At 47.1% G+C, this 278,801-nt stretch overlaps 6 protein-coding genes, 2 long non-coding RNA genes and 1 other non-coding gene across 33 annotated transcripts; 4 read left to right on the forward strand and 5 right to left on the reverse strand.

Annotated features, from left to right (window-relative positions):
• Positions 1–16,207: 16,207 nt before the first annotated feature.
• Positions 16,208–17,613, reverse strand: CCL21 (C-C motif chemokine ligand 21). The gene is made up of 4 exons (XM_002708013.5): positions 17,219–17,613; positions 16,978–17,098; positions 16,698–16,871; positions 16,208–16,616 (listed from the first exon to the last, which is right to left on the reverse strand). Exons 1-4 carry the CDS (start codon positions 17,283–17,285, stop codon positions 16,583–16,585), a joined length of 396 nt encoding a protein of 131 aa, XP_002708059.1. The 5' UTR covers positions 17,286–17,613; the 3' UTR covers positions 16,208–16,582.
• Positions 17,614–32,823: 15,210 nt separating this feature from the next.
• On the reverse strand, positions 32,824–39,303 carry LOC100347619 (protein SPATA31F1). The gene is given in 5 exon segments (XM_002707935.5): positions 32,824–33,614; positions 33,616–36,763; positions 37,801–37,861; positions 38,375–38,420; positions 39,056–39,303. Coding segments are annotated over 5 exon segments (4,125 nt in total). The 5' UTR covers positions 39,251–39,303; the 3' UTR covers positions 32,824–32,939.
• Positions 39,304–56,515: 17,212 nt separating this feature from the next.
• On the reverse strand, positions 56,516–95,848 carry LOC138844625 (uncharacterized). Of its 10 annotated transcripts, XR_011380742.1 has the most exons (7): positions 95,481–95,846; positions 94,664–94,750; positions 76,199–76,274; positions 75,974–76,112; positions 74,282–74,761; positions 69,887–70,969; positions 68,767–69,790 (listed from the first exon to the last, which is right to left on the reverse strand). It is a non-coding gene; the product is annotated as an uncharacterized lncRNA (long non-coding RNA). The 10 variants fall into 10 exon arrangements; XR_011380743.1 differs by lacking the exons at positions 68,767–69,790; positions 69,887–70,969; positions 74,282–74,761 and adding exons at positions 56,516–56,686; positions 68,197–68,297 and having other exon boundaries at positions 95,481–95,841; XR_011380741.1 differs by lacking the exons at positions 68,767–69,790; positions 69,887–70,969; positions 74,282–74,761 and adding exons at positions 56,516–56,797; positions 68,197–68,297 and having other exon boundaries at positions 95,481–95,841.
• LOC127484965 (U6 spliceosomal RNA) lies at positions 58,208–58,314 on the forward strand. The gene has a single exon (XR_007912170.1). It is a non-coding gene; the product is annotated as a U6 spliceosomal RNA (small nuclear RNA).
• A 17,874-nt stretch (positions 95,849–113,722) lies between the features above and the next one.
• On the reverse strand, positions 113,723–213,740 carry LOC100347365 (protein SPATA31F1). 2 transcript variants are annotated; one of them, XM_051844409.2, is made up of 5 exons: positions 213,590–213,740; positions 123,653–123,730; positions 119,622–119,667; positions 119,048–119,108; positions 113,723–117,652 (listed from the first exon to the last, which is right to left on the reverse strand). In XM_051844409.2, the coding sequence occupies exons 4-5, from the start codon at positions 119,053–119,055 to the stop codon at positions 113,839–113,841; spliced, it is 3,822 nt and encodes a 1,273-aa protein (XP_051700369.2). In that variant the 5' UTR covers positions 119,056–119,108; positions 119,622–119,667; positions 123,653–123,730; positions 213,590–213,740; the 3' UTR covers positions 113,723–113,838. The 2 variants fall into 2 exon arrangements, with proteins under 2 accessions (XP_051700369.2, XP_008269997.3); XM_008271775.4 differs by lacking the exons at positions 123,653–123,730; positions 213,590–213,740 and adding an exon at positions 120,643–123,565.
• On the reverse strand, positions 158,220–213,026 carry SPATA31F3 (SPATA31 subfamily F member 3). Of its 4 annotated transcripts, XM_051844441.2 has the most exons (7): positions 212,851–212,982; positions 212,217–212,470; positions 211,150–211,378; positions 164,699–164,741; positions 163,776–163,836; positions 162,294–162,787; positions 158,220–158,783 (listed from the first exon to the last, which is right to left on the reverse strand). In XM_051844441.2, the coding sequence occupies exons 3-7, from the start codon at positions 211,201–211,203 to the stop codon at positions 158,428–158,430; spliced, it is 1,008 nt and encodes a 335-aa protein (XP_051700401.2). In that variant the 5' UTR covers positions 211,204–211,378; positions 212,217–212,470; positions 212,851–212,982; the 3' UTR covers positions 158,220–158,427. The 4 variants fall into 4 exon arrangements, with proteins under 4 accessions (XP_051700401.2, XP_051700408.2, XP_051700405.2 ...); XM_051844448.2 differs by lacking the exon at positions 164,699–164,741; XM_051844445.2 differs by lacking the exons at positions 211,150–211,378; positions 212,217–212,470 and having other exon boundaries at positions 212,851–213,026.
• On the forward strand, positions 162,495–242,994 carry PHF24 (PHD finger protein 24). Of its 6 annotated transcripts, XM_051844411.2 has the most exons (9): positions 162,495–162,624; positions 195,508–195,589; positions 229,397–229,778; positions 230,454–230,639; positions 236,460–236,538; positions 236,836–237,041; positions 237,369–237,529; positions 238,181–238,279; positions 238,603–242,994. In XM_051844411.2, the coding sequence occupies exons 1-9, from the start codon at positions 162,606–162,608 to the stop codon at positions 238,697–238,699; spliced, it is 1,311 nt and encodes a 436-aa protein (XP_051700371.1). In that variant the 5' UTR covers positions 162,495–162,605; the 3' UTR covers positions 238,700–242,994. The 6 variants fall into 6 exon arrangements, with proteins under 6 accessions (XP_051700371.1, XP_069909795.1, XP_051700381.1 ...); XM_070053694.1 differs by lacking the exon at positions 195,508–195,589 and having other exon boundaries at positions 162,500–162,624; XM_051844421.2 differs by lacking the exons at positions 162,495–162,624; positions 195,508–195,589 and adding an exon at positions 213,211–213,345.
• Positions 184,663–194,090, forward strand: LOC138844626 (uncharacterized). The gene is made up of 2 exons (XR_011380748.1): positions 184,663–192,293; positions 192,427–194,090. It is a non-coding gene; the product is annotated as an uncharacterized lncRNA (long non-coding RNA).
• A 6,978-nt stretch (positions 242,995–249,972) lies between the features above and the next one.
• Positions 249,973–258,410, forward strand: DNAJB5 (DnaJ heat shock protein family (Hsp40) member B5). 7 transcript variants are annotated; one of them, XM_070053749.1, is made up of 5 exons: positions 249,984–250,118; positions 250,667–251,220; positions 253,337–253,581; positions 256,230–256,831; positions 257,018–258,410. In XM_070053749.1, exons 3-5 carry the CDS (start codon positions 253,371–253,373, stop codon positions 257,249–257,251), a joined length of 1,047 nt encoding a protein of 348 aa, XP_069909850.1. In that variant the 5' UTR covers positions 249,984–250,118; positions 250,667–251,220; positions 253,337–253,370; the 3' UTR covers positions 257,252–258,410. The 7 variants fall into 7 exon arrangements, with proteins under 7 accessions (XP_051700358.1, XP_069909850.1, XP_069909835.1 ...); XM_070053734.1 differs by having other exon boundaries at positions 250,667–251,099; XM_051844378.2 differs by having other exon boundaries at positions 249,987–250,118; positions 250,667–250,898.
• The last annotated feature ends 20,391 nt before the right edge of the window (positions 258,411–278,801 follow it).

Consider the following 278,801-nt stretch of genomic DNA (forward strand, 5'->3'; position numbering starts at 1 on the left):
TTCATCATATTGTCTCTGCTTTACACGCAGCACAGGTCGCATAGCTCAGCAGTGCTGGAGCGTGCTCTGAGCCAGGTGTCTTTTGCTCTGAGATTGGCACTCTTCCATATTCGTCCACACTGCCTGTCTGCCGATCGCAGCGCTGAGTGCGCAACACACAGCCCAGGGGAGGAGACTGTCCGGATAGTGTGTCTCAGCTGGGGCTCAGGGTGCACCACTCACCAGCTGTGTGATCAGGCGAATGCTCGTGATCTTATCTGTAAACTGGGGATGGTGATAGATCTATGTCTTGTGAATCGAAGATTCTCTGAGTAGAGCAGTTACCTTAGAGGCTTGCCCATAATGCGTACTCCTCAATAATTAACCAAGAGTGGGCGTTCGGCCTAGGGATTATGATGCCCATTAAAACACATGGCTCCTGCATTGGAGTGCTTGGGTTCAATTCCCAGTTCTGGCAGCTGACGCTAGCTTCTTGCTAATTCAGACTCTGAGAGTGAGTGGAGAGGGCTGCCTCCTTGTGGGAGACCTGGATTGAGTTCCAGTTTCCTAGCATCATGAAGGAGCCCCCTTATTCTTTTTGTTTTAAAGATTTATTTATTTTATTCGAAAGGCAGAGTTACAGAGAGGCAGAGGCAGAGAGAGAGAGAGAGAGAGAGACAGAGACAGAGGGAGAAAGAGGTCTTCCATCTGATGGTTCACTCCCCAGATGGCCAAAATGGCTGGAGCTGTGCTGATCCAAAGCTGGGAGCCAGGAGCTTCCTCTGGGCCTCCCACATGGGTGCGGGGGCCTAAGGCCTTGGGGCCATCTTCTTACTGCTTTCCCAGGCCATAGCAGAGAGCTGGATCAGAAGTAGAGTAGCCAGGACTCCAACCGGCGTCCATTTGGGATGCTGGCACTGCAGGTGGCAGCTTTACCCACTATGCCACAGCGCCAGCCCCTATAAATAAAATTTTTAAATGAACCGTTATTATTTAATCCTTTCACTCCTGTATCTGTCTGTCCATTAATTCATCTACCCAATCATCTTTCTGTTGATATATCCAGCCTGTGCTGGTTGTAGTTGTTCTCTGTTTGCCCCAACCCCACCCATTATTTATTGTCCACTTTCCTGTGCTCTGGCAGGCTGGAAGACTGACCTCTGCAGATTGCATTACCCAGGATTCCTTGCCCATGGGAGGTAGCAGCAGGGGATCCATGAGTGGAAGGAGAGAGGCTGGGGGTGCTCATCGCCCGAATCTTTGGTCTTGCTGCAGTCTGTAGTGAATACCACCCGTATGGCAGCTGTTCTCAAAGAGCAGTCTTTGGACAGTGGCCTCAGCTTCACTGGGAACTTGTTAGAAATGCGCATTCTCCGGCCCTACTAGAGCCAGACCCTGGGGTGGGGGCACACCTTCCAGGTGACTGACTACGCTAGAGTTGGGGACTCATCGATGCCGTTTACAAACCCTCTGGGGCCGCCTCCTCTTCATGGGTCTCTAACTAAGCTTCTCTTGCCCCTTAAGGCCTTGCTGTGGTTATGGTTTTCCCCTTCCTGCTGAATCCGGGGGCCTTATCATCCAGTGACAGTTCCTTAATCTTGGCCCCGCCTCTTACACTGCCCTTTTATTAAAATATTCTTGGCTAAATCTTTTGAGTGGATGTGGTATTGTGAAATGTATATATTTTTCCTTTGTGCTCATTTCCTGACATATAGCTTCTAAAATCCTTGGAATCTCCAGGGTGACAAGGGCGGCTTTTGTAAATTAAAGAGATGCCCAGTGGTTGGGGGTGCCTAGACAGCCTTGGGACCCAACCTTGGGTTGACACTTTTAGTCTCCCTGCCCTCATCCTGACGCCAGGGAGAGGAGAGAGGCTGGTGGTTCGGCTGACAGCCCAATGGCCAGTGATGTCATCAATCACGGCGATGTAATGAAGCTTCCATAAAAACCCCAAAGGACTGAGCTCGGTGGCTCCCTGATAGCTGACCCTGTGGAGGTTCCTGGAGGCTGCCCAGAAAGGCCTGGGAGCTCTGTGCTCCTTCTCCCATGTCTGGTCCTATGCAGTGCTCCCATCTGGCTCCTTCGCGAATGTAAGTAAAACATTTCCCTGAGTTCTGTGAGCCACTCTGGCAAATTAATGGAGCCTGAGGTAGCGGGAACTACCCTATTTATAGATGGGAGCACAGGCCAGCATCTGAATGGGGGGGCACATTCTGGTGGGACTGAGCCCTCAACCTGTGTGGTCTGATGCTGCCTCCATGTTGGTGACGTCAGAACTGAACTGAGCTGGCATCTGCCAGAGAATTTCTGGGTGGAGAGAAATCCCTACACACACAAGTGCTGAGTGGTGGGTAGAAATGATAGGTTTCTCCTGTATCCTTACGGTGTGCCACCTGTTTCCTGCCAGGATCCTCACTGATACAGTGGAGATCCAGAGGAGAGCCAGGGAAAGAGTCCAAAAGTAGAATCCTGGGATCACGTTGTTCAAATTCTTTTCTTTTAAAGAAATATTTATTTATTTATTTGAGAGGAAGAGTTATAGACAGAGAGACAGAGAGGTCTTCCATCTGCTGGTTCACTCCTTAAATGGCCATAACAGCTGGAGCTGGGCCTAACCAAAGCCAGGAGCCTGGAACTTCTTCTGAGTCTCCCACATGGGTGCAGGGGCCCAAGCGCTTGGGCCATCTTCCACTGCTTTCCCAGGCCATTAGCAGGGAGCTGGATTGGAAGTGGAGCAAATGAGAATTGAACCGGTGTCCATATAGGCTGCTGGCTTCACAGGTGGAAGCTTAGCCTACTATGCCACAGCGCCGGCCTCGTTGTTCAAATGCTTGGTGCATGCATTGATAATGGCTTTGCATGTGGAGAGAGGACACAAGTAACCCAGAGTGTGCAGAAGCATCGCAGTCTCCCAGACTCTCACCAGTGAGGCACAGGATGCAATGCTGGAAGACAAGGAAATCCGAGATAAAGTACCAGAGGCACTTAATTGCTGTGACTGCAAATGATGATACACATATTATTAGGTAGGTTGCCTGTTCCTGATTGTGCTAACCAAATTACATTAAAAATATAAGGTTAAGTTTTTTTTTTTAAAGATTTATGTGAAAAGCAGAGTTACAGAGAGAGAGGAAGAGTCAGAGAGAGAGAGAGAGAGAGAGAGAGATCTTCCATCCACTGGTTCACTCCCCAAAAGGGCTGCAACTGGGGCTGGGCCAGGGTGGAGCCAGGAGCCAGGAGCTTAATCTGGATCTCCCACATGAGTTCAGGGGCCCAAGCACTTAGACCATTTTCTGCTGCCTTTTCCAGGCCATAGAAGAGAGCTGGATCAGAAGTGGAACAGCTGGGACTCGAACCAGTGCCCATATGGGATATAGGCACCACAGGTGGAAGCCACGGTGCCAGCCCCTGAGATCCCATTTTATCCAAAGACACTTTAATCATAACTTAAATTGCCAAGGGGGCCATCTTGGGTGGGTCCTTGGATTCGCCCCTAGAGGAAGGTCTTGTGGCCCTCCTCATTGGCTCACGCCTAATTATCTGTGTGGCAGTAGCAGTCCACAACAACCCTGCCCTCACCTCTGTGAATGGTCCCCTCACTAAATCCTTTGCCATTAAGCATTTTTTTTTTTTTTTTTGACAGGCAGGGTGGACAGTGAGAGAGAGAGAGAGACAGAGAGAAAGGTCTTCTTTTGCCGTTGGTTCACCCTCCAATGGCTGCTGCGGCCGGCGTGCTGCAGCCGGCGCACCGTGCTGATCTGAGGGCAGGAGCCAGGTGCTTCTCCTGGTCTCCCATGGGGTGCAGGGCCCAAGCACTTGGGCCATCCTCCACTGCACTCCCGGGCCACAGCAGAGAGCTGGCCTGGAAGAGGGGCAACCGGGACAGAATCCGGCGCCCCAACCGGGACTAGAACCCGGTGTGCCGGCGCCGCAAGGCGGATGATTAGCCTAGCGAGCCGCGGCGCCGGCCCATTAAGCATTTTTGAGCACGCGTTTTGTTTCCTGCTAAGATCCTCAATGACACACCCAGAAAGTGCCAAGCTAGCAGAGAGGTTTCCATTCCGCTTCAGTTTCAGTGCCCTCTACCTGGCAGAGATCTGGAGAATCAGCAGGAAAGAGCGAAACAATGAAAGAACAACAAGGCTTAGGAACCAATGTGTTTACTCAGTTTATATTTACTGAGGGCGCCCCGTGTGCCGAGCTGGGACACACCAGTCAGCAAGGCCGACACACGTGCCTGCTCTTGTGGAGTTTTTATTCTAACGAACGAACCAGACAGTCAGCAAACAAGGACAATCCATGGTATGCTAGATGGCGCTAAACGCTATGAAGAAACATACAGGGGCAGGAGGGTAGGGAGGACTGGGAAGCAAAGCGATCGGGGAGGTGGCACTTGAGCAGAGGCTGCTGAGATGCAGGTGAGGGCGCGAGGCGCGCTGAGGCCTGGGGAGGCGTTGTAGCAGGGGAAACAACAAGCACAAAGGTCTGGAGGCAAGATGGTGGCTGCGGAATGTTTTCAAGACCAGAGGGCAGAGTGGCAGGAGACACGGCCGCATCCCTTCCGGGCCGGGTGGTGCAGGACTGTGCAAACCATTGCCCGGTTTCTACTTGGTGAGATGGGGGAGCCACGGGAGGATTCTGAAGAGGTGTGGTGAGATCTGACCTATTTTAGAAGGCTCCCTCTAGCTGTTGAATGAAGAGTAGATCAAAGTGGTACTTTTTTTTTTTTTTTTTTTTTTTTTTTTTTTTTTTTTTTTAAGAAGGGAGATCAGGCTGGAAGCTATGCCCAAGTCCAGGGAGGACATAATGGTGCTTGGAGTGGTAAGAAGTCTCACTCTAGGAACTGGTGCTGTGGCATAGCGGGTAAAATTGCTGCCTGCAGTGCCGACTTCTCATTGGGGCACCAGTTTGCGACCCAGCTGCTCCACTTCCAATCCAGCTCTCTGCTATGGCCTGGGAAAGCAGTAGAAGATGGCCCAAGCGCTTGGGCCCCTGCACCCATGTGGGAGACCCAGAAGAAGCTCCTGGCTCCTGGCTCCTGGCTTTAGATCGGTGCAGCTCCGGCCATTGCAACCATTTTGGGGAGTGAACCAACAGATGGAAGACTTCTCTCTCTCTGCCTGTCTCTCTGTAACTCTGCCTTTGAAATAAATTAATTAAAAAAAAAAAGAAGTCAGACTCTGGAGACAAAGTGGAGCCAACAGGCTTTTCTAAGGGGGTCAGCATAAGATACAACAGACAGAAGAGGCAAGGGTTTTGGCTTAAACAACTTGATGGGTGGAATTTACCCACACGTGGATAATGGCAGAGGGGAGAGTTTGTGGACACATCAGGAGACTGGTTTTGAGTTGTTGAGTTGTGAAGTTGAAGCTGCATGTTGGACATGTAAATGTTGGGGTAGTTAGCACGGGTCTGGAGTTTAGGGGAGATTCTAGCTGAAGATATAAATCTGGGACTGTATGGATGGTACTCATATTTAAAGCCATAAAACAAGATCACCAAGAGATTGAGCGTGGGTAGAAGAGGCCCAAGTACCACACTAAGGTGAACAGACTGGGGAGGTGAAGAGGACTCGGGGAAAGAGGGGGTCAGTGAGGGTGTCACTCACATGGCAAAGAGGAAAGGGACACAGGCTCGAGGTGGAGTTTGAGTCCCCCCCACCCCCACCTCCAAAGCCATCGGCTTAGACAATCCACAGGGAGTGGGGATGGAGTGGATTGGGAGGGTAGGGGTCTGGAGGCAGGTTTGGAACACTTTCTGGCCACACACACGTCACTGCTATGTGCTCACGACTTCACCCTCTTCCCAGCTAAGCCACTTTCCCCGGGGCTCTTGGTTCAGCGTTCAGTGTGAGCCCCGGGGGGAAAGTCTTGTCCCAGCTCAGGGCAGCTCAGCTCAAGACAGCCCAGAGTGACCCCAGGCTCCTCCAGGGAGCCTGCCCAGTCTTCTGGCTCTCTGGTCTGCCAAATCCTGGGCCCAGAGGTAGGAGATCTAGAACGGAGGGCGCCTTACCCACTGGGGCTAGACCGGGAGCCGCTGGGCCTGGGAAGCCTCCCATTTGTTGGGGCAGTGGGAGAATGCGGGGGAATGACTAGGGAGAGGACGCACCCTGGATGCTTTGCGTGTGTTGAACTGGCGACTGCGCATCCCGGGCTGGGTCTGCGGGACTGTGCAGGAGGCGCGCGTGTGCTCCTGACGCGCGCTCGCCCCAGGCCTGGAGGGGGCGCCCCGAGCCAAGCGAGGCTCTGGCGGAGGCGGAGTGGGAGAGCGGACGCCTGCCTCAGAAGCTGCCTTTGGCGCTGGCGTCCGAAGTCCCTGGCCCTCGCCCAGCCTTTGGCGCTCTCCCGGCTCCCTGCTCCCGCCGGACCGCAGGCCCTGCGGGTGGTGCCCGCGCCTCCGGGGATCGGGCCAACGTGGGCTCCCGATGACCTGGCGCAGCCGTTACCCCGGGCTTGGGACACCGGCCTCCCGCCAGATCCCCGCCATTCAGACCCCTGAGCCCCGTGGGCAGTCAGCGGGTGTGGCCGAGACCGGCAGACTGTCCGAGAACACGAGGCATTTAGCGCTCCCATCCCCTCCCCGGCCATTGCGTTTACTTTGGGTGCGGAGCCAGGAAGGGCTCAGAGCCTGAGGCAGTGCATAGCCCCTTGGCTCACAGCATAAATAACTCGCCCCCAGCCGATTCCCGAAGCCAGATTACGGGGTCAACCCTGGGAAAACGGTTCCATTTCCCGCGGGGGTTATTGAGAGCCCGGCCTTGTGCGGGGCGCGATGCCCAGGGGATGAAGGACTTTAACATGTCACGGGCGGAAAGGGCGTTCGTCCTGTGGTAACTGGCACATTTGAGGACAAATAATAAAAACGAGGACAACTGGTTTCAGAAAGATGAAGTTAATGGGAACAGAAAAATTCAACTCCCAGCCTGCGGTTTGCCTTAGACAACAGAGGCCCGCGGTGCGGCTGCTGCCCCCTGGCAGCGGAGCTGGGCAGTGCGGCCCTCACCGCCCCGGCTCCTGGATTGCAGGCAGGGTGTTTTGAGAAAAGTGGTGCACTCAATATTTGTTGCAGCTCAATTCACAATAGCTAAGACATGGAATCAACCTAAATGTCCATCAACGGATGACTGGATAAAGAAACTATGGGATATGTACTCTATGGAACACTATACAGCAGTAAAAAACAATGAAGGAAGCTGGAAAACATCATGCTGAGTGAAATAAGCCAGTCCAAAAGGGACAAATATCATATGTTCTCCTTGATTGATGGCAACTAAGCGAGCATCTAAAATGATACCCATTGAAGTGAAATGGACACTATGAGAGACAATGACATGATCAGCCCTTGTCTAGACTGTTGAGGAACAACTTACTATTTTATTCCTTTTAGTATTTTTGTTGTTGTTGTTATTGCTCTGTTTGTTCTACATAAGACCACTGGTTGAACTCTGTAATCAATGCACAATCATTCTTAGGCGTTTAAAATTAACAGATAAGTGATCTCTATTAAACATAGGAGTGGGAATAAGAGAGGGAGGAGATATATAGGTCGGCACATGCTCACTCGGACTTACCTCCAATGGTGGAATTAGAAATGTGCCAGGGGATTTCAACTCAGTCTTACCAAGGAGGCAGGTACCAATGCCAGCGCACTTGGTAAAGTGATAAGTATAAATACACAACCGATCAAAAAGATAGGGTAAGTGTCAAAGAGGTTTCACAAATAAGACCAGTGTAGCAAATAATGAAGGATAGAATTAAAAGGGAGAGAATGATCCTGCGGGGGAAATAGGACACACAGGAGACTCATAGAACGGCAGCACTCCTGCCTCAGAATCAACCCTTGGGACATTCGGATCTGGCTAAAAGGTCCATGGGAGCCTCACAGGCATGGAAAGCCATGACACGGTGGCAAAAAACAATCTAAATGAAAGATCCTGGTGAACAAGACCCCAGCAGAAGGAACAGGCCATCAAGGAGGGAGGCGCCTTTCTCTGAAGGGAGGAAGGAAACTCCACTGTGATACGGCCTTGACTAAACAAGTTCAGAGTCAGTGAACTCAAGGGGCTTCCATAGCCTAGACAGCTCATAGCAAGAGTCTCGGGTGATTGCTGACGTCATAAATAAGAGTGCCAATTGTTAAATCAACAATGGGAGTCACTGGGTACATGCTCCCCACGTAGGATCTCTTCCATAGCCTAGACAGCTCATAGCAAGAGTCTCGGGTGATTGCTGACGTCATAAATAAGAGTGCCAATTGTTAAATCAACAATGGGGGTCACTGGGTACATGCTCCCCACGTAGGATCTCTGTCCTTAAGGTGTTCTACTATGAAACTTAAAAACAACATTACTGGTTGAACAATACCCTATACCTTGTGCGGTTGTGTGAGTGCAGCCTGTTTAAATCCTTGCTTAGTGTATACTAAGTTGATCTTCAGTATATGAAGGTAATTGAAAATGAAACTCGATGAAGGGCGGGCTGGGAGAGGGAGTGGGAGAGGGGAGGGCCACGGGAGGGAGGGAGGTTGGGGGGGGAAGCCACAACAATACAAAAGTTGCACTTTGTAAATTCACATTTATTAAATAAAAAAATAACTATATAACAAACAAAAAAAGAAAAAGAAAAAAAGAACTTAATACTTTACCCTTTTAGTATTTTTTCTTTTTTTTTTTTGACAGGCAGAGTGGACAGTGAGCGAGAGAGACAGAGAGAAAGGTCTTCCTTTGCCGTTGGTTCACCCTCCAATGGCCGCCGCGGCCGGCGCGCTGCAGCCGGCGCACTGCAGCCGGCGCACCGCGCTGATCCGATGGCAGGAGCCAGGAGCCAGGTGCTTTTCCTGGTCTCCCATGGGGTGCAGGGCCCAAGCACCTGGGCCATCCTCCACTGCACTCCCTGGCCACAGCAGAGAGCTGGCCTGGAAAAGGGGCAACTGGGACAGAATCCGGTGCCCCAACCGGGACTAGAACCCGGTGTGCCGGCGCCGCTAGGCGGAGGATTAGCCTAGTGAGCCGCGGCGCCGGCCCCTTTTAGTATTTTTTATGTTCTACTTAAAACTATTGGTTGAACTCTGTAATTAATACACAATTACTTTTAGATGTTTAATTAATGCTATAACTAGTACTCAAATAGTATTTTACACTTTGTGTTTCTGTGTGGGTGCAAACTGTTAAAATCTTTACTTAATATATGCTAAATTGATCTTCTGTATATAAAGATAATTGAAAATTAATCTTGATGTGAATGGAAGGGGAGAGGGAGTGGGAGAGGGGAGTGTTGTGGGTGGGAGGGAAGTTATGGGGGGGGAAACTATTAAGCTATTGTAATCCATAAGCTTTACTTTGGAAATTTATGTTCATTAAATAAAATAAAAAAAGAGAGAAAGTGGTGCAGGCTGCTGGGGGTTCACAGGTGTGTTTTGGTTACACTAGTTTTTTTTTTTAAACAATAAAAATTATTTTCCATTTAATTTGAAATACAGACACAAAGGGACGGAGACAGAGATAGAGATCGTGCATCTGTTTCCTCCCCAAATGCCGGCCACAGCCAGGGCTGGGCCAGGCTAACGCCAGGAGCCCTGAACTCAATCTGGGTATCCACTTGGGTGGCAGGGACTCGAGTACTTGAGCCTTTATCTTCTGCCTTCCAGGGTCTGCATTAGCAGAGAGCTAGAGCCAAGAGCAGAGCCGAGACTTGAGCTTAGCTATGTAGGCCATGAGGTGTGGGGGTTTTAATCACGCTGCCCGTTGTCCACCCTGCAGTGACACTCTATATGTTGTGCTGAAACCCATTATTATCCCAACTCATGGTTCTAAAGCAACAGTCCTAAAGAATGTGAAAGCAGAGTTTCTCTTTCTGGGGTGTTTTAATTTGCTTCTAACCGAGAAAGGGATGTGCTGACGACAATGAGGTTTTCAGCTTCTTAACAAAACCGACACTCTGTGTAGGAGAATTGCGGAGCTTGTACCACTTGAAGAATTACAAGTGTGGCTGCTAGAAACAGAGGTGTGGCAATTTCAGCATCCACCAAAGTGGCAACTCACGGGTCAAGACGAGTGGTACAGGATGGGAGTGTTGGCAATTTCAACAAACACCGTATCACTTTGTCCCCAAACACAAGGAGAAATGACACCTGGATGTGGGAAAGAAGAAGGCCTTCACAAAGGAGGCCAGCTGAAGCTGAAGAAGTGTTTTGCAGGTAAATGATGAAAACTAGGAAGCCAATGAAATTTGAGCTTTTACAGAAAACAAATTACAGACTCCATCCCTGTCACTTCTCTGGGCCACACAGCATCGTGGGAGACGCCGAGCGTGCCGAGCGTGTCAGTGTGTCTGGCTTGTAGCTCCGTGCTGCCCCATGGAAAACTTTTTAAAAAATAAAAATATCTAAAGGAGCCGGCTGTCACTGGCCATCACGTCCCCCTAAGGACTGGGTTGATAACTCAAGAATGTAACAGGGGCTGGTCACAGTGACGCCCACCTGTCACCGTGGGAGGAGTGGTGGTGTTGAGAAACCTGGTTGTTTCCTTTGCAGTTGGTTTCAAGTTCATGTGACTCAGGTTGTTAGGACCTTTCTATTAGCTACAGTTCCAGGAGGTCTGACTGGCCCTGTCCATCCTTTCCTACACTGTCAGACTCTAATTTTTTAAAAGATTTATTTAAAAGAGTTACACAAAGAGAAAAGGAGAGGTCTTCCATCCACTGGTTCACTCCCCAGTTGGCCACAATGGCCGGAGCTGCGCCGATCTGAAGCCATGAGCCAGGAGCTTCTTCCAGGTCTCTCATGTGGGTGGAGGGGCCCAAGGACTTGGGACATCTTCCACTGCTTTCCCAGGCCATAGCAGAGAGCTGGATTGGAAGTGGAGCAGCCGAGACTCAAATTGACGCCTATATGGGATGCTGGCACTACAGGAGACAGCTTTATCCGCTACGCCACAGCACTGGCCCCATCTGTCAGAGACAATAAAACAAGGGAGGAGTGAACCTGGGCAAGCAGGAGGCACCAAATTCGGAGGCAACACTGACAGTAAGAAGTAGCTGCCCTGCAATTTCATTAGTCTGTGCGTGTCTGTTACCATTTTATGGAACAATGGTGGTGAAATTTAAAGACACCATGTCAGTCATTTCCTCAATGGCACTGGGGATGATTTGTTGTTTGAAGATACTGGTAAGGGGCTGGCACTGTGGCATAGTGGGTAAAGCTGCTGCCTGCAGTGCCAACATTCCTTATGGGCGCCAGTTCAAGTCCCGGCTGCTCCACTTCTGATCCAGCTCTCTGTTATGGCCTGGGAAAGCTGTAAGAAGATGGCCCACATCCTTGGGCCCCTGCATCCATGTGGAAGACCTGGAAGAAGCTCCTGGCTCCTGGCTTTGGATTGGCACAGCTCCAGCCGTTGCAGTCATCTGGGGAGTGAATCAGTGGATGGAAGACCTCTCTCTCTGCCTCTCCTTTCTCTGTGTAACTCTGACTTTCAAGTAAATAAATAAATCTTAAAAAAAAAAGATAATGGTAACTCAGTTCTACAGCAATGAAGTGATTTGCTTCTCCAATCTTAAAGGAAAACCCATGATTCCAGGAACTGGAGTGAGTGTGTTTGGGGCATGATGAGTTTGTAAAATTTGTAAATAACTGTTTTTTTTTTTGCATTTCTGCTTTTTAAAAAATTTCTAGTAGAAGCCATTAATTGTTTCCTGTTGAACAGCAGTATACTAAGAATATTCAGAAAAAATATGTATCTTTATGTGGGAACATGATGTTGGAAACGCTTCACATTTACAATTTTGTTTTTGGCTTTGCATCTGTTTTATCTGAAATATTTACCTGCCTTGGGAGCAGTCTTTGGGAAAGTTATCTCTATCCCTTCTCCTGTTTGGGTCCGTGTGGGTTTATGCCTTCCATAGACATTACTCTTCTGCACTTTCAGCTGGACTCAGGGAGCAGTGAGAAGAGCCTGTGTTAATTTGCAGCCTTTATTCTGGACTTCCCCATGTCATTGAGTTTAATGGTGTTGATTTTTTTCCCTTATGACTTCTCTTTTATGGTTTTTAAAAAAATTCTCCCCTGCCCCTTTTTTTTTTAAGATTTATTTATTTATTTGAAAGGCAGAGATACAGAGAGAGAGAGGAGAGAGAGAAAGAGATCTTCCATTCTCTGGTTCATTCCCCAAATGACTGCAATGACCAGGGCTAGGCCAGGCCGGAGCCAGGAGCTTCTTCTGGGTCTCCCATGTGGGTTCAGGGGCCCAGGCACTTGGGCTGTCCTCCATTGCTTTCTCAGGCACATTAGCAGGGGGCTGGATGGGAAGTGGAGCAGCCAGGACTCCATCTGATGCCGACGACGCGGGATGCTGGCACAGCAGGTGGTGGCTTAACCTTCTGTGCCACAGTGCTGGCCCCTCTTTTATGGTTTTATGCCTTACCTAAGAAATTGTTTTCTACCATAAGATTATGAATACATTCACCTATTTTTCTGCTATATCATACATTTTAAACATTCAGTCTTTAACCAGCCTTCTATGTTGAAATATTTGAGGGGCTGTGATAATGTCGAAATAGAAGTGTTTTTAAAAACAGAAGAACAATTAGAACCTTAAAGACTTTTAACAAAGGTTTATATATTTATTTATTTGAAAGATGGGGTGAAAATGAGAGAGAGAGAGAGAGAGAGGAAAGAGCTTCCATCTGCTTGTTCACTTCCCCAATGCCAGCAACAGCCAGGGCTGGGCCAGGCTGAAGCCAGAGCCAGGAACTCCATCTGGGTCTCCCACATGGGTGACAGGGACCCAAGCACTTGGTCCTTCCTCTTCTGCTTTCCTAGATGCATTAGCAGGAAGCTGGATTAGAAGTGAAGTAGCTGGGACTCGAAGCAGCACTCTTTTTTCTGTTTTTTTTTTTTTTTTTAAAGATTTATTTATTTATTTATTTATTTGAAAGGCAGAATTACAGAGAGGCAAAGCGAGAAAGAGAGAGAGAGAAAGAGAGAGATCTTTTGTCATCAGTTTTCTCTCCAAATGGCCACAAGGGCTGGAGCTGGGCCAATCTGAAGCCAGAATCCAGGAGCTTCTTCCAGGTCTCCCACATGGGTGCAGGGGCCCAAGGACTTGGGCCATCTTCTGCTGCTTTCCCGAACACATTAGCAGGGAGCTGGATGGGAAGTGGAGCAGCTGGGACTTGAACCGGCAGCCATGTGGGATGCCGGCACTGCAGGTGGTGGCTTTACCCATTACGACACAGCACCGGCCCCAAAAATGTCACTCTTATATGGGATGCCTGCATCGCAAGTGGTGGCTTAAACTGATGTGCCACAATGCTGGCCATCCCTTAAAGAATTTTTTAAAAAATTTATTTACTTATTTGAGAGATGGGGAGGGAGGGAGGAGGGGATAAAGTGAGAGAGAGGAAGAGAGAGAAAGAGCTCATCTATAGCCAGAGCTAGACCAAGCTGTGCCTGGAACTCAATCCAGGTCTTTCACATGGGTGGCAGGAACCCAATTACTTGAGCCATCACCACTGCCTCCCAGGGTTTGCATTAGCAGGAAGCTGGAGTCAGGAACAGAGCCTGGTATGAAACGCAGGTATTGAGCCTAGGTACTCTGATGGGGGACTTGAGTGTCTTAAACCACTAGGCTAAATGCCTGCCGCTGGAATCTTTAAGAAAAAGAACAAGCAGAATGACAAAGGGAAAGCAAGGATGGTACACTACTGCTCTCTGCAATGAACATTCGCAGAGTCGTAGCCATAAGTGATCATCTTAGTGGTGAGCGTGTGTCTGCAGGATGGAGTGGCAGAAGAGGTTCGGTAAGAAAGATGCATCTTCACTTTGTGCAGCAGGAGGTGAGTTGGTAATGTTTAAAAGAGATACAGAAAGAAACAGACTTAAAACAAGTATTTAGGTGTTTGACACTACCTCCTAGAAGAAATAGTTTCAGAATTAAAAGTTGTTGGAAATGGTATTGTTCAGAATAAGCCTTTTTGTACTTTTTGAAACTTTAAAAAGCTACGAATATGTATTATTTGTTTTTTCTTTTTGAATTATGTATCTTGTAGAAAGAAGAAAGAACGGGAGAACATTGCTGAGGGTGAAAGCTACGGTGAGAGTGGCCATTTGCTCTCTGATGCAAATAACACGCTGCAGGTCTACTCGGGGCAGGGCTTGAGGCAAATACCGGGCACGCAGCTGCCGCAGGAAAGCCTCGTGAAGCAGGAGCTTTTGTCTGTTCTGCTTGTTTTTCCTTTCACTTTAGCGCAAGCAGAAGTTTTTGGTTGGGTTTATTTTGCTTTGAGGTTATAGTTCTTTATTTTTAAAAATGAAAACACTTTTAATTGACATGTCCATATTTATGTGATGATTCCATACATAAACACAGTGTGTCACAGTCAAATCCGGGTAATTAGCATTTCCAGCTCCTCCAACCTCTATTGTTTCTTTATGTTCGGGAAACTTCCAGCAACTCTCTTCTAATTGTTTTGAAATGTGTAATAAGTTGTTGTAAATTGTGCTCACTCTAATGTGCTACAGAGCACAGAACCTGTGCCTGTTACCCACCCTCTCTACCCTGCTCCCTTGCCCCTTCCCAGCCTCCACTTCTGTGAGACCTGTTCTTCCAGCTTCCACGTGGGAGCGAGGACATATGAGATTTGTTTTCCTGTGCCTGGCTTATTTCACTTGACATGCTGTCCTCCAGTTCCATCCACATTGGCAGGGCTGAGGGACAGGCATCCTGATGTCAAAGGCCCTTCTGCCTTTTGTAAAAGTCTAAACATGGGAAGGGATTGTGTCCAGGAGGGGCTGGGGAGAGGGAGAGACTATGGAGGAGGAGAGAATTCTTTAAGACTGTGGGGGGATTGCTGTGTAGGTCCAGCCAGCATGGACATTGGGCTCCGACCCCTGGCCGTGAGGGAACAGGTGACAGGATGCAGGGATGTCTTGGGAGACTGGGTCCAAGCCCAGAGGGCCTCATGTCTGAATTCCCATGTCTCAAATGTGGCACAGAGATGAGAGTTTGAAAGTTGAGGCCCTGCAGAGACAGATCTGACCGTAGGGGTCAGAGCCTGATGGCGTGCAGGGCAGGCAGGACACTCCCCCTCACCCCCCAGCCTTCTATGACCTCTGCATGGCTCTTGGCAGATGCAAGGGCTTGGAATAGGAATCAAGTTCATTTAAAGAACATTGCAAAATGCTGTTTCTTGCACATCTGAATGTATAGGCTAAGATCACACCTATTGCACATGGGTAGGTAGGGAGGAGTCCCTGTCTTTCCCCAGCCTCTGGAGGAGCGAACAAGCACATACTTTAATGATTTTATGGTAAGCAGTAAATGCTGTGGCACTCAGGCTCCTATGGAAGGAAGAGGTGGTGGGGTGGCGAGGTCTGGCGAGTCCCCGCCTTCCTTGCCCACCTTCCCCACCCCCTGCAGGGTCTGTCTTCTTTCCCACATTGCCTGACCTCATCCGCTGGCCTCCTCTCTCCCTGCTTGGCAGGTGGGGGGGGGGTGTATGGAAGCCCGGCTGGGGTCTTCTTGGAGAGCAGAATCCTGGGACTCTAAAAATGCACCCCGCGAAACTTATTTCTTGGCTTCAAGAGGTTAAAGGGTCCCTGGGACCCTGGGTCCCTGCCAGGGGAGGAAGAAGAAAACAGAAAGGAAAGGGAGAAGGCTGTTCCAACTGGTGGACAGCTGAGGGAGTCCAGGGGCCCAGACAGGGAGCAGAAGGGCACCATGGCCTCATCAAACAAAGAGGGGAGGCCGGGGGACCAAGCCTCGTGGAACAGGGCAGAAGGGGGTCCTCTTAGCTCGTAGGGAGGGGATCCCTGGGGCTGGAAATGTGTCCAGGGTGGGTCTCAGTGGGACGTGTGTTTGCCTGTGTCCCAGGTGGGCCCAGACCATAGCCTCACCCTGGGGACCTTTCCTGAGGTCCTTGGAGGTTCTCCTGCAGTCCGTTGATAGATCTGGGCAAAGATCTGGAGCTCACCCCTGGAGTAGGGGAGTGCTATGCAGACCCAGGGCAGGGATCTCGGCAGGATCTCTCTAGGTCTGCTGTCCCCCTGCAGGACTGGATCCTGCAGGGCCACCAGTCTCCCTTCCACTTCCCAGGTGTGTGGGCCCTGAGAGGGAAGGGAACCCTTGGCATAAGTTGAAGTGTAGAATTTGCCAGCCTATGCCCTTGGCTGGGTGTGATCCCACCCTGTAGTGACCGTAACTTTCCCACAGACGCAAACACACAGGAACAGGTACTTGGGTGGGAGGCCAGAACAGCTTTTTATTCAGTTAGGTATAAATCATATTTACAAGGAAGAAGGGGGCACAGCGGGGAGCAGGCTCAGGGCCAGGTGACCTCTCCCTGGGGCAGTCCTGCTGCCTCCTCTCGCACTCCCTAGGAGACTCTCTCTCTCCTGTCTCTCCGGGCCTGGCCTGGCCTGGCCTGGGCTGGGCTGGGAAGGCAGATGGGACGGTTGAAGCAGGAGAAGGGGTGGCAAAGCCTGCACAGGGTGGCTGCTCTGGGGCCCCTGAGTTCAGTCTCTTTCCAAGTCCACTTCTTGCCCCTTGCTTTGGGATTCCAAGCCCCAGGGAGGCTGGTGGGGCCTCCTGTGCTGCAGGCTGGTCACGGGGCTATGGCCCTTTTGGGGTCTGCGGCTGCTCCGTCCTAGGAAGGCAGAAGACGGCGGTGAAAAACGAATGGAGGCTCCCCTTCGCTGTCCTCCCACCGTCCCCTCGGCTTCCTCACCTCTTGCAGCCTTTTCCCTTCTTGCCGGACTTGGAGGCACCCCCGTCCTTCCTACAGGCTTGGACTTGTTTCTTTGGGGCTGGCGGCCTGTCCAGACGCTTCATCAGCTGCTGCACCCAGGGCTCCTTGGGGTCTGCGCAGAGCTCCGGCTGAGAGCGCTTCCGGGGTGAGAACCTGGGAGTCGGGGGCGAGGAGACCTTCCTGGTCTTGCCCACCAAGCCCTCCCCGCTCAGCTGCCAGCCCGCACCCTCCCCTCCTTCTCCACCCTGAGCCCACTCACAGGATGGCTGAGATGGGGCAGCCTAAACTTGGCTCCTGCTTCCGGTAGCTGCGGACAACCTTGTGGGGAATCTTCCTTAGGCTGTATTTGAGGCAACAGTCCTGAGCCCCTCCGTCACTGCCTGCAGGTAGGGGTCACAGGGAGCCAGGGGCTGCTGGGAAGCTCTCATCCAGGCCTGTCCAGCCCCTTGCCCCCACCAAAGACTCCCCTGCCCCCTCTCCCCACCCCCCACCCCGGGTACCTTGGGTCTGGGGGATGCAGAGTGCCAGGACCAGGAAAAGGAGACTCAGAGCCAGCGGCTGAGCCATGGCTGTGGCAGCGGCTGAGCAGGAGGCCAGAGCTGTGGCTGGGGTGCACAGCTGCTAGCTGGGGGGTTGTGTGTGGGCTGGGACTGGCCTGCTGTCTATTTATGCAGTCGGACACTTTCACTTCCCTCATCCCCTCCTTCTTTTCCTTCCTGGAAGATGCTGGGTCCCGTGCTGGCACCCGGCCGCACTAGAGTGCCAAACACAGAGCTCCTCTGCCCCCGGCAGCCCGATGTCACCAGCTGTGCCTGTCAGCCCCTGCGTGGTGCAGGTCTGGCCGCCTCTGCCCTGGTGGCCTGTGACTGAATCCTTACAATGCTCCAGGCTCCACACGTTCCCCTTCCTTCCAGAGTTGGATTATAAGAGGTTTTTTTTTTTTTTTTCTTGGATGGTAGATGTTTATTAGACATATGATTTGCAAGGGTTTGCAGCTCTGTCGAGTTTCTGATCTTAGAGAGAAGCGTTCAGTGTGTCCCCAGCGAATGTGGTGTCAGCGGCAGGGTTTTCATATTTGGCCTTTTTCACATGGGGGAAGTTCCCTTCTATTCCTGGTTTATTGGGTGAAAGGACACTGGATCTTTATCAAGTTCTTTTTCTGCATTGATTGGGATGGTTGAAAGGTATTTCCCTTCATTCTATTGATGCATATTATATTGACTATTTTTGCGTGTGTTCAAATCCCATTTGGTCAAGATGTGTACTTGTTTTAATATGATGCTGCATTCAGGTTTCTGATATTTTATTGAAGATTTTTATATCTCTATTCATAAGGGATATTGGTGAATGGTTTTCTTTTTCCTGTGGTGCCTTTGTTTGGCTTTGAGATCAGGTAATTCTTAGAGTGAGTCAGGGGGTGTTAGCGCCTCTTCAGATTTTTGGGAGTTTGAGAAGGATTTATGTTCATTCCTCTTGAAATGTGTGGCAGAACTCACCAGTGAAGCCATCTGGCTCTGAGATTTTCTTTGTTGAGATATTATTACTGATTCGGCCCCCTTACTTATTAGAGATTTATTCAGATTTTCTGTATCTTCTTCAGTCAGTTTTGATATTTGACTTTTTTTTTTTTTTTTGACAGGCAGAGTGGACAGTGAGAGAGAGAGACAGAGAGAAAGGTCTTCCTTTGCCGTTGGTTTGCCCTCCACTGGCCGCCGCTGCAGCCGGCGCACCGCGCTGATCCGATGGCAGGAGCCAGGATCCAGGTGCTTTTCCTGGTCTCCCATGGGGTGCAGGGCCCAAGCACCTGGGCCATCCTCCACTGCACTCCCTGGCCATAGCAGAGAGCTGGCCTGGAAGAGGGGCAACCGGGACAGAATCCGGCGCCCCGACCGGGACTAGAACCCGGTGTGCCGGCGCCGCAAGGTGGAGGATTAGCCTATTGAGCCACGGCGCCGGCTGATATTTGACTTTTTTGAAACTTGTCCATTTTGTCTAGGTTATTTAACTTGTGGGTGTACAGTTGTTTATAGTATTCTCTCACAGACCTTTTTACTGATGTCAAATTGGTAGTGATATCCCCATTTTCATTTTTGATTTAAATAATTTGAGGCTCCTCTCTTCTTTTCATAATCTACCTAAAAGTTTATCAGTGTTTTCAAAGAGCCACGTCCTGATTTTGTTGATTTTTCTCTACCATTTCCCTATTTCCTATACCTCTGTTTTAGTCTGTATTTCCTTCTTTCTACTCTCTTTGCCTTTAGTTTGCTCTAGTTTTTCTAGTTCTTTAAATTGTATAGTCAGGTCATTGAGTTGAGGTCCCTTCACTTGTAGACATTCACAATTATAAATTTTTCTCTTAGCACTGCTTTCACTGTCTTGTAAATTTTGTTGTAATTATGTTTTTATTTTCATTTGTCTCAAGCTATTTTCTTTCTTTTAAAAATATATTTAAACAATTATTTATTTATTTTTATTTGAAAGACACAGAGAGAAAGAGAGAGAGAGAGAGAGGTCTTCCATCTTCTGGTTCACATCTCAAGTGCCAGCAACAGCAAGGACTGGGCTAGGCTGAAGCCAAGATCCCAAAACTCCATATAGGTCTCCCATGTGAGTGGTAGGGACCCAAGTACTTGAGCCATCATCTGCTGCGTTCCAGGGTGCACATTAGCAGGGAGCTGGATCAGAAGCAGAGAAGCCATGACTTGAACCAGGCCGTCTGATGCCGGATGTGGGCTTAATCATTGAGCCAAATGCCTTCCCCCTGGAGGTATTTGCTAATTTCTCCGGTGAGAAATTTCTTCTTGAGCATATCACTTAGTTTCCATGTATTTGTGGATTTTTGAGTTTTCCTTCTGTTACTGATTTCTGGTTCAACTGCATTATAACTTGGTTTGTGTCTTGACCTGTTGTCTTTCCTGGAGAGTGTTCCGTGCACACCTGAGAAGAGTGTGCATCCTACTGTTGTTGGGCAGTCTTCTGTGTCAGTCTGCTAGGTCTAATTGGTTCAGAGTATTGTTCAAGTGCCCTGTTTCCTTATTGGTCTTTGTCTGGTTGTTTTATCCATTATAGAAATGACATGGTGAAGCCTCCAACTGTTATAGAACTGTCAATTTCTCTATTCCATTCTGTTCATTTTTGCTTCCAGTGCTTTGGTGCTCTATTGTTAGGTATTTATAGTTGTTACATCTTCTTGCTATATCAAACGTTCTATTAATGTATAATGTCCTTATTTGTCTCTTTTAACTCTTTTTGGCTAAAACTCTACTTTTCCTAATGGTAATATAATGACCTCAGATTTTTTTTAGATTTCTTTATTTAAAAGAAAGACTCACACACCACACCAGAGGGAGAGACAGAGAGAGAGAGAGAGAGAGAGAGAGAGAGATTTCTATCTGTTGGTTCATTCCCCAAATGGCTGCAAGAGCCAAGGCTAGGGCCAGGCCAAAGCCAGGAGCCTGGAACTCCATCCAGTCCTTCCAGATGGGTGGCAGGGGCCCAAGCACATGGACCATCTTCTGCTTATTTCAAGCACATTAGCCAGGAGCTGGATTGGAAGTGGAGTAGTCAAGACTCAAATCAGTATGGGATTGTGGCGCAGCAAGCTGCAGCTTAACCGCTGCGCCACAACAATGACCTCCCCGTTTCCTTTTGGCCACTATTTGATTGGATATTCTTTCTATCCTTTGACTTTCAAAGTCTTTGTATCTAAAGGGAGTCCCTTATAGACAGCATGTAAATGAATCATTTTGCCTGTCTCTGCCTTTTTTTCTTTAAAGAATTTATTTATTTATTTGGAAGAGCTATAGAGAGAGGGGAGAGGGAGACAGAGAAAGATATCTTCCATTCACTGGTTCACTCCTGAGATGGTTTCAATAGCCAGGGCTGAACCAGGCTGAAGCTAGGAGCCAGTAGTTCTTTCATCTGAGTGTTCCACATGGGTGGCAGGTGCCCAAGCACATGGGTCACCCTCTGCTGCTCTTCCCAGGCCATAACAGAGAGCTAGATAAGAAGTAGAGTAGCCAGCACTCAAACCAGCACCCATATGGGATGCCAGCATTCCAGGCAATAGCTTCATCTGCAATGCCACAATGCTGGCTGCTAGTGTCTGCCTTTTAATTGGAAGATTTAGTCCATTTGCTTTAGAGTAATAAGGAAGGATGTATTTATGTCACTTATGTATTTGTTTTCTGTATATCTTGTATATATTTTTCTTCTATTACTGCCTTTCTTTGTGGTTTTTTTTTTTTTTTTTGACAGGCAGAGTGGACAGTGAGAGAGAGAAACAGAGAGAAAGGTCTTCCTTTGCCATTGGTTCACCCTCCAATGGCCGCTGCGGCCAGCGTGCTGCGCTGATCCGATGGCAGGAGCCAGGTACTTCTCCTGGTCTCCCATGGGGTGCAGGGCCTAAGCACTTGGGCCATCCTCCACTGCACTCCCTGGACACAGCAGAGAGCTGGCCTGGAAGAGGGGCAACCGGGACAGAATCCGGCGCCCCAACCGGGACTAGAACCTAGTGTGCTGGCGCCACAAGGCGGAGGATTAGCCTAGTGAGCCGCGGCGCTGGCCCATCCTTTCTTTGTTTTTAGTTGATTTTTTTTGTAGTGTACCATTTTTATTCCTTTCTTTCCTTTTCCTTATGTTATGTGATTTTTTAAAAAATATTTATTTATTCATTTGAAAGTCAGAGTTGCACAGAGAGAGAAGGAGAGTCAGAGAGAGGTCTTCCATCTGCTGGTTCACTTCCCAGGTAGCCACAACAGCCGGAGCTGCGCCGATCTGAAGCCAGGAGCCAGGAGCTTCCTCTGGGTCTCCCACACAGGTGCAGGGGCCCAAGGACTTGGGCCATCCTCTACTGCCTTCCCAGGCCATAGCAGAGAGCTGGATCAGAAGTGGAGCAGCAGAGACACGAACTGGTGCCCATATGGGATGCCAGCACTGCAGGCGGTGGCTTTACCCGCTACACCACAGTGCTGGCTCCTGTAATTGTTTTAATGGTTACCTTGGTAACTACAATTAGCATCTTAAATGTATACCAACTTAGTTTTTAAAATTAATTTATTTATTTGAAAGGCAGAGTTACAGAGAGACAGAGGCAGAGAGAGAGAGAGAGAGAGAGAGAAAGAAAGGTCTTCCATCCGCTGGTTTACTCCCTAGATGGCCGCAATGGCCAGAGATGTGCTGATCTGAAGCCAGGAGCCAGAAGCTTCTTCTAGGTCTCTTACGTGGGTGCAGGGGCCCGAGGGCTTAGGCCATCTTCTACTGCTTTCCCAGGCTACAGCAGAGAGCTGGATCGGAAGTTGAGCATCCAGGACTTGAACTGGTACTCATATGGGATGCTGGCACTGCAGGCGGCGGCTTTACCTGCTACACCACAGCACCGACCCCACCAACTTAGTTTTAATAAACACCCTTCTCCTATTCATTTTAGTTCCTTCTCCTTTGTATTGTTATGGTCACAGATTACATCTTTATACAATGTGTGCCCATTAATATAGACTTACAATTATTTTATGCATTTGCCTTTCAATTTACATCTATATATTATATATATATACATATATAAGATTTATTCATTTGAAAGGCAGAGTTAGAGAGAGAGAGAGAGAGAGATCAATTGAGTAGAGAGAGAAAGAGAGAGAGAGATCAGCTGCTGTGGCTGAATCTGGACTGATCCAAAGCCAGGAACCAGGTGCTTTTCCCAGGTCTCCCACGTGGGTACAGTGGTCCAAGGACTTAGGCCATCTTCTGCTGCTTTCCCAGGCACAGTAGCAGGGAGCTGGATCAGAAGTGGAGCAACCAGGACTTGAACTGGCACCGCTATGGGATTCTGGCGCTGCAGGAAGCGGGTTTACCCTCTATGCTACAGTGCTGGCCCCACCTTTCATATTATAAATAACAAAAAGAGGAGTCACAAACAAAAAAGTATGTAATACTATGTGAGTTACCATTTATTGTCATTTTGTTTCTGTTTGAAAACCTTCTGACTTTTTTTTTTTTAATTTGCCTATTTTAGTTGAAAGGCTGAGAGAGAGGAAGAAAAAGAGATCTGCTGTCTACTGATGTACTCCTAAAATGCCTTCAGCAGCCAGGGCTGGGCCAGGCTGAAGCCAGGAGCTGGGAAATCCATCCTGGTTTCCTACATAGGTCGCAGGAACTCAAATACTTGCCCCACCCCCTTCTTCCCAGGGACATCTTCAGGAGGCTGGAGTGGAAGTGGAGCCACTGGGACTTGAACCGGCACTCTGATATGGGATGGGGGTGTCCCAAGTGGTGGCTTAACTCACTGTGCCACAGTGCTCACTCCAGCTATAAATCTTTTTGAGGATCTCTTGAATATAATGAGTTACTTCTCTTTTTGCTGCTCTCAAAATTTTCCCTTTGTCTTTGGGTTTCAACAGTTTGACTGTAATGTGTTTCAATGTGGATCACTTCAAGTTTATCCTGCTTGTGGTTCTTGAGCTCATACTGTTTATCAGATTTGGGATATTTTCAGCTATAATTTCTTCAAAAAAACTTTTCTCCTCTTTTGAAAACCCTGTGATGAGGTTGAGTTGATGGTGTCCTCAGACTGTTCACTTTTCTTCCTCTGTTTTCTAACTACTTCTCAGATTTAGCCATTTTTATTGTTTTATATTCAAGTGCACTGATCCTTTCTCTTGCTGCCCAAATCTGCTGTTGAACTCCTCAAGTGAATTTCTCATTGTGATTTTAGTGTTTATGGCACCAGAATTTATTTTGGGTCCTTTTTCTAAAAAAAAAAAAAGTTATTTCTACCTTATTGATGCTCATTTTGTTTCTGTACTGTTTCCAGATATCTTTTAATTCTTTGCCCATTGGCTTCTTCTGGGTCTCCCATGCGGGTGCAGGGTTCCAAGGCCTTGGGCCATCTTCTACTGCTTTCTCAGGCCATAGCACAGAGCTGGATTGGAAGTGGAGCAGTCGGGACTAGAATCGGCACCCATATGGGATGCCAGCATTGCAGGTGGTGGCTTTACCCGCTATGCTACAGCTTCAGCCCCAAATGTATTTTTTTTTCCAGTTTATTTTATTTATTTCAAAGTTAGAGTGACAGAGAGAGGGAGAGACACAGAGAGAGAAAGAAATCTTCTATCTGCTGCTTCACTCCTCAAATGGCTGCAACAGCTCACACAGGGTCAGGCTGAACTCAGGAGCCTGCAACTTCATTTCGGTCTCCTACATGGTAGTAGGGACCCAAGTACCTGGAGCATCTTCTGCTGCCTTCCCAATTGCATTAGCAGGAAACTGGATTGGAAGTGGAGGAGCTGGGACTTGAACTGGTACTCAAAATGGGATGCTAATATCCCAAGCAGTGACCTAACCTTCTATACCACAATGTCACTCTCCCTACTCCCAGCTTCTTACTCTGTCATCTTGCATGATGTCATTCCTGGATTTAATTGTTAATATTTCAAATTTGCAATTCATTCTGGTGTGTGCTGTGACTGCTGGATCATAACCTAGAATCTATGTTTAAAGCTGAATGAAGACTTCAGAGTTGTGACTGCCCCCCTGGCCCCCACCGCCGCCCCTGTCAGAACTGGAAAACCCATCTGTTTGCAGAGTGCTAAACTCAGCAGCAGGCACCTCACCCCCAGGCTTACTCAAGTTTTCTGAAGGCTGGATCTTGAGGGGCTGGAGAAGCCTTAGGGAGACGAGGAAATGAGGGTTGGGAGGCACCGTCAGGACAGGGTGACCAAGCACGTGGGCCTGTCAGAGGGGTATTGCTGATGGGAAGGAGGGGATGCAGGGGGTGGGGATTGGAGATAGGAATGCTGTCGGGATGGGGACGTAGAGGTGACATTTTCCCCAGGTTCAGAGAGGACAGGGGCAGGAATTTGAGTGGCCTAGCAGAGAGATACCAGCCATTGTGTGTGAGGTTTTCCAGCAGGATAAACCCGTAAGCGGGGCAGGGAGAGCTCATTCCCTGTGAGAGGCTAGCACTCCAGGAGCAGAACTGGGAACCACAAGGACAGATTTCGTGGAGCTTTTCCTGGTCTCATGGCAGATCCTGGCACCAGAATGTTTGAAATTCCCCAATCCCCCACATCCCTGTGGAAAGGTAGGATAGCAAGGGCCGTGAGGATTTAGATGATTCCAGAATCCTATTGTGCTAGATTGTTTCCAAATATGGCTGCATTTCAGAATCACCCGGGAACGCTTACAAATACGAAATTAGAGGCACTACTCCACCTTCTTACATAGACCATCAGGAAAGAGCCCCAGGAGTCTGTATTTTGTACCGAGCTGTCTGGTAATTGTAAGCCCTTGGTGGGCTAGGGCTGAGTGAGCCATAAGGGCCTTTTACACTTTCATCCCCACGCCAGATGGGCCCAGAGCCAGGAGCAGGGAACATAGGTGGTCTGGGGTAAAGGAAGCCAGAGTGATGACCCCCCAGGCCCCTTGTGGGAGAGGCTTTTGTGCTCTGGCATAACTTGCAGGAAAAGGGGAAGGTGGCAGGAAGGAGGAGGGGACCGTGGTGCGGCTTCTCTCAAATCCCAGGCTCCCTCTCTGTCAGGACACCTGCCTGTCCCCTCGGGACTTGGTGGAGGCCGCAGAGGCTCTTACTCTGAGTGTTAGTATTGCACATGGTGCCCTTCCTTAAGCTGTTGAGGTCCTCTGACTGCCGCGAGATGGTGGACGCAGACCCCTCAGGGCTCGGACTTGCCCTCCATGCCTAGATACAGGTCACTCCCTGCCTCTGAACCAGACCGCAGGGGTAGAGCAGCCTCAGAGAGATGCTGATGCAGACTGCCCACGTGGCCATTGTTGGTGCTCACCTGATGGTCTGGCCCGTCCCTCCCTGCAGTCCACCTGAACGCTATTGGGTGCGGAGTTCTGGGGCTTGCAGCCCTGCACCAAGGCCCCTTTTGGTCTTGCACCAAGGCCCCTTTTGGTCCTCAGGCAAGGTTCAATGTGGACATTAGGGAAGGGGAACATGCACATCTGAGACTGAGTGTCCACCAAAGAGCTCAGGTCCTCGGGGTGAATGCTTGGCTTGGTGGTGCCCCAGTGGAACTTAGGTACCGTCTGACAACCTCTGTGGTGGGAGCTGTGGAGGAGCACTGCACTGGCATTTAGGGGTGAGGGCTGAGGGGGTACACAGGCTGGCTTGTGCTCTACCATGAGAAGGGCAGAATACACTCTATCACCAGACTTAGGCCTTGGACATGTGTTTTTTTCATGCCGTCAACAGATCCATTACCCCTTTAGGACAGGCACCTGGGCCAGCTGTGGGGTAGACAGCCTAGGTATGGGTGTTGCAAGAGTCTGGAAATCCCCACATTGGAAAGGGCCACATTCCCTCAGCCCTGGGCTTGTCTGCCTGCCTGGTAGGGGGTGGGGGGTTCCAGGGCAGCAGATGCTTCAAGCTTGGCAGGCAAGAGTCGGGGAGGGGTATGGCGGGAATCTCAGCCGAGGGGCTGGGCTAGTCCTGGAACAGAGTTTGGGGTGGGCTGAGTCCCTCAGCGTGTGTGTCCAACAAGGGTCAGAGGGCCTGGGCGCTTTGGTGCTCCTGGGTTCCCAGCCGAGCGCTGAGCCCTCGGAATGAGATGCCCTGTGGACATGCAGCTGTTACTAAGGAGCTGCTGAGGTCCTGGGGGTGCACGTGACACACGCTTTCAGAAACGTGTACTGTTTGTGCGCCTGGTGTAGTTGCATACATCAATGTACAGTTGCTAGGGTTAGGATTATGCCTGGAACAGTGTGATACTGACATTACGGACGGGTCTTAGGCAGTGGTAAGCACTGGTGTGGAATTACGGCAGTGTTAAAGAGGGCTTGGAATTTGGTGTGTGGTTTATAACAGCTAGTTATATTGGAATAAGATTGTGTTAGGGTTGGAGTAGGGCATTGTTTGTATTTAGAACCGGGATTAAGATTGGCCATGGAGTTAAACTTGTGTTGGAGGGGAATTTTAAGCATCTAAGATACACATAGAGGGATTTAGTCTTGGGTATAATGTGGGTATTTATCTGGTGTAGATTAGAGGTTATTGGTCGTCTCCTAACCACCCATGCTTGTGGAGTTTGAACGACTCTTGTAGTTATGTTTCAACTAAGGAAAGTAGACAGCTAGGCCGTGGAGAGCCTAACATCACAGTGTTCTATAACAAACTTTTTTGGCCATGTAAACATTTTTGGTTTTCACCCATCAATATTTCCTTTCTTTTGCTTTTTTTTTTTAAACAGCATATACAGTTATGAGCCACTGTATTAATGCATTCTTGGTAGAGTAGATTGAAATTATGTTTTGGCAAAAATTAAAAAATTACAAGAAAAAGGAAGGAAGATTGAGGGAAGGAGAGAGAGAAGGAGAGAAATCTGGTTATCTTCTTAGAGTTGAACCTATGAAATGAATGAAATCTGTTCTCTTTATATATTTTACAAAAGATGTATTTATTTGAAAGAGAGTTACAGAGAAAGAGGGAGAGACAGAGAGATCCTCCTTCCGCTGGTTTACTCCCCAGATGGCTGCAACGACTGGTGCTGGGCTGGGCCGAAGCCAGGAGCCAGGAGTTTTTTCTAGTTCTCTCCTGTGAGTTCAGGGGCTGGAGGACTTGGGTCATCCTCTGCTGCTTTCCCAGGCCATAGCAGGGAGCTGGATCAGAAGTGGAGCAGCCGGGGCTCAAACCGGCGCCCATATGGGGTGTGGCACGGCAGCAGCAGCAGCTTTACCTGCTCTGCTATGCCACAGCGCCAGCCCCTGCTCTCTTTATATTAATAAATTAAAAAAAAAAGTCTCTAGGATTTTTTTAAAAAAGATTTGTTTATTTGAAGGCCAGAGCTACAGAGAGGGAGAGACAGTGAGAGATCTGTCACCCATTGGTCCATCGGGCCCAAATTGCCATAATGGCCAGGGGTGAGCCAGGCTGAAGTCAGGAGCCTGGAACTCCATCTGAGTTCCTTGTAGGTGGCAGGGCCCAAGAACTTGGGCCATCGTCCGCTGCCTTCCCAGGTGCATATGCAGGAGCTGGATCAGAGGTAGCATCACTGGGGCCTGAACCTGTGCCCACAGGGGATGCCAGCACCATAGGCGGTGACTTAACCTACTGTGCCACAGTGCCAGCCCAGCATTTCCTTTCTGAGGTGGAGTTGTTCCAGTCCCATTTGAAGGAACTGGGACTTAGAGTTATCTTCGGAAATGAGGCTGGAACTGGGTTTTGGGGTGAGTTGGTCAGGGTGGGGTTGAGGTTCACAGCCTCACATGTGGTCGTGCCCTGTGTCAGGTGCTCCTTCCCAGGGACAGATGACCTGGTTCTTCATGGTCCCTGAGGGTAACTTGGACCACGTGTGTCTGTCTTGTCCTCCTCTTGGTCTTCTGTGTCACAGTCTAGAGGTCAGGACCCTGCAGGACTAAAGCAGCAGTAATCTGGGGCTCTGCTGGTGATGGGTGTGTAGGTGAGGGACAGGGTCGCTGAAGAGCGCGGTGGACTCACTTCCTCACCCTGACAGTTCTTTAAGGGCACACAGTCAAGTTCTGGAGACCAAAGACCTGCGGTGAAATCTAAGACTGTGCTGTTAAAGGACAAGCCATGTGTCAGAAATGACAAACCAGAGTTTGGAGATGAGAAAGACTGCCCTGACCTGAGGTGGCCTAGGGGCTCTATGGAGGCAAGGGGCTGGGCAGGAAGGATGGATTTGGCCATGGTTGTGACTGAGTCTGTGAGATGTGTGTGCCAGTCAGTGTGTGCGTGTGTTTGTGCCCGTCTCTTCTCGATTCTCTCCCTCAGAGTGTTCATGAGTCTGTGTAGCTGTGTTACTTAGACCTGTTTGTGCACTCTCTGAATTTGTGTCTGAGTGGCATGGTTGGCTTTGCGTCTTTTTCTGTACCACCTGTGTGGCTAAGTACTTGTGTTCATGTGTCTGTGTGTGGTTCTGCTCAGGCCTCTCCCTTTTTGCTCCTCCCGTTCCCTGACACATTCCAGCTGCCGGCACTATTTACCGCAAGCAGTGGCTTCCCTTCCCACTGTTTGGGTTCCCATGGTCAGGCTGCCTGCCCAGGACCCTGCCCTGTGGCCTTTGTAACTGACCTGACCTTGAGAGTAATTCTCTCTGGAAATCCCCTAGAATGCAACTTGCCTGGTCTTGGATGGAGAGAAGTTATGGTTGAGGAGAGGGACAAGGCGGGAAAGGGGGCCAGTTGGCAGCACCCACGCCTCCTCCTGGAAACAAGACATCTCTCTCTGGCTGGTTCACAGACTCCTCCTTCAATACTCTCATCAGGCCCAAGTAGTCACTGTCCTCTCCTCGCCCTCTCTAGGGATGGGATTGGTTGATTCTCTACCTTTCCACTTTGACCAGGTAGGGTAGATCCTCCGTGTCCCCCATCCCCCGGCACCTTAAATGCTTGTATTCTGCTTAATTTTTTCCCAAAGATTTGTTTTGTTATTTGAAAAGCAGAGAGAGAGAGAGAGAGAGAGAGAGAGAGAGAGAGATGTCAATCTTCCATCTGCTGGTTCACTCCCCAAATGGCCACAACGGCTGGGGCTTGGCCAGGCTGAAGCCAGGAGCCTGGCACTCTGTCTGGGTCTCCCATGTGGGTGCTAGAGGCCCAAGCACTTGGGCCATCCTCTGCTGCTTTCCCAGGACTATTAGCATGGAGCTGGATCAGAACTGGCACAGCTTGGACTCAAACCAGTGCTCATATGGGGTGCTGGTGTCACAAGCAGTGGCTTAACAAGTGCCTCATAATGCCAGCTCCGTGCCTGTCTCTTATATCTTCACCTGAACTCAAGGTGATCCTCCTTCCTTTTCTTTCCATGCAGTGGGCACGAGAACCAACCTTATCCTTCCTTCTGTGTTAGGCCTGGCCTGGGCCTTGGGCTCCAGTGTCTCAGTGGAGTACTGGGCCTTGGTTGGCTGGTGAAGCAGCAGCAGCCCAGCCACCTCCCACTCTGCAGGAAGCAGCATCTCCATGCGGTTTATTCCTGTGCTCATCCTCTGTTCTTTGCCCTCCCTGTCTGGACTGCAGTGGGCAGGCACATACGTAAAGTGGCCCCTGTCCTCTCTGACCCAGTGTTTGACAGGACAGTTGTGGAGAAGCCACTCACCTCCCACTGTTGGAAATCAGTGGAATGAAATCCAACCTGACAATTCTGACAGTTTTTGAAGAGAGCAAGGGAAGGGCTCTAGAAAATATCAGGCCTATTGACCAAGACGTGATGTAGTACCCGAGCTAGCAGTGACGTTTCCACCTCTGGACTTGTGCCTTTCATTGGGCTTTGCTTCCTCTGATTTTGGCCTCTCTTGAAACTTGAGGGAAGTGAATTGGCTTTGCTAGGGTTTGAGATGGCACGCATGAGGCTTCCTCCATGTGCTTCCTATGTGAATCATAGGCTCTGATCCTGCCTTCTCCTACTCTTGACTTTGCTGAGAACTTAAAATCCTGGTGGCCTTCATTTCAGTTCATCTGTCTGCCCACAGCCCTCTGTTGTGGGAGTTTGGTCAACAGTCTGAGCCCATGCTGGCCTATGGGAAGTAGGAGCCTGTGGGAGACCATGGAAGGACCTACTCCACCCTAATCAGGATGTGTGCACGCTAACCCTGGATTCCATCTGATGCCACTGTGACGCATCTGAGTCCATTCCCTTCATTCTGGACTCCCTGTAGCCCCCTAGCTCTGTGGCTCTCTGCCAAGCTTCCACCACACAGAGGATGTGCCTGTCACAAGACCTCCTTTGATCTTTGGCTTGCTTTACGAAAACACCTGGAGAGTCTTGGCTCAGCAAGGCTGGACCTTGTGCCTGCCTGTCCTTGGGGCCCAGTTAGGGGCCATTTAGGCACAGAGCCCCCATTCAGAGGAGGGACACATCCCTGGCTCTTCTGTATCCTAGCAGTGGACACGCTGTACTAAATGCAGGGTCCTAGCCGGGGAAGCAGGTCTGCCACTACTTCCTGGGTTGATGAGATGGTGAGTGATCTTGAACTTTCTTAGGAGCCAAATGTTCACATGTCCATGATAACACCTCACAAAGAAGCCATCACATGCCTTGCCTTTTCTCCAGCTCTTGGAGTGAAGATACAGAGGTGCTTCTTTCTGAGATGTTACGTGACCAAAACAGAAGCCCATGCCACGTTCCCAGGGTATCCTCTCTTGTCTCCCTGCTTCCCATTTCTCTCTTCCCATCCCTAAGTCTCCTTGGTCCCTCACTGATCCATAGGATTCCTCTCCACCCTGTTTCTGTGACTCCAGCCCCACAGTCTTGCTCAGGTTCCACACAGTGATCTTTCCTGCTGCTCCAATATCCAAGAGCTCTTGCTTCATGCACATGATTGGCCATCTCAACTTTTCCATGCTCACCTGGCATTCAGACTACCATCAACTTGTTAGGCCCTAACAGGATGTTTCCACAGCAACTCCCAGAATTCCTATTTACCTCCATTTTTTTCGTTTTGATTGCCATATACCCTTGCCTCTTAGAGTCCTTGTCCCTCCCCGGATTTTCATAAACCCCACTGATCGTTGCTTGCAGTGTAGTTGCTGGAGAAAACTTTCCTCCTGATGCACAGTCCTCGCTCACCAGTGCTGCATTCTCTACTTACAGAAAAGTGCCTGCATCTAGCCAAAGCCTAGATCTCCACCTGTGGAGCAGCTCCCACTTCTTTCTTCTTCACCATCTTGTTCCAGCAGTTCTGCCCTTGCTCTCCTGTATCACTTATTCCTCTCAACAGAATCTTTTCCACTAACTTTCAACACCTTTGTGTTCAGAACTTAAATAAACCCCTCTTGTGCTATTAAAAATGTGTTTTTAAACAAAAATCCCTGGAGGAGTTGATTTCACTTGCTATGACCAATTGTTCTCCTCCCACTGTCTCTTGAATCCACTTTAGTCATATCTTCACCTACATTGCTCCCTGAATGTGTACTTCTGAATGTTGTGAATGGCCTTTATGCTGCCAAGGCTGATGAGCCTCATCTCGATGGATGGACAACTTTTCATGCAGTTGTTCACTTTCATCTTGAAAAAACTTCTGGTACATCACACGCTTTTAGTTTTCCTCCTACTTCACTGGCTGCTACTTTTCAGCTCCTCTGCATGCTAGGTCTTCCTTTACTTTTCTGTTTCTTAATGTGGGATTCTCCCAGAACCCAGTTTTTAGATCTTTCTTTCATTTATACTCATTCCTGTAGTAATCTTATTTATTTACATGGCTGCCTGGTGGCCTACATACCTACCTACCTACCTATGTATCTATCTGTTTATATCTAGTATTGTCTGCAGCCATGACCCTCGCTGAGGATACACTGTTGGAGGCATGGTCTCAAGTTATGCTACTGCAGCAATGGTAGAAGTAGAGGGGGTGAGAACTGGTTATATTTTGGGTGCATTTTTAAAGGTAGAGACAGCAGGACTTACTGATGGAGTGGATGTGGGCTGTTAGAGAAAACAGTAATGATATCCATGATTCTGTCCTGAATAACTAGACAGATGGAATTCATCTCTTGGAACACGTTTGCTATATGTGATTGCATGGTGGTGGCAGCAGAGAATTAGTTTGAGATCAGTATTGGATTTCCTGTGTATGTGTTTAGACACTTTGGGCTTATGAGACTGTTCACTTATGAGACCTAGAGCTCCACTGAGGCAAGGCCTGTGTTTTGCTCACCGCTGTGTCTGGCATAGTATCTGACACATCATAAGTACTCAGCTGGATTGTTGAATACAATTTCTTATTATTTCCATTATGACTCTCATGGGGTCATCTTCCTCATCAGACGTGTGTGCCCCAGCCTCACACCTCATAGTACTCATCACACTGACATGATATGTTGTCAGTCTCCCCAGCCCATACTTTGGATGCAACTAATATTAAGGTATTTCCATGCATAAGCTTTCCTGGGGAAAGAATTTGGTAGGGCTGGGTGTTGAGTGTTCAGAATTCAAGCTTGACTTTTATTTTCAAGACACCTGAAAAAAGGTCATTCTTTCCCTGCTCAAATCTTTTTGTCCATATTAGGTCTAGGGTGGTGGAAGCTGTCAGAATTATGGGTTAAATCTTCCTCCCAAGATAGGAAGGCCTTCACAGCCTTTCTCGTGCATTCCTTTAACAAAATATGATGGAGACAAGGAGGAGACAGACAACCCTTGGCTTAGAGACATAGAGTATATTTTGGGTGGGGTTCTGCCCACCTGTGCCTTAATGGAAATGACAATAGCAGTCCTCCTCAAGGGATGTGGGGAATGGGGGCACCTATAGGTTCTTACTCCTTGTCTTCAGGGGCAGACCAGTGTTTTGGTCTGAGGTAGGGCTGGGAGCTAAAAGTGTTCCCTGGTTGGGTGGCACGGGCCATTCGAGGACAGTGCCGAGGGCAGTGGCGGGGAAGAGCTGGGACTGAGGCAGAGCCCTGGTGTTGGGAGCGGAGCCGGAGCTTAGCGTCTGGGGAATGGGAAACCCTCAGGAAAGCCGAGCCCCCCAGCTTCTCCGTGGGGCATGACTGGGCCTTGGGGTGTCCTGCTGGCTTGTCCGTCTTAGTTCTCCTCTTGGGGCTTCTGGCTGGAGCCAGGCTCTTCTCAACATTCTCTTTTCTGCTTTTGGCCACTTTCTCAGCTGCAGAAAATGTGGATTCCAAACACCCTTTGCCTTTCGTCTTGGAGTTAAAAAAATACAGAAAGGATTTCATCTTATCTAACAAGCTGGCCTCTGGAGGGCTGGGCCTCTTGTGCGGGTGGGCTGGCTTCCCCTGCCCCTCAAAAATCAGACTTTGCCACGTGTGGCCCTGCAAAGCTTTATCCTGAATCCGTTGGCCTCGGAGAGGCTGGCCGTGGGAAGCCTGCGCCAGCACAGGCTGGGCATTCTCAAGAGTCCTTGCTGGTTTGAGAACAACATTTAGCTTGGTGTGACTAGCTTGCAGGCCATCCTCTGATGCTTTCCCCCCCAGAGACTCCTGGAGGCAGCTCTGGGGCCTTAAGCTGAGGGTGATTCTGGGGTCTGTGTTGACAGGGATCAGCAAAATGAAAGCTATGGCTCCGTCGCCAGGAGCCTCGAGGTGTCCTGTTCAGAGGCGTCCCTGCTGGCCTCTGGCCTTCAACAGAATGTCTTTCTTCTCTGGGTAAGGAGGGCCCAAGCCCTGCATCTCCTTCCCCATGGTCTCCTGCTCCTTTGAGTTTCCCTGAGTCCTCTCTCTTCTTAGGCATCATGGGGAGTGGGGCTGAGTCCTTGCTCTTGCCTAGGCTTTGGGGCTCAGAGCTCCAGGATTCCTCCAGGCTGGGGTTGTTCTCACTGGCCTCCACCTGAACACAAAGCACCTGGGTCTCCGTCGTGTCCCCGCTGGGCTGTGAGATCCTGGAAGCCCAGTGGGCAGAACCGTGAGGCGCTTCTTTGAAAGTAGGTTGCTTTTGGTTCTGCTGCATTGCCTTCAACTCAGTGGCCAGCTGCTCCTTAAAGAGGACCCATTCTGGTTCTAGGACAGGAAGAGTGCCTGGTGGGATGGGTGGTTCCTGGAGCAACGCGTTTTCTTGGTTGTTGAGATTCCCAAGAGACTCTTGGAGGTACATGTTCTCTGGATTTGTGGCAGTTTCTTCCCTGGACTCCCTCGCCCTGGCAGGAATTCCCAACTGTATCTCTAGGACCTTTTTTCTCAGGTGGAAGTTTAGTTTGGTCAAGATATGTGTCTTGATTGAGTAGGGGTTAGCAGGTTGTGGCTGGTTTTCTAGAAGCACCATCTCCATCATTTCTTCTTCCTGCTGTTCAATGTGGAGCTCCTCTGCAGTGTCTATACAAGTCTTGTTGTCATCTTGAAAGCATGGCTCAAGATCCAAACCTAGTTGTTGAAATGAAATCATCTGAGTCGGAGGCTCTGCTGGGATTTCGATAGGCCCAGAAACCACCTCTGTGATTATAGATTGGCTAGTGATGGCTGGGGACGTGGCCCTGGAGAGAGCCACATAATAAAGAGAAGGCAGCCCCGACAGGAAGGCCAGGTACTTGTGCCGTAAAGTTGTCTCCAGTTTCTCAATGACTTCCTCAGATAGGGCTTGGGGCAGCTTACGACGTCTGGGAACAGGACGTGGTAGGGCCTGTTGCTGTGGCTCAAGCTCTATTGGCATCCAGGGTATGACTTCGTGATGTGGGTCAAGGTCAGTTGCTTCTTGCAGCTCCAGGGGCTGGACTTCTGGAATGCAGGAAAAGGGAACCACTGCCAGGCCCCCAGGAATCCTGCAGTTCCAGGAGCTATAGACACGCGCAGGAACCTTGCCCTGTTGGATCTGTGCACATTTGGAGTTGATGTGGCTGTGCAATATTGCCTTGGCCTGGGTGAACAAGTGTGGCATGGGGATCAATACTGGGGTCACAATGGGTGAGAGCAGGTCACTGGCCCTGTTGGTGTCTAGGGCTATGGTCTGGGGTGCACTCTCATCGGGTAGATCTTCGCTGCTCCAGGCCAGCGCCTGCTGGTCAGTGGAGGAAAGGAGTAATTGGATGGACTGCTGGATCTTCTGGGGCAGACCCCAGCGGTGGTGAATCAGCTGCTTCTGGAGATGGAATTCCAACATTCTCCGGGCATTTTCTGGGAAGAAGAGCAGTTCCCTGGTGAGGACTGAGACAGGCTTTGCCGACCAGCAAGTTTTCAGAGGCTCTGGAGAGTGGGCTTTGTCACAGGACTCATACTGCTTGGGGCTCTGGGCATGCTGAGATTTCCGGAAGGCAGCTGGTAAGCCCCACTGAAGCTGGAGTTGCCTCTGCAGCAGGTGCCATTCCAAGGTTTCATACTCAGCCAGAGTCAGAAATGGGACGTTGAACTGAGCTTGTTGATGGTCAGATGGAGCCACCCAATTTGGGGAAGGTGGGGAAGAGGGTGCACATGACTGGGGTGGGGTTTCGGGTATTTGGCGGAGGTGAGAAAACTCCTTGAAGAGAAAATGGTCCTTCAAGGAGGGTCTGGACACGTTCTGAGCCTTGGAGAGGCCTGGAGAGCTCAGGAAAGTGGTAACTAGGGATTCGCTGTGCAGAGTAGGGAGGCCACAGAAGAGCTGGCTGTGTTTCTGTTGCTGTTGGCTCTCTGAGTCCCAGGCTTGTCCCTCTGGGAGTGAGCAGAGGCCACTTGGGTCTTTAGTGTCTGACGTGTATAATGCTAGGACCACAGGGCTTTGCGGTTTCTCGCTGTGGTGACTTTGTTCTGGGTCTGTAAGGGACCATTCAGAAACCCAGAAGGTCTGTGTGGGTTGGCCAGTCATACATAAACCCCAGGTCTGGTGGTAAACAGTACTAATTTTTTCAATAGAGATCTTAGAAGTATTATTCAGGACATAGGAAAATGATGGCTTTTTTCCAGGTTCCCAAAACAGTGGTGGGTTTGGCATAAGCTGCTTCAGGGACTCCTCCACACGCCTCGGGAGCCCCCACCTCTGGAAATGCACCCATTTTTTCACATGGACCTCAAGAAGCCTCAGTATTTTAGGACTAAGAAATGGCAAGTGGACAGTGAGGACTGCATCCATATGAAAGGCCATGGGATGTGTCAAACTAGTGACCTCAGGGTTTAGGGACAGCAAAGAGACCTGGGACTTCAAGTGCTGGTATTCTTCTTCCTCACGGACAAGGCTGGAGAAGTGCCCCGTCGTCTCCTCCAGCTGCTCTGGCACGCTGGGCTCCTCGAGCCTGGAAGAGGCCATGGCCTCTGGAGCCAAGATCATCGCTGGCACTTGACATTCTTGCTCTAGCTGGAGGTAGTCAAAGTCAGCCCAGTATTCTCGGATGCTGACTGCACTTGCTGACTGGGCCGCCGACTGGAGTAAGAATTCTGACTCTGTGACTTGTACCACTGTTGGGATTACAGGTACCAGTGAAAGCTCTCCAGAGTACTCCGTGTGACGCTCCAGACTGTGTCCCAAGGACACACTGGATGTGGACACGGTCTCCAGACAAGAAGAGTCCTGAGGTGGCCTTGGTGGAGCGGGGGAGACCTGGACGTGCTCACCCTCCAGCAGCTGGTGAATCTCCAGAGCCGCAGAATTGCAGATGTGGCAGGAGCGATCCGTGCACAGGAGCCGCCGCACACCTTCCTCCTCCGGAAGCCAGCCCTGGCTGGGGAGGGAAACACAGCCGTTGTTAATGATGGCGTGACCTCTGCCTCCTTGGAGGAGTGAGGCTGGGGATTGGCACTGCCCTCCCCTGGTCTTGCAAGTGACCTACACCCTCTGGCTGTCTGCCCTGCTGTGTGTCTTCCTAAGAAAATGCCGTTTGGCAAAGTGTAATGGGTTGGGTTGAGGGTCAGGGGTTTGTTAGGCAAGGTCTCAGTCAAGCCATGGGAGGGAATGGTCTTCAGAGAGGATTTGAAATTTGATTCACTTTTCTGCTGACCTCATTGAGAAGCTAAAATAAGAGAAAGGAATCAGGCAGAGGGAAATCCAAGCAGTTGGCTGGTAGGCCATCACCAGAAATGCGGCCAGTAAAACCTGATCAGGCTCATTTTAGGCAAAGAAAGCCTAAGCCTGGTTGATATCAGAACATCTGAACTGTGGGAAACGAGGGCCTCTGGAACTCTGCATTCTGGGAGTATCTGGTGTTCTTGCTGCTATATCCAGCATCTCTTGGGAACCAATCCTGTTCTCTACAGATCTTAAGGACGAGATAAGATGATAGACTCCTGTCTGAGGTCTGTCCTAGGAACTGGCTCCCTGAAGACAGAACCATAACAGGTAACAGCCAGACCTACATCCAGCCAGACTCAGGAGTATTCCTTTGGAAGGGTGTGGTTATAAAGAGAATATGGCAATGATGATTTCTTAATATGCAAAATCCATTCTCTGGACTGAACGACGTGTCTCATGTCTGAGTGCAGTCCCCTGTAGCATCCTTTATGAATTATGCACTAGACAAATCCCGAGTTCCAGAACTACTTTCGCCATAGCACTGAGTGCAATTGGGTGACCCTTCCCTCCTGAGACATGTCAACTCTACTCTGCCCAGGCAACCTTCTCATTAGTGAACCAGCCTGCACTGTGTGTGTCTCCCACCCAGCCATTATCCCTCTCCTCATCTCTGCCCCAGGCCAAGCCAAGATATCATCACAGGCCAGACTCAAAGTTGGGAGACCAAAAAGAGCAGGAGATGGAGATCACCTTTTCATGACTGAGATCAGCTCCCGCGGCTTCTCAGCTTCTTCCTGGGAAAGTCTTCTAGCTGAGGAACCAGGAAAGAGTTTTATGGACCATGGGAGAGTGTCAGGGTTATCCCAGAGGAAGCTAGAGACCTATGACTCAACCAGAGCAGACTGAAATACCCAACTATCAATGCTCTCAGGCATGTCCACATACAATCTAATCACAACTTGTGTTGTGGGCCTTTGCCCTGTGAGTGAGGTGAGATCATTGCTATTATACCCATTTTATGGAGAACAAGACTGAGAGATGGTGTGACTTCCACAGGATTGTAAAACTAGTAAATCAAATAGTTAAGGGCATCTGTTCTCTTTCCTCAATTCTTGATTCCCAGGGGAAAAACAGAGCATTGGGGAACATTCCCACGTTGTTATTTCCAACCCATGGAAGTCCTCTGTGGAAGTTGTCAGTTTGGTAAGTGGGAGCCTTCAGTGGTTAGAGCACTGACTCCTGGCACCAGGTGTCATGAAGGGACAGGAACCGTGGGTACTTCACCCACAGTAGAAGGGAGTCAGAGGAGAGAGGAAGACTTTACCTCTTGATGCTGCATCTCTGGCCCTTTGCCTGACTTTTCGGTGACGCTTAAAGACAAAAACATTAGAATGTGAAGCTGGGGCACCATTTCTGTTTTCATGTCCTAGATGAGACAACACTCATATAATCACTTCCCACTCCCTTTCTATATCTCTATCTGTATTTTATACCCTGTACAACATTTCCTTTCCCTATACTCCACTTTCTTTACCCCCACTTTTCCCTCCTCTGCATATTTCTGACATTCTCTTGGCTCTCTATTTTACATACTTCCTGTCCCTATGCCATGACAAGCTCTGTAGGGAGTTTAGGATGACCCAAGAGGAAAAGTGGAGCAAATTAACAGGTAAATGATTCTAACAGCAACAGAACTTCTGCTACGAAGTCTACAGGACAGAAAAGCATCTGCAGTGGGAGCCTGTTAAGATCCAGTGAGGTAGACCTCATAGCATCTAGCTGTTAACGGAAACCAAGTGGAAGGGTTCTCCACTTTTCTATTAGAATGTGTTGCAGGGAGGGCGGCCTGGCCAGGAACTCAGGACTCTGAGAAGAAAATTCCAAAGGTAACTGATCATATGGCATAAAATAGGGGTGAAGGTGGGAGTAATAAGGAGACACCCTGAGAACTTCAAGCTTCTTAACCGAGGCTTGCATTAGTTCCGCAGGGTCAGCGCTCCCCTACCTGGCAGCAGCTCCTTTTAGATTCCAATGTCAGTCCATGTTGACTCCTTTTCACTTGCCAGAGAAGTAGGATAAGGATGAAGATGGAGCCGTAGGTATACAAGGGATATCCAGCATCCCACAGAACAAAAGTAGGGTTCAACATGGTCTCAGCCTCATTAGCATGAGGAGACCAGGCACCCCCCTCTCTAGGCATCAGGGTCCTAGTGCTTAATGGTTCCCAATGCCAGGTCTTGGTCTTGTCATGTCCGCCTCACAGAGGGCAGAACCAGGCTCCCAGACTGCATCACAAAGCCCTCCTGCCTTGTAAGGCTGTGTCATAGGGAAGCTCATGTGGTGATTCGGTCTGTAGTTGAGGGTGTCTGGTTTTCTGTAAGGGTTACAGAGCGTGGAGTGAAGGTGCCACACCCACAAGCAGTGCCTGCTTCCCACCTTCTCTTCACCCTGCACCCCCTCCAGCAGCCTGATGGCTCAGTTCTCTCCTTTTCAGCAATGGTTACCTGTCCTCAGGAAACTGAGTGCTTTAGCACCTTTGTGAGAAAGAGTGTCTGGGACAGAGGAACCCCCATCAACTCTCCCTCCTGTTCTGGAAATACTCCTGAGTAGCACACAGCAGTTGGGGAGGGCAGGACTGGTAGTGACTTGCATATAGAAAGCTTTGATGTTTCTGGCAGTGAGTGATCAGAAAACATTAGTTCAAGAAGAGGGGACAGGGCTGATGTGGCAGGAAAAGGCCAAGGCCACTGTATCTACCCTGTGTGACCTTATGGATGGAAAGAGATTGTAAACGCTGCCTTCCATGGAAGAATGGTCCATGTGGTCCACTGCTGGTACTCTGTCCAAGGCTTGGTTTTCCAGAGCTGATGCTACCCAGGTCATAGCATTCTGTCTGCTTGGGGAGAAGAATGCCTGCAGAGATGGATTAGTGGCTACTTCCAACTACACCTCAAAAACTAGCTGCTATTTTTGATTGTATGTGTGCTGTTTGCCTGAGGAATTTTCGTATATCTTTATTTTTTTTTAATCTGAATTTTGGAAGCTATTAGGTAGGACAGATGTCTTCCAGTTCAGCCCAGGTTCCAGCGCTTCTGTATGCTGGCTCTTGGTTTAGATATGTATGTTGCCTGCTTGGCTGCTCTGGATACGTGATATGCCTCCACTACCCCCAGGATTTCTCAGTATCCTTGAGAGAGTTTCACCCTGATGATAGTGTTCTCTGGCCAAGAAATCCAAGGGGCAAAATGTCTTTAAAGGCTCTCTGGTCTTCCTCTAACTTTCAGTCTACCCAGCAAGTGGGGTGAGTACTTACATGAGCCAGTAGTGTCAGTGGGACAGAGACATCTGAACTATGTTGCCTTCTTGCTCTCAAGACACTTAAAAGTCATGGTGGGCATTTGGCATGGTTGTTAAGTCACCACTTGGGACACCCACATGCCATATTGGAGTGCCTGGGTTTGGCTTCTGACCAGCTTCCTTTTCATGTACAACATGGGAGTCTGCAGGTCACGGCTCAAGTACTTGGGTCCCTGCCACCTATTTGGGATACCCAGATTGAGTTTTGGGCTCCTGACTTTAGCCTGGCTCAGCTCTCGCTGTTGCAGGCATTTGGGAAGTGGACCAGTGGATAGGATGAAAATAGATGAACAAAAGTCTTAAAAGGGAAAAGAAATGGAACAAAAAAAAAATCTGTCTTAAGAAAGACACTTCAAAATCTAGTTTTGAGGTGGGTGTTGTGGCCACCATATAGGAGTGCCAGTTCAAGTCCCTGGCTACTCCACTTCTAATCCATCTCCTGGCTAATGGGCCTGGGAAACATTTGATGGTGGTTCAAGTACTTAAATCCCTGCCACTTATGTGGGAGATCCAGATGGAGTTCCTGGTTCTTAGCTTTGGCCTTGTCCAGCCCCAGCTGTTGTGGCCATTTGGGGAGTGAACCAGTAAATGGAAGATGTATTTCTCTCCCTTTCTCCCTCCCTCCCTCCTTCCTCTCCCCCTCTGTCACTCTGCCTATCAAATAAATAAGTAAGTAAATAAATAAATCTTTAAAAATTAGTTTCAAAATATGACTAATTCATCTAAAACAAGAGCCAACAATTTAAGAGAAATTGAATTACATATTCATTTGTGAGGCTCTGGTTACAAAAATCCCCTTTCAGAGGGCTGAGCTCATCAGAGAAGGTTTGTAGGTAGTTGGAACTGGGTCTAAAAGAGCAGACTGTGGGGAAAAGGACTGGTCCTGGTAAGAGATAAACTTAGTGATAAATAGAGAAACTAAGGATTGGGCATAGGCTTCATTTGGCAATAAGAAATCCAGGCTATCTCTTCTAGAGGTTCAGGTGGATGGACTGCAGAGGAACTGTGGGGGAATACTGGAGAGCAGGAATGAGACCATTTGATGAAAGCCTCTACACTTATTTTATTTCAAATACTGATAATTATTTTTAAAGTAGGCATACATATGATACAAATTCAAAAGTCAGAAGAAGGTAGTTTATCTCTTTCCCACCCTTGTCTTGCTACCTCTTAATTTTTTTTTTTTTTTGACAGGCAGAGTGGACAGTGAGAGAGAGAGACAGAGAGAAAGGTCTTCCTTTGCCATTGGTTCACCCTCCAATGGCCGCCGCGGCCGGCGCACCGCGCTGATCCGATGGCAGGAGCCAGGAGTCAGGTGCTTTTCCTGGTCTCCCATGGGGTGCAGGGCCCAAGCACCTGGGCCATCCTCCACTGCACTCCCTGGCCACAGCAGAGGGCTGGCCTGGAAGAGGGGCAACCGGGACAGAATCCGGCGCCCCGACCGGGACTAGAACCCGGTGTGCCGGCGCCGCTAGGCGGAGGATTAGCCTAGTGAGCCGCGGCGCCGGCCCCCTCTTAATTTTCTTCCTTGTATGTCTTTCAGAATTAATTTAGTCTAGAAAGTAGAAATAAATTGATGTATTTTATTCACAAATGGAAACATGAACTACATGATTTTCCCCTTTTCTCTTTCAATTAGTGATGGGAACATGTATTCTGTATCTTTACAGTCTTTTATTTTGGTAGAACCATAATGTAATTTATCTTCATTTCACATTCATGGATATTCATTGTAGAATCTTCCATTACCAGGTAATGCTGGCATGAATCTCACATGTCTGAGTCCTTGTACACAGGGATGAGGACACATGGAGGAGAAAGTCCCAAGCGCTGAAATGATGGATCAAAGTATGTGTGTATTTTACATCTTGATGTTGCTCAGTTGCCCACCAATTGTGCATATTTACACTCTTATCAAAATTATGAGGGGCTAGCACTGTGGCACAGCATGTTGAAGCCCTGGCCTGCAGCACTGGCAACCAATATGGGCGAAGGTTCGAGTCCCGGATGCTCCACTTCGGAGCCAGCTCCCTGCTTGCTAAATGCCCCTGGGAAAGCAGCAGAGGATGGCTCAAGTCTCCCCTGCACCCTTGTGGGAGACCTGGAAGAAGCTCCTGGCTCCCGGCTTTGGATCGGCTCAACTCCGGCCATTGTAGCCATTTGGGGAGTGAACCAGTGGGTAGAAGACCTTTCTCTCTCTCTGTCTCTACCTCTCTCTGTAACTCTATCTTTCAAATAAATAAAGTGAATCTTTAAAAAAAGTGAAAGTGCCCCTCATATTTGTTAACTTGTATTATCAAATTTATGATCTTTGTCAAATTGATAAATGAAAAATTACATCATATTTATAAATTTGTTTTAAGGTAGGCTAGTCATTTTTTGTTCTGTTTATTTGCTTTTCTGTAAGTATCTGTACCTCTCCCTTGCTCACAGATTATTAGACAAAGGATCAATTATTGGGAAAAACTCACTTATTGCTTTACAAGTGCTTTTCAATATTAAGAAAAATGAGTTATTTTTATATGATTGCAAATAGTTTTCTGTTGTCAGTTGATATTTGTGATGAGTTTTTGTCATGAAAAATTTTTGCATTTTGTATAGTTGAATTTGTTAGTCTTTTATGGCTTTTGTGCTTTAAATCACACTTCGAATGGTTTATTTCCCCTCTCAGAAGTTATAAAAAATGGGGGCCAGCGCTGTGGCGCAGCGGGTTAATGCCCTGGCCTGAAGTGCCGGTATCTCATATGGGCGCTGGTTCAAGGCCTGGCTGCTTCACTTCCAATCCAGCTCTCTGCTATGGCCTGAGAAAGCAGTGGAAGATGGCCCAAGTCCTTGGGACCCTGCACCTGCGTGGGAGACCCGGAGGAGGCTCCTGGCTCCTGCCTTCAGATCGGCACAGCTCTGGCCATTGCGGCCAATTGGGGAGTGAACCAGCGGTTGGAAGACCTCTCTCTCTCTCTCTTTCTCTCTCTGCCTCTCCACTCTCGTGTAACTCTGACTTTCAAAAAAATAAATAAATCTTAAAAATAATAGAAGTGGCCGGCGCTGCGGCTCACTAGGCTAATCCTCCGCCTTGCGGCGCCGGCACACCAGGTTCTAGTCCCAGTCAGGGCGCCAGATTCTGTCCTGGTTGCCCCTCTTCCAGGCCAGCTCTCTGCTGTGGCCAGGGAGTGCAGTGGAGGATGGCCCAAGTACTTGGGCCCTGCACCCCATGGGAGACCAGGAAAAGCACCTGGCTCCTGGCTCCTGCCATCGGATCAGCGCGGTGCGCCGGCCGCAGTGCGCCGGCTGCGGCGGCCATTGGAGGGTGAACCAACGGCAAAGGAAGACCTTTCTCTGTGTCTCTCACTGTCCACTCTGCCTGTCAAAAAATAAAATAAAATAAATAAAAAAATAAAAGAAGTTATAAAAAATGTCCCAATTCTTCAGGTACTCATGGTTTCACCTTTTATGTCTAAACTTCGCCCATTAGTTAAAAGTTGCATTCAGATACATGTAGCACCCCAAGCTATTGCAGGCATTTGGGGAGTGAATCAGTGGACGGAAGATTTCTGTCTGTCTCTGCCTTTCAAACAAAATGAAAATACCTGAGTTTTATTCTTGCCAGGTTGCTGTCTGTGCAGCGCTAGCGAGTTTCTGTACACTACCACGTGCCTGTGGCGGAGAGTGGTTTCCGGAGGTTTTCTCAGTGTCTGCTCCACCCTCCGCACGGTCCCCTGGTGCCTGTGCCTTCCTCCATGCTCTTGGTGCCATCTCAGCCATGGGCTGCTGCTGCTACACAGTGCTAGCTGTTGTTGTTGGGGAGTGTGTGAGGGGTGTTCTCAGTTTTTCTGGTTCAGCAACAGGTTTTTTGTTTTTGTTTTTAATTTATTTGAAAGGTAGAGACACAGACAGATCTTCCTTCCACTTTGCACTCTCCAGATGCCTGCAACAGCTAGGGCTGTACCAGGCGTCCAAATCTCAGTCCAGGTCTCCTGTGTTGGTGGCAGGGACCTAAGAACTTGAGCCATCATTTTGTTGCCTTCCCAGGATATGTGTTGACAGGAAGCTGGAAACTGAAATGGAGTTGTGGGGAACGCAAACCCAGGTACTCTGCTGTCAGGTGCTGGCATCCCAAGTGGGTGTCACTGCTGTGCCCAACACCTGCCCTTCCTAACTAGATTGATTCAGTCTCCCATGCTAAAGGCCTAGCAAAAGGAAAGGGGTGCCGTTTCTAGGCATTAGAATATTTAACTCTGTATTTACTAACCTAAAATGGTGTCTGTCTTATCTTTCAATAAAATATATTACAAGGCATGTAAAGAAGCAAGAGAAAACACGCTAGTAAGCAATGAACAGAATCAGACTCAGATGTGGTATATATATATATATATATATATATGAACTATTTATAATACAGGACGTTTAAAGGCGCTATAACATAATATTAAACAGTATAATATATATGTAATTGACATCCAGGAGACAAAGAGAGAGAGTGGACAATAGAAATATTGGAAGAAAAAAATGGCCAAATTTCAAAATTAAGGACAGCTCCCAAACCAAGACAGGAGGCTCAGGGACTACAGAGCAGTGTGAACGGCTAAGACATCTAGACTTTCATATTTGAAGTGTTCAGAACCAAAGGCAAAGAGAAGGTCCTGCAGGCAGCTTGAGAACAAAAGGTAACAAACATAAAGAGGAACAAAGAGAAGGTTTGCAGCAGACTTCTCACCAAAACCTTTGTGAGCAGGTGGAGACTGGGGTAACATCTTTAAAACGTGGGAAGAAAAAACGTGTCAGCCTGGAATTTTACACCAAGAGTAAGATGTATTTCAATGATGATAGGGAAATAAAGACTCTTTCAGGTCAATTGGGTTCCTCTTCTTCCTAAAACAGGAATTTGGCTTCCAATTGTCATTCTCTCACTGCTTCCTAGCCAACTGAACCCTTTTTAAAAAAGCCGAGGTAAGATCTACCATTTAACCGTTTTATAGTATGCAAATCAGTGGGTTTTAGTATGTTCACATCACTGGGCAACCATCACAATAATTCCAGAATATTTTTATATCTCACCCCCACAAGGAGGACACTTTAGTCATTAGGCATTCGATTCCCATTCTATTTTCCTTCCAGTCCCTGGGAACCAGTAATCTGTTTTCTGTTCCTATGAATTGTCCTATTCCGAACACTCCACATAGACAGAATCATACAATTTATGGCCTTTTGCATCTGGGTTCTTTCCTGTAGCTTAATGTATTCAAGTTTCGTCCATGCTGTGGAACCTATTGTTTATGTTTCTTTTTATGGCCAAATGATATTCTTCCATGAAAACCATACATACATAGCGTACGGATAAACTACATTTCTTTAACCCATTCATGAGTTAATAGAAACTTGGGTTATTTCCACTTTTAAGCTATTGTGAATGATGTTTAAATGAACGTTCATGTACAAAGTTTTGCTTGAACTCCTGTTTTCAGTGCTCTTGGGAATATACATAAGAGTGTAATTGCTGGGTCAAATGGTAACGCCATGTTTAACTTTTTGAGGAACCAACAGTTTTTCACTGTGGCTGTACCATTTCCCATTCTGACCAGCAATATATGATGAATCCTAGTTTTTATTCAGGGATGTAACATGCCCAGTTCCTCAGGATGAACCATGACTGAGAAAAGACAAGCAAGGCATAATATATTTTCCAAAAAATTGGCCACAGTGACTTGACACGATCTTCCTGAAACTTGTCATTTCACCATTCGGTGATGGCATCTGTTTCCTCTCTCCCTGAGAGTGGGCAGACCTTTGGGACTCACTGAACAAACAGAAGATGGGGTGAATGTTCTTGTGGGACTTCCGCCATTAGGTCACAAAAGGCAACATGGTTTCTGCTTAGCTGTCTTTCTCGGGACACATGCCCTTGAATTCCTGAGTAGCCATGCAGGAAGTCCAGCAGGTCACGAGGAGCAGCTACATAGGAAGAGAGTGAGGTGCTAAGGGTGCCTTGCTTGTAGCTTCAGCTGTTTATCTTCTCAACTCAGGCAGCAGCTGTATGAGCCACCACCAACATTGTCTTGACGGCAGCTGTGAAAACTGCCTAGCTGACCCCAGTCAATCTCCCAAACAATGATGGATATTAACAATATGCTGTGATCGTTTTTTTAAAGCCACTTATTTTGGAGGAGGGTGATTTATTAATCAGGAATAGTTCATCAAAGCAATTGGTCCCCTTTGCCAGGTTCCCAATTCTAGGCTCACTTACCTTTAGGGTTGGACAAGTGGGCCTATTTCTGACAAAGAATATATATGGGGAAATTAGCCCGGGGGACATCTAGCAAGAGTTTGCTGCTGTTTGGGACGTAACCAGGAATAAGCATGGTGTTTCTGTATCGCCTAGAGAGGTCCTACCTGGCCAGCTAACAGCTGGGCTGGCTCTGGAATGTACCGCCTTCTATTTGCTTTCCATCCTTTTGTGTCTGCCTTTCCTTCCTTCACTTCAGTCTCTTACAAAGAATGAGTACAGGGCCGGTGCTGTGGCGGAACCGGTAAAGCTGCCGCTTGCAGCGCCGGCATCCCATACGGACGCCAGTTTGAGTCCTGGCTGCTCCACTTCCAATCCAGCTCTCTGCTATGGCCTGGGAAAGCAGTAGAAGATGGCCCAAGTGCTTGGGCCTCTGGACCCACGTGGGAGGCCCAGAGGAATCTCCTGGCTCCTGGCTTCAGATTGGCCCAGCTCTGGTCTTTGTGGCCATTTGGGGAGTGAACCAGCAGAAGGAAGACCTCTCTCTCTGCCTCTGCCTCTACCTCTCTGTAACTCTGCCTTCCAAATAATAAATAAATCTTAAAAAAAAAAATCGAGTAATAAGCTTTGACCAGGCTCTGTTTTCTAGGAAACTGGAACTAAGACAACTAGTTTAAATAGTTTTGCTTAAATATTTTGTGTTAACAGTTTTAAATGAGGGGAGAGAAGGGAAGAGGACATGCTTTTAGGATATATAAGGTTCAGTGGGTTATGCCTATGTACTAAACCTGAGAAAACTCTTGAAAATACTGGGAGAAAAGCAGCCGTGGTATAGAAGTAGGTGTTGCATCACGGCAGGTTAAGCCTCTGCTCGGAATACGGCATTGTGCTATGGGAGTGTGAGTTCGAGCGTCAGCTGCTCCACTTCCTGCTAGTGCATCCTGGGTGGCAGCAGGTGGCGGCTCAAATGCTCTGCCTTCCAAAGAGATGAAAATTCAAAAAAAAAAAACATATTTAAAAGATCTGCAAAAGAGCACAGAATTACTGAACTCATTTAAGCATAGTTGCTTTTCCAATTCTTTTTTTGTTGGTTTGTTTTAAGATATATTTATTTATTTGAGAGCTAAAGTTACAGACAGAAAGAGGGAGAGACAGAGAAAGAGGTCTTCCATCTGCTGGTCCACTCCCCAAATGTCCACAACGGCCGGAGCTGGGCTATTCCGAAGCCAGGAGCTTCTTCTGGGTCTCCCATGCAGTTGCAGGAGCCCAAGCATTTGGGCCATCCTCTGCTGCTTTCCCAGGCCGTAATCAGGGAGCTGGATTGGAAGTGGAGCAGCCAGGACACCTATATGGGAAGCTGGCGCTGCAGGTGGAGGCTTAGCCTACCATGCTACATTGCCGGCCCCTTAACCTGAATCATTTAAAAAAATGTTTGTTTATTTGAAAGGTGGAGAGACAGAAACTCAATCCGCTGGCTCACTCCCCCAAATGCCTGAAACATGCAGGCTGAAACCCAAGTATTCCGACATGGGATGTAGGTGTCCCAAGTGTCCCAAGTGCTAGCTTAACCTTTTGCTCCACAACTGTGTTGTGGGGCACGCAGATTAAAAACACAGCGAGACTTTTGAGGTCAAATTAGGAGTCTTAGCCAGCTGGCGACTGCCCTCTCACAGAGCAAGTCCGAAGACAGCCCTAAATTGCAGTGTATTTGGGGGGATGTGGAGGGGGGGTTTAAAGGCAGAAACTGCATTTTGGTGGCCTTGGCCATTATCAAGCAAGCAAGCGGAAACACAGAAGCCAGAAATATGCTGGTTACAGCCAGAGGAGCAGACTGATATCTATAACTTGTTTCTCTCAAAGGAACAGGCCCTGCTCTGAAGCAACCAAGCAAGATAACCTGTAACCACCCAGGCAGGCTATGTCCTGTGGGAAAACCTTAAACTTAAGGCCACCCTGTCACAACTGTAACTCTCTCCCCCATTTTTTGGTCTTCTTCTTCTTTTCCTTTTTTTTAATCATTTTTTGGAATTACAGACATAAAAACTGTGTGTATTTATGGGACATTATGTGATTTTTTTAAAAAAATATTTATTTGAAGGGCAGAGTTACAGAGAAAGAAAGGCAGAGAGAAAGAGAGAGAGAGAGAGAGAGAGAGAGAGTGCTTCCATCTTCTGGTTCATTCCCTGCAAATGGCTGCAAAGGCCAGGGCTGGGTCAGACTGGAGCCAGGAGCTGCTTCCAGGTCTCCCACATGGGTGCAGGAGCCCAAGGACTTGGGTCATCCTCCACTGCTTTCCCAGGTACATCAGCAGGGAGCTGGCTTGGAAGTGGAGCAGCTGGGTCTCGAACTAGCGCCCATATAGGATGCCAGTGCTGCAGGCAGCAACTTTACCTTCTGTGCCACAGTGCTGTCCCCAGATGTTTTGTTACATGTATACATTGTGTAATATCCAAGCAAGGTAAATATGTTTATCCTTTTAAGCATTTAAAATCTCTTTATAGTGAAAGCATCCAAATTTCCACTCTAGGTTTTTTTTTTTTTTAAATTAGAGAAATGAATAGTGCATTAACAATGTCTGTAATCACCCTAGTGTGCAATAGAACCCCAGAACGTCTTACTCCTACCTAGTTAATCCCAGTACCCGTCAGTCAACATTTCCCCATCCCTCCTTTCCACTCCCACCCCCCCAGCCTCTGGTAAACACATTAACCAGAACCTTAATGGCTTGCCACACATCTACCCCCGCCCTCCCTACTGCAATCACTTTTTTTTAAAAAAGAGTTTATTTATTTAAGAGGTAGAGGAGACAGAGAGAAAATCTTCCTCCCGCTGGTTCATACCCCAAATGGCCATAACTGCCAGAGCTGCAATGATCTGAAGCCAGGAGCCAGGAGCTTCTTCTAGGTCTCCCATTCAGGTACAGGGGCCCAAATACTTGGGCCATCTTCCACTGCTTTCCCAGGCCATAGCAGAGAGCTGGATTGGAAGAGGAGCAGCCTGGACTCGAATTGGCGTCCATATGGGATGCTGGCGCTGCAGGCAGTGGATTAACCTACTGCACTGGCCCCTCCCCAATCACTTTTGAAATGTCCAAAGGAATTTCAAAAAATAAAAAATCAGGCCCAGCACTGTAGAACAGTGGGTAAAGCCACAGTCTGTGAGGCCAGCATCCCATACCACATGTCAATTCAAGTCCTAGCTGCTCTAGTTCTGCTGTAGCTCCCTCCAAACGGGCCTGGGAAAGCAGCAGATGGTGGCCCAAGTACTTCCGCCCCTGCTATCCTGTGAGAGACCAGGATGGAGTTCCTGGTTCCTGGTTTTGGCATGTCCCCACTACAGCTGCCATCATCTGGAGAGTGAACCAGTGGGTGGAAGATTCTCTCTCTCTCTCTCTCTCTCTGTCCCCCACCCCCTGCTCTGTCACTTTGCCTTTAAAATAAATAAAAAAATATAAAAAATCTATCTGTACAGGAAAAACATTTTTATTTTGTGAAATTTCATCAAACCCAGTGCAAATATGCCTAGACTGAAAGGGATATTAACTGGCTTTTAATTTCATAAATATAGAAGAAAAACTCATCTGGAAAATAAGTAGATGAAAGATTCCCAAAGAGCTCCTCTCACAAACCCGAGCTCAGAACAGACCTGCAGAGAGAACAGACTCTGGGACAGTGCTGTGAATGGACCAATGGGCCTTGGACCCTGACACACCGCCCTGCAGTTGCTGGCTCTCAGCAGTTCTGCACAGACACCTCTGGGAAAACTAGGAATATTGCTGCAGGCTCCTCCCAGCAAAGAGCTGTGCCATGGGGCCGGTGCTGTGGCGTAGCAGGTAAAACTGCTGACTGCAGTGCCAGCACCTCATATGGGTGCCAGTTCTAGTCCCGGCTGCTCCACTTCCAATCCAGCTCTCTGCTATGGCCTGGGAAAGCAATGGAAGATGGCCCAAGTGCTTGGGCGTCTGCACCCATGTGGGAGACCCAGAAGAAGCTCTTGGCTCTTGGCTTCAGATCGGCACAGCTCTGGCTGTTGCAGCCATTTGGGGAGTGAACCAGGATGGAAGACCTCTCTCTCTCTCTCTCTCTCTCTCTGCTTTTCAAATAAATAATAAATATTTTTTAACAAAGAGCTATGATTCAGTTAACTTTTTAAAAATAGATTTATTTATTTGAAAGGCAGAGTTCTGGGGGGTGGGGGTGGGGTGGGAGATATCTTCCATCTGATGGTTCACTCCCAAGATGACCACAACAGCCAAGGCTGAGCCAGGCTGAAGCCAGGAACCAGGAGCTTCACCTGGGTCTCTCATGTGGGTGGCAGGGGCCCAAACACTTGGACCATCCTCTGCTGCTTTTCCCAGGCCATTAGCAGGGACCTGGTTCAGAAGTGGAGCATCCAGGATACGAACTGGCACCCCTTGGGATGCTAACATCACAGGAGGTGGCCTTACCCACTATGTGACAGTGACAATGCTAGCCCCCTCAATTAACTACGGTGATAATGAGGGTAGTTGCAATAGATGCCTTCCAGGCTAATATATTTACTACCTGAAAATATGGTAGCAACAGCACTGAAGTTAAAGGACAGACTGAAAGAAATGTGACACAGGCATCTCACATGAGCATCGGTTCTAGTCTTGGCTGCCCCACTTTGGATCCCATTTGGGGAGTAAACCAGTGGATGGAAGATCTCTCCCTCCCTTTAGGACTCTGTCTTTCAAATAAGACTTATTTATTTACTTGAGAGGCATAGTTACAGACAGAGAGAGGAGAGACAGAGAGAGGTCTTCCATCTGTTGGTTCACTCCCCAAATAGCTGCAATGGCCAGAGCTGAGCTGATCTGAAACCAGAAACCAGGAGCTTCTTCTGGGTCTCCCATGCAGGTGCAGGAGCCCAAGCACTTGGACCATATTCTACTGCTTTCCCAGGTTATCATCAAGAAGCTGGATGGGAAGTAGAGCAGCCAGGATTGAATTGGAGCCCATACAAGATGCTAGTGCCACAGGCAGATGGTTAACCTACTATGCCATAGTGCCAGCCCTGCAAATATTTTTTAGAAAAAGAAATAGGGGCTGGTGTTGTGGCTCAGCAGGTTAAGCCACAGTCTGCAGTACCAGCATCCTATATGAGTCCCGGCTGCTCTGCTGCTCTACCTTTTTTTTTTTTTTTTTTAGGGAAAGGGTTTATTGGGGGAAACCCAACAGACCAGAGGGAAAGGCAAAGAAGGAAAAGAGGGAGATGGAGAGCATAAGAGAAAGACCAAGAGAGACAGAGAGAAAAGAGACAGAGAGCGGGAGAGAGATCGATCAAGAGATGGGAGAGAAAGAGAGCTACGTGCTCAGAACAGGTCCTTTTCAAACTTTGCTGGGGGGCAGGTAGGGAAGTAGGAACAGCGAATCCCATTAGGATGGGGGTGGAGCTGACACCTGTGGTTGGGCCATGTGACCACCTGGCTTCCAGCAATGGCAGTGGGGGCTAGAGCCTAGGATGGTGTTGGGGGTGTGGATCACGCCATAGATAAGACTGCACCATTTTACTAACATCCCCCCCCTTTTTTTTTCTAAAGCAGGAGTTGTATGAGAATACATTGGCCCCAAAAGTCCAGGAGGGACAGAGGGACGACAAACTGTCTTTAGAGCTACTTCCTGCTGACATGGGTGACAAGGTGCTCTCCGCTGGCATGGGCGACGTCTCAAGCTGCTGTCTCCTGGGTGGAGAGCTGAGTAATCCCTGTAGCAGCATTTGGTTGACCGCCTGGTTGCTGAAGGCCTTGGTTCGTTCCATTATCACCTGTAAATACTTAAGCAGACTGTAGTATAACAGGGTGAGAATAGCAACCAGTTATCCAGAGAGTGGCATTAACCAAGTAGTGAGAGGATTTCATAGTGGAGAGGATGAGGGGGTTCTCTGGATCCTTGTGAAGACTGTTTGATGGATGTGGTTTAAAGCTGATCCCAGCCAAGACTGGGAGAAAGGCCACTCATCTTTTGTGGGTACAGGGGTTTGTCTGTAGAGAAATTTCTTCTGGCATTTATCCCCTCAAAATGGAAAGGCCACTTGTGGTAAGTCGCTGTGGTCTGGGGAAGGATGCGCAGATCCTAGGACCCGGGACATCACGTTCATGTCAGGGAGCGCTCCCCACACATCCCAGCACCCGGGACATGGGTCATTGCGCTCACATCAGGGAGCCCTCCCCGCAGATCCTAGGAGTGTCTTCTATATTCACAGCCTTTCTCGCCTATCTGAGTGGGAAATAAACAGCTGCCTTTTGCTCCTTAGGGAGATGGCTGGCCCTCTCTCTACTCATTCCCTGTTTCTCCCAAGCAGTGTTAATTCTAAACTGGAAGAAGAACCCACCCTGGGGACTGGGACTGGAGATAAGCACGGGCCATGGGGACAGTCTATGGGCAGCAAGGCTCGGTTGGGTACCTGATATCAAGAACTTCGTGGAGAATCAGTAGGCTGGAGATTTGGAAGACCTAGTTGACTGCCGCTCACTAGGAGTGCTCATAGTCACAGAGCCTTAGCTGTACATTCAATTTATACTCAGGGCAGGCATTTGGCCTAGCAGTGAAGCTGCTGTTTGGGATGCCCGCATCCCTTATCAGAGTACCTGGGTTCGAGTTCCAGCTCCCCTCTCAATTCCAGGTTCATTTTCATGCAATACCGTGCATGAGTCACCTACGTGGGAGACCTGGATTGAATTCCAGGTTCCTAGCTTCAGTGGGGCCAGGCTGTGGTTGTTGAGGGCTTTTGGGGAGTGATTAGGAGCTCTCTGTGTCTTTCAAATAGGTGTATAAAACATTTTTAAAAGAAAACAAAATTAGCTTGCTGCGCACTGTGTTGCAAATTGCATCAGTGCCATGTAGAATTGCTTTCTGATGAGAATAACCACTGTTTTTTTTTCCAAAGCAGTTGCTTTCAACATTGGTGATGTGTTACTAAATAATACTGTGCCCAAATCTTCAAATGTCTTACCTGATGAAAAATAAAGGTGACTTAAGAGTATTTGTATAGTATTCGCTGTGACTCCCTTCTGCTCCACACGCACACTGCTGTGTGAGAGAGGAGCAGTTACAGCACACGTGCTGGAGATGGCGCACTCAAGTACACTGAGCATTTGAATACCATTTGTCAAGTTTCTCGGACGGAAAGGTCAACAGCGGCCCAGGTCCTGCATGGATTGGGTGCTCTTTGGCCCAAGAACCGCCCTAGTGGAGGGAGGAGGGGAGATCATCCGTCATGACTGGGCAGGGCTTTTTTTTTGTTCAATCCAGGTCCATGACATACTCATTAGTCAACTGCTCTACCATCCAGACAGGTGTTAAACAGGCAGCCAGGAGTCAGAGTGTGTTAGCACAGGGGAAGAAGAGACAAGGTCTACCTCCTGACCAGCCGGCCTGGGCAGAAGCTGGTGCCACTGCTGGGTGGGATGCTGGGCGAGCCTGGTGGGTACACGGAGTGCACAGGAGCAGGGGAGGGCTTTGAGTGAGCAGCAGCCAGCTGGCAGACCCCCCCCCCCCCCCCCCGCCAAGACTCAGCACAGAGGAGAGGGTGGAAGGAGCTGAGGAAGGCTGAGCATTTGGGCTCCACAGCTGAGGTGGTGGCAGTTCTGGCGGGACCTCCCATGGCAGCTCCCCAGGCCTGCTTTCTCATTGCCACAGCTGCTCTGGCCTGGCCCGGTGAACAGTGGTGAACAGGAGCAGCTGAGTGGGCAATTGGATTTTCCAGCCCTCACTCAGCTTCAGCTTATAGGGTAGCTGGCTCACCTGAGTGTAAGAAGTAGGCTGTGAATATAAAAGGCCGTGAATATACTTCTCTCAAGAAAATTAAAATAAGTCCTTTAACAAGGGAAAATTATTTTTTAAAAGATTTATTTATTTGAAAGACAAGAGTTATAGAGAGAAGGTAGAGACAGAGAGAGAGGTCTTCCATGTGGTGGCTCACTCCCCAGATGGCTGAAATGGCCGGAGCTGTGCCGATCCGGAGCCAGGAGCCTGGAGCCTGGAACTCCATCCAGGTCTTCCATGTGGGTGCAGGGGCCCAAGGACTTGGGCCATCTTTTACTGCTTTCCCAGGCCATAGCAGAGGCTGGATTGGAAGAGGAACAGCCGGGGCCAGAACTGGCGCCCATATGGGGTGCCGGGGCTTCAGGCCAGGGATATGCCACAGCACCAGCCCCTAAAATGTCTTTTAAAAAAAGTCCCGCCAGGCATGCCACAGATGTTAGATTTTGTCCCTTAGACTCAAACAATCCTAGTGAACCTCTGAGATTCCCCAGGGTGCTGGGGCAGAGATGCGTAGCTCCTGCCATTCAGCAGCAAGCTTTTACACACAAGCATGTTTGTTAATGCCCAAGAGCTAAAGTTTCAGGGGGTTGAATGGGAGGCCCAGAGCAGCGACAGGCAGGAGCCCACCAGGCTGGTGAGGACGCTGCGGAAGTGTAGCGGGTGCGCCTAGTGGCAGCCAGAGGCACTAGAGGGCAGCACCTGCCCACCCAATGCTCGGAGTCCTGCCAAGTCGCCACTGACCAGTGCTTTCAAAGGACAGCCCCAGTGCCTCTCAATCCTGCCCTTGCTCTTAGAATCACTGGGAAGCTTGTTAAAAACAGGACTGGCAATGTAACTTGCAGGGCCCAGTATGAAGTGAAAACATAGGCCTTTTGTTCAAAATGTAGGAAAAGAATGATATTAAAGATACTAACAGTCTGGCACCATGACTCAGTAGGCTAATCCTCTGCCAGCAGCGCCGGCACCCCGGGTTCTAGTCCCAGTCGGGGCGCCGGATTCTGTCCTGGTCGCTCCTCTTCCAGTCCAGCTCTCTGCTGTGGCCCGGGAAGGCAGTGGAGGATGGCCCAGGTGCTTGTGCCCTGCACCCGCATGGAGACCAGGAGAAGCACCTGGCTCCTGGCTTCGGATCAGCGCGGTGTGCCGGCCACAGCCCGCCGGCCGCAGCGGCCATTGAGGGGTGAACCAATGGAAAAAAGGAAGACCTTTCTCTCTGTCTCTCACTGTCCACTCTGCCTGTGAAAAAAAAAAAAAAAAAAAAAAAAGTTAAAAAAAAAAGAGATCTTCCACCGCTGGTCCACTCCCTAGATGGCTGCAATGGCTGGGGCTGTGCCAGGCCAAAGCTAGCAGCCGGGAGCTTCTTCTGGGTCTCCTACATGGGTGCAGGATCCCAAGGACTTGGGTCATCTTCTGCTGCTTTTTGCAGGCCATTAGCAGGTAGCTGGATCAGAAGTGGAGTAGCTGGGACTCAAACCTGCACCCATATGAGATGCTGGTGTGGCAGGTGGTGGCTTTTACCTGCTACTCCACAACTCAGACCCCTTCAGGGTTTTTAATCTGTAAAATGAAGCTGATAAAAGTGCTACAAATCTCATAGAATACTTGTAAGATGAAATAGGAATTTGTAAGTTAAGAGTTGAGTGCTGTGCCAGGCATAAATTGGTGGCTATAATGGCAGCTTAATGTGAGAAAACACAAACCCAGCAAGCGCCCTCACTGGAGGCCTCTTCTGGCGTCCTGGTGATCTGCCCACTTCATTCTCCATTGTCTTGCTTGGTAGCGCAATTGGAAAATGGGAAGAAATTGAAAGCATAGTGAAGTTGGTAATGTGGAAGTCAAACTGGCAGTATTGGAAGGTGGTATGATTGTACTCATGAAAAAATCCAAGACGATCAGCTAAAAATTACTACCTATCAGTAGTAGAGAAGGAATTCAGTAATTCAATATTCATATTATTATATAGAAATCAAATGCTTTCGTATACACAAATGATAATCTGAAGGTGGACTGCAGCAGAAAATCCTCTTTATTGTAACAACACAAAGAAATAAAACATGGAAATAAAATATGCAAAATATTTTAAAATTATTTTTATTTATTTGAAAGGCAATAGAGAGGGAGAGAGAGAAGGGAAAGATCTTCTATCTACTAGTTCACTCCACGAATGTTCCCAACATCCAGGGCTGGGTCAGGCCAAGCCAGGAGCCAGGCATGCTGTAGCGTCTCTCATGTGGGTAGCAGGAACCCAAGTACTTCAGCCATCATCTGCTTCCTCCTAGGGTGCATATTAGCAGAAAACTGGATCAGAAGTGGAGGCGGGACTTGATCTCAGGCACTCCAATATAGGGTAATCCAAGTGGTAGCTTAATTCATTGTACCACAACACCTGCCCCAAAAGAGAAATAGAGAAAGTAGAGAAAGAGAGAAAGGAGAAAGGTTTTTTTTGTTTGTTTGTTTGTTTGTTTTTTTTTTGCGGTTCACTCCTCAAATGGCTGCAATGCCTGGGGCTGGGCCAGGCTGAAGCCAGGAGCTTGGAATTCATTCCTGGTTTCCCATGTGAATGATGTAAGGTCGCCACAAAACACACCAAACACTGGAGTAAGGGGAACAGGTTTATCGGTGGGAGAAACCCGACAGACCGGAGGGAAGGGACGAAGAGGGAAAAAAAGAGGAGAGCATAAGAGAGAGATATCTGTTCGGGAACAGGTTCTATTAAACCTTTGCCGGGGGGTGGGCAGGGAAGTAGGAGCAGCAAATCCCATTAGGATGGGGGTGGAGCTGACACCTGTGGTTGGGCCATGTGGTCACTTGGCTTCCAGCAATGGCGGTGGGGGCTAGAGTCCAGGATGGTGTCCCTGGCGTAGACCGCGCCACAGATAAGACTGTGTCATTTTACCAACAAGTGGCAGGGGCCCAAGTACTCAGGCCATCTTCTGCTGCTTTTCAGGTGTGTTAGCAGAGAGCTAGATTGGAAGTAAAACAGCTGGGACTCCAACTGGCACGCCCATATGGGATGCTGGCATTGCAAATGGCACTTTACCTGCTATACCGTAATGCCAGGCCCTGCAAAATCTTTTTCAGAAAAATGTTAAAAATACTTTCAAAGACATCAATGCAAGTTAAAAAGTATTTTAAATTATTATTTATTTGTAAGGCAAAGAAAGAGATAGAAGGGGGGGAGAGAGAGAGAGAGCGAGAGAGAATGAATTGGAGTTGGAAGCAGAGCTGGAACTTGAACCCAGGCACTCAGAAATGGGATGTGACTGCCTCAATGGCATCTTAACCACTGTGCCAAACGCCTGTCCCCATTAATGCAACCTGAAACAAACAGACACGTGTACTGTGTTCTAAGGGGTAGTAAGACTCAACCATTCCTCCTAAGTTAATTTATAATGTGACCTTCAGAAAAATATCAATAGATTTTTTTGGACAAGGGACAATTAGACAAGATGATTCTAAATTTATGGTGTAAAGTAAGCAAAAATGGTTAGAAAAACTTTCCAAAGGAAGAAATGAGATCAGTGCATTGAGATAAGAAACAAACAAACAGCTAGATAGTATAGACTTACTAATTAAAAACAGGCTGGTACTTGTACAGGAATAGACTGGCAAACATAAGGAACAAAACAAGTTAGTGCCTGATAGAGGTGGCATCTCAAATCAGTGAGCAGGCATGTGTATTTTAGTACAACTGGGTAGTCCCCTTGAAGAAGTTAGGTAGATTCAGGCTTAGTACAATACACTTGGATAGATTTAAAATCAATAGAGGATTTAAGTTTTAAAAAAATTGTATAGGGTGCTCACTTCGGCAGCACATATACTAAAATTGGAACGATACAGAGAAGATTAGCATGGCCCCTGTGCAAGGATGACACGCAAATTCGTGAAGCGTTCCATATTAAAAAAAAAAAAAATTGTATAGGGGGGGCCAGTGCTGTGGTGTAGTGGGTTAAAGCTGCAGCCCACAGCACTGGCATCCCACATGGGCACGAGTTCAAGTCCTGGCTACTCTACTTCTGATTCAGTTGCCTGCTAATGGGCCTGGGAAAGCAGTGGAAGATGTGCAAGTACTTGGGCCACGTGGAAGACCCAGAAGTTCCTGGCTGCTGGCTTCAGATTAGCCCAGATCTGACCTTTGCAGCTATTTGGGGAGTGAATCAGCAGATGGAAGGAAGCTCTGTCTGTCTGTCTGTCTCTCTCAATCTCTGTAACTCTGCCTTTCAAATAAATAAACTTTTTAAAAATTCATGTAAAATATACATGGGGATGAGTTTTTAGCGCAGTGGTTAAGATGCTGCTTGGACATCCTTATTCCACATCAGAGTGCCTTGGTTCAAGTCCTGACTCCTCCAATTCCAGCTTCCTGCTAATGTGCACCCTGGGGGCAGTAGGTGATGGCTCAAATAGTTGGGTCCTTGCCACCCATGTGGGCCCTGGGTTGAGCTCTGGACCCGCGGCTTCAGCCTGGCTCAGCCTGGATTTTTCAGGAATTTGGGGAATGAGGAAGCAAATGGAAGATCTCTCTGTGTCTGTTTCTGTGTTTCTCCGTCTGTCTGTGTATATCTACCTTTCAAAAGAAAAAGTGCATAGATGAAAATACTTGAAAAATACATGGAACAATTCCTTTAAAAAAAAAGGTTTATTTATTTATTTGAAAGGCAGAGGCAGAGAGAGAGAGAGAGAGAGAGTGAGTCTTCCATCTGCTGGTTCACTCCCCAGATGGCCGCAACGGCCGGAGCTGTGCCATCTGAAGCCAGGAGCCAGAAGCTTCTTCCGGGTCTCCCATGTGGGTGCAGGGGCCCAAAGACTTAGGTCATCTTCCACTGCTTTCCTGGGCCGTAGGAGAGAGCTGGGTTGGAAGTGGAATAGCCAGGACTCAAACCCATGCCCATATGGGATGCCGGCACTACAGGTGGCGGCTTTACCTGCTATGCCGTGGTGCCAGCCCCTGGAACAAGTCTTTTAGCACCTTATCCAGAGGAAAACCTTTCTAATTAAGACTTTGAAAACATAAAATAAAGGATTAAGTAATTATATTATGTAAAATAACTTCTTCATAACTTATACATCATTAACGAAGCCAAAAGACAAATTACAACCTGAAAAATGCAAAGCTTCTTAGACCAACAGCTAATTTCTCTTTTATATTAAGAGTATCTGGAAGGAAGACCTTTCTCTCTCTCTCTCTCTCTCTCTCTCTCTGTAAACTCTACCTGTCAAATAAATTTTAAAAAATTTAAAAAGAGTATCTAATAATAGAATAGTAAATTGGTAAAGGACATAAACAAATAGTCTGTCACTCCCCCATTTGCGGAGGAACGACACTGGACCCTGCGCTGTTCTTTCGTCTGCTCAGCCCTTCTCTGGTTTGCTGCTGGTCCTTCCCGGGTTGGCTGCCGATCCTTCCACCTCCGTGGAGGGGCGGGCCCCCCTGCCACTTTCCCACTTCCGCGGGGGAGCGGCACACCGCCGGCCGGCTCTCTCGGCTCTCTCGGGGGCTGCTCAGATGTTATCCGGATGTTCCCTTTAGATGTTCCCGGTGCATGTTGTCTCTCTCCTCCTTTATAGTCCTCTTCCACCGATCCCAACTCTGCTACCCACACGCCGAGTACGCTGCTCTCCTGCAATCAGGAGCAGGATCAGCTCCTGCAGGTTATTGGTCGAACTGGAGGCAGCTGTGTAGAAGCTGTTTACTCCTCTCCCAGCGCCATATTGTGGGAGAGCAGATGCATAGAATAAGTCTTAATTCGAGTAACTTAGTCTAGTCCGAGTTGCTCCCCACAATAGTCCATAGAAAAGGAAATACCAATGACATTAAATACATGAAAAGATGATCAAAAATACTCATAGGATAAATGCAAATTAAAATCACACCACTTCTCACACAGCCGATTGACAAAATTCCAAAGTTTGATAGCACGTTCTTTTGGCAAGGCGAGGAGACACTGGCAATCTCATTGTCAGCTGGTGGGAGTGCAAAATGGGACAATCCCTGTGGAGAATAATTTTAGAAACATTTATTATAAATTGCAAATGCATTTTCCTTTTGACCCAAAAATTCCAACTCTGGGAATTATTCTCACATTTAAGTCTGTTTTAGCAATAGTTTTTCAGAGGACCCAAGCTAACATATACCCTTTGTATGAGAAAGGTAGAAAAAAATACATACTCATATTTACATAAAAACACTGGAGGTGGGTGAATATTTGTCCCAGTGGTTAAGAGGCTGGTTAGTAAGCCTATATCCCACATCAGCGTGTCTGGGTTAGATCCCCAGCTCCAGTTCCCAATTCCAGTTTCCTGCTAATGTGGACCTTGGGAGGCAGCAGTAATGATCAAGTAGTTTGATTCCTGCCACAGATATGGGAGACCTGGATTGAGTTCTTGGCTCCTGGTTTTGGCCCACTGGCTGTTGCAGGTACTTGGAGAATGAACCAGTGGATGGGAACTCTCTGTCTCTTGCTGTGTGTCTGCCTCTCCAATAAATAGATTTAAAAATTAAAAAAATACTGGAGATATATAGAAGAAAAGAAGTTAGGGAAAGCACTAGAAGTGAGGTGGTGGTAATTGGTTGGGTTGAGAAACCTATAACCCCGTTTCTAATGAATGAGGAAAACATCGGACAAATTCCAACAGAGGGCAGCCTACAAAAATACCTGACGAATACTCCTCCAAACTGTCAAAGTCATTTAGGACAAGGAAAGTTTGAGAAACTGTCATAGCTTAGAGGAACCTAAGGAGATATGACAACTAAAATAATGTGGTGTCCTGAATAAGATCCAGGAACAGAAAAGAGATTTAGGTAAAAACCAAGGACATCTGAATAAAATGTGGAACTAATAAATAATTAAGGATTAATATTAAAAATTTATGTATTAGCACATTAATTGTAACAAATGTACCGCATTAAAATAAGAAGTTATCAATAGGTGACTGTGCAAAAAATTAAGTTGGATGTTTATTTTATACAAAAATTCATTTAAAATTGATCAAAGACCTAAAGAAGACTCTCAGAAGAAAACATTTGTAAAAAAAAGTTATGACATTAGATTTGGCAGTGATTTCTTGGATATTACACCAAAAGCACAGACAGTGAAAGAAAAACAACCTGGATTTCATAAAAATTTAAAAACTTCATGTATTAAAAGACACAATCAACAGAGTGAAAAGGCAGCCCTCACAATGGGAGAAAATACTTGCAAATTCTATATCCGAGGAGGGATTAATATCCAAATATATAGAGAATTCCTGTAACACAACCAAACAACCCAATTCAAATATGCTAAAAGGAACTTGAAGGCTATTTGTATACCTTCTTTGGAATATAAAATACATGAAAAGATGTTTGACATCATTAATCATCAGGCAAATGGAATCAAGATGACAATGAGACAATTCACCACACCCACTAGGATGGCTATTATAAAATTTTTAAAAAACAAAATAATTGTTTCCAGTTTGGGTTGATGATAAAGTTCTAGATACGGATGCTGGTGGTACAACGATGTGAATGCACTTAATGCCACTGAGCTATGCACATTTCACTGAATTTAACCATGATTAAAATGGTAAATTCTATGCTTTGTGTATTTTATTACAGCTTTATATATATACATATATATATATATATATATGGCGCCAGGTGTAAGGATTTGATTCCTGTCCCCAGCTCCTGATTCCAGCTTCCTGCCAATACAGGCCCTGGGAGGTAGCAGGTAATGATTCAAGTGGCCGAGTCCTGCCCAGTCCTATTTATTGTGGTCATTTGGAGAGTGAACTAACAGATGGGATGTGTGTGTGTGTGTGTGTGTGTGTGTGTGTGTCTTTGCCTTTCTGCCTCTGTCTCCCAAATTAAAAAAAAAATGGCATCTAGATTATAAAGATTCGCAGATGACATGACCTTATACATAAAAATACTAAGAAATCTACTAAAAATATTAGAATAAACAAGTTTAGCAAGGCTGCAAGATATGATAAATATGCTAAAATCAATTTTATTTCTATACATTTGCAATGGATAATCCAAAATGGAATTTTTAAAATATTTATTTATTTGAAAGAGTTACACAGAGAGAGAAGGAGAGGTAGAGAGAGAGAGAGAGAGAGATCTTCCATCCATTGGTTCACTCCCCAATTGGCCACAACGGCCAGAGCTGAGCCAGTCTGAAGCCAGGAGCCAGGAACTTCCTCTGGGTCTTCCCACGAGGGTGCAGGGTCCCAAGGACTTGGGCCATCTTCTACTGCTTTCCCAGGCCATAGCAGAGAGCTGGATTGGAAGTGCAGCAGCCAGGTCTCGAACCAGCGCCCATATGAGATGCCGGCACTGCAGGCGGCAGCTTTACCTGCTATGCCACAGTGCAGGCCCCAAAATGAATATATATTTTTTAAAAATTTCATTTATGTAGTATTAAAAAAGATAAAATACTTAGAAGTAAATTTTTGCAAAAGAAGTACAAAGTTTATTCTCTGAAAATTACAAATCATTATTGAAAGAAATTGAAGAAGACCTAATGAAAGATTTTTAAAAAGCTGATGGGGGAATCAGAAGACTTCATATTGTTAAGATGTCAGTGTTTTCCAAATTGATCAGCAGATTCAATGCAATCAATCCCCATCACAGTCCCTGCTGACTTCTTTTTTTATTATTTATTTTTTTTAATTTAATAAATGTGAATTTACAAAGTGCAACTTTTGTATTGTTGTGGCTCCCCCTCCCCCAACCTCCCTCCCTCCCGCGGCCCTCCCCTCTCCCACTCCCTCTCCCATCCCGCCCTTCATCGAGTTTCATTTTCTTTTTTTTCATTTTTTTTATTTTTATTTTTTTTGACAGGCAGAGTGGACAGTGAGAGAAAGAGACAGAGAGAAAGGTCTTCCTTTGCCGTTGGTTCACCCTCCAATGGCTGCCGCGGCCAGCGCGCTGTGGCCAGCGCACCGCGCTGATCCGATGGCAGGAGCCAGGTGCTTCTCCTGGTCTCCCATGGGGTGCAGGGCCCAAGCACTTGGGCCATCCTCCACTGCCTTCCTGGGCCACAGCAGAGAGCTGGCCTGGAAGAGGGGCAACCGGGACAGAATCCGGCGCCCTGACCGGGACTAGAACCTGGTGTGCCGGCGCCGCAAGGCGGAGGATTAGCCTAGTGAGCCGCAGCTCCGGCCTGAGTTTCATTTTCAATTACCTTCATATGCAGAAGATCAACTTAGTATACACTAAGCAAGGATTTTAACAGGCTGCACTCACACAACTGCACAAGGTATAGGGCATTGTTCGACTAGTAGTGTTGTTTTTAAGTTTCATAGTAAAACACATTAAGGACAGAGATCCTACGTGGGGAGCCTGTACTCAGTGACTCCCGTTGTTGATTTAACAATTGGCACTCTTATTTATGACATCAGCAATCACCCAAGACTCTTGCTATGAGCTGTCTTGGCTATGGAAGCCCCTTGAGTTCACCAACTCTGAACTTGTTTAGTCAACGCCATATCACAGTGGGGGTTCCTTCCTCCCTTCAGAGAAAGGCGCCTCCCTCCTTGATGGCCTGTTCCTTCTGCTGGGGTCTTGTTCACCAGGATCTTTCATTTAGATTGTTTTTTGCCACCATGTTATGGCTTCCCATCCCTGCTGACTTTTTTATAGAAATGTACATACTGTTTCTAAAACTCATATGGAACTACAAGAAATTCTAGATATTTACCTAGGTAGCTACAACGATCTTGCAAAAGTATAAAGTAGGACTCACACTTCCTAATTTCAGACGTTACCACAAAGCAACAGTAATTAGGTCAGTATGGTGCTGGTACGAATATTGATCCCTGTGTAACAGGAAATTGGAATTCCAGGGCAGAGTTGAATTCTATCACTTTAAAAATGTCATTGCTCTCCAATCTTGGGTGTCTTTATGGCACATTTCACTCCTACTGAGCTTGAGTTTTCCAAAACTGAGAGAGTTAAATTATGGTTGGTCATAGTTTCAGGATTATGTTGTCCCAGTTTAACAGCCCAGGGGAAAAACAAAAGTGCCTCTCCCTCTCTCTCTCTCTCCCTCTCTCTCTGTCACACACACACACACACACACAGCATTTGAATAAAAAACCTGAGTGATTTCTTCTGGCAGTTATGTGAATAATGTATGTTCTCTCTCTCTCTTTTTTTTTTTTTTATATAATGTATGTTCTAAGCTTAGGATAATTTTATCAAGAGAGTGCATATAAATGCTTTATATTCTTGTCTTAGATTATGTAGAATGTGCTTCCACAGTCCAAAAAGCCGTATCTTGCTTTAGTGCTTAAGAGTCTATTGTAAGGAGCTGGTCCTTAGGGGACAAGGGAGGATGTAAAACATGCCTTTTCCTGTTGGGAGTGACATCCTGGCCACCGCTCCCATCCTAAAGTATTGTCTTTGAGGAAGGTTCTTAAAATGCTGGGCAGTCTGATGAGGTTGTAAGGCCTGCTCCACGCGCCCAGTAGAAGAGCAGATCCAGTCATGCTCTATGTTGCCAAGTCGCTGAATTTCCAAGGAAACAGATCCCTCCTTCCCAAGTCTTCACCCCATTATCACACTCTCTGCCGCACTCCTTTGCTTTTCTCTCACCTCACCATGGCCTTTTAACAGAATCAGAAAATTGAGTTCAAGCAGTAAACTGCTGCTTTTTTTCTTTCCTTTTAGAATTCAGCAAATTATGGGCTTCTGCACTAAAGAAATTAGACTTTGATCCAGTACTTCCAGCTACACCAGAAAGTATTCATGTGGAATATAATAAATGTCCCAAAATGTCTGCTCTTTGCTCCAATTTTCTTTAGGGTATTTTTTGACAAGAAATCATTAAAAGACATCCACGTAGATGCCTGAATTGATGCTAATTCTGGTCACCTCCTGGAATGTAGTTCTTTTTTTTTTTTTTTTTTAAAGAAGCTTGCCTGCCTTCCTGACTTCCTGCCTTTCTTTTCCTTTTTCTTTTTTGAAAAGCAGAAAGAGATTTTTCCATCAGCTGGTTCACTCTTCAAATACCTGTAGTAACCATGCCAAAGCTAGAAACCTGGGTCTCCATCCAGGTTTCCCACATGGGTGTAGAGACCCAAGTGCTTGAGCCTTGACCAGCTGTCTTCCAGAATGTGTGATCAGAAGTGAAGGCCAGACTCAAGGCGAGGCACTTCATCCCATAGAGGATGTGGGCCTCTTAGCCTCTGCGCCAGTTGCCTGCCCCTGGAATGAAGTTCTTGACTGGCAAGCTGAGCATACTCCAAATTCTGCAGGGGCCTCTTTTGTCCCTGGAGATGCATCTGTGTTCTCTATAGGGTTTACATTTGAATAACAGAAAATGTTTTTAGATAGGCCACTGCTAGGGCGTGGGACGCACAGTGAGAGAGTGGACAAGTGGATGGGAGAGCAAGGATTTGTTTGCATTGAATCAGAGTCTCTGGAATTCTGACAGTAGAAAGGCCACTGAGAAGGAGCATTTCTAGAGTAGTCAGTAAAAGTCAAAGTTAGCCAAACTCAGGATAAGCTTTGAAGTTTTCTAGTGGGCAGCCATAGCAGAGAGGACAGTTGGAGGGTCAGCCTTCTTAGCAGTTGAGATGAAAAAAAAAAAAGTCTGTCCATATAAGGGAGTTTCTTGATTCCCCAAGAAGCTTTTGCAGATTTTAAGTTGGATTTACCAAATCATATGACCTCAGAAAACACCAGACATATCTAACCCAGAAATAAGTTTCATTTTGGGAGGGCTTGAACATCTATAAATATCATTTTGTTTTTCTCCAGTTAGATTGGGATGCAGAAAGAATTTTGTAGCATTTTTTTCACATGAAAAATCACTGCAGAGTACTTCTGGAAACATAATGAGTGCAGGTTCAGATCAGAATGGAATTCCCTTGCTATGAAGCAAATGTGTAAAAGATTCTTGGCCAGAGAACACAATCTGAGGAGACGTTGATGATTGGAATGACCTGGATCATGGGTCCAGTGCTGGCACACACACTGTGGCCAGCCAGAAGGATGGAGCTCTATGACTGTCTAGGCCTAATCTCATGCCCACCCCATGACCAGGAAGTGGGGTACTATAATTTATAGCCCAATGAGAACCATATTGGGGGGAGGGAGGCTCTCCCAGAGAGAGCTACTGTTAGTAGAAGAGTGGAATGACAGACAGACTCCAAAAACAGATGCCCATTCTAGTTTCTGAATGGACCATCTTCATTCTTAGGCTTCTGAAATCTTAGATTTCATCATTTCATTTTTCTGTCTCAGCTATTAGAGAATATTAATTAATAAATTCCAATGAGTTTTTTCCTTCTTAATGTTTATCATCTTCTTCCTGTCCATTACAAATGCCATCACTTTAGCTAGATCTTCATTACCTCTTATTTGCTTGTGTGGAACTCAAGATCGGCTTCTTTGTCTTGTCTCTGTAAAATTAGTCCTTCTGAGTTCTTTAACTAAATGAAACTTTTTCAATCACCAATTTCATCACATAACAAAGGTAATGTCACTTTTATGTACTTTTTAATATTTTGCCATACTTTCACATATTATCAAAGGGTGATTCCCCATGTAAGAGTGTACTACTTGGTAAGTAACACAGAGGCTCCTATTGTATCAATTTATGATTTTCCCCATAGCTCTATAAAAGGGTAATTTCATGTTTCTGTGTAAAAGGTGGAAAATGAAATCTTGCCCAGTGAATAGTGTTGACCACTTAGGGAGAATCACCTGGGGGAAATAACTTTCTTCTAGACCAGAAATTGGAACTCTGAGTGAATAACAAAAAGGGGATGTCTCAATAGGTCTGGAACCATGAAGGTATCAGGAGGGTATGCAGAAGGTGGTTTATAAGTAGTAAGAGAATGAGATAATTTCCTTATACTGAGACAGGCTAGGGATCAGTTATAATAATTATGACAGCAAATACATGTTTTAAGTTCTTATATGTGCTGGTTGTTGCTAAGCATTTCATTTAATCCTCAAAGTAACCCAAGGAGGAAGGAATTAATTTATCCATTACAGATGCTGAAATTATGGTTCAGAAAGATCAAGATCCTTACCCAAGGTTATAGGAGTACAGGTAGTTAAACGGCAGAGTTAAGGTTTAAATGCAGGATCATCTGGTTACCAATGCCTAGGTGCTCAGGCTATTCTTGACTATTTTTTTCCCTTTCTGCAGGTCTTTTTTGTTTGTTTCTTCAGATTCTATCTGTTTGCTCCTTAGTCTCTTAGTCTTTATCCCAATACACCTGCTGCTACTTATTTTTCAGAGTCCTCTAAGTACCTGTGGAAGGGACTGGGTGGGACGTACTTCACCTATCTGACCCAGAACTGAAACCTTTCTCGGACAGGCTTTCAGATAATCCATCTCATTTCCACTTCACAAAGGCACAAGGAGTTTTTAGCTATACTTTTGACACAATGTGAAAGAAGAGCATATCCCTGGGTTCTTAAGCCAAAGGAGTTCCAAAGGAATAGGAGAGTAGCAGGGAAGAGTGTGAGGGCTGCTTGAGCAAGCTTCCCCTCCTGCCTGGAAAGTCATCTTCCAGGGTGAATTTCTGACAGTTTTGAGGTTTGTTTCATAACAGAGAGAATGTACTAGTCTACCCTTTATCTTCTTAGAATTATAATGGAAATTGCGTATGATTTTAGAGAATACAATTATTTTAAGGCTTTAATAAAAATATTTTATGATTTTTAAAGGATGTCATACCTTTCTTAATCACATAAAATGCAGATTCTCTTGGAATAGCACCGGAATGAGAAGCCAAGACTGCTTGGAATTTGTGGTCCAGTCCCTGTTCTACAGGCACCTTCCCTGGCCACAGTTTTCTTCTCTCGGGGAAGCTGCTGCCCGTTGACATTCTGCTGCTCCTGTGGACACAGAGCACTTGCTAGAGTCTCCGTAGCATAGCTGAGATAGATTAGAATATCTGGATGAGACATTAGTAAGTATTTTGAGATAACAGTGGGAAGTAAATACAGAGTAAAATTCATATAAAAAATACGGCATCCAAGTTGGAGATTGTTTCTTTTTTTTTTTTTTTTTTTTTGACAGGCAGAGTGGACAGTGAGAGAGAGAGACAGAGAGAGAAAGGTCTTCCTTTGCCGCTGGTTCACCCTCCAATGGCCGCCGCTGCAGCCGGCGCACCGCGCTGATCCTGGCAGGAGCCAGGAGCCAGGTGCTTTTTCCTGGTCTCCCATGGGGTGCAGGGCCCAAGCACCTGGGCCATCCTCCACTGCACTCCCTGGCCATAGCAGAGAGCTGGCCTGGAAGAGGGGCAACCGGGACAGAATCCGGCGCCCCAACCGGGACTAGAACCCGGTTTGCCGGCGCCGCAAGGTGGAGGATTAGCCTATTGAGCCACGGCGCCGGCTGGAGATTGTTTCTTAAGATCTTGCAGGATTCTCATCCCTGGGTAACCCTCCACTGGTTCTTCCTGGTACTCAGTCTACCTCCCTTGAGTGGAAACCATTTGAGCACAGCCACACTACACTGTTCATCAAATAAGGCCAGGTAGTTTGCTTTCTTGTTTCTGCTTTGGTTTTCCATTTTAGGGACCACTATATTCCCTACACGTTTCACCAGGGAATCACCTCATCCTACTGCCGAGACTCTACCTGTCTACCAACAGTGAGGTGCCACTGATGTGTCCATATCTTTATCTAACTGCAAAGACTCTCACCATCTAATCTCTACTGGATCATTCCGATATTCCCTCAGCACACAAACATGCTGTAAAACACCCTCCTAAATAAACAACACAAAACAAAAATACTTTTATTCTGTCATGCCTCTCAGTTTATGGGTCTTTTCTCAGTTATGCTATCTCTTTAGAGAAAAACTCTTTGTCTATCCAGCTGTCTTTATTGCCTCTCCTCCCATTTGCTAGAGAACCTAAACACTTCACCTCCAACCATTTGGCTGACAATGCTCTTGGATAGGCCCCCAGATGGTCTTCAGGTTATAAATCCAACTTCCAATTCAGTCTCCATCTTACATGTTGAGCCACATTAACACAGATGCCTACTCCCTTTTATCTTTTTTTAAAAGGTTTATTTATTTATTTTGAAGTCAGAGTTAAACGGAGAGAGGAGAGGCAGAGGGAGAGGGAGAGGGGGAGGGAGAAGGGGAGGGGAGGGGGAGGGAGAGGGAGAGGGAAGGAGAGGGAAAGAGAGGGAGAGGGAAGGAGAGGGTAAGAGAGGGAGAGGGAAGGAAAGGGAGGGGAGGGGAGAGGGAGGGGGAGGGAGAGGGAGAGGGAGGGGGAGGGAGAGGGAGAGGGAGGGGGAGGGAGAGGGAGAGAGGTCTTCCATCTGCTGGTTCACTCCCCAATTGGCCACAATGGCTGGAGCTGTGCTGATCCGATGTGGGGAGCAGGGTCCGTCTCCCGAAACATGGCGGGGTGCCTGGGAGACAAATAAGTACTGAGACTGTGGACTGAAACTAACTCTATGCGTCTGATCTCCCCCATATGGCGCTGAGAGGGAGTAAACAAATCTTACACAGCTGTTTGGTCAATTAGCTGATTCCTGATCCAACCTCTGATTGGAGGAAAGCCGCGTGCTCAGCAGGTGGGCAGCGGAGCATGGATTGGTGGGAGAGGACTATAAAAGGGGGAAAGAGACAACATGCGGGGCCCCCTGAGAGAGTTGGTTGGAGAGCTCGCTGGTGCCGTTCCTCCGCGAAAGCAGGGGAGCGGCAGCAAATCCGGGAAGGACTGGGGAAAGAAAACAGCGTCCGGTCCGGTGCCGCTCCTCCGTGAGTGGAGGAGTGACAATCCGAAACCAGGAACCAGGAGCTTCTTCCGGGTCTTCCACGCGGGTGCAGGGGCCCAAGGTGCTTGGGCCATCTTCTACTGCTTTCCCAGGCCATAGCAGAGAGCTGGATCGGAAGTGGAGTTGCCGGGTCTCAAACCGGCGCCCATATGGGATGCCAGCGCTTCAGGCCAAGGCGTTAACATGCTGTGCCACAGCGCCGGCCCCCCCACTCCCTTTTATCTTAAAATTATTCTTAACAAGGCTCTGAGACACCATATTTTCCTAGTTTTCTTTCTTTACCATTAACTGTCCCTGTCATCTTTCTAGTCTCCAAATAAGGCAGTTCCCCAGGGTTTAGGCCTCAGTCCTCTTCTTAATCTGTGTTCACACCCTACGTGATCTCATCTACCATCCATATACTGAGGACTCAAATTTATTTTTTCAGAACCAACCCCTCCTTTGAGTTCAACACAGATATTTGCAACGATACCTAATCAGTATTTGTACTTGGATGTCAACCAGATATCTCAATTTTAATACTCTAGAACTAAATGCTTCTACTATTCTTCACAGTTCCCATCTCAGTAAGCAGTATCTCCTTTCTCCCAGTTGTTCAGCCCGAAATCTTTGATGCTATGGCGGATGTCTCTTTTCTCTTGTACACCACTTCTACTCCATCAGCAAGTTCTATCAGCTTGTCACTCCTTGGAAACACCTCTGCAAGCACTGGAGTCCAAGCCATCTGCAGTTGTTCACATGAAGTTCTGTCCTCCCTTCGCTCTTGATCCCAGAGTCAGTGATCAAAGGGTCTTCTGAACCAGAGGAGCCCTTTTAAAACACAAATATGATCATGTTATAACCTCACTCAATCATCCAGTGGTTTTACATCCCATTTAAAGTGCAAAGTCAATTCAAAGTTCAACCTTGGCCTAAAGGTCCTTATATTACTGACCCCTGATACAATTCCAAAATCTGCTCCTACAACTTTCTCTTTTCTTCAAGACACGCCCCAATTCAAACCGGACTTGCCGTTCTTGCTCCTGTCTTGAGGCTTCTGCAATTGCTGCAGCTGCTGCTCTTCTTTTGCCAGAGATACTGGCATTGCTCTCTCCCTCACTTCACTCAGGTCTCTGTTCAAATATCACCTCCTCAAAAAGAGCTTCCTGGGGCTGGCGCTGTGGCATAGCTGGTATCCTGCTGTACTGGCATCCCATGTGGGCACCAGTTCAAGTCCTGGCTGCTCCTCTTCCTATCCAGCTCCCTGCTGATGCACCTGGGAAAGCAGTGGAGGATGGTCCAAGTGCTTGAGCCCCTGCACCCATGTGGGAGATCCAGAAGAAGCTCCTGGTTCCTGGCCTCGGATGGCCCAGCCATGAACCACTGCGGCCATTTTGGGAGTGAACCAGTGGATGGAGGATCTCTCTCTCTCCCTCTCTCTCTCTGCAGCTCTACCTTTCAAAATAAATAAATAAATTTTTTTAAAAAAAGACCTTCCCTGACTACTTGACCTAAAACAGTCATCTCTTTGTTCTTTCTTTTCTTACCCCATCTTATAATATTTTCAGAGTCTGACATATAATATAGTTTTACCTGTGTATTATGTGTCCACTCTCCACCATCTAAAATATAAGGTCTGTGAGAGCAGGGATTTTGATTTGTTCATTGCTGTGTCCCTTACACCTAGGCCAACACCACACAGGAAGCAGACAATTAATATATGTTGAATTTATCATCATGTTGGCTACATGTATTCAGCTCTTATTGTGTGTATTTCATTGGTAAATACTTTATATAAATGTTTCATTCAATTTTGTTTATTTCACAGATCAGAAACCTAAAATATGATAAAAGTCACTGTTTTCCTATGGTCTTTCCCTTGTCACACAATCCTGTAAGGTCCTCTAGTGTGAAAATCAATCTCCTGGGGCTGACTCACTCCTATTTCAGGATTCTGTACCTTCAAAGCCAAAACCCAGCCATGCTGGTTCCTGTGGCTCCTCCCTCTCCTGCCTGTGCTAAAGGGATGGATCAAGCTGGGCACCTGTGTTTATGTGAACCGTGCTGATTGAAACTGGTGATAAGGGAAGTTTGTGTAGATGTTTTGCTGTTAGTTTTTTTAGGTGTCAGTGAGTACAGTGGCCATGTGTATTTGGTATCTTGCCTTTGCTTTTTATTTATTTATTTATTCATTTTTATCCCAGTTCTCCTATAAAGGAAACAATGATTCATAAAACTGGTACATCACCATAGTTACCTGAGCGTGGCTACAGCTCAGAAGAAGGGAAAGTTCCTTTCTTGTGTAGGGGAGAGCAAGGAGTTCTATTTTCAAAGATCTTTGTATTTCTCCAGGTCCTGTGCCCACCTTAGATTGCAAGTCAGGGATTTGAAAGTCTCGAGGCTCGGGAAGGCCCGCTTGTTTCCTACTAGTGTCAGCATCCAGCCTTTGCTGATTACCAAGGAGCAGAAAGGGGATGGTGTTTCAGCAGCTGGGGAGGCTGAGGGACAGCTTCTTAAGAGGAGAAAGAGGGAAGGTACTTCATTTATTGAAACAGGGTGATTAAACTGTCAAAGTGAATTTTGAGAGACAGCTGCACACAGAATAGAGATAGTGATTAGAAAAACTAATTACAGTTGTAGATGCTTTGCATTTCTACAGCACTCTGTATTTACAAAGAATTCGTAAGCTCTTTAATCACTCATTAACTCTGCCCCACCACGGTCTTGTGATATGGGCACATTACTGACATGTTTGTATTCATCTTCTGGGAATTTTGAGCTGCAGCGGCCACATTCTAGGATGGGGAATACAATATCTTCCTTGCAACTCTTTTACTCATTGTGTGCTTTGAGAGCCAAATAATGAGAACGTGAACCTTATCTTACTCTGTAATTTTACTTTGAAGAATAAATCATGAAGATCCAGTGCTTTGCCAAATTAAAAAAGATGTCATATGTAAGTACTTAATAATGATATTAATGCTGTAGTTTGAATGTGTCTCCAAATTTCATGTGTTAGAAACTTAATTCCCAAATTCACATGTTAATGGTATTTGGAGATGGGATCTTTGGAGAGTGTTGGGGTCATAAGGGCTTTGTCCTTATGCATGATCAATCCTTTCATGGATTAATGGGCTGTCAAGGGAATGACTTTTTTTTATTTTGTAAAAGTGAGCTCTCTCTGGCAATGTTGTTCTTTCTCACCATTTGTAATCTACGCCATGTTAAGATGCAGCAAGAAGCCCTCACCAGATGCCAAGCAGATGTTGCTTGCCTGCTCTTATTTTTTTAAATAATTATTTATTTGAGAGGCAGAGAGAGGTAGAGAGAGAGAGAGAGAGGTCTTCCATCTGCTGGTTCACTCCTCAGATGGCTTCAATGGCTGGAACTGGGCAGATCTGAAGCCAGGAGCCAGGAAGGAGCTTCTTCTGGAACTCCCACGTGGGTGCAGGGACCCAAGCACTTAGGCCATCTTCTGCTTTTCCAGGCCATCAGCAGAGAGCTAGATCAGAAGTGGAGTAGCTGGAACTCAAAGTGGTGCCTATAAGGGATGCTGGCGGGGCAGGTGGAGGCTTAACCTACTACACCAGAGCACTGGCCCCACTACCGTGCTCTTGAACTTCTAGAATTATGAGCGAAATAAACTTCCATTCTTTATAAATTACCAGGCTCAAGTATTTTGTTGTAACAACAGAAAAAGACAAAAACAACTGACTTCATAAACTTCAGTTTCCTCAATTTTTAAGAAATTGTGGTAAAACATACATAACATTTACCACCTTAAACATCCTTAAGTTTGCAGTTCAGCAGCATTAAGTACATTGATATTGTTATACAACCATCAACACCATCCATCTCCATAACTATCTTTGTCTTGTAAAACTGAAACTATTCCCATTTAACAGTAACTTCTCATTCTTCCCTCCTTCTACCCCTCAGCAATCACCATTCCAGTTTCTGTCTCTGTGATTGTGATTATTCTGAGTACCTCATATAAGTGGAATCATATAGTAATATTTGTCTTTTTGTGACCTGCATATTTCACTAATAATGTCCTTAAAGTTTATCTATGTTGTAGTGTAGTGCAGAACTTCCTTCCTTCCTAAGACTGAAGATTTCATCGTATTGTGTTTACTCACTTACCCATCGATGGACACTTGGTTTGCTTCCATGTTTCAGCAGCTGTTGTGGATGATACTGCTATGAACTGGAGTATGCAACTATCTCTTCAAGTCCCTGTTTTCAAATCTCTTGTGTATAGACTCAAACATGAAATTATTAGATTATATGATAATTTTAAAACATGGCCGGTGCTGAGGCTCAATAGGCTAATCCTCTGCCTGTGGCGCTGGCACACTGGATTCTAGTCCCCGTCAGGGCGCCGGATTCTGTCCCGGTTGCTCCTCTTCCAGGCCAGCTCTCTGCTTTGGCTCGGGAGAACAGTGGAGGATGGCCCAAGAGCTTGGGCCCTGCACCCGCATGGAAGACCAGGAGAAGCACCTGGCTCCTGGCTTCGGATCAACACAGCATGCCGGCCATGGCGGCCATTGGAGGGTGAACCAACAGAAAAAGGAAGACCTTTCTCTCTGTCTCTCTGTCTCTCTCTCTCACTGTCCACTCTGCCTGTCAAAAATAAAAAACCACACAATATATTTTTGAATTCATATAGTATTTGAAAGTATGTATTTTATAAATATAGCACTATATCAGAATTTGAAAAATATAAAAAAATCCATAATGTCATTACTAATAATCTTAAATCTTCTTAGCATATGTTTGTACGTAGTTTATTCAGTACACATTTATTGAGCATCAATTTTGTGTGAGGGATCTAATCCATATGAAATTCATTCGTGATTAACTTAAACTACCATCTATGGATATAATTAAGCAAAAGCTAATTATGATAACCTTTTCCCTAGATTTCCATGCAGTGGGATCCTAGAGAAAAACTCCTAACAGAAGCCTGCACATTTGCCCCTTGCAGAACCTCAGAACAAATCATCATACTCAGCTTCCTTTTTCATCCTTTAAGCTCTTACAATGTCCCTGTTGCTCCAGAATTTTAAAAATGGGTCCAATTTCCTGACATTTGGCTATGGCATGGGGTTGCAGACAATTCAGCAGGATGACAGGCATAGGAGAAAGGATCACATAGACATTCTGATCTCCCTTAGCCTAGGATCGGCTTTGAAGTGGTGATATAGGGGCAGGGGTGTCCCGGCCTGGATGTATCCTTCCAAGATTCATAACTTGAAACCCAGTCTGCACTGTGGTAGTAGTGAGAGGTGGGGCCTTTGGGAGATGATGAGGTCATAGGGCTCAGTCCTCATGACTGGGATTATCGCCCTTTACAAAAAGGCCCCAGGGAGCTTGTTTACCCCTTCCTTCATGTGAGCATACAGCAGCGAGTTGCCCCCTATAAAGCAGAGAGTGAGCCCCTGTCAGACACCACGTATGCTGGCACCTTAACCCTGGACTGCTCAGCCTCCAGAGCTGTAACCAGTAAATTTCTGTTGTCTATAATAACCTCACCTAACGTACTTTGTTGTAGCAGCCTGAACAGACCGAGACAGGGGAATATTGGCTGTGCAGGAAAAGAGCAGGGAGTAGACAGGCTAGATTAAACCACTGGTACCTGAAGAACCAGAGAAAACTCTGGAATCAGAGGGAAGCCTCAGGTTCTCACTGTTGCCTTATCACCTTCAAGTGATTTCTGGAGAAATAGTTGCCATTATCCTCACAACATAAGTACTTTCATTTTGGGGTGGGGGGTGGCTTATGGGTTGAGATGGAAGCCAAAGCCCCTTAAAGATAATCTTGAAACAAATTCACCTTGAATTGTACGGGTTGCAGGTTTGGCCTGTTGCCCTCTTTTCCAACTTCTACCAGGCTCTCTCCCCAGACTGAATTCTTGTCAGATATGTCTCCAATTGGGATTTAGTTTTCCAATTTAGTTCTCTCCCTTAAGGTACTGAAACAAATTTGTAATTTTTTTTAAAAAAAACTTGAAGGTTAGCATTAGCATTACAAAATTGAAAAAGATGTCAAAAAGGTTACCTGAGCCAGTTCTTCATGTCCCTGACTCTGTATTTTAGTTTGTTGGGTTCTTTGTCTCACTTACAATGTCAATTCCCTGATGGCAAGATAAAATAACAGTCACACAATTACTATAAATCTTTTCAAATGCTAGAAACAAATGTCCCTGATTTTCATAAAAAATGCATTTGGCCCTTTTTTGCTGCCTTCTAGCCCCTTTCTGGCCTGTTCCGTGATTCTGCTCTGGAGGTGAGCCACGGCCACAAAGCCCTCCAGCTCTCTGTGTTCTGGACTCCAGGCCCACAGTTTCCCAGGTGTGTCTGTGGGGAGCAGCTCGGACTAGACTAAGTTACTGGAATTAAGACTTATTCTATGCATCTGCTCTCCTACAATATGGCGCTGGGAGAGGAGAAAACAGCTTCTACCCAGCTGCCTCCAGTTCAACCAATAAACTGTAGGACTTGCTCCTGATTGGAGAGCAGCGTACTCGGCGTGTGGGCAGCCGAGTTAGGATTGGCGGAGGAGGACTATAAAGGAGGAGAGAGACGGCATGCACCAGGAACATCTAAGGGGAACATCTATCTGAAGGAACACCTGTGCAGCCCCCCAGAGAGCCGGCCGGCGGTGTGCCGCTCCCCTGCGGAAGTGGGGAATGCGGCCAGGGGGAACTGCCCTTCCACGGAGGTGGAAGGGATAGTAGCCAACCCGGGAAGAACCAGCAGCAAACCCGGGGAGGGCCGAGCAGACAGAAAGAACAGCGCAGGGTCCTGTGTCGTTCCTCCACGAAGACGGGGAGCGACATAATGGTGCCGTGACTCGGATAGGAAACCTAGGACGGATAGGAAACCTAGGACGGATAGGAAACCTAAGAGGGAAGAAACGGGAAGAAGCAGGAAAATACCGGAGAGAGAGACTAGCAAAGAGCCTAGGTGCCGGAAGAAGCTATTGAAAGCCTAGGCAGAGACTCGGATATGGACTGTGGGAAAGAAGTTAGGATTGAAAGCGAAAGTGAAAGCTATCATAGACTCGGATGCGGACTATGGCGGGGAAGCTAGGAGACTGAAAGCGAAAGTGAAACCTGGAGGAGGCTTGGACTCGGATACGGACTGTGGGGAGAAGCCAGGAGAAATGAGAGGAATATTGTTGGAAGAAAACTTAAGGAAACATACCGGGTAGAGAAAAATGTTAGGGAGGATGAAGCCGCGAGTGCAGGCCGAGGCGAAGACTTAAGCCACCTTGGAATTCTTCAAGTCACCCCGGGGAGCAAGAGGCGAAGATCTGGAACCAGAGGCAGAGACGTGGGCCGCCAGGTTGAAATTCGCCAGGTTAGTCCGGGGAACTTGGACTGAATGCCGGTGGTGGCGGAAACATTCGCGGAAGCCGCCGCGTGCAGAGAGAGCACGGGGCGTGAATAGATGGGGAACGCGGGGCTGGCGCGAGGCTGTGGTGCGGGCGCGAAGTGCGTGGAGACTGCGGAGCGTGCGCGCAGAGCCGGGAACCCGCCGGCGGGGCGAGGCGCCAGGAAGCCGCGCGGAGCCGTGAAGCTGCCGCGGGGCGGGGCGAGGTGCTGAGAAGCTGCTGCGGGGCGAGGTGCCGAGAAGCAGCCTCGGGGCGAGCGCCGCCGGGAAACCGCGGGGATAAGAGAAGCCGTGGGAAGTTTAGAAGTAAAATGAGAGAAATAGGAATGCTGGAAGATAGAAGTAAAATGGGAGAAATAGGAATGCCCGGAGATAGAGAAATAGAGAAATAGAAAGGCCTCCCTACAACACTGCACTGTGAGAGCTTGGATTCGGTCTGCCTGATTAAGTGAGGCGATGAGCACGATGAGCACCTGCGGCGGCTAGCAGCTTATGCGCTGCAGGTCACCGAAGACAGGCACGAATTAACATCAGTAAGGCTTCCCCACAATACAACAGTTAGGAGGCTTGGATTCGGTCTGCCTGATTAAGGCGGTAAGCACCAGCAAGCAGCTCGACCAGAGTATGAGCTGCAGGTCACCGAAGATAGGCACGAACCAACACTAATAAGTCTCCCCCACAATCGGCAATGAGAAGGCTTGGATTCGGTTTGCCTGATTGTTAGGGCTTGTAAGCCCCTGCAGGCAGAGCAGAGCATGCGCTGCAGGGCACCGAACACAGGCACGCATCAGCACCTAAAAACCTCCTCACAACATGGCGAAGAGAGGACCCGGATTCGGTTTGCCTCATTGATAGGACTTGTAAGAACCTGTGGCAACTCTAGCAAGTAGAGCAGAGTGTGTGCTGCGGGACACCGAAGACAGGCGCGTATCAACGCCAAAAAAATAAAAAGAAAGGGGGATCTGTGGGGAGCAGCTCGGACTAGACTAAGTTACTGGAATTAAGACTTATTCTATGCATCTGCTCTCCTACAATATGGCGCTGGGAGAGGAGAAAACAGCTTCTACCCAGCTGCCTCCAGTTCAACCAATAAACTGTAGGACTTGCTCCTGATTGGAGAGCAGCGTACTCGGCGTGTGGGCAGCCGAGTTAGGATTGGCGGAGGAGGACTATAAAGGAGGAGAGAGACGGCATGCACCAGGAACATCTAAGGGGAACATCTTTCTGAAGGAACACCTGTGCAGCCCCCCAGAGAGCCGGCCGGCGGTGTGCCGCTCCCCTGCGGAAGTGGGGAATGCGGCCAGGGGGAACTGCCCTTCCACGGAGGTGGAAGGGATAGTAGCCAACCCGGGAAGAACCAGCAGCAAACCCGGGGAGGGCCGAGCAGACAGAAAGAACAGCGCAGGGTCCTGTGTCGTTCCTCCACGAAGACGGGGAGCGACAGTGTCCTTCACGGAGGTGGCTTCTGCACCCTGCCCTTCTGTCGTAAGTGCTTCGGGTAAGGAGTGAAGAAGAGGTGGTAACTCACTGCAGGGGAGAACTGCCCTAGGTTTCTTGTTTCCTCAGGCTGTGTCAGAGTGCCTGGGTTTGAGTCCCAGCTCCACTCCACATCCTGGGAGGCAGCGGGTGATGGCTCAAGTAGTCCTGCCACTCACACAGGAGTCCCAGACAGTCCCCAGCTTCTTGACACTTGGGGAGCAAACCAGCAGAGGGGATCTCTCTCTCTCTCTCTTGCCCTCCCTTCCAAGTAAAATAAATAAATAAATAATTTTTATAAAAGTCATTCCCTGACATGAAGAGACCCAAGGTGTAAGTCTGCAGCCATACTTAAGTATGCTGAGAGGCCGGCGCCACGGCTCACTAGGCTAATCCTCCGCCTTGCGGCGCCGGCACAACGGGTTCTAGTCCTGGTCGGGGCGCCGGATTCTGTCCTGGTTGCCCCTCTTCCAGGCCAGCTCTCTGCTGTGGCCCGGGAGTGCAGTGGAGGATGGCCCAAGTGCTTGGGCCCTGCACCCCATGGGAGACCAGGATAAGTACCTGGCTCCTGCCTTCAGATAGGCGCGGTACGCTGGGCGCCGGGCACAGCGGCCATTGGAGGGTGAACCAACGGCAAAAGGAAGACCTTTCTCTCTCTCTCTCTCTCTCTCACTGTCCACTCTGCCTGTCAAAAAATAAAAAATAAAATAAAATAAAAAAGTATGCTGAGAAGCCTTCACAAACAAACAGCCCCTTGAGGCCGGCGCTGTAGTGTAGTGGGCTAAGCCTCTGCCTGCAGCGGTGCCATCATCCCGGTTCAAGTCCCGGCTGCTCCTCTTCTGATCCAGCTCTCTGCTATGGCCTGGGAGAGCAGTAGAAGATGGCCCAAGTGCTTGGGCCCCTGCTCCCATGTGGGAGCCCTGGAAAAAGCTCCTGGCTCTTGGCTTCGGATCAGCCTAGCTCTAGCTATTGCACCCATTTGGGGAGTGAACCAGCAAATGAAAGGCCTTTCTCTCTGTCTCTCCCTCTCTCTGTCTGTAATTCTGCCTCTCAAGTAAATAAATAAAAATCTTTTAAAAAATGGCCTCTTTGAATTTCAGCCTTGAATCAAGCCCCCAAACCACTTAGGAAGGTGACCAACATTTTTTCTTCTCTTTATATGTGGAAATGTTCATTTTACTTGCAAAAGAGAAGAGCAAAATGTCATTTTTTTGGTGATTATGATGTTATAACAGAAATGTAGGCGTGTGAAATTTGTAATGTTATAGACAGATTTAGTATGAAATGCAAATATCATGGCAGAGTGGGCTGGCCACCCAAATCTCTGAAATGCTCGCAGAGTCCCTGTGTCTTGCTTGTCTAGCTGATTACAGGGCTGGAGTGTTAGGGAGCAGACAGTAGAGAGGGGGATCTAATTGGTGGGTGGGGGCAGTTTAAATCTTATAAAAGTTCCTCACTCTTCTCGGGAGGCTATTTATGGATATGGATAGTTATGTCACTGCATCTCCCCCCTGCAGTATGTGTAACTGATAACTGTTACTTGGATTAGTAGGGACTGCTGCTTATACTGACCCTGATAGCTTGATGTTTGATAACCTGCAAGTCTGATTGCTCCCATTCTCTGCTCAAAGTCCTTCAATAGACCCCAGTGCCAGGAACACAAATCACTTGTGATTCATTGGCTTGCTCACCCTATTCTTTAATTTTTTTCCCATATTTATTGGACAATAAGCCCTATGCTAGATGTTGGAGATACAACAATAAAGAAAATATACAAGGCAGTCCTAGAGCTCATAGAGCTTGCATCTTGTGGTGGAGACAGACATCAGCTACTAGTTGTAATATTTTGAGAAAACATTAATCTGTTTTTCCTTGGCATACCATCCATCATCCCATTCACAGTCATGTTCCCAATATCTAATCAGGTTCTCTTGCAATTATTCCACCAATATGGCCCCAGGAAAGGGGAATTATAAATGTCCCCCTCCCTTCTTCCCTCCCTCCTTCCCTCTATTTCTCTTTTAAAGATTTATTTATGAATTTGAAAGGCAGAGTTTACAGAGAGAGAAAGAGAGAGAGAGAGAGAGAGAGAGAGAGAGAGAGACAGGTCTTCCATCTACTGATTCAGTTCCCAAATGGCCACAATGGCTAGAGCTAGGCCTATCTGAAGCCAGGAGCAAAGAGCTTCTTTCAGGTCTTCCATGTGGCTGGCAGGGGCCCAAGGACTTGGGCCACCTCCCGCTGCTTTCCCAGGCCATAACAAAGACAGCTAGACCAGAAGAGCGGTCGAGTCTCAAACTGGCGCCCATATGGGACGCTAATGTGACAGGCTTTACCTGCTATGCTACAATGCCAGCCCTGATAAATGTCTCTTAAGGAATGAATATTTGATGAAGGAGGAACTAGTTGCTTTGCCTGCCCCCCATCACCTCACAGGGGGCAATGACACACTGATAGGAGAACCAGTCACAGCAACGTGGTGAAGTCTAGCTTCGCAGAGACTCTGTGCAGTGGGCACAGGGAGCTGGTGAGTGTGGTGGACAATGGGGTGGCTTCATAGTCACTCAGCTCAGTGCATACCAAGTGACAAATAATTCTGTTCCTGCTGTTTTTTCATGTCATATCAGAGCGCTGAATTTGAGTCCCAGCTCCACTTCTAATGCAGACCCTAGGAATAAGGGAGTGATGGCTCAAGTAGCTAAGTCTCTGCCACTCACAGGTCAATAATACATTTCCTACCTGATAAAGAAGGGGACACTCATTGAGTCCAGCAGAGAGGTCCCCATGTCCCCACTTCCTTGAAAGAACATGGAGTCCATTGGGTTGGGAGTGACCCACACAGGGGCATGGTGGTCATCACTGTACTGCCCACTTGCCTACTGGTTTTGGGCTTTGTCATTGCCCCGGCACTGGGTCCTGCAAGTGAGGAGGCCTGTCCAGAGCAACAGGCTCTTCCTGGAAGCCCAGGCCCTACCCCTTCCCCAGACTGCCTCCTCCTAGGCCTCAGAAGCTTCTGGCTCCCTTATTGCCTTCACCTTCCTCCCCCACCCCTCCCCTGGGGCTCTTGCCCCCCTCTGTCCTTCTCCTTGCACCCAAACACTTCACCTTCTAACACTCCCTGTTCTCCTCAGCCCACTCCTGTCAGTCAACTTCCCTCCCAGTTCACCACTTTAGCCTCCCAACATAATAAGTACCATACCCCTCTCAGTGAACTCAGTCCTTATAATAAAGGCTGATTCTCTCTCTCTCTCTCTCTCTCTCTCTCACACACACACACACACACACACACACACACAAAACCCTCTCTAGACAGGAAGATGGGGTAAAAGGAAGCACCTTCCACTAAAGGCAGAAGTATGGAGGTGGAAGTATGCAATAGAAATCCTCAGGTAGGGAGGCTGGTGGCCCAAGACCCTAGGAGCTCGGTGGCAAGCTACAAGCTTAGAAGCTCCATATTTGATATGGGGTGTGTATTATTTCTAACTCCTTTTATAACAAACTACAACAAATGTAGTGACTCACAACAACCCAAGTTTATTCTCTTATACTGTTGCATTCTTAAGATATTCTTCAGTTACAGAGACTGTCAGAGGAGAAACTCTTTTCCAAGTTTTATATAAATCAATACTTTAGCCATCTAAATCTGTTTTTTTTTTTTAAGATTTATTTATTTTATTTGAAAGGCAGAGCTACAGAGAGGCTGAGACACAGAGAGAGAGAAAGACAGCGAGAGAGAGAGAGAAAGACAGCGAGAGAGAGAGAGAGTTCTTCCATCTGCTGGTTCACTCCCCAAATGGCTGCAATGGCTGGAGCTGGGCCAGTCCAAAACCAGGAGCCAGGAGCTTCTTCCAGGTCTCCCACATGGGTGCAGGGCGCATGTGCTTGGGCCATCTTCTACTGCTTTCCCAGGCCATAGCAGAGAGCTGGATCGGAAGTGGAGCACAGCTGAGACTCGAACCAGTGCCCATATGGGATACTGGCACTGCAGGTGGCAGCTTTACCCGCTTTGCCACAGTGCCGGCCCCCTAAATCTGTTTTAAAAGTTGGTGCATGGGCCGGCGCCGCGGCTCACTAGGCTAATCCTCTGCCTAGCGGCGCCGGCACACCGGGTTCTAGTCCCGGTCGGGGCGCCGGATTCTGTCCCGGTTGCCCCTCTTCCAGGCCAGCTCTCTGCTGTGGCCAGGGAGTGCAGTGGAGGATGGCCCAAGTGCTTGGGCCCTGCACCCCATGGGAGACCAGGAGAAGCACCTGGCTCCTGGCTCCTGCCATCGGATCAGCGCGGTGCGCCGGCCGCAGCGCGCCGGCCGCGGCGGCCATTGGAGGGTGAACCAACGGCAAAAGGAAGACCTTTCTCTCTGTCTCTCTCTCTCACTGTCCACTCTGCCTGTCAAAAAAAAAAAAAAAAAAGTTGGTGCATGATATGGTTTGAACATGTCGCCTCCAAAATTCATGTGTTTAAATTAATCCCCATTATAGTAGTATCAAGAGATGGGGCCTTGGGGCAGGCATCTGGTACAGCTGCTAAGACTCTGCTTGGATGCCAAAATCCCATACAGGAATGCTTGCATTCAAGTTCTGGCTCTGCTTTTGATTCCAGCTTCCTGCTAATGCGTACCCTGAGGCAGCAGGTGATGGCTCAAATGCTTGGGTTCTGTGGCTGGTGTGTGGCGCAGTAGGTTAAAGCCCCAGCCTGCAGGGCCGGCATCCCATATGGGCACCGGTTCAAGTCCTGGATGCTCCTTTTCTGACCCAGCTCTCTGCTATGGCCTGGGAAAGCAGTAGAAGATGGCCCATTGGGCCCCTGCACCCATGTGGGAGACTCAGAAGAAGCTCCTGGCTTTGGATCAGCTCAGCTGTAGCTGTTGCGGTCATTTGGGGAGTGAACCAACAGAATGGAAGACCTCTCTCTCTCTCTGGCTCTACCTCTCTCTGTAACTCTGTCTTTCAAATACATTAAATACATCTTTTTTAAAAATGCTTGGGTTCCTGCCACCACGTAGAAGACCCTGATGGAGTTTCAGGCTCTTAGCTTCAGCCTGGCATAGCCCTGGCTGTTGTGGGCATCTGGGGGAATGAGCCAGCAGATAGAAGATCTCTATTTGCCTCTGTTTTAGTCTCTCTCCACACTCCCCTCCATCTCTCTCTCTCTCTCTCCTCTCTCTCTCTCTCTCTCTCACAATAAAATAAATATATACATAAAAGAAGTGGGGCCTTCACAGAATTAAGTCATGAGGACTCTGTCCTTGTAAATGGATCAGTTCTCTCATAAAAGAGATTTCAGAGGGACCGGTGCCATGGCGCACTAGGTTAATCCTTCTCCTGAGGCACTGGCATCCCATATAGGTGCCAGTTCTAGTCCCAGTTGCTCTTCTTCCAGTCCAGCTCTCTGCTGTGGCCCTGGAAGGCAGTGGAGGATGGCCCAGGTCCTTGGGCCCCTGCACCGCATGGGAGACCATGAAGAAGCACCTGGCTCCTGGCTTCGGATGGGTGCAGCTCCAGCCATTGTGTCCATTTGGGGGGTGAACCAACGGAAGGAAGACCTTTCTCTCTCTCTCTCTCTCTCTCTCTCTCTCTGTCTTAACTCTACCTGTCAAATAAATAAATAAAATCTTAAAAAAAAAGAGAGATTTCAGAGAAAGTCTCTTTCTGCTCTTGGGCCTTACTCGACGTGAGGATAAGACATTCACTCCCCTCTGCAGACATAATAACTGGTGCCATCTTCAAAGTAGAAAGAACCCTCAGCAGACACCGGATATGCTGGTGCCTTAATCTTGGACTTCCAAACCTTCAATACTATGAGAAATTTCTGCTATTTATAAATTACTCAGGCTGCAGTCTGTGGTTGCTATGGTTTGAATATGCCCTTTTCCCCCTGAAACTCATGTTGAAGTTTGCTTGCTATTAATAGCAGTGTTGGGAGGTAGGCCTTTTAAATGGTGATTACGCTGTAAAGAGGGATTAATGTGTCTCCTGTGGGACTGGATTAGCTATCACAGGACGAGTTGTCAGAAAGCAAGCCCACTCCTCATGTTTTGCTCTTGCACACTCGTCTGCTTGCCCTGTCAGCTTCTGCCATGTTGTGACTCCCCTCCCCAGATGCCACCATCACACCCTTGGGCCTTCCAGCCTCCAGAACTATAAGCAAAACATCTCTATTCTTTATAAGCTGCTCAGCTTCCAGTATTCTGTTCAACAACAGAAAATAGACTAAGACCATGATATTTTGTTATTGCGACACAAACAGATTAAGATAGTATAAGACACGTTTAAGTTTATGTGCTACTGTATATTCACATTTTTAAAAGTTAACATAGGGGGCCGGTGCCGCAGCTCATAGGCTAATCCTCTGCCTGTGGCGCCGGCACCCCGCGATTCTAGTCCCGGTCGGGGTGCCGGATTCTGTCCTGGTTGCTCCTCTTCCAGTCCAGCTCTCTGCTGTGGCCCAGGAGTGCAGTGGAGGATGGCCTAGGTTCTTGGGCCCTGCACCTGCATGGAAGACCAGGAGGAAGCACCTGGTTCCTGGCTTTGGATCGGCACAGTGCTGGCCGCTGCACGCCGGCCATGGAGGTCATTTAGGGGGTGAACCAACAGAAAAAGGACGACCTTTCTCTCTGTCTCTCTCTCTCACAGTCTAACTCTCCCTGTCCAAAAAAAAAAAAAAAAAAAAGTTAACATAGGGGCTGGCGCTGTGACGCAGCTGCTTAACGCCCTGGCCTGAAGTGCTGGCATCCCATATGGGCACCGGTTCTAGTCCCGGCTGCTCCACTTCCAATCCAGCTCTCTGCTATGGCCTGGGAAAGCAGTAGAAGATGGCCCAAGTGCTCGGGCCCCTGCACCCATGTAGGAGACCTGGAAGAAGCTCCTGGCTCTGGACTGGCACAGTTGCGGCCATTGGGGGAGTGAACTATCGGATGGAAGATCTCTCTCTTTCTCTCTCTGCCTTCTCCTCTCTCTGTGTAACTCTGACTTTCAGATAAATAAATTTTTTTTAAAAAAAGTTAACATATATTTCAAAATGACATTAAAATCAAGCATTTGTGAAACATCTGAAATATTTTTGCTGAATTTTTCAGAAAAACCTCATAAAATTGTTCTATTCAATATTAAAGATTCTTAGAGGAATTCAATTTCTAGTACTGTATATGTCCACGAAATTTCTCTATCTTCAAGTTTTAAAATTGTAATGAAAATACTTTGCTTTCCACAGAGGATATATTCACTTAATAATCAATGAAAAACTGAAAAAAAGTCCATGTTGGTCTCATCATTTCTATCTTCTTAGCCAAGAATGACCCAGCCTCCTTTGCTATCCATTAATGATCTGGAACATAAAAGCATTGCAGTTGGAATCATCAAATAAATTTGTTTCAAGGGATGTATGTATGTGACACTCTCTTGGATACAGAAAATTAAAAGTCAGAAAATGGAAACTTTCAGATTATGAGTTTGAACTATGTGTTAACCATGCACCAAGCATACCACTTATGGTCCCAGTAGAGGCTGACCCTAGTTCAAACCTCTTGAGATTTCCTCCAGTGCTCTACTTCCTTATAAGACAAAACTCCCTTATAAGTCATAGGACATTTGAAAATATTTCCCCAATACATAGCCTGTGAATTTTGAGCTAGTTGAATAAGCAACCATCTCTTTCTCCCTGAAGCGTGAGCGTCAGAGCATCACTGACAGGCTGGGCGCACACCTGCCTACGCACATCATGTGCACTTTCATTTGTGCACACACAAAATCATATAACTTCTTGTATAAGAAAACCTAATTACAAGGCAAGACGCCTCCACCAGCTGTAGCAGCAAGTCTATTTATGGACCTTCTTCCTTACAGAATATCTTACATCAAAATGAGGTTGCTAGCCAAGCAAGGAAATTATCCATAGAAACTATTCTGATTCTGACTTGAGCATAGCGGAAATAGTTGTTAAACCGGTTAGTTGCTGTCTTCTTGGAGATAGTGCTCAAAAGCTACCTCAAAGGCTATACTAACAGATACAGACTAGAAAATTCAATGAGGGGCCGGCATTGTGGCATAGCAGGCAAAGCTATAGGCACCAGTTTGTGTTCTGGCTGATCCACTTCTGATCCAGCTCCCTGCTTATTCACCCGGGAAAGCAGCAAAAGATGACTCCAGTGATTGGGCCCCTGCATTCCCACATGTGTAGGAGACCTAGAAGAAGCTGCAGGCTCCTGGCTTCAGCCTGGCCCAGCTCTGGCCATTGTGGCCATTTGGGGAGTGAACCAGTGGATGGAAGATATCTCTCGCGCTCTCTTTCTGTGAAATAATTTTAAAAAAAATATTAAAAAGAGAAAAGAAAAGAAAACCGAGTGGGTGGATGGAGAGTTTTACTGGTCTCAAAGAAAAGTTTTAACAATGCCTGAAAATTTCAAATTGGCTAGAATGAGAAAGGCAATAATAATATCCATTGTTAAGCAGTCAAACTGGAATTCATATTATATTCCAGAAACTACTAATTTTACTTGGCATTCTGCATAGGGGAACCTACGGGTCATCAAACCCAATGCCCTCCAAAAGCAATACTCCATTTCCTGGAATGTGTATGAAATAATGTTAAGGGAACTGATAAAAAATATCAAATTCCAAGTCCCTAAATATCTTCAGAACAATTTGTTGATAAAACAAAAGTAATTTTATTGCTTACAGTTGTAAGGGAGAATCCTAACTTGATAGAATCTGATAATTTCTTGGAAAAGAAAAGACAGGATTTGATTCATTCAGATTTGGAAGTCTAGTTTAAGACAGGTCAAAGGTAGGACTTGGTCATGCAACAGTAGGACCAATGAAGGAAGCTAAATTAAGATTGGGTAATGATTATGATAGAATATTAGGGTTTTAAAAAAAGGATTTATTTTTATTTATTTATCTTGAAACAGAGAGGAGAGGCAGAGAGGGAGAGAGCTGGTTCACTCCCCAGTTGGCCGCAACAGTCAAAGCTGTGCCTATTTGAAGCCAGGAGCCGCTTCTGGGTTTCTCACGTGGGTGCAGGGTCCCAAGGACGTGGGCCATCTTCCACTGCTCTCTCAGGCCATAGCAGAGAGCTGGATTGGAAGTGGAGCAGCTAGGATTTGAACTGGTGCCCATATGGGATACCAGCACTGCAGGCAGCGGCTTTACCTGCTACGCCACAGTGCCGGCCTTGAATATTAATTAGGGTTTGTGGAAAGAGAAAAAAAATTTTGAAGCTAGGAGTTCAAAGAATTTTGAGATTGATTTGTTGATGCTTTCTATTGAAGAGTTCATGAATCTCTTGGGAAGTTCCTGAAATGAACAATAAAGTTGCCTCCTATAATGAATAATATAAAGTTTAAACTTCTCAGGCAAGAATCTCCTAGAATAATAAAGTTATGAAGTTGTGAAAACAGTTAAATATTAAGGTCATGTTGGTGTAGATGGTAAGGTGTGTAGCTGTGAATGATATCAGTTCTTTTTTTAAATTTTTATTTTCAATTTTTTTTTTTTTTGACAGGCAGAGTTAGACAGTGAGAGAGAGAGAGAGAGAGAGAGAGAGAGAAAGGTCTTCCTTCCGTTGGTTCACCCACCCAAATGGCCGCCACAGCCAGTGCGCTGCGCCAATCTGAAGCCAGGAGCCAGGTGCTTCGCCAGTGTTTCCTCCTGGTCTCCCATGCAGGTGCAGGGCCCAAGGACCTGGGCCATCTTCCACTGCCTTTCCGGGCCACAGCAGAGAGCTGGCCTGGAAGAGGAGCAACCGGCACAGAATCCGGTGCCCCAACCAGGACTAGAACCATGGGGTGCCAGCACCACAGGCAGAGGATTAGAAAAGTGAGCCGCGGTGCCGGCCTTAGTTCTTTTTTTTTTTTTTTTTAATTTATTAATTTTGAAAGTCAGACTTACGCACAGAGAGAGGAGAGGCAGAGAGAGAAAGAGGTTTTCCATCCACTAGTTTACTCCCCAATTGGCCACAACAGCTGGAGCTGCGCCAATCCGAAGCCCGGGGCTTTTTCCGGGTCTCCCACATGGGTACAGGGGCCCAAGGACTTGGGCTATCTTCTACTTTTTTCCCAGGCCATAGCAGAGAGCTGGTTGGGAAGTGGAGCAGCTGGGTCTCGAACCGGCACCCTTATGGTATGCTGACACTGCAGGCAGTGGCTTTACCAGCTATGCCACAGCGCCGGACCCTGATTTCAGTTCTTACGAGCCCAGAGAAGGGAAGCTGGATTTCAGCAAGCTGTTAGGCCTTTTCATGGAATCTTTGTGGATAAAGTGGAGCAAAGTGGCTTGCTTGCTTTCATGCTTATCACTGAATTTAGCAGTCATGGTTGAAATATCAGTCTGGTATATCACTGTTAGGATTTACATTTCAGGGATTGAATTGGGACGAGGCAGCCAGGGGCAGGAAGATCCAATGAGAGTTTAACGAAAGTTCTTAAAGCCAAGAATCAGACTGAAAAGTGAATATCAGTTGGGAATTCTGGAGAGAAAATAGATTAAAAATAAAAAAGGAACAAGTGAGGGACAGGACATAATCAGATGCCTGGTCCTTAGATAATTCAGATCAGCTCATATCACTCCAACCCTAAACTCTATCACTGCTATTTAGACCTCTCAAATAAAATAGCAGATAGGTATAGGATTTTCTCAAGATTGTTTTGTACAATGCTTGGCGCACTTGAGAAGCTCTTCTAAGCATGGAAGCAGAGTCTAAACTTCCACAAATTAAAAAATGCTTCGTTAAAGCACACCTTCACTCCTTCCTCTGGGTGTTGTTGTTGGGAGTCTGCTTCTACTTCAAGCTGTTTCTCCCCACCTCTGGGTGACAGGACAGGTCATTTGGATGGAAGACAGATGTGGAAATTCAGAATAGATCTGCATTCACACAATACAAGTATTTGTCATTCAAATATCTCTGTGACCTTGAATCATTCCAAGAAATAATCCTCAATTTTTCATAAGGACAGTGAGAGAAGGTGTGGAATTTTGATGGGGGAGGGGATGGTAGGATTACTAGAGAATAAAGGAGTTGTGGGTGGGGGTAGGTGTTGTGGCATAGCAGGTCAAGCAGCCTCTTAGGATGCTTGTACTCATATCAGAGTGCAGTTTTGAGTCATATTTGTGGTTCATACACACCTTATACACAGCCTGAAGATAATCTTATACTTTTAAAAAAGGAATAGCTGTTTTAAAAATTTCAATTTTATTTGAAAGGGAGTGAGACAGGGAGAGAGAGGAGAGGAGAGGAGAGGAGAGGAGGGGAGGGGAGGGGAGGGGAGAGGAGGGGAGGGGAGGGGAAGGGCGGGGAGGGGAGGGGAGAGAAAGAGACAGACAGATCATCCATCTGCTGATTTGCTCCCCAAATGCCTACCGCAGCTGAGACTGGGCCATTCCCAGACTGGGAATTCAGTCTAGGTTTTCCATGTGAGTGGCAGGAACCCGAGTACCTGAGCCATCACCTGCTGCCTCCCAGGGTGTGCATTAAAGGAAACTGGAAACAGAAGCAGAGCCAAGACTTGAACCCATACCAGAGTGCCTGGGTTCAAATCCTGGCTCTACTCCTGTTTCTAGCTTCTTGCTAACACATGCCCTGGGAGTCAGCAGATGATAGCTCAAATAGTCGACTCCCTGCCACCCACAAGGGAGATGGGGACTGAGTTCTGAGCTTGCAGTTTTGACCAGGCCCAGCTCTTGCCATTGCTGGCCTTTGGAGAGTTCTGTCTCTGCCTCTCAAATACATTTTTTTCCTTAAAAAGAACCAAGTTTTGGGATTGTTCATTTTTCTCTATTAGTTTATTCTCTATTAATTTATCTTTCACTTATTGGTACTATAATCTGTATGATTTTCTTACTTCTGCTTGCTTTAAGTTTAGTTTGTTCTTCTTTTTCTAGTTCCATAGGTAGATATTTAAGTTACGGGTTTCATACCTTTCTTCTCTTTCAGTATAGGAATGTATAACTATAAATTTCCCTGTAAGCATTACTTTTGCTGTATTTCCTAAATTTTAGCAGTTCTGTCTTTATTTTTAGTCATCTAAAAGTATTTTGTAATTGCTGGATATAAGATTTTCGTTTCACAGTTTTTTTTCTCTTAGTACAGTAGTTTCACTTTCTGATATTTCAGTTACCAACAGCCAGCTGTGTTTCAAAAATTAAATATTAAAAATCCAAATATAAATAAATCATAAATTTTAAATTGCATGTCCCTCTGAATACTGTGATGAAATCTTGGGCCATTTCACTACATCCTGTCCAGGACATGAACCATCCCTTTGTCCTGCATAGTCACACTACATACACTGTCTGTCCATGAATCACTTAATAGCTGTCTTGATTGGCAGACTGTTATGGTAATCTTTACATATTAGCATCAATGCTGTATCACAATGCTTACATCATCACCTTACTTCATCTTATATCACACAGGTATGGTATAACCTTACACCATCAAAAGAAGGGTGAGAACATGACAATAAGATATTTTAAGACAGAGAGCACATTCATATAAATTTTATTGAGGTATACTGGTAAAGTGTCTATTTTATTACTGTTAAGCTTTCATTGTGTCTAATTTATAAATTAAATTTTATTCTAAGTATACGATTATTGGAAAAAACCTATTATACATAGGGTTTAGTACTATCCATGGTTTCAGGTGTCTACTGAGCATCTTGGAACATATCTGCCACACAGATAAGGGGGAAAGGTTGTATTGTGAATTGTCTCATTGACTTCTGGATTCCATTGTTTGATGAGAAGTCATGTGATGATTGTACTGGAGTTCCCTTGTATGTGATGAGGTTTTTTTTCTCTTTTTGCTTTCAAAACATTAGCTTTGTCTGTGTCTCTCAACATTTTGACTATGGTGTGCCTGGCTATGGATCTCTTTGTATTTATACTACTTGGAATACACTGAGCTTCTGAAATGTGTAGTGATATTTTTATCACTTTCCGAAAGTTTTCAGTAATTGACTGCCAAGTCAAATGCTTGCCCCAGATGCATTTTTTCCTCCTTGCCTAATAGCCCTGGCTAGAACCTCCACTACAGTGTTGAGTAGAAGAGGGGAGAGCAGACACCCTTACTTTCTTCTTGCTCTTAAGGGGAAAGTATTCAGTCTTTTACTTTTTACCATTAAGTATGATGTATGTATTGGGTTTTTTAACATCCTCTTGTCAAACTGAGGCAGTTCTCTTCTGTTAGTAAAAGAGGTGCAGTTTGGTGCCTCCTCACATGGGGCACCAAAATGTTAGGAAAAGAGATGCAGAATAGAGGAGGCAGTATAGGAATCTACAGCCAGACCGAATTTATTTGGAGAAAATAAATTTGTAGAGGTGGGTAACCAACTGCTGGTGTGCAAATTGATGGAACAGATGGCAGAAGGCCCCAATCCCAGGGGCCATGCCTTTTTATATTTTAGGAGGGCTAGGGCTAGGGATGGGGGTGGGGGCAGGGGGCAGCAGGTAGAGGGGAATTCCTGGAACTGGTCTTTCAGGTAGACATGCAGAGCCTTGGAAACCTGGGAAAGAATGCTGGGGTATAAAGGAATGTCTTTGTTCCATCACCTTCTATTCCTAGTTTGTTGAGTATGTTTATAATGAAAGTGCATTCTTGGTTGATCTTGGCCATGCTGGAAGAAGGCTGGATGTCCTGTGCCAAAGGGATTGCTCATCTCACTCAGTCAACTGTCTTTCATTTATTTGCCTTGTTGGTACTAGTGTGAGTTAGGTAGGAGTACAGTCTGTAAGGCCACCACAAAACACACCAAACACCAGAGTAAGGGAAAGGATTTATTGTCAGGTGGGGGAGGCCTGACAGGCCGGGGGAGTGGGGGATGAGAGCGCCAGAGGGTAAGAGAGAGGAGGAGAGCATGAGAGAGAGAGAGATCAAGAGAGAGCGCATGTTTGGGAACAGCTCCTGTTAAACCTTGGGGTGGGAGGTAGGCAGAAAAGTAGGAGCAGCAAATCCCATTAGGGTGGGGATGGAGCTGACACCTGTGGTTGGGCCATGTGGTCACCGGGCTTCCAGCAATGGCAGCAGTGGGGGGGTGGTCAGCTAGAGCCTAGGATGGTGTCCTGGGTGTAGACTGAGCCACAGATAAGACTGTGCCATTTTACTAACACAGTCAACATTGAAAGTGATCACTCTACGTTTGCAGTGATTATAGCCTAGAATTCAAGAAAATACATGGTTGGAAGGAATGTTCTATGTTTATAATACAAAATTCCAAAAAATCAATTTAGCAATCTAGAAAAGAAATTATCATTTACACATGACTGTTTCCTCTGGGTAACACTTGTATTTATGGTCATCATTACTGAAACATAGTAACACTATTGAGAGTCTTTAGAAGTCAGTATTCACAAGTGGCAGGATGGATGTGCAATTCTATTAGCATTATATCAATATGAGGAAGCTACATAGGCAAGAAGATCTGTGTTGTTTCTGTACAAGTTCTGAGGAGCCACCACTTGTAATAATAGCACCATTACCTTTTCTCATGCGGGAATGTGAGGAAAGGTGCATCTGACAATAAAGACTAAAGACTTCAACTGGGAGAGACAATGCCTAGACACTACCAAGAGTCTTTATGTGCCCTAATGGAACAGTAAACAAAAATATAGAAGTACTCCTTCTATATTGCTCAGCTTTTCATTACTTTGAAATACTTGGGAGTAGTGTTAGGAAACTGGTGCAGCTTTAGCCAGGTGGCCGAATGGCCCAGCTACCTGAGCCAGGCTCCACCCCCATCCTAAAGGATTCGCTGCTCCTGCTATCCTGCACGCCCTCAGGCAAAGTTTTAAAAGGGCCTGTTCCTGAACACGTGCTCTCTTGGCCCTTCTCTCCTGCACTCTCTTGGCTCTTGTTCTTCTCTCTTGATCCTTCTCTCCCGTGCTCTCTTGGCCTCTCTTGGCTTCTCTCCTCCTCTCGTCTCTCTTCTCCCTCCTCTCTGTCTCTCTCTCTTATGGTCTCCTTCTCTTTTTCCTTCGCCGCCCCTTCACTCCGGTCTGTAGGGTGTTCCCCAATAAACCTTTTCCCTTACTCTGGTGTCCAGTGTATTTTGCGACGGCTAACATTGATATATAACAAGTAGTTTCTTGGAAAAGTTCAAGATCAGATGGCCTCATTAGACTAGTGTCTGGCAGAGGCTGGCAATGGCAGAGCATGTGCAACGCAATACTCACATGGTGAGCCAGGAAGCAAAGAAATACAAGAAGAATACTTGGCTCATATCACCAACCCTCTAATGAGAACCACCTTCTGAGGGAAGCCCCCAGTGACCTAAAGACCTCCCAGTGGCCCCACTTCCTAGCTACCATAATAAGATCAAATTTCCACCCTAATCTATCAACCATTATCATTAATCTACTAATGTTAACATAATGCTTTGAGGTTTAAATACCTGCAAAAGTATGGGAGCTAAGTCCTGTTCAACCAATAACACATTTCCCTAACCATTATCTCAAATCTTAATTAACAAAACATTTTATCATTGGGACATAAATTCTGTAATGTCTATTTCAATCAGATTATTTACAAAACCAGGGTCCTGTATTTATGTCAGTTCCTGTACATCCTAAAAGCGGTTCTGGAGGTAATACAGTACAACCTGATTAGGAGTATGGGTCTGGAGCGGGTGTACTTAGATTCTATATAATAGCTATATCAACTTACGTCGTTTAAGCTCCTTGTGCCTCAGTTCCTACAATTGTGCAGTCAGCCCTCTGTGTCCATGGGTTCCACTTCCTAGGATTCAATCAACTGTGGAAATATTCAAGGAAAAAACTATGCCTATATTGAACATTTACAGACATTTTTCTTGTCATTATTCTGTAAACCACACAGAATTACAATTTTACATAGCATTTCATTGCACTAGATATTAGAATTAATCTAAAGATGATTTAAAGTAGACAAGAGGGTATATATATATAGGTTACATACAAATATTACATAATTTTATATAGGGATTTGAGCGTCCTTGGATTTTGCTATCTATGAGGGGGTCCTGAAATCAATCTGGGCCGTGAATATTTACTGCAATCAATGAAAGGAGGACACTTCATAGCATTGTGATGAAGTGTACACGACTTAACACCTGTACAGGGGTTAGTAAATGGCATTTTGTATATAAAAGTGATAGCAATACTATCTTAGTCTGTTTTACGCCACAATAGCCAAATGCTTTAGACTGGATAACTTAAGAAGAACCTAAATTTATCTCGCTTCAGTTCTAGAGGGTGAGAAGTCCAAGACCAAGGTGCCAGCAGGTTTGGTGTTTGGTAAGGGTGGGGTTCCTGCTTCCAAGATGGTGCCTTGAAGGCTGCATCTTTTGGAGGGGAGGACCACTGTTCTCCTGTGGCAGAAGAGCAAATGAACCAAGAGAGTTAACCTCAGAAAGCAGGGCACAGGGGTTGGGCCTTCTGAACACAAGTGGGTGGGTACGCACAGTTCCTTGATGCCAGGGTGTGCGCGCTGACTGGACAGGTACCTTGGCTTGGTGGGAGAGGCCAGGGAGAGCTTCCTGCAGTCATTCTCACTTCTCTAGGTTGGCGCTCAGGCCAGAGTGAGGAGCAGCTGCAGTCCCCGCGGCACCCCGTGCCTGGCACTGACCTTGCCGCAGGCGGCCGGGCTGGCGCAGCACCCGCGCCGCAGTGCTGGGCTCTGGCGAGGGGCGCCCGCGAGCACCTCAGACGACGGCTCTACAGAGCTAGCCGCTGCCCACCCAGACCCCCGCCGCTCCGACGCCAGCTCGCCAGGCCCCGGATGAGCAGCGACGGCGGCCCCTCAAGACGCAGAAGGGCGAGGCGGAGTGGGGGCGCCCGGCGCGGGCGCGGGGGCGGGGCGGGTGGGTGTGCGCCGGGAGCGCGCGCGCGCGCGCTGCCGCCTCAGCCCGCCGCTCCGCCCACCACCTCGGCGCCCTGAGCGGATGCGGGCGGCGTGGGGCCTGTGGTTAAGAGTTCGCTAGCCCCAGCCCGCGTACCGCCCCCGGACGGTTCTGGTAAGCGGGGCCGGGGGTGGAGGGGACAAGGCCGTTGCCCTCAGGTGCTCATGGGAAGCTCCCAGAGTGGCCCTTGTGTAAGTGGATGAACCCCGAGTGACTGCTCCCTCCACTGCCGGGAGTCCCCTGAGGCGGGGAGCCGCCCCCGTGGAAGACCCCGTGTGTGTGAATGGAGACTCGCAGGGCGCTGTCTGCAGTGTGGAGGACACTGTCCCCAGGGAGACCTTCTGCAACTCCGGGAGCAAGCGCGCAGGTGGTCTGTGGAGTTAGCTCAGTAGAACATCCGGGAACCCAGGGGAGACGCTGGAGCCTGTGTGGTGGTGAGGCCTCATCCGCCCCTCCCTCCAGTACACACAGAAGACCTCCTAAGTAAAGGAGGACCTTGAATTGTGCCCTAGAAGGGGCTAGAACCGCTCTGACTTGGGATCCATGTGTTATTTATATATCCAAGTTCTTTGGCCTTGACCTTCCTAGAGGCTTCAGTGTGCCTTTACTTGCCTCTCTGCCAATGTGGTTGAGAGGTGGGGACCCTGTGGTGCTGTGGTCTGCTTCCATTTCCTTCTCCCACTTCCCCATTAGAGTGTGTCTTCTCTGTGGTAGCCCAGTTGACTCCAAACTGGACGTCAGTGGAGACAGAAGTGCTACAAGAGGTCTAGGCCCAGGATTGGAGAGGATCAGTTGAGGCTTCTGTAGCAAAAATAGGCAATTTGGGGCCTGGGAATGACTACCCAGAAGGAAGCAGCAAGGTAGAGTAGAATAAGGACTTTGGCATGTCCTGGCAGAGAAAGTTCTTTGAAGGAAGGAATAATGGATATGTATGTTGGGCACCCATATATTTTAGATATGTTTAAACATCTCCTGTAATTCTTGAAACAACTTTGTGAAATTATTCCTAAGATGAATAAGCAGTTTGACCAAGATTAAGAAGACTGGAGTCATGAAATCAGTTTCCAGATTTTATCTGGGAAGAAATATCAAGGATTGACAAAAGCAAGTATGTTTGCTTCCTTAAGTTTAAGAGTTAAAACCGTGAAACTGTTAGAACAGGAGAAAATATTTATGACCCTGGATTAGCAGTGGTTTCTTAAATATGACACTAAAAGCACAGTTAGCAAAAGAAAAATAGATACATTGGATTCATCAAAATTTAAAACTTTTGTGCATCAAAGAACTGCTTCAAGACAGTGAAGAGATAACTTACGGAATGGGAAAACGTCTTTGTAAATAATATATCTGATAAAGGATTAAAGAACTCCTGCAACTCAACACGAAAGAAACAACCCAATTTAGAAATGGGCAAAGGGCATGAATAGACATTTCTCCCAAGATATACAAATGGCCAATAAGCATGTGTGAAAAGATGCTTGTTAGTGTTCAAGAAAATACAAATTAAAACCACAGTGAGATATCACTTCACATCTACTAGTCTGACTATTCTGAAAAAAAAAAGGAAAAAGAATGTGAGGATGTGGAGAATTCTGGTACATCACTGGTGGAAATGTAAAATGGTACAGCTGCTATGAAATTTTTTGTGTTTCTTCAAAAATGTTTAAAGATTTATTTATTTGAAAGAGTTACAGAGAGAGAGGGAGAGACAGAAAGAGATCTTCAGTCCACCAGCCCACTCCCTAAATGGCTGCAACAACCCAGGCTGGGCCAGGCTGAAGTCAGAAGCCAGGAGCCTAACCCGGGTTTCCCAAGCACTTGGGCCATCCTCTGCTGCCTTCCCAGGTGCACTACCAGAGAGGTGAATAGAAAGTGGAGCAGCCAGGACTCAAACTGGTGCCCATAAAGGATGCCAGGGTCACATGCAGCAGCTTAACCTGCTGTGCTTCAGTGCCAGCCCCTCAAAAAATGTTTAAAAATCTCCATGTGACCTAGCAATTCTACTGTATACTGAGGTATGTATCCAAAAAGAATGTGATGTGGTAAGGAAACTCAAAAAATTCCAAAATTCAATAGCTTTTTCCTGTTGTCAGAGAAATCCACATACATTATATTGATTATCATCATCCCTGCTTCACCTAATTCACCATTCAGGTTCTACTTCTGTGAAAGAGTGAATATGATAAACTTGTGTCTCTGGAGAAATGAGTTCTAGAGATTTGGTTTTCTTAGCCCCTGTTGCCCCACTTTAAACTAGAGGAAGGGAACAAACCTGTGATCTCAAATAAAGCCTTTGCTTTCCCCAGTTGTCTTTGTAGCATTTATTCAACAAAGATTTGGCAAACATTTTTTCTCTGTAAAGCTGTGAGAAGGGTTTGTTTTGATTGGTCCTCCCTCAGAGAAAATCAGGGATCTCCTTTTTCTGTCTGTAAAACTCGCTGATTTTTGTTGCTTGTTGCTTCCCTTTTCAAAGATTTCTTTTGGTTTATTGCTCCCTGCCTTCGTCCATAGCCCTGAGATGTTCTTCAAGACCACTGTTACGTTTTGAAGCCTTTTATAACTATCTGCCTTTCCCTTGTTAAGAAATCAATGAAAGCACAAGCAGCATGAGGTGATTCCAGACTGTTAGGAGGACTATGGATAAATATTTTATAGATTCGGAGAGGGAGAGGAGTTTCCAAGATGCTTTTTCCTTCTCTATTTCTTCTCTCATTTATGCTACAGAGTAGTTTTCTTTACACCTCAACTTGCCCTTATAAATAATCTCACTGCACCTTGAACAGATGCTCTACATGGAATAGATCTGCAAATACCATGCTGCCCACCTGTGCCTTAGTACCTGACAAACAGTTCTATTGACATCCTGGGCTATGACATTAATTTTCTGTTGGCTGTGTCACAAATGATCACAACATGGTGGCTTAAAACAGCATGAAATTTATTATCTCACAGTTTTTGTGGATCAGGAATCTAGCTTGGTCTTCTACTTATGGCCTCAGAAGGCTGCAATCAAAGTGTTATTTGGGCTGTTTTTTTTTAAGACTTATTTGTTTATTTGAAAGTCAGAGTTACACAGAGATAGGAGAGGCAGAGAGAGAGAGAGAGAGAGAGAGAGAGAGGTCTTCCATCCGCTGGTTTGCTCCCCAATTGGCTTCAACGTCCGGAGCTGCACCAATGCGAAGCCAGGAGCCAGGAGCTTCTTCCCGGTCTCCCACGTAGGTGCAGGGGCCCAAGGACTTGGGTGATCTTCTGCTTTCCTAAGCCATAGCAGAGAGCTGGATCGGAAGTGGGCAGCCAGGACTCCAACTGGTGTCCTTATGCGATGCTGGCACTGCAGGTGGCAGCTTTACCAGCTACACCACAGCGCCGGCCCCAGGGGCTGTGTTTTCAATTGGAGGCTTGATGGGAAGAATCTTCTAAGTTCACTCATATTGTTGGCAGAATTCCATTTTTTTTTTTTTTTTTTTTTTTTTGTAGGACTGAGGGCTATTGGCTTCTTGCTGGTTGCCATTTGGAGGCTGCCTTAGCACTCTAGAGGCCACTTGCCATTATTTACCATGTGAGTTTTTTCCAACAGGCCACTTTGCCAAGCCAGAAAAGAGAATCTTCAGAGCAAGTATACCATGAGGCAGAGTCATATAATGTATTATAATCAATCATAGGAGCGACTTATCATCATTGTCATAGTCCATTGATTAGAGACATCACAGGTCCTGCTTTACTTAAGAAGGCATTGCATAAAGCATGAACATCAGGAGGTGGGAATTATTTTGGGGGGGGGCAACTTAGAGACTGTCCCTATAAACAGAACCGAGGAAAAGTTTAGATTATCTTCTCTTATTTCTCCCATTTTATTCAGCAAATGAGCATATTCTATTTCCCACTATTGTTTACTGCCACCTGCCCCTATCCCCAAGAGTTTTTTTTCCACATCCTTGTCAAGTTACCACAAATTCTTTGACAGTCCTGTTTTCCCTATATTCTGTCTCTCTCTTATTATGAAATAAGAACCCCTATTTCTATCTACAGCTAAAGAAGTAGTTAGTAAGTATAATTTATGGGATCTTTGTTAATTGATTTTTTAACTCCAGTTTCTTCTCCTAGGACTTCTAACAGAGAGAAAGCCCTTTTTTCCCCTCACTAGCCATTTATTGTACACATTGTAATCTTTTTGGAAGAGGCAACCTGCCCTCAGTCCTTAGCATCCCTGAATGTTCTTACTGGATATGCTAAAAATGGCTTACTGGCTGTTTTTCAGGATTATGTTCACAACAAGCAACCTTGAGGGATAAGGTGATGTCTAACCCCTGGAAAAAGTTCAGGTGTTCTTACTGTAAAAAAACAATAAATTCCCAAGGCTCAGTGTTCCTCTATTATACATGTATGGGCATATCATAGACCCTATGTCATCCTATGAGTCTTGGTTCAGCAAAAAACTATGCTGAACCGTTTGAATTTTTATTTGCCTGTGCTATGAGTAATAAAATCCTTTATCTATGACTTGGGACTCTTATCTTGACTAGTATTCATGAGATAGTAATAGGGTAGTTTGTTAATTTTCCAAATAAAATCTCAGACTGCACAATTTTTGACTGTCACTATCAGTTTTACTATCACGTGTTTTTCTAAAAGTTAAAGATGGCTTTGTTAATTTCTCAGGCATCTCAGGTGCATATCTTAGATACTTGAGCAACATTATTTTTCTCTCACACAAACACACACACACACACACACACACACACACACACACTCGTAGGGCTGAGGAGAGAGAAAGATTTCATGTTTCCTGATTTACTCCCTTAAATGCCAGCAGTGGCAAGGACTGGGCCAGGTTGAAGTTGGAACCTGGGAACATAATCTGTCTCCTCAAGATGGCAGAAACTTAATTTTTTTTATTTTTTTTTTTTTTTATTTATTTTTTTTTTTTATTTATTTTTATTTTTTTGACAGGCAGAGTGGACAGTGAGAGAGAGACAGAGAGAAAGGTCTTCCTTTGCCGTTGGTTCACCCTCCAATGGCCGCCGCGGCCGGCGCGCTGCGGCCGGCGCACCGCGCCGATCCGATGGCAGGAGCCAGGAGCCAGGTGCTTTTCCTGGTCTCCCATGGGGTGCAGGGCCCAAGCACCTGGGCCATCCTCCACTGCACTCCCTGGCCACAGCAGAGGGCTGGCCTGGAAGAGGGGCAACCGGGACAGAATCCGGCGCCCCGACCGGGACTAGAACCCGGTGTGCCGACGCCGCTAGGCGGAGGATTAGCCTAGTGAGCCGCGGCGCCGGCCAGAAACTTAATTTTTTAAAAAGGCTTATTTATTTAAAAGTTGGAGTTACAGAGAGAGAGGAAGAGATAGAGAGAATCTTCCATGTGCTGGTTCACTCCCCAAATGGTTCAATTGCCAGGGCTGGCCAGGCCGAAGCCAGGATCTAGAATCTTCATCCAGGTTCCCACATGAGTGGCAGGGGCCCATGCACTTGAGTCATCTCTTGTTGCATTCTCAGGCCATTAGCAGGGAGTTGAATTGAAAGTGGAGTAGCTAGGGCTCCAAATGGTTCCCATATGTGATGCTGACATTGCAGGTGGTGGCTTTACCTGGCTGGCCCCAGAAACTCAACTTTTTTTTTTTTTTTTTTTTGACAGGCAGAGTGGACAGTGAGAGAGAGAGAGAGAAAGGTCTTCCTTTGCTGTTGGTTCACTCTCCAATGGCTGCCCTGGCCGGCGCGCTGCGACTGGCGCACCGCACCTATCTGAAGGCAGGAGCCAGGTGCTTCTCCTGGTCTCCCATGGGGTGCAGGGCCCAAGCACTTGGGCCATCCTCCACTGCACTCCCTGGCCACAGCAGAGAGTGGCCTGGAAGAGGGGCAACCGGGACAGAACCTGGTGCCCTGACCGGGACTAGAACCTGGTGTACCAGTGCCGCAAGGCGGAGGATTAGCCTATTGAGCTGTGGCGCCGGCCTGCTTTACTTCTGATCCAGCTCCTTTCTAATACACCTAGGAAAACAGTGGAACATGGACCAAGTTTTTGGGCCCTCACCACCCACATGGGATACCTGGATGGAATTCTAGGCTCCTGGTTTCGACCTGGCCCAGCCCCAGCCTTTGCAGCCATTTGGGAAATGAGCCAGCAAGTGGAAGTAAGTCTCTCTCTCTCTCTCTCTCTCTCTCTCTCTCTCTGATTTTCAAATAAGTAAAGATAAAAAAATCTAAAATAAACCCACAATTAGATATCACTTCAACTCTGTTAGATTGGCTATTATCAACACAGAAAGTAACAGGTGCTGGCAAGGCTGGGAGAAAGAACTCTTACACACTGTTGATGGGAATGGGAATGTAAATCAGTTCATCTTTGTGAGACTTAGCTCATGATTGTCGGCTCCAGTTTATTCTTCCTACCCCTCACTCTGCACCCATCTTTACTCTCAGTTCCCTCTTGCATACTTCACACTATCTCTCACACTTAACATTAGGTCAACCAGGTCTTGCACCTTACAGGAAGTCTAATTCTTGCAACAAATCCACATCCATATTTATTTACACTTTAACTTTTATTTGTATAAAATATCTCTTAGTGGTTGTGATTCCTTGATTGTACTCTGACTGATACAATCTTCGAGTGGTAGTATATCATTTAGAATATGAGCATAACAATTTCTTTTATATTTTTATGTAAGTTCTCCTGACCTTTGTGTCATTCATTTTGTTTGTCCATTTCCTCACACTCTAACAAGACATTGTTATTTTTTTAAGTAATTTTCTTTAAAATCAACTACCTTTTTTAAAAAAGATTTATTTATTTATTTGAAGGGCAGAGCAGTAGAAAGAGTGGGATGGGGGTGGAGATCTTCCATTCGCTGGTTCATTCCTAAATGGCTACAACATCCAGATCTGGGCCAGGCCAAAGCCAGAAGCCAAGAATTTCATCTGGGACTCCCACATTGATGGCAAGGGCCCAAGTACTTGGGCAGTCTTCCACTGCCTTCCCAGGCGCATTAGCAGGAAGCTGAAATTGGAAGTGGAACAGCTGGGATTCATTAAAAAAAATTTTTTTTAAAGAATTTTTTGAAAGGAGGAATTACAGAGAAAGAGAATGGGAGAGTGCACATGAGATATCTTCCATTTGTTGGTTTACTCCCCAAATGACTTCAATGGCCAGGGCTGGGCCAGACTGAAGCCAGGAGACAGGAACTTCTTCCAGATCTCTCTCATGGGTGCAGGGGCCCAAGAACTTCGGTCATCTTCCACTACTTTCCCAGGCACATTAGCAGGGAGCTGGATTAGAAGTGGAACAGCAGAGATGAACTGGTGCCCATATGGGATGCTGGCACTGCAGGCAGCAGTTTACCCTTTATGCCATAGTGCCAGCTCATCAAATCAAGTATCCTTTAAAATGACTACAAATTAAGAACAAAAATGTATATTGGCTTCTGCAAAGAGCACATAGCTTTCATTTCACCCACATAGTTTTCATTTGTATAATTTCAGATTACCCTTTGCTATTATTTGCTTTCCACCTGAAACTTTCTAGAACATTGATTTTAGTATGGTACTGTTGATATGAATTATTTCATCTGTTCTATTATGAAAGTGTTTTATCTTTTTAAAATATTATTTATTTATTTGAAAGAGTTACACAGAGAAGGAAAAGAAGAGAGAGAGGTCTTCCATCCGCTGGTTCACTCCCCAATTGGCCACAATGGCTTGAGCTGCACCAGTACGAAGCCAGGAGCCAGGAGCATCTTCCGGGTCTCCCACATGGGTGCAGGCACCCAAGAACTTGAGCCATCTTCTACTGCTTTCCCAGGCCATAGCAGAGAGCTGGATAGGAAGTGGAGCAGCCAGGACTTGAACTGGTGCCCATATGGGATGCTAGCACTGCAGGCAGTGGCTTTACCCATTATGCCACAGTGCCGGCCCCCATATTTGTTGTTTTTAAATAGATAGAAATCACATTCCATAAAATTCTTCTTTTAAAGTATACAATTCACTGGTTTTTAGAATATTTACAAATTATGCAACTATCATCTAGTTCCAGAGTATCTTCTTACCTTCAAAAGACACCCCACTCCTGTTATTAGTCATTGCTCACTCCCAACAGCCAAGAAAGGCAGGATGGTAGGAGCTTAATGTGTATGTGTGCAAGAGTAGGGAGGGGGAGGCAAGAACTGACACGTACGTGGCTCTGAAGAAGTGTTACTACCATGGACCACAGTTTCTCAAACTTGGCTGCCAATCAGAATCCTTTGTGGAATCATCTTTAAAAAATAAAAAAAAAAAAGACCACTACATATGTCCCTAAATAGAATATCATCAGAATGGGGCCAAAGAATCTTGATTTTTTTTTTACCAGGTTATTTAGTATTCTGAGTTGCAGTCTGGTATTTGGTAGGGCACAGCTGGGAAAGCAATGTGGATCTATTCTGCTCCATTTTCTACTCCAGATGGGCACAGAGCCAGGAAAAGGGGAAAAGGTTGATTTGAAGATGATGCTGGGGCAATGCTCACCTAGAGAAGGGATTTTCCAGCCTGGCATAGCTTTTGAGAGAAGCTAGAGAGAAATAGAAAGGGAAGAGCAAGGTAATATGCTGATTCCTCTTCTAAAATCCCAGGATCCTTTTCTCAAAAAGACGTATTGTTCCCTTGGCTTTATTTATACCATTAGGAGGGATTTTCTGTTCGTGTGAGTTTACATCCACAGCCCCATCAGATTTCATACTTGCCCACTTTCCAGATTCAAAAGCTCCTCCTAGCAACTACCCTTTGCCTCTATCTGAACTTGAACTTCCTCACTCCCACCTAACCCCAAACCCTGGCCAAACTCAGCAACAGGCACCACACCCCTAGGCTTACTCAAGTTTTCTGAAAGCTGGATCTTGAGGGGCTGGAGAAGCCTTAGGGAGACGAGGAAATGAGGGTTGGGAGGCACCGTCAGGACAGGGTGACCAAGCACGTGGGCCTGTCAGAGGGGTATTGCTGATGGGAAGGAGGGGATGCAGGGGGTGGGGATTGGAGATAGGAATGCTGTCGGGATGGGGACGTAGAGGTGACATTTCCCCAGGTTCAGAGAGGACAGGGGCAGGAATTTGAGTGGCCTAGCAGAGAGATACCAGCCATTGTGTGTGAGGTTTTCCAGCAGGATAAACCCGTAAGTGGGGCAGGGAGAGCTCATTCCCTGTGAGAGGCTAGCACTCCAGGAGCAGAACTGGGAACCACAAGGACAGATTTCATGGAGCTTTTCCTGGTCTCATGGCAGATCCTGGCACCAGAATATTTGAAATTCCCCAATCCCCCACATCCCTGTGGAAAGGTAGGATAGCAAGGGCCGTGAGGATTTAGATGATTCCAGAATCCTATTGTGCTAGATTGTTTCCAAATATGGCTGCATTTCAGAATCACCCGGGAACGCTTACAAATACGAAATTAGAGGCACTACTCCACCTTCTTACATAGACCATCAGGAAAGAGCCCCAGGAGTCTGTACTTTGTACCGAACTGTCAGGTAAGGTAATTGTAAGCCCTTGGTGGGCTGGGGCTGAGGGAGCCATAAGGGCCTTTTACACTTTCATCCCCATGCCAGATGGGCCCAGAGCCAGGAGCAGGGAACATAGGTGGTCTGGGGTAAAGGAAGCCAGAGTGATGACCCCCCAGGCCCCTCGTGGGAGAAGCTTTTGTGCTCTGGCATAACTTGCAGGAAAAGGGGAAGGTGGCAGGGAGGAGGAGGGGACCGTGGTGCGGCTTCTCTCAAATCCCAGGCTCCCTCTCTGTCAGGACACCTTCCTGTCCCCTCGGGACTTGGTGGAGGCCGCAGAGGCTCTTACTCTGAGTGTTAGTATTGCACATGGTGCCCTTCCTTAAGCCGTTGGGGTCCTCTGACTGCCGCGAGATGGTGGACGCAGACCCCTCAGGGCTCGGACTTGCCCTCCATGCCTAGATACAGGTCACTCCCTGCCTCTGAACCAGACCGCAGGGGTAGAGCAGCCTCAGAGAGATGCTGATGCAGACTGCCCACGTGGCCATTGTTGGTGCTCACCTGATGGTCTGGCCCGTCCCTCCCTGCAGTCCACCTGAACGCTATTGGGTGCGGAGTTCTGGGGCTTGCAGCCCTGCACCAAGGCCCCTTTTGGTCTTGCACCAAGGCCCCTTTTGGTCCTCAGGCAAGGTTCAATGTGGACATTAGGGAAGGGGAACATGCACATCTGAGACTGAGTGTCCACCAAAGAGCTCAGGTCCTCGGGGTGAATGCTTGGCTTGGTGGTGCCCCAGTGGAACTTAGGTACCGTCTGACAACCTCTGGGGTGGGAGCCGTGGAGGAGCACTGCACTGGCATTTAGGGGTGAGGGCTGAGGGGGTACACAGGCTGGCTTGTGCTCTACCATGAGAAGGGCAGAATACACTCTATCACCAGACTTAGGCCTTGGACATGTGTTTTTTTCATGCCGTCAACAGATCCATTACCCCTTTAGGACAGGCACCTGGGCCAGCTGTGGGGTAGACAGCCTAGGTATGGGTGTTGCAAGAGTCTGGAAATCCCCACATTGGAAAGGGCCACATTCCCTCAGCCCTGGGCTTGTCTGCCTGCCTGGTAGGGGGCGGGGGGTTCCAGGGCAGCAGATGCTTCAAGCTTGGCAGGCAAGAGTCGGGGAGGGGTATGGCGGGAATCTCAGCCGAGGGGCTGGGCTAGTCCTGGAACAGAGTTTGGGGTGGGCTGAGTCCCTCAGCGTGTGTGTCCAACAAGGGTCAGAGGGCCTGGGCGCTTTGGTGCTCCTGGGTTCCCAGCCGAGCGCTGAGCCCTCGGAATGAGATGCCCTGTGGACATGCAGCTGTTACTAAGGAGCTGCTGAGGTCCTGGGGGTGCACGTGACACACGCTTTCAGAAACGTGTACTGTTTGTGCGCCTGGTGTAGTTGCATACGTCAGTGTACAGTTGCTAGGGTTAGGATTATGCCTGGAACAGCGTGATATTGACATTACGGACGGGTCTTAGGCAGTGGTAAGCACTGGTGTGGAATTACGGCAGTGTTAAAGAAGGCTTGGAATTTGGTGTGTGGCTTATAACAGCTAGTTATATTGGAATAAGATTGTGTTAGGGTTGGAGTAGGGCATTGTTTGTATTTAGAACCGGGATTAAGATTGGCCATGGAGTTAAACTTGTGTTGGAGGGGAATTTTAAGCATCTAAGATACACATAGAGGGATTTAGTCTTGGGTATAATGTGGGTATTTATCTGGTGTAGATTAGAGGTTATTGGTCGTCTCCTAACCACCCATACTTGTGGAGTTTGAACGACTCTTGTAGTTATGTTTCAACTAAGGAAAGTAGACAGCTAGGCCGTGGAGAGCCTAACATCACAGTGTTCTATAACAAACTTTTTTGGCCATGTAAACACTTTTGGTTTTCACCCATCAATATTTCCTTTCTTTTGCTTTTTTTAAACAGTATATACAGTTATGAGCCACTGTATTAATGCATTCTTGGTAGAGTAGATTGAAATTATGTTTTGGCAAAAATAAAAATATTACAAGAAAAGGGAAGGAAGATTGAGGGAAGGAGAGAGAAAAGGAGAGAAATCTGGTTATCTTCTTAGAATTGAACCTATGAAATGAATGAAATCTGTTCTCTTTATATATTTTACAAAAGATGTATTTATTTGAAAGAGAGTTACAGAGAAAGAGGGAGAGACAGAGAGATCCTCCTTCCGCTGGTTTACTCCCCAGATGGCTGCAACGACTGGTGCTGGTCTGGGCCAAACCCAGGAGCCAGGAGTTTTTTCTAGTTCTCTCCTGTGAGTTTAGGGGCTGGAGGACTTGGGTCATCCTCTGCTGCTTTCCCGGGCCGTAGCAGGGAGCTGGATCAGAAGTGGAACAGCCGGGGCTCAAACCGGTGCCCATATGGGGTGCGGCACGGCAGCAGCAGCAGCAGCAGCAGCTTTACCTGCTCTGCTACGCCACAACGCCAGCCCCTGCTCTCTTTATATTAATAAATTTTAAAAAAAGTCTCTAGGATTTTTTTAAAAAAGATTTGTTTATTTGAAGGCCAGAGCTACAGAGAGGGAGAGACATTGGTCCATTGGGCCCAAATTGCCATAATGGCCAGGGGTGAGCCAGGCTGAAGTCAGGAGCCTGGAACTCCATCTGAGTCTCCCTTGTAGGTGGCAGGGCCCAAGAACTTGGGCCATCGTCTGCTGCCTTCCCAGGTGCATATGCAGGAGCTGGATCAGAGGTAGCATCACTGGGGCCTGAACCTGTGCTCACAGGGGATGCCAGCACCATAGGCGGCGACTTAACCTACTGGGCCACAGTGCCAGCCCAGCATTTCCTTTCTGAGGTGGAGTTGTTCCAGTCCCATTTGAAGGAACTGGGACTTAGAGTTATCTTCAGAAATGGGGCTGGAACTGGGTTTTGGGGTGAGTTGGTCAGGGTGGGGTTGAGGTTCACAGCCTCACATGTGGTCGTGCCCTGTGTCAGGTGCTCCTTCCCAGGGACAGATGACCTGGTTCTTCATGGTCCCTGAGGGTAACTTGGACCACGTGTGTCTGTCTTGTCCTCCTCTTGGTCTTCTGTGTCACAGTCTAGAGGTCAGGACCCTGCAGGACTAAAGCAGCAGTAATCTGGGGCTCTGCTGGTGATGGGTGTGTAGGTGAGGGACAGAGTTGCTGAAGAGCACGGTGGACTCACTTCCTGACCCTGACAGTTCTTTAAGGGCACACAGTCAAGTTCTGGAGACCAAAGACCTGCGGTGAAATCTAAGACTGTGCTGTTAAAGGACAAGCCATGTGTCAGAAATGACAAACCAGAGTTTGGAGATGAGAAAGACTGCCCTGACCTGAGGTGGCCTAGGAGCTCTATGGAGGCAAGGGGCTGGGCAGGAAGGATGGATTTGGCCATGGTTGTGACTGAGTCTGTGAGATGTGTGTGCCAGTCAGTGTGTGCGTGTGTTTGTGCCCGTCTCTTCTCGATTCTCTCCCTCAGAGTGTTCATGAGTCTGTGTAGCTGTGTTACTTAGACCTGTTTGTGCACACTCTGAATTTGTGTCTGAGTGGCATGGTTGGCTTTGCGTCTTTTTCTGTACCACCTGTGTGGCTAAGTACTTGTGTTCATGTGTCTGTGTGTGGTTCTGCTCAGGCCTCTCCCTTTTTGCTCCTCCCGTTCCCTGACACATTCCAGCTGCCGGCACTATTTACCGCAAGCAGTGGCTTCCCTTCCCACTGTTTGGGTTCCCATGGTCAGGCTGCCTGCCCAGGACCTTGCCCTGTGGCCTTTGTAACTGACCTGACCTTGAGAGTAATTCTCTCTGGAAATCCCCTAGAATGCAACTTGCCTGGTCTTGGATGGAGAGAAGTTATGGTTGAGGAGAGGGACAAGGCGGGAAAGGGGGCCAGTTGGCAGCACCTGCACCTCCTTCTGGAAACAAGACATCTCTCTGGCCCCCTCACAAACCCTTTCTTCTCTGTACTCTCACACAGCCCAAGTATTCACTGTCCTCGCCTTGCCCCTCTCTGGGTGTAGGATTGTTTGATTCTCTATGCTTCAAGTTCGACCTGGTAGGAATCTGGTCTTCTTTGTTCCTGAGCACTTTACATGCCTGCTTTATGCTTATTTCTTATATCTTCATCTTTATTCAAAGTGGTCTTTGTTCTTTTCTTTCCCTATAGTAGACACAAGAAGCATCTTATCCTTCCTTCTATGGCATGCCTGACCTAGGTTTGGGCTCCATGGTAAAGTAGCAGCAGCCTGGCCACCCCCTACATTGTGCAGGAAGCAGCATTTCTGTGGAATTTATTCCTGTGCTCATCCTGTGTTCTTTGCCCTCCCTGTCGGACTGCAGTGGGCAGGCACATAAGTGAAGTCCTTGTCCTCTCTGACCCAGTGTTTACAGTAGGACAGTTGTGGAGAAGCCAGCCTCCTCACACTGCTGGCAATCAGTTGACTGAAATTCACCCAGACAATTCTGACATGTTTTTGGAGAGAACAAGGGAAGGGCTCCAGAAATATTGATCAAGACATGACGTAATTCCCCAGCAAGCAGTCGTGTTTCCTAGCATCTACCTCTTCTTTTAGTCAATTCTTGAGTTTGTGCCTTTCATTAGGCCTTTGCTGCCTTCTGATTTGCCTCTCATGTGCCTAAGGCAAGTAGGAGGGTGGATTATGCTAGAGTTATGGGATGAGAGGGCCAGGCTTCCCCCTCCATGTGCTTCTTGTGTGAATCATAGGCTCTACTCCTTTCTTCTCCTACTCTTCACTTAGCTGGTAACATAAAATCCAGTTGGTATTCACTCCAGTTCATCTCTCTGCCCTCAGCCCTCTGTTGTGGGAGTTTGGTCAGCAGCATGAGCCCATGCTGGCCTATTGTAGTAGGAACCTGTGAGAGACTATAGATGGACCTATTCCACCCTAACCCGGATGTTTGCACACTAACCCTGACTTCCTACATGATGTCACCATGACACATCTGAGTCAGTTCCCCTTATTTTGGGCCTCCCTGTGGTCCCTTGGCTTTGTGGCTCTCTACCCAGCTCCTACCAGGCAGAAAGGATGTGCCTGTCACAAGACCTCCTTTGTTCTTTGGGATGCTTTAGGAAAACACCTGGAGAGTCTTGGCTCAGCAAGGCTGGACCTTGTGCCTCCCTGCCCTCAGGGCCACATTTGCAACTGGGCCTCCATCCCTTAGGCACAGAATCAACATTTAGCAGAGGGATACATCCATTGCCCTTCTGTATCCTAGCAGTGGACTATTTTATTAAATGCTGGGGTCCTATCAGAGGAAGCAAGTCTGCCACTACTTCCTGGTTTGATAAGACGGTGATTGAGCCTGGATTTTCATGGGGACCGATTATCCCCATGTCCATCATAACACATCATAATGAAGCCACAGCATTTCTTGCTTTTACTCCAGCTCTTATAAGGAGACTACTACTTTTGAGAGATATTATATTGCCAAAATAGAGGTCCATCCCATGTGCTCATGTTATCTTCTCTGTCTTCCAGCTTTCTAGTTTTCTCCTACTACCCTTAAAATCTCCTGTTTCTCACTGAGCCTTAGCATGTCATCCCTGCCCTATTTGTCTTCAGCAACATATTCTTGCTCTGACCCTACACATTTAGAGTTTTCTCTATGGTCACCCCTGCTCATGAGCAAGGCTTCATCCTCAGTGTGCTTCCTATGTGAATCATAGTGTTCCAAATGCACCTGCTTCACACACACGTGCAGTCATTCCAGTCACCTTTGCATGTCTACCTGGGCTTTCATGCTGCCATGAACTCCTCAGGCCCTCATAGAAAGCTTCTGTGGTGACCTCCAGCTCTCTAGCTTTGGTTCTCTGTACGCTTACTCCCTACCCACAGCTGTGATCCCTTCCTAGGTCCTTATTTACCCACCCAGGTTTTGTTCACACTTATTTATAGAATAAATTTTCCTTCTCCTAATCCATGAAGCCTTCCCTCAATAATGCTGTCTTCTCTTTATCACCCACATATCAACCCTCTTGATTTAATTACCCTCATTCTCTTACCTCTATACTAACATATTCATTGCTTTAGTAATTCTTCCCTCTCTTACATTATCAGTTCATCCCTGTCAGCTGGACCTTTTCATCAACATCCAACATATTCTCTCATCTTTAAAAAAATCACTCTTTGGATTCCAAATTCCCTTCCAGCTATTTCTTTATTTTCCTTTCTTTCTGTGGAACAAAACTTGAAGAAATTATCACACAATCACCAATTGCTCGCTTTCTATTTTCTCTTCAATCTAGTCACAGCATCACCTCTGTTCCTGTGCCTATTCTTATGATGGTCCTCATTTTATGTGGCTGACTGACTATCTTCTCTGTTACAAAAAAGAAGAAGAGGACAAGGAGGAGGAGTGGGGGAGGAAGGAGAGGAGAGGATAAAGTATCCAAGCAAAAGTTAAATAAGTGCCTTTATAAAAAATTGGGGCTAGCATTGTGGTACAGTGGGTTAAGCTGCTGTCTATGACTCTAGCATCCCGTATGATACTGGTTTGAGTTTCAGCTATTCCAATTCTGATCCAGCTCCCTGGTAGTGTGCCTGGGAAAGCAGCAGAGGATGGTACAAGTACCTGGGCCCTTGACACCTATGTGGGAGACCCAGATGGAGTTATATTCTCTAGGCCAATTCAACCAGAAGTTTCCTTCCAAAGGGAAGAGGATGACCTAAATCTTTTACTCATACTTAATCTTCTGCTGAGTGGGGCAAGCATATCCTTGAGCTCTGCTGTTCTGTCATGGCCTCCTTAAAAGGTCAGGGGTTCTAGTTTTCCCTCCAGGGAAACCAGTGTTGCCCCACCCAGGTAACTGAAGAAGGAGAGACAGGGTCCACTGAGGCCTCCTCAAAGATTCAAGGGGATGTGAGTATGATGGGCACCATGAAAACATCTGACTGTGTGCTGAGGTTTATTGAGACTGCCTTTGATGGTGGATCACTCACCTAATGATGGTGATGCAGGTGGGAGTTCAGGCTGGACTGAACAGATGGCAAGAAAGAACTGTAAGAAATATCTTACATTATGCAAGAGGCCTCCTAAAGCAGAAATATAGGAGAGACTTCATATAGTCTGTGTGAGGAGGAATGTGGGCAGGAAATAGTTGGGCTTAAAGCTCTCAGCTTGCCTCTCAGCCTCCTCCTAGGATACTTTCATTTTATTCCAGCAGTTTCAGAGAATTGCACATAATATTTTCCTTAAAGATAAAGAGATAGTTCCCTGAAATAGAAAAATGTTTGGCATTCCCAGAGAAAGGCAAAGGGACCAGAGTCTCATCTGGTGGTTAGAGACTCACATGTCATTAAATTCTAGATTTTTGATCACTGTCTGTGGCTGGTTATAGAACACTACAAAAGACTTAAAGTCTTCTTTTGAAGTCAAGATGAATTGTTTGCATCTCAAAATGCAGTGGGTCATAATGAGGAAATGAATGGAAGAAGTGAAGAGATAGACTGAAGAATGGCAGGAACCAAGGACTAGAGCTGTCAGGCTTATGTGGTATGGTTTTTGGGAGTAAAGGAGTCATCCTCTTAACGGGAAGGTACCAGGAAAATCCTGGGAGGTCATTTAGCTCATTTAGTTTAGCACCATTGCTTATCATGAATACATATTCAGGAGTGAGAATGGTGGTGAGGTACTTGGCTGTTAGGTAGTATAGAAATAGGACACAGCAGCAGGGGTGTATCAGAGTTCCTGGAAGTAACTTGGAGGATTGAATAACCCTTTATGTTATTGGCTGTTTCTTAGAAGCTTCATTGTTCAACTTACTGCCGTTTATCACACTAATGGAAAACAAACACCACTTTGGTGTTTGCTGGCTTCTCCAAAGCACTTGGATTTTGGGTTTGTCTTCTAGCTATAGGTTTGTTTTAGTGTCAAGAAAAATAAATTTGCTCCCGTATCATGTCCTGGTCAAGAGCCTGTCAGTTTTTGTCCTAGGTACACAGACCTCCAAATACATGCTCATTTTCTTTACCTCTCCCTTGGAGTGGGGCCATTCCATTTCCTACTGTGGTCTTTCTTCCAGGAGGCATTAATTCCATACAGCTGAAAGCAGTATGGCAGTAGGCTGCAGCAGGCTCCTAGAAGGGTTTTCCTAAAGATCTTCCCCGTACCAGCAGGGAACATACAGGATGGAGTCTATCATTTTGTTTGGACATCTGTAAAATTACCTGTGTGTTATGGTTAAACACAAAAGAATCCCCCTCTAGAAGAGGTCACTATGAAAGTTATCAAAAATGACCCTTTTGAGCTGTGGGTTGAAGCTTTTCTCTAGGTGGGAAGGACTTTACAGCCTTTCTCGAGCATTCCCTTAGCAAAATACAGTGGAGACAAGGAGGAGACAGACAACCCTTGGCTTAGAGACATAGAGTATATTTTGGGTGGGGTTCTGCCCACCTGTGCCTTAATGGAAATGACAATAGCAGTCCTCCTCAAGGGATGTGGGGATTGGGGGCACCTATAGGTTCTTACTCCTTGTCTTCATGGGCAGACCAGTGTTTTGGTCTGAGGTAGGGCTGGGAGCTAAGAGTGTTCCCTGGTTGGGTGGCACGGGCCATTCGAGGACAGTGCCGAGGGCAGTGGCGGGGAAGGGCCGGGACTGAGGCAGAGCCCTGGTGTTGGGAGCGGAGCCGGAGCTTAGCGTCTGGGGAATGGGAAACCCTCAGGAAAGCCGAGCCCCCCAGCTTCTCCGTGGGGCATGACTGGGCCTTGGGGTGTCCTGCTGGCTTGTCCGTCTTAGTTCTCCTCTTGGGGCTTCTGGCTGGAGCCAGGCTCTTCTCAACATTCTCTTTTCTGCTTTTGGCCACTTTCTCAGCTGCAGAAAATGTGGATTCCAAACACCCTTTGCCTTTCGTCTTGGAGTTAAAAAAATACAGAAAGGATTTCATCTTATTTAACAAGCTGGCCTCTGGAGAGCTGGGCCTCTTGTGCGGGTGGGCTGGCTTCCCCTGCCCCTCAAAAAGCAGACTTAGCCACGTGTGGCCCTGCCAAGCTTTACCCTGAATTCGTTGGCCTCGGAGAGGCTGGCCGTGGGAAGCCTGCGCCAGCACAGGCTGGGCATTCTCAAGAGTCCTTGCTGGTTTGAGAACAACATTTAGCTTGGTGTGACTAGCTTGCAGGCCATCCTCTGATGCCTTCCCCCCAGAGACTCCTGGAGGCAGCTCTGGGGCCTTAAGCTGAGGGTGATTCTGGGGTCTGTGTTGACAGGGATCAGCAAAATGAAAGCTATGGCTCCGTCGCCAGGAGCCTCGAGGTGTCCTGTTCAGAGGCGTCCCTGCTGGCCTCTGGCCTTCAACAGAATGTCTTTCTTCTCTGGGTAAGGAGGGCCCAAGCCCTGCATCTCCTTCCCCATGGTCTCCTGCTCCTTTGAGTTTCCCTGAGTCCTCTCTCTTCTTAGGCATCATGGGGAGTGGGGCTGAGTCCTTGCTCTTGCCTAGGCTTTGGGGCTCAGAGCTCCAGGATTCCTCCAGGCTGGGGTTGTTCTCACTGGCCTCCACCTGAACACAAAGCACCTGGGTCTCCGTCGTGTCCCCGCTGGGCTGTGAGATCCTGGAAGCCCAGTGGGCAGAACCGTGAGGCGCTTCTTTGAAAGTAGGTTGCTTTTGGTTCTGCTGCATTGCCTTCAACTCAGTGGCCAGCTGCTCCTTAAAGAGGACCCATTCTGGTTCTAGGACAGGAAGAGTGCCTGGTGGGATGGGTGGTTCCTGGAGCAACGCGTTTTCTTGGTTGTTGAGATTCCCAAGAGACTCTTGGAGGTACATGTTCTCTGGATTTGTGGCAGTTTCTTCCCTGGACTCCCTCGCCCTGGCAGGAATTCCCAACTGTATCTCTAGGACCTTTTTTCTCAGGTGGAAGTTTAGTTTGGTCAAGATATGTGTCTTGATTGAGTAGGGGTTAGCAGGTTGTGGCTGGTTTTCTAGAAGCACCATCTCCATCATTTCTTCTTCCTGCTGTTCAATGTGGAGCTCCTCTGCAGTGTCTATACAAGTCTTGTTGTCATCTTGAAAGCATGGCTCAAGATCCAAACCTAGTTGTTGAAATGAAATCATCTGAGTCGGAGGCTCTGCTGGGATTTCGATAGGCCCAGAAACCACCTCTGTGATTATAGATTGGCTAGTGATGGCTGGGGACGTGGCCCTGGAGAGAGCCACATAATAAAGAGAAGGCAGCCCCGACAGGAAGGCCAGGTACTTGTGCCGTAAAGTTGTCTCCAGTTTCTCAATGACTTCCTCAGACAGGGCTTGGGGCAGCTTACGACGTCTGGGAACAGGCCGTGGTAGGGCCTGTTGCTGTGGCTCAAGCTCTATTGGCATCCAGGGTATGACTTCGTGATGTGGGTCAAGGTCAGTTGCTTCCTGCAGCTCCAGGGGCTGGACTTCTGGAATGCAGGAAAAGGGAACCACTGCCAGGCCCCCAGGAATCCTGCAGTTCCAGGAGCTATAGACACGCGCAGGAACCTTGCCCTGTTGGATCTGTGCACATTTGGAGTTGATGTGGCTGTGCAATATTGCCTTGGCCTGGGTGAACAAGTGTGGCATGGGGATTAATACTGGGGTCACAATGGGTGAGAGCAGGTCACTGGCCCTGTTGGTGTCTAGGGCTATGGTCTGGGGTGCACTCTCATCGGGTAGATCTTCGCTGCTCCAGGCCAGCGCCTGCTGGTCAGTGGAGGAAAGGAGTAATTGGTTGGACTGCTGGATCTTCTGGGGCAGACCCCAGCGGTGGTGAATCAGCTGCTTCTGGAGATGGAATTCCAACATTCTCCGGGCATTTTCTGGGAAGAAGAGCAGTTCCCTGGTGAGGACTGAGACAGGCTTTGCCGACCAGCAAGTTTTCAGAGGCTCTGGAGAGTGGGCTTTGTCACAGGACTCATACTGCTTGGGGCTCTGGGCATGCTGAGATTTCCAGAAGGCAGCTGGTAAGCCCCACTGAAGCTGGAGTTGCCTCTGCAGCAGGTGCCATTCCAAGGTTTCATACTCAGCCAGAGTCAGAAATGGGACGTTGAACTGAGCTTGTTGATGGTCAGATGGAGCCACCCAATTTGGGGAAGGTGGGGAAGAGGGTGCACATGACTGGGGTGGAGTTTTTGGCATCAGAGGGAGGAGAGAAAACTCCTTGAGGAGAAAAGGATCCTTCAAGGAGGGCTTAGACATGTTTTCATTCTCAGAGAGGCCTTGAGAACCCAAGAAAGTGGCAACCAGAGACTCACTATGCAGGGAAGGGAGGCCACAGAATAGTTGGCTGTATTTCTCTTGCAGGTGGACTCCTGAAACATTATCCTGTTCACCAAGGAATGGATGGAAGCCACTTGGATCTTTAGTTTCTGGAGAGGCTAATGCAAAGGCCATAGGGTGTGGAAATTGGTGGGAGTGTTGCCTTTGTTCTGGGTCCATTATGGACCATTCAGAAACCCAGAATGTCTGGGTAGGCTGGCCAGCCATACATGAACACCAGGCCTGGTGGCAAATAGTTCCAAAACCATTAACAGAGACCTGAGATGTATTATTCAGGATGAAAGAAACTGGTTCATTATTTTCAGGCTGGTAATTCACTGGTGGATTTGGCATAAGTTGCCGAAGAGACTCCTCCACACGTCTAGGGAGCCCCCATCTCTGAAAATGCATCCACTTTTTCACATGTATCTCAAGAAGCCTTAGGGATTCAGGACTAAGGAATGGCAGGTAGGCATGGGGTACCATTTGCAAGGCCATGGGATGTATCAGGGTTGTGATCTCTGGATTTAGGGTCATTAAAGAGACCTGGGAATTCAAAGGCTGCAGAGTTTGACAATCATGGACTTGGGTGGAAATAATCTCCACTATCTCCTGCTGGTTCTCTGGAACTCTAGTTTCCTCCAGCACTGAAGAAGCCATAGTCTCTGGGCCCAAGATCATCTCTGGCACTTGAAATTCCTGCTCTAGCTGGAGGTAATCAGCCCAGTATTCTTGGATGCTGGCTGCACTGGTTGATTGGACAGCTGACTGGGTTAAGTATTTGGCCTCTGTTGCTTGTGCCAGTTTGGGGGCTACCAATGCTGGTGGTGAGAGCTCTTCAGAGTGATCAGAATGAATCTCCAGACTCTGCTCAAAAGATACACTAGATATTGACAGAATCTCCAAACAAGAAGAACCCTGCGATGTCCCTGATAGAGTGGCAGAAACCTGGTTACTCTCCCCAGCCAGTAACTGGTGAATTTCCAGAGCCAGGGCATTGCAGGTTTGGCAGCAAGGGTCTTCACACAGGAGCCGCCTCACACTTCGATCCCCAGGAAGCCAGCCCTGGCTAGGAAAGGGAACACAACAATCGTTAATGATGGAGTGAACTCTGCCTTTTTGGAAGAGTGTAACCTGTGGATTGGCATTGCTCTCTACTATTCCAGCAGGTCCTGAACCCTATACCCTCAGATGTCTACCCTTCTGCTTCTTTTCATAAGGAACTGCTACTAGGCAAGGTATGGTAGGCTAGACTGAGAGTCTAAGGCCTGCTGGGCAAGGTCTCAGAGAAGCCATGGGAGGCCAAGGTCCTCAGAGAATACTGGTAGGTGGACTCACTTTTCTACTGACCTTCTTGAGAAACTAAACTAGGAAAAAGGAATCAGGCAGAGAGCATATACAGTGATTTGCTGATGGGCCATCACCAGGAACATCACCAGGTAGAACCTGGATTAGTATAATTTTAGGTCAAGAAAGTCAGAGCCAACTGTTTGGTACATCTAAACTGGGAAACGAGGGCCTGTGGGAACTCTGCATTCTGGGAGTATTTGGTGTTCTTGCTGCTATAACCAGCATCTCTTGGGAACCAATCCTGTTCTCCACAGATCTTAAGGACTAGATAAGATGATAGACTCCTGTCTGAGGTCTGTCCTAGGAACTGGCTCCCTGAAGACAGAACCATAACAGGTAACAGCCAGACCTACATCCAGCCAGACTCAGGAGTCTTCCTTTGGAAGGGTGTGGTTATAAAGAGAATATGGCAATGATGATTTCTTAATATGCAAAATCCATTCTCTGGACTGAACGACTTGTCTCATGTCTGAGTGCAGTCCCCTGTAGCATCCTTTATGAATTATGCACTAGACAAATCCTGAGTTCCAGAATTTTTTTTTTGACAGGCAGAGTGGACAGTGAGAGAGAGAGAGACAGAGAGAAAGGTCTTCCTTTTGCCGTTGGTTCACCCTCCAATGGCTGCCGCGGCCGGCGCGCTGCGGCCGGCGCACCGCGCTGATCCGATGGCAGGAGCCAGGAGCCAGGTGCTTTTCCTGGTCTCCCATGGGGTACAGGGCCCAAGCACCTGGGCCATCCTCCACTGCACTCCCTGGCCACAGCAGAGGGCTGGTCTGGAAGAGGGGCAACCGGGACAGAATCCGGCGTCCCGACCGGGACTAGAACCCGGTGTGCCGGCGCCGCTAGGCGGAGGATTAGCCTAGTGAGCTGCGGCGCCGGCCTCCAGAACTACTTTCACCATAGAACTGAGTGCAATTGGGTGACACTTCCCTCCTGAGACATGTCAATTCTACTCTGCCCAGGCAACCTTCTCATTAGTGAACCAGCCTGCACTGTGTGTGTCTCCCACCCAGCCATTATCCCTCTCCTCATCTCTGCCCCAGGCCAAGCCAAGATATCATCACAGGCCAGACTCAAAGTTGGGAGACCAAAAAGAGCAGGAGATGGAGATCACCTTTTCATGACTGAGATCAGCTCCCGCGGCTTCTCAGCTTCTTCCTGGGAAAGTCTCCTAGCTGAGGAACCAGGAAAGAGTTTTATGGACCATGGGAGAGTGTCAGGGTTATCCCAGAGGAAGCTAGAGACCTATGACTCAACCAGAGCAGACTGAAATACCCAAATATCAGTGCTCTCAGGCATGTCCACGTACAATCTAATCACAACTTGTGTTGTGGGCCTTTGCCCTGTGAGTGAGGTGAGATCATTGCTATTATACCCATTTTATGGAGAACAAGACTGAGAGATGGTATGACTTCCACAGGATTGTAAAACTAGTAAATCAAACAGTTAAGGGCATCTGTTCTCCTTCCTCAATTCTTGATTCCCAGGGGAAAAACAGAGCATTGGGGAACATTCCCACGTTGTTATTTCCAACCCATGGAAGTCCTCTGTAGAAGTTGTCAGTTTGGTAAGTGGGAGCCTTCAGTGGTTAGAGCACTGACTCCTGGCACCAGGTGTCATGAAGGGACAGGAACCGTGGGTACTTCAGCCACAGTGGAAGGGAGTCAGAGGAGAGAGGAAGACTTTACCTCTTGATGCTGCATCTCTGGCCCTTTGCCTGACTTTTCGGTGACGCTTAAAGACAAAAACATTAGAATGTGAAGCTGGGGCACCATTTCTGTTTTCATGTCCTAGATGAGACAACACTCATATAATCACTTCCCACTCCCTTTCTATATCTCTATCTGTATTTTTAAAAATATATATTTATTTTTATTTGAAAGAGTTACCAAGAGAGACACAGATGCAGAGAGAAAGATTGATCTTCTATCTTTTGGTTCACTCCCTAGATGGCTGCAATGGTCACGGCTGAGCAAGGCCAAAGTCAGGAGCCAGGAGCTTCTTTCCAGTCTCCTATGTGGGTAGCAGGGGCCTAAATACTTGGCCATCTTCTGCTGCCTTTCCCAGGCACATTAGCAGGAAGCTGTATCAGAAGTGGAGCAGCCATGACACAAACCAGCACCCATAAGGGATACCAGCATTGCAGGCAGTGGCTTTACCCTCTACACCACAATGCCGGCCACTCTATCTGCATTTTAGATCTTGTCCTATGTTTCCTTTACTTACACTCCACCTTCTTTACCCTGACTTTCCCTTATCTACTTATTTATTATTCACCCTAGTCTCTTCAAAATTCTATACCTCCCATCCAATTCCCAGGATAAGTTCTGATAGAGACTAAGTGTTAAACAAAGGAATTAGTAGAAAACATTAATGGATATATGGTTCTAATAGTTGAAGAACCTGGTTTAATAAATGCCTTAAATAGCCACCAATCAGAGAAATCTCCCTTATTTGGAGGTCTCCTGATATCCAGTGAAATAGAGTTCATATCTAGGTGTCTATTCAAGCCAAACAGAGATGTTCTTGACTTTTCCATTTGAATGTACTACAGGGAAAGCCTGTGATGAATTACTTCCTAGACTCTAAGAACAAAGATTATATAAAAGAAACTGAAAGCATAGTATAAAAATTGGAAGGGAGTGATAGATTCTATGAAGAGACCTTGGGGCTTAAATAAGTTCAGTTGTGATCACAGTGTTTCCCTACCCGGCAGCAACTCCTTTTAGGTTCCAACTTCAGTCCACAGTAACTCCTTCTCAGTTGCCAGAGAATTAGGAAAATGAGTAAGATGGATCCATAGGTATATAAGCAATATCCAATGTCCTCCAGAACAAAAGTAGAGCTCAACATGGTCTAAACCTCATAAGCATGAGGAGACCAGCCATCTCTCTATCTAGGCGTTCAGAGTTCTAGTGTTTAACGGCTTCCAATGCCAGGCCTTGTCATGTCCGCCTCACAGAGGATAGAACCAGGCTCCCAGACTGCATCACAAAGCCCTCTTGTCTTGTAAGGCTGTGTCATAGGGAAGCTCATGTGGTGATTCGGTCTGTAGTTGAGGGTGTCTGGTTGTCTATAAGGGTTACAGAGCGTGGAGTGAAGGTGCCACACCCACAAGCAGTGCCTGCTTCCCACCTTCTTTTCACCCTGCACCCCCTACAGCAGCCCCATCAGGCTTCTCTCCTTTATAGCAACTGTCTTGTCACCTGTCCTCAGAAAGCAGTGCTTAGACACACCACTCACCTTTATGAGAGTAGCACACAGGAGTTGATGAAGGCAGGGCCTGGTAGTGATTTGCATATAGAAAGGTTTGGTTTTTTTTTCTGGCAATGAGTGATCATAAATCATTCAATCAAGAAGAAGGGAAATGGCTGATGTGGCAGGGAAAAGCCAAGGCCACTGTATCTATCCCATCTATGTAGCCTTATGGGTAGGAAGAGACTGTAAATACTGCCTTTCAGGGAGGAATATTCATGTGGTCCACTTCCAATACTCTGCCCTAGGCTTGGTTTTCCACAGCTTTTTATGCCCAGGTTATAGCATTCTGTCTACTTGGGGAGATTAATGCCTGCAGAGATGGATTATACTTCTCAGTACAGGTCACAAACTAGTTGCTGTTTCTGGTTGGATCTCTTGATCTCTGTGGGTATCTGTTTACCTATTGGATATTTGTTTGATCTGAATTTTGAGAATCTTTGAAATATGTTTGACCTAGATTTTGGAACCTTCAAAAGATGTTTTCCAAGTGAGCCACAGTATACTCTTATACAGTTATACTCTGCCCATGAAGTTACACAGTTATTATACCTGCTTCACTTTCATGGGTATGTGAAATTTCTCTAACAATCAGGATTTCTGAATATCCTTAAGAAGGTCTAGCCCCGGTGACAGTGGTCTCAATGTTACCAAAAGCTCAGTCTCTGGCCCTGGTGCTGAATCAAAATAATGAAGAACAGGTTTGAGGGTAAAGAAAGAGAAAGTTTCCTCTATCAATAGATGTGGAGATAACAGACTTTTCAGTCTCAAGAACTACTATCCGGCTTCGTGAGGACAGTGTGGATTTTTTTTTTAAGAAGCTACATGTGGGGGCCGGTGCTGTGGCACAGTAGGTTAATCCTCCTGCAGTGCCGGTATCCTGTATGGGTGCCGGTTCTAGTCCTGGCTGCTCTTCTTCCAATCCAGCTCTCTGCTATGGGCTGAGAAAGCAGTGGCAGTGGCCCAAGTGCTTGGGCCCCTGCACCCTTGTGGGAGACCCACAGGAGGCTTCTGGCTCCTGGCTTCGGATCAGCTTAGCTCCGGCCACTGAGACCATTTGGGGAGTGAACCAGTGGATGGAAGGCCTTTCTTTCTGTCTCTCCCTCTCAGTGTCTGTAACTTTACCACTCAAATAAAATAAAATCTTAAAAAAAAGCAGTTACAAGGGAGGTTGGCCTGCTGAGCCAACCTGACTTCTGATAACAGGATATCTCAGTGCAGTTCCTTGGGAATCTAGCTTGCTGGCCATGAGGAAGCAACAGAAGGATGCTTTGCAAAACCAAGCAGCTACAAAACATGATTTGCTGAAATTTGAAGGAGGCAGAGATTGTGTTAAGAGATTTCAGTGTTTGGTTAGTCAGGATGGAGCCCACTCTGCCCAAAGCCCATATTTACTGTGTCCTTACTTATTCATTCTCCTTTTCATTCTATTACAATAAATTCAAACTATCCATCATGCTGTCCAAGGAGAGTCAGATTACTTTGTAATTTCAGCTGACTTTCTCAAGGCTGGTTTCTAGAATTCACAAGCAAGCATTATTTATATGTTTAAGCAGACACCCTAGTTAGTCAAGGGCTCAGTAGTCATCAGAATATTAAAATGAAAAGAAAAGGTATTTGGTTCAGTTACATCATTGCCAAAAATTTTTTTCTGTGCTCAAAATCCAAGAGTCTATTTGCTCAGTCTTCCACCCCACTGGTGTGGTAGGAATTCATTGTGCTCATCCCTAATGTTGGTAGTGTCAAGGGTACAAAGGCTTTGAATTATGTTGCCTTCTTGCTCCCAAGACGTTGAAAAATCTAGTATCCAATATAAAAGCAATATACATGAACCGGTTGACTATTGTTTATAGCCCTTATCTATAATCCTAAGGAACAGTGATTTTTCTACTTATTACTGGTTGAATTCTTTATTTAGTGGAGGGTTAAAGTTATGATTAGAAAGTAAATTGAAAATTAGTCATCACAAAAATTAAAAGAAAAATAAGAAAGGGAGAGTGGGAGTGAGGGAGGTAGGATTGGAAGTATCATTATGTTCTTAAAACTGTATATATGAGGCCGGCGCCGCGGCTCACTAGGCTAATCCTCCGCCTAGCGGCGCCGGCACACCGGGTTCTAGTCCCGGTCAGGGCGCCGGATTCTGTCCCGGTTGTCCCCCTTCCAGGCCAGCTCTCTGCTGTGGCCAGAGAGTGCAGTGGAGGATGGCCCAAGTGCTTGGGCCCTGCACCCCATGGGAAAGCAGGAGAAGCACCTGGCTCCTGCCATCGGATCAGCGCGGTGCGCCGGCCACGGCAGCCATTGGAGGGTGAACCAACGGCAAAGGAAGACCTTTCTCTCTGTCTCTCTCTCTCACTGTCCACTCTGCCCGTCAAAAAAAAAAAAACAACTGTATATATGAATTACATATACATAAAATCTGTTCCCTTTATGTAAATAAATAAATAGCAAATAATTATGTACTCACTTTTGAGGTTGAGATCTAAAAAATAACCTTTCATAGGAGAGAATGCTGATAGGGGCTCCATGTGGTCAGAGAGAGTTCCTGGGAAGAACAACATTGGAGTTTCATCTAAAATTTCAAGTTTTGGCAAAAGTATTTTTTCCAGTGGAAGAGAAAAATTACTAAGACATGAAGAACACTGAGGAATGGACCACAGAGTTTATTTGGCAGTAATGAATGTTGTCTGCCTCTAGCAGAGGTACAGTAGGGTTGTGGTCTCTTGATGGAGGGCCTTTGCATTTGTTTTATTTCACTCATTAAGAATAATTGATTTTTAAAAACAGGCATACACATGCCTGATATGATTATTCAAAAGGTAGATGAAGATTTAATAAAGTATGTCTCCTCATCCTTGTCTCACATCTCCCATTTTTTTAAGACTTTATTTAGTAAATATAAATTTCCAAAGTACAGTTTATGGATTACAGTGGCTTCCCCACCCCCATAATTTCCCTCCTACCTGCACCCCTCCCATCTCCCGCTCACATTCCATTCACATCAAGATTCATTTTCAATTATCTTTATATACAGAAGATTTATTTAGTATATATTAAGTAAAGATTTCAACAGTTTGCACCCACACAGAACATAAAGTGTAAAATACTGTTTCAGTACTATTTATAGCATTAATTCACATTGGACAACACATTAAGGACAGAGATCCTACATGAGGAGTAAGTACACGGTGACTCCTGTTGTTGACAATGATTTGACACTCTTCCTTGAGTCTGTAACTCCTATAAGATTCTTGTGTATCTTTCCAAACTAGTCTAGAATAAGCAAAAAAAAAATTGTTTTCTTTCACAAGTGGAAGTATGACAGTTTTCTTTTTTTCCACCAAATAAGGAGCTTAACAAGTAAAAAGCAAAAAGACTCTAGTATAGCAGGAATATTGGCAAGGGCTAATACATAATAATTGAGTGGGAAAATGATCATTTCACCCATATACAGTAAATTTTAAAGTAATCACAAATCATTAAAGCTATAGTAGTGTAACCATTGGTTTGACAAAGGTATAAAACAAAGTTTTGCAAAACTATATCTGTAGCAATACTGATACACACAGGTATTTTTTCTTTCTTTTTTGTTTATTTGTTTTAATTTTAGCTCCCACATATAAGGGAGAACATCCAGTATTTGTTTTTCTGTGTCCAGCTTATTTCATTCAACATGAAGTCCTCCAGTTGCATCCATTTTGATGTAAATGGTGGAATTTCATTTTTTTTAGCTGAGTAATATTCCACCGTGTATATACACCACATTTTCTACATCTACTCATTTCATAATGGACACTTTGTGTTATTCCATATTTTGGCTATTGTGAACAGTGCTGCTATAAATATGGTGGTATAGGTAGGTATCTCTTTGGTACAACATGTTCTTGTCTCTTGGGTGGATACCCAATAGTGGGATTACTGGATCATATGGCAAGTCTATTTCAAGTTTTTAAAGAAATCTCCATACTGTTTTCCTCAGTGGCTGCACTAATTTACATTCCCACCAACAGTGTATATTGTTCCACTTTATGTCCTCACCAGCATTTCTTACTCTCTGTCTTTTGGATTTTAGCCATTCTGACAGGGGTGTGGTGATATTTCATTGTGGTCTTGATTTGCATTTCCCTAATAGCTAGTGATATTGATCATTTGTATTTCATATGAGAACTATCTATTGAGATCCTTTGCCCATTTCTTAACAGGGTTCGTTTTTTTTTGTTGTTGTTGAGTTTTTTAAGTTGATGACATATTCTGAATATTAATCCTTTGTCAGATAAGTGGCTTGCAAATATTTTTTCCCATTCTGTTGGATGTCTCTTCGCTCTACTGATCATTTCCTTTACTGTACAGAAGCTTCTGAGTTTGATATAATCACATTTGTTTAGTTTTGGTTTTGTTGGCTGAGTTTTGGAGGTCTTGTCCAAGAAGACATCCCCTACACCAATGTCTTGGAGTGTTTCCTCTATGTTTTCTTCCAGCAGCTTCATAGTCTCAGATCTTTTGTTTTTTTAAATTTTTAAAATTTATTTTTAAGGAATACAAATTTCATAAGTACAACTTTAGGAATATCGTTATTCTTCACACCATACCCACATTCCCACCTCTCTTCCTTCTCCTTCTCCCCTTCCCAGTCCCATTCTCCATTAAGATTCATTTTCTTTTCTTAAAATCTCTTCCAATTTAATATCAATTTACATACACACATGAGCCATACATACATTTTTGGGTATAACTGACTGCAAAGCAACATAGCCTTCTCAAAAGTTATTTTCATATCAACTATACTCTTTTATTTATTTTTTAGGAATACAAATTTCATAAGTACAACTTTAGGAATATAGTTATTCTTCCCCCCATACTAGCCCTCCCACCCACACTCCCACTCCTGCTCCTCCTCACTTTCTCCTTGCCAGTCCTATTCTCCATTAAGATTAATTTTCAATTACCTTTGTACACAGAAGACCAACTCTATACTAAGTAAAGATTTCAACAATTTGCACACACACACACACACACACACACAACTAATTTTAGAGCTAACTCTCATAATATAACTCATTAAGGACAGAGGTCCTACATGGAGAGTTAGTGCACAGTGATTCCTGTTGTTAATTTAACAATTAACTCTCTTATGTATGATGTCAGTGACCACCTGAGGCTATTGACGTGAGTTGCCTAGAAGACTTTTGAGTCCACAAACTGTCAGTATTTGGACAAGGCCACAAGAAAAGTGGAAGTTCTCTCCTTCTTTAAAGAATACATCCTTCGTTGATGGCCACTAATTTCCGCTGGGGTCTCACTCAAGAGATCCTTCATATAGAACATTTTTTTTTGCCATAGTGTCTTGGCTTTCCACGCCTGAAATGCTCTCATGGGCTTTTCAGCTAGACCAGGGTGACTTAAGGGCTGATTCTGAGGTCAAAGTGTTACTTAAAGCAATTGTCATTCTATGAGTCTGCTGTGTGGACTGCTTCCCATGTTGTTACATTCTCTCCTTTTTAATTCTATCTATTATCATTACCAGGCACTTCTTCATATTTATATGATCAATTTAGCACTTAATACTGTCTATGTGTTCACTTTACACTTAATATGATCATTTTAACAATTAAGATGGCATTCTTACCATCAAGCTTAATGGGATTTGGAGTCCCATGACAAGTTTTTAAACTGTACTCTTAGAAGTAAGTCCATAGGAATGTATACAGAACTATACAGCTTTACAAACTTCTTCCTCCCTCTCTTATTCCCTTTATTTATTACTGAGATCTATTTTCAGTTGACTTTATACATATATGATTAACTCAATGTTAAGTAAAGAATTCAACAAATAGTATAAAAATTAAAAAAAAAAAACCTGTTCCTCGATAGTCAAGACACAGGCAGCTCAAGTCATTCCTTCTTGAAGTGTCAATTTCACTTCTACTGATTTCATTTTAGGTGCTCAATTAGTTCTCACAGATCAGGGAGAACATATGGTATTTGTCCCTTTGGAACTGGCTGATTTCACTAAGTATGATGTTTTCCAGATTCATCCATCTTGTTGCAAATGACCAGATTTCAAAAATTTTTTCCACTGTGTAGTATTCCATAGTGTACGTATCCCATAATTTCTTTATCTAGTCTTTGGGAAAATCCCCAAGAGTGGGATTGCTGGGTCATATGGTAAATCTGTATTCAGATTTTTGAGGTATCTCCACACTGTCTTCCATGGTGGCTTTACCAGTTTACATTCCCACCAACAGTGAAGATTAGGATACCTTTTCCCCCACATCCTTGATAGCATTTGTCGTTTGTTGATTTCTGCATGAAAGCCATTCTAACTGGGGTGAGATGAAACCTCATTGTAATTTTGATTTGCATTGCCTTGACAGATATGATTGTGAACATTTTTCCATGTGTTTGTTGGTCATTTGAATTCCTCTTTTGAAAAATGTCTGTTTAAGTCCTTTGCCCATCTCTTAACTGTGTTTTTTTTTTTTTTTTTTTTTTTTTTTTTTTTTTTTTTTGGTGGAGCTTCTTGATTTCTTTGTATATTCTGGTATTGATCCTTCATCAGTTGCATAGTTTGCAAATAATTTCTCCCATTCTGTCAGTTGCCTCTTCACTTTTCCGAGTGTTTCTTTCACCATACAGAAACTTGTCAATTTGATGTAATCCGATTTGTTAAATTTGGCTTTGACTGCATGTGCTTCTGGAGTCTTTTTCAAGAACTCATTGCCTGTGCCAATGTCTTGCAGGGTTTCATCAATGTTCTCTAATAATTTGATGGTGTGGGGTCATAGGTTTAGATCTTTAATCCATGTTGAGTGGATTTTTGTGTAAGGTGTAAAGTAGGGGTCTTGCTTCATACTTCTGCATGTGGAAATCGAGTTTTCCCCACACCATTTGTTGAAGCAACTGTCCTTCCTCCAGGGATTAGCTTTAGCTCCTTGGTCAAATATAAGTTGGTTGTAGATGTTTGGATTGATTTCTGGTGTTTCTATTCTGTTCCATTCGTCTGTCCATCTATTTTTGTACCAATACCAGGCTGTTTTTATTACAACTGCCTTGTAGTATGTCTTGAAATCTGGTATCATGATGCCTCTGGCTTTGTTTTTGTTGTGTAAGATTGCTTTAGCTATTCAAGGTTTCCTGTGCCTCTATATGAATTTCAGCATCATTTTTTTCTAGATCTGAGAAGAATGTCTTTGGTATTTTGATTGGTATCACATTGAATCTGTAAATTGCTTTCAGAAGAATGGACATTTTGATGATATGGATTCTTCCAATCCATGAACATGGAAAATTCTTCCATTTTTTGAGTCTTCTTCTATTTATTTCTTTAATGTTTCTTTAATGTTTTGTAATTCTCATCATAGAGATCTTTGACATCCTTGGTTAATTTATTCCAAGATATTTGATTTTTTGGTAGCTATTGTGAATGGGATTGATCTTAGAAGATCTTTCTTAGCCATGGTATTGTCTGTGTATACAAATGCTATTGATTTTTGTGTATTGACTTTATATCCTGCTACTTTACCAAACTCTTCTATGAATTCTGATAGTGTCTTAGTGGAGTCTTTTGGATCTCCTATTTATAGAATCATGTCATCCACAAATAGGGATAGTTTGGCTTCCTCCTTTCCAATTTGTATACCTTTGATTTCTTTTTCTTGCCTAATGACTCTGGCTAAAACTTCCAGAGTATATTGAATAGCAGTGATAATAGTGGGCATCCTTGTCTAGTACTGGATTTCAGTGGGAATGCTTCCAACTTTTCCCCATTCAATATGATGCTGGCTGTGGGTTTGTCATAAATTGCCTTGATTGTGTTGAAGAATGTTCCTTCTATACCCAATTTGCTTAGTTTTCATCATGAAAGGGTGTTATATTTTATCAAATGCTTTCTCTGCATCTATTAAGATAAGTTTTTGTCTTGCAGTTTGTCAATGTGATGTTTCACATTGATTGATTTGTGAATGTTGAACTATCCCTGCATACCAGGGATAAATCCCACTTGGTCTGGGTAGATGATCTTTCTGATGTATTGCTGGATTCCATTGGCTAGAATTTTGTTGATAATTTTTGCATCTGTGTTCATCAGGGAAATTGGTGTATAATTCTCTTTCTCTGTTGCATCTTTTTCAGGTTTAGGAATTAAGGTGATGCTGGCTTCATAGAAAGAATTTGGGAGGATTCCCTTCCTTTCAATTGTTTTGAATAACTTGAGAAGAATTGTAGTTAGTTCTTTAAATGTCTGATAGAATTCAGCAGTGAAGCCATCGGTCCTGGGCTTTTCTTTATGGGGAGGGCCTTTATTACTGATTTAATTTCCATCTTCGTTATGTGTCTGTTTAGGTTTTCTATGTCTTCGTGGCTCAATTTAGGTAGGTTGTATGTGTCCAGGAGAAGGAAAGAGGTGTTCCATCCACTGGTTCACTCCCCAGATGGCCACAATGGTCGGAGCTGCACCTATCCAAAGCCTGGAGCCAGGAGCTTCTTCTGGGTCTCCCACATGGATGCAGGGGCCCAAGGACTTGGGTCTTCTTGTATGGCTTTCCCAAGCCATAGCAGAGAGCTGGATCATAAGTTGAGCAGCCGAGTCTTGAACCAGTCCGTTTGGGAAACTGACACTGCAGGCAGCAGCTTTACCCACTATGTCACAGTGCTAGCCCCCTGTGCTTTGTCTTCTAAGTCCGATATGCTTTCTTCTGCTTCACCAATTCTGTTTTTAAGGCTTTCCACTGCATTCTTTATTTGTCTTCATTTCATTTTGATTTCTCTTTATGATCTCAATTTCATGGGAGAAATTTTCTTTCATGTCTTGTACGGATTTCAGTAGTTCGTGCATTTGTTTCTGATTACTTCTATGAAATCTTATGATCAGTGTTTTGAATTTGATTTCTTCCATCTCATCATCTTCACAATCTCACATTCATGTTGTGTTCTTTTGGGGGCATCATGTTGTCTTCCTTATTCTTGTTTCTTGAATTGGTGTGTTTGTTGTTCAGCATTTGTGGAGATACTTGTTGGTTTCTTTGTATTTTTCTGTGGCGGCTTTTATCTTTGTGCTATACCTCTGTAAATAAGTGGAGTGTCTGCTTTCAGTGAATATCTAAAGGCTTGAAGTGGGTGTGGCCAGGGAGTTCTGTTCAGTGAAGGGCACGTCTAAGGTGACACATCCTGGTTTGGCGTGGTAAATCTCCTCAATTTTTTTTTCTTTTTAAAATCAGAGGTGAGTTTATTCTGCTCAGCTGAGCTCCTCTCCTCAAATGAGACCAGTGCCTGAGCACTAGCGCTAGTGAGTATATTTCTCTGTTCTACCCCAGGGATCAGACAAAGGATCTGCACAGTCCTCAGTGTAAGTTCAGATTCCCCAGCAATGCCCCTCACTAAGTAACAGGAAGCCCTGAGCATATGGTCTCCCACAGTGACTGCCCTAAGTCCCCGCCACACCATGAGTCCTCCCACACACCCTGTTTTTTTCACATTCCCGGCACAGAAGCCTCCCACAGTCACAAGCTCCAAGCCCCCTGTTAGTTCTCCCCACCAGAGTTAGGATTCTCCACTAGGCTGGTTGCTGGGCATGGATACGAGCTTGCACAGTTTTTACATATGTTCAAGATGGTACCCACTCTATCAACTTGTTACAGGATGCCACTGTAAAATGATCAGGGAGAGAGAAACATGTCCCTCCTATTTTTTTCCCTCTTCTAGTTTGGGAGGTACAGTTTCCCCCATGGGGCTCCAAGCCGGGTTCCATCTAGGCTCCTCCTGCAGCTTTAATGCCAGTGTCTTGGGCTGCTGTGGTCTGGGCTCACTTCACTTTCCAGTGCTGGTGTGTAGGCTCTCGGCTGCTGGAGTCCTGAGCTGTGGATGTCCACACCCTTCACGTAGGTCCACCGTGTCCCTCTAATTTCTGTAGAGTTTCCTCTGCCATTTTCTCCCTAACTTCCCTGACACCGCACTCTCTCCACTTTTTTTTTAAACTATCTTCTCCTGGATTAAAGCAGTAAGTGCCCTCCCTACTTCACCATCTTGGAACTCCCCTCTCAGGTCTTAAATTTAGATCTTTGATCTGTCTTGAGTTGATTTTCATAGGTGATGAGAGGTATGGATCTAATTTCATTGTTCTACATGTATCCATCCAGTTTTGCCAGCACCATGATGATTTTCTTATTTAATTTAATAAAATAAACATGTCTTGAACATATAATTTTCTTCAATGGCTGTAATGTCTTCCTTGAAATGGATAAAACACAGTTAATTTTCAGTCCCCATTCATGAATATTTAGTTATTTAGTCTTTTTTTCTGACTACTAATAAGAATATAAAATTCTTCATATACATGTAAGGGGGTATATGTGGGAAAAATTCCTATGAGCAAGATTGTTGGGTCAAAGGGTGTATACATTTTCAGTGTCTTATATACCCTAATTATCTTCTAGTTATATAACTTCACACTCTCCAAAAATGTTTTAAGATTGCCTCTATTCCATTTTGGTGAACACTTGGGTTGTTTCCACCTTTTGGCTGTTGTGAATAATGCTCCAATTATCACTGATATTCAAGTATCTGTCCAAATCTCTGTCAATTGGAATTAGAGCTCATTAAAAAATAAGAGTGGGAATAAGAGAGGGAGGAGGAAGTTTGTAACTGTAAAGCTGTATAATTCTGCGTATATTCCTACCAACTTACTTCTTTTTTTTAAAGATTTATTTATTTATTTGAAAGAGTTACTTTTTAAAAAGGATTTATTTACTTACTTGAAAGTCAGAGTTACACACAGAGAGGAGAGGCAGAGAGAGAGAGCAAGAGTGAGCGAGAGAGGGGGAGAGAGAGAGAGAGGTTTTCCATTCCACTGGTTCGCTCCCCAGATGGCCACAATGGCTGGAGCTGTGCAATCCGAAGCCAGGAGCCAGAAGCTTCTGCCAGGTCTCCCACGTAGGTGCAGGGGCCCAAGCACTTGGGCGATCTTCTGCTGCTTTTCCAGGCCATAGCAGACAGCTGGATTGGAAGTAGAGCAGCCGGGACTCAAACTTTCACCCATATGGGGTGCTGGCACTGCAAGCAGCAGCTTTACTCACTGTGCCACAGTGCTGGCCCCCTTAATGTGCTTTTTTTTTTTTAGGTTTATTTATTTATTTGAAAGCGTTACACAGAGAGAAGGAAAGGCAGAGAGAAAGAGGTCTTCCATCCACAGGTTCAATCCTCAGTTGGCCACGATGGCCGGAGCTGTGCTGATCCAAAGCCAGGAGCCAGGAGCTTCTTATGGGTCTCCCACGTGGGTGCAGGGGCCCAAGCACTTGGGCCATCTTCTACTGCTTTCCCAGGCCATAGTAGAGAGCTGTTTCGGAAGAGAAGCAGCCAGGACATGAATCAGCGGCCATATGGGATTTCGGTGATGCAGGTGGAGGCTTAGCCTATTATGCTACAGCACTGGCCCTTTCTGAAATTTTTTTTTTTTTTTTACAGGCAGAGTGGATAGTGAGAGAGAGAGAGAGAGAGAGAGAGAGAGAAAGGTCTTCCTTTTGCCGTTGGTTCACCCTCCAATGGCTGCCGTGGCCGGCGCGCTGCGGCCAGCGCACTGCGCCTATCCGAAGGCAGGAGCCAGGAGCCAGGTGCTTCTCCTGGTCTCCCATGGGGTGCGGGGCCCAAGCACTTGGGCCATCCTCCACTGCACTCCCAGGCCACAGCAGAGAGCTGGCCTGGAGGAGGGGCAACCGGGACAGAATCTGGTGTCCCGACCGGGACTAGAACCTGGTGTGCCGGCGCCGCTAGGCAGAGGATTAGCCTATTGAGCTGCAGCGCTCGCCCTGAATATTTTTGATCCACATTTGGCTGAATCTACAGTTGAAGAATCCATGAATAAAAGCTTCAAGGAAATATAGAGATACAATTCAACAGATCAAGAAGACAATAAATAATCAAAACTAGAAATTTAATAAATGAAAATGATTTTAAAAATCAAACAAATCTGGAGTTTAAAACTGCAGTGAACAGGGGCTGGTGATGTGGCATAGCAGGCTAAGCCTCTGCCAGCAGCTCTAGCATCCCATATAGGTGCCAGTTCCTGTCCTGGCAGCTCCTCTTCTGATCTAGCTCCCTCCTTATGGCCTGGGAAAGCAGTAGAAGATGGCTCAGGTGCTTGGGCCTCTGCACCCACAAGAGACCCGGAAGAAGCTTCTGGCTCCTGGCTTCATATCGGCCCCACTCCCGATGTTGTGGTCATCTGGGGAGTGAACCAGTGGATAGAAGACCTTTCTTTCTGTCTCAACCTCTCTCTGTAACTCTACCTCTCAAATAAATAAAAATCTTTTTAAAAAATGAACAAAATGCACAAATGTCATAAAGAGCATCACCAGTATAATTGATCAAGCAAAAGAAAGAATTCATGAGCTCAGAGACAGGTTACTTAAAAATATGTCATCAGAGGGGAAAAAAGAATGACAGGGATGGAGACAGTTTATGGGATTTACAGGACAGCATCAAAAGAACAAAAGAACAAACATGCAAGTTACGGTAGTTAAAAAAAAAAAAGACAGAGAGAGAGAGATAATGAGGTGGAAAATGTATTTAAAGAAACAATAAGAAAACATTTTCCAAATCGAGGGAAAGGTATAAATGTCCATGTGTAGGGAAGTCAAAGTTCTCCAATTAGATTCAATCTAAATAAGACTATATCCAGAAACATTAAAATAAAACCACCACACATCAAAGACAAAGATAAAATCCTGAAAGCAGCAAGAGAAAAGAAGCATATTACATATTAGGGAGTTTCAGTAACATTAGCAGCAGAATTCTCAGCAGAAACGTTATAGGATAAGAGAGAGGGGGATGATATATTCAGAGTACTGAGGAAAAAAATAAACCTGAAAATCAAGAATATTTTACTCAACAATCTGTGCTTCAGAAATGGAGGAAAGATAAAGATTTTCCTGAACAGAAGCTGAGGCAGTTCATCGCTACTTGACCTGTCTTAGAGAGATCCTAAAGGGAGTTCTTCAAGTGGAAAGAAATGATGCTAATTAGTAACATGTGGGCATATGAAAACATAAAACTCATTGGTAAAAGCAAGATCAGTGAAATTTAGAACACTCTAATATACTGTAATGTAATATGTAAGTCACATATCTTTAGTATAAAGGTTATAAGACAAAAAATAAAGGTTATAAGGCAAAATGATGGCCGGTGCCGTGGCTCAATAGGCTAATCCTCCACCTTGCGACGCCGGCACACCGGGTTCTAGTCCCGGTCGGGGCGCCGGATTCTGTCCCGGTTGCCCCTCTTCTAGGCTAGCTCTCTGCTGTGGCCAAGGAGTGCAGTGGAGGATGGCCCAAGTGCTTGGGCCCTGCACCCCATGGGAAACCAGGATAAGCACCTGGCTCCTGCCATCGGATCAGCGTGGTGTGCGTGCGCAGCGGCCATTGGAGGGTGAACCAACGGCAAAGGAAGACCTTTTTCTCTGTCTCTTCACTGTCCACTCTGCCTGTCAAAAAAAAAAAAAGACAAAATGATTAGAAATAACAATTATTTTGGGGGCTCGTGCTGTGGTGTAGTGGGTAAAGACACTGCCTGTAGTGCCAGCATCCCATATGGGTGCCAGTTCGAGTCCCGGCTGCTCCACTTCCAATCCAGCTCTCTGCTATCGCCTGGGAAAGCAGTAGAAGATGGCTCAAGTCCATGGACCCCTCCTGCACCCATGTGGGAGACCCGGAAGAAGCTCCTGGCTCCTGGCTTCGGATCAGTGCAGCTCCAGCCGTTGCGGCCATCTGGGGAATGAACCAGCGGATGGAAGACCTCTCTTTGTCTCTGTCTCTCTCTGTAACTCTTCTAAATAAATAAAATAAATCTTAAAAAAAAAACATATACTGTGAGAGGTGGAGTAAAAGTTCTTTTTTCTGCGAAGTTGTTATCAGATTAAAATAGCCTGTTAGAACTATAACATGTTTGCTGTAAGCCTTATGGTAACCACGAAGCAAAAAAGGACTCAAAGCATACCACTAAAAAATTATCTAATCACAGTGAAAGATAAGAAGAAAAGATCAAAATATTTACAAAACAACCAGAAAACAGTTAACAAAACGGCAGTAATGAGTCCTTACTTTAAATAATTACCTTGAATGCAAATGGATTAAGTTCTCAAATGAAAAGATGGAGAATGAAACAATGTATTAAAAACAAAAAAACAAGACCCAATTATATGTTACCTATCATAGATCCACTTCACCTCTCAGGACACATGTAGATTGAAAATGAAAGGATGGTAAAAAAGATATTACACGCAAATGGAACCAAAAGAGAGCAAAGGTAGTTATACTCCTATATAAAATAGATTTTAAGTCAAAAAACTGAAAAAATGAGACAAAGGTCATTATACAGTGATAATTAGGTCAGGGAAAGGCATTTGGCCTGGTGGTTGAGACATCAGTTGAAACACCTGTGTCCCTTATCAAAGGCCCTTGCCTGAAGCGTCAGCAATATTTGGCTCCAATCCCTGACTTCCGTTTCCTGCCAATTTAGATGTCAGAGCCAGCCGAGATGGCTCAACTGATTGAGTTTCTGCCACCTACACCTACATGGGCAATCTGGATTGAATTCCTAGGTCCTAGCTTTAGCCCCTAGCCAGGTTAGGTCATTGTGGACACATAGGGGTAGTAAACCAGCAGATGGGAGTACTCATTAACTCTATCAAATAAATAAATACAAATTTAAAAATAGGTCAGATCATCAAGAGATATAAAAATTGTAAACACATAGTTGACTCTTGAGCAAACTTTGACTTTAAGATGACTTAAAGTTAACAGAATGTATACAGGTTATATGCAGATACTATACCATTTTAAGTAAGTATTCACGTACTTCGGTTTCTGTTAGTTTGGTGGAGGAAGAGGTTTCCTGGAACCATTTCCCCATAGAAACCAAGGAAAAACTCTACATAAATCTCTATTTCTTTTCTTTTTTTTTATTTGACAGGTAGAGTTATAGACAGTGAGAGACAGAGAGAAAGGTCTTCCTTCCGTTGGTTCACTCCCCTAATGGCTGCTATGGCCGGCACTGTGCCGATCCGAAGCCAGGAGCCGGGTACTTCCTCCCGGTCTCCCATGGGGTGCAGGGCCCAAGCACTTGGGCCATCCTCCACTGCCCTCCCGGGCCACAGCAGAGAGCTGGACTGGAAGAGGAGCAACCAGGACTAGTACCTGGCACCCCAACCAGGACTAGAACCCAGGGTGCCAGCGCCGCAGGCAGAGGATTAGCCAAGTGAGCCATGGCGCTGGCCAGAAAATCTCCATTTCTTCACTGCCAATTATTATTTTGTTCCTTTAATGTTGTTATTTTTCTGATCGTTCTTGATTCTTGTGTCCATGCATTAGTGTCTGCATATCTGAAGAAGAAGGAATTTATTCCAGTCTTTTTAGACCAGTTTTGTTTGAGAAATCCCTTCATAAGTCATCTTATGCAGAGATTCTACATAGGCCCTCTAGCATGGTCGATAGGCAGGCTTGATTATGGGGTCCTTGGGAAGACTGGCTTGGCTCCTAGATCCACAAGGTTGGGCCTGGAGCCTGAATTAACTGGAGTGAACTTGTTATTTGGGTCTACAAGGATGGGCCTGGAACCTGTACCTTCAGGGGCTAACCTGAAGCCTAGGTTTATAAGGGCTGATCTGGTACTTGGGTGGAGTCTGCAAAGGACTTGTTACCTAAGTACAGAGGGACTGGGTTGGTTCTGGGGAGGGCCTAGAGTCTGAATCCCTAGGAACAGACCTGTGTTCTGAGTGTATAGAGGCTAGTCTGTGCCTGTGTCTGTAAGGGTGATCTGGGAGCCTCAGAATCCAGTCTGGACCTGGGGTCTACTGGGGTGAGCCTGGAGCCTGGACATGGCTTCTTCTAGGGTCAAGTATAGAGAGCCTGGATCTGTTAGGGGCAAGCATGGAGGTTGGGTGTGCCCCATTAAAGCTAGGGCCTAGCAGGCTGGCCTGGAACCTGAACCCCCAGGGGTGGCCCTGGAACCTGGGTCCATGGGCATCAGTTCAGCACTGGGATCTACTAATCTGAACCTAAACAGAGTGTGAAACCAAGGAAAAACTCTACATAAATCTGTTGGAGTGTGAACTGAAGGGGCCAGCCTGGAGGGTGGGGCTGCTAGGACTGGCCTAACACTAGGCAGGCCTGGCACATACATCTGTGGGTGCTGGTCTAGTACATGAGGCCAATGGTGCTGATATGACGTGAGTTAGGTCTGAAACCTGGTGATATGTGGACTAACCAGACTTTGATCTGGGTCTGGTCTGGAATCCTTCAGTTTTTACGTATGTTTTCCTATAGTTCTCTTAAGGCAGTTTTTTAAAAAAAGATTTATTTATTTATTTGAAAGGCAGAGCCACAGAGACAGAGAAGGAGAGATACAGAGAGACAGACAGAGATCTTCCATCCATTGGTTCTCTCCCCAAATGGCTGCAACAACCAGGCCTAAAGCAGGTGCATTAGCAGGGAGCTGGATTGGAAGTGGAGCAGCTGGGGCCTGAACTGGTGCAGGCAGCGGCTTAACTGGCTGCACCACAGAGTTAGTCCCAAGACAGTTGTTTTAAAGTAATTACCATTAAATCTTTTTTTTTAAACTTTTATTTAGTAGATGTAAATTTCCAAAGTACAGTTTGTGGATTGCAATGGCTTTTTCCCCCCCATAACTTCCCTCCCACCCCCAACTCTCCCATCTCCCGCTCCCTCTCCCATTCCATTCACATCAAGATTCATTTTCAATTATCTTTATATACAGCAGATCAATTTAGAATATATTAAGTAAAGATTTCATCAGTTTGCCCCCACACAGAACACAAAATGCCAAATACTGTTTGAGCACTAGTCATATCATTAATTCACATTGAACTACACATTAAAGACAGAGATCCTACATGGGGAGTAAGTACACAGTGACTCCTGTTGTTGACTTAACAAATTGCCACTCTTGTTTAAGATGTCAGCAATCTTCCCAAGCTCTACTCATGAGTTGCCAAGGCCATGGAAGCCCCCTGAGATCACCGTCTTTGATCTTATTTTGACAAGGCCATAGTCAAAGTGGAAGTTCTCTCCTCCCTTCAGAGAAAGGTACCTCCTTCTTTGATGGCCTGTTCTTTCCACTGGGATCTCACTTGCAGAGATCTTTCATTTATGTCGCTCCCCCTCTTCGTGGAGGAACGACACTAAACCCTGCCTAGGTTTCCTATCCGAGTCACGGCACCATTATGTCGCTCCCCGTCTTTGTGGAGGAACGACACAGGACCCTGCGCTGTTCTTTTGTCTGATCGGCCCTCCCCGGGTTTGCTGCTGGTTCTTCCCGGGTTGGCTACCGACCCTTCCACCTCCGTGGAAGGGCGGTTCCCCCTGCCACTTTCCCCACTTCCGCGGGGGAGCGGCACACCACCGGCCAGCTCTCTCGGGGGCTGCTCAGGTGTTCCTTCAGATAGATGTTCCCGGTGCATGTTGTCTCTCTCCTCCTTTATAGTCCTCTTCCACCAATCCCAACTCTGCTACCCACACGCCGAGTACGCTGCTCTCCTCCAATCAGGAGCAGGATCAGCTCCTGCAGGTCATCACTCAAGTTGGCGAGAGGCAGCTGCGTAGAAGTTGTTATTCCCTTCTCAGTGCCATATTGTGGGAGAGCAGATGCATAGAATAAATCTTAATTCGAGTAACAGTCTAGTCCGAGTTGCTCCCCACAATTTAGGCCTTTTTTTTTTTTTTTTTTTTGGCCAGAGTGTCTTGGCTTTCCATGCCTAAAATACTCTCATGGGCTCTTCAACCAGATCCGAATGCCTTAAGGGCTGATTCTGAGGCCAGAGTGCTGTTTAGGACAACTGCCATTCTATGAGTCTGCTGTGTATCCTGCTTCCCATGTTGGATCATTCTCTCCCTTTTTTATTCTATCAGTTAGTATTAGCAGACACTAGTCTTGTTTATGTGATCCCTTTGACTCTTAGACCTATCATTATGGTCTATTGTGACCTGAAATTGATCATTACTATTAAATCTAATTCATGTGCTTTTTCAGGACAGTTCCTGACAATTTATTTTCCTCCTTAAAATGGAACATGCTTTCCTGTTACTTTTTATGTTCTTTATGAATTCTTTTTTTTTTTTTTTTTTGACAGGCAGAGTTAGACAGTGAGTGAGAGAGACAGAAAGGTCTTCCTTTTCTATTGGTTCACCCCCCAAATGGTCGCTGCGACCAGCACGCCTTGCCAATCCGAAGCCAGGAGCCAGGTGCTTCCTCTTGGTTTCCAATGCGGGTGCAGGGCCCAAGCACTTGGGCCATCCTGCACTGTACTCCCAGGCCACAGCAGAGAGCTGGACTGGAAGAGGAGAAACTGGGACAGAATCCGGTGCCCCGACCAGGACTAGAACCCGGGGTGCCGGCACTGTAGGTGGAGGATTAGCCAAGTGAGCCGCAGCGCCGGCCTCTTTATGAATTCTGTTAAAAATTGTGTATTTGAAAAGTCTGGCCGGTGCCGCGGCTCACTAGGCTAATCCTCCGCCTGCAGCGCTGGCACCCCGGTTCTAGTCCTGGTTGGGGCGCCGGATTCTGTCCCGGTTGCTCCTCTTCCAGTCCAGCTCTCTGTTTTGGCCTGGGAAGGCAGTGGAGGACGGCCCAGGGTCTTGGGCCCTGCACCCGCGTGGGAGACCAGGAGGAAGCACCTGGTTCCTGGCTTCGGATTGGCGCAGCACGCCGACCGTAGCGGCCACTTGGGGTGAACCAACAGAAAAAGGAAGACCTTTCTCTCTGTCTCTCTCTCTCTCTCACTGTCTAACTCTGCCTGTCAAAAAAAAAAAAAAAGAAAGAAAGAAAGAAAGAAAGAAAGAAAGAAAGAAAGAAAGAAAGAAAGAAAGAAAGAAAGAAAGAAAGAAAGAAAAAAAAGAGAACGAAAGAAAAGTCAACTACTTCTGTAGTCTTTGCATACTGGCTCTGTGACAAGGCAGCCTTTCAGTAATTAGGTGAACATTCTTTGAGTCTAGGGATTGGCTCAAAGTAAATGCTGAAGATTTTCTCAGGTCTTTTCTGAGCATGTAATTTGACTAGACCTGCGTGTGCCTTTTTCAGTCCTCTGTAAAGGTGGTTGCTTTTGAATATTTCATTCTCCCAACAAGTCTTATATAGCTTCTCTTTGGAGCCTTTGATGGCCTTGTTTAATCTATCTATCCATCATATCTTGCCCACAGGATCTCTAGAACTCTTGAAGCCTTCATGGTGGATCTTCCAGTTCTCTCCACCTGAGATCTAAGCTAGATGACTCAGAGACCAATCCCTAGGGCAGCCCCTACATCGATCAGAATGTTGCAAATAAGGTCTGTTCTGATCCCTTCATTTTGAGGGAGAGAATTAGGAGCAGAGCTGTTACTTCCTCCAGGCTAAGACTGTGCCACATAGGGAAAGAGGTAGTACAAGAGGGAGTAAAGATGTCAGGAAATTTCCTACTGCTTTAAATGATTTAATTCTTTGGAAACATTTGCATGGTTGCTCTAGAAGTTTGTTTTCCAGAACTCCTATTTAGTCATTATATTTGTCGGTCTCTGGTTTTTCTGATGTGTCTGTTGGGAGAAGAAAGCTTAGAGACTGCTAGTCCACCAGTGTTCAATGTTCCTTATAAATATTCTTAAACTAAGCTCCTGGCTCCTGGCTTCGGATTGGCTTAGCTCCCACCGTTGTGGCCATCTGGGGAGTGAACCAGCAGATGGAAGACCTCTCTCTTTCTCTTTCCCTCTTCACTGTCTGTAACTCTACCTCTCAAATAAATAAAAAAATTTTAAGAAAAAGAATGTATATGAAAATTATCCTGCTTATGACTTAACTGAAAGAAAAGATTTCATAAAAACAACTGTTAAAGGACTAATTTCTTGAGACTGAGATGATTTGTTCCGATATATTCGAACATCTGATTTATACCATTATACCAGCAAAGGGAACATATTTCCTTTTCTAAATCTTTGTTAAGCATTGTGGTGGAACTAAACTGTTGACCCTTTATTATCTTTAGTGTTATGTAAAATTGAGTTCACTGTTTTAAATTGCATTTCTATGCAGTTTTTAGTTAAAATTCTTGCATGGCAGTAAAAAATATTCTTAAGCTTTGTTTTACAGTATGGTTCACTTACTTGTAAACTGCTTGATCTTTTCAGGTCACTTACAAGCTTCATTAGGTGGACTCCTAATAGTTTAGAATTAAATTCTTACATATTGCTGAGGTAAGGAGTTTGTTGGTAGGCTACCCAATGTCCCATTTATCATGAAGCTTTCCTCTTTGGCAGTTGGAATACAATCTGCCTCATATATTATTTCTGGGTATTGTATTATATTATTACTATTATTATAACCTTAACTTTTCAGATTTTAAAAATCCTACCTCCAGGGGCCAGTGTTGTGGCATAGTGGCTAAAGCTGCCACCTGCAGTGCTGGCATCCCATATGGGCACCAGTTCATGTCCCGGCTACTCCACTTCCAATCCAGCTCTCTGCTATGGCCCGGGAAAGTAGTAGAAGATGGCCCAAGTCCTTGGGCCCCTGCACCCATGTGGGAAACCCAGAAGAAGCTCCTGGCTCTTGGCTTCAGTTCAGCACAGCTCTGGCCATTGTGGCCAATTGGGGAATGAACTAGCGGATGGAAGACCTCTCTCTCTCTCTCTCTCTCTCTCTCTCTCTCTCTGCTTCTACTTGTCTCTCTCTGTAACTCTGAATTTCAAATAAATAAATCTTTAAAAAAAATCTTACCTCCAGTACTTTTCTCACATGCACATATCAACCAGTCCTCTGATGAATACCTGAGGCAAACCGTCTTGTGATTCCAAGATTTCTCTTTGTGTCCCACACTCTCTCGTTAGGCTCTCTGCTCTGCCAGCTCTAGCTGCCTTAGCCCTCACTGACTCATAAAGATTGCTAGTTTTACCTGAGTTCCTCCTCCCTGCACTACAGCCTGGATAAAGTTTGTAGGGTGCTCACATCATCGGTTTCTGTCTCTCTGTGATTACTGTCGTTTATTGCTTGATTTCTAATATCTTAAAAGTTGTTACATATCTTGTCTAGTTCTTTAGTTATTTCAAATAGTAGGGTAAATGTGGGCCTATTCCTCTGTCTTGACTGAAAATGGAATTCTCAATAGAGTTGTATTCTTTCCATAGTTCTTGCTTGGTGTTAATTATGGTTTTTATTGCTATGTTTTATTTTTTGCTCTTATAAAAAAACTGTTGTTCAGTTTTATCTATTTATAACCAGGATCGAAATGTTCAGTTTATTTCCTTTAGTTTCCATCACCTGGACACAATAATAATTTTCATATATTTCCTGTCATTTTTCTTGTCTAACTATATAGACTAGTATCAGACTTGACATACTCTACTTTTAGTAATTATGTAGACTTTGATAATGGTATCTTTTCAAGGATATGATACTGATGTTTATAATGTGTTTTTGTGTGTGAATATATGTGTAATCATGTTAAGGATTCTATTTTATATACAAATTCCATAAAGAATAGAGAGGTGTTGAATCCACTTTAGATCATGATGGAGTAATGAACTGCATTAGCCCTCCTGTTCTAAAGATGTATAAAATTAGACAAGGTACACATACAAACTGGACAGGAGGCAACAATGGATGATGATCTTTTAGACAGGAGAAACACATGAGGAAAGTCATACAATTGCCCTCAGTTTTCTTCCTGGGAGCATGTTGTAGACCTTGATTTGTGAAGAGGGCACAGGACTGGGCTAGGCTGAAGCCAAGAACCGGGAACTCAGTTCAGGTTTTGCACATAGTGGCAGGGAACCAACTTCTGAGCCATCCCCTGTTGTTTCTCAGAGTGCACACTGGCAGGAAGCTGGATTGGAAGCAGGATAGCCAGCACTTCAACTAGGTACTCCAATTTGTTGTTTTTGTTTTATTTATTTTTTATGAAAGCTTTTATTTAATAAATATAAATTTCATAAGTACAACTTTTGGATTATAACAGTTCTTCCCCCCATATCTGCGATCCCACATCCAAACCATCCCACTGCCTACTCCCTCTTCCATCCCATTCTTCATTAAGATTCATTTTTAATTATCTTTATATATAGAAGATCAACTCTATACTAAGTAAAGATTTCAACAGTTTGCACCCACACAGACACACAAAGTGTAAAGTACTGTTTGAAGACTAGTTTTACTGTTAATTCTTATAGTACAACACATTAAGAACAGACGTCCCATATGGGGAGCAAGTGCACTCCTGTTGTTGATTTAACAATTGACACTCTTATTTATGACGTCAGTGATCACCCAAGGCTCTTGTCATAAGCTGCCAAGGCTATGGAAGCCTCTTGAGTTCAGAAACTCTGACATTATTTAGACAAGGCCATAATCAAAGTGGACATTCTCTCCTCCCTTCAGAGAAAGGTACCTCCTTCTTTGATGGCCCATTCTTTCCACCCGGATCTCACTCACAGAGATCTTTTATGTAGGTAATTTTTTGACAGTGTCTTGGCTTTCCATGCCTGAAATGCTCTCATGGGCCTTTTAGCCAGATCTGAATGCCTTAAGGGCTGATTCTGAGGCTAGAGTGCTGTTTAGGGCATATGTCATTCTATTGTGTGTCCTGCTTCCCATGTTGGATTGTTCTCTCCTTTTTAATTCTATCAACTGTTATTATTAGACACTTGGTCTTATTTATGTGATCCCTTTGACACTTATTCCTATCTTTATGATCAGTTATGAACTTAAACTGATCACTTTAACTAGTAAGATGGCATTGGTACCTGCCAACTTAATGATATTTGGAGTTCATGGCAAGTTTTTACCTTTACCCTTAGGAGTAAGTCCGAGGGAACGTGGAGGCACTCCAACTTGAGATATAGGCATCCCCAGTGGCATCTAAACTGCTGTATCAAATGCCGACTCCAGAGAGGGGATTTTAATGTATGGAATTGGAAAAGGGAGTTATCCATCTGTAGGAATAAGTATGCATAAACTGCTAGTGTCTCTGTGTAATAATAATATTTGGGAATAACAGAGATTCCTAGGGTAGGCATTTCACACAGCATTAAAACACCACTTGGGACACCTGCACCCCATATCAGACAGCCTGGGTTCAAGTCCTGGCTCTTATGTCTGGCTGTACTCTCAGTTCTAGGCAACAGGTGATGATTCAAATGACTGTGTCTCTGACACCCACACTGAGAGACATGGATTAAGTTCCAAGTTCTTTTTTTCTTTTTCTTTTTCTTTTCTTTTTTTTTTTTTTTTTACAGGCAGAATTAGTGAGAGAGAGACAGAGAGAAAGGTCTTCCTTTTTCTGTTGGTTCACCCCCCAAGTGGCCGCCTTGGCCAGTGCATTGTGGCCGGCACGCTGCGCCGATCTGAAGCCAGGAGCCAGGTGCTTCCTCCTGGTCTTCCACGCGGGTGCAGGGCCCAAGCAATTGGGCCATCCTCCACTGCCTTCCCAGGCCACAGCAGAGAGCTGGACTGGAAGAGGAGCAACTGGGACAGAATCCAGCGTCCCAACTGGGACTAGAACCCGGGGTACCAGCGCTGCAGGTGGAGGATTAGCCTAGTGAGCTGCAGCGCTGGCCAATTTCCAAGTTCTTGATTTAAGCCTGGCCCAGTTGTTGCAGGCACTTGAGGAGTGAACCACTAGACAAAAGATCTCTCTTTATCTTGTCTCTATCTCTTTGCCTTTCAAATAATTAAAAAAAATTTTTTTAATATTCCCAAAATATCTATTTTATAATGATTTTGCTTTGAGTGTATTTTATTTTATGTGTATTTTATTTTATATATATTTGATCACATTATATTTTTGTGTGGAAACTGAGATCGTGTCTTTGGTGTATTTTCCTGCATCACATGGAGAGGGTTGTGATGATGTGTTTTCTGAACATGATCATACACATATGTTTCTAGACCAGGAGGAGGGAATTCCTGGTACCCGGCTTTGACTTGGTCCAGACCTGACTGTTGCAGCCATCTGGGGAATGAACCAGCAGGTGGAAGTGTGCTCTCACACTCCTCCCACCCTTTGTTTCAAACAAATAATACTTTTTTAAAAAACAGAGAGAGAGAAATTAAAAACTGCAGTTTGCTTCAGTGACCTCTTCATATGTAGTTTGAAAGTCTTTTTTAAAAATCTGCAATAATTTTTAGCCTTTAAAGAGTAATAATATCTATATTCAAAATAATTTAATTCCTTTTTCTTTTTTTCTTTTTAATTTGACAGGCAGAGTTAGACAGCGAAAGAGAGAGACAGAGAGAAAGGTCTTCCTTCCATTGGTTTACCCCCCAAGTGGCTGCTACGGCTGGAACTACGGTGATCCAAAGCCAGGAGCCAGGTGCTTCCTCCTGGTCTCCCATGTGGTACAGGGGCCCAAGCACTTGGGCCATCCTCCACTGCCTCCCAAGGCCACAGCAGAGAGCTGGACTGGAAGAGGAGCAACCAGGACTAGAACCCAGTGCCCATATGGGATGCCGGCACCGCAGGCGGATTATTACCCAAGTGAGCCACGGCGCTGGCCCCCTAATTCCTTTTTCTCTAAACTATGATTGATTTGTCTCAAAATGATGTCACGATTTTACTGGTTTCACAATACTATGGACAATGTGTTTCTCACTGAGTAGCTTTTTATCAGGCTCCTGATAGCTCTTTAGGTCTTGACCTTGATGTTCCTGTGTGTGACCTTCATTGCTCAGTTCTGACAAGAATCTTACTAGGACACTTTAGAGAGAACCCTTCACCCTCAATTCCTCATAACCCTTGATATCTCATCAAATTCCTCATCCCTCACCCTTGGGTATCTGATCACCCTGGCCTGCCTTCAGCAAACATCCTGTTAGATCCGTCTAACCAGAACCCTCCTACCCCTGATGATTTTTGGTAAGTCTCCATTCACCGACCTGACCCTTCTCTGTGGTTATTAAACCCCCCAACCCAGTCCATGCTGTATTCAGAATGGAGCCTAGTTCTGTGTTAAAGTCTCTTTTAATAAACCTTCCACTATTGTGCGAAGTTCCTAATACCTGTTTACTACTTAAAAAAAAAAGTACCACTTTGCAGAAACTGATAAGCTGATTTAAAATTCATGGGAAATTCAAGGGACTCTGAACAACCAAAACAGACTTGAGAAAGAATGACAAAATTGGAGGAGTCACACTTTCCCATTTCAAAACTTTGTACCAAGCTTCAGGAACCAAGATACTGCAATACTGAAACAAAGGTAAACATATACATGAATGAAATGTTATTGAGAATCCAGAAGCAAACTCACACTTACATGGTCCATTACTATTTGACAAGGGTGCCAAGACAATGCAATAAAGAAAATATAGGTGCTGGGATAACTTGATATCCACATGCAAAAAAATGAAATTGGACCTGACCTCCTACAATACATAAAAATTTAATTTTAACAGAAACCATACCAGGGGTGTTAGGGCAAAAGAAAAGATATCAAATACTTATACAAATATGCTGTCTCACAAATGTAGTCAAAACTCTTGCCTTTTCAGGATAGATGCAGGCTGAAATATTCAGAGGCCTTCCAATTTTCACTTCCAATCAAGGTAGAATAAGAATGAATAGATTTGCCTCCTGCCTAACACCTACTGACAAAAGGAAAAAAAAAAACCAGAAAATGTTTTTCCAGTCACTGGACATCAATCAAAAAAGGACTGTGGTCCTTAGGAGATGAGGGAAGAGGGGATCGAGAAGAGCCCTTCAATTTTTCCTAGCTTAGTACCCTGAGAGAGATTCCAGGATATGGAGATGAAAACCCAGGAGAAGCATAGTGGAATCCCTGAACTTAAGTAAGAGATGAGACTCTAAATAAAGCAAGTGGCTAAAAAATAGAATTAAATTTAAAAATAGAATTTTTAAAAATAAAAAAAAAATGAACTCTGACCAACCTAACATGACTATAATTGGAGTCAAAGAAATAGAGGGAGGTAATGGGAGCAAAAAAAAAAAAGATATTTGAAAAAAATAACTAAATTAATTTTTTTAAAAAGATTTTATTTATTTATTTGAGAGGTAGCGTTACAGACAGTGAGAAGGAGAGACAGAGAGAAAAGTCTTCCTTCTGTTGGTTCACTCCCCAGATGGCTACAACGGCCGGATCTGCACCGATCCAAGCCAGGAGATTTTTCTGGGTCTCCCACATGGGTGCAGGGGCCCAAGGACTTGCGGCATCTTCTACTGCTTTCCCAGGTCATAGCAGAGAGCTGGATTCAAAGAGGAGCACTGGGACACAAACCAGTGCCCATATGGGAATCCGGCGCCACAGGCGAAGGCTTAGCCAACTCTGCCACAGCACCGACCCACATTTTTTATTTTTAAAATCTCAGCAAGCTAGGGAAAGAATTCCTTTATGTAGTAAAGGACATCTATAAAAACTCCGTGGCTAATATTATATTTAATGGTAAAAAACTAGATGCCTGTCCTCTAAGATTAGTAACACTACAAGGATAATCACTCACCACTTCGGTTCAGCATTATGCTGGAGCTTCTAATCAGTGCTTTGAGGCAAAGAAAAGAAAAGGCATCCAGGTTGGAAATAAAGAAATAAAATTGCCTTTAACCATAGATAACATGATCATCTATGTTAAAAACCCGCAGTATCGGGACCAGCACTGGCATAGCAGGTAAAGCCACCACTTACAGTGCCAGCATCACATATGGGCTATGGCCTGGGAAAGTAGTAGAAAATGGCTCAAGTGCTTGGGCCCCTGCACAGGTGAGACCAGGGTAGGAGAGCCAGAAGCTTCTTCACAGTCTCTCACAATCAAAGTGTCAGCCCAGGGACTGTGGTCTCCTCTGGAGGATCTGCTTCCCAACTCACTCAGTGATCATTGGAAAGATTCAGTTTCTCTCTGGCAGTTTAACACAGGCTGCCCTCAGTGCCTTGCCATGTGGCCTTTCCAAGATGGCAGCTTGTTTCACAAAAGTATGAACACCAAGAAGGCAATAGGGAGAGTCAGCTGGCAAGTCCCAAGTAATGATCTTTTGTAACCTCATCATAGATATTCTTTAATATTCTGTTGGTCGGGAATCAACCCTTGCAGCATTCTGATCTGGCTAAAAGGCCCATGAGAGTCTCACAGGCGTGGAAAGCCATGACACGGTGGCAAAAACAACCTAAGTGAAAGATCCTGGTGAACAAGACCCCAGCAGAAGGAACAGGCCATCAAGGAGGGAGGCGCCTTTCTCGAAAGGGAGGAAGGAACCTCCACCATGATATGGCGTTGACTAAACAAGTTCAGAGTTGGTGAACTCAAGGGGCTTCCATAGCCTAGACAGCTCATGGCAAGAGTGTCGGGTGATTGCTGACGTCATAAATAAGAGTGCCAATTGTTAAATCAACAACGGGAGTCACTGGGTACATGCTCCCCACATAGGATCTCTGTCCTTAATGTGTTTTACTAGGAAACTTAAAAACAACACTACTAGTCGAACAATACCCTATACCTTGTGCGGTTGTGTGAGTGCAGCCTGTTGAAATCCTTGCTTAGTGTATACTAAGTTGATCTTCAGTATATGAAGGTAATTGAAAATGAAACTCGATGAAGGGCGGGATGGGAGAGGGAGTGGGAGAGGGGAGGGCCGTGAGAGAGAGGGAGGTTGGGGGGGGGGGAGCCACAACAATACAAAAGTTGCACTTTGTAAATTCACATTTATTAAATAAAAATAAAAAAATATTCTGTTGGTCGGGCCAGTGCTGTGGCTTACTTGGTTAATCCTCTACCTGCGGTGCTGGCGTCCCATATGGCCACTGGTTCTAGTCCCGGTTGCTCCTCTTCCAGTCCAGCTCTCTGCTGTGGCCTGGGAAGGCAGTGGAGGATGGCCCAAGTGCTTGGGCCCCTGCACCTGCATGGGAGACCAGGAGGAAGCACCTGGCTTTGAATCAGCACAGTTCTGGCCATAGCAGCCATTTGTGGGGTGAACCAATGGAAGACCTTTCTCTCTGTCTCTTTCTTTCTCTCACTGTCTAGAACTCTACCTGTCAAATAAATTAAAAAAGAAAAAATATTCTGTTGGTCAGGACAAGTTATTTGGGGGGAGGGAATTATACAATGCCATGAGTAACAGGAGGCCTTAGAAAATCCAGTTCTTTGAGTCAGGTTATGTTTGTTTTCTGAAATTCAAATATATTTCCTTCTTAAAAATATTTTTGGGGCTGGCACTGTGGCATAGCATGTAAAGCCACCGCCTGCAGTTCCAGAATCCCATATGAGTGCTGGTTCAAGTCCCGGCTGCTCCACTTCTGATCCAGCTCTTTGCTATGGCCTGGGAGAGCAGTAAAAGATGGCCATGTCCTTGGGTGCCTGCACCCGTGTGGAGACCCGGAAGAAGCTCCTGGCTCCTGGCTTTGGATCAGCTCAGCTCTGGCCATTTGTGGTCATTTAGGGAGTGAACCAGAAGATGGAAGACCTCTCTCTGTAACTCTGTCTTTCAAATAAATAAAATAAATCTTTTTTTAAAAAAAGGAACCAAAGCAAAATGTTTATAAAAAAAAAAAAAAACTACTGGCAATCCATGGGATGCCAGCATCACAGGTGGATGTTTAAACTGCTGTGCCACATGTTTATATTTGTTTATATGTTTATATTGCTCCATTGTTTATATTTTAATTTATTTATGATTTTATTTATCTGAAAAGTAGACACACATACCCAGAAAAAGAGAGAGACAGACAGACAGATATCTCCCATCCACCGATTCACTCCCCAAATGCCGCAAAAGCTGGGTCTGGACCAAGCCAAAACCAGGAGCCAGGAACTCACTCCAGGTCTCCCATGGGAGCGGCAGTGACCCAAGTACTTGAGCCATGACTGCTGCATCTGAGGTGTGCATTAGTAGGAAGCTCCAATTGGGAGTGGAGCCAGAACTTGAGCCAGGCATTCTGATACAGAATGTGGCCATCCCATGCAGCATCCTAACCACACACTGAATGCCCACCCCACCAATCACACAGACTCTAAAGATTGACAATTCTGTTCTTGTATCACTCGGTCAAAGGCAAAATTCACCTTATACCTCATGATATTGTATTTTAGAGGTAACCATTTTTTTAAGATTTATTTATTTATTTGAAGGACAGAGTTATAGAGAGGCTGAGGCTGAGGTAGAGAGAAGTCTCCCATCTGCTGGTTCACTCCCCAGGTGGCTGCAACAGCCAGAGCTGCACCTATCCAAAGTCAGGAGATATCCAAAGCCATATCACTCTTTCTGGATATGTGTGGCTACCTTTCAGATAAATAAAAGGTTTCTAATGAGCTTCTTCCATGTCTCCCATACGGGTGCAGAGGTCCAAGGATTTGAACCTTCTTCTACTGCTTTCCCAGGCCATAGCAGAGAACTGGATCAGAACAGGAGCAGCCAGGACTCAAACCGGTGCCCATATGGGATGCTGGAACTGTAGGCAGCGGTTTTACCCATTATGCCACAGTGCAGGCCCTGAGATAACCATCTTTCAATTGAAAGACAAAAGTGGAGCTCTTTAATCAAAAATGCAAAATGATCCTAAGGCTGTTTTTCACATTGTAGGCCCAGGCCAATTAGTAAATCATGAAATCATATTAGAGAGTCAGTGAGTCAATATCAGAGTTATTATAATGAAATAGGTTAGAAAGGAAAGAAAATATCAAAGAACATCACATCTAGTAAAAGTATGATTATTTCACAAAACTTGTAGTTATAGATCTAAAACATATTTAAAAATATATGTATAGGGTTACATTATAAACTCTTACTGTGCATCACAACAAAAAATATGAAAAACATATCATGAAAGGTTTCTAAGGAAAACACTGTGTAACTGGTCATTAGGAAATAAGCAGTGAGGCATTGTGTCCTGTTTTGCATTTTCCCTCTTGGTTTGCCTATTCCTGTCCATTGGGAATGGAGGTGGCCAAAGATCTATAGTCAACAAGAACAACAGGTACAAAAACAAAAACCTCAAATCAAAAGTGGTCAATGGACTTGGATAGACATTTCTCCAAAGAAGATATACAAATGGCCAGTAAGCACATGGAAGATGGTCAACATCATTAGTCATTAGAGAAATGCAAATCAAAACCACAATGAAATACCACTTCACATCCAGAATGGCTATTATCAAAAAAAGTAAAACAAGAGCCACAGTTGTGGTGTAGTGGGTAAAGCCTCCACCTGCAAAGCACGCATCCCATATGGGCACCAATTCATATTCCAGCTACTCCACTTCTGATCTAGCTCCCTATTAATGGCCTGGGAAAGGCAGCATAAGATGATCCAAGTGTTTGCGCCCCTGCCACCCATGTGGGAAGCCCAGATGAAGCTTCTGGCTCCTGGCTTCTGCCTGGCCTAACACTGGCTGTTGCAGCCATCTACAGAGTGAACCAGTGGATGGAATGGAATGTCTCTCTCTCTCTCCCTCTCTCCATGTAACTCTTTCAAAATAAATAAGTAAAATATTTTTTTAAAAATGTTCACAAAAAGAAACTGGAACCCTGGTGCATTACTGGTAGGAATGTGAAATAATACAACCACTGTTGAAAACTTAGTAAGTTACTTAATTTGACAATCCCTCTAAAAGTTAAATATATAATTATCATAGTGATCCAGTAATTCCACTCCTAGGTATAGACTTAAAGGAAAAGTAAGCAATATCTCTAACAGACACTTGTACACCAATGTTCATAGTAGCATTATTCACAATAGTCAAAAGGTAGAAATAAGCTAGGTGCACATTAACAGATGAATGGGTAAGCAAAATGTGGTGTATGCATACAATGGAATAGTTTAGCCATAAAAGGGAATGAAATTCTGACACATGCTACAACATGGATAACACAGGTATTATGCTAAGCAAAGTGTCACAAATATTGTATGATTTCACTTATATAAATTACCGAGAATAAACAAATTCATAGAAAGTAGAAATTACCAGGGGTCAGTAGGAGAGGGGGAATGGTGAGCTATTTAGTAAGTACAGAGTTTCTTTCTGGATTGATGAAAACGTGTTGGAAATGATGATGGCCACACAACATTGTGAATGCACTTAATGCCACTGAATTCTACATTGTAAATGGTTAAAATGGCATGAACTTTATGTTATATATTTTTAACCCAAATTTTCTCAAAACAATCAGTTTTTGCCAGTGATTTGCAGAGAAGGAGAAAGTGGTGAATAGGTGGCACTGAAATTATTCTGTGGGATTCTATAATAGTATACATATGTAATTATACATTGGTCAAAACTCATATATTACCCAAAAAGAGCACCCTAATATAAAACGTGTATGTTAGTTAATAATAATGTATCCATATTGGCTCCTCAATTGTGATAAATGTACCACAGCAATGCAAGATATTATTAAGGGCAAACTGTATATTTGCCAGCCAGGCACAGGAAGAAGGTATATGGGAACTCTGTACTTTTCACTAAATTTTCCTGCAAACATAAAATGCTCTAAAAAAGTAAGTTTCTAAAAAGGTTACAATATAAATATTTTTAAAATTTACTTTTTTCACTACTAGTTCATACATTATCTTCTTTCTAGGAATTCGCCTGGACAGGCAAATGTAAATACAGGGTGCTGATAGGAAGGTGGGCTAAAAATGAGGCTGTTGGCAGAGGGTGAGAGTCAGAGGAAGATTTAGGGCAGGGGATGTTCTACTCCAAGTCCCACAGAGGAGAGGAACTAGAAGCCAGTGGGGGCAGATGACTGGGTGGTCTGAACACCTCACTCAAGGCTGGGATTGTGAGCCTGATGTGAGTTTCTGTTCTTGGTCAGAAAGTAGCAGCCCCCTGCTGGCAAGAAGCTGGCATGACAGGACTGAACAAAGAAGATTAGGTTTCACATGTTCACCCCCTTGCTCAGTGCGTTGGATGACCTCCTTGCTAGGGTGTAGTGAGCAGGGACAGAAGTTGAGCAGTGGTGAAGGTCAGTTGCCTGAAATCACCTCTGGGATGGGTAGGAGCCTGCAGGGGACCATGGGCAAGACTGGCTCCACCCTAACCAGGATGTGTGCACACTAACCCTGGCTTGCAACCTGATGCCACTGTGACACAGCAGAGTCTATTCCCTTCATTCTGGGTCTCCCTCCAGTCCCCTAGCTCTGTGGCTCTCTGCCCAGCTCCCACCAGATAGGATGTGCCTGTCAGTAGACCTCCCTTGATCTTTGGGAAGCTTTAGGAAAACACCGGGAGAGTTGGCTCAGCAGGCTGGGACCTTGTTCCTGCCTGCCCTTGGGGCCCAGTTAGGGGCTGGTCCTGTGTCCCTTAGGCACAGAGTCACCATTCAGAGGAGGGACACATCCCTGGCTCTTCTGTGTCCTAATGGTGGAGACACTGTACTAAATGCAGGGTCCTAGCCGAGGAAGCAGGTCTGCCACTACTTCCTGGGTTGATGGGGGTATGAGTGATTCTGGATTTCCTTAGAAACTAGATTTCCACAGCTTCTCATAACACATCACATGGAAGCCACAGCACTCTCTGCCCTTATCCAGCTCCTGACTCCTTTGTGGTAGATCAGCAGGGGGATGCAGAGGTGCTACTTTCTAAGGGACTGCATGACCAAAACAGGTCCATCCGTGTGTCCAGGGAAGCCTCTTTGTTTCCCTGTCTCCCAATTCTCTCCTCCAAATCCTGAAAACACCCTGGTCCCTTGCTGAGCACTAGGATGCCACTCCTGCCCTATTTCTTTATCTCCAGCCCCATATTCTTGTTCAGGCCCCATGCATTTTATTTAAAAAGAGGAGAGAGTGAGAGAGGGAGGGAGAATCCCTCCACATATTTGCTTCCCAAATGCCTGCAACAACCAAGGTTGGGTCAGGCCGAAGCTAGGAGCCAGAAACTCTATCTGTGTCTCCTACATGAGTGACAGGGACCTAACTACTTGAGCCATCACCTGCTGCCTTCCAGGGCATTCCCTTCTAAGGAAGATGGATTCAGAAGCAAAGCCAAACTCCAGCTCAGGTGTTCTGATATAGGATGCAGGCATCCCAAGCACCATCTTAACCACTACACCAAACACTCACCCCATGGCCCCACGCGTTTAGAGCATTCTCTGTGATCTCTCCAGCGGCCTCAGTATTCCAAGAGCACCTGCTTCACACACATAATCAGCAACTTCAACCATCTTTTCATGTCTGCCTAGGCTTTTACACCACCACAATTCCTTAGGCCCTACAGAAAGTTTCCGTGGTAACGTTCAGAATTCCTCTTCACCTCCAGCTTCCCAGCTGTCACTCTCCTGTCACTCCATCCCTCCCCTGGAGCGGTGGTCCATTTCCCAGCTCCTCACACATCCTTCTAGGCATTTGCCTGTTCTCTCTTACATGTAGGATACCCTTGTACCACAAAATCCTTCATCAATGCCACATTCAGTCCCCACATCACTAGAAAGTCTGTGTTTTTAGTGAAAGTCAGCCCCTTGACTTGGGTAATCACTCTCCCACTTTCACTGCTGCACCACAGTATTCTCTCTCTGCTGTCTTGCATCATCCATTCATCCCTCTTGACTGAATCTTTCTCATCAAGATCCAACAGGCTGTCTGTAATTTCCATCGGATCAGCGCGGTGCGCCGGCCGCAGCGCGCCGGCCGCGGCGGCCATTGGAGGGTGAACCAACGGCAAAGGAAGACCTTTCTCTCTGTCTCTCTCTCTCACTGTCCACTCTGTCAAAAAAAAAAAAAAAAAGAAAGAAAGAAAGAAAGAAAGAAAGTTCTTTCTGGATCTCACTCCCTCTTAGAGTTACTGCCTCCTTTTTCTGCACCGTAGTGAGACAGAAGTCCTTGCAGGAGTTGATTACACATCCTGTCACTCTTTTTTTTTTTTTTTTGACAGGCAGAGTGGACAGTGAGAGAGAGAGACAGAGAGAAAGGTCTTCCTTTTTGCCGTTGGTTCACCCTCCAATGGCCGCTGCGGCTGGCGCGCTGCGGCCGGCGCACCGCGCTGATCCGATGGCAGGAGCCAGGAGCCAGGTGCTTTTCCTGGTCTCCCATGGGGTGCAGGGCCCAAGCACCTGAGCCATCCTCCACTGCACTCCCGGGCCACAGCAGAGAGCTGGCCTGGAAGAGGGGCAACCGGGACAGAATCCGGCGCCCCAACCTGGACTAGAACCCGGTGTGCCGGCGCTGCTAGGCGGAGGATTAACCTAGTGAGCCGCGGCGCCGGCCACTCTTTCTTGACTCCACACTAGCCATTGTTCATCACTCACCTGAGACTTTTTCCCAAAGTCATGAATAGTCTTTACTTTGCTACATTTAATGGTGAATTTCTAGTCCTCCTCTTACTCCACTGGCAACTGTCCATGCTGTTGATTATTTTTCTCCTTAAATTTCCCTCTCTTGGCTTCCAGTGTACTACACTCCTCTGATTTTCCTGGCTACTGCTTCTAAATCTCCTTCACTTATTAGTTCCTCATTTTCTTCTCAATTCCTTAACAATTGAGAATCCCAGAGGTCAGTCTATAGGTCTTTCATTACTCTTATTACCCTGGTGGTCCTATCTAATCTCTTAAATTTATAGCAGGCTACACACACACACACACACACACACACACAATTTTATAGCAAGCTGTCTTTAGCTATCTGCCTGCAGCCTTAACCCTTCCTTGAACTCCAGGCTCATATGTCCAAATTGTCTAATCAACATACACACTTAGATGTCAATATTCATCTCAGTCTTAAAAAAAATGAATTCCTGACTCCTTACCCTCTACCACCACCCAATATTACATACCAAACCTACTTCAATGTCAGTATTTTCCATTTTGATTAATGGCAACTTCATCTTGCCAGTTACTCAGGCCAAAAACACTGGTATCATTCTTGATTATTTTTCTAATAATCACATCCAGTCTACCTGTAAATCCTGTTGTATGTGCCTTCAACATGAATCCAGCATCTAAATACTTATGATCTCATCTGTTGCTACCACTACTAGAGTAACGACATAACTAATCTCCCTGATTCTACCCAAGTCTATACCCCTGACACTCCCTCATTAGCACCACAGCCTAAGTGATCCTTATAAAACATAAGTCAGATGTAAGCAGAGTCTAGTAGCTCGCCGTTTACTCAGAGTAACAGCAATGTCCTTGCATTGAACTGCTAGGCCTTCTGCCACTTGTTCTCGTACGGTTCTTTTGTCATCCCTCAGGCTCACTGGCTTTCTTGTCCCACCTAAGAGGCTAGGCTTGCGCCAGCATCCAGACTTCTGCAACAGCTCTAATTTCTGGCTGGAATGCTCTTTGTCCTTTATCCATGTGCTTGACTCTCTCACCTCCTGGCGGTCCTTGCCAGTGAGAACTGCCCGGAACTCCTTATTTAAAACTGTACTCCACTGAAGTCTTCCCTAACCCTCTTACCCTGATTTTTCACATACAGACTATACTTTTTACTGTGGTCCTTTTGTCTCCTCCATAGCACACTCCCAATGTGAGCTCCTTGGGAGCATTCTTTCCCCCTTTTTGTTCACTGCCACATTTCCAGTGTCTGTAAAAGTAGCTGGCACATAACAGGTTCTCAGTACTTGATGAAAGAATTGGTATCACCCATTTTCCATCTTGGAAGCATGATTCTGATCCCTCAAACATTTGAGTGTACTTTTTTGGTTATACAGAGGCTTCTCCAGTGAGTCCCTATTCTCTGGTGGCCTGCCATTTGTTTGACACACTGCCTTTGCTTGTGTTGTAGTCCCAGCCTGGGGAAGCCTCTCTCCATGCTGCTGCCTGCCTGCCTCACTCCTGCTCATGCTTGGAAACTCAGCCTACACATCACCTCTTCCAGGAAACACACAATGAACATCATCACCTCTCCACCCCCACAATGAGATTAAGTGCCCTCCTGTGTACTTTCTTTTTTTTTTTTTTTTTTTTTTTTTTTTTTTTGACAGGCAGAGTGGACAGTGAGAGAGAGCGCCAGAGAGAAAGGTCTTCCTTTGCCATTGGTTCACCCTCCAATGGCCGCTGCAGCCGGTGCACCGCGCTGATCTGATGGCAGGAGCCAGGTACTTATCCTGGTCTCCCATGGAGTGCAGGGCCCAGGTACTTGGGCCATCCTCCACTGCACTCTCTGGCCACAGCAGAGAGCTGGCCTGGAAGAGGGGTAACCGGGACAGAATCCAGCGCCCCAACCAGGACTAGAACCCGGTGTGCCGGTGTCGCAAGGCGGAGGATTAGCCTAGTGAGCCACGGCGCCGGCTCCTCCTGTGTACTTTCACCTAGTCCCCTACCCAGCTCCAGTGAAACTGCTTCCAAAGACTTCCTATAACTTCTCTCTACCCCACAGTCCATGAACTCCAAGAGAGGAAGGCCTGTGTGTTGTTCACTGTGGTCTCCCTGTCTGGCTTAGTGCCTGGCACAGTAAGTACTTGAATATATGAATTGCTGAATGCAAGACTCAGCTCAAAGTCATTTTTATTGTGATCCTTTTGGCGACCTCTTCTCCAGCTGATTTTCATTCTAGTAGGTCTTTATTACATACAGCTGGGAGGTTGGGGGAGACAGGGCTGGAATAGGCAACAGGGCTATGGCAGGTCTCCAGGTGGACTTCCCTTCAACGTCTCAACAGTGTCAGAGAAAAGACTGAGGAGAGTCTATCACTTGGTTGTGATATCTGTCAGATTAACTATGTTTTTGTTAAACAGAAAGCATTTCCTCAAGTTGGGAGACCTGTGGCACTCTAAAAACTTTGCCTCCACATAGTGGGCATATATAAAGGTCATCAGTAAATTCCGTGTGTAGGAAAACTCTATTGGATTCCTGCTTACTAATTCTTACTACCATCATCATATCCGCATTTGCTCTTCTGGGCCAAAGCACACCACAGAAAACCATGATGGCATTCAAGCCTGACCTTTACCTTCAGTGCACCTTAAACAGCATTTCTTTGCTCAAGCCACTTTATCTGCAGTCCAGGATGAGGCTGCTGACCCATCAGAAAGAAAAAGTGCATTTAAATTCCTATCCCACATGGAAGAGGTTTCAACCTCTTCTGCCCTCTGCGTCATATACTGTACTGAAAATAAGGAGACACAAACAGCTGTCTTCTTACAGGTAGAGAGTATATTTGGAGAATGCCTTGCCTCACCTGTGTGTTAATGGAAACGGTGATGACAGCGTTTTTTCAGGGGGATGCAGAGGTGTGGGAACCTTTCAACTCCTTTCCTTTGGAATGGGGAGTCTCCGTATGCAAACCAGTGTCTTCTGCTGAGGTGAGAGTTGAGACCTGGGGTAGATTTCCTGCTTGGGTGGCAATCAGTTGAGGACAGATTTTGGAGCAGCAGCAGGAATGACGCAGGATACAGGATTGGCAGATTTTAAAGGAAAGTTACTGAAGCTGCTTTTGTGGGCAGCTGGGGCATCAGATTTCATGCCCTCCTTCTTAGTAGGGGGACACTGGGCCCCAGGACCCACTGTTGTCTTTTCCATGTTAGGTCCCCGCACAAGCTTTTTAGTGGGGATTGGGCTCTTCTCAACCGTTTTTGTCTTGGCTTTGGTCGTTGTCTCAGCCTTACTGGGGATGATGGATTCCTCATGCCTTTGACCTTTCACTTCAGGGTTAATCCAGTGTGAAAAGAGAGTCATCTTGTTTTCCAAGTCAACTGGAGCTTCTGGAAGGGTTGGAGCTCTTATGAGTAAGGGCTGCCTGAAAAACCCTGCGGCTCTAGGCCCTGGGAAGTATGGCCCTGCTGCAAATTTGGGCCCTGCCAAGCTTCACCCCATAAGACTTAGCCCTGAAACATTTAACCCTGAAAGTTTATACCTAAAAATGTACCCCCTTCAAAGATTGAACTTGCAATATTTGGTCCAGCAAATGATGGCCCAGTACATTGGCCCTATAAAGTCTGGCTCTTTAAGACCAAGGCACCCCAGGTCTGGTGTTCTCAGGAATCTTTGGTTGATATTGTTCAGCTTAGTCTAAAGGACTTGCAGATCATTTTCATCTGATCCTTTTGTCCCAAGCAACCCCCCGGGATTCTGCAGACTCAAGGTAAGGGAGAAGCAGATGAAGGTACTGGCATGTAACAGCAAGCTGAGAGGATGGAGATAGTTGCTAGAAAGTATCTACTCATTCATTGCAACTATCTGGCCAAACTAAAGATCTACCCAAGAAAGAGTCCAGAGATGCACATATGGGAAGTCAGGGATTCTGGGGTTCTACTTAGAAGCATTCCTGTTGCCTCTGAGTTTCAACAGAATGGCTATCCTATCAGGTTGGAGAGAACCTCAGGCCTGCACCCCTCACCCCTGTGATTCCCTGCTGTTTTGAATTTCACTGAGTCCTCTCTTTTCTGTGCTAGGGTGGGGACTTACCTTACCCTTGCAAAGGCCTGGGCTAGAGTTCAGGGACCCTCCAGGCTGGGCTCACTCTGATCTCTAGCTGAACACACAGTACTAGTGCCTCTGTCATGTCCCCACTGAGTTGTGAGATCTCAGTGGGCAGAACTGTGGCATACTGCTCTAGAACTAGGTGCTACACTACTGTCTTTAGTTCATTGCAAGCTGTTCTTTTAGGTGGACCCATTCTTTTTATATATATATATATTTTTTTTTTTTTTTGACAGGCAGAGTGGACAGTGAGAGAGAGAGACAGAGAGAAAGGTCTTCCTTTGCCGTTGGTTCACCCTACAATGGCCGCCGCGGTCGGCGCGCTGCGGCCGGCGCACCGCGCTGATCCGATGGCAGGAGCCAGGAGCTAGGTGCTTTTCCTGGTCTCCCATGGGGTGCAGGGCCCAAGCGCCTGGGCCATCCTCCACTGCACTCCCTGGCCACAGCAGAGGGCTGGCCTGGAAGAGGGGCAACCGGGACAGAATCCGGCGCCCCGACCGGGACTAGAACCTGGTGTGCCGCTAGGTGGAGGATTAGCCTATTGAGCCGCGGCGCCGGCCTAGGTGGACCCATTCTGACTCTGGAACACATGGGATGCCTGGTGGGAGAGGGAGTTCCTAGAGCAATGTTCTCCCTTAGTTTATGGACTCCTAAAGTACCCCTAGGTAGATGTTCTTTGGGATGGCTGCAGTTTGTTCTCTGGATGCCTCCATCTTTATAGGACTTCCAAAATGCATCTCTAGTTTATATTTCTGGCAGAAATTCAGTTTGGCCAAGAGGGGTATATTACATGATTAAGGATGGTCAGGATCTGTCTGACTGTCTATAGGCACCATCTCTGTTCACTTCACTCTGGACCCTTGTACACTGTATCCAAAAGTTTCATTGGCATCTTGAATGCATGGCCCAGGACTTACACATTCTTGTTCATATGCAACTGAGTCAGAGGCTCCGATGGGCCCATGTGATTACAGATTGGCTAGTGATTACCAGGGTCATGACTCTTGGGAGAGCCAGGTAACAGAGAGCATGCAACCCTAACAGGAAGAGTAAAACTTGTGTTAATTTCTCAAGTGTTTCTGGGACTGGGCCCAGGCAGCTCAGGGTCATCAGTAACAGCATATGGTGCAGCCTGTTGCTGCTTGTCAAGGCCTGTCAGTATTCCAGGTGTCACTTCTAATTTGTGAAGGAGCTGAATGCTGCTTCCAGGTTTCCAGAAGACAAGGGAACCAAGTTGCTTCCAGGGCCCCTGGAATGCTGCCAACCTAGTGATTTGCAGTCTCAGCACATTTAAGTGTGGGCAGACAATGCCCTGGCAGATATTCTTACATTTGTAGACTTTGTGGTTCTGCAACATTGCCCTGGCCTGAGCAGGCAACTGTGGACTGGCCTTGCTGCCACAATGGATAAGTCAGGGCACCATCCTCACTGGCCTCCAGGGCTGTAGGGTGAGGGAGACTAACACAAGTCAGAGCTGTGCTGCCCTAGGGCTAAGCTGCCCAGGGCAGGGGTTGCTGGTCAGCAGGGGACAAACAACTGGACAGACTGCTAGATCTTTTGGGGCAGGCCCCAGCAATGATAAATCAACCTATCGTTCCAACCACTCGGGAGGTGGAGCTTCAGCAATCTCTGGACATACTCCAAAAGAGTGCAGCCTCTCTCGTGAGGACAGAAATGGGCTTCCCCCTCAAAGAGGTTCCTAGGTTTAGTGGGATGGGCTACAACATGGCTCAAGGCATATGTTGAATGGTTCTTTACATCCACTGGGATCAGTGGTCAACTGTTGGCAAGCCACACTGCAGCTGGAACTGCCTCTCCAGCAGGTGCTACACCAAGGCCTCAGACTTGCGCAGAGTCAATTGACATTGGACATTGGACATTGATATGAGCTTGTCAACGACTGAGTAGGAAACCTGAATTAGAGGATATAGGGAAGATGGTGGGACTAACCAAGACGGGTGGAAATTTTAGGCAGTACAGAGATGAAGAAGAAATCATTGAAGTAAAAGAGCCCAGGGCTCCCTGAAGAGATCTCTAGAGGCAGACCAAGGGTCTCACTATGGAAAACTGAGAATGCTTGAGTGAACTTGCTGGCCTCCCATGAAGCCCAGAGTAAATGGGAATGAGAGCCTATATTTCAACTTTCATTAGAAGTGGTATTAAGGATGAAACAAATGGTTGATTGGTTGTTCTCCAACCTTTGAAAACATTGACAGTGGTATGGTAAAGCTGCCACAGGACCTCCCTCACAGCTCTTGGAAGCCCTCAAGTGTAGAAATGCCATTATATCCTTGTACTTAGAGGATATCAGGGCCTTTTAGACATAGGAATGGCACATAAAAGGAATGCAATATCATAGGGGTCATTTTGGGTTCAGTAGTTATAGGTTCAGGGACAGAAAGGGTTAGCCGGCGCCGTGGCTCAATAGGCTAATCCTCCACCTTGCGGCGCCGGCACACCGGGTTCTAGTCCCGGTTGGGGCGCCGGATTCTGTCCCGGTTGCCCCTCTTCCAGGCCAGCTCTCTGCTATGGCCAGGGAGTGCAGTGGAGGATGGCCCAGGTGCTTGGGCCCTGCACCCCATGGGAGACCAGGAAAAGCACCTGGCTCCTGGCTCCTGCCAGGATCAGCGCGGTGCGCCGGCTGCAGCGGCGGCCATTGGAGGGTGAACCAACGGCAAAGGAAGACCTTTCTCTCTCTGTCTCTCTCTCTCACTGTCCACTCTGCCTGTCAAAAAAAAAAAAAAAAAAAAAAAAAAGAAAGGGAACCTAGTTAGAATGTAAGGGCTGCTGACCTTTATTCTCCTGGACAGCTGTGACTTTGTTCTTCTTCCTCTCCTGCTTCTTCACAGAAATCCCAGGTTCATCAAGACTTGAAGAAGAGAGAGCTCCCACATCCTGGGCCACGTCGGGAACTTTAAATCCCTTCCCATGCTTGTGGTGATCAACACAATGGTCTTGAATGCTTACTGTGCCAGTTAACCTGGAAGTTGACTGAGTTACACATTTCTGATCTACTAATCGTGACCGTGTGGGGCCAGATGGCAGTGAAAGCTCTCCAGAGTGCTCAGAATGTAGATCCTGACTCTGATCGAAAGACACACTAGATGTGGAGAACATCTCTAGGTAAGAAGAGCCCTGTGATGGCACCGAAAAAGTTGGGGAGACTTGTTTGTTCCCACCCTCCAGCAACCGATGAATCTCTAGAGCCACAGAATTGCAGACTGGGCAGCAGGGGTCTGCACACAGGAGCCGCCGCACACTTTCTTCCTTGGGAATCCAGCCCTGGCTGGGGAGGGAAACATGGCAATTGTCAGTGATGGAGTGACATCTGCCTCCTTAGAAGAGTGTGGCCTGGACATAGACATTGCCCTCCTCTAGTCTTGCAAGACCTAGGGCCTGTACCTTCTGGGCACCTACCCTTCTGCTTCTCTTCTTAACAAAATACCATTCGGCAAGGTACGATAGGCTAGACTGAGAGTCTAGGGCTTGTTGGAGAAAGTCTCAAACAAGCCATGTGTTGGCATGCTCCTCAGAGAGGACTTAGAGTTGGGATCGCTTTTCTGCTGGCCTTGTCAAACAAATACACTAGGAGAAAGGAATCGGCCAAGTGGTTATCTGGTGGGCCATCACCAGAAATACTGCCAGGCAGAAGCTGGATCAGTTTCATTTTAGGCAAAGAAAGCTTGAGCCTGGTATTCAGGACATCCAAACTGTGGAAAATGAGGGCCTTGTGGGATCTCTGCATTCTGGGGGTATTTGGTGTTCTTGCCTCTGTATCCAGCATCTCTTGAGAACAAATCCTGTTCTCCACAGATCTTAAAGACAGGATAAGATGATAGGCTCCTTTCTGAGGTCTGTCTCAGGAACTGGCTCCCTGAAGACAGAACCAGAAGAGGCAGTGTCAGCAGATTCAGCCAGATTCAGGAGTCTGTCCTTGAAAGGGAGTAGCTGTAACGAGGAAATGATGATGACGACCCATTCTCTTAATTGGAGGCCTTGTCTCATATCTGAGTGTAGCCTTATGTAGTATCTTTTACAACTGATGCACTAATCAAATCCTGAATTCCAGAACCACTGTGACACTAGCATAGACTTGGGTGACCCTTCACTCCTGAACTATGTCAGCTCCATTCTATCCTGTGTGTGTGTGTCCCTGCACTGTGTGTGTGTGTCCCTCCCAGCCATTATCCCTCCTCCTCCCTGCCCCAGGCCAAGCAGAGCTATCATTACAGGCCCAGCTGTGAGTTGGGAAATTGCAAAGAGCAAGAGATCACCTTTTCATGACAGAGATCAACTTCTGCAGCTTCTCAGCTTCTTCCTGGGAAGTTTTCTTTGCTGAGGAACCAGGAGACAGTGTTAGGTAGAATAGGAGAAGATTCAGGAACATTCTGTAGGAAGCTGAAGGCTGCTAATTTGAGGGGACTGAAAAATTCCAAAAACCAGTGCTGTAAGTCCCATTTGTGTACATTTAGCCATTTACAATGTGTTGTCCCATACCTAATCTGTTTTGACTTCACAACCACACTGTGAACAAAAAAGGATCATTGGTGTTATGCCTATTTTGTGGATAACAAGATAGAGATAAAGTGACTTCCACAGGATTGTAAAACTAGTAAATCAACCAGGAAAGTTCTCTGCCATACTTCCTCATTCTTTTTTCTTTTCTTTTCTTTTCTTTTTTTTTTTTTTTTTTATTTGACAGGTAGAGTTCTAGACAGTGAGAGAGAGACAGAGAGAAAGGTCTTCCTTCCATTGGTTCACTCCCCTGATGGCCACTACCAGGAGCCAGGTGCTTCCTCCCGGTCTCCCATGCAGGTACAGGGACCCAAGCACTTGGGCCATCTTCCACTGCCCTCCTGGGCCACAGCAGAGAGCTGGACTGGAAGAGGAGCAACCGGGACAGAATCTTGCGCCCCAACTGGGACTAGAACCCGGTGTGCTGGCGCCGCAGGCGGATTAGCCAAGTGAGCTGCGGTGCAGGCCTCTTCCTCATTCTTTAATCTCAGGAGAGGAAGACAGAGAATTTTGGAATGCTCTGATTTCCTACTCAGTTTCTGTAAGAAGTTGTCATTTGGGGTTATTGGAGTTTCAGTGAATAGAGGCACCAGGCTTTTGGAACGAGGGGTCCTAGAGCGCCAGGATCCGGGGGAACCTCACGCACAGTAGAAGGGACTCAGAGAAGAGATCAGGACTTTACCTTTTGCTTTATCTCTAGGCTTTTGTTTGGTTCTTTGGTGATGCTTAAAGACAAAAACATTAGAAAGTAAAGCTGAGGCACCATTTTCTTTTCATGTATAAAATGAAACAAAATTCATAAAGATTTTCCAATTTTTTCCTGTATCCCAACTTTCTATACTCTTTCACCTTTTCTTTCTTGACCCTTTTTACTCCCAACAGTTCCCGTCTCTTCTTACTCTGACTCACTTTAAGGCTCTTCCATACTCCCACCCCCATTCCATGGACAACTTCTTAGGGAGTTTAGGATGACACAGGAAGAAAAGTGGAACAGTTTAAGGGTTGGGTGATTCTAATAGCCAAAGATTTCAGCCATTAGAGGCCCTAAATGGCCACCAACCAGAACAATCAGCCAAATTGGGAAATACCCTGGAACCCAACGAGTAAACTTCCATTTTAAAAGGGGGATAGGGGGTGGGATGGGGGCAGATCAAGAGAAAAAAAGGTTTGATAAAATCTTTTTTGAGACTTATCAATTCAATCATAGTCAAAGTATTTCCCTACCAGGCAACAGCTCCTGTGAGGTCCCAACTTTATTTTTTGGCGTTTCTTTTTCACTTGCCAAATAATTAATCCAATAATGAAGATGGATCCATAGGCACATAAGGGATATCCAACATCCCACAGAATAAAAGTGGGAATCAACATGGTCTAAACCTTGTTGGCCATCCCTCTTCCTAGGCTTCCAGGGTCTTGGAACCTAATGCCTCCAGATTCTAGATCTTGTCATCTCTGCATCACAGAAGATAGATCCACACTGCTGGACTGCATCACAAAACCCTTCTGTTTCATAAGCCAGGCATCATATCACAGGCCTTTATCTGTCCTAGAGAAATTCTTATGGTGATTCAGTGTTCAGATAAAGGTATCTGATGTCCATATGGGCTGCAAAGTCTGGAGAGGAAGTACCTGAGTCACAGGCATCATATACCTTTTCATCTGCTCTTGACTTCCTACACCTGATGGCTCCATTCTCTCTATTCCTACAATAGTCTGTTGCCTATTCCCGGATAACGGAGTCTTTTTTGCATACTGCATGCACTTAAAAAGTGCTCTGTCAGAGGAACCCCATGAACTACATCATCTGTACTGGGAAGATAACTAGAAACAGAAGAGAATAGGGCAGACATTATACTGTTGTCTTGGAAACAGATCTTTGATGTCACAGGCAATGATGGAAGAGGCTCATGTAAGATATGTCAAGGAAAGGAAAAAGCTGCTGCCATTTTAAATAACAGTTTTAGATGAGTGGGAAGAGACTGTAAAACTAGCCTCCATTTGGGCACATGTTGAGGCCACTTCTGGAGCTCTGTCCAAGACTGGGTTTCCAGAGCTTATAGCACATGGGCTATTCATGGAGACAGGTTATTGGCAAGAATTTTGATTACAGGTTCTTTGGTTGAATCCACCACAGTTGGAATGTTTGGCTGAAAGAGTGTTTTATGAAAATCTGAATTCGAACACCTTTATGCAGGGCAGGATTTCTCCTATTCAACCCCACTACCTACCACTCCTTTTGTGTCCGCACACACTGTTAACTTCTTGGTCCCTGGTGACACTATGGTATGCTTCCAGTACCCCAGGATTTCTTGCCCTGATGAGTAGTCTTAGGCTGAGAAATCTCTGAGAAGGTCATTTGGTCCTTTCCGTAGCATCCAGTCCTCCAACAAACAGGAGGTAGTTGCTCAGAATGTGCTCAGCCCTAAGTTGGGTAGTTGCCACTTGGAATGCCTGTCTCTCGTGTCAGAGTGCCTGGGTCCAAGTCCCAGTTCTGCTCCCAACTCCAGTTTACACCATGGGAGGCGACAGGTACCTGCAAGTATCTGGGTCCCTGCCACCTATGTGGGAGACTCTGACTGTGTTCCAGGCTACTGGCTCCAAACCCAGTTGTTGTGGTCATTTAACAAATGAACCAGCAGATGGAAGGAATCTTTCTCTCTCTCTCCTCCCTCTTTCTGAGTCTCTCCCTTTCAAATAAAAAATGAAAGTAAATACATTTTAAAACTTTTAAATCTAGAGTCGAAGACAAGACTAATTTATGTGAAACAAGGGCCAACCTCACCAGGGACTGTGGAAGCGGAAATGGAGAGTTACTGTTTGATGGGTACAAAGTTTCTGTTTAGGATGATGAGTAAGTTCTGGAAATGAATAGTGGAGATGGTTGCACAACATTGCAAATATCCTTAATGCCCTAAAATGTACACTTAAAATTATTAAAATGGTACATTTATCTTAACTATGCTACCACAAGTAAAAAAATTTTTTAATTAAAGAGTTTTTTCAATGCTATAAAGAAGCATATTCTGGAAATGACTTGACAAAGAAATAGATTAATGAATGTTTCTCTTAAAAATCTTTCTTACATTTACTGAAACAAAATAGATTCTTACAGTAAAGATGAAAGTCCCACCTAAAGATGGGATGAATTTGAGCCACATCTTTCCCAAACTTGACAATTCCATACCACAGGAAGGAAAATACATTTTCAACCAAAAACTACTGAATGACGGGCTAACAAAAAGTCAATTAAAAAGCAGTTCACAGGGGCTGGCACGGTGGCATAGCAGGTAAGGGGGTCGCCTGAGGTGCCGGCACCTCATCCCGTAGGGGCACTGGTTTGAGTCCCAGCTGCTCCACTTCCGATTTAGCTCCTTGCTAATGTACATGAGAAAGCAGCAGAAGATGGTCCAAGTCATTGGGCCTTTGCACCCACATGGGAGACCCAGAAGAAGCTCCTGGCTCCTGGCTTCAGATTGGCCCAGCTCTGGCTATTGTGGCCATTTGGAGAGTGAACCAGCAGATAAAGATTCATTCTCTCTCTCTCTCTCCCTCCCCCCTTCCCTCCTTCCCTCTCTATCTCTGCCTTTCAAATAATAAATCTTTAAAAAAATAAATAAAAAGCAGCTTGCAGTTTTTTCCCACAATGCCAGCATCCAATACTGGAGCACTGGTTCAAGTCCCAGCACCTGTACTTCCAATCCAGCTTCCTGCTAATGTGCCTGGGAAAGCAGCAGAAGATGGCCCAAGTATCTGGATCCCTGCCACCCACATGGGATACCTGGATGGAGCTCTGGTCTCCTGGCTTCAACCTGAACCAGCCTGGCAGTTGCGGCCATTTAGAGAGTGAACTAGCAGGTGGAAGAATCAATCTCTTTCTCTCTCTCTCTCTCTCCTCTCTCTTCTTTTAAATAAATAATATTTATTTTAAAAGAAGCTGTTTTGGGACTGGTGCTGTGGCATAGCAGGTAAAGCCACTGCTTGCAGTGTCGGCATCCCATATGGGCACTGGTTCAAGTTCCAGCTGCACCACTTCCAATCCAGCTCTCTGCTTTGGCCTGGGAAAGCAGCAGAAGATGGCCCAAGTCCTTGGACCCCTGCATCTACGTGGGAGACCTGGAAGAAACTCCAGGCTCCTGGCTTCAGATCAGCCCAGCTCTGCCATTGCAGCCATTTGAGGAGTGAACCAGTGGATGGAAGACTTCTATTTGTTTTTCTGCCTCTGCCTCTATAACCCTTCCTTTCAAATAAATAAATCTTAAAATAAAAGAAGTGGTTCTTAGTAGCAAGTCAACATACCTACAAAGTAGTTTACATTTTAGAGATTGAGCATCCCGGATCCAACACTCTGAAATCAAAATTCTCCAAAATCAGACACTTTTTGAGCACCAACATGACACCTGACTGCATGTGGTAGGCCACAGTCAAAATAAATACAATAAATTGTCTAGGGGCAGGCTTTGGCCCAGTGGTTGAGATGCCCATGTCCCACGTTGGAATGCCTGGGTTTGAGTCCCAGCTCAGCTGTCAGTTCCAGCTTCCTTCTAGTGCACACTCTTGGAGGCAGCAGGTGATGGGTCTCTGCTACCTACATGGGGCTTGGATTGAGTTCGCAGCTCTAGGCATTACCCTGCCCCAGCCTTGGGACCATTATGGGCCCTCCCTCCCTCCCTTCTCAAGTAACTTTTAAAGGGATTTCTAATTTTAAAAAGCATAATACCAGCCGGCGCCACGACTCACTAGGCTAATCCTCCGCCTGCGGCGCTGGCACCCCAGGGTTTAGTCCCGGTCTGGGCGCCGGATTCTGACCCAGTTGCTCCTCTTCCAGTCCAGCTCTCTGATGTAGCCTGGGAGGGCAGTGGAGGATGGCCCAGGTTCTTGGGCCCTGCACCTGCATGGAAGACCAGGAGAAGCACCTGGCTCCTGGCTTTGGATCGGCGCAGTGCGCCGGCTGTAGCAGCCATTTGTGGTGTGAACCAACAGAAGGAAGACCTTTCTCTCTGTCTCTCTCTCTCACTAACTCTGCCTGTCAAAAAAAAATTACATTCAATCTAAGCATATAAGATATATGTATATAAAATAAGTTTCATGTTTGCGCTTGGATCCCATTCCCAAGATATCTCATTATGTGTATTCAGATATTCTGAAATTTTTTAAAATCTGAAATCCAAAACACTTGTGGTCACAAGCATTTCATTTAAGGACACTCAGCCTGTATTGCTTTTGTTACTCAGACCCAACTAGCTCTTGCTTCGTGTTCTGCTGCAGCAGTTCTAGCTCCTGTTAGCCCGACCTTGCCTCCGGCAAAATCAACACATTGTGCAAAAGCACCTGCTCCGACCAGTGTACGTGTGCCGTTTACCTTACAGATAACCCACAGACATTGTCATCCACTAAGCCACTAAAACTCTGCTGAAAACTCTGCAGCAACTTGCCCTGCCCTTGCTCCTCTCAGAACTGAGGAGCAATAGCTGAGGCCTGAACCAAAAATGGTCTTACAACTTTTTGCAGAGTAAGCCTTTAGCAGGGGTTTATTACTGATGTGGTACATGTTGATGGAGAGTACTTGGTATGGATAGGACAAGGGAATCACTGTCTTCCCAAACAAGGACACAGTCACATAATGAAGGCAGCTAAGTCTCATTTTTAATGGTATGGGCAAGCATCATCACATTTGCCCCTCCTGCCTCATGATTTAGAATGAGCAGAAAACAAAGGAGAGGCAGTACATGAAAAATCTCTGGACACTGAAGGCCTCGCAACTGTAAAGGATTCTTACTGATTTCCCGCTTCTTTCATAACACTGCAGTGCCACAATGATGAAAATAGTTTTCAGGAAACTGCTCGTGGCTATCAATTCCTAAGTACTCTAGCCTTGTAAAGGAAAGTGCTGCCAGACATGCCACCAGTGTGAGTTCTGTCCTCACTCAAGCCTTAGGAGGAGTTCTGCTGTATCCCTGACTCAAACAATCCTAGTGAACCTCTGAGATGCACCAAGGTACCAGGACAGAGATGCGTAGCTGCTGCCATTCAGCAGCAATGCTTTTACACACAAACATCTTTGTTAATGCCCAAGAGCTAAAGTTTCCAGGGGAATCCATAGGAGGCTCCAGAGTAGCGACAGGCACAGCACTGCAGACACTAGAGGGCAGCACCTGCCCACTCAATGCTCCAAGCCCCACAGAGTCTCAGGGTTGACAGAAGCTTTAAAAGGACATCAGCTCTCAATCCTGGCCCTACTTCACAACCACTGGGAGACCTGTAGCAATATGGATTCCTTGGCCTCACCCTAGACATGATGACTCAGAATATCATGGGCCACAGTCCAGCAACCTGTATCTTAAATGAGCATTCAAATAAATCCTTAAGCAATAGGGCTTTGGGCTAGGGATGTGTAACAGGGAGCATCTGGCTTCCTAACAATTCTCAAAATTAGTGAGACTTTCATGACTCTACATCCCTCTCCACAGACTCAAAACCTGATCCCATTTCAGGGGCATGGTCTTCATTTGTGGACACCCATGGCAATCCAAGAAGCCTGGTTTAGAAACTTGAGGATGCTTTATACAAAGCCAAAAACCATTGCTCAGAGATAAGATCCTCAACAAGGCCAGATCCCTTCATATTCTAAGGAATTATAGGAAAAGAAGGGGAAAAGAGGGAAGATACAAATTACCAATAGTGAGAATGAGAGAGGTGACTTCCTACAAATTCCCCAAAGATATTAAAAGGATAATTAGTAATATGAAAATTTTAATGCCTATAAATTGACCTATCTATAAAGCAAATGAACTGCTATGGTTTGAAAGTTTCACCTCCAAAATTCATGAGTTGGAAACTTAATTGCCAATGCAACAGTGTTGGGAGGTAGGACCTTCGGGGAGGAGTTTAGGCCATCAGTGGATTAATGCTGCCATAAAAAGGGCCTGCAAGAATAAGCCCTCTCTCCTTTGCCGGGTGGGGACACAGTGGTCATCCCCACCCACAGTGTGAGGATGCAGCAAACACGTCCCCATCAGAGGCCGATGCTTCTAGAATTGCAAGAATTCATTTTTCTTTTCAGTTAGTTACCTAGTCTTTGGTATTCTGCTACAGCAGCACAGAATGGACTAAGACATGAGCAAATTCTTGAAAGACTCAAACTATCAAAACTTACTTAACAAGAAACAGATGGCGCATAGTCTTACATCCATTTAAAGAAATCACATTTGTATTTAAGATCTTATCACAAAAAACTTTGTCACAAAAGAAGTCCATGCCAATATGTAGAACACTTTGAACTAATAGTATATCCATAAAGCATTTTATAATCAAATGATTCAAATATTAATGTCTCAAAATAATGTATTATTATGACTGAAAAATGAATTTTATTCTTATATAAATATATATTCTATCAAATATCACTGAATGTTATCCACTCAACCAAAGAAAAACCTACATTTTGGCATCCCATATGGGCACTGATTGTGTCCCAGCTGCTCCACTTCTGATCCAGCTCCCTGCTAATGGCCTGAGAAAACAGTGGAAGATGGCCCAAGTGCTTGGACCCCTGTACCCACGTGGGAGACCCAGAAGAAGCTCCTGGCTCTTGGCTTCAGATTGGCTAAGCTCCAGCTGTTGCAGCCATTTGGGGAGTGAACCAGAGGATGGAAGACCTCTCTCTCTCTCTCTCACTCTCTCTCTCTCTCTCTGCCTCTGCCTCTCTCTCTAACTCTGCCTCTGAAGTAAATAAATAAATCTTTAAAAAAATAAAAACCTACATTTACATATGCCTTGAGTAATACATATTTTTCCCATAAAAATGAAATTTTAGTCATGATTTCAAAAATGTTTTTAGGATCTACATCTTTTTTTCCAATTTACAGAAATGCTTCTAAATATTCTAAAATTTAATTCCTATATATGATATATTTTAGTTAAGAAAAAAAAAGAGCTTTTGGGGAGGGGGACAGTCATGAGTAGGAGAACCTCTGACAAAAGAGCCATAAAATTTAGAGAAATTCTCTGTCAACAACATTATGAGAAGTCTTGTGTAGCAGGTGAGTCAGGGCATCCCCAGCAATGACCTAACATAGCAAAAAACAGAAGTTGAAGGATTCAGGGCACAGAGAACAGGGGGAACTGACCTTGTCTGAGCTGAGCACCACAATGGGGAGCCAGGGCCATAACACATGTGACTTCATCCAGTCCTCCCCACCAAGCAGACCCAGCTAAGGCTATCACACGTTATATACGAGGAAACGGAACCAGCCAAGGCCACACAGCTACTTAGGGATGGAGCAAAGGTGGACTGTAAACTCCACTAAGCCTTGCCATCTCCGTGTAATTCAAGTTGAAAGGATACAGACATGCCTATGGTTAACAATGTCTGAAACTGCGGACTACTCATATGTCTAGTAGTTTTTGAAAAGAAGAATGGAGGTTAGCAGAGCAATCTAAAAAGTGGATGCCAAAGTGCAAGGCTGGCTCCCAAGGTCTCCCCTGTCACTCAGGTGGACACCAAGCTCCTCCCATCAGTCGTGTCTTCTAGTTGCAGCACGGGCGTCAGCAGTCACAGCCCAGTGACACTAGCCCCTGCCTTGATTACAAGTTCATCAAACAGTTTTTGAGTGGAACGGAACTTTCAGTGTAAATAGATCCACCAGAAGAAGGGCATTCTACTTCCCAGTGTATATTAGTAAGTCAGCATTCTGATTTATGTCTCAGTCTCTTTCCAGTTAAATTACAGAGGGTCCACCCCAAATAAGCTCTTGACTCAGAAAACCTTGACAAATGGAGCCTTCCACTGGGAAAGCTGAGGAATACTGACTCGTGGTGCTCCCATCTGTCTGTTCCTCCAACTACACTCTACCCTCCTGACCTTCCATATAGGCAGGGAGAGCAACTTTAAACACCGGGCTGCTGGAAAGACCTCAGTCCTCAGCCTCCTAACAGAGAAAAGTGAATGCCACCATTTCTCATCTCCGCTGCCTTCCTCCCACCTGCTCAGTTTTCCATGGCTGAAAATGCTACCCATTAAAAGTTACTTATTGGGGCCAGCACTGTAGTGTAGTAGATGAGGCCGCTGCCTGCAATGCCAGCATTCCATGTGGGCGCCGGTTTGAGTCCCGGCCACTCCACTTCCAATCCAGCTCTCTGCTATGGCCTGAGAAAGCGGTAGAGGATGGCCCAAGTCCTTGAGCCCCTGCACCCGGCGTGGGAGACCAGGAGTTAACTCCTGGCTCCTGGCTTCAGATCGGCTCAGCTCCAGCTGTTGTGGCCACCTGGGGAGTGAACCAGTGGATGGAAGCCCTCTCTCTCTCTCTCTCTCTCTCTCTGCCTCTCTGAAACTCTGCCTTTCAAATAAAATGGATAAATCTTTATATGAAAAAAAAACTACTTATTGAATAAATCATCATAGGGGCTATACATGTTATCTAGAAGTGAATCTTGATCATTTGAAAGTTACATGTTTTCAGCATAGTAGGACATAATAAGTGTCTACACAGTAGTGCTTAAGCATCTGAGAGTGCCTGGTAGAAGAACTGCTATATAATCTATGAAAGGGAGAGAGATTATTTTTGGCTGCAATGATCTGGGAAAGCTTATGTAGAAGATGCTGTTTAAGCTGGTGCCTGAAGCAGAGAGATTTTAATAGGTGGAATTGGAAGAAGGAGTGAGCCGAATGCAGGAGTCAGCATGCATAAATTGTTGATGTCTGTGTAATGACAATATGGGAGCTAACAAAAGGATTCCTGAAATATTTCTTTTACTCTAAAGTACATTTTATTTTGTGTGTTTAATTCAATTAAATTTGTTTTAAAATTCATTGTGGAAACTGGTTGTGGGCATCTTCTTGCAGCTCTATTTTTCTGCAGTCATGTGGATATAAGCTGTGGAGATGGGTCCTCCTAACCTGACCATATGTGCTTCTAGGTATAAACCTCTGTGTGGGTGCATTTCTCTCCACAGATTTTTTGGTCTTTGTGGGTGTGTGCACATGTAGTCCTAAGGGGATAAGGAAAGAGAGGAGGATTAGAGGGAAGGAGAAGGGAGGGGGGAAGGGAGTGAGAAGCCACTGAGAGAACCTCTGCTCTGAGGTTCGAGTGGCTTCACATCATGAGACTTTTAAGTAATTGATCACTGATGGTCCCGTACATCTCATAAGTTCTCTAATAATACAACATTTATTGGTAAAAGGCTAGTGCCTCAAAATGCCATTTAAAAAAATCTGTTATATTCTATCTTTGATCCAATTTAATCCTCTTTTGGGATTTCCTTTTTTTAGGTGTTTTTTTCCCTTCCTTTTTCTTATCCTTCCAGTTCTGTTACTTTCTTCACTGGAGTTTTTCCCTTGCATAAGTTTTCTCTTTGTCTTACAACTTATGACACTAGTACCATCCCTCCCAAACCCCAGAAACAAATGCTCTGTAGCTGGGGAGGGGCACTTCTTTTTGTAAAGATATTGTAGGCCCAGTCTTAAGCTTTGCCTTCTCTGTGACTGCCGCTGCTGTCAATTCATGTCCACTGATTGAACACATTTTAATTGGGTGCCTTTGTTTATATTAAAGGCCTTGTTCTAAATAATCCTGCTTTCAGGGAGTGTCCATTCTAGTGAAGGGAGAGAAAAAGTAACCAAGTAAGGAAAATATACGGTGCGTGAGATGGTGATAAGTACAGTGGAATCAAGAATATAAGCAAGGTCTGTGACTGTCAAGTCAGTAGGGTGGTCAGGGGAGGGCTGAGTGACGTTGGCACAAAGACCAATAGGAGATGAGGGAGCAACTCACACAGATCTCTAGAAAGAGGGGACAAGAAACTTCTACAGAGGGAAGACAGGCAAAGGCCCAAAAAGTCAGCCCGTGGCCAGAGTGTCCTCAGCCTGATGATCTTTGGACAGACCTTGTCTCAGGTCACCATTTCAAAACTCAGTAGGCTTCTTCCTCAATCTTAGTTTATCTTTCCTCATCCCATTTCTTCACTTCTCTTTGTGCCTTTGGAAGCTAATATTTTCAGTCCTGACTGCCCAGAGTTGGGAAGAGTTGCCAGCCCATTGGCAGGCTGGCCTTTGGCCAAGTTTCAAGCAAACATCCTCCTTCTGGACTGCTGGCTTCTCCTGCAGCCATCATCCAAAACTGAGCCTCCTCCAGGCCAAATGTTCACTTCCTGCATGGCTTCTCACTGCAGCATGAACTTGTATGCTTCTCTATCTAACAGTTTTATCAGGGACAGTTTGCAACTGCAGTCATGACACTGGTGAGCTTTTTACATAAACAGAATTGTTCATTTGAGAGGTAATTAGAACAAAAACGGGAAAAATCCTCTTGAGGTTTTCAACATACCTAATTAAGATGGAGAGATTATTTTGTTTAATGCAAGCAACATCTCCGCCTTCCTTTCTGTACTTCAGTGATTAATAAGTGCTATTTTTGGAGCTGGTGCTGTAGTGCAGCAGGTTAAAGCCCAGCCTGCAGCACCAGCATCCCATATGGGTGCTGGTTCGAGTCCCAGCTGCTCCATCCAGGTCTCCCACGTAGGTGGCAGAGGCCCCAGCATCTGAGCCATCATTCACTGCCTCTCAGGATGCATTAGCAGGAAACTGAATTAGAAATGGAGGAACAGGGACGCAAACTGGCACTCTGACATGGGACTCAGGCATCCCAAGCAGCTTAGCCCGCTGCACCACAATGCCTACACCATCTGTCTCTCTGTCTCTCAAATAAACAAAATTTTTAAAAAGAGAGGGGCCAGGGGCCGGCGCCGTGGCGCAGTAGGTTAATCCTCTGTCTGCAGTGCTGGCATCCCATATGGGCACTGGTTCTAGTCCAGGCTGCTCCTCTTCCAATCCAGTTCTCTGCTATGGCCTGGGAAAGCAGTAGAAGATGGCCCAAGTCCTTGGGCCCCTGCACCCACATGGGAAACTGGGAAGAAGCACCTGGCTCCTGGCTTCGGATCAGCGTAGCTCCAGATGTTGCGGCCACCTGGGGAGTGAACTGACGGATGGAAGACCTTTCTCTCTGTCTCTCCCTCTCACTGTCTGTAATTCTCTCCCTCAAATAAATAAATAAAATCTTTTTTAAAAAAATAGAGAACGGACCAGCATTGTGGTGTAACAGGTTAAGCTGCCCCTTGTGCATCACCGGCATCCCATATGGACACTGGTTTGACCTGGCTGCACTACTTCCAATCCAGCTCCCTGCCAGTGCACTTGGGAAAGCAGCAAAAGATGGCCCAGTGCTTGGGCCTTAGCATCCATGTGGGAAATTTGGAAGAAGCTCCTGGCTCCTGGCTTCAGCCTGGTCCAGCCCTGGCTGTTGCAGTCATTTGGGGAGTAAACCAACAAATGAAAAATCTCCCTCATAACTATGCCTTTCAAATAAATAAGATAAATCTTTTTTAAAATTTATTTGACAGGTAGAGTTGACAGGTCTTCCTTCTGTTGGTTCACCCCCCAAAGCTGTGACCGTAGTTAACTACGGCCAGAACTGCACTGATCCGAAGCCAGGAGCCAGGTGCTTCCTCCCCATATCCCATGCGGGTGCAGGGGCCCAAGCACCTGAGCCATCTTGTACTGCCTTCCTGGGCCACAGCAGAGAGCTGGACTGGAAGAGGAGCAGCCAGGACTAGAACCGGCGCCCAAATGGGATGCCGGTACCGCAAGCGGAGGATTAATCAAGTGAGCCACAGCGTCCGCCCGGAATAAGTCTTTTTAAAAAAATAATTTAGGGGTGGCCGGCGCCGTGGCTCACTAGGCTAATCCTCCGCCTTGCGGCGCCGGCACACCGGGTTCTAGTCCCGGTCAGGGCGCCGGATTCTGTCCCGGTTGCCCCTCTTCCAGGCCAGCTCTCTGCTGTGGCCAGAGAGTGCAGTGGAGGATGGCCCAAGTGCTTGGGCCCTGCACCCCATGGGAGATCAGGAGAAGCACCTGGCTCCTGCCATCGGATCAGTGCGGTGCGCCGGCCGCAGTGCGCTGGCCGAGGCGGCCATTGGAGGGTGAACCAACAGCAAAGGAAGACCTTTCTCTCTGTCTCTCTCTCTCACTGTCCACTCTGCCTGTCAAAAAAAAATAATAATAATAATAATTTAGGGGGCCGGTGCCGCGGCTCACTAAGTTAATCCTCCACCTGCGGCGCCAGCACCCCAGGTTCTAGTCCTGGTTGGGGCGCCGGTTCTGTCCTGTTGCTCCTCTTCCAGTCCAGCTCTCTGCTGTAGCCCAGGAGTGCAGTGGAGGATGGCCCAAGTGCTTGGGCCCTGCATCCACATGGGAGACCAGGAGGAAGCACCTGGCTCTTGGCTTCCGATCGGCGCAGCGAGCCAGCCGTAGCGGCCATTTCGGAGGTGAACCAACGGAAGGAAGACCTTTCTCTCTGTCTTTCTCTCTCTCACTCTCTCTCACTGTCTAACTGCCTGTAAAAAAAAAAAAAAAAAGAATTTAGGGGGCTTGCACTGTGGCATAGGGGGTAAGGCTGCGGCCTGTAGTGCCAGCATCCCATATGGGCGCTGGTTCAAGTCCCAGCCGGGAAAGCAGAAGATGGCCCAAGTCCTTGGGCCCCTACACACATGTGGGAAACCCAGAAGAAGCTCCCTGGCTCCTGGCTTCGGATCAGCCCAGCTCTGACCATTGGGGAGTGAACCAGCGGATGGAAGATAGAGCTCTCTCTCTCTCTCTCTCTCTCTCTCTCTGTGCACCTCTGCCTCTCTATAACTCTGCATTTCAAATAACTAACTAAATCTTAAAAAAAAAAATTTAAAGGTAGAGGAAGGACAGTCTTTCACAGTGGTATTTTTTGGGTTAAGTTTTCTTAAATGTTTTAAATTTCAATAAATTTTAGGTTTTGGATTGTAGTGCACTAAATAAATAAATAAATATTAGTTTTACTATTTTTCCCATTCATTATAACCAACACTAATTTTTAATGTTTTGACAAAAAAAATTTGAAAGGTGACTAAACAACTAATCTTTCCCTTTGATGATTAAGATCACTTTGCAGATTTCAGCTTGATGATCCTACACTGCTATGGAAAGTAAGAACCCTTGTGCTGGAAATCGAATTGCCTTAAGAATCATAGAGGCTGGCGTTACAGTGCTTGCCACACTGGCATCCTATTTCAGGGTCCCAGCTACTGTGCTTTTGATCCAGCTTCCTGGTAATGTACCTGGGAAAGCAGTGGAGGATGACCAAGTCCTTGGGCTCCTGCTACCATGTGGGAGACCCTAATGGAGTTCTTGCTCCAGACTTCAGCCTGACCCAGACCTGGCTGTTGTGGTCATCTGGGGAGAGAACCAGCAGATAGAAAATCTCTGTATCTCCCTGTCACTCTGCCTTTCAAATAAATAAATACATTTTTTTAAAAAAGAAAATAATTTATACTGAATAGACAATTGTTTCCAGTTAGTGTTCTACAGAATCCTAGATTCCATCAAAATGTTTCAGAGCTTTCAAACATTTCACAAATGTTAGATTTTAATTTATTTTTTAAATGTCATTTAATTAATTTTTAAGTAAGAATTTTTTTAAGATTTATTTTTATGTATTTGAAAGACAAAGTTTTTTTTTACAGACAGAGGCAGAGCCAGAGAGAGAGAGAGAGGAGTCTTCCATCTGTTGGTTCACTCCTCAAATGACCACAAAGGCCAGAGCTGAGCTGATCTGAAGCCAGGAGCCAGGAGCTTCTTCAGGTCTCCCAAGTGGGTGCAGGGACCCAAGGATTTGGGCCATCTTCTACTGCTTTCTCAGGCCATAGCAGAGAGCTGAATCGGAAATGGAGCAGACAGGACTCAAATCAGCACCCCAGGCTGGGGCTTTCACCCACTGCACCACAGCGCCGGCCCCTAATTGAGACTAAAACTTTTAAGATTTTAAATTTACAGAAAAGTTGTACAATCTGTGTTGAAAGTTCTCATTTGTTCTTCTTTCCTTCTACAGTTTCTCTTATTGATTTATTATTTTAATATTAATGACACATTTGTTATGATTAATAGACCAATATTAACACATTCTTGTTAATTTGAGCCCTTAGTTCTTATCTGATATTCCTTTTCTGTTCCTAAATCCCATTCTGGATACCACCTGACATTTAGTTGTCAGGTCTTGGGCTTCTCTTCACTGTGACAGTTTCTCAGACTTTACTAATTTTTTGTGACTGCTATGATTTGAACAAAATGCAGGTGTTGGCAGTGTGATCATCTTCAAACACGGGGCCTTGGAGAGTTGATCAGGCCCTGAGGGTTCCTCACTCACGAGTGGAATTGAGCCTCTTAGAAATGAAGGTTCAGGGCTGATGCTGTGGCATAGCAGGTAAAGCTGCTGCCTGCAGTGCCGGTGTCCCATATGGACGCAGGTTTGAGTCCTGGCTGCTCCATTTCTGATCCAGCTCTCTGCTATGGCCTGGGAAAGCAGTAGAAGATGGCCCAAGTCCTTGGGCCCCTGCACCCATGTGGGAGACCCAGATGGAGTTCCTGGCTCCTGGCTTTGGCCTGGCTTAACCTCAGTTATTGTGGCCATTTGGGGAGTGAACCAATGGATGGTAGATGGAACATCTCTCTCTCCCTCTCTCTTTAACTCTGCCTTTCTAATAAATAAATAAATTTTTAAAAAAGAAAAGAGGTTTCCTGCAGTTTCCAGCCCTCTTTACCCTTGCACTTTCTACTGCAGCGCTCCTCCCTCCAGAGGATGGGACACTCAGGGTGCCATCTTGGGAGCAAGGACTGGACCCTCACCGCCATACCTTCAAGTGCTTTGATCTCACACTCCCAGCCTGCAGAGCCATGAGCAAATTCAATTTCTGTTCTTTATAAATTACCCAGTCTCGAGTATTTTGTTATAACAACAAAAACAGACAAAGAATGACTATCAGTTTCAAGAACTGCTGGTCAGAAATACTACAAAATGCCCCTCTATTGGGATTTGTCTGTTGTTTTTCTTAAAGATGAGCAATGAGTGTTAATTGCAGAGTTCAACCAATAGTATTATGTAGAACAAAAAAATACTAAAAGGGATAAAGTATTATTAGGTGTTTAAATGTAACTGAAAAGTGATCCCTGTTAAATATAAGAGTGGGGATAAGAGATGGAGGAGATGTACAAATTGGGACATGCTCAATGGGACTTGCCCCAAATGGTGGAGTTAGAAATGTGCAGGGGATTCCAATACAATCCCATCAAGGTTGCATGTACCAATCCCATCTCACTAGTCCAAGTGATCAATTTCAGTTCACAATTGATCATACTGATAGGTCTAAGAGTCAAAGGGATCACATAAACAAGACTAGTGTCTGCTAATACTAACTGATAGAATAAAAAAGGGAGAAAACGATCCAACATGGGAAGCAGGATACACAGCAAACTCATAGAATGGCAGATGTCCTAAACAGCACTCTGGCCTCAGAATCAGCCCTTAAGGCATTTGGATCTGGCTGAAGAGCCCATGAGAGTATTTTAGGCTTGGAAAGCCAAGACACTCTGGAAAAAAAAAAAAAACTAAATGAAAGATCTCTGTGAGTGAGATCTCAGTAGAAAGAATGTGCCATCAAAGAAGGAGGTACCTTTCTCTGAAGGGAGGAGAAAATTTCCACTTTGACTATGACCTTGTCTAAATAAGATCGAAGTCAGCGAACTCAAAAGGCTTCCATAGCCTTGGAAACTCATGACTAGAGCCTAGGGAGATTACTGACACCATAAACAAGAGTGTCAAATTGTTAAGTCAACAACAGGAGTCACTGTGTACTTACTCCTCATGTAGGATCTCTGTCCTTAATGTGTTGTTCAATGTGAATTAATGCTATAATAGTACTGAAACAGTATTTTGCACTTTGTGTTCTGTGTGGATGCAAACTAATGAAATTTTTACTTAATATATACTAAATTGATCTTCTGTATATAAAGATAATTGAAAATGAATCTTGATGTGAATGGAATGGGAGAGGGAGTGAGAGATGGGAGGGTTGCGGGTGGGAGGGAAGTTATGGGGGGGGCAAAAGCTATTGTAATCCATAAACTGTACTTTGGAAATTTATATTTACTAAATAAAAGTTTTAAAAAAAAAGATGAGCAATGAGTTTTGGAAAGATAGTCACACAGGTAAAGTTCCATTTTCATCTGATATTAAATATTGCTTAAAAAGTGAAGACACAATAGCACATTCTGTCTTGTGGGCCTTCTAGTAATGTTTAACACATGGAAAACTTTGAACACATGTGCAAATTATTAATTTGAACAAAATTTGGAAGAAAGCTTTTTCTCTGATATTTTTTTCTCTGATTCTGAAGAGAATCCTGAGATTTCAAAATAGATAAATATAGATTGTTACTATTTACAACCACTTATCTTTCTGTATAGGGACTTTTCTTTACTGTCATACAAAATTAAAGTCAATTATAAACAAAGAGACAGGAACTAGAAAGTAAGATTAGATAAAAAAATTTTTAACATTTACAAGAGTACTTCAAAAGTTCATGGGAAAAAAATGGAACTAAAAGATATGTCTCAGGGGCAGTGCTGTGACGTAGCGGGTAAAACTGCCACCTGCAGTGCCAGCATCCCATATGGGCGCCAGTTCAAGTCCCGGCTACTCCACTTCCAATCCAGCTCTCTGCTATGGCCTGGGAAGACAGTAGAAGATGGCCCAAGTCCTTGGGCCCCTGCACCCATGTGTGAGACCTGGAAGAAGCTCCTGGCCCCTGGCTTTGGATCGGTACATCTCTGGCCCTTGCAGCCAATTGGGGAGTGAACCAGTGAATGGAAGACCTCCCTCTTTATTTTTTTTTTCTTTTTTTTTATTTGACAGGTGGAGTTATAGACAGTGAGAGAGAGACAGAGAGAAAAGTCTTCCTTCCATTGGTTCACTCCCTAAGTGGCCGCTACGGCCGGCGTGCTGCGCCAATCCGAAGCCAGGAGCCAAGTGCTTCCCCCTGGTCTCCCATGCAGGTGCAGGGGCCCAAGCACTTGGGCCATCCTCCATTGCCCTCCCGGGCTACAGCAGAGAGCTGGACTGGAAGAGGAGCAACCAGGACTAGAACCCAGTGCCCATATGGGATGCCGGCCCCGCTGGCAGAGGATTAGCCAAGTGAGCCAGGGCGCCGGCCCCTGACCTCCCTCTATCTGCCTCTCCTTCTCTCTGTGTGCAACTCTGACTTTCAAATAAATAAATAAATCTTTTTTTTAAATATGTCTGTTGGCCGGCGCCGCGGCTCAATAGGCTAATCCTCTGCCTGGAGCGCCGGCACACTGGGTTCTAGTCCCGGTCGGGGCGCCGGATTCTGTCCCAGTTGCCCCTCTTCCAGTCCAGCTCTCTGCTGTGGCCCGGGAGTGCAGTGAAGGATGGCCCAAGTGCTTGGGCCCTGCACCCCATGGGAGATCAGGAGAAGCACCTGGCTCCTGGCTTCAGATCAGCGCAGCATGCCAGCCACTGCGCGCTGGCCATAGCAGCCATTGTAGGGTGAACCAACGGAGAAAGGAAGACCTTTCTCTCTGTCTCTCTCTCTCACTGTCCACTCTGCCTGAAAAAAAAAATGTATATATATATATGTCTGTTGGGGCCAGCGTGTGGCACCACGATCTAATATGTGCTCTGGTTCCTATCCAGCTCCCTGCTACTGCACCTGGGAAAGAAGTTGGAGGATGGCCAATGGTTGGGCCCCTGCACCCAGATGGGAGACCCAGATGAAACTTCTGGCTCCTGGCTTTGGCCTGGCTGGGCCCAGCACTGGCCACTGTGATTATATGGGGAGAAAAACCAGCAGATAGAAGATGTGTGTGTGTGTGTGTGTGTGTCTCCTTCACTCTCTGTGTAACTCTGCCTTTCAAGTAAATAAATTTTAAAAAAAGATATGTTTGTTTTGGCACAAAAATTTTTTTCATAAAAGTTTTTCACAAAAAGTTTTTTCATTAAAGTACTTTTCATGAATTTTCTGAACCCCCCTATGTGCACGGATTTTGAATTTTTTGCAATCATTAATTTATGTTTTAATTCCAATTTTTAAGTTCCCTCATACTTTTTTGGGGGTGCATGTTTTAGAACATAAACAGTTTGATCCGCCCTCCCACTAGCACTATTATACAAGCAAATATAACATTACAAATATGTGCTCCTTAGGGAAAAGTGAGGAACTCTGTGTATAACAATGGGACGTGGGCTAACCTTGGGGATATGGCTGTGAGGGAAAGCACTGTGGAGGAAGTAACATTCAGGTGGAGATGTAAAAGGGCAGTTAATTAGAGGGAAAGCATCCTGGAGTGAGGGGGAATGAGGTGTATGAAGCTGTTGAAATGGGAAAGAGTTTGTACTTCAAATAACTGAAACAGGCAGTACAGAGTGGTGGTGAACAGCCTAGGTTCCAAAGTCAAACAGCTTGTATTTGATTCCCAGCTCTGTCCCCCACTTGCTATGTGATCTTGGAAAGTTTCATAACTTCTCTGGACCTTGATCCTTTCATTAAACCTACCTGCTAGGGTGATTGTGAGGAGAAAATTGCTCAAGAAATGTAAGCAGTAGCTTTTTATTATGACCAGTAGAACTAGACAGAAGTGGCACTGGAAGGTGTTAGAGAGGTGGGTGGGGCCCCATATCATGGAGGCGACAAGGGATTTAGGATTTATTCGAAATACAATGAAAAACTATTAAAAAATTTAGGTGGAGTATGACATTATGCAACAGATTTTGTTTTATTTTATTTTTAAAATATTTATTTATTTATTTGAAAGGCAGTGTTACAGAGAATCTTCCATCTGCTGATTCATTCCCCAAATGGCTGCAACAGCCAGGGCTGGGCCAGGCTGAAGCCAGGAGCCAGAGCTTCTTCCGTGTCTCCTCTATAGGTGCAGGGGCCCAAACACTGGGCCATCTTCCGCTGCTTTCCCAGGCTCATTAGCCGGGGGCTGGCTCAGAAGTGGAGCAGCCAGGATTCAAATCAGTGCCCATATGGGATGCCAGCACTGCTGGAGGTGGCTAGCCTGCTATGCCACAATGCCGGCCCCTGTGAAACATATTTTAAAGCTAATGCTTTAAAATCAATAAGCAAATTTTGTGCTTCTGCTTTGTGACCAAAAAAAAATTATTTTCATGAGCTAAATAAACGTTTCCTATCAGGCCAGCCTTATTTTTATTCTCACTTTTACCCCTTGAACTCCTCATATGTGACAGTCTCTTTCCAGTAAGAATCAAGTCAATTCAAAGTTCAGCCTTCATGGAAGCATTTCTCCCCTCCCCTGTCTACTCAACCCCATATCTGGTTTCAGAGCAGGTTAGTGCTCCTCCCTGGGTACGGCTGGTCTGCATGCTGTCTCTTCCAACTAGACTCCAACTGCGCTAGCTTTCCTCCTTACCTCTAACCCATCCCTATCCAACAGCTTCTGTCCTGGAGTCCACTGGGGACAGACACCACCACCAAACTCTGGTAGCACCAGCCTTCATGTTGCTGCCGTCTCAGCAGCCCAGGACTCCGTCGGTCTTGCTGTCCTCTCATTACTCGGGGCTACACAATAACTTTTGAAGCTCTGCATTCTAAATATAGACCACTGGGAACCTATCATTTGGGGTGGGGGGGGGGCTTGGCCTAGACCTGTGCTTTCAGACACTGTGCTGTCACCCACTCTTTTTTCCCTACCTCCATATCAAACATAAAGCTTCTCCCAGGCTTCTACCTCCCACCAAGATCAAAGGATCTCAGCTCACCTGTCTCTTCAACTTTATATTTCTATTGCATTCTCCTACCTACATACCCCTATTCTCAATGGAAAGTGGTTTTTGTTCCACCTTCTTTGGAGGAAGTTTCTCTAAGTTGATCATTTTCGGTAGGGACCACATTGGCAGAATGGTTATAGGAGATGTGATTGGGTTTTGAAAATATGATTTGGGTTAAGATGTCCATGAAAAAAAAAAGCCACATTAATTCCTTGTCAAAATGTTATCTCCATTTAAATTATTTGTTTATTTTCTGCCTTCATCCACAAGATACAATTTTTAAGGGGGAAAGGTTTCCTTCTCTATTTTCTGTACTGCTGTATTTCCAGCACCTAGTACAGGGTCTGTCATCCAATAAATACTTGTGGGAATGATGAAGGAATGAAATGAAAAAACAACAAATGATGGGTGATTGATTCTATCGGCACTGGGATCCACTGGAGGGCTTTGGGCAGAGGGCTGAATCAATCAGATTTGCAGGTTCTCAACTGTCTTTAAGCTGTCACGGTCATCACAATCAGCAGACTATCTTATCCGTCCCCACTCACCCCAACCCGCCCCATCACAACTATCGAGTTACCTTTCAAATACACGTGCTACTGTGGGAGAATTCACCATGGTCAACATTCCAACCTGGAAACAGCCTCCTGAGACCTGAGGAGACCTCACAAACCTAGGACTGCCTCCTCCTCCCCCTCCATCCTCTCGTCACCCCACCTTGCCTCATTCTCTTTAGCATTGGGGCCCTTAAGCCAGCTAAAGTAGCTAGTCACTGTAATCCTTCCAGAAAATTTCAGCAGAGATCTGGATAAGTTAGCTCTCAAATGCACATGCTACTGTGGGAGAATTCACCACTGTCAGTATTCAAACTGCGAACAGTCTTCTGAGGACAGGAGGACGTTTTATGGAAGCTCACCATCGGGGAACTAAATTTTTACACAGGACAAAGAAATTGACAACTATTCAGACAGAGCCAGAGATATGGAGAGAAACTAGTCAAAACGACTTTTTGACATCTTTTTAAATTAAAAAAAAAAAGATTTATTTTATTTGAAAATCAGAGTTACAGATAGAGAGGAGAGATGGAGAGAGAGGTCTTCCATTCTCTGGTTCACTTCCCCAGATGGCCACACCGCTAGGGCTGGGCCAGGCAGAAGCCAGGAGCCAAGAGCTTCATCCAGGTCTCCCACATGGGTGGCAGGGGTCCAGGCACTTGAGCTGTCATCTGCTTTTCCCAGGCCTTTAGCAGGGAGCTGGGCTGGAAGTGGATGCTGGAAGTGGATATGGATTCCAGCATCACAAGAGGTAGCTTTACCTGCTACACCACAATGCTGGTCCGCATCTTTTTGAATTTTAGAACTCTAATTCTTATCATAAAAGCCTAAAAATGGTTCATAAACTCACTTCAGCGTCTGTAGGGTGAGGAGTACATTGGGAAACTACACCTCAGCTTGAGATGTATCTGGGCAAGAACTCAGTCTGGCAAAACAGACATTGGTGAAAGGTGGGGAAGAGGGCAACAGGCCCAGCCCTCAGCCTATAGAACCCAAGATTAACTTGTTTTAAGCTTATCTGGGAAGGAACTGTGGCTTCCATCTCAAACCACAACATAAGCCAATGTCCTGAAAGAAAGAAAAGTGTGGGTATGTTGTGGGCAAGAGCATCTATTTCCCCAGAATCAGTTGAGGGTGAGAATCGTTTAGAGCCTGGAACTCCTCTCTACTTCTAGAACCTTCTCCCTGGTTTTCAGTTGCCAGGCGTGCCCTGAGGATTGAGTCCAGCTTCTGTCTACTCATCTTTACCTGGTTTTCTTTGTTTTCAGCATAGCCAATATTCCCTCCCTCCCCCAACCCCTAAGCTCATCCCTTCAAAACAGACCCTGGCTAAGGGAGTTCAGAATGCCTTCCTGTGATAGTCTCTCCCATTGCTCCCATCCTGCCATCCCCAAATGTCAGGTAACTGAGTCCATTTTTCCAAACCCAAAGCAGAAAGAACTCAAGAATGTTGTGTTTCAAGCACAGAAAAGGGAATGGAACTCTCATCTCTTGAGCCCTGAGGTTCCCCAGGGTGTAAACAGGCTGACCCTGGCAGCTGTGTTTCTCTAAAATCCTGTTGTACGGAATGCCTGGAGAAGGGGGTCACAGTACCTTTTAGTTAATTTTACTCATACTCTCAGTACCCTGACTTAAGGACTATTTAATTTCACATGGACTAGATGTTTGACTCAAAATAGACACTTCGTAGATGTATGTTGAATGAACTGTGCACAAATATATGCTAAGGTATATGTTTATTTTGTATTTATTAAAAGGAATAATAGTAGTATGGTGGCATTAAGACTTGTATAATAAATAATCTTTTATTCAAATATTTAGAATTCATAAGTATATGAGTATTTAAAAATAAAATACAGAAATATATACTTAAATAATTTGAAATGTAATGAATAGCTGAGTGGGTATCTGGCCTAACAGTAGACACCTATTGGGGGGTGGGCTTTGTCGTGCAGTGTGTTAAATAACCACTATGTATGCAGCATCCCACACTGGAGTGCCTGGTTCAAGTCCTGGCTGCTCCACACTTTTTATCCAGCTTCTAACTTAGTTCCTGCCACTCAGTTGGGAGATTCAGTGGAGCTCCGGGCTCCTGGCTTTGGCCTGGTCCAGCCCTGGCTGTTGTGGGCATTTGTGGAATGAAGTAGCAAATGGAAAAGAGATCTCTCTCTCTCTCCCCTCCCCCCATTTCAAATAAATAAATCTTTTTTTAAAAAAGCCAGCTGGGATGCCAGCATCCCATATCAAAGTGCCTGGGTTCCAAGTTTCAGCTCTTTCTGATTCCAGCTTCCTGCTAATGCAGATCCTGGGAAGCAGTGGTGATAACTCAAGGAGTTGGGGCCCCACCATCCATGTAGGAAACCCTTAGACCACCGGCCTTGCCTGGGGTCACTGTGGGCATTTGGAGAGTGAACCAAGTGGATGGGAACTCTGTCTCTCTCTCTCTCCCTCTCTGCCTCTCAAATTAAAAAAAATAAGATAGACAAATTTTAAAGGATAGCTTATAAAAATATACTTACCTATCACTATGATAAAATACTGTTATTATATAGCAATTCAGAAAAAAGTCTTCATACAATTTTGAAACATACCCTAATCACTGTTTCTCTCCTCTATCTCCGTCTAACTCCCACTAGAATGTAAGTGCCTCCACCATAATAACATCAATCCCACACCATCACTCCAGAATATAAGTTTCACGAGGGCAGGAACTTCTGTTTTGTTTACTACCATATCTGTTGCTACTAACTAGAAGAATGCCTGATAAATGATAGTCATTCAGTAAATACTGCAAATATGTGACTACATATCTGTACACATCTTCATCCAAAGTCAAGAACACAAAGCAGGAAAGCGGAGGCAATGAGAATGAATATATCACACAGGATTCTCATATTTATAATGGCTAACATTTATTAATCATTTATTGATTTAATAGGCCCAATTGCAGAACCCCAAACCCTGGATCTGCGTGCCCAGTGCACAGCAATCCAATCACTGACAGCGGGAGGTTGGAAGAAAGTAAGTGTTTGTTGAAAGTAAGTGTTCCTGTAAACTGTTTTGTTTACAGGAAGGAATTGGGCAGCTCTCTCTCAACTCCAGGACTCCTCGAAGGATTAGGAGTGGTAAATCTTGCAGATTAAAGTGGGAGCTGAGTAGTGCATGATCAGCCCACGTGTGGGTCTCTGGTTGGTCTACAGTGCTCATGGCTTTCCTTTGGTCAGCAATAGGAGGCCAGCATGTTCTTCTGAAGATGCTGGGATGGCAAAGTGGGCTGCAGTCTGTTTAGGGTCTTTAAATAGATCGGCTATTACCTTGTTTGATCAGCACCTGGGATTTCTGTGAAGCATCTAAAAATGGAGTCTAGCATTAGGATGTTAACTATAGAGGTGTGATAATTGAATTCTGACTCTTGTGATCTGGGGTTATGTGTGGGGTTGGCCTGACTCATGCACCTTCCCCTTCATTTAGTGAGTTAATCTTTAGTGAGGAGTTGAGATGTAATAATCAAAGTGAAACCAGAGGAACTGCAAGATAAGGGAGAGAGAGTGGAGCCCGATAAAGTCAACATCAAAGGCATTAGAGAGTGGCTCTGTTTCAGCCGTAGGCTAAGCACTTGATGTGCAAATCTATGATATAGACCCTATTATTAATTTCATTTCTAAAAAAACCTGGAGGGAACTGAGGTCCAGAGAGGCTAGCGTTGCTATTAGGTACTCACATGATAATGTATCTTTTTCACTTAGCAAAGCACCAAACCATTTTCCTGAGTTATTCTTCATAGTAAAATAATAGAGGAAGACAATGTTCAAGTTCTCATTATTTGGATTCCCAAAGCACACAGTGAATGAGTACAAGAGCGGCCATGAGGATTTTCGAGTCCTCAAACCTGTTATGAGGCCACAGCAGCCCAGATTTTTCCCAGAAGGCAAATACAAACATGTGTAATAATGCTCGTGTCACAAGGCTGCAGTAGGGGAGAGTTAATAAGTGATTACAAAATCCTTTGTAAATACAGAGTGCTGTAGAAATGCAAAACATCTACAAGCACAGTAATTAGTTCTAATCACTATTTCTATTCTGTGTGCAGCTGTCTCTCAAAATTCACTTTGGGGAATTTAATCATCAAATCTCAATCAATAAAGTAGCCTCACTCTTTCTCAGATTCCACTGAGAAGCCATCCTTCATTCCCCCCAGCTGCTGCCTAAACCCCACCTACTCCTAATTACCCTCAGCACTTCTCACTCCAAGGTGGTCGGCAATGGCTGGATGCTCACATTATAAATGAAAAAAAGAAGTCTGTCTGAGCCTTGAGCTTTTCAGAATCCCTGACTTATAAACACAATTGGGCACAAGGGCCTGGAAAAGTATACAGACCTTTCAGAATATAACTCCCTGACCTCCCTACATAGCAAGGGAAATTTTCCTCCCCTGGAGTTTCAGCAGTGCTCAGGTAGTCGTACTAAAATACTAGGCTGGGGGTTGGCACTGTGGCGCAGTAGGTTAATCCTCTGCCTGCAGTGCCAGCATCCCGTATGGATGCTGGTTTGTGTCCCAGCTGCTCCTCTTCCAATCCAGCTCTCTGCTATGGCCTGGGAAAGCAGAAGATGGCCCAAGCGCTTGGGGCCCTGCACCTACTGTGGCAGACCTGGAAGAAGCTCCTGGCTTCAGATTGGCTTAGCTCCGGACGTTGTGGTCATTTGGGGAGTGAACCAGTGGATGGAAGACCTTTCTCTCTGTCTCTCCCTCTCTCTGTAACTCTACCTTTCAAATAAATAAATACAATCTTTTTAAAAATATTAGCTTGATAAATTATTTAGGAATGTGAGGCAAATAAGCACTGAATAAATGTGGTCATCATGACAATGATCGATTCAACATTCACTTAGGTACAGTGTACAGACAACTTCTTGAATGGTTGCAACAGAACTCCTATAGCCCAAAAGCTGAAAATGTTTGCTCTCTAGTCCTTAGAGGAGTAGTTTGTTGACACCTCAGGGTACAAACACAGAGGAAAGGTTTGAGTCTTGAGTCAACATTCATAGATAAGAAATATGAGAAGGAGCAGCTCATGACATAGGCAGAAAACTCAGGGAATGTTGTATCTCCAAACCTAGTGAAGATCATCTTTTAGGGGCAGAGGGAGTGACCACCTATGTTAATGTGGCCTAGAGGACACATAAGATGTGGATTGAGGGACTGGCGCCGTGGCTCACTTGATTAATCCTCTGCCTGCGGCACCGGCATCCCATATGGGCACCAGTTCTAGTCCCGGCTGCTCCTCTTCCAGTCCAGCTCTCTGCTGTGGCCCGGGAAGGCAGTGGAGGATGGCCCAAGTGCTTGGGCCCCTGCACCTGCATGGGAGACTGAGAGGAAGCACCTGGCTCCTGGCTTTGGTTCTGCTTAGTTCCGGCCGTGGCGGCCATTTGGGGAGTGAACCAGCAAAGGGAAGACCTTTCTCTGAGTCTCTCTCACTGTCTAACTCTATTGTGAAATTTAAAAAAAAAAAAAAGAGAGAGAGAGAGAGAGAGAGATGTGGACCGAGAATTGACCGCTGTGTTTTATAGCCTGAAGGCCACTGGGGACCTTCACAAGAGCACTGTGAGTGGAATGGTAGGACTGAGGGTCTCATTGATGTGGTGGGTTCAAGAGAGAATGGGAAGAGAGGCAGTGGAGACAGCTTGCACAGATAAGAGTTTTGCTTGAAAGAACAGAGTCATAAACTGAAAGGGGTTACAGAATAGAGAAGTGTATTTTTGTCTCGTGGATCTCCTTACAAAAAAAAAATTTGGCAATGTGGCACAGTGTGTTAAGTTGCTGCCAGCAAATGGACGATTCTCTCAGTCTCTCTCCCTTTCTCCCTGTAACTCTGCCTTTCAAATAAATAAATAAACCTTTTTTTAAAAGAGGGAGATGAAGATAAGATGAGAAAGGGTTAAATTATGATACAAATACACTGTGGAAGCTGCCTCCCTACTGGTAAGCAAAAGCATTTCAGCGAAAAGATAAAGTGATTCCCGAGTCCATGGCAATAATCTAGGGTAAACAAGAGTTCTCAAAAAAAATTAATGGAAATCAGAATGACGAAGGTAGAAATAGTGCCACGTCAAGGAGTCAGCATTGGATTCTGTTGCTGAAAATCTGAAGAATGGGCCTGCCATAGTATTTCCACTGTGTGCTACCACTGGCTGACCACGGTAAGTGTGGCTTCCGAGAAAATAGGACAGTGTTTTCAGATGCAGCAGTCGCCACAATCCCAGGAGTCTGCAGTATTCCCACACTGGAGCTTAAAAGAAGCTTCACACTGCATCTTTTCCTACCATTGATATTCCCAACACCCTAAGACTCCCCCAGAACTGGCAGAACTGACCACACCACCCCCTGAACCTAATACAGGGCTCTTTTCTTTTCCAGGTTCCACTCAAAGCTAGCAGCCTTCCATGTTACCTAGTAGACAAACCACAGCCACATTCCTAGGTGTAGAACAAGTTGCTTCCAGATACCAAAGAGGTCTAAGGGCACTGTGCTTCCATCTCTATGGGAAAGGGTACAAGATGTGCACCTTGTATTTTACCTTGCAGAGCTATCCCAACATGCCTCTAACCATTGGAATGCTCAAAACTTCACTGAAAGGGCCATCTCTCTCCCACCTTATGGAGCACATCTGCATGCCATCAATTAAATGGAGCAGTGTGGTGGGTCTGTGGGATGTCCAGGTGGTCCGGATCTCACCAAATTATATTATGACAGCAAGAAAGTTAATATAGCCGCAAGGGAAAATTGTAAATATTGCTTGCCGTCTCACATGACCACGAACTCTTGCTGATACTCTCCTGATACAAATGGAAAAGAATTGTTTTGTCATATTCTGGGAACATACCATGTGCCTGAAAACTTAGCAATCTGCCCTAGCAATTTAGCAAGAAGATTAAATCTGGCACATAAGCTGTGGTTGAAGTTACTGCGTGTTTAAGCCTGCAATAATCTTCAGTCATTCTCCAGGATCCACTCAGGGTGTGATATCGTTTATGACTTACTGTTTTGGCTGGGAGAGAAGGAAAGGTGAGAGAACAGTTTAAAATGTTTCTACTTGGCCTTCCTCCCTAATTAAACCTTACCTTTTAATTCCATTTTCCACAAACTTTTTGAAGTATCCTCATATTTGCCATTGTATTGCTTCTTGTTTTTCTCCTAGAAATACCATGCTCGAATCCATCTCGACAACTCCCTGCAGCTGAAGCCCCTTGGTTGCCCCTCAGACCCTGAGGGTTGTCACTGTTACCATGATGTCTTTTACACTGAAACTCATCATCCCATGGATACTGAAGAACCCAGCTCTGCAACTGACTCTGGCTTTCGGCCTGACCAACAGCAGACATCACCACTGTGATGCCAGCGCCCCTCTCACCGGCGCTTTCCTGATAGGGGTGTATGCTGTATCTTCTGGGGTCTCCCACAGAACATGATCACCTAGTGTGTTTTGTGGCCACACACAACAGCCATTCTTGTTTGCTGACTTTCCTCAGCCTATTTTTCCTGCCATCTGCCAGCACAGCTCAAGTATTTCTACTCCACTCAACCTTTGAGCCTCTAAGAATGACCCATCCTCTAGGATTCTTGCCAGTGTTAAATCCTATGTTCCCTCCTCCCTCAAAATTGTCCACAAGTCAATGGATTCTTGCTTACCCAGTCTTATATTCCAACTCCTTCGATGAAGTACCCTCAAAACACATCTAGATATACCACCTTGCTTCTACCAGTATGTCTTAATTCTTTTAGATGAATATATCATCTTTCTTCCATTACTAGGTTCAGCACTTCTCAGCCAGGTCATACTGGTATTTAACCCTAAAATATTGGCCTAACAGATGGGACAGGAAGTAGGGCTCCTGAAGGGGCCACCTGATGCCACATATACTTGCAATATCTACCAATACAGAAGTGACAGCTCTTACTAGAGAAGAATAGATCACTTATGCACATTTTTAGAATTCAAAATGTTCTCAGGGCCTATATCTCCAGAAGCATCCGTCCAGATGCCTCTATTCTGTATGTCATGGTCCTAGGTTTTCCCAACCAGGGCCCTGACCTAAGATTAACAGACTTGCCTTGACTGATGATTTCAGTCTCTGGAGCTTTGCCATCCTAACTACTAGAACATCTGTTTGGTGCTCATATGTGTCCACTCCTTGCTCCAGGCTTTAACTCTTTGTTAATGGCTCTTCGATTCTCATTATCCCTCTACAGAACATAAAATCAATTTAGCAGGAGCTAGCCTACTCCACTGTGCATATTGCTCCCTCATATCTTCAGAATGACTTATCATTGCACTAGCAAATGCAATCCTTCTAACCAGGAAGTTTTCTCAGGTCACTTTCAATGAAATCTTTATCTACTGCACCACCAGGGACTATCTATGCTCTACATAACACCCAAGAGGGAGTGGTAATCTTTGCCTACCAGACAATGAGTGATTCGTACCCAGAACCCTATTTTACCACCAGATTTCTTGGAACATGTGTGTTGATTGGATCATCTAAGAAAATGTCAAAATGAAATCAATAGGTGGGGCCACCTGCAACGCCGACATCCCATATTGACACCGGTTCTAGTCTCGGCTGCTCTACTTCCAATCCAGCTCTCTGCTATGGCCTGAGAAAGCAGTAGAAGATGGCCCAAGTCCTTGGGCCCCTGCACTCATGTGGGAGACCCAGAAGAATCTCCTGGTTCTTGGCTTCAGATCAGCCCAGCTCTGGCCATCACAGCCATTTGAGGAGTGAACCGGCGAATAGAAGACCTCTCTCTCTCTCTCTGTAACTCTGCCTTTCAAAAATAAATAAATCTTTTTAAAAAAAAAAATAGAAACAGATTCCTTCTATGCCATTCACAAACAGTTTCAACAACATCTGGCCTATAAAACAAATTATTCTTCATGTGATTGATACTATTGACATTATTACTTATTCCAGTCAGATTCTATACTCACTTTCATACTCATTTAAATATGTTAATTTGGTGTTTTACAAGCTTATGGGTATGATTATAGGTTAATATAATAAAAGCCAATAAATTATGAATCAAAAATTATACTTCTATATAGTACCATTCTGTGATAACATGTAAAAGTACCTTAAAAAGTGAACAAAACTTAAATAAATACCAACATTACTATTTTTATGATAATGATGGTGAAGTTGGTGGTTTAAGAAGTTGTATTTCGTGGCTGGCACTGTGGCTTAGTGGGTAAAGCTGCAGCCTGCAGTGCTGGCATCCCATATGGGCACCAGTTTGTGTCCCAGATGCTCTACTTCTGATCCAGCTCCCTGCTAGTGTGCCTGGGATAGCAGTGCAAGATGGCCCAAGTCTTTGGGCTCTTTCACCCATGTGGGAGACCTGGAAGAAGCTCTTGGCTCCTCGCTCCTGGCTCCTGGCTTCAGATCAGCCCAGCTCCAGCCATTATGGCCATTTGGGGAGTGAACCAGCAGATGAAGACTTTCTCTCTCTCTTTCTCTCTCTTTCTCTCTCTCTGCCTCTCTGTTACTCTGTTTTCAAATAAAATAATAAATCTTTAAAAATAAATAAATAAAATAAAGCAAGGAAGCAGTTCTCTGCTATCCTTGCTTTATTTAGAGACCAGTTTGTGGCGCATCAGGTTAAACCACTGCCTGCAACACCACATCCCACATCAGAGTGTCAGTTCAAGTTCTAGCTGTTTTGCTTCCAATCTTGCTCCCTGCTAATGCACCTGGGGAGACAGCAGAATACATGGCCCCCTGCCACCCACATGGGAGACAGCATAAGGAAGATCTATCTCCCACTCTGCTTTTCAAATAAAAAAAAACTTTTAAAAAGTTGCATTTAGCTACAGAATTCAGGGGAATTGGTCTTACAGAGACAAGGCAGAGAAGCCAACTCGGAATTTACTGACACAAACAGGTATGAGGCTACAAAGAACTGGACCAATATGATAACATTTGTAATGGGCAAGAAGAAAAAGAAACACTTATAAGGAAAAATCATCAGAAAATAGTAATTAATTTGCTGTGATGGATAAGTGAAAGAAATGAAACAAAGAGAAACCAGGAACTCCTAAGTCCAAAGAAATGAGATAATTCAGTTCAGAGTATGGAGTAGAGATGTGTTTGGTTTTTTATCTCCCCCTCAATTCCTTTCCCTTGTACTAACAAGCAATGCTTCCCTTTAGAGAGCTTCCTCCACTGTATGCCATGTGGTTCTCACGGAGCTGCCACTTACAGCATCCTCCTTTCCTTCTCAGGAGCTGGCCTGGGACCCAGACCTACCCTTCATAGAGCCCCACCCTCTGGCTACAGAGGTCATCCCAGTAATGGGCACATGATGTAAGTCACTGCAATCAACCTTAAACTGTACACTGATGTTGGGAGACAGGCTTCTTTTCTCTGGGACTGCTAAGCTGGGATAACATAATCATGACACTGTTCCAATGTTCCCACCAGCCCTATTCCCCACCGTTCTCTTGTATGCAGGAAACCAAGTGGCAATAGGAGTGAAAGAGGCCACGAGAAGGAAAAATCAGATCAGATTTTTTTTTTTTTACAGGCAGAGTGGACAGTGAGAGAGAGACAGAGAGAAAGGTCTTCCTTTTTGCCGTTGGTTCACCCTCCAATGGCCGCCGCAGCTGGCGCGCTAAGGCCGGCCGGTGCATTGTGCTGATCCGATGGCAGGAGCCAGGTGCTTCTCCTGGTCTCCCATGCGGGTGCAGGGCCCAAGCACTTGGGCCATCCTCCACTGCACTCCCTGGCCATAGCAGAGAGCTGGCCTGGAAGAGGGGCAACCAGGACAGAATCCGGTGCCCCGACCGGGACTAGAACCCGGTGTGCCAGCGCCACAAGGCAGAGGATTAGCCTAGTGAGCCGCGGCGTGGGCACGAGATTATTATTATTATTATTATTATTTTTTAAACCTACATGCAGGGCCAGCATGTGGCTCACTTAGTTAATCTTCTGCCTGCGGCGCCGGCATCCCATATGGGCGCCAGGTTCTAGTCCCGGTTGCTCCTCTTCCAGTCCAGCTCTCTGCTGTAGCCTGGGAGGGCAGTGGAGGATGGCCCAAGTGCTTGGGCCCCTGCACTGTATGGGAGACCAGGAGGAAGCACCTGGCTCCTGGCTTTGGATTGGTGCAGCGCGGGCCATTTGGGGAGTGAACCAACGGAAGAAGACCTATCTCTGTCTCTCTCTCACTGTCTATAACTCTACCTGTAAAAACACACACACACACACACACACACACACACAAACCCTACATGCAGCTCCACTTTTGATATCTCGAGCCTAATGGCTCAATTTGTTTTCCTTTTCCCAGATTGTAGAATTGGGATTTTATCTTTGTAAGTGAAAGAGAGCACAGATATCTGGCAATTGACCTGATGAATAAATTTGAGATAATAGAGGGAATATTAAGAGTCAATGGCAGCGGCCATTTGAGGGGTGAACCAACTGAAGGAAGACCTTTCTGTCTCTCTCTCTCTCACTGTCTAACTCTGCCTGTCCAATAATAATAATAATGATAAAGAGTCAATGGAAGAACAAGAAAGTCTATTTTTCTGTGCCAGCATCCCATATGGGCGCCAGTTCATGTCCTGGCTACTCCATATCCAATCCAGCTTTCTGCTGCGACCTGGGAAAGCAGTGGAAGGTGGCCTAAGACCTTGGGCTCATGCCCCTGCGTGGGAGACCTAGAAGAAGCTCCTGGCTTCTGGCTTCGGATTGGCACAGCTCCAGCCATTGCGGCCATCTGGAGAGTGAACCAGCGGATGGAAGACTCTCTGCCTCTGTCTCTCTGTAACTGTGCCTTTCAAATAAATAAATAAATCTTTAAAAAAAAACCTGTATTTCCAAAGTAGTAAATAATCATAAACAGTGGATAAAACTATATACCATCCCTACTATATCTCTCTAAACCTATATGGCTTCTAAACCTATATGGCTATAGGTTTAGAGAGAGTATAATATAAAGGACATAGCAGTGCTTGTAAAATTTGAATTCCAGCACTAATAATTTCATAGTTTTGCACAATATATCAACTGACATTTCTTAGTATATACTTTATGGCAATCATTGTAAGAGCTTCACATGCATTATTTTATTTAATCACACTTGAGGAAGGGACTGGGACTCAGAGATATTAAGAAATCATCCCTAAGGACACACATCCACCAAATGCAGTTTGGGGATCCTAATATAGACCTCTCCAACTCCACTCAGCTCTTTACCACCATGATATACTGCCTCTCTTGTGGTCAGTTTGTGTCCACTATGTGAGGCCAAAGTGCTTTTAAAAATCCACAGATGTCATCTTATTAACATTCATAATTCCTCTATTCTCTGGAGTTCTTGAAAACCATTGAATAAATGTGAATATTGGTTTTTCAGAATAAAAATTTTGGTTACATTCAATAATTTTGAGGGCTAGAAATGGAACCTCAACTCCCTCTTGAGTCTACTATTGATTATTTTACACAGGCTGTGCAAACTGATTCAATACAAATGGTAAATCTTGAGTAGATGCTTGAGTAGAGGCACAAGGAATACAGAAGACTGTGGTTTTACAGTTGTCTTCTGGGGACTTGTCCCTTCCTTTTCATTCAAATCCCAACCCAGAAGCCTGCAAAATAGACACACATACCCTTCCCTGCCCATTGCAATCATTTTGTTCAGAGTATGTAAATTTATATAAAATAAAGGAAAAACCAGAGACACAATAAAGTCCTCTACAGGCAGATTATGATAAAGAAAATCCTCTTCATTCTCCTCTCTCTATGCAAGATACCTAGTATATGTCCTCATTGTCATTTGTAACCTTGATGAGAGACATTTTCCATGTGAGAATTAGGCATGTGGCAAAACTTGGCTAAGCATGATGTGTCCAGCAGTTTCCTCTAATTTGGACAACCAGCATGCTGCTAGATACTGGTGGGGCACACTCAGAATTCCCTAGTACTTCCTAGAATAACCAAGCCTGATTTCTGCCATCAGCTCTTCCACTGAAATGAATCTTGCCAAGTCCCCAGCAACACACCCTCGTCACCTAATCCGGTGAATATTGTTTTCAATCCTCATTCCCTGGAACTCAGCAGCAGCTCCTGAGTTGTTCACCCATTGCTCTCTTCTCCTTCTGCCTTCCTCCGACTCTTTGCTCTGATCTTCTGATATTGTGGGGAGCAATCCGGACTAGACTAAGTTACTCGAATTAGGACTTATTCTATGCATCTGCTCTCCCACAATATGGCGCTGGGAGAGAAGTAAACAGCTTCCGCACGGCTGCCTCCAGTTCAACTAATAAACTGTAGGACTTGCTCCTGATTGGAGGAGAGCAGCGTACTCGGCGTGTGGGCAGCCGAGTTAGGATTGGCGGAGGAGGACTATAAAGGAGGAGAGAGACGGCATGCACCAGGAACATCTATGGGGAACATCTAAGGGGAACATCTAGCTGAAGGAACACCTGTGCAGCCCCCGAGAAGAGCCGGCCGGCGGTGTGCCACTCCCCTGCGGAAGTGGGGAATGTGGCAGGGGGAACCGCCCTTCCACGGAGGTGGAAGGGATAGTAGCCAACCCGGGAAGAACCAGCAGCAAACCCGGGGAGGGCCGAGCAGACGAAAGAACAGCGCAGGGTCCTGTGTCGTTCCTCCATGAAGAGGGGGAGCGACAGATATCACGCTCTCCTGATTCTTCTTCCTGTACAATAACTTCTTCAGTCTCTTTCCAAGACTTTTCTTCTTTTTCTGGCCCCTTAAAATAATCTGTCCTTGGCTCCTTCCATGTTCTTTCTGTCAAATCTCTGTGGATTATCTCAATTATGTCCATTGCTGCATAAACCACACTGATGCTCTCTCCAGTCCTGACCTCTCTTGTGAACTCCTAATCCATATATCCTTCCTCTCCATCTGGATGTCTCATAGGCAGCTCAACACTAACACAGCAGAACTGAACACAGCAGAACTCCTCCTGTGAGTGCCTGGGTCCATATCTCCATTAATGGCTCCCTAGCCCACATTATGTCTGCCTCCCCTAGACCTTGCCAGTCATTTCAGAGTCTTTCCTTTCCCTCCCCCATCACACCAAAACCTCTTCACTTGTGTAACTTCCAGCCATCTTGTTTCAACCTTTGCCACCACACAAGCCTGTGTAGGTACTTCTCCTACGTGTTTCTTAACACCTTAAACATCTTTATAGCATTTGTCACAACTTAGCATTGTAATTGGCAAGTTACTTGTCTGTATCTATCACAGACACCAACCAAGAATATTATTAAATTGCTCATCATTTTATCCTAAATGTCTAACACATATGTGCCCTGGTACATAGTAGGTATGCAATAAATATTTGTTGGGATGGAAATTTGGCATAGCAGTTAAAATGCCAGTTGAGATACCCACATCAGAGTGTCTGGGTTCAGCACCCACCACTGGCTCCTGCTTCCTGCTAATGTAGACTCTGGGAAGAAACCTATGATGACTCAAGTGATTGGGTTCCTGTCAACCATATGAGAAATCTGGACTGAGTCCCTTGCTCCTGGCTTCAGCCTTTCTAGCCCTGGCTATTGCTAGCGCTTGGGGAGTGAACCAGCAGGTGGAAGCTCTGTCTCTCTTCCCCTCTCCATCTCCCTATCTCTCTGCCTCACAAATAAATAAAGGACATTTTTAAAAATAAAGATCACTACAAGAAAGAAGAGAACATTTGGGGCCAGCACTGTGGCACAGCAGGTAAAGTCACAGCCTGCAGCGCCAGCATCTCATATGGGCTCCTGTTTAGGTCCCAGCTGCTCCACTTCTGATCCTGCTCCTTGATGATGCACCTAGGAAAGAAGCAGAAGATGGGACAACTCCTTGGGCTCCTGACACTCATGTGGGAGACCCAGAAGAAGCTCCTGGCTCATGGCTTTGGACTGGCCCAGCCCTGGCTGTTGCAGCCATTTGGGGAGTGAACCAGCAGATATAAGATCTCTTTCTCTGTCTCTCTCTCTCTGCCTTTCGAATCTTTTTTTTTTTTTTTTTTTACAGGCAGAGTGTACAGTGAGAGAGAGACAGAGAGAAAGGTCTTCCTTTTTTCTGTTGGTGCACCCCCCAATGGCCGCTGCAGCCGGCGCACTGTGGCAGGCGCACTGCGCTGATCCGAAGCCAGGAGCCAGGTGCTTCCCCCTGGTCTCCCATGCAGGTGCAGGGCCCAAGCACTTGGGCCATCCTCCACTGCCTTCCCGGGCCACAGCAGAGAGCTGGACAAGAAGAGGGGCAACCGGGACAGAATCCGGAGCTCTGACTGAGACTAGAACCCGGTGTGCTGGTGCCACAGGTAGAGGATTAGCCTAGTGAGCCACGGCGCTGGTCTCAAATCTTTTTTTAAAAGAGAGAAACAACAGAACTTTTGTGTCTCCATTTTAAAAATAGATATTTGTTTAAGGAGTGAACAAAATAATGTGTCTTTAGTTGGATTCAATATTCCAGAATGTTCACAGTTCAATAATATTGTGCCTATTATGTGTTATTTTACTTCCTAAGTTGTTTATTGAGTATTTTCTTATCTTTACAATATCTTATCTACAATGACATTATCTTAGTTCAGATTGCAAACCACTTGACTGTGCTACTGCAGTTTACTAACTCAAATAAAAATCCATTCTCCTCTATTCTGCATACAGCTTCCTAAAATCAAATTAGATTATTCACTCCCAAGCTTAAAGACTTCAGCGGTTTCACTATGGACTACAGGACACTCCAAAATCTGAGCACCCACCATTCCCCCAACAGGCAACTACCTCATTAGGTTGCTAGCCCTTTGTACATACTCTCTCCCCAACTGTCTACTCCAGCTCACTCCTATTCATTCAACAAAATGTGTATTCTCCATTTCATATGAGCCAAGCAATGTTAAAGGACTAGAGAATACATGATGATAAAAGACAAAAATCCTGCCTTCCTAGACCATGAATATTCTCTCTACTCAAACTCGATCTTGAGCAGGATGCCTTTCTTAATGTTTCTAAGAACTATGAGAATGTCTTTTTGACACTTTATCACAACATGCTGTGATTGTTGATGTACTCAAGGCAGAGGCAGATGTAGGTTTTACAAGTGCTGAACCTTACGCAGCTTGGTTATGTGTGTATGTACATGTGTGTCTGTAAGGACTTCTTCAAGGAAAACTATTACTAAGATAATATTGCTAAGCCTTTCCCCTGGCTTTGGAAGGGGTCTGTGCAAGTCACTTCATGGTAAATCCACTCATATTCACCTGTATTTTACATTAGATGATGACATTTTCATTTCTATACTCCAATTCTAGGCATAATCCATGTCAGCTCAGAGAGTCCTTTCTCCCAGGTCTATTATCTTTGTTTACTACTTGCCCATTGCCATAGTTTGAATATGATTTGGCCCCCAAACTCATACATTTTCATCCCCAAAGTCTTATATTAATGGTATGAAGAAGGTGGAGACTTAATCAAATTATATGGTCTTTGGAGGTAGGACCTTTGGGAAGTAATTGGGTTGGATTGCGTTGTTAGGGTAGAGAGCCCCTATAATTGAATCCTGGTGGCTTTATAAGGGTAAAGGCAAACAGAGACATGTGTGATGCATGTCTCTTGCCATGTGATGCTCTGTGCCACCTCAGGACTCTGCCAGTAAGAATGCCACCACTTGCCACCAGTTGTGCCCAGCAGATCTTAGACTGTGAACCCCTAAAACTGTGAGCCAAAATAACCTCTCTTATTTATTTAGGCTGTCTCAGGTATTTCATAATAATAAATACACCCACAGGGGCCACTACATAACAGGAACCTTGCCTAGTAACTAGACCTGGCTGTCCTGTCTTAAGGGTAACAATACCCTGGAGTTTGTTCTCAAGCTAGTAGATCGCTAACTCTAACACTTCATTCCAATTCCTGGAGATTTTGTTGTAAATAGGAGTTCTCTCAGAAGACCATTCACTGGTTCCAGGGGCTTCCAGACACTTTAATTAGTTCCCAGTCTCTTCCCATGAGGCATAGAACCTTTTAAAGCAGATTAACAACATGTACAAGAGTGTGCCCAATAATCATCAAAGAACTTCAAAACTGTTTATGATTTGGGCTCTCTCATGCACAAAGAGCACACACAGAGTCCAGACTAAAAATTCCTTCTGGGGACCGGTGCTATGATATAGTAGCTAAGCCTCCTCCTGAGGTGCCAGCATCCCATATGGGTGCCGGTTCGAGTCCTGGCTGCTCCACTTCCAATTCAGCTTTCTGCCTATGGCCTGGGAAAGCAGTGGAAGATGGCCCAAGTGCTTTGGAACGGCTCAGCTCCAGCCATTGTGGTCATTTGGAGAGTGAACCAATGGATGAAAGACCCTTTTTTCTGTCTCTTCCTCTCTCTGTAACTCTACCTCTCAAATAAATAAATAAAACTTTTAAAAAATCCTTCTGGCTTTGTTATTCAAATGATATAAGCCTTTTAGTCTACCCAAATCTACAATCTTTGTCCAAAATCACTTTGTCTAATTTTTCTGGAAGTATATGTTCTACTGGTCCAAGTATTTCCTAAGCTGCCCAACAACATAGAATCAAAAAATTTTAGAGTAAGAGGGTTATTAAAGAATCAATAAATTGGCATGTCTACTATGTACGCACTATTGTGAGCAATACAAAGAAAAGTAACACATAATCATATCTCTCAAAGAGAATATAAAGTCTTTCTATGGATAACTTTTTCTTAATATGATGATTTTTCCCTCCTTTGTCCATCTCTGAACGTGATTTTTCTTGGGTTTAACTGGACTTTAAGTCAGTGCTATTTTTTTTTTTATTATTTGACAGAGTTAAATAGAGAGAAAGGTCTTGCTTCCGTTGGTTCACTCCCGAAATCGCTCCTACAGCCATGGCGCCGGCCCAAGTCAGTGCTATTAAAAAGTCATGTGCTTGGGGCCGGCGCTCTGGCGCAGTAGGTTAATACTCCGCCTGCGGCGCCGGTGTCCCATGTGGGCGCCGGTTCTGGTCCCAGCTGCTCCTCTTCCGGTCCAGCTCTCTGCTGTGGCCTGGGAAGGCAGTGGAGGGTGACCCGAGTCCTTGGGCCCCTGCACATGCATGGGAGATTGGGAGGAGGCACCTGGCTCCTGGCTTAGGATCAGCACAGCTCCAGCCATTGTGGTCATTGGGGAGTGAGCCAGCGGACGGAGGACCTTTCTCTCTGTTTCTCCCTCTCACTTCCTGTAACTCTGCCTCTCAAATAAATAAATAAAATCTAAAAAAAAAAAAAAAATAGTCATGTGCTTTGAGGCTGGTGCTGTGGCACAGCAGGTTGACACCCTGGCCTGAAGCACCAGCATCCCATATGGGCGCCAGTTCTAGTCCCGTCTGCTCCTCTTCCAATCCAGCTCTCTGCTATGACCTGGGAAAACAGTAGAAGATGGCCCAGGTCCTTGAGTCCCTGCATCCACGTGGGAGACCCAGAGGAAGCTCCTGGCTTCTGGCTTCGGATCGACACAACTCTGGCCATTGTGGCCAACTGGGGAGTGAACCATCGGATGGAAGACTTCTCTCTCTGCCTCTCCCCCTTTCTCTGTGTAACTCTGACTTTCAAATAAATAAAAATAAATCTTAAAAAAAAAAAGTCATGTGCTTCTGGTACAAGTTAGAAATAACTGCAGACAAAATAACATTCCTATCAACTACTCTCCTGGATGTGGTAGAGAAACTCAGAGAAAACAGCCATTTTAATTTCTTAAAACTAGCCAACAGATCTTGGAAATTAGCTAAATTTCATTAGCTAAAAATGAAGCAACTGTGCCCTAAGGAGTGATTCAGGACTTCCATGGAATCTATGGCTTAATTAGATCTGTACAACTGAAGAATCCCACATTGCAAATAATTCGGTTTGAGAAAAATAAAGAAGTTAAGGGCATAAAAAGTTAACGCCCACCAAACATTTAAGTTTGTGACTTTGAGTACCCACTAAATCTTAGACATTGGGAATAAAACATAGTCCTTACCCTTAAGAAACACACATTCTAGTAAGAGACACAAAAACACACAGAAAATGATATACAAAATAGTATAAATGAAGACAGGAATAATCACAGGACACTGTGTAAATCAAGGACTCTAACCTAGCTGATATGGAGGAAATAATATCTGATCCGAAAACTGAGGCAAGGCAACACGGAATGCATGTACCAATCACTTACAAATCAATCAATGAATAGCAAGAAACCTTTACTGATTTAATTAGAAAAGGAATATTTTTTTAAAAGGTACTGTATAGCCCAAAAATTCCCTGGGAAGGCTAAAGATAGTATTTAAAAACAGGAAGGGGGGCCAGTGCTGTGGCTCAGCGGGTTAAAGCCCTGGCCTGAAACGCCATCATATGGGCACCGGTTCTAGTCCTGTCTGCTCCTCTTCCGATCCAGCTCTCTGCTTTGGCCTGGGAAAGCACTAGAAGATGGCTCAAGTCCTTGGGCCACTGCACCCATGTGGGAGACCCAGAAGAAGCTCCTGGCTTTGGATTGGCACAGCTCCAGCCATTGGTGGCCATCTGGGGCATGAACCAGCGGATCGAAGACCTCTTTCTCTGTCTCTACCTCTCTCTGTAATTCTTTCAAATGAATAAAAAATAAATCTTTAAAATATATATATAGGAGAGGCTGCTATTGTGGTGTAGTGAGTAAGCTGTCACCTGCAATGCTGGCACCCCATATGGGCACCAGTTCAAGTCCCAGCTGCTCCACTTCCAATCCAGTTCCCTGCTAATGGCCTGAGAAAGCAGCAGAGGATGACCTAATTGCTTGTGCCCCAACACCCATGTGGGAAATCTGTATGCAGTTTCTGGCTTCTGCTTTGGGCCTGGCCCAGCCCTAGCCATTCCTACAATTTGGGGGAATGAGCATGCAGCGCCAGCATCCCATATGGGTGCTGGTTCTAATCCCGGCTGTCCCTCTTCTGATCCAGCTCTCTGATGTGGCCTGGGAAGGCAGTAGAAGATGGCCCAAGTGCTTGGGCCACTACACCCACACAGGAGACCCAGAAGAGGCTCCTGGCTCCTGGCTTCGGATCAGTTCAGCTCTGGCCATTGTGGTCATTTGGGGAGTGAACCAGTGGATGGAAGACCTCTTTCTCTGCCTCTCCCTCTCTATGTGTATAACTCTGCCTCTCAAATAAATAAAATAAACCTTTACAAAAGAAAAAAAAAAAAACAAAACACAGAAACAGGAACATGGGGATGCTACTCAGAGTAGATACAATCACAAGGACTCCACAGAACCAGCCAACGAAGATGCTGCTGCTGCCATCCTTGAACCCTGACTCCTCCAGTCAACATTGCCAATGCTGTTGGCACTGAATGCTGGATGCCCAAGCAAAACACTGGTTACCCAGTGGCAACCTTCAGGACTCATAAAATGAGCAATTCTTCAATTATACGGGAAGAAGTCTCAATGCTAACAGCTAAACAAGGGCACTACAGTAGTTCCAAGGTGATGGTAAGGCAAGATAAAATGCACAGGTAAATGCCTATATTCGAAAAGAATGATCCAGAATCCTAAGATTCAAACTTAAGAAACTAGAGAAAAATGAGCAAACTAAACCCAAGGCAAACAGAAGAAAGGAAATAACAAAGAATGAAAAAGAAAACAAAACAACAAATCAATAAAACCACAGTTGGTCTTTCTGAAAAGATGACAGAATTGAAAATTCTTTAGCTAGAATCACCAAGAAAAAAAGAAAAAGACACAAATTACTGAAACAGAAGTAAAAGGGGCGGGGTATGGCGGCAGGCAGGCATTATGGTACAGTGAGTTAAGCCACTGCTTTGCACACCTGCACCCCACATCAATGCACCAGTTCAAGTCCCAGTTCCTCTGTTTCCAATCCAGTGCCCTGCTAATACACCTAAGGAGGCAGCAGATAATTGTGCTCAAGTGCTTGGATTCCTGCCACCCACAGGGAAGACTGGGATGGTGTTCTTGGCTCCTGGCTTCAGCCTGGTCTAGCCTCAGCCATCACAGGCTTTGGGAAGTGATAACTCTGCCTTTCAAATAAATGAATAAGCAATTTTTTAAAAAAAGTAAAAGAGGGCCGGTGCCGTGGCTCAATAGGCTAATCCTCCGCCTTGTGGCGCCGGCACACCAGGTTCTAGTCCCGGTCGGGGCGCCAGATTCTGTCCAAGTTGCCCCTCTTCCAGGCCAGTTCTCTGCTATGGCCCAGGAGTGCAGTGGAGGATGGCCCAAGTGCTTGGGCCCTGCACCCCATGGGAGACCAGGAGAAGCACCTGGCTCCTGGCTTTGGATTGGCTCAGAGCGCCGGCTGTAGCAGTCATTTGGGGAGTGAACCAATGGAAGAAAGACCTTTCTCTCTGTCTCTCTCTCTCACTGTCTAACTCTGTCTGTCAAAAAAAAAAAAAAAAATAGTAGAGGACAGATCATTTCAGTCAGTATTACCATGAAACAAAGACAATAACCTCAAAAGAAAAAAATCATAAATTAATATCCCTTGTGACCAGAAGCAGAAAAATCCTCAGCAAAACAAAAACTGAATCCAGCAAAAATATAAAAAAAGATTAAACAATATAATCAAGTGGGATTTATCCCAAGAATGTAAAATTAGTTTAACATATAAAAATCAATTAATGTAAAATACCATGTTGATAGAATAAAGGATAAAAATCATATTATCATCTTTTTTTAAAGATTTATTTATTTTTATTTGAAAGTCAGTTACACAGAGAGAAGAGAGGCAGAGAGAGAGAGAGAGAGGTCTTCCATCCGATGGTCCACTCCCCAAATGGAGCTGCGCAGATCTGAAGCCAGGAGCCAGGAGTCTCATCCAGGTCTTCCATGTGGGTGCAGGGGCCCAAGCACTTGGGCCATTCTCCACTGCCCTCCCATGCCATAGCAGAGAGCTGGATTGGAAGTGGAGCAGCCGGGCCTCCAACTGGCACCCATATGGAATGCCGGCGCCTCAGGCCAGGGCTTCAACCCACTGTGCCACAGCTCCAGCCCCTCATATTATCATCTTAATAGATGCAGAAAAAAACATTCAACAAACTCCAACACCAATTCTTAAGAAAAGATCTGAAAAAACTGGCTATAGATGAGAATTTCCTCAGCCTGATAAAGGACATCTATGAAACCCATAGTTAACACCGTAATTATAGAGACCATGAAAGACTGAATGTGTTCCTCCTAAGCTCAGGAGCAAGGCAATGATTTCTGTTCTCACCTCTTTTATTCAAAATTGTCCTAGAGATTCTAACCAATATAACAAAACAAAACAAAAAAAAAAAGAAAAGAAAAGATATCTATACTGGGAAGGAAGAAGTAAAGCACTCTTCATCTCAGATCATATGATTCTATATATAGAAAAACCTAAGGACTCACAAAAAAAAAAAAAAAAAACTAGCAGAATAAATGAGCTTAGTAAGGTCACCAGACTCAAGAAAAACATATGAGAATAAATTGAATTTCTAAATTCTAGCAATGATCAATCTTAAAATCAAATTAAGAAAACAATTCCAAGGAAGTGACCAGAATAAATACCAGAGCTTTTCACAGGAAACCATAAAACACTGCTGAAAGAAGACCTAAATGTATGGAGCGACTTTTACAGATTAGAAGATCAAATGGCAATTTTTTCAAATCAATCCATACATTCAAAGTAATCCCTACCAAATTACAGGCTTTTTTTGCATAAAATTACAATTTTATACTAAGTTTTACATGAGAATGCACAGGACCCAAAAAAAATATCAGAAAGGACTAGCTAACCTACCCTGCCTAATTGCAAAACGTACTGCAAAGCTACAGTAACCAAGATAGCATGATAGTGCAATCAGGACAGTCACACAGGCCACTAGAAAAGAACTGAGGTTCTAGAAACAAGTCCTGATTTTCAAAAAGATATGGAGGCAATTCAATGAGGAATGGATAGTCTTTTCAGCAGTGGTGCCTGGACAACTGGATATCCACACAGAAAACATGAATTAATACCTTCATCTCACAAGACATAAAAATTCATTCATATGAATATCCCTTGTGACCAGAAGCAGAAAAATCCTCAGCAAAACATAAACTGAATCCAACAAAATAGAAAAAGGATTAAACAATTTGATCAAGTGGGATTTACCCCAAGAATTTAAGATTTGTTTAACATATAAAAATCAATGAATGTGGCCGGCACCGTGGCTCAACAGGTTAATCCTCCACCTCGTGGCGCCGGCACACCGGGTTCTAGTCCCAGCCGGGGCACCAGATTCTGTCCTGGTTGCCCTTCTTCCAGGCCAGCTCTCTGCTGTGGCCCGGGAGTGCAGTGGAGGATGGGCCAAGTCCTTGGGCCCTGCACCCACATGGGAGACCAGGAAAAGCACCTGGCTCCTGGCTTTGGATCAGCGCGATGCGCCGGCTGCAGCGCGCTGGCTGCGGCAGCCATTGGAGGGTGAACCAACGGCAAAGGAAGACCTTTCTCTCTGTCTCTCTCTCTCACTGTCCACTCTGCCTGTCAAAAAAAAAAAAATGAATTGATGTAAAATACCATCTTCTACTGCTTTCCCAGGCCATAGCAGAGAGCTGGATTGGAAATGGGGCAGTCAGGTCTTGAACCGGCATCCACATGGGATGCCAGCACTCCAGGCCAGGGCTTTAACCTGCCACACTACAGTGCCAGCCCCCCAACAGTTCTATTTTTTCTAATGGGAAAGGGTTTAGGCAATGTCTTAGTTGATTTTATATTGCTATAAAATGGATAATTTATAACAAAAATATTTGGTTCATGGTTCTGAACACTGGTGCCAACATCTAGCAGGGGCCTTTGGGCTGTGTCATCTCATGGCAGAAACAAAAAAGCAAGAGAGGACATGAGCAAGAGGGAATCAAACCTGCTTCAGTAACTAACCCACAGGCTCCCTCCTCAGGGACCTCTCCTGGGACTTTTTCTGTTTTTTTTTTTTTTTTTTCCAATAAATTTCCTTCATACCCAAAAGTAAATAAATAACTCACTCCCATAAAATGACATTTATCGATTCAGGAAGGCAGACTCCTCCTCACCTGATCACCTGTTAATTGACTCCCCCTACCTCCCAATTTGATTGTATTGGGGATTAAGTTTTCACCTCATGAACTTTGGGGAACATTCAAATCATAGCAGATAGTACCAGGGAAAGGACAGTGAGTCAACAGAGAGGTTTCTTAGCAGAAGAGAGACTTGAGCCTGTTTGTAGGCTTCAAAAAAAGTCAATAAAAAAGAGGAAAAAGTTAAGATTCATGATGACAGATGAAGCAATGAGAAAACCAAAAGGGGACGGATCAAAGGCACACTGAAGAGCCAGCAGTCTACAGAAGGCGCTTTCCCTATCCTCTAAGACTCCAGGAAAGCAGGAGAGGAGGCATGGATATCAATAAATCCTATTTCCTTTTCACCTTAGGATAAGGATCTCCATATGGGAAACCAGTTCCTTTAATCTTACTAGAGCAGACTCATATTTAGGATTCTCAAATGCCAATCCTAATACCAAAGAAGCCCAGGGCTTGCGTTTCTTTGGCAGAAAGGGTATTTAGGGATTGTAGTATGATGAAGACACAAGTTCTGATTAGATATCAATACCATTTTAGCTGTTTGGTCTAGCTAGAAATTCCATTTGAATGCCTAATTCCTCATCTGTAAAGCTTGGTGACCCTAGGTCAGCCCTAGGTAGAAGGTTATTGAGATCCCCTTGGTTGGGACAGGTGTTGTGTGGTACAGTGGATTAAGCTTGGGAAACCTGCATCCTGTATCAGAGAGCCTACTATTGCCTATCACCTCTGCTTCTGATCCAGCTTCTTGCTAATGTGCCTGGGAGGTAGCAGATGATAGCTCAAATACTTGGGTCCCTGCCACACACATGGGGGACCCGGATGGAGTTCCAGGCTCCTGGTTTTCACACTGTCCAGCACCAGTGTTTGGGGAGTGAACCAGTAAATCAAAGATCTCTCTCTCTTTCAAATAAATAAATACCCCCTTGGTTGGAAACAATGGAAACTCACAGGACGACTGAAGCATAAAAAGGGACTGAAGGGAGGTGTAATGGGTTTTTTGTTCCCCAAGGGTCCTTGTGTTAGAAGCTTGGTCCCCAATGTGGGAAAGCTGAGGTGATGGACCTTTGAGAGCTGAGGTCTAGAGGGACGTCTTGAAGGCCCTACCCTCAGAAGGGTTAAGGTTGTTTTCAAGAAGAGGCTGTTACAAAAACCTGAGCCACTGAGCATCCTCTGCCACTCTATACCGAGATATGATCACTTGCTCTGCATGCGCTCCCACCGTTGTCATCTGCCAGGATGAAGCACTGCTGAGAGGGCCCTCACCAGAGTTGTACTAGTGCCAGTACTATGCCTTTGGTCCTCCAATACTGTGAGTTAAAGAAATCTCTTCTTTATAAGGAGTCTGCCTCGGGTAGTTCATTATAGTGATGAGAAACTAATACAGAAAAGAACTAGGATGTGGGAAGAGCAAGGACCCACCCACCCTGGGGTCAGAACAGTGAGTGGGTCTTTGTGTGCTCTCACAGATCCAACAATTCCCAGGCTACATAATGCTCTGTTCTGAGTTTCAAATTCCTGAAAGTGATCATGATTACATGAAATTGAGTTAAGTGTCTACCTCTGGATCGACTGGCAGCAACCAAAGGGCAGGTAGCCTCAATTGGAGAAGGTCCATGAGACTTTGTCCCTGTGCTCTAGAGCCATTCACAGTTAAGGGGGAATTGCGTACTGGGCAATTTCCTCAAGAGATGTGTATTAAAAGCAATAATGCTGCACCAATCCTCTTCCATGTGAGGCCAGCATCAAGATGTAAAGACAAAGCAGGGTTCAGTAACATTCTGATTTTCTCCCCCATAGTCTCTTAAATATCCCAACAAGTTTTTGTCTAAGGCCTAAAAGAAGTTACCTTTGGGGCTGGCATGTGGCATAGTGGGTTAGCAGCTGCCTGCAATGCCGGCATCCCATAATGGCGCTGGTTCGTGTCCTGGCTGCTCCACTTCTGATCCAGCTTCCTGTTAATGGCTTGGGAAAAGCAGCAGAAGATGGCCCAAGTGTTTGGGTCCCTGCTGCTGATGTGAGAGACCCAGATGAAGCTCCTGGCTTCAGCCTGGCCCAGAGCTGGCCATTGTGGCCACCTGAGAAGTGAACGAGAGGATAGACGATCTCTTTCTGTGTGTCTCTCCCCCTCTCTCTGTAATTCTAAATTTCAAGCAAATAAATACATTTTTTTAAAAAATACCTTGTGTGGCACCATTCTATTCCATATGCCCCACTAAGGATATACACTAAACCATCTCCAAGAGGCTTCCTCTTATTCTCTCTCCATACTCTGATCAATTTTTATAATTTAGCAAAAGTCTCTGCTGAACATGAGAATTTTACATGCATAAAAAAGAAGTTTGATAAATTTTGAGTCACTAATACTTTAATAGCAATAATAAGTTAAATGGTTATTATGCATTTTGCTTAAGCAAGGCACCCCCCTCCATGAAGTAATTTGTCTCTACCTTTTTAAGAACATCCATTGCTTTCATTCCTCTACTGAGAACAACTCATTTTCCATTTTGTAGTATAATTATGGTTCTCTGTCGATGCCTGTCTCCCTCTATGAGATTATAGCTCCAGGAGGGAAAAGTACTGAGTCCTACGCTTATTTACCCCCTCCCAGTTCTTAGTGCCATGCCTGGCAGACTATAGATGCACAATACTCATTTTTTTTTTTTTTGAATGAAAGAAGGAATTAACCAACAGAGATTTCTATGGGGATATTATTACAACCTCCTTTTCCATAGACGCCTGTCAAACGGTCTAGAAACAAAGCACTTATTTAAAATGGTTCAGAGGACTCTGTGAAATGGTTGGTGTGATATAATACTAGAGATTAGTGGACCCCTAGACTCTATGGAAAGCTGCCTTGTCTTTAATGTTTGTTTCACGACAAAGGACAGTGGGTCCTGAGAAACAAGTACTCACCTTTAAAACACCACATATTTCTCAGGGCTGGTGCTGTGGTGCAGTGGATTAACACCCTGGACTGAAGCGCCAGCATCCCATATGGGCACTGGTTCTAGTCCCGGCTGTTCCTTTTCCGATCCAGTTCTCTGCTATGGCCTGGGAAAGCAGTAGAAGATGGCCCAAGTCCTTGGGCCCTGCACCTACGTGGGAGACCCGGAAGAAGCTCCTGGCTCCTGGCTTCGGATAGGCGCAGCTCCAGCCATTGTGGCCATCTGGGGAGTGAAACAGTGGATGAAGACCTCTCTCTCTGTCTCTGCCTCTCTCTGTAACTTTGTCTTTCAAATAAATAAAATAAATCTTAAAAAAATAAAACAACACATATTTCTGATTAGCAGCCTCTCCTTTCTCAGTGGCAGTAGAGTAAAATAGTTAGGAGCTCGGGGTTTGAAGACAAAATACCTGGATTCACCTCTCCTCCATCACATATTAGTTATGCGACCTTAGGCAAATTGTTTAACTGCTCTGTGCCTCAGTGTCAACGCACGCCCTCAAAAGAAGGGTGTGAAATAGTGACAATATGTTCAAGGTGTTGGGAAATGGTGTCTGGCACTTGGGGTTTGAAAGCAACAGCAACCCATAGTACTCTACTTACCTCATGTGCCCTACTGGTAAATGCCATGTGGAGTGCAAAGTGAGTTCCTTTTCACAACCCTCTTAGCACCTAGCACAGCGTATAACAAACGCTAGATGTCCAAAAACTGATGCTGTAAATTCTTCTTCAGCTATATAAACGGAACGCACAAGAAAACGAAGGTGTGTTAGAGTGCAAACGCAATGACTTTGAACAAAAGGGTTCTTGGTTTATCATGTGTGTGTCTTCAGTTACTTCCTTAGAATTAGTTGCTAGGTGTCTGATGATTTGATCTTCGTTTCCTTGCCCTCTTCAACACATGCACTGTAGCTTGCTGGAGCGCACGGCCCAGCCCTCAGAGCTGCTGGCCTCCTGACAAGCTGGCTGTTTGGAGGCTGAGAGATGAAGTTGCCGCAGCAAGAAGCGGGTTAGGCGACAGCCCGGCTTCGCTGCTGGCGACGGAAGGCCAGTGATTTCAGAAAAACCGCACAGCGGACTGGGCCAGCCTAAGACTTGGTGAGGGGTCATCTGGGTACTCCGGGGGCCAGTGAGGTACGAGCAAGGTGAGCGCCCCAACGCCGGGGTCGGGAGCCTGGAGACCTGCCTGGGCGGCTGGTAGGGCCCGCCGGATGAGTCATTCTCCCTACCCCGGGAGCGTGCTAGGGGCAGCATCCACAGGGACCCTGCCTACGCCCGGGCTCAAAGCAGAGCGAGGAGCGGCCGCAGCCCCCCGGGGCGCCTCCTCGGGGCGAGCACTGACCTTGCCGCAGGCGGCCGGGCTGGCGCAGCACCCGCGCCGCAGTGCCAGGCTCTTTCGAAGGTTGCCCACTGGCACCTCAGACGACCACTCATCAGAGCCGGCCGCCGCCCTGCCGCGCCGCCTTCGCGCGGACGCCAGCTCGCCAGGCCCGGGTCGAGCGGCGACGGCGGCCCCTCGAGACGCAGGAGGGCGAGGCGGGGTCGGGGCGCCCGGCGCGGGCGCACGCGCTGCAGCGGGGTGGGGGCGGGGCGGGTGGGTGTGCGCCGGGAGCGCGCGCCGCCGCCTCAGCCCGCCGCTCCGCCCGCGCCGCCCGCTCCCGGCGCTCGGCCCAGCACCTCGGCTCCAGAGCGGCCGTGGGCAGCGCGGGGCCGGCGGTGTAGAGTCCGCTAGCCCCAGACCCGCGTCCCGCACGCAGGCTGTCCCGGTAAGCGGGGGCGGGGAGGGCGGGGACCGGGCCGTCGCCCTAACTGGCGGGTCAGGGGGCTGCGGGCAGTCCTCTGGGGATTCTGGGGTGCTTACGTGGGGGGCCCCAAAGGCGCCCCCGTGTAAGTGGATGAACCCCGAGTGACTGCTCCCTCCACTGCCGGGAGTCCCCTGAGGCGGTGTGGGGAGCCGCCCCCGTGGAAGACCCCGTGTGTGTGAATGGAGACTCCCAGGACGCTGTCTGCAGTGTGGAGGGCACCGTCCCCAGGGAGGCGTTCTGTGCAACTCCGGGAGCAAGCGCGGAGGTGGTCTGTGGAGTTGGCTCAGTAGGACATCCTGGAACCCAGGGGAGACGCAGGAGCCTGTGTGGTGGTGATGGACACCCCAGGAGACCCACTAGATACAAGAGGACCTTGAGTTGTGCCCTAGAACGGCCTGGAACCTCTCTGCCTGGGGTGAGAGATCCTGCCAAGAGATCCATGAATGACTTCTAGATCCAAGTACTTCGGCCTTGACCTCCTTGGAGAGCTTAATGTGCCTTCACTTGTCTGTCCTCAGAATGGTCAAGAGCGGGTGCCCCGTGGTCATTCAACCTCTGACCAGTCCCCCCACCCCCACCCCGTTAGGATTTTTCTGGCTCCAGACTGGGTTTTCATGGATGCAGGAGGTGCAGTAAGAGTACAGGGTTCAAGGGAGGGATAGACCAGAGACCTCTGACCCAAGGATAGGAGATCTGAACCCTTGGGCTTGACCACACACAAGGAAAGCAATGAGATCAGGTGGAACAGCTGACTTTGGCAAGCCCTAGAAGGGAAGTCCTTTGGGGGAAGAAAGAACTATGAAGGATTACCGAGCACCAATGTGCCAGGTACTACACTGGGCATGTTAAAACCTTTTGTACAGTCCTGAAAACAGCTTGTGGAATTACCCCCTTTTACACCTTAAGTACTTGAGATTCAGAGAGGCTTAGCAATGTGCTCAATATTACAAAGCTTAGCTGCATGGAATCTGTTCATATTTTCTTTGGGAGAAAGTATCAAGGAGAGGCAGAAGACAGAAGGGATGCTTGTTAATGGATTGCGTTGAGGTGCCAAGCATAGGACTTCGTAATAGTATATGCTCAATAAATGTGATCATTAAACAAGTGAAGGGGATGAGGCTGCTGCAGGAGCTGATTTCCAGTGCGTCCCCAGATTTCACAGCGTTAACCTCCTTCATTGGCAGCCCCGCTGAAATAAAGCCTTAGGCCGGCTCGACCTCACTGAGTCTGAGGGAGGCCTCTGGTGTGGTGTTTGGCAGGTCAGAGGGGCCCTCCAGAGAGCACAGCATCCTGAGACCACCTTCCCTGCTGCAGAAGCCCGAGAGAGAGGAAGAAGAAACAGGATCACTTGTAGAAAGCACGATGCCAGTTGTCCCTGTAGCCCTCTGACTGCGTGCACCCGTGGACACCAGTGTTACCAAGTGGAATGCTGGCACCACTCAGGACACTTGCCCAGTAGTGCCTCTGCCTGAGGAGGAGGAGGGGAGGAGAGGAAATGTGCAGTATTAGCAGTCTCCAGGCTGGGGAGGTGAGGATCTGTGCCTGGCACAGTGATGCCTTCTGGCCTGGCCCCATGGAATATTTTCATTACAGCTGAATCCCAAGAGTTCAGCTTTAGGCCCAAGGATAGATTCTGACTTCCTGTCCAAAAATGGAGTGGTGAGAAGGCCAAGCCATTGTGTCTACCATAGAGCCATTCTGGGAGAGTTTTCCTATTCCCTTCCTCCCTTCTGACCTGGCCAAACCTAACGATACCCTTCTTTAATAGGACTGGCTTCCATGGGATCCTGGGATACATTGTGAGAGGAGAATGGTTAAACATTTTTTTTTAACTCGATGGCTGACTGAAGGATGGGTGTGGTACTTCACGCACAGCTTGGTGGAGTAAAAACTCTGACAAAGCTTTATGTTAGTTAGCACCTCTGTTGTTTAGAATCCCTTTTCCTTTCAAACTCCTCTCATCTGTTTAACAGACCAAGATAATCAGGGGTGTATCAAGAAAGTCAGAAGGATCCAGCCTGCAAATACAGTCTTCGCTCCAATTCAGAGATGGGTTGTTGAAGTTTTCTAAATTGATCTCTTCATTGAGGGCTCTCGGTACCACACTCCCATGACCCTGGAAAGACTGCTACCTGTATCTAGATGCTCCCCATGTCTTGGACCTTGAATATCATTTCTTTGATGTCCAGCACAGGATAAACAGTAAGCTTTCGAAAATCCTAAGAATACTCCCTGACTCCTCCTTAATCACAACATTGAGTCTGAAAATCAAATTATTCCAGAATGTTTATGAAGGATGTCACCAGGTGGCCTTAATCTCAGAAATGCTCTCACAAGTGAAATGAAAGGGGAGAGAATGGCTTGCCCAGTTTGACTGAGAGTGTGCGAATGTGTCTAGATTTTACTCTCTGGATGTTTCAACCTTTGATCTTTTACCTATTCTCTGATCACATTCATATGCTTTTCTTCTTCCAATGTTTGCCATATCTTTGACAGTGCTTCCTTTTCCCAGAACAGGAATGCTAAGACCTTCACAGGCCCATTTTTTCCAGGACACCTCTTCATAAGTGGATCATATTTATGCAAATAGTTCCCTTCTCTTTAGCCACAGAATCTATTATCTTTCAATCCTTCCTGTTTCTCTCCGTCAGTGCCACTTGGTTTCAGCTATCTTCATTTCCCAAACTGATTTATTCATTTCTGATGGGAATGTCATTTTCTACTCCACCCCTCAATCTTAATGACCAAGGAATTGCTTACTAGCTTTGGATCAAGAAGCCAAGACCATCAGACTCCAGCTGGAGACATGTTTCATTTTCCCATTATGACATCCCCCTCCATTCTCCCCGCCTTCCAGCAATCTCCTCAGAGACCCACATACGTTTACTGAGTGTACTTACTTGCCAGGCACTATGCTAGCTAAATAGGAGAGTTTCTTGCCCCTCAGGAGTTCACGTAGACTCAGTCTGCATTTCTCTAACCATTTACTGTAAAAGCGTAGGAAAAGTAATGGGAAGTTTACAACTCTACAGAGTATCTACAGGAATCAGTATAGAATATGCTTTTTCCCAAGCATCATTGAAACTCAGCTGCTGTTGTGTGCCTCTTCTGGCAGCCACATGTAGCCCCCGTGCCACTGCCCTGCCAGAATTAGTTTTGCCCATATTCTTTGAGTGAACGAGCCACACTCTTGCCTTATGTTTTGAAAGAATAATATAGTTTACAGAACCTTATGTTTTGGAAGAATAATACAGTTTACAAAGCCTTTGACCTATGATCTGGTTGGTTTGAGAATGTCTCATCTTACTGAAACCTCACTGAAACAGCCTTACGTGGGCTAGCTGGTGTTCTCTCACACTCTCACTTTCTTCGTTTGATTTTTGAGGTTTGTGAGTCTCCTCTAGGGAAAGCCCAGTGATTCACTGCAGTCACCACCTACCAGTGCTTAGGTTGTGCAGAAGAGTTTTCTGCTGGGTCCTAAGGCCAAGCAATGCATGGGTCGGTCAACCCCTGGACTCCTCAGGACTGTCCCTCTTCTTGGCCTCAGAAAATCCAATTTTCTGGGTTTTTTTTTCCCCCTCCCTGAAAGTCAAATACAAATTCCCTTCTAAGCAAATATTTTAAGCATACTATCTCAGACCAGTTCTTTGGGATGATGCTAATTCTTATGTGAAGGCAGGTTTCCTCGCCTATTTCTATTCAGCCTCCAGGCTGGCTTCATACCATCTAAGTCATGAAGAAGTCCCCATATAGCTCCATGCCTTGGCATGTGCTTTTACCTCTTCCTGGAATGCCTTTTTTTCCTTATCTACTGTGGTAACTCCCACTCACATTCAAAATTTAGCTCAAGCAACACTTTTTTTTTAATCCTACACTTGTGCCCCCTACACTCGCACATACTCACTGCTTTCTCACAGGCTGAGTGAGGCTCCATTTGTTCATTCTGCCAACAGTGATTAAGCACCTGAGTGCACTTGACACATAGTAGGCTGGATTCAACAAATGTTTGTAGAATCAACAAACAAGTAAATTAAAGTTTAATAACTTCATTAGTGGGGCCCAGGGCAGAAAACAGGGAGTGCCCCTCCATTGTGCTGGAAAGCTCTGTTTGCTGAGTGCAGTCACACCAGCCAGTCATGGTTGGCCCTGATGTTCCCTAACTGTTGCTCTGCTTCTGTGGGAGGTCAGCTCTGTAGCTCTTAATGAAGACTACGTCTGTGCCCCCTGAGGCTAAAGATCATGCCATGATTTTGTTCTCCGTGTATATTAGAACCTTGTGAGCTTGCAGTAAATATTAAACAGCAGCAGGACCTTCCTCATGCCTCATAGTCTTGAGCAGAAACCAGGAAGACAGTTTTATTCCATCTTTAGTCCTACTGCTCCTTGGAAAAAAAAAACAGCAAAGCCATGTGCAGTTGATGTGACTGTGTCTTCTGCATACACAGAGGTGAAGAGAGATGGGGAGGTACCACGTAGACCCCTTGAAGGTTTACAGACTTGAAAACTAAAAACAGTCTAGAGGCTACTGCCAGGTGGCAAAACTGGCTGCATAAGAGCAAGCTCCCAAAAACTGTAGTGAGGCACTGCGACAGCCAGCCAATCACTGGAGAACAACAGGACCACTGGAGGCTTGGATTTCCTCAAAGAACAGCAGAGGGTGAGAGCATTCTTTTTGTTGATTTTGTTTAAAGTCTCAGGATTAATAGTGATATGCACAGTGAGCTTGGGGTGTGTGCTGTGTATTCTGCATTTTTTACAGACCCTGGTTCTGCTGACTTTCCATATGCTAGTCACCGTCTATGCTAGGTAGGTATATGATTTGCCCTAATGCTCTCAGAGAATCCTTCAGACCCTTACTTTCAGGACCCAGTTGTTGACCATCTTGAAAATTTTCACCTGTGTATGCAGGTGCTACTCATGCGATGTTTCTCCAGCTCAGACCCAGGACAGCAGATGTATTTTCAAGCTTCCTACTTGTGCCCTTAAGGGAGCCACCCTCCTGTGGTCCAGGCCACAGATACAGCATAAGGGTAGGGGACTGTTGATTTTGCTAATGTTGGTCCCTCTTTTCTTATCATTGTTATTGTGGGAACTGACTAAATTTTAAAATTTTGTTAACTCCCTTGCAGTCAGAGAAATCACCCATATTACAGTACAGTTACCTGTTTTCACCCTGACTTGCTATTCAGACCTCACCTATAGGAAAGCAGAGTGAATCTGATGAGATGAGATGGTGACTGTGTAGTTTCTAGAATTGCAATTTGCAGATCAGGTCTGAAGAGTCTCTGGGTAATTTTGATGAAGAGAAAGGGTATGGACACCATGATCTCAAATTAACTTTTTATATTGCAGTCATTTTTGCAACATTCATTCAACAAAGATACATATTCTGTGGATGCTAGTGATAATCATCTAGACTTTTCTACCTCTTGATCTCCCAGTGAAAAACCTGAGATTGCTTTTCCTATATACTCACCCCACTCTGGTTGTGCCCCCAACCCCACCCTGCCGAAGCTTCCATGCTCTTGTTCCTTGTCACCTCCAGGCGATCACTTTCTGTTGCTTTTGAGCCTTTTAAATACTGCCATTCCCATATCAAGAATCAGATTAAAGGAAGTACTTCGGATTTAACATGCCGTATGAGGACTCTTGCCTGTTAGGAGGGTTGTTCCTCTGGCTCTCCACAGTTCTGAATCTTTATGCAGTGCTTGGGAAGAGAGATCCCTAGCTGCCCTCTCTGCCTGATTTTTCTGCCAGCTCCTGCTGTGGAAGAGCCCCTCCTCTTACTTCTACCATTTCGCCCTTATAAATAATCCCACTGCATTATAAGCAGGTGCTCTGCAGCGAATGGGTGTGTTTTACATGCACACATTCTAGGCTTCCCACATAATGTCTTACTGCCTGACAGGTAACATCTAGACAGCCTTCTCTTACCAGAACGAAGATTCTGGTTGTCACTGTTTTCATTTCCTCCAGTTCACAGAATCAGATAGCCTTATTCTACTTTCCTGTCTCACTGTTATTTAACAACACCTGCTCCTGTCCCCCAGGGGTTTTTACAACCCTTCCCTAGTTACCACAGATTCTCTGACAGTCACATGATCCTTGGGACAATAGCTTTTTTATCCTATTTTCCCCCTTGTCAGGAAGGCAGAAAACCCCAATTCCACCCACCAGCCAAAGAAGTAATTATTAAGTATAATTTATGGAATCTTTGCAGTAGATTTCCTTTTAACTCACTCTTCTTCCTAGGACTTCTTCCAGCACAGTGGAGGCCAGGTTTTTCTCACCAGGCATTTGTTTTTATCCATTGCTAATCACTACCACTTGTTTCTCTAGAAATTAGAGCTGATTGTGTTAACATCTCAAACACCCCAGGTGCATATCTTTGATATTTCAGCACACTCATTTTTAATCAAGTTGTCTTTTGTATACAGATTTGATCCTCTTCATTAAGCATTAAGGGTTTTAGCTTCATTTTTAAGGCTTAATTATGTTGTGTCCTCAGTTTACTGTCAAATCAAAGCCATGTCAACTCAAAATTACTTGAGGGTTCTTTGGATTTTGGTGATTTCCTTTTAATGATCCTGTTCTACATTTTCTGCCTTTACAAATGTAAAATGCTCTAGAAAATTGAACCATCTTCAGTAAAAGGAATATTAATTCTCCAAATCATTTGTACTGGAAAGTGTTTTTTTGTTATTTTACTTTTTTATTTGTGTGATTTTTTAGTAGATGTCAGCTCAGTCTTCATAGAAATCTCTTTAAGGATAAAATCTCAAAGTTTTGTAGTGATATCATTAACAATTGAGATACCTTAATAGCAATTCTTGATATCTTTAAGATAATAATGGTGGCCGGCGCCGCAGCTCAATAGGCTAATCCTCTGCCTTGCAGCGCCGGCACACCAGGTTCTAGTCCCGGTCGGGGTGCCGGATTCTCTCCCGGTTGCCCCTCTTCCAGGCCAGCTCTCTGCTATGGCCCAGGAGTGCAGTGGAGGATGGCCCAAGTGCTTGGCCCTGCACCCCATGGGAGACCAGGATAAGTACCTGGCTCCTGCCTTCAGATCAGCGTGATGCACCAGCGCGCTGCAGCGGCCATTGGAGGGTGAACCAACAGCAAAGGAAGACCTTTCTCTCTGTCTCTCTCTTTTCACTGTCCACTCTGCCTGTCAAAAAAAAAAAAAAAAAAAAAAGATAATAATGGTATCCTTAGGCTGAATAATGGATTGTAGCAAGACTATAGTGTGTTGAGAGGGGCCTGTGGTTACTTTGCTGATACACTATTAATGAGTCAAACACTTACAGTGTAACCCTCCCCATTGGCTGGCCTTTGTTCAATAACTCTTGTTAAACATCCTCTGAAAAAGCCAATAACACAATGCGCATTATTGATTTTCCTCTGATGAATCATTCTTCAAATGTGAATTTAGCATGTTTATTCCAGATAAGTATGTCTCAACTTTTTTTTCAATCCATGCCTTCTTTATGATAAACTTAAGTCTTATGACTGCTTTCTAAAAATTAGGACATAACTTTTGTGGAGAGGCTACCCCCAACTATTTGGAGCATTAGTACCTTCCAGAAACCAAGGGAATACAGAAAAGCTCTGTTGTTTTGTGGTATGTCACACACAAAAATCACAGCTTTTAATATTTGATTTTTAAATATATTATGATTGACATGCTGTTTTAGGCCACTTATTTCTCCGCTTCTGGAGTTTCTGATATACACCCCAACCTGCCCAGCATCCAGCCAGTTCACCATTTGAGAATCATTGCTCCAGTCTTTGTGTTTAAAAATTAAATAAATTTTAGGCCGGCGCCGCGCCTCACTAGGCTAATCCTCTGCCTAGCGTCACCGGCACACCGGGTTCTAGTCCCGGTCGGGGTGCCAGATTCTGTTCTGCTTGCCCCTCTTCCAGGCCAGCTCTCTGCTGTGGCCCGGGAGTGCAGTGGAGGATGGCCCAGGTGCTTGGGCCCTGCACCCCATGGGAGACCAGGAAAAGCACCTGGCTCCTGGCTCCTGCCATCGGATCAGCGCGGTGCGCCGGCCGCAACGCGCCTCCGCGGCGGCCATTGGAGGGTGAACCAACGGCAAAGGAAGACCTTTCTCTCTGTCTCTCTCTCTCACTGTCCACTCTGCCTGTCACAAAAAAATAAATAAATAAATAAATAAATAAATTTTATCTCTTTTTTTATAACATGGCAGAATCACAGGTTATTTAGTAATTTCCCTGTTGAGATTGTTTCTGCCTTTTTATCACTAAGAAAATGCCCTAATATCAGGGTGTGCCTTAAGCCTAGTAGTTAAGGCATCACTTGGGATGCCCATATCCCCTATGAGAGAGCCTTGGTTCGGGTGTCAGCTCTCCTCCTGGTCCTACTTCCTGCTAATGCACACTCTGGAAGGCAGCAAGTGATAGTTCAAGTACTTGAGTCCTTGCCACCCACGTGGAAGACCCAGATCAAGTTCCTGGCTCCCAGCTTCAGGCCTGGCCCAGCCCCAGCTGTTGCAGACATTTAGAAAGTGAACCAGAGGGTAGAATTCTCTCCCTCTGTCTCTCCCCCTTACCTCTCCCCCACTTCTTTTCTCTGTCTCCCTCTGTCTCCTGGTCTGTCTCTCAGATAAATAACTGAATTCACTGTTAAGCATTCCAATAAGTATTCTTTTACACATAGGTCAAAGAGGATCAGCTGCTTGTATAGGGCAGGTTTCCTTTAGTCAAAGGTGTATCAGCAGCTGTCCGTCACCGTTAGACCTTCAACCACACAGACTATTCATCTTGCACTACACCAAAGGCAGATATTTCCTTACACCCTTATCTTTTAGAGGTCATCATTTTTAAATCAAAAGAAAAGAATAGTTAATTAAAAAGTTAACATGATTTTAAACTTGGATTTTTTTTTTCAAATTTCAGATTCATGAAATCATTTTAAAGAGTCACTATCAGAGCTGTTTTAATGAAAATATAGATAGAAAATATCAGAGAGAGTCCCATGGAGTATTAAGAAGAGGAATGCTCCACAAATTTCTGGGTTCAGTTACGGATCAGTAAATGCTATATATACAGGGTCACCACATAAAATACATTTATTACTCTGGATCACAGTCAAAATTTCATTTTAAAGATTTATTTATTTGGGGCCAGCAAATAGTGGGTAAAGCTGCTGCCCGCAGTGCCAGCATCTCATATGGGCGCGGGTTTGGGTCATGGCTGCTCTACTTCCAATCCAGCTCTCTATTATGGTCTGGGAAAGCAGTAGAAAAATGACCCAAGTCCTTGGGCCCCTGCACCTGTGTGGAAGACCTGGAAGAAGTTCCTGGCTCCTGGATTCAGATTGGCACAGCCCCAGCCATTGCAGTCAACTGGGGAGTGAACCAGCAGATGGAAGACCTCTCTCTCACTGCCTCTCCTTCTCTCTCTGTGTAACTCTGACTTTCAAATAAATAAATAAATCTTTAAAGAAAAAAGATTTATTGGCTGGCGCCGTGGCTCCCTTAGCTAATCCTCCCCCTGCAGCGCCAGTACCCCAGGTTCTAGTCCCAGTTGGGGCACCAGGTACTAGTCCTGGTTGCCTCTCTTACAGTCCAGCTCTCTGCTGTGGCCCAGGAAGGCAGTGGAGGATGGCCGAAGTGCTTGGGCCCTGCACCTGCATGGGAGACCAGGAGGAAGCACCTGGCTCCTAGCTTTGGATCAGCACAGCGCGCCGGCTGTAGCAGCCATTTGAGGGGTGAACTAATGGAAAAAGAAAGATCTTTCTCTCTGTCTCTCTCTCACTAACTCTACCTGTCAAAAAAAAAAAAAAAAAAGGATTTATTTATTTTAAAGGCAGAGAGACAGAGAGACATTCTGTCCACTAGTTCATTCCCAAAGTGGCCAGCAATACCGAGGTCTGGGCCAGTCCAAAACCTGAAGGCAGGAACTCCATCTAGGTCTCCCACATGAGTGGCAGGGCTCAATCTGCGGTCCTCGACTATCTTCCCAGGCACATTAGCAGGAGGGTGAGTAGGAAGTGGAGCAGCCAGGACTTAAACCGGCTATGGACTCAAACTCCAATGTGGGATGCCAGTATCATAAGTGGTGGCATAACCTCCTGTGCCACAATGCCAGCCCCAGACAAGAAATTTTAAAAATATCCCACTTAAGGTGGTTTTCTGCGGGAAAACCTGGTGGTTCTGGAATACGTAATTGCTCATAATAAAAGTATACAGTGTAGGGTCGTGTGTCAGTTTTGCATTCTCCATCATGGTGTGCCTCTCACTAAAATAGGGAACTCACCTTCTTGATTATCCATAGTGCCCATCGGTTGCCCATGAGGCATCTGGTTAGTGGCTGAGACTATAGGTCCACCCTCCTCAAGAAACCCCTAGTGCCAGCATTGTGTCACAGCAGATTAAGCCGCAGCCTGTGATGCCAGCATTCCATATGAGCACTGGTTCAAGTCCCAGCTGCTCCACTTCCCATCCAGCTCTCTGCTAATGTGTCTGGGAAAGCAACAGAGGATGACTCAAGTACTTGGGCTCTTGCCAACCATGTAGGAGACCCAGATGGATTTCTGGGCTCTTAGCTTTGGCCTGGCTGTTGTGGCCATTTGGAGAGTGAGCCAGGAGATGGGAGATATTTCTCTCTAATTCTGCCTTTCAAATAATAAATAAATAATTCTTTAAAAAAGAAAAAACACTCCCTGATCCAAAGCCTCAGCAAAACCTTTGACACACACTCTCCTCTTCATTCTCATAGCCACCCTGGCTGGATACTCTCACTAGGTCACTTGGCCTTGTAAAAGAATACGAAAAATAATATGAGCATTTTAAATGCTTAAGACTGGATGCTCAGAGTGGGTGTTGTGATACAGCAGGTTAAGCCATCACTTTTGCTGGTTTGAGTCTGGGTTGCTCTGCTTCCAATCCAGCTCCTGCTGCCAAGTACTTGGGCCATGGCCACCCCTGTGAAAGACCCGGAGTTCCTGGCTTCAGCCTAGCCCAGCCCTGCCTGCTGGGGCCATTTGGGGAGTGAACCAGCAAATGGAAGACATTCTCTGGCTCTCTCTGTCATTCTGCTTTGCAAACTAAATAAGTAAATAAATAAAAGAGACTATATTCTCCAAATACATTCATTAACAGATAAAGAACTGAATCCCAAAACAATAAAGCAACATGTTCTGGGTCAAAGAATAGCAAATCCAAAATTAAAACAAATCATTAGATTACCAATCTAGGATTTTTTAAAAATTATGTGCCTGTAGGAAAATTTAAAATACAGAAATACAGAAAGATGAAAAATATATATGCATCCTTTCTTATAAAAATTTGATTATCACATAAGCATTTTTGTGAACTGCTTTTTACATTAATATGTACACATATTTTGAACATCTTTCCACATCAATAAACTTCCTTTTTTTAAAAAAAGATTTTATTTATTTATTTGACAGGTAGAGTTACAGACAGTGAGAGAGAGGAGAGAGAAAGGTATTCCTTCCATTGGTTCACTCCCCAGATGGCTGCAACAGCTGGAGCTATGCCGATCCGAGGCCAGGAGCCAGGTGCTTCCTCTTGGTCTTCCCACATGGGTACAGCAGCCCAAGCACCTGGGCCATCCTCCACTGCCCTCCTAGGCCACAGCAGAGAGCTGGACTGGGAGAGGAGCAACCGGGACTAGAACCCGGCGCCCATATGGGATGCCAGCGCTGCAGGGGGAGGATTAACCTGCGCCATGGCGCCAGCCCCAACACATCAATATACTTCCACTTTAATACTTTTCATGTTTATTCTTCCCTGGCACCATAATTTAACCATTCCCATACTGTCCAATATTTGCTTCTAATTGAGGAAAAAAATAATCACAATTTTATGAAGTTATTGTTTAATTTTGGAATTAAAAGATTTTGCTTTTAATCACAATTTAACAGTGGTCCACTGAAGCATGGACACCTTAAATGATTTCCTGAATTTGCTTAATAAATCTTCCCTCAATAAATCTCCTTTGCCACCTCCCTATAAAACAGTTACTTATTACTTATTGAAAGCAAATATTTCTTGCCAATCAATTTCAACTTTACAGATTTACAGATATGGGGAGGTGTGTCTTATCCATCAGTGTATCAGTTCAAGAATATGGTTTCCTTAGTACAACAGATGGCAGGGAAGGAATTTGCACCACTGTGGTTCATACTGTGTTTCTGGAAAGAAGATGAGACTGACTTCAGATAGCATGTGTATTTTTTTTATTTTAATTTTAATTTTAATTTTTTGACAGGCAGAGTGGACAGTGAGAGAGAGAGACAGAGAGAAAGGTCTTCCTTTGCCATTGGTTCACCCTCCAATGGCCGCCGCGGCTTGTGCACCGCGCTGATCCGATGGCAGGAGCCAGGTGCTTTTCCTGGTCTCCCATGGGGTGCAGGGCCCAAGCACCTGGGCCATCCTCCACTGCACTCCCTGGCCACAGCAGAGAGCTGGCCTGGAAGAGGGGCAACCGGGACAGAATCCGGCGCCCTGACCGGGACTAGAACCCGGTGTGCCGGCGCCGCAAGGCGGAGGATTAGCCTAGTGAGCCGCGGCGCCGGCCCAGATAGCATGTGTATTAAGATGTCATTTAAAAAGGCAAAAAGACTTCAAAATCAATTAGTTACAAAATGTTTATTAAGCATCTATTATGTTCCAGACACATTGTTAGGCAGTGGTGATAGGCACTTTGCAAAGTAACACAATTTAATAGAGGAAACGGATATTGATCAGATAATCATCCTAATAAATTTGTAAGGACAGAGAGAAGTGCTCCAAAGCAGAAGAGCATGGTGCTGTGGGCACGCTGACCAACCAGGAGTGGAGTCAACAGTGACCTCCCCAAGGAAGTGATGCTTGAGCTGAGCTAGATAGATGAATAGGCACTGATGGAGTGGAGAAGAACATTCAGAAGTCCCAGAATTAGGAGCATGACAAACAAAGACTGAAAGAAGGCCAGTGTGGGGAATGGAGGCCAGACCATGCAGGTCCCATGCAGGCAGTGGAAAAGGAACTGATTTAGGAGGCTTTATCCTGGAAGTTGTAGGAAGACATTTAAAAGTTTTAAGCAGGGAATACCATGAAAGCCGAATGTCCCAAGGATATCTTTAATTCAACATACATGAAATCCTACTTCATTTTCCTTCTTTCATTTTTTTTTTTTTAATTTGAGAAGCAGAAAGACAGTGAGAGATCTGTTATCCACAGGTTCACTCTTCAAATGGCCACATCAGCTGGGGCTGAGCCAATTTGAAGCTGGTAGCCCAGAACTCAATCTGAGTCTCCTACACGGATGGCAGGGACCCAAGTACTTGAGCTTTACCACTGCTTCCCTTGGTATATATCAGCAGAAATAGGGAATTGGATGCAGAGCCAAGACTTGAACCTGGGCATTCTGACATGGAATGCAGATATCCCACATAGCAACTCAACCACTGCACTGTCAACAATTTCCCCAAAGAAACTGAGGATATCTTCCTACCCACCCTTCAGCACCCACTTTGACCCCCATAGTGTCATCTCACCTTTCTTTAGGTACTGGCAGCGCTTCATCTGACTTCTTTGGATTCTGATATTAAGTAGCTTGAATGATGAGACTTTGATCTCCTCTTTTCTATTTCCTATGATGTGCAGTTAGTACCTTGCTCATAGTCCTGTTCAGGAAGCATTGGTTAGGATGGATTGAGGGCAAGGCTAAAGTGGGCTCTTGGCTTTACTTAGAACAAACATTCCTAATCCTCCGCCTGCGGCGCCGGCACACCGGGTTCTAGTTCCGGTCGGGGCGCCAGATTCTGTCCCGGTTGCCCCTCTTCCAGGCCAGCTCTCTGCTGTGGCCAGGGAATGCAGTGGAGGATGGCCCAGGTACTTGGGCCCTGCACCCCATGGGAGACCAGGATAAGTACCTGGCTCCTGGCTCCTGCCATCGGATCAGCGCGGTGCACCGACCGCAGTGCGCCGGCTGCGGCAGCCATTGGAGGGTGAACCAACGGCGAAGGAAGACCTTTCTCTCTGTCTCTCTCTCTCACTGTCCACTCTGCCTGTCAAAAAATAAAAAAGAAAAAAAAAAGAATAAACATTCCTCAGCTGACTCCACGGAGGCCCCTCAGGCTAGGAGGTAGCAGGCCAGCTTTGCAGTGTGCCACTTTAGGCCCTTACTTCCCAATGTACTTTGGTCCTACAGAGAAGGGCAGGGATAACATCACTGTTTAATCTGTAAAGGGTGTGGCACTTTCCTGAACAGTTCAAAAAATCAAAGCAGAAAATGTGAGTGACATTAGTGGGGCAAGCCTCAGAAGTGTGACAAGCACCTTAGAAGGTTGTTAATAGGCCAGTTGTTTATGATATACACACAAAGAGGCAGAGCTACTACTAATTGGAGCAAAAGAGTGTTTGTGACCTTGACCACATGAATAGGGGTGGTAGAGTTTCCTGACTACCTAATCCAGGAGTCCTCTAAAAACAGAGTAAATTCACTCTGACTTAAGAAGTAGGCATTGGATGAGGATTATCCCTGAGTTGGGCACAGCACTTACTAGAATAGCTTTCCTTAAGGCATAAGGCCTGAAATGTGCTGCAGGCTTGCTTTAAGCCTTGAGTCTTCTTATGGGGTAGAGGATCAACTTGTATTCTGAGGTCTCCAACTATCTCAAAATAGTCCCAGACCCCTGGCCCAAATTGGCTTCAGGACAGGCAGGAAAACAGAGATACCACTTTGCACATGTAGAGTGCTTTCCAGTTTACTAAGAACCAGTAAGCCCATTTTCTTGCATTATCCCTAGACAGCCCTGTGAAGTACTGTGGCAGATAGGCCTCATTCCATAGGTGGGAAAGCAGTCACTGGACTAGTCTGAAGGAGAACAAAGATAGGCATCTGACCTCATGGTTAAGACACTGGTTAGGGCACTCATGTCCCATATTAGAGTACCCAGTTTAATACCCAGCTGCAGCTCCTAATTCCGCTTTCCCACTAATGCAGACCATGGGAAGCAGCAGGGATGGGTCAAGTAGCTGGGTTCTGGACACCCGTGTGTGAGACCTGAATTGCATTCCTGGCTTCTGGCTTTGGCCTCTGCCTAACTTGGCTGTTGTGGGTATTTAGGGAGTGAACCAGAGGATGGGTGCTCTTTCTCTTTCTGTCTCTCTTCCTTGTAGATAGATAGATAATATAACGAAGGTCTTGTTATCCTTTAATACATGCTACTTCCACTCCACCATGCTACTGAGTCCTAGGAGAGGGAGAAATTTAATAGAATTAACACTTTGGTGAGTGGTTGAAACCAATTGACCCAACATGCTTAGCCATTGGCTGAGTCTGGGCCCTCTTCTTTTTGTCCACAGAGCCATGGGGGTGTTGATGTCTAAGAGGCAGACAGTAGAGCAGGTGCAAAAGGTGAGCCTGGCTGTGTCTGCCTTCAAGGATGGGCTGCGGGACAGACCTTCCATCCGACGCTCAGGTGAGCTGCCAGGGTCCCGCCGTGGCACTGTGGAGGGCTCCGTTCAGGAAGTACAAGAAGAGAAAGAAGCAGAGGTGGGCACCTCAGTGGTCCAAGAAGAAAGCAGTGTCAACCGTGCGGCCTGGGAGCGGCTCCGAGATGGGCGTGGAGTGGAGCCGGAGGAGTTCGACAAGACCAGTCGTTTCGTACCCCCTGCCTTCATCCGCCCCACCAGGAAGCTGGACGATGACAAGCCTCCAGATATCTCCTTAGAGCCCAGAGAGCCCGTGAGTGTCCACTTAGGGCAGGAAGCTCGATTCTTAGCCCTCTTGAGAATCAAGGAGCAGGACAGGGAGACCTGGGTATGGGTGAGGTGAGACCCAAAACCAGAAAGCTGGAGCTGAGTCTAGAACAACTGTTAAATGTGTTCCACAAGAATAAAAGTGTTGCTTACGTCCTGAATCAGTGTTAGTGGAAATTGTGGGGCAGTGAGTGAGAAGGAGCAACACTATGGCGGTCCTGGCAGCTCTTCGTCCACAGGTTCTCAACCACAGATAGTAGCGCCCCCTGTAGGGAGCATTGGGAAATCTGGGAGGGGGAAATACAGGGAGGTCACAATGACTGGATGTTGCCGTTGGCATTTGGTGCCAAGAAAACCAGGAATGCTAAATACCCTACAAAGCCTGGGACCATCTCTCATCACAGATTGTTCCTGTTTCCAAAAATGCCAATAGTATCCCTGCTCAGAAACGTGATCACAAAGCCTTGAGCAACTGGAAGGGCCTGCTGATTGTTATTCTCTGGAAAGAAAGCTCGATCACCTTAACACTGCCTTCAGATGCAGCTGTTCTCTCGGCTCCGCAGGGGAACTCAGACCCGTGCAGGTAGCTCTGTGCAGAGTGGCCCTAGGATCTTGTGCCAGCACTTAAACGTCGCTGTTTGCTCCTGCCATCTCTCCCCAGGTTGTCAACGATGAGATGTGTGATATCTGTGAGGTCTGGACGGCTGAGAGCCTCTTCCCGTGCAGAGTCTGCACCAGGGTTTTCCATGACGGTTGCCTGCGCCGCATGGGCTACATCCAAGGAGACAGCGCAGCGGAGGTGACCGAGATGGCCCACACCGAAACGGGCTGGAGCTGCCACTACTGTGTGAGCCTGGACTGCAGGGGCCAGGGGCTGCTGCACAGGGGAGGACTTGGTGCTTTTCCTGGAGGCCCAGGAATACCTGCTTCTAGGCAGTGACCCCAGGAACTTTCTAACAGTACAGACAAGTATCCTAGAGCCAGGGTGGGGTTTCCCAACCTTAGGACTATTGACATCTGGGGCAGGCTAATTGTTGTGGGGGATGGGTGCATTGTAAGGTGTTATTCAGTATCCCTGGTCTCCATTAGATGCCAATAATGCATTGCCCCCATTTGTGAAAACCAAAAATGTCTCCACTTATTACCAAATGTGCTGCTATGGTGAGGCAGGGGTTGGGGGGACAGCAAAATCCCTCTCAATTGAGAACCAGTGACTAGAGTATTGAGGGGATAGAATGAGGGTAATTCTGCTAGAGTAGTGCTTTCTCTCATAGTTTGTAGTCGTCATTTGTTGTACATACTCACCTGAACAACCAACCTGAGATCCTAACCAGTTTGCTTCCAACAGGGATAGATTCTGTCACAAGAAAACACAATCCTGACAACCTCCCTTGACTTACCACCTGACTTTTAAAAACATTTATTCTTCATCTCCATAGTGGCCATTATGTACATATCAAGGTTCTAATATTTAAAGATTTATTTATTTATTTGAAAGGTAGAGATCCAGAGAGAAGGGGAGATGAGAGAGAACTTCTTTCTGCTGGCTCACTCCCCAAGTAGCCATAACAGCCAGGGCGGGGCCAGGTCAAAGCCAGGAGCCTGGAACTCCATCCTGTTGCTTCCATGGTAGCAGAGGCCCAGGAACTTGGGCCATCCTCCACTGCTTTCCAAGGAACACTAGCAGGGAGCCAGATGGGAAGTAGAGCAGCTTAGTCTCAAACCAGCACTCGTAAGGGATGCTGGCATTGCAGGGGCAGGTTTAACCAGCTGCACCAAGATGCTGGCCCTGAGACAGGGGTCTTCTATCCCCGGGTTCACTCAAATGGCTGCAATAGCCAGGTATGGGTCAGGCCAAAACTAGAAACTCCATCCTGGTCTCCCATGTGGGTGCAAAGGCCCAAGTACTTGGGCCACCATCTAATGCTTTCTCAGGCACATTAGTAGAAAGCTGGATCAGAAGTGGACTGGCCAAGACTTGAACCATCACTCTGATAGGGGATGCTAGCATTGTAATAGGCAGCTTAACCTGACGTGCCACAATGCTGTCCCCAGTAACAAAACTCTATTGATTCAGAATTTTGCAAATTATATGTTAATACCTTCCAGTTATTTTTAAAGATTTATTTTACTGGGGGCCAGTGTTGTGGTGTAATAGGTAAGGCCACTGCCTGCTCAGATTTATTTTATTTATTTGAAAGGCAGAGTCACAGAGAGAGGGAGAAAGACAAAGAGAGAAAAATCTTTCATCCGCTGGTTCACTCCCTCAGTGGTCACAATGGCCAAGGCTGGGCCAGGCCAAAGTCAGGAGCCAGAAGCTTCACTCTGGTCTCCCATGTGGGTGCAGAGGCCCAAGCACCTGAGCCATCCTCCACTTCTTTTCCCAGGCACATTAGTAGGGAGCTGGATCTGAAATTGAGCAGCCAAGACTTGAACCAGCACCCACATGGGATGCTGGTGCTGCAGGCAGTGGCTTAACCCATTGTACCAGTTTTTAAAGAAGGGTAGCATCTAAGATTTCCATTGAGAGCCAGACTCGTATCCATTGCTTACCACACATGAATGGCGTTCATGGCTTGCTTTCCTCATCTGTTGTCCTGCAATATCTTCCTTATACATTAATTTCAGAGTAAGGAACATCAGCTGATCCCCCTATTCTCACTTCCTCTTTATTTTTCTAGAAGGAAGCAGACATGTGTCACTCTCTATATATTACTGCTCCTTAAACTGAAGTTTAGGACAGCTGTTTTCAGCCACATAAATACCTTTCCCCCTGGAACGTGCCACACCAGACCCTGCTCCACAGCCAACCTCCCCCCGCACGCCAGCCTTTTCACTCACAGCCACTCTAATTTGTGTTGTGCTGCTGCCACAGGACCAGGTAGAAGGCATCTCCTTCCTGTCCCCAAGGAACACACAGCTCCCTCCCCAGTTCCTGTCACAGTCCTACCACCACTGGAGAGTTCCACTGGGCTTTGTACAAAGCCTTCTTCCAAGTTCCTCTCCTTTCTTTCCTTCTCTTCACGTTCTTAAAGAACTTTATCATCTCCCTTGGCCTCTCAACTACCTGTCATCTGACTTCTGCATCCATCATTCTGCTGAATTGGCGCTTGTATGTAATTATCATGCCCGTGACCTCTCCTCAGACATCTTCACACTCTGTCTCTCTGAAGTACTCAGCACTCCCTTAATCCCTCTTTTTATGATAGCTGGAGTATTTTTGTATTTATTATGGTTTGAGTATTTTTGTTTTTATTATGGCTTGAGTATTTTTTATTATGATTTGAGTATTTTTGGTGAGAATTGTTGTACAAGAGATGGAAATGAGAAAAAACAGAAAAAGTCCCAGCACCCCAGGGTTGCGACCATTACCTGACCACCTGCATCATGCAGCTCTCTTTGGTGTCCGAGATCCTCTTCTCTAAGCAGTGATTCCCCTCCAACCTTCTGTGAGCGTTCTTTCTCCATGCCCTTAGTTCTTGTCACAGCCCTAATGCTGGTGTTTCTCAGGGTTCCGTTGTTAACACTTTTCTCACCGTACACTCTCCTTGGGTGCTGTTATCCTACAGCCACCATCTAAACACTAATGACTCCCAAATCTGTGTGTCCAGACTTAAATTTCCTGTGTCTTGGATTTACCCATCTTGATGTCTCACAGGTACTTCACGTTCAGCATGCTCCAAAATGAACTCGTCATTCACTTAAAACTTGCCCTTCCTCTGTTCCTTATCTCTGTGAATAGTAATATCATCCCCCTGTTCCCAATGCCAGCTCATTTCTCTCACCTTTCAAATCCAGTAAGTCAACATGTTCTATTGATTCTAACTCTAATAGCCCTCATGTTTCTCCCTTCTTATGTCTTACTTCAAAAGCCTCTGTGGTGGTGTAGCAGGTTAAGCCGGCTGCTGCAACACCAGCATCCCATATGGGTGCCAGTTTGAGTCTCGCTGCTCCACTTCCAACCCAGCTCTCTGCTAATGCAATGGAGGATGGCCCAAGTACTTGGGCCCCTGCATTCATGTGGGAGACCCGGAAAAAGCTTCTGGCTCTTGGCTTTGGCCTGGCGCAGCCCCAGCCATCACATCCATTTGGGGAGTGAACTAGGGATGGAAGACCTCTTTCTCTCTTTCTGTAACTCTGCCTTTCAAATAAATAAATAAATAATAGTAATAAATCTTAAAAAAATAAAATACCCTCATCTTCTCTTACCTGCACTATGCCACAACCATCTGCTTCCCATGCCTCTAGACTTAGCCTTCTTTTTTTTTTTTTTTTCTTTTGACAGAGTGGACAGTGAGAGAAAGAGACAGAGATAAAGGTCTTCCCTTACCATTGGTTCACCCTCCAGTGGACGCTGCGGCCAGCACACTGCGGCCGGCACACCGCGCTGATCCGAAGCCAGGAGCCAGATGCTTCTCCTGGTCTCCCATGCGGGTGCAGGGCCCAAGGATTTGGGCCATCCTCAACTTAGCCTTCTAACCCATTTTCCAACTAGCAGAGATCTGACCATTGAACCCCTCCCCCATGCATACACTTAAAAGTCCTTCAGTAACCTCTTTTTACCTTCAGAATAAAGGCCTACCTTGCAGGACTCAACAAAGGGCATTGGAGGTACTTCATAGGCTGCCTTGGTTCCCTTTATCATGACACATTCACCCATCCCATACACTCAGCCATACTGAACTCTTGGAATTTTACATACACACCATTGTGGTGCCCAGTATGTGCTGTGTTTACTGAAAGAATAGCTTGAGGCCAGCACTGTGGCTCACTGGGCTAATCCTCTGTCTGCAGCACTGGCACTCCAGGTTCTAGTCCTGGTTGGGGCGCCGGATTCTGTCCCGGTTGCTCCTCTTCCAGTCCAGCTCTCTGCTGTGGCCCAGGAGTGCCGTGGAGGATGGCCCAAGTGCTTGGGCCCTGCACCCACATGGGAGACCAGGAGGAAGCACCTGGCTCCTGGCTTCAGATTGGCGCAGCGCGCCGGCCACAGTGCACTGGCCATAGCAGCCATTGGGGGGTGAACCAACGGAAAAAGGAAGACCTTTCTCTCTCTTTCTCTCTCTCTGTCCACTCTGCCTGTAAAAAAATTTTAAAAATTAAAAAAAGAATAGCTTGAATTCTTTATGAAATTCACAAATGAATACTCATGAAATATCTGCTTCTGTTCTTTAATAATATTTTAGGGGGAAAAGCTAGCCTGCTAGAGAAAGAATCTTTGATAGTTTAAGGACTGCATAGTAATTTTAACAAATTATCGGTGCTCAGTTTGAATTAAAACTTATATGGCACCATAAAAAAATCATTTGGCAGGGAAAGCATGTGGTTTGGCAGTTAAGATATCAGTTGGCACTGCAGAGGAAGGCTCGCTGGGATTTCCTGGCCACACCCTCACAGCCTTCTTCAGATCTAAGCCTCTGACAACCTCAGCTCTCCACCCCGTGGCCCGTCCCTTCAGATCTTTTCAGGACACCAGCTCTCTCAGTTGCTAGAGTTCCACAGATCAGTAGCAAGTACTGGGGTAAGATTGAGGGAGGGAGATAGCAGGAGCCTGTCCCTCTGTGTGACAGGTGGAGGGTTTGTATGTGTGCTATGGGAACAAACACAGAATAATGTCAAGGTCTGGTCTGGGTTGGGCAGGGTGGCCTGTAGTCCTGCCCTACAGTGTGGGTCATAACTCATAACCCAAATGTATGTTCCAAGGTCTTGGGATGGTGGCTTAATAACACAACTTTGGATATAACAACCCACACCACTCACCTGGGAGTCCAAGATTTAGCTCTGCCTCCTGGCTTTGGCCTTCTGGTTGTAATGGGCATTTGGGGGCTGAACCAACAGATGTGAGGTCTATGGAAACAAAACTTAAAAAAAAAAATAAAGTCAGTTGGGACACCTGCATCCCATATTGTGGTGCCTGGGTTTGAGTTCCTCCTCCACTCCTGATTCCGGCTTCCTGCTGACACACACCCTGGACGCAGGAGGTAGTAGTTGGGTCCCTGCAATCCCTGTGGAGGACCTGAATTGAATTTCTGTCTCCCAGCTTCCACCCGGCCCAGCCCTGGCCACTGCAGGGCTTCAGTGAATGAATCTGTGAATGGAGATTGATCTCTCTGCCCAACCCTCCCCTAATTAATAAATACAATTTTTAAAAACTCGCTTGATTTTAAGAAGTTTGTCATGATGACATCTCTTTCAAGCCATGCTGGAGTTATTTGAAGTGATACAGCCCACTAGGAGCAGAGCTAGAATTTTGCTTCTAACTAAAATGCTCTTTGAACACAGCCTAACACAGAAGCCAGGTGTACAACATGGGTAGAGAGGGAGCTGCTCTGGTGGATGGAGATGGGGGTTCACAACCCTGCCCAGCCCGGCCCCCTTATCCCTTAAAGCAGCCTCCAGGAAACACCTAGGTTGGCTCAGAGGATACTGTGAAAGCCTGTGTTTTAGCAGAAGGGATTCAGCTGGGCTCAGGTCGTCTGGGTTCTGGGGAAGACTCTGCCCCGGAGTTATGGCAGCTGAGCAAGGCATTTCCCCTTTCTGGGGCCCCCGAGAATTCGATGAGCTTGGAATTGCCTTCCAGTGGAAATACTGTGCATTCCCACCCGTGTTGGCCCTTTGCCTTCTGTCTTCCTGGTCTGAGGGCCACTGACTCAGATCTTCCCTTTCTCAGGACAACCTCAACCTGCTGCTCACTGAGGAGGAGATGTACAGCCTCACGGAGACCTTCCAGCAGTGTAAAGTCATCCCTGGTAAGGCAGGATGGCGCAGCCAGAGTGGAGAGGACCAGGCACAGTGCTCCTTCACGGCTTCTGGGATGAACCTTGAGAGCAGGATCTGAGAGTTGGGGTGGGGAGTGGGTCCTTGTTCCCAAGTTGCTGGCCAGCGGAGGCCCTCACTGCCCCCAGCACAGCCTGAGTCACCCTGGCTCGGGAGGCAGAGATTAGCCAAGAGCTGTGGCTGTGGGGCACCAAGGGTGCACTGGAGGTAGGCAAATTCCCCAAAACTGAGGGAGGGTGGGCATGGCCAGCAACGGGTGCTTCCCACAGATTGTTCCCTGACGCTGGAGGACTTCCTGCGCTTCCGTCACCAAGCAGCAAAGAGGGGGGACAGTGACAGGGCCTTGAGTGAGGAGCAAGAAGAGCAGGCGGCCCGCCAGTTTGCAGCCCTGGACCCGGAGCATCGAGGCCACATAGAGTGGCCCGACTTCCTGTCCCACGAGTCCCTCCTGCTTCTGCAGCACTTGCGTCCTCAGGTAAGCCAGCAGGATGGAATGCCCACGAAATACTGGGTGACAGAGGCCTGGGAAGCGTGCCGGCAGGCTGGGAGAGCACTGAGTATCGTCCGAGCAGGGGCCGGTGCCAGGATTGGGTTCAGGTTCTGTATGGTGCCGGGGGACCCAGGGCCAAGGCTAGGGAAGCTGCTCAAGGAAGAGCGATTGGCACTGGGCCCCCTGTGCTACCAGGAGGGCTCTGGGCAACTTCCCAGGGCGGTGGGCAAGGCGATGACAGAGGTGGACTTCTCCGTCGCTCGGCAGCTTACGTTTTCAGCTCCGAGGTCTTAACTTGTCTCTTTTCCCCAGAATTCTCTTCTGAGGCTTCTGACAAGCAAGGAGCGGGAACGAGCCCGAGCCACCTTCCTGGCCCGGGGCAGCGGGGGCGCCATCAGTGAGGCAGAGTGCCGCCATGCCCAGCACTCTTGGTTCTGCAAACGCCTCACGCCAGCTGCTTCCTGCAGCGTCAGGTCCGCTCTTCACCAGTCCCTACCCTGCCTCGACTTCCCCCCCTTTGTCAACACCGGTGGCCACTGGTATGAAAGGTGCCTCCCAGCCCCTCCTGCTAACAGCACGGAAGGATCCTTCTGTGTAGGAGGCAGAGTTCAGTGAATCGTATTGGCCAGAACACAGAGCAGACTGTCCATGTCAGAAAAGCCTGGATGAAGCCGGCGCCGCGGCTCACTAGGCTAATCCTCCACCTAGCGGCGCCAGCACACCGGGTTCTAGTCCCGGGAGGGGCACCAGATTCTGTCCCGGTTGCCCCTCTTCCAGGCCTGCTCTCTGCTGTGGCCAGGGAGTGCAGTGGAGGATGGCCCAAGTACTTGGGCCCTGCACCCCATGGGAGACCAGGATAAGTACCTGGCTCCTGCCATCGGATCAGCGCGTGCGCCGGCCGCAGCGCGCCGGCTGCAGCGCGCCAGCCACGGCGGCCATTGTGGGGTGAACCAACGGCAAAAAGGAAGACCTTTCTCTCTGTCTCTCTCTCACTGTCCACTCTGCCTGTAAAAAAGAAAAAAGAAAAGCCTGGATGTGTGTATCCAGGAGCCATGGGTTCACCAGAATTTGGACAGGTTAGGCCTTTCACTACCCTATTCCTAACCAAATGTCCTTGTGCCCAGCAGTGTCAGCCATGTGGGTCCCATTGCAGACAGCAGCCCAGCCAGCAGCAGTGGCAAGAGTCAAGACAAGGTCCTGCTGCCCCCAGAACAGGAGTCCAGGTGAGTGGGACCTCCTCACCTGACCATCTACTCCGGGCCCCTGAACACATACATACTTAAGAGAAGGCATTACCCACTGCCACCCCAAAACAGCAAGTGCCTATCCCAGGATCCAGGCTCCAAAAGTACCCAGTTGGCCCTAGATCTCTGGGGCCGGCCAGCTGCTCTGTTGGCCTGGTGCACAGCCAGCCGTGCCCATGTCAAGCATGACCCAAGGCTTCCGTGAGTTTTGATTAGCCAAACCTGCTGCCGCTGGGGTCCTGTGTCATGAGCCTTTGGGCTATGTAGCCAGCCTCACGAACCTGTTCTTACTTCTACTCCAGATACGTGGACTGGCCCACCTTCCTGCGAGAGAGTGCCATCTACATCTTGGCCGCCCGCCCCAACAGTGCAGCCATTCACCTGAAACCCCCAGGATAGCGTGGAGTCGAGAAGCTCACTTCGGGGACAGTGGCATCCCCTCCCTCCTTTCCTTTTTCCCGTTCCCCTACCAACCTCTGGCACTGATACTCTCACGGTGATGGGGTACTGCCAGCCTCTTAATTTGTTGTCACTAAGCTTTATGGCACCAACACGTATGGCACCATTCGCCTCCCAGCAGAGGCAGTAAGTGCATTGCCACAGGAGAAGCCCTGGGAGCTGTGGCACTAGCTGCCCGGACCGCCCCTCTGCCGTCACATCACAGCCTGGACCTGCCACCACACGCACAGATGCGTGCACACACATGCGCATATACACTTGCCTAGCTCGCCACGACTGCAGAAGCCTTGTTCTTTTTGGTTGAATAAGGACCAAAGTCCCTTTGTGAAGCCCCTGCTGTAGATGAGGGGGCTCTCTGCTCAGCCCTTCTGTCGCCCAGTCCTGATTTCCAGTAGATAGGTCTCTGGCCAAGTGATTCTTAATACATGCCCTCCCAGAAATGCTGACAGGCCCCTCCCCCAGTGACAGCCCCTTCTGTGGTGAGCCACTGTTCCTAGTAGGTGTGTACCCTGGGCCCTCCAGTGTTGGGGAGGGGGAAGATCGGAAAAGCGCTGCTGCAGTTCAACCCTTTATTTAAATTCCAACTCCTGGAACTTTAAACAGACAAGACTACTAGTCTGTTGGAATCCTGATGGAAAAGGGGGGAGGCAGCCCCTCCCAGAGACTCAGAACTCTTTCAGCCAGGTCGTCCACACCCAGAAGTCAGCGGAACAGTCAATCAAAGGCGAGCCTTTCGGCTCCCATTGTCCAAGTGCTAGCTTCTGGCCTAGAGCCCAAGGAGCTTGAAGACCAGATAGGTTCACTGGCAGGAGTCAAGCTGCACTCAGGTCAGCTACCACAGATGCCAATGAGGACCAGATCTGGACGGGAGAGGAGAGGCGAGGGCTCCTGCTTTGCCATCATTCCAGCTCAGCTCAGCCACACGCCTAGAAAAGTGTGTGGAGAGCAGGGCCAGCCTCTTCCACAGCTCCAGAAAGAGCAGTCCTGCGAAGCCCTGGCCAGGGACTCTGTTCAGCCGTCCTGACGGCGAGGACGAGTGGCTGGGACAGAAGAGGATTTGCATTTCCGCTCTCGCAGGCAGAGAAGGTCCCAGTGGAGCCCCGCGGAAAGGGTCCACTCCCCGTCATGGAGACGCCTGAGTTTCTGCTCCTCCCTGCTGCTCACTCGTGTCCTCCCCCACCAGGCAAGTGCCTGGGCCTGGCTTGGGAAGGCTTCGAGATGAGCAGAAGCTGCCACAGGGGCACCAATCCTGGCCTCCAGGCACCGGCCTCTGTCCTCAGCACTCAAGTTCTCGGGTCATTGTGTGTTGTGGGTCAGCCCTGCCTCTGGGGTTCAGGTTCTAGATTTTGGTTTCTAATCTGATGACTTGGGTGCAGCCAGATCTGACCACCAAGAGTTATTCAAGAGGGAGCTGAACTCAGTCATGCAGAAGCTGATAGATCTGTCTACATGGCTCAAGGCGTTGTACTAAATTGGGTACTTCCGGTGTTGAGATGCCCAGAGGAAAGTAAGGAGCTGCAAACAGGGGCTTGGGAAGAGCCCTGTAGAGTCGCCTCTTTTCGGAACTGCCTGACCCAGAAGCAGAGTGATAAGCTCCTGGGCTTGGATTGTTTAGGACTGAAATGAAGCGGACAGTTGACAAATCTGTGTTCTTAATGTGGCCCCAAACGTTTCATAATCCACAGCCTTTTGTAAATAGTCCTCAGCCATACTTGCAGGACTTATCAGTGGGAGGGGTGGTTATTCTAGAGGTTAGTCTAGAGGAAAAGGAAGGAGCGCATGGCTCAGAGGCTAACGCAGCCAGCCCTTGGTTTTGCTGAGAATGGTGAAACACATGAAAACACGCGGGCTTCTGCTTACTGTCCCAGTGAGTGGGCTCCCCAGCGGTGCCCTCACGCTGCTTGATGTCGTGGACAGGCCATTCTGAATGGACACAAACTGAACTTCGAGAGCTGAGCAGCTTTTTGCTTCCCCCGCCTCCTCAGTCCCAGGGTCTTGAAGTGCATCTTCTTGGTCCCTGACCCTCTACAGAAAAGGCGAGGCCTTCCCCTGGAGCTGCTGCTTCCAGATCCCTGTGGTGAGAGCCCGTGGGTCAGATCAGGCTGCTGGGGCCCCGGGCCTGGCAAGACAGACCCTGGGGCCCTTCCACAACGCGAGCAGGGCCATGTGGGATCCTCTCCCTGTTCCAGGACAGCAAACTCCCCACAGCGGGGCTACTGCAGAGCGCCCACGGACACCAACCTGAGGAAGATGGGGTCCCAGCCCAGAGAGTGCGGCGAAGCGGAAAAGCATGAGCAGCAGCTGCCAGGCACCTGGCCGTCCACCTAAGGGGGTCCCGCTGCTCCCCCGGCCCAGGCCTCCTGTGCAGCACCTCCCTCTGCAGTGCCCTCGTCCCTGGAGTCCCTGCATTACATGAGGCTGCTCAGACGTCTGCTAACCTGTGAAGCCAATTTCCTTCCCTTCTGAAGCCCTTTTATCACTGTGAATGTCTGAAATTCTGCCAAGGACAAAAATTAGTGTTTGGCTCTAAGAAGGCTGTGAGAGGATGTTTCAGTCTTGTCTCGGCTGCCCAAAGTTCAGATCAGTGCTTTTCCCAAGCACCACCCACCCCCAGCCAAGGGGGCCTTGGGTTCTGTGTGTTCCCTGAAGACCCCTCGCTCGAAGCCTGTTTTTCACCCAGCCGTCCTCTTCCCCTTGCTCAGATTGAAATAAAGGGAGAGGTGGCGGGCCCGGCAGAGCTGCAGGCACAGAGGGTGAGCTGAGGGAGTGCTGGAGCCAAGTAACCTCTCCAGGTCTGCCTGGCTTCCAGGGCCAGCCTTCCCCTACAGGACATTTGAGTATCCCAGGGATGGAGCTGTTTCGTCCCTAGGTACTGATCCAACTCTCAAGTGCTCTTCCTTTGAGGACGGCTGCAGCAGAAGCCATGAGTACATTGCCTCTTTCTACCCTCAGCCCAAGCGATGCGGGATGGCAGGGCAGACACTCTTTTCTGGCCCTGGTGCACCCTATGGGATGTCACCCTGGCCTTGTTTAAGTGGCCAAGTCGTGGGGTTCCCCCATTCCTATCACCAGTATAAAAAGCACAGAATCAAACCACCTGGGAAGAGGGCACCGCATTGGGAGGTGAGCCCAGGCCTCTGCCCAGACCTCTTAGCCCAAAGCACAACTTCGGCCATTTCAGGTTGCAAAGCTTCAGTAAGAGTAATGACAGGAAACCCCAAAGCCACGAGGGCAGCTCAGCAGGCGCTGCTTGGCAGGGCTCCAAGCCCGCCGTGTCCACCCCAGAGCCAAGAATAACCTCCAGGCAGCACCAAGAACTGTAACAGGCTCTAGCAATCCTGCAGCCGTGACCCCTGCAAACCAGCAGAGGAGTGGCAGAAAACATTCGGCACTAACAAGACAACTTCGATGCCAGAATTTCAGGACATCGTGGTGGCACCTGTAGCCGTTGTCCCTTTCTCCGCCCACCTACCCTGTGTCCAGTGGAATGAAGTTGCTACGCTCTTCATGCCACTTAGTTTGGGCCCATCCAAGGTACATCTCAGTTCTGGCTGCTTCCCAGACAATAGATTTACTAGGGGGGAGGAGGACATTGGTGTATCCTGCTTGTTCCTGACAGCTCAGCCCTGGAGTGGGGTGGGACTGGGCATCTTCCCTGCTGTTTCCCTGCTGCCACTATGTTGGACCACCTTGAAAGGAAAAAACAAAACAGGTTCTAGAGTTTCTACTAGGCCCAGCAAGCACCAAGGAAGATTTCCCTCTGGGCCACATGCCCCTGTGGTGACAGTATGGAGTCAGCTGGTCTGGGCCAGTGATTGAGAAGCCCAGGCGCATCCCAGTTTGCGTAGCACTGGGGCTGACATAACCACGGATGAGAACAAGGTACAAGCAGCAAGGCTTTTCCATGTCCATGATGAAACGACGACCTTCAAGCTTAGTCTCCGGCCCTGAGAGGATGGCGTACGCTCTGTGTCCCAGCCAAACGCAGGCTGGGCTCTGGTTACATCTGAGTAACAATGGAGGAGCCAAGGTCCTCTGTCCCCCGTGCTCTTCCTCTGTGCTCTTGCAGAAGGTCCCTTGACAGTGCGCTGAGGGGAGCACCCCCAAGGCCTGCCTTCCGTCCCTGCAGCTGCATGCTCCTCCCTGTGGCTCGGCCTCCACAGGCTCTCCAGAAAGAGCTGATGCCCCCAGAGGCTGGGCGCAGTGGACATCATAATAAAGAGATTGTCATGCTGTGTCGCTTGTCTGTTTCCTGTTTGGGGGACTTGCCTTTTCCGTGTGGTTTCCCATCGACCAGTTCCTGAATTTAGGGGCAGCTGTGGCCTCCATAGTGTACCCCATGTGGCTCTTTAGAGCTTTCTGGGCCTGCTCTCCCCAGAAATCAAGTGACAGGTGAGGGTAGAGCACCACAGATTGAGAGATGCAGGGGTCTCCGTGTATGCCACAGATACAGCAGGCAATGGCCAGAGGCAGGGGCAGCAGGTAGAAGCAGTGAGGAGAGGAGCCAGAGCTTTGGATGAGCTATGAAATAGGGAAGCCAGTGATTGTTTTCTCCTGGTCTGGGTCCTTCCTGGTCTGCGAGCTCCCCACCACTACCACCGCCATTTTGACAAATTGTTTGAGTGCAGTAGACTAGGGTTGGAGGAGCATTTGGAGGACCATGGCAGCCTCATTCATCCCTCCTATTTGGTGAGAACAGAGCCAGGACCTGTAGTGGGAACGTATCTACGCTGCAGATTAGCTGCGGATGCTCTACCTCCCAAACCACAGAGGGGCCAGGTACGAGTGATTAATGATTTGGGGCACTAACCATGTGCTGGGAAGTTCCAAGTGTTTAGCACAGAGTAATTAATCTTCAACCCTATGAGATTTGTATTGCAGATGAAAAAAAAGGAGGAACAGGGAGACTAAGTTTCTCAAGGGCACAGTCATACAGCTCAGAAGTGGGGGAGCCACACAGTCCGCGTTCATTGCCCATGTTCTCAGCCTCTCAAATACCTCAGGGGAGCCGCTGCTATGTGGTCTAGCACCTCCCTTTTCTACCTCTGGGAAAAGACCTGTAGCTGCGTCAGATTTCTAACACCTGCATGGACCACCCTGCTCACTCTGGGTGCCCATAGCTCGCTGTCCTGGAGTTTTCCAATGGGGATCCACCAGCCGTTTTTGTCCCCAGACTCAGAGAAGGTGAGCATTGGAACAGAAAAAGAGGCATAAAGGCCGAGTCTCTGAACCCTCTGATGAGCAAGTTTCCCCCACGCGGGCCAGCTGGACCTTCAGACCCTCCCGTGCTGTTCCTCCCACGAGCTGCCAGTTACTAACAGAGGTGGCTGGCACCTCGGTTTCACAAAAGCCTCCACCCACTCCACTCAGTCCTGCTCTGGCTCAAGTGCACTCCCTCTTTGTCCCTGGGAAAAGTCATATCCCAAAGGGAGCCAGTGGCTGCTAAATCACCGAATATGAGTTAATTTTGGTTCTCTCTTCCACCTGACCCTTTCCAAGGGTTGCTTGAAGTCTGACCTTGCTTGAACTTGTTTCCTAATTTGTAAAAAACTGGGGAGAGGGGAGTCTCTGCTCTGTCTGCCTCCTGGGCTGGTACTTGAGTGAGTACAGAATGAATTTGGTAAGAGGAGAGGATTGTATACATTGTACAGTAATGAGTAAGCAATAAGGATTCCCACTCCGTTTGAAGGCTGCAAAGATAGCACCTCCCACCCTCCCACGGCTGGGGGCACCGCATGGTGGCCTCTGTCCACAGTGCTGAAATCACAGCCAAGGCGGCTGAGAACGTTCAGTCTTTATTTGTCCCACCCTTACGGAAACACCAAATGCAGAGATTTCAAAGGCTAAATCTCAGCATTGCCAAACTGTTCACTTCATTTATTTTACACACACACACACACACACACACACACACACACACACCCCACTCCTTTCAGAATCATAACACTTACAAAAAGGCAAGGGGTGAGTTAGCAAGTCAAGGAAAAGAACGTTGTGATCGTACCTTGGTATGGGTGAACTCTATGAAGTGGCTACCAAAAACAAATCAGTGTAGTCTCAGGTTATATAGAAGTTCGGAGTCAGAGAAGTGAGGCAGGCTGGCTCCTTTATGCTTTTGGTTGTAAGATTTATTTATTTATTTGACAGGCAGAATTACAGATTGAGAGAGAGAGAGAGATCTTCCATTTGCTGGTTCACTCCCCCAAATGACCAAAATGACTGGCTGGGCCAGGCTGAAGCCAGGAGCCCGGAGCTTCTTCCAGGTCTCCCAAGCACTCGGGCCATCTTCTGCTGCTTTCCCAGGTGCATTAGTAGGTAGCTGGGTAGGAAATGGAGCAGCCAGGTCTGAAACTGGTGCCACTATGCTGTAATGCCGGCCTCAGGCTGGCTCCTTTGTGCACACCTGCACACATGGAAAGAGTTAAAGAGACCCAAGCACCACAAACTGAAACCCAGCCAAGAGAACACAGTCTTAGTGATGGAGCTGAACAAGGCAGGAATCCCTGAAGGCCTGAGTCTTGAGGGACACAGATGGCCAGCGTGGCAGATGAAGTTGATGCATTCTCAAGAACACAGCTAAGACAAAACATGGACACCATTGGACAGCAGCTTCCTGCTCTGTAGGAACACAGATAACTGGCCACCAGGGAAGGCAGTAACGCTGTATGAGCAAACGTGACAGAAATGTTGTGTTGGAGGTAGGATATCTCACCAGGTATCCAGCCCTCTGGAGACCTGAGATGCCAGTAAACACTTGAGCACTTTCTGATGCGTATGCTTGCCACTGAGTCCAGAGGAGCCATAACTTTAAGGAACCACACGAGCCCACGATATTTTGGCACAAAAAACTGGAGAACTTTTAGTTTCTATAGTTCACAGGTAGGGTTCTTGGAAGCCTGCCGCCAGAATCTGATGTTGTGCGCCCTCTGCTGGCCATTATAGCACTGCTCTCTCACTGCTATGTAAGAAATAATCAGCAGCGGTTCAGAACACAGCCAGTGCTCACAGAGGTGGGGAACCTTTTTTCTGTCCAGGACCATTTGGATGTTTATAATGTCATTCACAGGCCATAAAAAATCATCAACTTAAAATTGAGCCTGTTGGGGCTGGCGCTGTGGTGCAGCGAGTTAAAGCCCCAGCCTGCAGTGCTGGCATCCTATATGGGGACCAGTTCAAGTCCTGGCTACTCCACCTCCAATCCAGCTCTCTGCTAATGTGCCTGAGAAAGCAGCAGAGGATGTCCCAAGTTCTTGGGCCCCTGCACCCATATAGGAGACCTGGAGGAAGCTCCTGGCTTAGGATCAGCTCAGCTCTGGCCATTGCAGCCATTTGGGGAGTGAACCAGCAGATAGAAGACCTCTCTGTCTCTCCCTTTCTCTATAACTCTGACTCTCAAATAAATAAATCTTTAAAAAGAAGAAGAAGAAGAAGAAGAAGAAGAAGAAGAAGAAGAAGAAGAAGACGACGACGACAGCTGGCGCCAAGGCACAGCAGGTTAAAGCCCTGGCCTGAAGCGCTGGCATCCCATATGGGTGCCAGTTCTAGTCCCGGCTGCTCCTCTTCCTATCCAGCTCTCTGCTGTGGCCTGGGAAAGCAGTAGACGATGGCTCAAGTGCTTGGGCCCCTGCACCCACGTGGGGGACCCGGAAGAAGCTTCTGGCTTCGGATTGGCACAGCTCTGGCCGTTGTGGCCATCTGGGGAGTGAACCAGCAGATGGAAGACCTCTCTTTGTGTCTCCACCTCTCTCTGTAACTCTATATTTCAAATAAATAAAATAAATAAATCTTTAAAAAGAACTGAATCTGGGATCAAGATTAGAGCTCAGGCATGTCTGGGGCGCCGGACCCGGGGAACTGTCCTTGCAGCGCTACAGCGTCGGGCTGAGGCCAAGGCTGGGATTCAGCACAGGACCGCGGTCCGTGCTCGGGGCAGCCTGCAGTGTGCCTGAGGGGAGAGGCGACAGCCCGGCCACAGGAAGGAGTCAGCCTGCATCCAAGGGGCCAGGCGAAAGCACCAGGCCCGGAGCACCTGCTCACTGAAGAACTCCAGCAGGGATCTTTCCTGGGAGAGATGCCTGACGGGTGGAGGACAAGTATCACTAAGTTCTTGGGGCCTGCGGACTTTAAAAATGAAAAGGGGGCAGGCGGAGGAACCCCTTTTGTCCCAGGGCAGATCCAGCTTCCTGTCAACCCCAGCCCAGCCCAGTGCCACCACACACCACCACCCGTACAGTCTGGGGAGAGGACAGCCCCAAGGGCCAGCCCTGTCCTTGCAGCGAGCTGGCAGCTGTGGGGGCAGTCTTCCCTCCCCCCAGGATTCTCTGTTTCTATTGGCAACAGGGCCTGGCAGCCTCCCACACCCAGCTCTTAGCAACCATGGAGCCCCTAGCAACTGCTGCCATGGTGACAAGACAGAGAACTGAGAAGAGGCTGGGGGCACTTCCTCTCAAGCCTTCGGCTGTGTGCAAAATTGGGGGCTCTCCCTCCCATACACAGTCTGGGAGGGAAAAGTGCTCCTGTCTAAACACCTCCTCACTGGCACCCACCTCGCCTCGGCCCACAGGTTCCGGTTCCCTCGGGGTGAGGAAATGAGGGACACCTAGAGCTGTGACGTCTCCATGGGAGGGAGGGAGCGAGGGAGCGAGGGTGTTTGGAGCTGACATGATCACAGATGTGAGCAGACACAGTGTCAGCGTGTCCACAGCCCCTCACTGCAGCCACTCTTCACCACGCGGACACATGCCCCTGGTCATCTGGTCATATGCATTCCTGCCACCAAATCACATATAAATGCAAATAACACAGAATGGAGCGCACAAAAATAACTATGCAGCTAGGCTCCCACTCACAAATCCCGGCACCAATACACCAGGGCAAACATCGCCCAGGCTCCACAGCACAGACGCACTTGCAGACGCAGACATCTGGGAAGGGCCAGGGCGGTGGTTCCTGTGGCCGAGCGCTCACTACAAGCCACACTCAGAACTGCATGCGTGACGTGCGTCAACCTCAACTCACTCACACAGCAACCAGGAAGCAGTGCTGCGGCTCGTCCCCATTTACAAGGTGCATGTGCCAAGGAGCCTCCCAGGAGACGGCCTGACTCCAGGGCCACAGTTACAGTGCACCCGGCTTCCCCCACAGCCCAGCTCTAACACACACACACACTCACACACACACTCACTCACTCACGCCCCGGATGCCCAGGGCAGCGGGACAGAGGCAGGCAGCACAGCCAGTACCACCCCTGCCTGCAGGCGCAGCCCCACACTGGGAAGGCCCAAACCTACACTTCAGCACTAGCGGGGCCAGGTGAGGGCTGCTGACTAAACTCTGCCCCCGTGTTGGCTCAGACGAGGCTGGAGGAGGCAACGGAGACAGAACTGGAATAGGAAGGTGCTCAGCCACCTACAGCCTGGCCTCCCGAGATCCGGGGGGCGGGGCAGCGAAAGCCCCCAGGCCCAGGCCCCTCACCCTCCCTCCCTCCTGCCCCTCCACCCCGTCCCTGTCCCGGCCTTCTGGCTCCATCTTCTATTCCTCAGCCCCTCCATCCCTTCCCACCTCAGCCCCTCACTTCCTCTGCCCTCCTCTCCTCCCACCCTATCCCCCTCCCCATCAGCCCCACTCCCACACTGCCCACGCCCCATCCTCATCACCCCTCCCCCACCCTCCCAGCCCCCACCCTCACCCCTTTCCTCCTCCACACTTCATCCCCCTTTACACCGGGCCTGTGAGCACTGGAAGAGAGCAGGGAGTGAGAAGATGCCCACCGACCCCAGCACCCCTGGCCCCCTCTCCTGCTCTGCTCTGCCGCCTGCCGACCCCAAGCTCCCTCTCCTGCTCCATCCACTTTGCAAGACCTCGTGGGTGTCCAAACCCTGCCTCCGAGAACCGGCAGAGAAAGCCGTCAGAGCTTTCCCCAGGCCCTTCCTTTGTCACCAACTTCCCCCAAGAACTCCCTCCCCCTCTTCACCCCCAGATTACCCCCTCTCCGCCCCCACTCCCTGGAGCACAGATGGGCCTGGGAGACAGTAACGTGGGCGCCAGGCTCCGCGTCTGCTGGAGCGGCGGCTTCCGCTGGCGACCGCCTCCGCAGCCCCGCCGGCTCCGAACAGGCATCGGGGACACTGGGGCTGAATGATCTGATGGGGTGGCGGTGGGGGTGGGGGGCCCCCGAGACAAGATGAGAGATGCCGAGGGGGTGCAGAAGGGGGATCATGGGGGGCTCGGGTGAACGGATAAAGGGGGAGCCCGAAGGGTGGGGGACTCACAGGTGCAGGGAAAGGATTAAGAGCAGGTGCAGGCAGGGGATGGATCGTGGGGGCAAGAAGAGAGGTGAGTGAAAGGCGGGAACGCGCGGGGCCTGGGGGCAAGCAGGAGGGGAGGCTCTAAGGGAATGCCACGCGGCCTGTGGGGACTGCTGAGGGCTCTGCTGTGAGGGTCTCATGCTCCAACAGCAGTCATGCAGGCGCCAGGCCTGGCCAGGGCTGCCAGGTCACTGCCAAGGCAGCCAGCAGAAGGGCACCCAGACGCCATCGCGGCCTGTCTGGAGGTTCCGGTAGGTCATGTCAGGTCAACGCCAGGCCAAGGGGGGTGGGGGGTGGGTAAAGCTGAACCAGGCCGAGCCGACAGAGGTTCACGGTTCGGTAGAAGACAGGTCAGGAGGGGTGACCTTTTGGCCTGGGCCAGGAACTACATCTCCCAGAGTGCCCTATTCTCGCTCTCCACCCCCCCACCCCCCAGCCTCTGAAATGTAAAGAAACCAAGAATGCCCGGTGTGAAGGCCAACTGGTGGGCGCGGTTTTCCTTTAAGGCTGCCTTTGACGTTGCACGGGTTCCAGAAGGTTCTCCCGGGATTCGAGCGGCGGCCAGTACGTCCCACCTTCTCAAACTGCAGATTGGACTAATACATTTGCCCCCGGCTCGGGTCTGAGTCCCACAGAAGAACCAATAAAATCAAAGGGCGCGTGCAGTGGCCGCCCTCTGTCTCTTTCACCAATGACAGGAGGAAACGGCGAAGAGGTGTGGTTGATTGATTCCAGTGAGCACCAATCACACCCACACCAATCACTGCCCGGAATGTGTGCGCGTGTGGCCGGGTGACAGGGGCGGAGAATGGGTGGCTATCACCGAGCCGCACGTTGAAAGCTGCCCAATCACAGCAGAGGTAGAACTGAGTGACAGGCAGACGGCGCAATGGGCGGCGTGGAGGCGGAGCCGTGGGGGCGGGCTCCCGGTGCCGCTGTCGGCGGCCGGCGGGCAGGCGACTCCTGTCCCGAGTGGAGGCAGCGGAGCCGGAGCCGGGGTAGGGGGCAGCAGCTGTCTGACGGACCGCGGCGGCGTCCGCAGCTCCTCATTGGTGAGGGCACCGAACCCCGACTCGGGAGTCCCGGGAACGGGCGTCGCGAAGCCAGGGGTCCTGGTGTCGGGGTGGGGGGACGGGATTGGGACACCGAAGGCCCATCGGCTCTTCTGCCATGGGGGTGCAGGGACTCGGGGTCTGCAAGGCGGACTCGGGGTCCGCGACCCGGGCTTGGCACTCCTAGGGGGCCGTCGGCTTCTGAGCCGAGGCACGGGAGGAGAGGGTCGGGTCGGGGAGGGTCGGGGGGGACCGGGCTCCGCGGCGCGGAGGCGGTTCTGAGCAGGCCCGCCAGCCAGTGCCGGTGACATCACCGCCCGCCCTCCCCCGCCCGAGCCCCCTCCCCTCGCCTCCTGGCCGCGCCTTTTGTCCGGGCCGAGCTGGGCTCCGCCCCGCCGCTCCCCGCCCCTCTGCGAGGGAGGAGACTCCCCGTCAGTGACTTCATTGAGGATTGACTTCTTGGGGATTGGGCTCGGGTCCTCCTCCCCAGAGAGGCGAGAGGAGCTCACTGGCTCTCAGGCCCTCACAGACACTCACACCTGCCACAGGTACACACGCTGCCCCTCTGCAAGCACACGCTGGCGCTGCCAGTCTCGCTCTCACGCTGCCGCACCTGAGAGCAGGTGGCCGCCGGACCCTGTCCCTGCCCTCGCCGCACCTGGGGATCAGGTCGGGCTCCTGCTGCAGCAGACGGGCCTTGCTGGGCCAGTGCCTCTGGGACTCTGAGGAGGCGCTTCCAGAGCAGCCGCGGTGCCAGCGGGCTCCTTGGAGCGATCAGAGGTGAGGGGCTTGGTTGGGCATGTTTAAGCGCACCGTGCTCTCCTGCCCACCCCCAGCAGCACCCCCACTGCAGGCCCGAGGCGCTTTCCGGAGCTTCCCACACTTCTGGGGAGAAGACTTCTTAGCCAGCTTGATGTTTAAAATTCAGCTGGAGCCCTTAAAACTTCGAGCGTGGACGCTGAATGGGTTTGTGAAGTTTCGGTAAGTCCCTTGGGAGAAGGGCACGCACACCCATGCCAAGTCCAGTTCTCCGCGTCGGCCTCCCTCTCCATCTCCATCCCATCCGCATGGCATCCTGGTGACCGACTTGCAAGAAGCCCCTGTGAGTGCCGGCCCCCTTGTCATAGTCTAGCTCAGACCTTCCGGGAGCCCGCTTGCCACACCCGCCTCTTCCACCATTTTCATCGAGGGGGCTCGACCCCATCAGTTCAGTGATTTCCATTTGTCATCTCTCATCTCGGCCCCCCACCTCATTTTCCGTGTCAGCTGCCTCCCCTCCCTGTGCCGCCACAGCGCCTGTGCTTTCATTCCTGCCCTAGGTGAACACCCTCCTCACTCTTCTCCATCGCAGGCAGGGCCATGCCATGGGGCTCCTTTGTCATTCCAACACGTGTGCCGCGTGTGGGGAGGGGGAGGGCGGGCGGGAGGAGAGGGGGAGGAGGCAGGTCCCGAACCAGTGCCCCAAGTCTGCCGAGGCAAGGGATTTACGGGTCTGGAAGAGCTGGCAGGTGGGGGCCGGGGCCGGGGCCAGGGAGGAAGGCGGCCGGGTGACGAGGGTGAAGAGGTAACATGGGGACAGCCGTAGGGGTGTGAGGATCTATCGGCGAGCCGTGCCGCTTGCCCTCTGCCTAGCAGCCACTGCCCGGCTCCGAGGGCAGCTTCTTGGGGTGCTAGGGTTCTTTCCCAGCCGCAGAGGGACGTGTGGGCAGAGGCGGAGATGGGAGACCCCCCCTCCTCCCCCTCTCGCGGCTTTTGCTGCCTCTTCCGAAAATGGCCGCCCTCCCCCAGATGCTCTTTCTTCTCTGCCTCCCCCAGCCCCCGTCTCCCCCACAGGCATGACAGGCTAGTGGGGGGCTCTGGGGGAGGACCCGCCTTTGTAGAGCCTTGTCTTCGTCAGCGTGAGGTGACTCCAGAGCCGTGAGTCAACCCCGCCATGTGGGGGTAGGAGTCAGGGCCATTGTCTTTGCCTGCCTGGGCCTTGAGCCTGCCCTCATTCCTGCCGGAACCTCCTGTGCACCTTGCTGCCTGCTGAGGGGCAGTCAGCCCCAGGAAAGCAGGGCTCCGCGGTGGCTGCCAGCCCAGGTCATTGCTAGAAAGACTCTGCTTCTCCCAGCTCTGGCAGCGATGGGTCAAGTCTCCCAGAGGCTGGAGCGTGGTTTCCGGCCATCCCCCCAAATTTCCCTGGCCACAGGAAAGCCCCCTTCCCTTCCTGTCCACCCTGGACACGGATGGAGGCAGATGAGAGTGGAAGAATTAGAGCCCCACGTTTCTCCCTTGTAACAATGCCCCTGTGCCCGGCTTAGACGGGGCTATGAGACCGAGGGGCTGGCGCTGGGCCAGATCCTAAACCGAAAGGGCAGGTGAAGGGAAGGACTTGTCGGGAGGGCTTTAGGAACGCGGTAATTAGTGGCCGCGTGTCTTCTAGCGGCTGGGTGTAAAAGGCCGCTCCCCGGGATGCTTTGGCTCACTAACACCACCGGCAGGTCTTCACAGGACACAGTTTTGTGTGTAGACACTAGGAAATGAGTAAAGGCAACTGTTGCCTTGGCTGGGGGAAGGACACTGTCACCCCCTGCTAACAAGGGAGTTGGAAACATGAATTTCCAAAGCTGTGAGTCACCTCTGATCTGAGTCACAGGTGAGGCTTCGCACAGTCTGGGGGGGGGGGGGTGTGCAGGGAGACGTGGGGTCTCCAGTGGCAGAGAGACTCCAGATCCCCATACCCTGACTCAGCCTGGCTGGCTGGGACCCAGGCCTGTCCCTAGCCCTGGGCCACTGCCCCAGCTGTGCTCAGCCTGGGCACCACGCCTGAGGTGTGGCGTAGGAGCCCACGATGCCCAGGTGACCTCACCCTGGGCACTGACCTTCGACAGCCCCTGTGTGTGGGCCTGCCAGTCCATGGTGCCACGTCGCCCAGCAGGGCCTCCCGGGGTCCTCGGTCTGGCCCAAGGACCAGGGCCTCAACCCCAAGAAGTGGGCGACAACCTTCAGCTTCCTGCTGGGCAAGCGCGGGAACTGAGGAGGGAGCCGTGGACTCCTGGAATGTCAGAGCTGGAAGAGCCCCTCTAGCCACACCTTTCGTTTTACAAATGGGGAGACTGAGGCGCGGGAAGGCGTGACCTGCTGAAGGTCACACAGTGAGGACTGTAGGACCAGCAGGCGCAGGGCTAGGGCAGGAGGGAGAGCGGCTTCGAGCATTGGCCCTGGCTTTCTTTCAGAAACAAGGAGCCCAGTGCCGGTCCAGTGGCTGTGATGGGAAAAGACTACTACAAGATTCTCGGGATCCCGTCGGGGGCCAACGAGGATGAGATCAAGAAAGCCTACCGGAAGATGGCCTTGAAGTACCACCCAGACAAGAACAAAGAACCCAACGCGGAGGAGAAATTTAAGGAGATTGCAGAGGCCTATGATGTTCTGAGTGACCCGAAGAAACGGAGCCTGTACGACCAGTATGGGGAGGAAGGTAAGAGGGCGGCCCCTGGACGAGCCGCTTCTCACAGCGGAGCCTGGAGGTGGAGGCGGGGCCGAGGGAGGCAAGGGCTCCCAGCAGTGAAACCCACCCCCTCGGAGAGAGGAGGGCACCCACCACCCGGTGCTCCCTGTCTCTCCCCGCCCCGCCCCTCTCCCTCCTCAAGGCCAGGCCTTAGAGAGGTCTGACTCTCCAGCCAGAGTCCTCCGCCCTCCCCCCTTTCCTTCTCAGCCTTATTAGTCCTGCCTGCGGTCCCTGCTGCTCCATTGGCTGCAGGGGAAGGCTGGGGAGGTGGAGTGTGTGACTGAGAGGACAGACAGATCATTTACGTTCATCAGCATAAAAGTCTGTCCCTTGGGCAGCCCGGGGCCGAAGCACCGAGCTCTGTGCGGTACTGGGTACTGCTCGCGCCCTTGCTCCCGCCTCCCTGCTCTCAGGCCAGTGGAACCCAACTGAGGAGGAAGTGGCAAGGATCCAGAGGTGGAAGGGGAACTGTTACTGGCACTGTACCCCTCCCCTGGGTGCCTGGGTGCAGGGCGGGTGGCAGGAAAGGCCCAAATAAAGCCTCGGAGAGGGTGGCCCCTCCCAGCACATCCCACGGGCATGATGTAGCTGCTAATTCTGGGCCTGCCCCTCAGGGCGGCCTGCCACCCCCAGCCACAGGCACCTGTCAGGCTATATTAAGAGACATTGTCACAGCTGAGGACTCTGCTTCCTGGGAGGAACTGTCCCTCTTCCCCGAAGGCATCACCTTTACCGCACAGGATGAAATGGGTCAATGAGATGCGCTGAACCCCATACAAAGCAGGGGCTGAAAAGATTCTCTCCTGCCCCTGCTTCTTGTCCCACGCCTGTCTGCTCCTATCGTCTGTGCACCCCCACCTCCCAAACCCCCTTACTCTCTGTGCTGCCAGCACCTTCAGAGTTCTCCTGCTCACCTCCTAGCCCTGCCAGTTCCCAGAGCCACCAGGCGCTGGCTGGAATCCCCAGTACTCTCCCAGCTAAGACATTTTTCTCCCTGGGTGGAGGGTTGGCAGTGGCAGCGGTGGGGAGGCGGGGAGCAGTGCAGACGCCGAGCCGCCACGTGACCTCTCAGTCCTCTCCATGCCTCACCTTTGTTTAGGAAGAAGGCGGGAATTGGGCGAGCGGCCCCCAAAACGTCACCCCTCCCGCATGACCACCCCAGCCCTCAGGGCCAGACGCTGACCCCTACCCCAGGAGGGCCCCCGAGGAGACAGCGGGGGCCCTGCAGAAGGAGAAGCGGCCTTGGAGATGCTGGCTATATTCCTGTCCTCCCTGCCCCCTCCCAAGAGCCAGCCGGAACAGTTGTGCACACAGACTGTGTGTGCAGCTCTGGCTGGGGACAAGTTGTTCCCAGCTTGAAAAGAGGGTGGTGGAGGTAGAGCAGGAATCCCTGCGGTGAGAATTACCCCCTCCTGTCGTCATCAGTTCAACCGCCCTCCCTCTTCTTTCTCCAAGCTCTGCCAAGCCGCTTGCTTGATAAGCAGTCCCTCAATAGGAGGAAAGAACAGACCCCATGTCTTGGGGGAGGGGTGAAGAGGCAGCTGCCGCAAGTCCTTTGGCCTCTCTAATGAAATCCAAATCTGTCCTGCGGTCCCAGGAAGTAAGAGGCTAATTTAGGCTCCGGCTTCCAAGGCCAATTGAAATTATCGGAAAACACCGGCCTCGAAGGGAAGGAAGCCTTCCCCTAGGCGGGGCCCCACACTCAGACCACATAGTGTGGATCCGGTCTCAGTGTGAACCCCTCCCCACACCTCCCACCACCCCCACCACCCCCAGGCTGCCTCCCAGAATCTGAGCCCCATAGACAGGACTTGGTTCCAGAGACAGCTGGGGTCACCACCTACAAGGCGCCAGCCCATTCATCACTGTGGCTGCTTGCTATTAGGCGAGCAGTAGACAGCTTGGTGTTGTATAACTTCAGGGAGCTCCATTCCCATTGTGCTCTGTGTCTGCACAATGTGTGAATGACACTCCATGGAGTTGTGCAACTCTGTGAGCAGAGTGTGGGAACAAATATTTAAAAATTTGTACTAGAAACATAGCTCCTCATCTCCAAGTGAATGAGCTTTCTTTCCTACTGTTCCAAGCCTTCCTGATTTCCCGTTTGGGCAGGAGCCAGGGAAGGCAGCATTAGCAAAGCAGAGGGGCAGTGGGCGTCCTGGGCCACACCCCCGCCTCCCTGCAGAAGGTCCCTTCCTAGCCCCCGCGTGGTCGCATCCTCTCTGCCTGCCTCCTGCCTCTGTGCCTTTGGACGTGAGCAAAGACTTGGGAGCTGGCAGTCACTGTGCTGTGATACCAGGTCAGCCCCGAGGCTTTGTGACACATCTTTGGGCCATGAGGATGGAGAGAACACAACAGAGATGGAAGGCACATGCTCTGTGACCTCTAGCCCTGGCTTCTCCCCGTTAGGTAACTCGCTTCTTTGAATTTCACTATGAGTCAGTGTGTAACTAACAGTGGGAATTACCCTGTGAGACTTCCTCACTGTCAGCCAGGCCCTCTCTGGACTTAACGGTTGTTTCTTTCTCTAGAGCCACGGCCTGGGAGGGGGAGGGCAGGGGGAGGGGTGGGGGCAGCCAGAATGAGCCACACTGCCCCTAACTTCTCCTCCCCTCCAGGCCTGAAGACCGGCGGTGGCTCATCAGGTGGCTCCAGTGGCTCCTTTCACTACACCTTTCATGGGGACCCCCATGCCACCTTTGCCTCCTTTTTTGGTGGCTCCAACCCCTTCGATATCTTCTTTGCCAGCAGCCGCTCCACGCGGCCTTTCAGTGGCTTTGACCCAGATGACATGGATGTGGATGAAGACGAGGACCCATTTGGTGCCTTTGGCCGCTTTGGCTTCAATGGGCTGAGCAGGGGTCCGAGGCGACCCCCAGAACCACTGTACCCTCGGCGCAAGGTGCAGGACCCACCTGTGGTGCATGAGCTGCGGGTGTCCCTGGAAGAGATCTACCACGGCTCCACCAAGCGCATGAAGATCACGCGGCGGCGCCTCAACCCCGACGGGCGGACTGTGCGCACCGAGGACAAGATCTTGCACATCGTCATCAAGCGCGGCTGGAAGGAGGGCACCAAGATCACCTTCCCCAAGGAGGGCGACGCCACGCCTGACAACATCCCCGCCGACATCGTCTTTGTTCTCAAAGACAAGCCCCACGCGCACTTCCGCCGCGACGGCACCAACGTGCTCTACAGCGCCCTGATCAGCCTCAAGGAGGTGGGGCCTGGTCAGGTTACGTGTGTGTGCGTGTGTGTGCGTGTGTGTGTGCGTGCGTGTGTGTTGAGGGCATGGCAGGGCCATTCCCTCTCTCCCACCGACTGGCTCGCTCTCTCCCCGCTCTTTTTCCTCTCTTCCCACTCCCTCTACCCGACCCGTCCTCACTCTCTGCCTTGCTTCCCCCAGGCGCTGTGTGGCTGCACCGTGAACATTCCCACCATCGATGGCCGCGTGATCCCTTTGCCCTGCAATGACGTCATCAAGCCTGGCACCGTGAAGAGACTCCGCGGGGAGGGCCTTCCCTTCCCCAAGGTGCCCACCCAGCGGGGAGACCTCATTGTTGAGTTCAAAGTTCGCTTCCCAGACAGATTAACACCACAGACACGGCAGATCCTTAAGCAGCACCTACCCTGTTCCTAGGCTCTGCCCCCACCAATCCAGGGTCTACCACAGCAATACCCCCACTCACCCACCCAGTGTGCACCCAGTTTCATGTCCACTGGACACTGGCAACTTTTTCTAAAATGCAAAAAAATGCCACTGGTTTCCAGGAATATGTTCCTGTCCCTGACCCCTTTCAGAGCTGGGCTGCCTTGGGGAAGTGGGAGGGAGGTGGGGAGCTAGCCCAGGCCAGGGGTCAGTTTTTGTGTCACGAGCTTTGAAGCCAGCGCCCACGCCGGTGGCTGGAGCGTGACCTGAGTGCTACTTGAAGATATAGATTCCCTGTCCACGCCTGTACATAGCATGTCCTCCTTCCCCGCAGCTGTGCTAGTACCTTTCCTCTCCTTGCCCTTGGCTTCCTCGTGGGAGAGGAGGAGGAAGACAGGAAGGACACTGCCTTCCCACGCCCCCAGGGTCACCATGTCCGAGGTTCTTGCACACATTCACGCACGAGAAGGACTCGCCTAGAGCTGTCTGCCTCTCCCGGGAAGCCGGAGAGGAGAGGAGGCGGAAAGGCAAGGCCTGCCGCCCGTGACCAGGGCCACGGAGCACGAGACACTTTTCATTTGACACAGGGAGGTGAACCGCCCCTCAGCGCCTCCCTGACAGCTGCGCTACCTACAGCCGAGAGAGCCAGAGCGCCGTCCTCCCCGGTGCTCGGTGCTCGCAGGAGTGCTGGCGGGGGTGCCGAGGCACTAAGGCGAGAGGCAGGGGCGAGGCCCATCTCCCAGCCTCCATGGGAAGGAAAAGGGCTCTGAGTTCAAGTGGCAGCTCCCCTCCCCTCCCGCAAGAGATTCAGGGTCACAGGTTTCTCCCCACACCTCTGAACTCAGGGTCTAGCCACCCCAAACTTGCAAATCCCACTTTTGTGATATGTGAAGCTGCTTATTTCTTCCCCTTCTTGGAGGCTGTGTGGGGAATCTCCAGCCCTCGGATGTCTATGTGACCCCACCCCACTCCCACCGTGTGTAAGGGTCAAACAGTGAAGGAGCGGGGGGCGGGGGCTGCTTCAGCCAGGTCCTGGGGTGGGGTCTCTAGGTTTTCTCACTTTGACAAGCCCCTGAATGTTTTTATAGTAGTTTTTTTGTATTTTTTTGTAATGACAGTATTATGGAAAAAATAAAATATTTTAAAACTATGGTTCCTGAGCAGGAGTGATGGACGTGGGGTGGGGCGGTTGGGCAGCGCCAGTGTCAGCCTCCCTCCAGGGCCCTGGTCATCTTTAAGAAGCCCAGACTTTTCCCTCCTTCCTGTAAGCCCAGGTTCCTGGGGTCTCCAAAATGTAAAACCCAAACAGCAAAGACAGAAGATAGCACCCACCCGTCAGAAGAAACATCTACTTGGGAAGAAAAAAATATTCCTGGTCATGAGAAACAAACCATCCTCTTCAGAATGTGTGTGAACATTAGAACTAACAGACAGATTTTCTTGGCGTCAGAGAAATCTTCCTCCTGGGAGGAGACAGAGGAAGGCTTTCTGGCTAACCTGAAGGGGTACATCCCCGAGACCAAATCTGGACAGTGCAGAGATGGGGCAGAGGTGCCCGACATCCTTGGCCCACGCTGGCTGGAAAGGCCTGGCTGGGGACACAGGCTCCCAGGGAGGCACTGAACACAGTTGCTGATCTTTGAATCACGCAGTTCGGGGGAATGTCTGGCCCCACTGCCTGTCCCCACTGAGGATCCTGGCCCTCTGAGAGGCCCGAGTGATGGCTACACAATGGCCTTTTCCCCGCATCTAGGAGGAAAGAGCCTTGTAATTGCAGGCTCTGGGCCTGGACTTCCGCCTGGACCCGACTTGTTCCAACCATGAAGTCCATGTCTTCTGCAGGACCAGGGTCAGGACCGCCATGCCCCCCAGATCTCAGTGGCCTCAGAGCCACAAGAATGGCACTGCCCTTCCCTGGGCCCGGGCCCCCCACAGATAAGGCTTTCACAACTACCTTGCTTGCTTGCCTTCTTTCCTGGGACACTTGCAAATGGTTCCTCATCCTTTCACCTGAGGAACATTGTACAGGAGCCTCTTCCCTAAGTGCAGAAACCAAGAAGCCTTGCTTACACGAGTGTCTGCTAGCGCCCTGGCCTAGGCAGGCACATCGCAACCCTGCTTGGCTTATTTCATGCTCTCCTGCTTTGGGGCTCCTAGGTTGGTCACTGTCTTCACTTGGGGCTAAATTCTTTACCTTGCTGTACACTCGAGTTTTGGGAGCCTAGCCTGCTGAGCCAGACAGTTCCCTCTGGCCTCTGTGGACACCCAGGACCTGGGAATTTGCTACATCTTCACTGAGCACACACAGAATAGGACTGTGAGATCCCGGAAGCCAGGCTAGCTGAGGCACAGGGCACTGCAATGGCAAAGCCCTGAGGCCGGCTCTGCGGTTCTCCTGTAATTTGAACTTTACCCTACTTAGAGGCCACACGGGATTTCTGGTCCTTTAATGTTGTGTAACCCTATACACACACACACACACACACACAGTGTTGGGGCAAAATTCTGTACCCAGCAAAACTATTTATCAAAAATTAAGGAGGGGCCAGCATTTTGGTGTAGTGCATAAAGCCACTGCCTACCACGCCAGCATTCCCTATGGACACCAGTTCGTGTCCTGGCTGTTCCACTTCCAATCCAGCTCCCTGCTAATTGAGAAAGCAGAGGAGGATGGCCCAAGTCCCTGGGCCCCTGCCACCCACATGGGAGACCTAGAGGAAGCTCCCGGTTCCTGACTTCGGTCTGGCCCAGCTCCAGCCATTGTAGCCATTCTGAAGGTGAACCAGCTGATGGAAGATCTCTCTCTCTCTCTCTCTCTCTCTCTGTAAATCTGCTTTTCAGATTAAAAAAAAAAAAAATGAAAAGAGTCAGGTTTGCATTATGGCACAGCGGGTGAGGCTGCCGCCTACACTGCCAGCTTCCTAGAGTTCCGGCCCTGGCTGCTGTGCTTCCCAGCCAGCCCCCTGCTAGTGCACCTGGGAAAGCAGTGGAGGACGGCCAAGTGCTTGGGTCCCTGCACCCACACGGGAGACCCCGGAGAAGCTCCTGGCTCCTGGCTTCGGATAGGCATAGCTCCAGCCACTCATGGAGAATGAACCAGCAGATGGAAGATCTTTCTCTCTGTCTGTAACTCTACCTCTCAAGTAAATAAAATCTTTTTAAAAAAATTATAAAAGATAGACAGCGCCGCGGCTCACTAGGTTAATCCTCCGCCTTGCGGCGCCAGCACACCGGGTTCTAGTCCCGGTCGGGGCGCCAGATTCTGTCCCGGTTGCTCCTCTTCCAGGCCAGCTCTCTGCTGTGGCCCAGGAAGGCAGTGGAGGATGGCCCAAGTCCTTGGGCCCTGCACCCGCATGGGAGACCAGGCTCCTGGCTTCGGATCAGCGTGATGTGCCGGCCGCAGCACGCCAGCCGCAGTGGCCATTGGAAGGTGAACCAACGGCAAAGGAAGACCTTTCCCTCTGTCTCTCTCTCTCTCTCACTGTCCACTCTGCCTGTCAAAAAATAAAAAAAATAAAAAAATTATAAAAGACATATATATATATAAAGCAATACTTATAAATCTGTGTTAATAGGCACACAATGTATAAAGATGTAATCTGCTCAAAACAGTACAAAGAAGGGTGAAGAAAATGGAATCATGTAGTGATAGATTTTTTTTCTAAGATTTATTTTATTTATCTGAAAGACAGAGTAATAGAGAGAGAGACAGAAAGAGACAGAGAGAGAGAGATCTTCCAATCTGATGGTTCACTCCCTAAATGGCTGCAATGGTCGGAGCTGAGTTGATCTGAAGCCACGAGCCAGGAGCTTCTTCCGGGTCTCTCACATGAGTGCAGGGGCCCAAGCGCTTGGACCATCTTCCACTGCTTTCCCAGGCCATAGCAGAGAGCTGGATCAGAAGTGGAGCAGGGGGCCGGCGTTGTGGTGTAGCGGATAAAGCGCCACTTGCAGTGCCAACATCCCATATGGGTGCCAGTTCAAGTCCCAGCTGCTCCACTTCTGATCCAGCTCTCTGCTACGGCCTGGGAAAGCAGTGGAAGACGGCCCAAGTCCTTGGGCCCCTGAACCCACATGGGAGACTCAGAAGAAGCTCCTGGTTTCTGGCTTCGGATCGGCACAGTTCCTGTCATTGCTGCCATTTAGGGAGTGAACCAGCAGATTGGAAAACCTCTCTCTCTCTCCTCACCCCCACCCCGCTTCTCCTTCTCTCTCTGTGTAACTCGGACTTTCAAATAAATAAATAAATAAATCTTTAAAAAAAAAAAAAGAAGAAGAAGAAGTGGAACTTGAACTGGCACCCATATGGCATGCCAGCACTACAGGCAGCAGCTTAACCCACTACGCCACAGTGCCAGTCCTGGGAGTAGAATTTAACTTTTTTACTTACTATTGAAATAAGTTGATATTGGTTCAAAATAGCTTGTTATGAATTAAACGTTATTAGGAGGAAGTTATGATAAAGATCAGATTTATTAGGATAAATTCAAAATGTTAACATAAATGAAGATAATTGTAATCTTCAGAGCAACATCTAAAAAAGAAAAAGCTCAAAAAATATAGTAAAAGCTGGATGAACACGTGGCCCAGTGGTTAAAAAGCTGCTTCGGGTGCCAACATTCTACACTGGAGTGTTCAGGCCTGAGCCTCGGCTGTGCTCCTGATTCACTCCCTGCCCTTGTGCACCCTGGGAAGTAGCAGGTGATGGCTCAAGTGGTTGGGTCCAAGGCACCCATATGGGGCAACTGAATTGAGTCTCCAGCCCTCAGCTTCAGCCTGGTCCAGCCCCAGCTCTTGTGGGCATTTGAGGAGCAAATCAGCGGATGGGAGCACTCTCTTCCTCTCTGACAAGGTAATTAAAATCTCAAGCCAGAAATATTTAACAAAAAAGAAGGCAGTAATGGAGCAACCGAAAAACAAGCAAACCAGATATATTAAAAATGAACAGGAAATTATAGACATAAATCCTACTTGTTGGTGATTACATTAGATACAAATGGATTCATCTTTCCAATTAAAAGACAGAGATTAGGAAATGGATTTTCAAAGGATCGGCACTGTGGCCGTGGGAGGCTAAGCCTCCACCTGCGGTGCCAGCATCCCATATGGGTGCCAGTTCGTGTCCCAGCTGCTCCTCTTCCAAACCAGCTCTCTGCTATGGCCTGGGAAAGCAGTGGAAGATGGCTCAAGTGCTTGGGCCCCTGCACTTGCAGTGGAGATCTGGAAGAAGCTCATGGCTTCTGGCTCTGGATCGGCTTAGCTCCGGGTGTTGCAGCCATTTGGAGAGTGAACCAGCAGATGGAAGAATTTTTTTCTCTGTCTCTCCCTCTCTATGTCTGTAACTCTACCTCTCAAATAAAGAAAGAAATAAAATCTTAAAAAAAAAAAAAAATGGAAGCGGGACCGGCATTGTGGCATAGCAGATAAAGCCGCCACCTGCAGTGCCAGCATCCCATATGGGCACTAGTTTGAGTCCCGGCTGCTCCACTTCCAATCCAGCTCTCTGCTGTGGCCTGGGAAAGCAGTGGAAGATGGCCCAAGTCCTTGGGCCCCTGAAGCCATGTGGGAGACTCAGAAGAAGCTCCCGGCTCCTGGCTTCGGATGGGTGCAGCTCCAGCCTTTGCGGCCATTTGGGGAGTGAACCAGAGGATGGAAGAGCTCTTTCTCTCTGCCTCTCCTTCTCTGTGTGTAACTCTGACTTTCAAATAAAATAAATAAATCTTTAAAAATGTATTTAAAAATAAATTATCTAACTATATGCTTTCTAGATATACTTTGGATTCAAAGACATAAATGTACTAAAATGTAAAAGGACAGAAAAAGATATACTCTGTAAACAACAAGCAAAAGAAAACTATTGAGTGGTTATATGAATATCAGAAGACAAAAATTATTACAAGAGATGAAGAATGAAATTTATAATAAGAGTCAACCCGTTAAGAAGCTATAACAAATATATATGCCTCTAACAACTGAGCCCCAAAATACACGAAGCAAAAATTGACAAACTGCAAGAAGAAATAGAAAACTTGGCAATAATAATTTGAGATTTCAATATTCCACTTTCAATAATGGAAGAACAGGCAGAAGCCAAACAATGAAACCAACTACTTGGACAACACTCTCTCAACTACACCTAGCAGACATGTATGGAGCACTCCATCCAATAATTCAAGTACACATGGAACACTCTCCAAGCTAGACCAAATATTAAGTTCTAAAACACATATCAGTAAACTTAAAAGGACTTAAATCATGGAAAGTATGTTCTCTGATCACAATGTAATGGAATTAGAAACCACTATAAAAAAGAAATTTGGGAAATTTACCAGTATGTGGGAAATTAAACCAAATACTCCTAAATAACCAATTGGTCAAAGGCAAAACTCATAAGGAGAATTAGAAAATACTTAAGAGATGACTGAAAATGCCAAAGCAACACACAGAAACCTATGGGATGCAATAAAAGCAGTAAGAAATTTATAGCTGTAAATGGCTACATCTTAAAAAAGAAAGAGGGAGGAAGGGAGGGAGGGAGGGAGGGAAGAAAAGAAAGATCTCGAAAAGTAAGAAAAATAAGGGCAAAGCAAACCTGCAGCAAGCACAAGGAAGGGAACAGTAAAGACTAGATAGAAAAAAAAATCAATAAAACTGAACGTTTGTTGTTTGAAAAGGTGAGTGCAAACTGGCAAATTTATACTCAAAATGGATCAAACACCTAAGCTTAAGAGCTGAACATATCAAACCTTGGGCAAAAAATTGAGGGAAAAATTCATGACATTGGAATTAGAAACAATTTCATGGATAGGACACTCACAGCACAGGCAACAAGAGAAAAAGAAAGATAAATGGACTTCATCAAAAGTAAGAGCTGTTGTGCTCAAGGTTGCCATGTGTCCTTGGGCTGGGTGTTTGCCCTGGCTGTGAGGACACCAGTCCGGATGTCTGCTTCCTATATCTGAGGCTGAGCTCAGAGCTCGCCTCTAGCTCCCGATTCCAGATTCCTGCTAATACAGACCCTGGGAAGTGAAGGTCACGGCTCAGGGTTGGGTCCCTGCCACCCCTGTGGGAGACCGCGATTGGGCTCCTAATTCCCGTCTTCTGGCTCAGCAAGGAGGTGTTGTAGGCATTTGGGGGGCGGGCCAGTGGGCAGGAACTCTCTATTTCTATGACTCTCTGCCTCTGGAAAAAAAAATGTTTTTAAAGAAAATAAAGGGGCCGGTGCCCTGGCTCAGTAGACTAATCCTCTGCCTGCAGCGCCAGCATCCCATATGGGCACCGGTTCTAGTCCTGGCTGCTCCACTTCTGATCCAGCTCTCTGCTATGGCCTGGAAAAGCAGTAGAAGATGATTCAAGTCCTTGGGTCCCTGCACCCACCTGGGAAGACCCAGAGGAAGCTCCTGGCTCCTGATCGGCACAGCTCCAGCTGTTGCAGCCAATTAGAGAGTGAACCAGCAGATAGAAGACCTCTCTCTCTCTCCTTCTCTCTCTCTCTCTCTCTGCCTCTCCTCTCTCTGTAACTCTTTCAAATAAACAGATAAATCTTAAAAAAAAGATAATGTTTAAAGTGTCCTTGAAAAGACAACTTACAGAATGAGAGAAAATAATTGCAAATCAAATGTCTGATAAGGAATTAATAACCAGAATATATAAACAACTCTGACAACTCAACCACAACAAAAAATCTAAACCTGTAATGGGAAAGAGGTGGGAGTGTGGTGCAGTGGATTAAGCCTCCACATGGGATGCCCATGTCCCACATCACAGTAGAGGTTCAAGTTTCAGCTGCTCTGCATCCGACCCAGCTTCCTGATATATCCAGGGAGACAGCAGTGCTTGTTCCCCTGCCATCCTCATGGCAGACCTGGGTGAGAACGAGGCTCCTGGCTCCAGTGGGCTGTTGCGGGTATTTGGGGAGTGAACCATAGTACAAAACAGCTCGCTCGCGCTCTCTCTCTCTCTCCCTCCCTCCCTCTCTGCCTTTAAAGTAGATGAAAATAAATAAATGTTTTTTTAATAATGGGGAAAAATTGAATAGAAATTTCTCCAAAAGAAGATACACAAATGGTGAATAAGCACATGAAAAAAAATGTTCCATATCATTATAATTAGGGAAATGCAAATTAAAACTATAATGAGATACTACTTTACATCCACTAGGGTGGCTATTTAAAAAAAAAAAAAAACATGGAAAATAAGACAAGAAGCACTCATGGGAATGTAGAAAAACTGGAACCTTTCAGCATTGCTGTAGGAAATATTTTTGTGGTTCCTTAAAAGTTAAGCATATGGGGCCAGTGCTGTGGCATAGTGGGTAAAGCCACCGCTTGCAGTGCCGGCATCCCATGTAGGCACCAGTTCGAGTCCTGGCTGCTCCACTTCCAATCCACCTCTCTGCTATGGCCTGGGAAAGCAGTAGAGGATGGCCCAAGTTCTTGGGCCCCTGCACCCATGTGGGAGACCCGGAAGAAGCTCTTGGCTTTGGATCGGCGCAGATTCTAGTCATTGCGGCCATCTAAGGAGTGAACCAGCAGATGGATGGCCTCTCTCTCTCTCTACCTCTGCCTCTGTGTAACTCTGCCTTTCAAACAAATAAATAAAATCTTAAAAAAATGGATACTTTAAAAAAAAAGTTAAGCAGATGGAGTACTTGACCTAGAGGTTAAGTAGCCTGTGAAGGTGCTTGTGTTCCATAGCGGACCGTGCACCTGGTTCCCATGCCTCCACCTCTGGCTCATAACTCCACCCACCTGCTGGTGCAGACCCTGGGCAGCAGTTTGATGGCTCAAGTGTTTGGGTTCCAGTCACCCATGTGGGACACGTGGATCCAAAAGAATTGAAAGCAAAGACTTGAATAGATATCTGTATACCAATGCTCACAGCAGCATTATTCACGAAGGTCGAAAGCTACAAACAGCCCACATGTGGATTAACAGATGAATGAATAACATGTAGTCTACACATACAATAGAATATTATTTTTTAATTTTTATATTAACATATTTAATTTATCTGAGCAGTAGAGACAGAGCACCCATACTTTGGTTTACTCCTCAAATACCCACAATGGCCAGCTGAAGTCAACTGAGGTCTCTCACGTGAGTGTTAGGGATCCGGCTACGTGAACCATAGCCTGCTACCTCCCAGGTGCACATTAGCAGGAAGCTGGAATCAGGCATAGGAACCAGGAACAGAACACCGACACCCAGGAACTCCTATATGGGATGCAGGCATTTTAATTGACCTTAACCGCTGGGCCAATCGTATGTATTTACTCACTTACTCAAAAGGTAGAGCATCAGAAAAAGACACACACAGAAAGAGGCATCTCCCATCCTCTGGGCCATTCCCCAAATGCCTGCAATAGCCAGGACTTGGCCAGGTAGAAGCCAGGAACCAGGAACTCCGTCCATGTCTCCCACATGGGTGGCAGGAGCCCAAATACTTGGGGCATTTCCTGCTGCCTTCCCAGATGCATTAGCAGGAGATGGGATCACAAGCAGAGAGGGGGCAGGCACTGTGGCGTGCTGGGTTAAGCCTCTGCCTGCAGTGCCGGCTGCTCCACTTCTGATCCAGCTCCCTGCTGATGGCCTGGGAAAGCAGTGGAAGATGGCCCAAGTCCTCAAGTCCTTGCACCCACGTGGAAGACCCAGAAGAAGCTCCTGGCTCCTGGCTTCAGACTGGCCCAGCTCTGGCCTTTGCAGCCATTTGGGGAGTGAACCAGCAGAAGGAACACCTCTCCCTCTCACTGCCTCTGCCTCTCTGTCTGTAACTGCATCTCACATAAAGAAGTCAATGAGTGTGTCATGTCCTGAGTGTCAAAAAAAGCAGAGAGGCCAGCATGAGAACCAGCACTCAACATGGGATGCCAGCATCACAACGAACCCCAAGGCCGGACCTGGAATGAAATTTCTGGTACACGCTACAACATGGATGGACTACGAGAATGTGATATGTGAAATACACCTGGCACAGCAGAACAAATATTGTTTGACTCCATTTATACGAGGTACCTAGAGTAGGCAAATTCATAGACAGAAAGGGGAACAGAGGTCACTATTATGGTCTGAATATGTTCTGATTAGCTCCCAAGGGTTCAATGTGATTAAAGGCTTGGTCCACAGGGTGGTGATGTTGGGAGGTGTACAGTCTTTGAGAGGTAGGACCTAAAGGGGATTCCTTAGGTCATTGGTGGTATGCTCTCAGAAGGCAGTTAATGTGGGACTCCTTGGTAGTTTTCACAAAAGCATCGTTAGAAAACCTTAGTACTCTCTTCTCTCTCTTCCTGGTTCAAGATGTGACTGCTTGCCCCCAGCACATGTTCCTACCATTGCTATCTGCCACTTGTCATGAGGCCTCCTCACGAGAACTGAGCCAGTGTAGGCATCACATCCTTGAACTTCTGGAACTGTGACTAAATAAACCCTCTTTTCTTGTGTCAGGTATTCTACCTTAATAACACAAAACTGACTAATACAGGGGCCACCGCTATGGCATAGTGGGTAAAGCCACCGCTTGCAGTGCCGGCATCCCATATGGGCACTGGTTCATGTCCCAGCTGCTCCACTTCTGATCCAGCTCTCTGCTATGGCCTGGGAAAGCAGTAGAAGATGGCCCAAGTCCTTGGGCCCCTGCACCAGCATGGGAGACCCGGAGGAAGTTCCTGGCTCCTGGCTTCAGATCGGTGCAGCTCTAGCAGCTCTGGCCATTGCAGCCAATTGGGGAGTGAACCAATGGATGGAAGACTTCGCTCTCTCTGCCTCTCCTTCTCTCTGTGTGTAACTCTGACTTTTAAAGAAATAAATAAATCTTTTAAAAAAACTAACTAATACAGAAATTTGGTACTGATAAGTGGAGTCATTAGCATAACCACGCCTAAATATGTGGACGAACCTTTGGGATTGGCTTATGGGAAGAGATTAGAAGAGTTTGGAAAGGGGGCCGGCGCTGTGGTGTAGCGGGTAAAGCCACCGCCTGCAGTGCCGGCATCCCACATGGGCGCCGGTTTGTGTCCCAACTGCTCCACTTCCCATCCAGCTCTCTGCTGTGGCCTGGGAAAGCAGTGGAGGACGGCCCAAGTCCTTGGGCCCCTGCACCCACATGGGAAAACCGGAAGAAGCTCCTGGCTCCTGGCTCCTGGCTTTGGATCAGCTCAGCTCCGGCCTTTGCAGCCAACTGGGGAGTGAACCAGCAGATGGAAGACCCCTTTCTCTCTCTGCTTCTCCTTCTCTCTGTGTAACTCTGACTTTCAAATAAATAAATCAATCTTAAAAAAAAAAAAAAAGAAGAAGAAGAAGAAGAGTTTGGAGGAACAAGCTAGAAAAAAGCCAAAAAGCTATCGGCAAAGCACACAGCTGATGTTATTAGGGCTCAGAAGATCAAAGTACTGCTAGAAATATGGACACTAAGGCCGTACTGATGAGGCTTCAGGTGGAAACAGGGATTCCATTGGGAAGTGGAGCACAGGCCATCCTTTTTTACACCATGGCAAAAGATCTGGCTCCACTGGGGCCTTGTACTAAGACTTTATGGAAAGCCAAACTTAAAGGTGAGAGACTAGTTTATTTGGTGGAAGAAACTTCAAAACAGCAAAGTATTCAGGCTGCAACAGAGACATATTGGTCACTTTTAGCCATATTTACAGTAACCAGAAGTAAGGAGAGCAGAGATTTGGACCAAGGTATGACCAAGGAGAGAGAGAGAGAGAGTGTGTGTGTGTGTGTGTGCCTGGGGAGAGGTGTGCCCGCAGAAGGTAGTTCTCACGGGACTCTTGGTAGCTCTTGTGAGAGAACTGCTTTTTGTTTGTTTTAATTTACTTATTTGAGAGGCAGAGAGAGAGAGAGAGATTGAGAATGCTATCTCATCTGGTGGTTCACCCCAGATGCCTGCCATGGCTGGAACTGAGCTTGCCAAAACTGGGAGCAAGGAACTCAACCCAGGTCTCCCACATGGGTGGCAGAGACTCAACCCCTTGGGCCATCATCTGCCGCCTACCGGGGTACTCATTAGCTGGAAGTTACAATTGGAATGCAGCCAGGACTCAAACCCAGGCATTCCTTAGGGGATGTGGGCATCCCAATCAGTGGCTTTACTGCCATTCACTGCCATCTGCCACTTAACATGAGGTCCTCACCAGAACTGAGCCGATGCAAGCATCATGCCCTTGAACCTCCAAAACTGAGAGCTGAATAAATCTCACAATTCTTCATAAGGAACCATGTCAAGTATTTCACTGTAGTATCTCAAAGCTAACACAGTTACCAAGAAGTGCAGAGAGGGAGGAAGAGAGCATAATGATTTAGTGGATATAGAATTTCTGTTAGAAACACTGAGTAAGTTTTTGGTATAGTTGGTGGTGATGGTTATACAACATTATGAATGTATTGAATATCACTTACCTGTATACTTAGAAATGATGAAGTGATAAATATGTGTATTTTACCGCACTAAAAAAAAACAGCCAAAATGGATCAAAGACCAAACTATATGAGCCAGAAACAAAACTCCTAGAAGAAACCACAAGGGTGGGGCAGGCATTCCCCTAGCAGTTCGGATGCGCACCTTCCATGCTGAAGTTCCTAGATCTGAAACCTGCCTCCGCTCCTGACCCCAGCTTCCTACCAGCGCAGACTCACGGAAGCAGCAGTGGTGATTCAAGTGACCGGTGCCTGCCACCCAAGTGGGAGACTTGCATTAAGTTCCCGGCTCCTGGTTTTGGCCTCAGTCCTCCTCCGGCCATTGCAGCAATTTGGAGAGTGAACCAGCAGATAGGAGCTCTCTCTCTCTCTCTCTCTCTGCCTCTCAAATAAATAAATATTTTTTTGAGTTTCTGAAAAAAAAAAAAACTGGCAAGACTTTATAATGTTGGCAATGGATTCTTAGATGTGACACCAAAAAGGGCAAAAATGAAAATAAATAAATTGGACTTCATAAAATTTAAAAAAAAAAATTTGATCCAAAGGACACTATCAAGAATGAAAAGACAGGGAGTGGTATTGTGGTGCAGCAGGTTAACTAGAATCTTGAGACGCTGGCATCCCAAACTGGAGTGCTGGTTGGAGTCCTGGCTGCTCCACTTCTGATCCAGCTCCCTGCAAATGTGTCTGGGAAAGCAGAGAAAGATGGCTCAAGTGCTTGGGTGCCTGCCACCCACATGGGAGACTCAGATGGAGTTCCTGGCTCCTGGTTTTGTCCTGGTTCAGCCCCAACTGTTGCAGTCATTCGGGGAGTGAACCAGTGGATGGAAGCTCTCTCTGTCTCTCTTTCAAATAAGTAAACAAATGTTGTCAAAATTGCACTTGTATTAAACATGTACACAATTTTTTATTATGTCATTATTCTCTAAATAAAACAAACAACAACTACATAACATTTATATTACGTGGGAGTATTCTAAAGAGTTAATAGAAAAGGAAATTTAAAAACAAGCTTATTTTGATACAAAAAAGTTTTGAAATTCTTGAATATAAGAAGTCTTTGGTCGGCGCTGTGGCTCAATAGGCTAATCCTCCGCCTGCGGCACTGGCACCTCAGGTTCTAGTCCTGGTCAGGGCGCCAATTCTGTCCAGGTTGCTCCTCTTCCAGTCCAGCTCTCTGCTGTGGCCCGGGATTGCAGTGGAGGATGGCCCAAGTGCTTGGGCCCTGCACCCCATGGGAGACCAGGAGAAGCACCTGGCTTCTGGCTTTGGATCAGCGCGGTGCGCTGGCCGCAGCAGCCACTGGGGGGTGAACCAACGGCAAAGGAAGACCTTTCTCTCTCTCTCTCTCTCTCACTGTCCACTCTGCCTGTTTAAAAAAAAAAAAAAAAGAAAAGAAAAAAGAAAAAAAGAAGTCTTCAAAAAGTTCACAGATGGGGTAGCTATTTAGGCTAACAACTAAGATGCCTGCATCCCACATCAGAATATCTGGGTTCAATTTCTAGCTCCAGCTTCCTGCTAATGCCCTGGAAGGCAATGGTGATGGCTCAAGTAATTGGGTTCCTGCTACCCATAGAGGAGACCTGGCTAGTATTCCCAGCTCCCAGCCTGGCTCCAGCCATTGTGCACATTTGTGGAGTGAACCAGCAAATCAAAGTTCTCTCTCTCTACCTCTCATATAAGTAAGTAAATAATTTTTGAAAAATAAATAATGGACAGGTGTTTGGTACAACACTGAAGATGCCACTTGGGAAAACTTGCAACCCATAGAGAAGTGCCCGGGTTCAAGTCCTGGTTCTGCTCCCAGTTCCAGGAGCTGAGTGTCCTCTGAAGGAAGAGGAAGGGTAAATGCCAGGGATGGAAGACAACCAGATAAGAAAGTGGGAGTCAGCACAGGAAGGCACCTGGTGGTGAGGGAAATACAGACTGGTCACAAAGAAGAGGGCAGTCTTGAGGGTGCAAGGGGAGAGTCCGGGCGGGGGGGGCTGTTCTAGTAGCAGAGACCCTGGTGGCAAAGATGAAAATGTCAGGGGTGCAGCTGAAGGGAAGAGAAGGAGCCAGCAGCCCGCAGAGCCCTGAAGGTGGAGGAGGATGAAGCTGTGCGCTGTAGGTGGATGAGTGAACTGGGTCAGTGATCACACTGGGGCACATGGCAGAACGGCCTGTAGTGAAAACAGAGAAAGGAGGCAAAGAAAAGGCAAGTGATAAGAATGAAAAGAAAACAGCCGGCACCGCGGCTCACTAGGCTAATCCTCCACCTTGCGGCACTGGCACACTGGGTTCTAGTCCCGGTCGGGATGCCGGATTCTGTCCCGGTTGCTCCTCTTCCAGGCCAGCTCTCTGCTGTGGCAGGGAAGTGCAGTGGAGGATGGCCCAAGTGCTTGGGCCCTGCACCCCATGGGAGACCAGGAGAAGCACCTGGCTCCTGCCATCGGATCAGTGCGGTGCGCCGGCCACAGCACGCTGGCCGCGGCGGCCATTGGAAGGTGAACCAATGACAAAGGAAGACCTTTCTCTCTGTCTCTCTCTCTCTCTCACTGTCCACTCTGCCTGTCAAAAAAAAGTATAAAAAAGAAAAAGAAAACAGGGGAGGCATGTAGTACCAGAGTGCAAGGCCTGCCCACCTGAGACACGGGCATGCCAGCATCCCATATTGGAATGCCAGATTGAGTCCCAGCTACTCTGCTTCCAATCTACCTACCTGCTAACGCACCTGGGAACCAGCAGAAATGGCTCAAATAATTGAGTCCCAGCCATCCATGTGGGAGACCTGGATGGAGTCTCCTGGCTTTGGTCTGTTCCAGCCCAGTCAGACCACTTTAGAGTTGCAGCCACTATGGGAGTGAACCAGTGCAAGGTAGGTCTGTCTCGGCCTCTCTGTCTCTCACATTTTAACACTCTGCCTTTGGAACAAATAACCAAATATTTTTTAAAAAAATAAACAGTTATACGAAAACAAGAATTTACAATAAAAGAGCAAAGTGAGAGTAGAACCCAGGAAGCTGGGATACAATTACAGGAAGAGAGACAGCAAGCAAGACTGGGAGGGAGTAAGGCATGAGAATACGGGCCTCTGAAAGGTCTCAGGCTAAGCTGACAAATAAGCCAGTGTTGAAAGGCTTTACACAGGCCAGCGCCGCAGCTCACTTGGCTAATCCTCTGCCTACAGCGCCGGCAGCCCGGATTCTAGTCCCAGTTGGGGCGCCGATTCTGTCCCAGTTGCCCCTCTTCCAGGCCAGCTCTCTGCTGTGGCCCGGGAAGGCCATGGAGGATGGCCCAAGTGCTTGGGCCCCTGCACCTGCACGGGAGACCAGGGGGAAGCACCTGTCTCCTGGCTTCAGATTGGCCATAGCAGCCATTTGGGGGATGAACCAATGGAAAAAGGAAGACCTTTCTCTCTGTCTTTCTCTCTCTCTCACTGTCTAACTCTGCCTGTCAAAAAAAAAAGTCTTTACACAGATGCTGCCCACTGATTTTACCAAGAGTCTGGTGAGAAGATGGAGACCAAAGGGAGACTCAGGCAGAGGAGCTATGGTAGCCAAAGGGGACACAGAGGGAGCAGAATCTTCCCCAACCTCTCCAAAGAGCAGGTCAGCCAGGTCAGCTTCTACAATCGCTGTCATGGTCCTCCCAGCAGGAATGTCGCTACAAGCTGCTCTTACCAAGAAGTTTGCCCAGGGGCCAGCACTGTGGTGTAGCGGGTAAAGCCGCCGCCCGCAGTGCCAGCCTCCCATATGGGTGCCTGTTCGTGTCCCGGCTCCTCCTCTTCCGAGCCAGCTCTCTGCTATGGCCTGGGAAGGCAGTGGAAGATGGCCCAAGTCCTTGGGCCCCTGCACGCACGTGGAAGATCCAGAAGAAGCTCCTGGCTTCAGATCGGCTCAGCTCCAGCCATTGTGGCCAGTTGAGGACTGAACCAGCAGATGGAAGACCTCTCCCTTTCTCTCTCTCTGCCTCTCCTTCTCACTCTTTCAAGTAAATAAATTAATCTTAAAAAAAAAAAGGGGGGGGGTGGCTACAACAGACAGGAGGTACAAGCTGCAGCCAGGAACAGAACAGGGCGAGGAAGGCCCATCACTGACTTAACGGTACCTGCATTCCTCTCGCTAAGGCTTTCTCATTCCCCCTTACGCATTTCCCCTCCCATGTCAATCTTGGCTTCACCAGATCTCTGGACTCACACAGGAAGGATATGAGATTAAGCAATTCCCGCTTTTCCAAAGAGCATGTTGGTCCAGTGTTACATGATCTCCTTCCTGGCAAGTTTTCCAAGCTGGGAAACAGGAGACTTAGTCGCATGTGTTCGAAGTAGAAGCAAAGGGATCGTGGAGGAAGAGGCTGAGCAAGAGGCCCTGCATAGGAGACGCCTGGAGACCAGACCCTCGGGCTCTCTGAGAGTCCAAGTGGTCAATGATGATCGGCAGGCTCAAATACGTAAAAATGTCTTATATGTCAACATGCTTTCTCATACAAATACGTTATGCCACATGATTCTCATAATCATGTTGTGAGGAACGCAGGTCAAGTGTACCAGGGAATCAACTTTGAAAAGCTAAATGATTTGAACAAAACCAAGACTCACAAGGTCTGTCTTCACATGATCGGTTCACTGCATCTCACACTGCCACCTAGTGGGCAAAGCTCACCAAGGAGATGCAGAGCAGGTAATCTGAAATCCAGGATCTGAATTCTATGAATTTCTCTGCTGAGAGCTGGATTTCTGACAAGGATGGACTCTAACAACTGATATCCTCAGAAACTGTTGGGCCAGGTCCTCATGGAAAGGAGAGACTAAGGCTAAACTTTGCGAGTTCTGGGCTGAAAAGGGAGAACCTTACCTATAAATGCTCCCACGCTTTTCTCCTCTTCTTCCTCCTAAATTGGCGCAGAAAGATAAATGAAGGAGGGCCTGGGGCCTAAGTCTCATTCTCTCAAGTTGCAGGAGTGGTAAGCGTAGCGGAGAAGCAGCAGCTACCAATTTAAGCACTCGAAAAACAGGGACTGGGGTCCACGCTGCGGTGAAGGTTAAGCCTCTGCCTGCAGTGCCAGCATCCCATATGGGCACCAGTTCAAGACCTGGCTGCTCCACTTCTGACCCAGCTTCCTGCTAGTGCACATGGGAAAGCAGAATGTGGCCCAGGTACTTGGGCCTCTGCACCCAAGTGGGAGAGCGGGATGAAGCTCCTGGCTCCCACCTTCAGAATGGCCCAGCCCTGGCCATTGTGGCCATTTTGGAGAGTGAACCAGCAGGTGGAAGATCTCTCTTGCTCTCTCTGTCTCTCTCCTTCTTTCTCTGGATCTTTGCCTTTCAAATAAACAAATAAATCTTTTTTAAAAAAGGATAGAAGTGAGCAAATTCACCCTATGAACCTCAATAGACACAGAATATGAGCCTAGGTCTTGGGACAAACAATTACAAATGATTGAGAATTTCTGACCATATGGTAAGTAGGCTTGTGAAATCACAGGTATTTTAAAAACTATCTAGTTTCTAATGAAAGAATTATGGAGCACTGGAAGAACAAAAAGTTATATACAAAAGGAAATATAATTAGCACACCCTGTTTAACACACAGTAATCAATATTCACATTGTTTATTTAATTTAAATGCTGAACATGATTTAAACAAAAATTATATTTTTAAATAAAAATTATTAGATGTATGAAAGGGAAATGGGGATAGTGGCACAAACAAAACCTTCATATTCCACAGGTAAAAGTCAATATAGGGGGCCAGCGCTGTGGCTTAGCCGGTAAAGCCGCCTCCTCCAATGCCGGCTTCCCATATGGGCACCGGATTGAGTTCCTGCTGTTCCACTTCCAATCCAGCTCTCTGCTGTGGCCTGGAAAAGCAGTAGAAGATGGCCCAAGTCCTTGGGCCCCTGCACCCGCATGGGAGACCTGGAAGAAGCTCCAGGCTCCTGGCTTCAGATCAGCACAGCTCTGGCCATTACAGACAATTTGAGAGTGAACCAGAGGGTGGATGACCTCTCCTTCTCTCTGCTTCTCCTTTCTCTGTATAACTCTGATTTTCAAATAAACAAAGAAATCTTTAAAAAAAAAAAGTCGATATAGGGGTAAACATTTGGTACAGCAGTTAAAATGCCACTTGGGATGCCCACTTGCCGTATCAGAGTGCCTGGTTCTAGTCCTGGCTCCTGAGAATATAAAATAGGTACATTGTTTGTCTCTCCATGTTTTCTGCCCTTCGAACAAAATAAATGTTCACAAAAGAAGTATAAAATCAGGAGCCAAAGTTGTGGCGTAGAGGGTTAAGGGGCTGCATGAGACACCAGCATCACACATGGGTACCAGCTTGAGTCCCGGGTGCTCTACTTCTGATCCAGCTCCCTGCTAATGCACTTGGGAAAACAGCAGAAGACAGCCCAAGTCCCTGGGCCCCTGCACCCACGTGGGAGACCCAGATGAAGTTCCTGGCTCCTGGCTTCAGCCCCAGCCATTGCAGCCATCTGGGGAGTTACCAATAGATGAAAGATCCCTCTTTGTCTCCCTCTCTCTGAAACACTGCCTTTCAAATAAAATAAAGAAATCTGAAAAAAGAAAATCAGTAAAGCAGTAATATTGATCAGTATATTATTTGAAAACATAGAGGTCAACAATATGAAAAAACAGCCAAAAATGTAAGTGGTTGTCTCTGGGAAGCAAGACTTGAGGCAGAAGTAAGTTAAGAAGGGCCAACACTGTGGCACAGCGTGTTAAAGCCCTGGCCTGAAGAGCCAGCATCCCATATGGGTGCCGGTTCGAGTCCTGGCTGCTCCTTTTCCAGTCCAGCTCTCTGCTGTGGCCTGGGAAAGCAGTAAAAGATGGCCCAGGTCCTTGGGCCCCTGCACCCATGTGGGAGACCCAGAGGAAGCTCCTGGCTCCTGGCTCCGGATCGGCTCAGCCCCTACCATTGTGGCCATCTAGGAGTGAACCAGCAGATGGAAGACCTCTCTCTCTGTCTCTACCTCTCTCTGTAACTGTGGTTTTCAAATGAAAAAAAGAAAAGAAAAGAGAGTGCTTTTTATTAAAAAATGTAAATCCCAGGGTCAATGCTGTGGTGTGTTGCCGCAGCTTACAACACAAGGCAGTCCTCTCTGCTTCCAATCCAGCTTTCTGCTAACGCACCTGGGAAGTAGGTGGCTTAAGTAGTTGGGTCCCCGCCAGCCACGTGGGAGACCTGGACTGAGTTCCTGGCTCCTGGCTTCAGCCTGGTCTAGTTCCAGCCATTGCAAGTACATGAGGGGTGAACCAGCGGATGGGACCTCTCTTTTTTGTTTTTTTTTAAAGATTTATTTATTTGAAAGGCAGAGTTAAGAGTTAAAGAGAGAGAGACAGAGAGAGGTAGAAAGCCAGGAGCTTCTTCTGGGTCTCCCATGTGGGTACAGGGACCCAAGCACTTGGGTCAATCTCTGCTACTTTCCCTGGCACTCTAGCAAGAAGCTGGATCAGAAGTGAAGTAGCGAGGTTGTGAATTGGCGCCTATATGAGATGTTGGCATTGTAGGTGGCAGCTATATCTGCTACGCCACAGTGCTGGCCCAAGGAGCTCTATCATTTTTCTATTTTGTCTCTCTGCCTCTCAAATTAAAAAAAAAAAAAATAGAAAGAAGCAAATGTCATGTGACTAAAAAAAGTTTAAAGAATTAATTTTTCATTAGAGTAACAGAGGTACATTGCTTTAAAAATTTTGAAAGTCAGAGTTACACAGGGAGAGGAGAGGCAGAGAGAGAGAGAGAGAGAGAGAGAGAGAGAGAGAGATATCTTCCATCCAATGGTTCACTTCCCAGATGGCCACGCCGATCGGAAGCCAGGAGCCAGGAGCTTCCTCCGGGTCTCCCACATGGGTACAGGGTCCCAAGGACTTGGGCCATCTTCTACTGTTTTCCCAGGCCATAGCAGAGAGCTGGATTGGAAGTGGAGCAGCCAGGTCTCGAACCTGCACCCATATGGGATGCTGGTACTTCAGGCTAGGATGTTAACCCGCTGAGCCACAGCACCGGCCCCTAAAATGATGTTTTTAAGAGTTCCATTTCTCATGATTTAACTAGACTAAATATTCTGGGCCGGCGCCACGGCTCAATAGGCTAATCCTCCACCTAGTGGCGCCAGCACACCGGGTTCTAGTCCCGGTCAAGGCGCCGGATTCTGTCCTGGTTGCCCCTCTTCCAGGCCAGCTCTCTGCTGTGGCCCAGGAAGGCAGTGGAGGATGGCCCAAGTGCTTGGGCCCTGCACCCCATGGGAGACCAGGAGAAGCACCTGGCTCCTGCCTTCGGATCAGCGTGGTGCGCTGGCCGCAGCACGCCAGCCGTGGCGGCCATTGAAGGGTGAACCAACGGCAAAAGGAAGGCCTTTCTCTCTGTCTCTCTCTCTCACTGTCCACTCTGCCTGTCAAAAAAAATAATAATAATAATAAATAAATAAATAAATATTCTGAAATGCCCATCCACAGGAAAACATCAAATTGCTGGATAAATTAGAGCACATACACCTCTAAATGCATTGTTGCACTTAGAAAAAAAGTAAGAGAAGTTCTCAAAAACAAAGGGGGAGGGGCAGCGCTGTGGTGTATACCAGGTTAGGCCATATCCTGCAGCGCCAGCAGCCCATACGGGCACCAGTTCGTGTCCTGGCTGCTGTACTTCCAACCCAGCTCCCTGCTAATGTGCCTGGGAGAGCAGCAGAAGGTGGCCCAGATCCATGAGCCCCTGCACCCATGTGGAAGATCCAAAGCTCCTGGCTGCTGTCTGGCCTGGCCCAGGCCCAGCCATTGCTGTCATCTGGGCAGTGAACCAGCAAATGGAAGATCTCTCTGTCTCTTCTCTCTGTCTGTAACTCTGTCTTTCAAATAAATAAATAAATCTTAAAAAATAAAGAGGGGGAGAAAAGAAGGGAGGAAGGAAGAGAAAGAGAAGGAATTGAAGGAGGGAAGAAAGGAGGGAGGGAGAATGGAAGGGAGGGATTGAGAAATCAAGAAACCCTAGAGCTGAAATCAGACACCAGGGCCGCCTGAAAAATATGCCCTACCCAGAAACCTCCAGTGTTGCTGTTTATCAGCACCACGGAGGAATTCATAAAGCCAAGCACCCAAGATGTGTTTAAATGTGAACGGGAAAATCTGCACGCGG

The sequence above is a fragment of the Oryctolagus cuniculus genome, chromosome 1, assembly GCF_964237555.1.
Source record: "Oryctolagus cuniculus chromosome 1, mOryCun1.1, whole genome shotgun sequence".
Classification (NCBI taxonomy): domain Eukaryota; kingdom Metazoa; phylum Chordata; class Mammalia; order Lagomorpha; family Leporidae; genus Oryctolagus; species Oryctolagus cuniculus.

Bases quoted from the DNA above. Each gene is read 5' to 3' on its own strand.
- SPATA31F3 (XM_008271831.4), bottom strand. From the start codon at position 165,384: ATGTTGATTCCCACTTTTATTCTGTGGGATGTTGGATATCCCTTATGT. The intron at 164,742-165,240 runs GTAGGGAAATAC...TTTGTCTTTAAG, and splicing joins CTCACAGGAGCTGTTGCCTG to CATCACCAAAGAACCAAACA. The intron at 158,784-162,293 runs GTCAGCAGCCCT...CAACCCTTCCAG, and splicing joins AGCTGTCCAGGAGAATAAAG to AAGCTCCAGTTGACTTGGAA.
- DNAJB5 (XM_070053734.1), top strand. From the start codon at position 250,918: ATGTTTAAGCGCACCGTGCTCTCCTGCCCACCCCCAGCAGCACCCCCA. The intron at 253,582-256,229 runs GTAAGAGGGCGG...CCTCCCCTCCAG, and splicing joins CGACCAGTATGGGGAGGAAG to GCCTGAAGACCGGCGGTGGC. The intron at 256,832-257,017 runs GTGGGGCCTGGT...TGCTTCCCCCAG, and splicing joins CCCTGATCAGCCTCAAGGAG to GCGCTGTGTGGCTGCACCGT.
- PHF24 (XM_051844411.2), top strand. The intron at 230,640-236,459 runs GTGAGCCTGGAC...TCCCTTTCTCAG, and splicing joins GCTGGAGCTGCCACTACTGT to GACAACCTCAACCTGCTGCT. The intron at 238,280-238,602 runs GTGAGTGGGACC...CTTCTACTCCAG, and splicing joins CCCCCAGAACAGGAGTCCAG to ATACGTGGACTGGCCCACCT.
- LOC100347365 (XM_008271775.4), bottom strand. From the start codon at position 120,786: ATGTTGAGCTCTACTTTTGTTCTGGAGGACATTGGATATTGCTTATAT. The intron at 119,668-120,642 runs GTAGGGAAACAC...TTTGTCTTTAAG, and splicing joins CTAAAAGGAGTTGCTGCCGG to CGTCACCGAAAAGTCAGGCA. The intron at 119,109-119,621 runs GTAAAGTCTTCC...CTGGTTCCTCAG, and splicing joins CAGAGATGCAGCATCAAGAG to CTAGGAGACTTTCCCAGGAA.
- CCL21 (XM_002708013.5), bottom strand. From the start codon at position 17,285: ATGGCTCAGCCGCTGGCTCTGAGTCTCCTTTTCCTGGTCCTGGCACTC. The intron at 17,099-17,218 runs GTACCCGGGGTG...CCCTACCTGCAG, and splicing joins CTGCATCCCCCAGACCCAAG to GCAGTGACGGAGGGGCTCAG. The intron at 16,872-16,977 runs GTGAGTGGGCTC...CCCGACTCCCAG, and splicing joins TGCCCCATCTCAGCCATCCT to GTTCTCACCCCGGAAGCGCT.